The sequence below is a fragment of the Dama dama genome, chromosome 32 (assembly GCF_033118175.1).
Source record: "Dama dama isolate Ldn47 chromosome 32, ASM3311817v1, whole genome shotgun sequence".
Classification (NCBI taxonomy): domain Eukaryota; kingdom Metazoa; phylum Chordata; class Mammalia; order Artiodactyla; family Cervidae; genus Dama; species Dama dama.
In genome coordinates, this window is record NC_083712.1 from 42,527,417 (window position 1) to 42,815,774 (window position 288,358).

The following is a 288,358-nucleotide window of genomic DNA, read 5'->3' on the forward strand; positions in this document are numbered from 1 at the left end:
GAGAAGTTCTGATCAAATACTCTGCTTCTTTCCACTCTCCGAAACTGAGGACTTGAGGCAGGCTAACCAGCCGGAGGAGAGCCTGGAAGTGAGCATTCGGTCTCCCTGTCCCTGGCAACCGTATCTACCCAGATGCTTCCCCTTAGCTTAGGTGCTGTCTGGAATCTTGCTTTGAACATCCTTCTTTCCCAGGGCTGGGTCCTAGACCCTCTCCTTTTCTCACCCTGGATCAGCGTTGTTCAAGCAAAACATGACAGAAGCCACTAATCCCAGTTCCACATGTAATTTAATTTTTCAAATAGCCACATTTTTTTTAAAGTTCAAAGAAATTGGTACAATTCATTTTATTAATATATTTTATTCAATTCACTATATCCAAAATGTTATCATTTCAACATGCAACTGATATAAAATTATCAGTGACATAGTTCACACTGTTTTATACTGTTCTTGTTGTTTAGCTGATATGTCGTGTCCGACTCTTGCGATCCCATGGACTGCAGCCCACCAGGCTTCTCTGTCCATGGGATTCTCCAGGCAAGAACACTGGAGTGGGTTGCCATTTCCTTCTCCAGAGGATCTTCCTGACCCAGAGTTAAAACCCATGTCTCCTACATTGGCAGGTGGATTTTTTACAGCTGAGCCATGATGGAAGTGGTCTTTTATTAGTATAATAAATGTAATTTCAAATAAATTCAAAATTCAGTGTGTATTTTATACTCAGCCCATCTAAATTCAGAGGAGGCACGTTTCAGTCATGTAAGAGCTGCAGGTGACTTGTGGTTTCTGGGACAAGGTGACTCTAGAGTGTCTTCCCAGAGCAGCACCCCTATGCCCCTGGCTGTAATTACCCTGCCAACAAGGCACATATTTTATCTCCAGCCCAGACCTCTCCTCCAAATGCCAGGCCCACGCACCGGTGCCCCACCCCTGTCCTCCTTCCATCATCCCTGCATCCCCTCGGTCACCCACAACCCATCCCGAACACTGCAGTCACACGAATCTTCTGAAAACACTGATCTGATGGTTGTCACATCTCAGCTCAGCATCCTTCTTTTGCTCTGGGGATGAAGAAAATCTTTGGTGAGGCTCCGAAGGATCAGACGCTTCCTCCCACCGACTGGTCTTTCCTCAGACTAGCCCTAGTACCCTGGGCTCCAGCCTCCGCAGCCTCTGAAGGGGTCAGGGCTGTCCCTCTGCAGGGACTCAGACCTCACCACCCTCTGCTCAGACTGCTCTGCCTGACCACCCACCCCACCCCACCATCCCCAGGCTGCCTAAGTCCAGCTCATCATCAGACATCAAGGTGGTCTTCACTTCTTCAAGGAAGCTCTTCTGGAGGCCCCGCCGACTCTACCTTCCCCACTGTGCCTCCTGCATAAGACCTGCCGCGGAACAACTGCACACGCGTGTGACTTCCCACCGATGCCCATTTTCCCCACTAGACGTTAAGGTCCATGAGGGAAGGAATGCTGGTTTTGCCCACCCTTGTATCGTCAGCATGTTGCAGGCCAGGCACGCCGTAGTGACTCAATAAACGTGTGCTGAAGAAATCAGCAAGTCTACTCTGTACTGGCTCAAGGAAGACAGCCTATCTCATTTTATTGCATTTCACTTTCCTGCACTTCCCAGACACGACACTTTTTACAAAATGAAATGTTGTGGTCTGTGCGCAGGTTGGAAAAGAATTCCCAGACACAAGGCAGAATGAAAAGAAGAATAAAGTTTATTAGAGTGGGGAGGGGTGAGTGGATGCCAGCACAGCGGGCTGGCTTCCTGATGGTCAGGGAGAGCCGACGCTGAACAGGGGTCCTTGATTCATCTTTATACCCTGGCTGTAAGGAGCAGGATAGGGGTCTTGAGGGTCATTTGCTGATTGGATGAAGGCAGGTATATTGGGTTGGGGGGGAAGAGTAAGGCAAATACCTTATCCCTATATGGGGAAAGAGGGGAGACAGGTTATACTGGTCAGGAGGACCTGAAATTCATTAATAGTTACAACATTGGGGATGGGAGGGAAGGTGGATAAGGGTCTGGTTTTTCCATTCCTGCATTCCAAGACCCTCCTTGGTTTCATCTGCTCCTGTCCTTGCGTCACCGCATGAAAGTTTGTGGCCACCTTGCATTGTCAGATGCTGGTTAGCACTTTGTAGCCATAAAGTGTTTTTTAATTAAGGTAGGCACGTTTTTAAAGATGTCATGCTTTTGCACACTTAACAGACCACAGTGGAGTGTACACATCATTTTATTTGTACTGGGAAACCGAATAATTCAGATGACTCACTTTATTGCCGTACATACTCGCTTTACCGTGGTGGTCAGGAACAGAACCTGCAGGACATCTGTAACAATAAAGCAAGCTGACCCTCACTCAGCCCTCCGCTGCACTGGGCATTAGCGTCTTTTTCCAGATGGGGGCACTGGACACGGACGGGCACTAATTCACTGAAGGTCACACAGCTAGTCAACAACGGAGCCACAATTGGAACCCGAGCAGTCTGGTTCCAGAGTGCATATTCTTAACCATCACGTTGCACTAAATCACTCAATTTGCTTATCTATAGACATAGAGAGATACTGATAATACCTCCCTTAAAGGGTGGCCAGGAGGGCCAGGGAGAAACAATTCAGTAAACAGAAAGTGCTGCAGTGAGCTTTGTTTCTTAAGACAGTGAGTTGAACAAATTGGTGTCTAAGGTCATTTTTAGCTCCGGAATCCTGATTTCTCCGTATCTAGATCCTTACAGTCATTCAGTCAGTTCAGTCGCTCAGTCGTGTCCAACTCTTTGCGACCCCACGGACTGCAGCACACCAGGCCTCCCTGTCCATCACCAACTTCTGGAGTTTACTCAAACTCATGTCCATTGAGTCACTGATGCCACCCAACCATCTCATCCTCTGTTGTCCCCTTCTCCTCCTGCCTTCAATCTTTCCCAGCATCAGGGTCTTTTCCAAGGAGTCAGTTCTTCGCATCAGGTGGCCAAAGGATTGGAGTTTCAGCTTCAACATCAGTCCTTCCAATGAATATTCAGGACAGATTTGCTTTAAGATGGACTGGTTGGATTTCCTTGCAGTCCAAGGGACTCTTAAGAGTCTTCTCCAACACCACAGTTCAAAAACATCAATTCTTTGGTGCTCAGCTTTCTTTATAGTCCAGCTCACATCCATATAGGAGATCCTTGCAGGGGCATTTCAAAGATCAAAAACAAAATAAACAAAAACCCCCGAGGTGCAAAGGGGGAACACTGATCAACAGTGGGAAGTGGGTACAAAGGTCCTGCCTTGTTCCCCCAAATTCCCTCTGGATGGCCCTAGATTTCCAAAACCGCAGTGAGGGCAAAATGGAAATCTGGTCCACAGCTGGGGGTAACTTATAAGGTCATTCCCTTGGATCTTAGGTACTGAGAAGGCTGCAAACTGAGAAGGAGAAGATGCGACTGAGCCGTCTGAAGGCATTTGCTCCAACAGGGTGATCTGGACATGGGCGCGGCGATGAGGGGGCTGCAGCTGCTCTAGCTGAGTCCCATCAGCAGAAAAAGAGATGGGAGAAAAAGACAACATCAGCTATCTTGGCCATTGGAGGGATTCCTCCATCCTGGTCAGAGGACAGACAGTGTTGGTTATCTGTGTACCACCTTTGTGGCTCCGGGGATTGGTTTTGTGGAAGACAAGTTTTCCATGGGCCAGGTATTGGGGAGGGGGTTTGTTTCCGGATGATTCAAGGGCATTACATTTATTGTGCACTTTATTTCTATTATGGTTACATCAGCTCCACCTCAGATCATCAGGCATTAGATCCCAGAGGTTGGGGACCCCTGATCTATGGGGTTCAGAGGATAGCCCTTCTAGACACTCCCCATGTCAATGCTGCTGCTGCTAAGTCACTTCAGTCGTGTCTGACTCTGTGCGACCCCATAGATGGCAGCCTACCAGGCTCCCCCATCCCTGGGATTCTCCAGGCAAGAAAACTGGAATGGGTTGCCATTTCCTTCTCCAATGGATGAAAGTGAAAAATCCCCATGTCAATAGATGATAGTAAAAAGAATCACCATTTATTAATTGAGCCCAAAGCACTCATTGTACACCATTTATTTCTTATGACAAGAGCCTTCTTGTCCCTGTTTCCCGCATGAGGAAGCCGAGGCCAGGTGGGGGTGCTGGTTTAGTGGCTCAGTCACATCTGACTCTTTTGTGACCCTAAGGCCTCCAGGCTCCTCTGTCCATGGGATTTCCCAGGCAAGAATACTGGAGTGGGTTGCCATTTCCTTCTCCAGGGGATCTTCCTGACCCAGGGATCGAATCTGGATCTCCTGCACTGCAGGCAGATTCTTTACCAAGTGTTGATCTAAATTCCCTGAGGTCATACATGTAATACTCAGAGTCAGAATTCAGAGCCAAGCTCCCTAACTCCCAGGCTGACCTAAAGGGAACCAGCAGATGACTGGCTGGGCAGGTGACTCAGCAGGCCCCGCGGTGGGGAAGTAACAGCAGTGACCTGAGTTATGCCCATGCGGTACTCTCTATAGGCAGACAACCAGAGGACTGGCCTGTGCCCCAAGGCTGTAGAAGCAGAACCCACGAGGCTCTGCACAGCATCGCCAGGGGCACCCCCACATCTCTTGACCAGCTGGTGGGGTAGGACCGTCACCCTCCATGGGCTTTGCTTGCTTTTTCTTCTTGCTTCCTGGGGTCTTGCGTGCACCCAGGGTCAGCGTGGGCTGTCCACTCGGACGGCCAGGAAAGTGACTGTGGGATGTGAACTGAAACCCCAGCGCAGGAGATAGTCCCTGGAAGCCCCTGTTTTTCTCTCCTCCCCAGAGACAATTACTACTCAAGGAAACTCTAGATTTTGGTGGAGTCTTTTAATTTTGCTCTTAAGGGAAAGGCAGGGCATCCACTTTTATATTTTTGCTTTCTTCCCTAGAATTTCCAATTCCCAACCCCATTCTGTTATTATGAGTTTATGCAACTAGACCGATTTGTGTTCTTAAAAGAAACATTATTAATAATTAATAAAGCTTCCCAAGATAAAAGCTGCCTCCCTGCTGTTAAATAATATAAATAGCTAAAATACCCTGAATGTGCCAGGCCTTCTTCTGAGCATATTTGACCCCAAGAACAGTTCCATGTGGGAGCCGCCATCATCACCATCGCCATTTTACAAGTGAGGAAACTGAGGCACAGAGTGAATAACCTGTTCCAGGTCTCTGGCTGGTAAGCCGAGGGACCTAGTGCATGTGTGTGTGCGAAGTCGCTTCAGTTGTGTCGGACTCTGCAACCCTGTGGACTGTGGCCCCCCAGGCTCCTCCGTCCATGGGATTCTCTAGGCAAGAATCCTGGAGTGGGCTGCCGTGCCCTCCTCCAGGGGATCTTCCCAACCCAGGGATCGAACCTGCATCTCTCATGCCTCTAGCATTGGCAGGTGGGTTCTTGACCACTAGCGCCACCTAGGAAACCTGGGTTTGGAACAAAAAGTCTGTAGAGTCTATGCTTTTGCTGCGACGCGGGGGGCTGACATCCTACATGGAGGAGGGGCTTGAAGGCCTGTCCAGCTCTGCCTCTAGCAGCTCTGAGCCCTCTGAGAACACAGGCTCTCCTGCCCCACTGTGGGTCCCAGCCCCGCAGCCAGTGCCACCCCCACAGGGGTGCCAGTCCAATGCGAGCCAGAAAAATCAGAGAATCAATCAAAAATCAGAGGATCAGAGCTCCAAATCAGAGAATCTTAGAATCCAAAGGAATTGCCTTCCCATTTCCCAACCAGTGTGAGCGCTGGATCCCTCTGTTCCGTCCCACATTCCCAAGCCAGGTCACTCCCCAGGCGGCCTGCAGGGTCCATTCTCTGCTCCATCTGTGCCCACAGCCACTCCCTGAGTGCGTTTATTGGCCCCTGCATTGCTGACAGGGAGAACTCATCAAACTTTTCTTCCGTGTGATGTCCCTTCTGATATTTGAGGAAGGCTTTCCCTTGTCTCCCATCCTTGTCCAAAAGAATGTCAGGAGCTCATCACAAAGGTGATCACTGAGCTCCCGGATTCCTCATTTCCTGCCCAAGGTTTACTTATGATGGAACTTATCATTTTAATCATTGCCTTTTCCAGAGTGGGATTTGAAGAGATAAAAGAGCCCTAAAGCCAAGGTACTCGAAGGAAACAGAAAAACAGAAGGAGGTATTATTACATTTGCATTCTTGGAAAATGCTGGAATCAAATTCACGCGTTCACTCCCCTTGCCCCGGGCCCCAGAGCCCGAGGAGGCCCCGCCTGCCCTCCTCCTGTCTGCGCCCCCGCACCTCGCGCTGCCCACCCCAGCCCCCTGTCGCGCTCCACGCGTGCCCGTGTCTTCCACGTCACAGAAGAAAGCGCCAGGTTGACCGTCCTCACCTCTCAGCACGTGGACCTTGTCTACGCCCACCCCCCTGGTCCACCCTCCTCCTTTGGTTTGTCCTCCGGACCTCGTCCCCTCCCTCCTCCTGAAATAATGCGGCTTCAATCAGCCCTGCCTCCGCGGACATCCGCGCAATGCGTTTCCACTAGCCATGATGCCCACAGCCCCACCGGCCCTTCGCTCCACCACTGAGCTGCCCGAAAGCGCAGTCGCCGCTTCCCACCGCTCACCCCGAACACGCTGTCCGCTTCGCAGAACCTACAGCTGCGTCTCCACCCTGAAGGTAACTCCCGGGGGCATCTGGCTCGGTTGTGTCTCCCGGAGTTCCCAGATCCTGCCCCACTCTTGCCCGCTTCCCCTCCTGTCTCCTAACTCAGCTCTTCTCGGGACTCCTGAGTAAGAACTCCGCCCCGGACCCTTTCAGTTTAGCCCTCCTCCTGCCGTGATTCCTGGGTTTCCCTGATAGCTCAGCTGGTTAAAAAAAATCCGCCTGCAATGCGGGAGACCTGGGTTCGATCCCTGGGTGGGGAAGATCCCCTGGCGAAGGGAAAGGCTACCCACTCCAGCATTCTGGCCTGGAGAATTCTGTGGACTGTATGGTCCATGGGGTCGCAAAGAGTCAGACAGGAAGGAATGACTTTCACTTTCACTTTCCAGCCATGATCCCGGGCTTGGCAATGACCTGCACCCACTTTCCAATGACACTGGGTCTCTAACTAGAGCTTTGATCTCTCTCCCTAGACGGAGTCAAGCAGCGGACCAAGTCTTGGAGGCAGCATCCTCAGAGGGCACACCCAACCCCACCCTCCCCAGCATCTCTGTTCCCAGATACCACCCCCACCACTCACCTGTTCACTCAAGTCGGGAACCCAGGGTCCCACGGAGCTCCCCCTTTCCTCTCCTTTCCACCCCCAGTTCCACTGCCCACTAGAGACCGGAGTCTTTCTTCAAAATCTGTTCTCAAATTTGAACTTGCATTCAAATCACCTAGGGACCTATTCAAGTGCGAACTCGGAGTCAGCATGGAGGGGTGGCTTGCAGCGATGGCCCCTCACCTCTGCCCCTCCCTCGCACAGCGATTCAGCGCGTCCACCCCGTGTACTGCCACCCCGATGAAGGTGGGGAACATTTCCAGCACCGCAGCGGGCTACGTCTGACCTCCTCCCTAACGGTGCCTGCCCCTGAGGTCAACACTCTTCGGACCTCCCTCCCCTTCGATAACTTGACCTGGGTTTAAACGTCATCTTGATGGAGTTACACAACACAGACCATTTGGTACGGGCCTTGCTTCACCCAACACCGCATCTCTGAGAGCCATCCACGTTGCTGCATCTCTCGGGAGTCGGTTCCTTGCCATTACTATGTAGTTTATTCCATGGTGTGAATGTGCAACCATTTACCCATCCTCGTACTGATGTGTGCTCACGCACGGTTGCTCAACTGTGTCTGACTCTTTGCGACCTCACAGACTCTAGCCCACCAGGCTCCTCTGTCCATGGGATTCTCCAGGCAAGAATATTGGAGTGAGTTGCCATGCCCTCCTCCAGGGGATCTTCTCGACCCAGGGATCGAACCCACGTCTCCTGCGTTGCAGGCAGATCCTTTACCTCTGAGCCACCTGAGAGGCCCCTTCATGCTGATGGACACCAGCTATTTCTGGAGGCTGCGGTAAAGAAAGCTGCTATGGATACAGCAATCACATATGTCCTTTCCGTGGACAAAAGTGCTGACTCGCATCTGTGCTGGGTGAGGACCCAGGAGTGAAATGGCTTGATCATCGGGCATGAGTGCATTTTGTTTGGCACAAGCACTTTTCCGAAGTGATTACATCAAGCTGTGTTCCCACCAGGGACGTTCCCACCAGTGGCCCCACACCCTGGCCTGTGCTTGGTATCACTGATGGTTCCGCCTTTCCGGTGAGCAAGCAGTGCTTGCCTGCTGTGGTTTCCATCTGTGTTTCTGATGGCGAGAGAAGCTGTGTACCCCGCTAAGTGTTTATCAGCCTTCAGAATACTCCTCTTACCTGCAGCGTCTGCGCGGGTCTCCTGCGCGTGTTTCCTCGGGTCGTGGCATTTTCCTCTCTGCGACTGTGGGCTCTTCCCCACTCCTGCCCTGCTCTGGTTCCCCAGTGGGAGCTCCTTGCCCAGCTGTGACCCCCCTGGCAGGTCCAGCCTCCAGCCTGCACCTTCTCATCTGATCACTCACCGTGGTGTCTCCTAGGGCTGCGGACGGGGCAGCTTAAACGCCAGAAATTGCTCGTCTAAACAGATCTGGGGACTAGGTGTCCAAATTTCTCCTCTTTATAAAAACACCAGTCATATTGGATTAGAGCCCACCCTAATGACCTCGCGTTAACTTTGGATCATCAGCAAAGACCTTTTTTTCTGAGTGGGATGGTCCTATGTCACACACAGGGCTGAGTGATACTCCCAGGGTCCCATCCACAGATGCTGAGGTCAGGACTGCAACACTTTCTGGGGACATAGTTAACCCCCGACACTCACTCTCCTCTGTTACTGAGAAACTCAGCAGCTGCCTTCCTGTTTGCAGCCCAGGGAAGTAAAGGGCCCCCCCAGGGTGATGATGGTCAAGCCTGCCTCCCTGGCTCCCAGTCTCCTCGCCACGCTCCCTCGCTATAGCCCCTCAGAGGACAGTGTCTGCACACCTCCCAACCCCGTGGTCACACTCACTCACGCCCCTCTGCCCTTCTTTTCCCTCCCATTGCCCCATCCGCCCGGATGGGTACCAAGCAAAGTTCCCGACCTCCTGAGTTGTCGGCATCAACCAGCCTCACTCACACAGGGGTCAGGACCGCTGTCATAAAAGCCAGCTCTGCACCTGCTCGGGGCCACCCTCTCTCTCGCCCCACCAGCCTCACCCAGACACCGTGGTGGGCACCCTGACTGTTGTCTCCTGTCATCCTTAGAACCCCCTGAGCTACAGGTTATGGGAAACAAGCTTCAGGCCACAGGTAGGTGACCAGCCCCAGCGCCACCTGGAGAGAAGGTCATCAGCAGGACCAGAGCTGGAGGCTTGTCTGTGTCACTACATGTCCTGGGCATCTGCTAGTAGGGGACGCAGAGACCCCCTGAGGTTCTGAGAGACCCAGGTGAGCAAGGGGCAAACCCTGGGGACCCAGCAGTTCCCGGGGGGGATGAGGGAGATGAGTCAGCGAAAGAACCAAGGAAGGATGGCTCTAAGGATTTTGGAGGGGTGCAGTCACCAGAACTGGACCAGAGGTCCCCATCCCTGCATCCCAGATGCCCTCACAGGGAAGCCCAGGCCGTGTCAACGAACATCTGCTGAGTGGCCAGTGCTGAGGAAGGGAAGACGCCCACGGCCAATGATGGTCCTGCCAAATCTCCAGATTCAAAACGGGGCCCCTACCTAATTTAGGGCTTCCCTGGTAGCTCAAGCGGTAAAGAATCTGCCTGCAATGCAGGAGACGTGGGTTTGATCCCTGGGTCGGGAAGATCCCCTGGAGGAGGAAATGGCAACCCACTCCAGTGTTCTTACCTGGAGAATTCCACAGAGAGAGGAGCCTGGTGGGCTGCAGTCCGTGGGGTCGCAAAGAGTCGGACATGGCTGAGTAACTAACACAGACAACACCCAATTTAAAAGTCTTTGCTGACCCAGAGGGGTGGGATGCGGCGGGAGGTGGGAGGGGGGTTCAGGGTGGGGAACACATGTACACCCACGGTGGATTCATGTCAATGAATGGCAAAACCACTACAATACTGTAAAGTAAATTTTACAATATTGTAAAGCTTCCAATTAAAATAAATAAATTTCTATTAAAAAATAAATAAATAAATAAAAGTGCTTGCAGCTTTCCCGTGTCCCTTGCCCCAGTTCTTGGCCTTGGCCACCCCTGGCTCCTCTCCTGACCTCGCCCTCTGCCCCAGAACCAGCTCTGGTCCACGTGCCAATCCTCCGACCTCTGCCAGCAGAGACCCCTCTGCCCCTGGACCCATGCTCTCGGCTGAGACCCTCCGTCTGCCAACGAGGCCTGTGTCAATCTTCAGGCCACGCTCACCCCAGGATGGCCAGCGGTCTCCGTCTGGATTTCCAGCAGCCAGTCTAAGGCCAGAGGCTTCAACACGGAGCCCCTGGTGGCCCCCCGCCCGCTGCCATCCAGGTGCTGGGGCTGCCTCCCTCCAGTGGATCGGCCGATGTGGTGCTCTTGACCCTTCTCTTCCCATCACTTTGTACACGAGATTTGCCAGCCGATCCGACCAACTCTGCCTTCAAAACACAACCAGAATCCAGCCACGTTTTATCACGCCACCCCTGCCCACCCTCGTGGAGACCGACATCATTTCTCATTGGAAGCCCTGACCAGCCTCCTAACTGGTCCCCCTGCATACTTGCTGGTCTACCCAATATGTAGAGTCGTACGGGGCAAGAAGCTGGGATGCTTCCGGTAAAATATAGGTCAGACCGTGTCTCACATCTCTGCTCAGAACCCTCCAGTGGTTTCCCGGCTCAGAGTAAAAGCCAGAGCCTCCCGCGCCTCACCTCCCAGACCCCCTGCTACCTGTGCGTCCATTCCCGCTGTGCTGTTCCGGCCCCACGGGCTGCACCGCTGCCTCGGGGCCCTTGCACCTTGCACCTTCACCGCCCCTGCTGGCTCAGCCCTCTCTTCTGACCACTGCTCAGAGGTTCCCTTCTCAGGGAGGTCTTCGTGTGGGTTTGCCAAGGCTCCCGTAACAAAGTCCCACATGCTGAGTGGCCTGAGGGACAGAAACGGACTGTCTTGTGGATCTGGAGGCTGGAAGTCCGAGACCCAAGGTGTCGGCCTTGTGTATTTCCTCCAAGGCTTCCCTCCTGGGCCTGGAGACGGTCATCTTTTCCCCATGTCTCCTCCATGAACTTCCTCATGTGCATCTGTGTCCCCATCTTCTCTTCTTCCTACAAGGACACCAGCCATCCTGGATCAGGGCCCACCCTCACGATCTCATTTTGACTTAACCAACTCTTTAAAGACCTGGTGTCCAAATACAGTGACACTCAGAAGTGCTGGCAAGTTAGGACTTCAGTATGAATTGGGGGTTGGGGGACATACCTCAAGCCCATAAAACTCTGCCTGACCGTGCTCCCTGAAACCTCATCCCCTCAGCCCCATTCCCTTCCTTCCTCCCTGTCCTGTGTATATTTCGCTCCTCCGCTCTGGGCGCTATCTGTCACCCTGTGAGTTTCGGTTCTGGATTTTGTTTCTCTTGTGTCTTCCCACTTGAATGGTCAGCCCCGCGAGGGCAGGGATGGGTCTGCGGTCTTCCCAGGGCCTCTAACTGAGCCCAGGACCCAGCAGACACCGCGCTAATACAGTGTTTCTCACATATATAATTCATATGTGTTTAATGAATTAATTAAAGCCACAACTATTTCTCAAAGGCCTCCAGAACATCCTGGTGCTCACATTTCTTTCACCGACTACTTTTGTTAAAGATCGCGTAACGAGCTTGGAAAATGCACGTGCCCTCTCGACCACGCGCTCTCCAGGTGAGCGCCAGGCTTTGCTCAGCTGTTAGTGGACCGTTTATCCCCCAGTACCTTCTTCCCAATCCAACTGCAAAAGGCCTTTTCGTTTCTTAATCTCCTTTTGGCACCAGAAGGCGTGTAATTTTTTTCCCTCCTGCCCTTCTGTATGGTATTTAAAAACACACCCTGAGAAGCATAAATGTAGCCTTTTTTTTTTTTTTTTTCTCCCCTCGTGAAATTTTCTGTAATTGTGGGCCTGGCTTGAAGAAGACTCAATACATAAAAATTTGAAAATGCCAAAAACATCAACTAAAGGAAGGGGGCAAAAGGAAAGGGTGATTGCTTCATAATGGATTTAAAAAAAAAAAAAATTCTTAGTTCCTTTTAAAGGATTCAGTGTGCATTTCCTTAATAGTGGTTTTCCTCGGGCGCTTTTAGAATGTGGGTTGATGTCCACATCTGCCTTCAACTAATACCACCCAGGGCCCTCATCCTGTGCTGAGTTAGGCCCAGCCCTCCTGGCATTTCTTTGGACCTTCTGTCTTTTCCCCCTAGAATTTCTACATGGCTGCTCTGGGCTCCCAACATTGGACTCAGGAGCGTGTGTGAGCAGAGGTTGGGGGATGGTGACCCGGGGTAATGTGGAGGGTTGAGGAGGGAGGCTGGTCCACATGCGCTCTGCTCCCCAGCACCCAGGGGACCTCGCAGCTTCCTTTGAGTCCCCCTGTGACCCAGGGACAAGGTGTGTCTCAGCGTCAGGCTCAGAAGATCTCACAGGCATCCCCCACCATCCTCAGGATGTCAAGGTCACCAACGAGGTGCAAGGTCCAAGACCCATGCTGCTGGCGGAATCCCCATTGGAGCCAAGGGCAGGTCAATGTTCTCTGACCCTCCTGCAGAGAGGAAACTGAGGTCCGGGGAGGGGGTGTGACTTTGAGGGGCCAGGAGAGCAGACTAGGGAGCCTGAGATGCACGGGGCCCAGGCTCGGGGACCACGGCATTTCCAGAGGGGTTTGTGGCCCGAGGTGAGTAAGCGCAGTCAGCCCGCTGGGAGCACGGGGTCAAGAGATCCCAGCCCGAGGTTGTGCCAGGTGCCAGCAGCCAAGAGCCTGCCCCATCCCACGGGGCCCTGAGGGCAGGGAGGGACCAAGATGGCCTTGGCAGGGTCGGGCAGCAGGGAGGGAAGCGGCCGGAAGGAGGGGGCAGACTTCGGGGCCACACCCGGCCGGCCCAAGTGAAGGCCAGAGCAGGACAGGCCATGTGGCCTCTAGCAGTGGCCCCCGGGGTGCGTACTGAGACTTGAATAAGTGACTTGCTCAGCCTCAGCAGGCGGTCTGTCTGTCCCAGCCATGAAATTAAAAGACGCTTGCTCCTTGGAAGAAAAGCTATGACCAACCTAGACAGCGTATTAAAAAGCAGACATTACTTTGTCAACAAAGGTCTGTCTAGTCAAAGCTATGGTTTTTCCAGTAGTCATGTATGGATGTGAGAGTTGGACTATAAAGAAAGCTGAGCGCTGAAGAATTGATGCTCTTGAACTGTGGTGTTGGAGAAGACTCTTGAGAATCCCTTGGACTGCAAGGAGATCCAACCAGTCCATCCTAAAGGAGATCAGTCCTGAACATTCCTTGGAAGGACTGATGCTGAAGCTGAAGCTCCAATCCTTTGGCCATCTGATGTAAAGAACTGACTCACTGAAAAAGACCCTGATGCTGGGAAAGATTGAAGACGGGAGGAGAAGGCGATGACAGAAGATGAGATGGTTGGATGGCATCACCGACTCCATGGGCATGAGTTTGAGCAAGCTCCGGGAGTTGGTGATGGACAGGGAGGCCTGGCGTGCTGCGGTCCATGGAGCCACAAAGAGTCGGACACGACTGAGCGACTGAACTGAACTGACTGGGCTCTGTGCTCATGGCGCAGAAGGAGAAGGCTCTGGGGGGCCCAGACGCCTAGGCGAGAGCAGAGGCTTAGGCCGTGAAGGTGGAGATCAGGGGAGCCGTCTCCCCGCTGCAAAGCCAGCTCAGGAGGAAGGGAGCCAGGCAGGAGGGAGGAAAGACAGTGAACAAGGAGGTGCCGGCACCTAATGCGGAGAGGATCCAGGAAGGCTGTGCGGGCAGGACAGCGTCTAGGCCCGGAGGATGGGGCCTCCGTGTAGCTCACTGCAGGGCTGACCAAGCACGTGGGCCTGTGCAGAGGAGACACCGCGTGACCAGGGCACCTGAGCGCCAGCCCAGGCCTCAGGAGAGGCCACGCAGCTCTGGGGAGAAGTGGAAAGGGGTCTGCATTTGCCTGTTTGATGAACATTTCCCCCCAAAGGAGAACCATGCAGCATTTACCAAGAACAAGGCAATGCCGGGTGTGATGGTTGGAGCCCAGAGCCCCTGCAAAAGGGCGTGAGGAATTCAGAGAAGAGGAACAAGAGCGTTGATGGGGGGCCTGAGTCTGGGTAGTGAAACTGGCGAGTGAACCACCTACTCCACACCCAGGGTTGTCTGGAAAGACCCAGGGAAATCCTTCACAAGGCTGCTCTTGGGGGAGGGCACAGAGGAGGAGGGATGGGAGAGGAAGGCGCTGCTCACTGCAAACATATCATTTTTTTTTTAATTAATTTTTATTGAAGTAAATTTTATTGGAGTTGCTTTAGAATGTTGTGTTAATTTCTGCCTTACAGCAAAGTGAATCAGACAAACATGCAAACGGACCCTCCTATGCGGTTTTCATTGTTTCACGCATGCATGTCTTACCTTGTGCATGCGTGCCTATGTGCTCAGTTGCTGAGTTGTGTCTGACACTTTGTGACCCTATGGACTGTAGCCTGCCAGGTTCCTCTGTCCATGGGATTTCCCAGGCAAGAATACTGGTGTGGGCTGCCATTTCCTTCTCCAGGGGGTCTTCATGACCCAGGGATCGAACCCACATCTCCTGCATTGGCAGGTGGGTTCTTTACCACTCAGCCACCAGGGAAGCCCACATCTTACTTTACTTACTACTAATTACTAGTTAATTGCACCCAGAAACATCACTTGCCAGGTCTTCTTTGGTTGCTGTCTCTGGGAGTGTCTCCGTGACCTCTCTGCAGCCCTCGTAAAGGACTCGTGTCTGAGCTGGTTACATAAGCCTCACTAAGATGGCTCCGGTTCTCTCGTGTGTATTCCTGTCTTGTGAGCACCGTCAGCAACTTTTCAGCCCTTCTCTCAGCAGCCGTGTGACCTGGCTGTGCCTGGCGGCAGACCCCCCGCCAAACCTGATCTTGCTGGGACAGCGGGCCCCTGAGACAACATTTGACCTGCAGTCACACCTCTCAGAAGACTCAGGGAGAAAAATCTGATCCCCAGTACCCCCTGTCTGGTCTTTCCCTTCTCTTTTAAAAATTGTCGTAACATAGATACAACCTAAATTTCAGCATTTTAAGCATTTTTAAGTACACCGTGGCATTAAGCATATCCACATTGCTGTGAAACCACCACCACCATTCACCTCCAAAACTTTTTCATCTTCCCAACCGAAACTCTGAGCCGGTCAAACACCCCCCAGCCCTTCCTCCTCCCAAGACTCTGGTAACCACCCTTCTGCCTTCTCTCTGTGACCCTGACTCCTCCAGGTACATCCTCTAAGTGGTATCATACAGCTTTTGTCCTTTTGTGTCTGGCTTATTTCACTGAGCGTAATGCCTTCAAGGGCTTCCCAGGTGACGCTAGTGGTAAAGAACCCACCTGCCAATGCAGGAGGTGCCAGAGATGTGGCTTTGGTCCCTGAGTCAGGAAGATCCCCTGGAGGAGGGCATGGCAACCCACTCCGGTATTCTCGCCTGGAAAATCCCACGGACAGAGGAGCCTGGCAGGCTATAGTCTCAAGGGTCGCAAAGGGTCAGACGTAACTGAAGCGAGTTAGAACGCATGCATACAATGTCTTCAGATGTCATCCTCATTGTCGCCTGTGTCGGAATTTTCCTGTGTCGGAATTTTCCTCCTCCACCAGGGAGTTCCCTGGTGGCCTAGTGGTTAGGATTCCCAGCTTGTCATCTCCATGACCCGGGGTCAATCCCTGGTCTGTGAACTGAGATCCCACAAGCCACATGGTGCAACCAAAAAAAAAAAAGACTCAGTATTGTTCCATTCTATGTATAGACCACGTTTCACTTGTCTATTCATCCATCAGTGGACACTTGGGCTGCTTCCATTTGGGGGCTGTTGCAAATAATGCAGCTGTGAACTTGCGTGTACATCTCTCGTTTGGTTTTTAAATCAAGTGTAAGAGGTATAATTTATACACAACGATTTGACCCATTTTACATGTGCAGTTTGATTAGCTTGACTAGATACAGGACATGTCCATCACCTCAAGAAGTCCCTCGTCCCTTTCTGCTGTCAATTCCTCTCCCCACCCCTAGACAATCACTGATCTACTTCCTGTCACTAGAGATCAGTTTTGCCTTTTCTAAAATTTATTTTAATGGAACGATACAGAAAGTCCTCTTTTGAATCTAGCCTTTTGTGTGCTCAGCTTAGTGTTTTTCAGATTCATCTCTGCTGTTACACACCCGTACTTTTTCCTTTATTGCAGAATTCGTTATTCCATTGGATGGATAAATCACATTGGTTCATCCATTCAGCAGCTGTTGGACACTGGGTTCTTTCCAGGGTTGGGCATTTGTGAACCAAGCTGCTGTATTTTCAAATCAGTCTTTGGAAGAGATGTATGCCTCCATTGCTCTTGGGTGAAAACCAGGGAGTGGATGTGCAGTGAAGTGTGTGGTCCATTTACAACTGACTTTATAAGAAACTGTCAAACTTCTTCTGAGCGATGGCATCCCATGCATTCTCATCTGCACCATATGAAACTTTGAAGTGTTCCACACCCAGGGCTCTAAGGTAGAACTGTTCATGAAGTGAGGTCTCTTCTCTCTTAATTTCCATTTCCTCCATGACTAACAGTGTGAACATCTTTTCACCTATGTATTGGTGATTCACATACATCTTTTGGTGAAGTGTCTAAGTCACTTGGTTATTTCATTTTTTAATTGGGGCCTCCTTGGTGGCTCAGTGGTGATGAGTCCGCCTGTCAATGCAGGAGACACAGGATTGATGCCTGGTCTGGGAAGATCCCACGTGTGGCAGGGCAACTGAGCCCGTGCACCACAACCACTGACTGTGCCCTAGCACCCGGGAGCCGCAACTACCGAAGCCCGAGCGCCCTAGAGCCTGAGCTCTTCGACGAGAGAAACCATTGCAATGAGAAGCCCACGCGCTGCAACTCAGAGCAGCCCCCATTCTCTGCAACTAGAAAAAGCCCGCATGCAACAATGAAGGCCCAGCACAGGCAAATAAACACATTTTTAAAATTGAGCCTTTGTCTTATTATGGAGTTGGAAGCACTCTTTATCTATTCTGGCTGCAAGTCCTTTGTCTGATATATGTATGGTAAACATGTGTGCCACCCTGCCTGTGGATAAAATTTCATTCTTTTATGGTGTCTTTTGATAAAATCCAATTTATCAATTGTTTCATTGCATGGTTCATGTACTTGGTGTCCTATGGATCTTTCATATTTGGTTTCTTTTGCTCACTGTTATTCCTAGGACTGATTTATCACACACACTGGACTTCTTTCACTGTGACTGGTGCATGGCCCTTGCAGGTACAAAATGCATATTATCCATCTACTTTATTGGTGATGACATGCAGGTTGTCTTTGGCCATTACAAATTTCACTGCCATGAACTCTCTTATAATCATATCCGGGGACACATTTGCGTGTATTTCTTTAGGTTTATTAGTTCAGTTCAATCGCTCAGTTATGTCTGACTCTTTGCGACCCCATGGACTGCAGCACTTCAGGCTTCCCTGTCCATCACCGAATCCCAGAGCTTTATCAAACTCATGTCCATTGAGTTGGTGATGCCATCCAACCATCTCATCCTCTGTCATCCCCTTCTCATCCCGCCTTCAATCTTTCCTAGCATCAGGGTCTTTTCCAGTGAGTCAGTCCTTCACATCAGGTAGCCAAATGATTGGAATTTCAGCTTCATAGTCCTTCCAACAAATATTCAGGACTGATTTCCTTTAGGATGGACTGGTTGGATCTCCTCGCAGTCCAAGGGACTCTCAAGGGTCTTTTCCAACACCACAGTTCAAAAGCATCAGTTCTTTGGTGTTCAGCTTTCTTTATAGTCCAACTCTCACATCCATACATGACTCCTGGAAATAGCTTTGACTAGATGAACCTTTATCAGCAATGTCTCTGCTTTTTAATATGCTGTCTAGGTTTGTCATAGCTTTTCTCCCAAGAAGCAATTGTCTTTTAATTTCATGGCAGCAATCACCATCTGCAGTGATTTTGGAGCCCCCCAAAATAGTCTGTCACTGTTTCCATTGTTTCCCCATCTCTTTTGCCATGAAGTGACGAAACCATATGCCATGATCTTCGTTGTCTGAATGTTGAATTTTAAGCAAACTTTTTCACTCTCCACTTTCACTTTCATCAAGAGGCTCTTCAGTTCCTGTTCGCTTTCTGCCATAAGGGTGGTGTCATCTGCATATCTGAGATTATTGATATTTCTCCCTGCAATCTTGATTCCAGCTTGTGCTTCATCCAGCCCAGCGTTTCTCATGATGTACTCTGCATATAAGTTAAATAAGCAGTTTGAGAATGTACAGCCTTGACTTACTCCTTTCCCGATTTGGAACCAGTCTGTTGTTCCATGTCCAGTTCTAACTGTTGCTTCTTGACCTGCATACAGATTTGTCAGGAGGCAGGTCGGGTAGTCTGGTATTCCTGTCTCTTTCAGACTTTTCCATAGTTTGTTGTGATCCACAGTGAAAGGCTTGGGCGTAGTCAATAAAGCAGATGTTTTTCTGGAATTCTCTTGCTTTTTTGTTGATCAGCAGATGTTGGCAATTTGATCTCTGTTTCCTCTGCCTTTTCTAAAACCAGCTTGAACATCTGGAAGTTCACGGTTCACGTCTTGCTGAAGCCTGGCTTGGAGAATTTTGAGCATTACTTTGCTAGTGTGTGAGATGAGTGCAATTGTGCGGTCGTTTGAATGTTCTTTGGTGTTGCCTTTCTTTGGGATTGGAATGAAAACTGACCTTTTCCAGTCCTGTGGCCACTGCTGAGTTTTTCAGATTTGCTGGCATACTGAGTGCAGCACTTTCACAGCATCATCTTTTAGGATTTGAAATAGCTCAACTGGAATTCCATCACCTCCACTAGCTTTGTTTGTAGTGATGCTTCCCAAGGCCCACTTGACTTCGAATTCCAGTATGTCTGGTTCTAGGTGAGTGATCACACCATCATGGTTATCTGGGTCATGAAGATCTTTTTTGTACAGTTCTTCTGTGTATTCTTGCCACCTCTTCTTAATATCTTCTGCCTCTGTTAGGTCCATACCATTTCTGTCCTTTATTGAGCCCATCTTTGCATGAAATGTTCCCTTGGTATCTCTAATTTTCTTGAAGAGATCTCTAGTCTTTCCCATTCTATTGTTTTCCTCTATTTCTTTGCATTGATCACTGAGGAAGCCATTCTTATCTCTCCTTGCTATTCTTTGGAACTTTGCATTCAAATGGGAATATCTTTCCTTTTCACCTTTGCTTTGTTCTTCTTTTCACAGCTATTTGTAAGGCCTCCTCAGACAGCCATTTTGCTTTTTTGCATTTCTTTTTCTTGGGGATGGTCTTGATCCCTGTCTCCTGTACAATGTCACCCACCCCCATCCATAGTTCATCAGGCACTCTGTCTATCAGATCTAGTCCCTTAAATCTATTTCTCACTTCCACTGTATAATCATAAGGGATTTGATTTAGGTCATACCTGAATGGTCCAGTGGTTTTCCCCACTTTCTTCAATTTAAGTCCAAATTTGACAATAAGGAGTTCACGATCTGAGCCTCAGTCAGCTCCCAGTCTTGATTTTGCTGACTGTACAGAGCTTCTCCTTCTTTGGCTGCAAAGAATATAATCAATCTGATTTTGGTATTGACCATCTGGTGATGTCCACGTGTAGAGTCTTCTCTTGTATTGTTAGAAGAGGGTGTTTGCTATGACCAGTGCGTTCTTTTGGCAAAACTCTATTAGCTTTTGAATTGCCGATGAGTGACAGGACGTGTGTAACTTCAACTGTACTGGGTAATCCCAAGAAGTTTCCAGAAGGAGGTGAACTAATTTACACTCTGCCAGTAGCTTATGAGAGTTCTATTTTCTTCTCAGTCTCACCAGTATTTTACATTTTCTATCCTTTTCACTCTTACTAACCTGGTGGGTACACAATAGCTGTTCATTTTTCAGATTTTCTTTTTGAATATAAGTGTTTCAATGAAGCCATAAATTTTTCTCTAAATATTTCTTTGGTTGCTATTTATGATTTTTAAAACCATTTTTATCAGGAAAAATTTTAATGTATTCAAAAGTGGAGAAAATAGTATAATGAACTCTCCTGTTCTCATTAGCGACTTTCAACATTTATCAGCCCACTGCTAATATTATGTCATTTACAACATCACTGGGTTATTTTGAAGCAAATCCCATTCACACAAATTCTCTCATTGATATACATAATTTAGTATTTAACTCTAAAAGAAAATGATCTTTCTTTTTGAGAATGGTCTTTTTAAAAAGAAACATGAAATCATTATACTAGACTTAAGATGTGAATAACACAATTAAATCATAATAAACCCCCAATATGATCCAATACAGTGTTCAGACTCCCCTGTATCATGAGCATTTCTAAGCTAATTTCCTAGACTCAGGATTCAAACAAGGTTCCCATACTGCATTTCATTCTCATCTCTTAAATCTCTAAAGAGATTCCCACCACACTGCTGGTCTTCCACCACCTCCTATCTTTCATTATTCTTTGCAACTCACCTATTGGGGACATTGAGTCACTTAACCCAGAAAGTTTCTCATATTCTGGATTTTGTTGACTGCCGCGCTGTGGTGGTCTTTAGCACGCTCTATAGTCACTTGTGTTTCCTGTACACGGATAGACCGAGGTTGGTTCTGAATCAGGCTGACTTTCCGGCAGGAAGATTTTCATGGATGTGCCCTGGATGTCTCTCTCACTATGATGCTAGCAGTGTTTGACGGTCTTCCCTTGGATCCACTATTTCATACAGGTGGCAAATAACTCAAAATATTTTCTAATTTTTTTATTCTTCTTTGGACCCTAGATTATCTAAAAGTGTATTTCTTAATTTCTACACATATGGAGATTTTCTAGTCATCTTTCTGTTACCAATTTCCAGCATTATCACAGAGTAGTCAGAAGACTTACTCTGATTTCAGTCCTTTTCCGTCCTTACCTATTTGTTTTTTTATTTTCTTTAAAGATTTTTGATGTGGACCATACTTAAAGTCCTTATTGAATTTGCTACAATATTGCTCCTATTTTTTGTTTTGGTTATTTGGCCACAAGGCATGGGGGATCTTAGCTCTCTGATCAGGGATCGAATCTAGACACACATCTTACACTCTGCACAAAACTCAAAACTCTACTCAAGATGGATTACCTAAATGTAAGACACAAAAGTTTGTAAAACTCTCAGGAGATAACTTAGGAGACCACTTCGTTGACCTTGCATATAGCTATGATTTTTCAGAGACACCAAAGGCATGATCCATGAAAGAAACAGTTAATGAACTGGACTTTGTTAAAATTTAAAACTTCTGCTCTGCGAAAGACAACATCAAGAAAACAAATCAGGCTGGAAGAAAATACCTGCAAAATACATATCTAATAAAGGACTGTTATCCAAAACATACAAAGAACTCTCAAAACTCAACAGTCAAAAAAATAACAACATGGTTAAATAATGAGCAAAAGAGCTGAACAGATACCTCACCAAAGACGACCACAGATGGCAAAGCAAGCAGATGAAAAGATATGAAAGTGTCATTGTGCTGTGTGATATGCGAAGTCACTTAAGTCGTGTTTGGCTCTTTGCAACCCCATGGACTGTAGCATGCCAGGCTCCTCTGTCCGTGGGATTCTGCAGGTAAGAATACTGGAGTGGCTTGCCACACCCTCCTCCAGCGGATCTTCCCTACCCAGGAATCGAACTACATTTCTTTTGTCTCCTGCATCGTGAGACGGGTTCTTTACCACTAGCACCACCTGGGAAGCCCTCGAAGTGTCATTAGGGGACTGTAAATTAATACGACAGTGGGATACTATCAGAATGGCCAAAATCTAAAACACTGATCACAGCACATGCTGGTGAGGACGTCAAGGCAACAGAAACTCTTATTCATCGCCAGTGGGAAAGCAGAACAGTACAGCCCCACTTAGGAAGACAGTTTGGCAGCTTCTCAAAAAACTAAACACTCTCCTACTACACGATCCTTGGGAGTTACCCAAATGAGTTTAAAACTTATGTCCACATGAAAACTTGCACATGGATGTTTATAGAAGCCTTGTTCATAATTGCCAGAACTTGGAAGCAAATATAAACTGTGGCATGTCTAGGCAATAGGATATTATTCAATGATTAGAAAAAAGAACTTTCAAGACATGAAAAGACATTGAAGAACCTTGGATGGACATACCTAGGGGAAAGGACTCCATAGGTATGCTTCCAATGGCATGACATTTTGGAACAGGCAGTAGGGAGACAGTAAAAAAAAAAAGAAAGAAAAAGAAAAAATCAGTGATTGGCAGGGTTTAGGGTAGAGGAAAAGATGAACAGGTGGAACCCAGAGGGTTTTCAGGACAGTGAAAACTGTTGTGTATGATACCACGCTGGTGGATACATGATACATATTTGTCAAAACCCATGGAAGCTGCACCACCAGGAAGGAACCTTAATGTAAACTATGAACCGAAGGTGATAATGATGTGAAGATGCAGGTTCATCGATTGTCACAAATGTTCCATCGTGGGAGAGGGTTCCTTAGTGGGGAAGGAGTGCACATGTGTGTGCACGGGCACAGGGTTTTTATAGGAACTTTCTGCATACTTGGCTTAAGTGGCTGTGAATCTAAAACTGCTCTAATAAAGCTTATTAATCTAGAAAGAAATCTCTCACTATGACTGCAGATTTTTTAAAAATTTCTTTTCATAGTTTTGCCATTTTTGCTTTTGGACTCATGACAATAAGTGTATATATGTATGTAGAATTTTTATATGTTAGTGGTGAATTAAAACTTTACCATTATTAAGCAGTCCTCTTTTAGTAACCCCTTTTGCTTCAAATTCTATTTTACCTCATGTTAATATAGCTACAGTAGCTTTCCTACTACTATAGTAATTTCCTGACATACCTATTTTTTTATTTAAAATTTTGGGTCATCCTTATGTTTTTGCTGTTTCTCTTATCAACAGCACTTAATAGAATTTTAAGGAGATCTTTAGGGTGTTTTTTTTTTTTTTTTCCAAAAAATGTTTAGGAAAGATTTTTTTTATCCTTTAACTTATGTGAAATTGTCATTTTCATTTTAATGATATGTGTATATAATCATTTAGATTTACCCACATACTAGTTAGTTTGTTTTCCTAAATACTGGTTTAACATTAGAAAAGCATCAATATTTTGGCCACATTGACAGATTATAGGAGAAAAATTATCCTATCAATTCTCAATAGATGCAGAAAAAGCATTTGATAATATTTAACATATATTTTTGATAAAAACTCTTTTTAAAAAACCAGGGACTAAAAGAACTTCTTTCATCTGACAAAGGATATGCCTACTTTTAACATTGCCCTGAAGGTCAAACACAGTGCTATGAGTCCTGAGAAAGGAAAAAGTCATAAAAATTGGAAATAAGAAACAAAACTCTCATTGTAGAGATAATATGACAAAATAGGTAAATAGTCCAAGAATCTGTAGATAAATTATTAGAATTACTAGGTGAATTTTTAAAAGTTACTGGATACAAGGGCAAAATACAAAATCACTGAAATTTTTATACACCAAAAATAAACACAGAAGAACATTTTAAAAGTTAATATTTCAAAATATTAAATATACAAGAATAAAATAACAAAGTACAGAACATCTATACAAAAAAATCAATTAAATTTTTTTATATAAAGAAATCAAACAAATGCATTACGTTAAATGAATGCAACAGTCAGTGCTGTGACAATGTTAACTTTCGTCAAACTGACTTTTTTTAAGGGTCAATCCAATCATAATAAAATGTCATTAGGACTTTTTAAGGAATCCAATAAGCTAATTCTAAAAATATATGGGCAGACAAAAGACCTAGAAGGGTTGGTCATTCCTGAAGAAGAAAAGCAAGTTAAGAGGACTTGCTTTACTTAATATCAAGGTTTATCTTAAGATTAAAATGACTGACACAGGATGGATATAGGAGATCAGTGGGACAGGATAAATAGTCCAGATATAGATATATACATTGATATATTTTGAATTGTGGTGCTTTCGAATTGATGCTTTTGAACTGTGGTGTTGGAGAAGACTTTGAGAGTCCCTTGGACTGCAAGGAGATCCAACCAGTCCATCCTAAAGGGAATCAGTCCTGAATATTCATTGGAAGGACTGATGTTGAAGCTGAAACTCCAATCCTTTGGCCACCTGATGCAAAGAACTGACTCACTGGAAAAGACCCTGATGCTGGGAAAGATTGAAGGCAGGAGGAGAAGGGGATGACAGAGGATTAGATGGTTGGATGGCATCACCGACTCAATGGACATAAGCCCAAGCAAGCTCCGGGAGTTGGTGATGGACAGGGAAGCCTGGTGTGCTGCAGTCCATGGGGTCGCAGAGTCAGACATGACTGAGAGACTGAACTGAACTGAGTGAGATCTACACATACATGGATATTTGATTTAGAGAGGTGGCGGAGGCAGAGTGGTGTTAAAACTGTATATCCATACGTGAAGAAAATGAAACTGGTCTCCTACCTTGATTTTGAACAAAAATCAACCTCAGATACATTAAAAAATTAACTATGTAGGCAAAACAAGGAGGCTATTATAAGTTACAGAGAATAATATTATAACCTCAGGGTAGGAAAAGATGTCTTAATCCAGGCAGAAAAAAGCACTGTCCATAAAGGAAAAACCCTGTTCATCAAAAGACGGTTAAGAAAGGAAAAGGGCAATGAGACTAGAAATCAACTATAAGAAAAAACTGCAAAAAATACAAACACACGATGGAAGCTGAACAATATGCTACTAAAGAGGCAAATGGATCACTGAAGAAATCAAAGAGGGAACTATAGAAAAATACCTGGAGACAAACGAAAACAAAAACACAACAAAATCTACGGGATGAAGCAAAAGCAATGTTAAAAGGGAAGTTTATAGCAATACGATCCTACCTCAGGAAACAAGAAAAGTCTCAAATAAACAACCTAATTCTACACCTAAAGCAACTAGAGAAAGAACAAACAAAACTTAAAATTAGTAGAAGTTAGTAGAAGGAAAGTTCAGTTCAGTTCAGTCGCTCATTCGTGTCCGACTCTTTGTGACCCCATGAACCGCAGCACACCAGGCCTCCGTGTCCATCACCAACTCCCAGAGTTTACTCAAACTCATGTCCATCGAGTCGGTGATGCCATCCAGCCATCTCATCCTCTGTCGTCCCCTTCTCCTCTTGCCCCCAATCCCTCCCAGAATCAGGGTCTTTTCCAATGAGTCAACTCTTTGCATGAGGTGGCCAAAGTATTGGAGTTTCAGCTTCAGCATCAGTCCTTCCAATGAACACCCAGGACTGATCTCCTTTAGGATGGACTGGTTGGATCTCCTTGCAGTCCAAGGGACTCTCAAGAGTCTTCTTCAACACCACAGTTCAAAAGCATCAGTTTTTCGGTGCTCAGCTTTCTTCACAGTCCAACTCTCACATCCATACATGACCACTGGAAAAACCATAGCCTTGACTAGACAGACCTTTGTTGGCAAAGTAATGTCTCTGCTTTTTAATATGCTGTCTAGGTTGGTCATAACTTTCCTTCCAAGGAGTAAGCATCTTTTAATTTCATGGCTATAGTCACCATCTGCAGTGATTTTGGAGCCCAGAAAAATAAAGTCTGACACTGTTTCCACTGTTTCCCCATCTATTTCCCATGAAGTGATGGGACCGGATGCCATGATCTTAGTTTTCTGAATGTTGAGCTTTAAGCCAACTTTTTCACTCTCCTCTTTCACTTTCATCAAGAGGCTTTTTAGTTCCTCTTCACTTTCTGCCATAAGGGTGGTGTCATCTGCATATCTGAGGTTATTGATATTTCTCCTGGCAATCTTGATTCCAGCTTGTGCTTCTTCCAGCCCAGTGTTTCTCATGATGTACTCTGCATGTAAGTTAAATAAACAGGGTGACAATATACAGTAGAAGGAAAAGTTAGTAGAAAAGTTAGTAGAAGGAAAGCAATCATAAAGGTGAAGAAATAAATGAAAGAGAGACAGAAAATAATAAATGAAACTAAAAGCTTGCTTTTTGAAAAGATAAACCAAATTGATAAAGCTTTAGCCAGACTTAACAAGAAAAAAAAGGAAAGGATCCAAGTCAATAAAGTCAGAAATGAAAAAGAAGTCACAAACACCACAGAGATACAAAGGATCGTAGGAGAGTATGAGCAGTCATACAGCAATAAAATGGACAACCTGGAAGAAATGGACAACTTCTTGCTGCTGCTAAGTCGCTTGAGTCGTGTCTGACTCTGCGTGACCCCAGAGACGGCAGCCCACCAGGCTCCCCCGTCCCTGGGATTCTCCAGGCAAGAACACTGGAGTGGGCTGCCATTTCCTTCTCCAATGCATGAAAGTGAAAAGTGAAAGTGGAGTCGCTCAGTTGTGTCCGACTCAGCGACCCCACGGACTACCAGGCTCCTCCGTCCATGTGATTTTCCAGGCAAGAGTACTGGAGTGGGTTGCCATTGCCTTCTCCTGGACAACTTCTTAGAAAAGTACAATTTCCCAAGATTGAACCAGGAAGAAACAAAAAATATGAACAGACCAATTACCAGTAATGAAATTTAGTCAGTAGTTTTAGAACTCCCAACAAAGATTGGACCGGATGGCTTCACAGGTGAATTCTATCAAACATTTGGCGAAGAGTTAAAGCCTATCCTTCTCAAACTACTCCAAAAAATTACAGAGAAAGGATCACTTCCAAACTCATTCTATGAGGCGAGCATTATCCTGATACCAAAACCAGACAAAGATATGACAGGAAAAGAAAATTATAGGCCAATATCAATGATGAACATAGATGCAAAAATCCTCAGCAAAATACTAGCAAACCAAACCCACAATACATTAAAAGGATCATACACCATGATCAAGATTTATCCCAGGGATGCAAGGATTTTTCCATATCTGCAAGTCCATCAATGTGATACGCCACATTGACAAATTGAAGAATAAAAGCTATACAATCATCTCAATAACTGCAGTAAAAGCCTCTGGTAACATTTAATATCCATTTATGATTAAAACTCTCCAAAAAGTGGGCATAGAGGGAACATACTTCAACATAAAGGCTATATATATATATATAAAACAAACCCACAGTTAACATCATTCTCAACAGCGAAAAGCTGAAAGCATTTCCTCTCAGATCAGGAACAAGACAAGGGTGCCCACTCACCACTTTTATTCAACATAGTGTTGGAAGTCCTAGCTGCAGCAAGCAGACAAGAAAAAGAAATACAAGGAATCTGAATTGGAAAAGAAGTAAAACTGTCACTGTTTACAAATGAAATGAAAACCCTAAAGATGCCACCAGAAAACTACTAACACAAGAGTTCATCAATGAATTCAGTAAGGCTGCAGGATATAAAACGTATAGAAATCTGTTCCATTTCTGTACACTAACAGCTATCAGAAAGATAAGCCAAGGAAACGAGCCCATTCACAATCACACCAAAAGAGAATAAAATACCTTGGAGCCCCAGAGAAATAACCAGGATAGGCTGTAGCGGCTGGCTGCGATCGGTTTGGCTTTGTTTTCCTTGGTGATTCTAATAGAATTTCTTTCTCGGCCTTCCACGGTTGTTCTTCCAATGTTTCATACTATCCAGTTTCAGATTCAAGACTTTCCTTCCATGAAGGACAAAATAGATTATGCAGCAAGCAACAAAGGTTTACTGTAGTCAATATCTTGTAAAAAAAAAAAAAAAACTATAATGGACAATAATTTAAAAAATAATATATGTGTATATGTATAACTGGATCACCTTGCTATGCCCCTGAAACATTGTAAGTGAACAATACATCAATACTATACATATATTAAGGAAAAAAAACTTTCGGGGATGCCAAGTTAGGGATTCTTGCCAATTCTATTTTTTTTCCCCTTAAACAGGAGCTGGACAATCTTTTTTTTTTTTTTTTTAATTGTGTAATTATTCCATTTTTGCAAGAGGTCCTTGCCTCTAGCAAAGCCTTTGTCACTGTCTCCTAGTCAACACACAACTGCTCTCACTTTCTCTGGAAAACTATCAAATTCAGTCCTTTTGACATAATTGACTACAGCTGCTTTTTCTACTTTCTTTTAAAAAATGAAATCAACCAATGTTATTAAATGGAATACATCAATTAAGCAATTAGAGCTTGCCTGTACATGAGGCAGAGCCTTGGTCCTAGCAAAGAGGTTTTGTGCACCAATATTTTTTTTACTTTGTTCACAAGAGACTTTGAACTTAGGATAACAGCTGAAGGGCTTTAAATGACATTTTCAAAAATAGAAGATTCTGAGGCTCAAAAATCTCTTTAAGGCCAATGTAAATCACTTGAAAGGTGATCTGAATGGCTGGTCTCAAGGCATTAAGCGGATGTAAGTTTTATGACGCATATTCATAGAAACCCCGGGGAGTCCCAGCTGTAGTTCTCTGGTGTAGGCACAGCCCATGCGCTTATCTCAGTTCACCTGCTTGCCTTTGCTTGCTCTTTGTGCGTGTATAGACTAAAAGTGGTTAAAAATGAACATGTCACCCTAGAGAACGTTCAACTTTTTTTTTTATGTCACTTAAATGAGGCTTTCAGAAATGTCTGTTAGTATAGAGTTACATGTCAGAACATTTTCTTCTTGTTAACAAGAATGTATCTTTCATTCTCAAAAAGTTTATTCAGAACAGTTGCAGGAAAACAATTCCCTATGTCTTTCTCCTGTTTTAAGAGTTCAGAAAGCCAAAGCCCACCATACTCCATGGCTTCCCTTATTTCAGGCAAAAGTTCCACCTGCCGCCTTTCTGAGGTTTCTATGTGATATGCATACCAGTCTTTAGGCTCCTCACTGATGTAGCAAGGCATTGCAGTTTAGCCCAATTTGTAGCTGTCACTCTGCAAAGCAAGTCCATGGATCTGGGCTGAGTTAGGTAATCACACCGACTCATATAACAAACCCAACCTGCCCCTTAACAGAAATTTATTAACAGATGAGCCGGGTTTGATTTGGGGGAATTTTGGCTTTTAACTGGATGACCACGCTCAATAATTACAGACATTTGACAACATAAATGTCACTATGCAGGGTCTTGAGCTCACATACAGAATGTGTCGCTTGAATTTTTAGATGTAAGTTACATGAAGAGTATGGAGCTCCTCCCCACCGCCACCGCAGGTTTCCCCTTCAGGGCCAACAACAATCAGTTTTTTCGCTTTTCACTATGCTTTCCCATTGTCATCTTTATGAAAAACCGAGAGGACGACAAAAGACACCACGTCCTGCAGGGTGACCCAGGGAGACCCTCAGGGAGGAGCCGGAGCTGTCCCCCCGGCTCCCGACGTTCCGTCAGGACACGTGGCTGTCCCCGCAGGACAGAGGGGCCGGTCCACCTGGGATGCTCAGGGAGACTGCGTGGGACGAGGGTTCCTGGAACCCGAGGAAGGGAAGGCGTGGCAGCAGATTCTCAAGGCGCTCGGCCACACACAGCCGTCGAGGGTGTGGTCCCTTTTCTCCCTCACCCACCTGCTGAGAGTGAAAAGGTCAGATGGCCAAGAAGAGAGAGAGGCCCTCCTCACCTGATCACTTGGGAGCTGGCTACACAGGGAACTACTCCAGTTTTACACGTAATAGGCAGTGGGGGTCGCTCACACTTAAAAGAAGCCTATTTGGTCACTTATCTTCTTGGTAAAAACATCAGAACTGTTGCATGCTGCAATCACTTTAAGCAGGGAGTTTGCAGTAGCAAAGGCAGTATATGTTTTTGAGACAATTCACTACTAACTGCGAAGTGCAGTGACAACCTCGGCTCCAAGTTGTGACTACTGAAGCAAGCAAATCAGGGGGAGAAAGAAAAACACATTTATTTTTCTGGAGATGACACAGCCTAAAACTCCCATGGCACAAAGTGTAGAACGAATGTCTCCTATGCACATGATTAACGTCCACTTCCTAAACTCCTAACTCAGCGGCAAAGGGCATCAGATCCAGTGAGGAGGGCATGAAACCTGAATCTGCCTCACTTCCCTACCCCAAACAGCTGTCAGTCTCCCAAAGCCAAATCTGATTCTGGAATCTGCCTTATACCCAAAATTCTTAGATGAGAAGCAAGAACAGTAACTCAGAAAACATCAAAAAAATGATTGATGTTTATGACCCGGATTTCTGGCAAACCTTCCTAGATTACACAATCAGGTCAACTAAGATGAGAAAAAACACCGCTTTGTTCCAAGTCTGGGAGCTACTTGTTTCTGAGTTTGTATGTCTTTTTTTTTTTTTTTTTGGTTGGATGAATTACAGTCCCTTTAAAAGTTTTTCAAATGGGTTCCCCCCCCCCCCAAAAAAAAACCCACCAAAGTGAGGTTATAATTCCATTTTCTTTGGAAAAGAGAAAACTGTATTCTTGGAACTGAAACACATTATTTGAATCAAAACTGAAATTTCAAAGCAAAGGTCATACACTTATACTTGCTAGCTGAAGAGGCGTGTGAAAAGGCTAATAATCCTGTGTGTGTGCGTAGAAAAAGAATTGGAGAATTGGAAGCACTTGGGAGAAAAATTCCACATGCAAGACAGACATCCAAAATGGCTCAACATAATTTATTTTTTTTTTTTTAATGTTAAAATGTACAGAGTTCTTTTGAAAGTACTTGCTAGAAAGGGGGAAAAAAAAGTGATATTACATACAGGAGAGGAAGGAGGCCGGCTGGCCCAGGAGCGCGTGACATGGAGAAGTACGAAGGCATCTAGGCACCCCTTCCCCGTAGCTTACAAGTCACCATGAACAAAGTACAAAGAGGTTACAAAACAGGAAAAGCAAATATAAACAGACAGGAATAGACTTAGCTTCATTTGTACATGCGGCTTTTAGAGGCATCTGGAGCTCTATTCACACACTCTAGAGATCTCTTTAAAGAGAATTTTTATCTTTCTTAAAATAGTTTTTAATATTCTACAACAAAGATAAAAAATTTTAAAGATGGAATGAAATGAAAAAGCTCTTATTTTAAAAGGCATCAAAGTCACTAACAGTGAGTTTTTTAAATTTCTTTTTTTAGAAGATTACCCAAGTTATCTTGCTAAAAATACATTTTTTTTTAAACAGAAGTGAAAAAATGACAGGTACCAATATTACTGTGTTGGATAATTTCTTTTATAATATAGAAAAGAACATTTTCTCTACAATAGTTCTAAAGTCACAAAAAGGCTTGTGGAAAAAGGGAGCTGCCCGATTGAAAATTGGTTTTTTTTGTTTTTTTTTTAAAAAGAAACAAAACCAAACACAACCGCAAACCAACAGAAACTGAATTCACGGCCCTCGTTTCAACAGCTTCTCCTTCTGCCCTGACCCACCCTCCTCCCAAGACACCTCCCTCCCCACCCACCCCGTCCCCGCCCCAACCAGGAAGCAATGAAAGCGCTGAAGAGTCGGCAGAGGCCAGCACAAGGGCGCGTTCTACAGAGAGGACTGGGGGCCGGACCGGTATATACAGAGACTGGGTCCTACTCAGCCTTGCACATGCTCAGAATGCTCAGACAGCGGTGAAGAGGTGGAATTCTGCCTTGACCTACCTAACACGTTTAATTGAGAAAGTCAATTAAAGTGTATATATGTATATATATTAAAAAAAACCCAACAAACCTGTGCATTTGAAAAAATTTAATGCCTAATTTGTTATTTCAAAAATTTATCTATATAAAATGTACAAATAAAGGAGAGAATTTAATGCTTACAGGTATTTCTTTAAGCAGTTCTTCCCCCTTTTGGATATTTGACTGCACATACCAAGTGGTATAATAGTGTCCATCTTCTAATGATGGAACATATATATGTATATATATATATATACACATATATATACTTTTATATATATATATATGTATTTTTTTTTTTTTTACCTATCCCTGGAGCAAGTGACAAGAAGAGAATGGGCAAACTGGCTGCACAAGAGAAAAGAGAATGAAGTTGGGAGTAACATAGGAGCCTGCTAAAACCCTGCTGTCCAGATCTGCCCGACTATGCTGGTGGTGGGTCGATCTCTCTTCTTCTCAGCCTCTCCCAGGCGAGGGGCCGCGCATCCTGATTCACAGGGGAGGGGACTCAGGATCTCAAAAGACGAAGGAAAACTATAGAGGTATGTTATCACATGTTATCACTGAAGTAGCTATAAGACTCACACCACGGTCTCCCTCACAACATGCTATCTGCGTCATCTCTCCCAACACGAAGTAAACAGTGTCAAAGGTTAGTTAGGTATTTCTCAAGTCACTGACGGTGTAGTCACCCGCCAACCCTTCGGATGAGGATGTCAGAGGCTCATCGCCAAATCACCGGGGTCTGCTGTTCACTTTCATCAGAGTCAGGAAGGCTCGAGAATCGAGACCCTTAAGAGTCTCAAGGTATGTACTAAAATCAAGAGGCTGCGTGGAATTATGTGCGTATGGCTGATTCACCAGGTGGTTAAAAAAAACAAGAGGTTACGTTCCTCTTTTGATTGTTAACTGACCATCTATTCCTCCAAGGCTGTATCAGGATTGCAAACAGCTTTCCTCTGAGATTCTGCTGTTAATTGAGACTTACAGTATTTTTGTGTCTCTGAGTGCTGAGTGGGAGTAGTTTTTAAAAAATTATATTACACTTGATCTAAGAAAAACAAACATTTCGATGAAGTCCATCTATAAAGAAACATTCTTGGGGAAAGGTTTCGAGAGGTGTGTGTGTGCGCGTGTGTGTATGTGTAGGGAGTGGAGGGGATTTTAGGAGGAGAAGCATTTTCCTGCCTCGCTTTATTAATAATAATAATAATAATATTAACAATAATAATAAGTTTAAGGAGCTTGGGTTGTTCTCCATGTCCCCGTCCGAGTCTCCCATAAGTGCCTCCTGCTGGAATGAAGTAGGGAATGAAAGGCTGGGTGTGGAGGAAAAGGGTCTGGCTAACCCTGGAGATGTATATGTAACATTTAAAAATGACGACACTGGGAGCTGCAAACACTTGAGGGGAAACATACAATTTAAAATAAAATAAAGATAATTCACTTTTACACAAATTCTGTCCATGTGGCGTGTAAAGAAAGTAAGGCTCTTTTTAATTATGAAAAGATTTCTGTGCATGTTTCCCCTATCCCCAAATCCGTTTTTAGATGAGTTCTATTGTAAAATGTTCAAGATTGTGAAGAAAACCAAAACCCAGAACAAAATGAACCCCCCAAAAAAGAGAAGACCAGGTTTTCTAAAAAATAAAATAAACCAAAGAAAAATTCCTCTAAATCTACAGCAATATTTTAACTGGAAAAAAGGTCCATTTTTCTCTGGTTTGTCAGTATAAAAGGTTCCTTTATTTATATATATTTAGGTTCTGAACTGCAAGTCCGTCTTGCTCATCTTCTCATGTAAGGTCCGTTGAGCGACTGCTTGGGCACGCCCGCCGCGTTCATGTAGCTGTGATGGGAGGGTCCCGTGTACATCACGTTTCCGTGCGGGCTCGGCTGCATAGGCTGCTGGGGGTAGGCCTGGCCCCCCATCACCCCCATCTGCATCTGCATAGGATACTGTGCTGTCTGGTTCATGTAGGCCGGGTTACTATGGTAACTGCTGTTCATCATGGGCTGGGTCATTCGATAGCTGTTCATGGCGTTTAGGGTGTTCATATTCATGGAGTTGACATTATAGGCAGGGGTGGGCATCAAGTTCACCCCCATGTTCATGCCACGCTGCACAGCCAAGGCACGCGGGCCGGCCTGCATGGCGACCGCGGGCGGGCTGCGGCCGTACAGCTGCTGCTGGTGAGCCGCCGCGGAGGGCAGGGGCGCCGACTTGGAGCGGATGGAGATGTGCCCCTTGACGGGCATCTGCCCTTGCAGCCTCTGAGTGTGAGGAATGCCAATGTTGGTGGCAGACATGTTGCACTGCAGCAGAGGGGACGTGAGGTTCATGGTGGTGGAGGCCAAGTTCGGGGGCGGCGTCATGGTGGCTTGTGCTTGAGCGGTCCCCGCTAAGGGATGCGATGGAGCCAGCTGAGCCAGTCCCGTGTTGGACAGAGAAACACTGGTTGCATAGGAAGTCACAGCAGGAGAATGGCTATAAGGCATGGCATGGGGGTCCATAATGGTGTTGGTCAGCTGCTGCAACTTGGCCAGACTGAAGGTGGCCGACGGCTGGGAGTAGCTGCCGGCCCCGAAGTCCCCGGGGATGCGCTCGTAGATGCTGATGTTCCCCGCGCTGCCGGCCTCGGGGATCTCCATAATCATGGGCGCCGGCGTGAAGCTGTTGTTCATGCTGCACTGCGACAGAGGGGGCTGCTGCTGGGGCGGCGGCGCGGGCTGCGGCTGCTGGGGCGGCGGCGGCGGCGGGGGCGGGGGCTGGGCCGGCGGCGGCGGCGGGGCTGGCGGCTGAGGCTGCGGCGGCGGCGGGGCTGGCGGCTGAGGCTGCGGCGGAGGCTGCTGCGTGCTGGGAGGCCTCTCGACGGCGCAGCTCTGCGGGGACTTGATGCCGCAGTTGGCGGCGGGCGGGACGCTGCTTTGCGGCATCAGGCTGCAGCCGCCGCCCATGCCGGCCATCTGCTGGGTGACCACGCAGCTGTTCTGGGTGAGGCTGCTGGAGGACGACAGGCCGTAGGAGCAGCTGCTCTGGGAAGAGTTGTTCCCACAGATGCTGCCGCCCATGGTGGAGTCGTAGCTGCTGGGGTTCTCGTAGTTCTCCGTGGTGCTCTCGATGCTGCCCAGGTCGCTGAAGCCGCTGTCCACCACCTGCTGGGAGTGGTCGGATACGGAAGGCACGTCCATCATGGGGCTGGTCTCCATGTTCTGCATAGACGGGGCGGACAGGGATCCTTGCTCCGGGCTGATCTGGGTGTAGCCCCCTTCGAGGGCGGGCATGCTGGGGCTGCTGACGGAGCGCACCGACTGGCTGGGGTGGGACTGGACGGAGGACAGCGGGCTGTTGTGCTCCGAGGCGTGGCAGTCCTCCACCAGGGCCAGCGGCGGGTCCTCGTCGGCCTGCGTGTAGCTCTGCAGCGTCTGGCAGGCAGCCAGCGTCTCCTCGCAGTCCTGGTAGGCGCCCTCGTGCTCGCCGCGCTCCTCCTGCGTCAGGGACTGCACGGCCTGCACCGTCTCCAGGTCCAGCTCGCTGTGTGGGATCTCCTCCTCCTCCTTCAGCTCCAGCAGCTCTTCCTTCGAGCGCGAGTCCTCCTCGTGGTCGTCCTCAGAGCCTGGCATGTGCTCCGACACCACAGACGCGTCGTGGGAAGTCTGCTCCTCCTCGGAATCCGGCTCCGTCTCCTCCTTGTCTTTCGGGTTCTCCCCGCTGCCCTGCACATTAGGATCTAAAAAAGCCTCCCGGCCGCCAGGCTCCTCCTTGACGCCCTCCCGCGCCGGCGGCTCCCCCGGCTCCTCCTCCTTCTTGGCGGGCTCCAGGTGGCCGTCGTCCTCGTCGTCCGCATCGTGGTCTTCGCTCTGGTTGGTCTCCACGGCCGTGTCCTCCTCCTCCTCGGGCTCCTGCCTGGCCAGCTCCTGCGGCGCCTCCTCCGGCGGCCGCTGCTCTGCGGGGACACGGGGCTTCTCCTCCTCCTCGCCGGCCTCGGGCTCCTTGGCTTCGGCCTCGGGGCTGCTGGCGTCCGCGGGAGAGGCCACCCTGACGTCACTGCTGGTGGTGTCCTCCTCCTCCCCCTCCTCGACCTCCTCGGCTTCCAGGGGCAGCTCCTCGTCTTCCTTCCTTTCCTCCGTTAAAGGCAAGTCTTCTTTTGGTTCAGCAGTTTCTTCGCTCTCTTCCATTTTGGATTTACGTCCCGCTTTAGAAAGGGGGACGATAGGCTCAACGACGGACTCTTGAGCAGACACTGGCACCATCTCCCGACTCAGCTTAAAGCCTGGCTTGCGCCCAGGTCTCTTCTTCCAGTGAACCGGTTTGCGGCTCTTGCCCTTGGGCCATCCCTTCTTCTTCTTCATGGGCGTGGATGTATCTGGCTCAAGTGGAGCGTCCTTCACATCACATTTTCTCAAGAGAGACACTGGCTTTAGGACTGGAGTGTCTGCACAGGAAGGATAAAAAAAAAATTATAGGATCTTTTATTTTCTAGTGCCTTTTTCTGAGCCCACAGGTACAACAGAAATGATTTTATTATCACCCCAAACTCCTGACTATCTTCATTTTTAAGTTAAGAATCTAAAGAAAAAACCTATTTCATGATACCCTCTGAAGTCACACAGTGAACTGGCAGAACAAGGAAAAGAATTCTGGTCCACTCACTAGGTTCAAATGCATCATCAAAGCCAACTGCACATGTTTGGCAAGTTACCCTAAGACTCAATATCATCATTTAAAAAATGGAGATAGATTTATAAGGACACAAATACTAGTAGTTTTCACAGCTACTTGCGACAAGCTGTCTTTACCATGTAAGTTACATATCATCTCACTTATCCCACCCCAACCCCCACCCCCAATTATATTATGCTTTGGTTTTCTTAGTTTCTACAAAATCATTACTTCAGGTAATATCATGAGCCAACTACTCCAGGCCATGTTTGAGGAATCCTACAGGAACACTTCCCGGCCAGTGTTGTGTTTGTGTAAAAAGAGTTGCAAGGCATGTAGTCCTGGACAAATACTGACCTGAAGCAAAGGGTTTACTAGAAATAAATTTGATATTAGCATCACTTTCTCACCATCACTTTTTCTAAAAACTATAAAATATTCATAGCATAAAATTTACCATTTTAACATTTTTAGGTGTACAGTTTGGTGGGACATTAAGTACATCCACATTTCCCATTAATTTTTAAAAAGAAGACGAGCAAGGTAGGAACAGGTATTTTTTTAGGGGGTGGGGGATAGAACTGGTGGGACTAAAAAGGTATAGTTACCAGTAGTAACCTGAACATAAACAAAGGAAATTCCTACATTAGAGAAAATTCTATTCAGTAGGAACTTAGAGGATACTATTTTAATCTATGATGCTATAAGACAGAATTCTGCAAAAGTGCCACATTCTTTACAAAATAAATTTTTAGTTTCCTAGTTACGTATCTCAAAATATAACACAATAAAATTCTGGAAAATCATGCACCATAAAGCAAAAAACTGAGTCATCACTACATTAAAAGTATTGATTATACAAAGATGTGAGACTGAAGAAAATGCAAGTTGTCTACTAGATTTGAAATTGAGTGAGTTTATTTTTAAAAGCCCAACTAGTCAGTACATAAAAGCTATAGGTTTATGCACCAAGTGTGAACGCGATTCCTTCGAATTCGCCCAGCAAAGCAAAGCAGCTTCAGTGTGACCCCAGCAAGGAGGCCACACAGCACAAGGCAGGAAATTTGGGCAACAATGTGAACTAGTTTGGGACCCAAGTCATATATGAGCCCCTTCTTTTCATCTTTAAAGAGGAAACAACAACCAGTCTAATCACTGGATTTTTAGCTATGCCATAACATTTAACTTATTTTGAGGTATTGTTACCCTTTAAATTAGAAATTTACTACTACTCGTTGAGTAAGACATATTACAGATATGATTCAGGAACAGATTTGAAGCAAGTCCAATTTACAGGAATCTGACCTTATTTGAGAGCCACTTCTAAGCACTTAGTCATTTAACTGTATTTACTGAGTGCCTATTTTAAGCACTCAGCATACACAATTAGCAGAACAGGCCAGGTCTGTAGACTGCGCACTCCAGTAGAGGGTTATTAATTATCTTCTTCACACTAAGTTTCATCTACCCATTAACTAAAGACACACATAATGGCCAAGAAAGGACTAGGCAAAAAGAACAATTTCCAAACAGCAAGATTACTTTCTGCAGAGGCAAAAACAGGTGCTATGGGGGAACTGGGAAAAAATACTCTGACAAAAGGACAGAGAACTAAAGCAGAAGCTGAGTATAAGCCCACTTGATACAGCTCTTCAGAGGCTGCAAGTCGTCCTGCACTTGCTCGGCGGGTCATCTGCCCTTCACCCTCTCCGCTGGAGGCTTTGCAGCTACCACTTTATCTTTCAAAACCAGGAAACTACAACAAGCAACGTACCATCAGCATCATCTGACTCTTCATCATCGTCTTCATCTTTAGACTTCCTCTTCGAATCAGACCGACACCTGAGAACGTCCTGGGAGGCCAAGCGATGGAAGTACCCTCGAGAGAAGAGATCGCTCTCCTCCTCCTCTTCCTCCTCCTCATCAATCTCGAACGTTGGCTCTAATCGCGGCATCGGCCTCTCGGAGTCAGAGTCTTCAAAAGGCTCGTCTAAGACCTCCGTCGTCTCAGAAATGGTCTCTGTGACCACACTGCTGTTGTGGTGTTTGCGCTTTCGCACTCTCCTCCTTCGGTGAAGAATTGGTTTCTATTTAAGAGAGAGAGAAGCATTTTATTTACGGTAATGAACACCATCATTTCCATTAATAACATGATTAAGAGTTTTTAAACCTGACAGAATTAGTACGTATCAAATGAGTATGCTGTTTGCCAAAACACATTTTGAACATTATTTCAAAATACCATAGTTAAGATACTATATATACATAAAGTGTCATAGATACAAAAAGGATCACTGAATACAACTTTATAAAAGAACAGAGTAAAAAGTAGATGCCCAGAGAGTCATTCCCCTAACAGTCCAGTTACATTTAGTACCCTAGGAAGCAGCCTATTTCAATACTGAAATGACATAGAGGCTAGTATCTTCTCTTTTCCTCAAAAGAGAAAAAAAGAAATAAAACACCGTACATCTCACAGCTCCACTGTGCATGTCAGCAGAAGCACCAGGAAAGCCGTATACCGTTGTCATGTGCTATCCACAGAGGTACAGTGGAGCATGGGGATATGGAGTCGGTATAGATCTCCTTGGTGTTAGCGCGCATTACAGAAATAAATCTGGTGTTGGGACGTGGCACATTAGAAATACTTCTGGACTAGGGTTGATGTAACATCTCAAATCACATAATAGATATCACAAAATGATATCATATACTACCAAAGCTGATCTAATTCAATCCCCTCATTCTACAGAGGCCAGAAAGGTTTATAGGACTTGCTTTAAGGTCACATCCAGTCAGTAAAGAAATGGCTATAAAATCATTAGCGATTCCTAGTCAAGTGAATTTCTTCAAAACTTTACAAGTATCCTGTACATGTACTCACTGCCTGTTATAATATTCTCTTTTTACACAGGGAAAGAGCATAATTTTATTTCATAAAAAGGCAACATAAGCCTAGGATGGCAAAGATATATTCTTCACAGTCACATAATGAACAGCAGATTAATCAATTTTTCTCCACTTCAAACTTACTAGTCTTTCTAGCTGAGAACACAGCTTTTCTTTTCTTTTTTTTTTTTTAGAACACAGCTTTTCAAATGAGGTTAAACATGGCCCTGCTCTGAGGAGAAATGGCTGATCCGAGGACTGGGGCATGAAAGTAAGTATCTATGAGGCCACGTGGATATGACAAGAAACAGGAGAAAATAGCTAACTCTCCCAAACAGAATTCCAAGTAATTAACACAGATACTCTGCTCTTAGGGAGCAGAGTATAACGTCCTGCATCTTAGGTATGGGCTGCAGGCAGTAACCTCCCTCCAGAGAGCACAGTATAGAAAGGGGCCTGAAAAAGGCAGTAGCTCGCGAGTGAAGCCTGACAAGCCTGATGCGCGGAGGTCAGGCGACGGGCTGACGCGAACGTCAACAGGCAGCAGTCACACTGACGGCAGATGCCCTTGTATTTGGACCTGGTGTGCCTGACGGCAGATACCCTTCTATGAAGTGATGAGAACGGCACTTTACCTCTGTGGTCTTCTTCCCAAAACACTTCACCCTGTTTTCATACCACAAGGGGCATTCTACAGAATATCTAGCAAGTACTCCTCAAAACTGACAAGCTCATCAAAAACAAGGAGTCCGAGAAACTGTCACCAACAACCAGGGAGCCTAAAAAGACATGACAACTAAAGGCAGTGTGTGTGGTGTGCTGGGCGGTATCCTGGGGAGCCGGGGGGAAATCTGAACAAAGTATGGGCTCCAGTTAATGATGTATTTGTGCTGGTTCACTATTTGTGACCAGTGTGCAGCATCAAGGGAAAAGGTCAGTAACAGCGGTGACGGGGTATGGGGAATATAGGAACTCTTCATACTTTCTTTGCGATAAATCTGTAAATCTAAAACTGTTCCTAAAATGGAAAGCTTTTTTTTTTTTTTTTTATAAATAGCCCTATCTTTTTTTTTTTTTCCAAGGCTCTGCTAAGGGGAAGAATGATTTTATTGCTCTGGGTGAAAGCTGCCACCTCTCTAGTCCAGGGTGGTTTATCCAGAGAGCTGACGCACTTCAGCCTGGCTGGTATGTTTAAAGTTCATGCCACAGTTTGGGAGATCTCTGGTATACAGTTTAACAGATCCGTGACTACCACCTCATAGCATTCAGCAATAATCTGGTTATTCAAACTTTGCAAGATGATGAAATATAGTTTAGAAAATACTGTGAAAACAAAGTTAAGTGAAACCACAGAGGGCTGAAGAGGAGAGAGACCCAGGCAGGACACAGCGCCGCCAGGGCGAGGGGAGAGGCCTCACTCCGAGCATCCGGGCACTGTCATGCCCACAGTCCATGCAACCACGGGGTGGGCGCCTCTCCTTTTCTAATAGAAACATTTCTAATCCGGGCTTTTGGCCTTGTGATTGCGGGATCTCAGCTCCCCGACGAGGGTTTGAACCCATGGTCCCCACAGTGGAAGCGGAAGTCCTAACCACTGAACACCAGGGAAGTCCCCAGGGGATTTTCTAAATCCCTAAGAAGTCATAATTTGAAACCAAACCAGCAAACTGGAAACAGCCTATCAGCCCTTAAGTAAGTGTGACTTCCAGGTGAACACTCATGAAGCAGAGGAGCCAAGTGCACATCACACGTGCTCACTGGGAAGCTCACAGGCTAGGAGGCACTGGGCATGCAGCGCAAAGGCTAACACACTGGACTCCCGCCCCGAGCTCTCAGAGCCGCGGGGCGGGGCGGGGCGGGGCCCACCTTCCGCTTCAGCGTGGGCTTGGTGAGCACCGGGGGCGAGCTGGACCGGGGGCTCTCGGGCTCCCCGTCCTCCTCGCTGCTCTCGCTGCAGCCCCGCAGCGCGGGGCGGTCCCCGTCAGCGTAGCGGCCTTCGCAGTAGCGACCCTCGCTGTAGCGACGCGGCAGGCGGTCGTGGGCGTCAGGCAGCCCGCACTTCAGGGGCTCAGGGCTCTTCTTCGGCGGGCCTCGCCAGAGCTCAAGCCCCTCGCTGGGTCTCCTCTTGGGCCCGTCCGGCTTCCCATCCTGGCTCGGCTGCTCCTGGGAGGCCGCCGACGGCTCCTCGCTCTCCAAGTACTGCTCTTGGGAAGGTTCTGACTTTTCCTCGCAGTCTGCGTACTGCTCCTGGGGGGCTGACGTTTCCTCCAAGAGCAGTTTCGGGTCCTTATCACCAAAGCGTTCCTGGGCTTTTCTGTTCTTCCTCCCCCAGCGGCCTCGCCGAGGCGGCTGACTGTTGGCAGGAAGACTGTCCCGGGGAAGGACCTGTTTGCTCAAACGAGTGGTACTGGCTGGTGTTGCAACTTCTGGTTTCTTTTCACTTTCTACTGAAGTGTAAGAATCCTGTTCTTTGTTCTCGCGAGATGCAGACTTCCCCACCTGATTTTAGAAAATAAAACCATGCTGGTTAATTTTCAGTCTTATATTTGGTTACATCTCCTATTCTGGCCTTTTAAATGCTGAGGTAAGAAAACAGATTAACACTCAAAGATAACATTATTTAATACTTAACATAAATATCTCTTGTGTGTTAGGCACTGTTTTAAAAGCTATATGGGTAAAATCCACGCCAATTACGTGAAATATTATTATTATATCCCATTTTACAAATGAGGTAACTGAGGCACAGAACATGTAAGTAATCTGCCCCAGGCCATGCAATAGCAAATGAAGAAGCTGGGATGTAAACCCAGGTAGTCTGATCCAAGAGCCAGTACTCCTGACCACTATGCAAATAGTAAACAAAGTGACTATTATTTTTCTTATAATCTAGTAAATGTTAAATGAGACAGTTCATGAAATTTCTCAGAAATTTAGAAACAGAGAGAAGACAAACTCTGGGGTGTGGGCAAGAGAAAGAGGATGCTCAAAAAATGAAAGAAAATTTCTGGAATGATTTTGACTTATTTTATTCTGAATACTTAATTTTATTTGGAAAATTACACTAAACAGGGGGCATTGAAACTATTTATGTCTATCAAAACAGAAAACAGAGTTTTAAAGGATGAAAGCACTGCTTTAAAAAAAAAAGAACAGAAAAAAGTAAGCATCACATGAAGAAAAATGTTGAAAATGATGTAGTTTTCATTAACCTTTTAATGGCTAAAGACACTGAACTGTTTAGTGCTCTATTAGAAAATATGCACTGTTTACATTATTTCCTTAATGTTTTAAGGAAAATGAGTCTTCATTTTAAACAATGGTCAGATTTAAATTTAATTCAGATTCCTCAATTTCTATATAGCTTCAAACTTAGCTGCTTATAGGCACTCTGATAAATACTCATAACACAATATAACAAATTTGAAGGTTTCCTAATGATATAAGGCTTAAAAATATACAAATAAGTAAACAAAACCCAGTCTTCCTGAAATTTCTATCACTGAAATAAACTTGAAAATTCTAATGTGAGTTTACAGTACTGGTTTCAGAAAACCAACACATGCTCTTCTGTTATCAACACCGGGGACTGCCCGTGCCCTTACACTTGGCTCCAATTCTCCTTCCTGGCTCTGACGCTCTTCCGGCTCTCTCTCCTCCTCTTCCTCCTCCTCCTCCTCCTCCTCCTCTTCCTCCTCCTCCTCCTCCTCCTCCTCTGAGACAACAGAATTGGAGACTATGACGGGAGTCCAGCGCAAACACTCCGGATCTACGTCTACAGGCCGCAGGTTCAGCTGAAGCTTTGCCATGTGATCCTGGATAAGCTTTTCCCGGCGGATAATCACAAATCTGAAACCAGAGAAAAGTTTATAGCAATCAACGATGCAGCAGGAGTACCAACAATGAATATGGAGCTACACTCCCAGAAAGCCCTGGAAATGAGAGCAGATAAATGCTTCACAAAAAGCCTGCCTGGAAAGACACCACCGAGATGGCTCAGAAACATGAAGCTGGATAAAGACTTCACATCCAACTAGAGCAATGGAAGCAGCTGTTTCAGTCACTCCCTATCTCACACTTCCCACCTCTGAAACTTCTGCTATTCTCTTGCATTCTGTCTTTTGTTCTCCATCGTTCTGGCCCAGATGCCTCCTTTCTTTGTGACCTTTTCTGCATCACACTAGACAGGTAAGCTGTCTTTCCTCTGACCTGTAGCTCATTCTGTGCCATCTGTATGGAAATTAATCAAATTTCCATACCATATTTGTGTATTTTAGTTGATACTATTTCTGCAGATGTTACTTGTATTGTGAAGGTGTTTCCAATAAATAACAGATTCAGTAGCCTAGGTCCGAAAGTTAGACAGAAGACTAGAAAAAAAGTTTTTTAAAAAATGGTCAACAGTATAAAATATATAAAGGAAAATGATGTCTCAGGATCACCAGGTACACCACTTCCGTCAGTTCATGCACTTTAACCGATAATTTGGCTGCCCGATCCCAGCACCTCTACCTAATCACCTTTCACAGGTCATACAAAGGGGTGTAATACTCACTGGTCACTCCGGAAGTCCAGCATTCGAAGGTGGTGGAGTGTGGAAGTAATGTCTTGAGGGCAGATTCCAGTCAACTTACTCAACTTCTTAATGCTGATTTGCTTGTCATTTTGGTGATAAAGGCACTCCAATATTACACTTTTCCAGTAAGCCATGTAGGAAAGGCGACCTAGATCGGACAACGGTTTCTCTGGAGACCCTGCTTGGCCTTCACGCTTTGATAACAAATAACCTAAAGAAACCCCCAAATCACAAATATGTCAGAGAGCCTAAAAGATGGCAGTTTACAAAAATAAAAGCCCTTCTTCCATAATCAATCCAAGTATTATAGGCTATAATTTCAGAAGCTAATTCCTTCAAGAACAAAATTACAAAATTACTTGAAAACAAATTTGCAAGAAGATTACACAATTTATACACTCTGGACATTGAGTTAGTATTACTTTGTTTATAGTTAATATAAATCACATTGTTAGAATATTCAAACTGTTAAAAATCAGAACTTCATATTAACAGGCTGCACAGATAAGATCGAAGCAAGAACGCTTTTTGCCTCAATGTATGATGGGGGAAACCATCCTTGCATGTTTTATTTGGGCCACTAGATGGCAACAGAACTACTGTTTGCACACTAAGACTGCCTTCAAGTTTTCACATAATCCTAGTAAGATTGAGGTTCTATGAGGGACCTATACGACAATTTCTGTATTTCATCGCCCTAATTTCATCACCCTAATTCTTGAAAAGCAAGAATGTCAGCATGCCAGCATTATTTTGTGTGGTGGTATTACTCTGTCTTACTGTCTAATGCATGGAGCAGGAAAAGAAAGGAAGTAAGGGAAAGTATCAAAAATGTGGAGATGGCAGAAAAAGGTAGCATTTTGTCATCAAAGAAAATATCCATCTGAGAATGGTAAAGTGGGAAAATATATTACATTAGGAAAAGTTTTAAAATAAAAACAAACATTATAATCATATAGACTATTGTTTGTATAGCTCAAAAAAAAAAAAAAAAGACCTAACTCTTCTATTTAATGGCATAACACATCCAATCATGAGTTCTATTTCAAAACAATATATTGATACTAAAGGAAACAGTGTGTGTTTTATCCTCTACTACTAGTTGGAAGAAAAACACAGGAAAATGTAAAAAATAACCACATATGGTGGTTATACTGTGTCACATATTGGCACATATTTCCAATTAAATATGGTTAGGGACACAGTCTAAGGCTAAGTAGAATAAGGTTCACTGGTCCATGTGAGAGAATTAACACTAGAAATGTAATCATCTGATATTTAGAAGAACTGCCTATCAGAATCCTTTTCCATTACTTCTGAAAGTATTCCTTTAAACATCACTATTTTGAGCAAATATCTGAGGGAAAATACTCCCTCCAATACCACTATCTCATAATCAACAAAAGGCATGTGTGCTCAGTCACGTCCAACTCTTTGCAATCGCATGGACTGCAGCCAGCCAGACTCCTCTGTCCACAGAATTTTCTATGCAAGAATACTGGAGTGGGTTGCCATTTCCTTCTCCAGGAATTAATAGAAAATTTACCTCCAATACACATTTACTTTCAAAGCAAGATTATAATGTATAAAACAAAATGCAAGTTCCACAATGACCTTTTTAGAACAGTTAGCTTTCCATTTTTAACTCAAATTACATCATTTACCCTATCATTTACTTCTATCATTTTTAAAGGTGCATCGATATTTTTCACTAGGTACAGCCTGTAACTAAAATGCAATGTACACATTTCTCAGATAACTGGGTAAGAAAAATAGGGCAGGTGCTGCACTTCTTCATTAGTGCTAATTTAAGTAGTTCTGCAAAGCTTTGTAATATTGTTGTGAGACAGAATTATTGCATTAAATAAAACTAAGTTCCACTGTAAATTAATAGCTGCAAATTAAAACTATTTGCTATTCACATAGAAACTCATATCTAATATTAGCAATTTAAAAATACTTCATGTCCAACCAAAAGAAAGTCCACAGAAGATACAATGAGCAGTTACGTTACTATAATCCTTACTGAAATCGATGAGAAACCTCCCATAGCCCTTGCGTTGGTACTGGGGAAGAATCATTATACAGGAAACGTTGTATTTCTGTTGACAGTGCTTTTCCTGGTAAAGAAAACAAAAGCCTAGTTTTAAAACAACAGGCTGGTAAGACTAACCACTAGTGTTAATTTTTAAGAAACAAAGATTAACAATCAAAACCACAGCCCTGGTCCTTTGGGATTAGCAATGCACATCAACAAGAAAGTACCCCTCTGAGAGGGAGAGGACAGTGTTAAGTCCCTGGCATTCCCCACAAAGCAACCATCCCCTGGAGAAAAACATAAACTGAAGTGATGCCACCCAACACCATCTGCAACTCAAAAACAGCATGTCAACGCCTGAGATGAGCAGAGGAATCCGAGTCCTGACTGATCTGCAAAGCCACAAACACTGCCGTCAATGTGGCCCCTAGAAGTGGGACAGTTCATCACCAACTTCCAAGTTCCTTTTACTGTAGCCCTGCTTTGCTGCTACATACAGTGGGTATAAATACACCTTTATAAACAAAGCAATATATTTCAAATTATATTCAACTATTGAAACAGCCTACTAACAACTAGGGCTTTTCACTTAACTATTTTTATACAGTTAGATTTTATCACGGGCTTTCTTAAGTAAAACTGCATCTTTTATGTTGTTTGACAACAAAAGAAACTTTTTTTTTCTCTTCAAGAGAATGGAAAATTGAAGGAGAGAAAGTATCCTTTAATAAAAATGGCTTCTTAAAAGTTCTTACTTCTATGCCTAACATTCAAATTGGGAAGAGAAGATTTAAACAGAGAAAGAACTCAGACAGGTAATGACTCTGTTTATGTCACAAGTTCCACCTATCATCACCACGGGAGCAGAAGCCGTGGCAAAGCTTTCCCTCTGGGGTGTGAGCAGCAGCTCCACGTTCCCAGCAGAGAACAGTCTGCTGGGCGTTACTAGGCACCTGCTGGCACCTGGCAAGGGTCTCAGGGGTCCTCCCGTTTCCCTCTCCAGAAAGCTACATTGCCCCCAGCAGGGGCTGCGTCCTGTAAGCCTCCTAATGACAACGAGACTGTTTCACATTGCCACATGCACTCAAGACAGATTTCAGCTGTATACTTACTTTAGAAAAGTAGCCAACAAGGTGGCAGCCCTTGACATCATTCTGGGTTAGAACATAAAAAAGAAATGGCTCCACGTCATAATAGAGTGTTTTGTGGTCAAGAAACAACTTTGCCAAGAGACACAGGTTCTGACAATAAATGGTACTCACATTCCCATCAACCTAGAGGAAAAAACAGACAAAACAGTCAGCGTGGTGTCTCTTTAATTCTAGAATAACACACGTCAGCAAAGAGCGCCTGTGAGTACCCACAGTGCAGCCCAGGAAAAGCTGGCAACTCTCAGAACACAATGGATCTGGAAGCTTGATTTCAAGCTCTTGAAATGGCAGAGTACAGTGTCTGCTACTTTAAGACAACTAAATACACAAAACACTGCACTTCAACAAAGCACGAAAAAAAGGCTAGACAAGGAGGTGATGGCCATTTACCAAAATAGCATTTTGCTTTTATAAAAAGACTGACTACAGGAATCCTTCAGATGGCAAGCTGATCTGATGTATTTTTAAAAGTATGTAATTCAACAAAAGATCTAAATGTAACCTCTTCTAAAATACATCTGTTAAGCAAAACAAAGTAAAACAATAGTTTAACTTGTGCCAGCAGCCAGAAGCAATGTAATCTGACTGCCAAAATGAGGTTTCCCCCTAAATAAAGCTCCTTGAGGGATTATTATCTATTGTCAAAAGCAAGGAGCAGGTTCCCTTGGCGGCAACCTGGCAAGTGAGGTATTTCGTGGACTCTGGTTGGCCAGGAGCAGGAGAAGGAGGCTCTATGCTCCCAACACCCCTGCAGGGTGCGCTCTTTCATGAACACGCCAATGCCTGCTTCCATCAGACCCAGAGACACTGACATCTTAAGGCTGCAGCTTCTGGAAACTCCGTGGCGGTCCAGTGCTTAGGACTGTGTACTTTCACTGCTAAGGGTCTGGGGTTCAACCCCTGGTTGGGGAACTAAGATCCCAGAAGCCACAATGTGTGGGCAAAAAAAAAAAAAAAAGACTGCAACTTCTTTAGCAATTTAAGCAATTTATTGTACAAAACACCTTTTCCCTCCCTGAAAGGTCAAGAGCTCCTCTATTCCTCACCTAAAATAAAAGCTCTGGGAAGATTAAGAAAGTGAGAGATGGAGCAGATCCTGACAACCTGAAAGTCTATCATCATCGGGATTAACAGAACTGAGCACATGCAGGTACTCAATTAATAGTTGGGCAATCAAACCACAGAACCGAGATCAAGAAATTAAAAACCACTATTAACAACACAGAATCACAGATGAAGCATAAGTCAAACAGTCATGATGAAGTCAGGAAATATTATTAGGATTTACTACAGCTATTACATATATACCTTTACACAATATTCCCTTAAATAGAGCAGTAGAAATCTTTTAAGTGCCATGTTTCATAGAGTCTAAGACACAATCTTATCGTATCTATACAAAAGTAAAATCTGTTGGCATTAAAAAATCAAATGGAGTCATATATCTCTCTCTCTCTCTCTCTCTCACATAATTTGCAGTACTTTTACCTTCTGAGTGGAATATAAAATATGTTACAACTGATGTCTTTGATTCAATGAAATACAAAATAGTTTATTCAGAGATCAAGTTTGTGAACTGGTACCACTTAGACTGACCTAATTCTGCTTCTCTCCTATAGAGCTGAACTACTGACTCCATAGTGAGTGAACAATAGTAAAACATTTCCCAAACAAATCAAGCTGTGCAAACGGGTAAAGCACAGGGGGTGCTGTGTTTGAAACGGATAGGAAGACAACTACCAAACATCTTCTACTTTACCTCAAAAACAGAAATGTTATTCTTTCTATAAATCTCATTAGCAGGAGGATGGAACCATCCACACTTCTTCATGTGCTGCTGCAGAATAGTTCTACTTTTCATATATTTTAGACAGAATTCACAGAGATATAACTTAGGCAGCCTGTAAAAAAAATAATTACACAAACAAGAGGGCTTTATATTTTATAAGATTTTAAACTTTCACTCTTATTCTTTCTCATTACCACCCAGGTAAAAAGGTAAAGAACGTTATCATTATTCCCATTAATCACATTTTTTAAAAAGGAAACACAAAAATCAAAGATAAAACTTATTTGGATAACAGGATCCAACTAATCAACAGCAAGAGGGCAGGGGTGGGAAATCAATTCACACAATCCCAGGATCTTCCTAGTAGACTGATCCTTGTCGTCTTTTAAAGTTACCTACCAGACAGCCATGAAAATCTCACCTTCTATCCTCCTTGATAATCTCCAATAAGTAGAAAGCAAAGTCTGCCTTGGGAACACACCAATAAGTGAAGATTTTGTTAAGCTGTACATTCTTTCTTCCTTTATTAGATCATTCACTCATTAATTTCAGAAAATGAACATGTATTGAACACTATCAGACCCTGTGTTAGGTACACTAGGTACAGAGGCTGAGTATGATGGACATATAGTGGGGATTGTAAAAGCAGATTTTGTGCATATTTTTAAGTATAAAATTATAATACGGAAAATGTTTTTTCAAGTTAGGACATGCTACACTACCTCCTTCCTTCTACTCTGAAATTCTGGCTTTCTCTCCAGTTAAATATGACATTAAATCCTGTACCTCAAAGGTCTATTTTCAATGACTGAAATAAAATTTCTAGTTGTTTCTTCATATATTTTGTTATACTTATATAATAACTTATATTTATCCAATACACTTGCTATTTTGGTAGTGGTCTGTCAGGCCTCTCCCTTACAACGTCTCTGTGCTCAGGAGCTAGGCAACAATGTGACTGTGCGTGCATGTGTGCTCGGTCAGGTCTGACTCTGCGACCTCGTGGCCATAGGCCGCCAGGCTCTTCTGCCCATGGGGTTATCCTGGGAAGCATACTGGAGTGGGTTGCCATTTCCTCCTCCAGGGGATCTTCCCAACTCAGCAACCTATCCCGCGTCTCCTGCAGTGCAGGCGGATTCTTTACCACTGAGCCATCGGGGAAGCCCTACTAAAGTGATTAGGTCAGTTCATAAAGCCACAGAAGGAACATAGCCTAAACTAAAAACCAGTGGCTTCTGTAAGTATTTTAGCCTGGACTGAGAAGACTGTATGGCTCTCTATGATAAACACACATCCCATGTATCCTCAGCACAGAGGCTCCCCTGTATCCTGAAAACTGTGTCCAAAACTGGTAAGCATGCTAAGATCTGATACTAAAACAAAAACTGCATATACGAAAACACTGGATGATACAATGACAAGAAATATAATCCAAATATACTGTATCTTCTCTCATATAAATAAGTACTGAGGCTGAAGGAAAAAAAAAACAAAGACAATTCTGTTTATATATTTTGGGTATTAATCCCTTATTGATCATATCACTTGCAAGCATTTTCTCCCATTCAGTAGGTTGTCTTCATTTTGTCAATGGTTTCCTTCACAGGACAAAAGTTTTTAAGTTTAATTAGGCTCCATTTGTTCACTTTTGCTTTTATTTCCTTTGCTTTAGGAGACAGATTAAAAAAAAAAAGAATCTGCTCCAATTTATATCAAAGAGTGTTCTAGCTGTATTTTCTTTTAGGAATTTTATGGTTTCAGGTCTTATCTTTAGGACTTTAAACCATCTATTTCTGACATGATTTAAGAAAACTGTCGAGTTTCATTCTGTTACGTGTAACTGTCCAATCGTCCCAATACCATTTACTGAAGAATCTGACTCTCCCCCACTGTACATTCTTGCTTTGCCGTCACAGACTGACCGTAAGTGTTCGGTTTATTTCGGGCTCTCTGTTCCGTGTCACTGATCTCTGTGTGTGTTTGTGCCAGGACCACACTGTTTTGAATACTGCAGCTTTGTAACATAGTCTAAGTCAACCCTCCAGCTCTGTTCTACTTTCTCAGGATTGCTTTGGTCATTTGGGGTCTTTTGTGTTTCTATACACATTTGAAAATTTCTGTTCCAGTTCTATGAAAAATACCCTGAGTAATTTGATAGGAAATTGCACTGAATGAGTAGATTGCTTTGCATGGTATCGTCATTTTTAACAATAACTTTTCCAATCTATACACATATCTTTCAGTTTGTCTTCTTCAATTTCAATGTCATCTTCAATTTCTTGCATCAATGTCCTACAGTTTTCCGAGTACAGATCTTTTACTTCCTTAGGCAGGTTTATTCCCAGGTATTCTATTCTTTTTGATGCAATGATAAATGAGACCCTTTCCTTAATTTCTCTTTCTGATAGTTCACTGTCAGTGTATAGAAATGCAACAAGTTTCTGCATATTAATTTTGTACCCTGCCAACTTTGCCAAATCAGTGAGCTCCAAACGTTTTTTTGTGGCTTCTTTAGGACCTTTCTATGTATAGTATCACGTTATCTGCAAACAGTGACAATTTTACTTTTTCCTTTCCAATCTGGATTATTTCTTTTTCTTGTCTGACTGCGATAGCTAGGACTTCCAACACTATGTTGAATAAAAGTGGTCTTGTTCCTGATCTGAGAGGAAATGCTTTCAGCTTTCCACAGCTAAGCATGCAATTAGCTGTGGGCTTATCATACATGCCTTTATTATGGGTGCTCTCTCTATGCTCACTTTCTGCAGAGTTTTTATCATAAATGAATGCTGAATCTTGTCAAAAGCTTTTCCTGCATCTACTGAGGTCAAAATATTTTTATCCGTCAACTTGTTAATACTGTTCTTCAAGGTGTTGTACCACACTGATTGATTTGCAGATACTGAAGAATCTTTGAACTCCTGTGATAAATCTCACTTTATTATTATTTATAATCATTGCTTATGATCATTTTAATACATTGTTGCATTTGGTTTGCTAGTATTTTGTTAAGGATTTCTGTATCTATGTTCATCAGTGATACTGGCCTATAACTTTCTTTTCTTGTGGTATCTTTATTCTGTTTTGGTATCAAGGTGATGCTTGCCTCATAGAATGAGTTTGGGAGCGCTATTTCCTCTGCTATTTTTTGGAATAGTTTGAGAAAGACAGGTGCTACCGTTTCACTAAATGTTTGGTAGAATTCACCTATAAAGCCATCTGGTCTTTGAGCTTTGTTTGCTGATAGTTGTTCTATTTCTGATTCCATTTCATTACTGGTAATTGGTCTTTTCACATCTGCTATTTCTTCCTGCTTCAGCCTTGGAAGATTGTTCATTTCTAGGAACTTTTCCATTTCCTCTGGATTGTCCATTTGATTGACATACAGCTGTCTGTCATAGTCTCTTATGATCCTTTGTATTTTAAAAGCCTCTGACTTTATTAAAACCAAGCCTACTGGGATGACACTGTTAGTCTAATGGGAATCATTCCATAAAACTCTAGAAAAGCTCAAATATTTCTTCTAGTAGTAGTACAAACTGTTGCAGTTCTCTCATTGAAAAAATATATCAAATAGGAAAAACATCAGATCACAGGAAATGAAGTGCAGTTATTGAAATCAGGAACGCTCCCTGACCTAAACACTGCTGAGTGCTGCTTCTGCCATCTTCTCTCTGAGAGAACCCTGGCCCTGACTATCGAGGAGGGGTATGGTCACTCTGACTAGGTGCATCACGGGGGTACAGCCCCCACACTTGACATTTACTTTAAAGTCACCCATGACATGGATACCACAGTCTCTGAAGTCAGGATTGGGCTGCAGTTGTACTGGTTCCCTTACTTCTAGGATAATGCAAATACTGATCCTATTGTGGCTTTTTTTTTTTCCCCCTCTAAGGCATTTTATTTGTACGTATTACATCCCTAGAAAAAGAATCCAAGGATTTTCCCTCCTGTATGTTTTTGTTTTGCTTCTTCATGGTCCATGATGCCAGCTGAGGTTGTCAGTACAATGAAACCAAACTGACGGGATGGGAGCAGGTTATTCTGCCATTTTTCTAGATCTTTGAGTTGCACATCAAATCTGGGGCTGATCACTCCACACTTATTTAGCCTGCCTGTGAGGTTCACAACAATGTTCCCAGCCCTGTGATCATCGATGATTTCAAATTCACCAATGTAACCATGCTTCATCATCACTGTTAGAAACCTGACGATGACCTTGGAGCACGGCCGAATAAGCACCCGGCATTTGCCTCTCTTTTTGGCGTTGTTGATACTCTTGAGAGCATCAGCCAGGACATTCATGCGCACCATTCTGGCAGCATGGAAAGATGGCGGAAAGAGCCTATTGTGGCTTTTGAACATTGCCCAAGATAGCAGCTGCTTGTGTGGCTTTTATAATAGATCAATAGTAAAATTTTAACACACTAGAAATTACACCAAATACACCTTAAGTCAAAGATTATGGTACAAGCCACCTGAGATCAATCTGGATATCAATGCTATATGGAGCAGACATGCACAGTGGTTAAAAGTTACAGCTACATGTTAAGAGAAAAGCAGGATTAAATCCTGGTTCTACCACTTATAAACTGTACGGTCTTGAATGTATTTGCTGGGCCCTGGCCTGTAAAAACAAAGATAGCAATATCCACCTCACAAAATTATTCCAGAGATGTTTAGTCACTGAGTAAGCTCAGTGAATGGTAACTATGGCTATTATTTATGATTAATACTATGAATATTTTTATTCTCCTTTCATTCATTTTATTTCATCATTTAACGGTCATTCAAAGACTCTGAGGATGCTGTTCCTTAGTAACTGGGGTTGTACATAATCTAAGCATCAAGTCCAGTCAGGAACAGGATCAAAAGGTAGAGTACGGTTCCCAAACTATTCAAATATGTGAGGATCTGCCTTTTTAGGACCTTATCTTAATATGAACTTGTAGCAAAGAGGTTATTAAGAAGCTAAGGCTCTAAACAGCTCAGGAGTAGAGAATATTCCATCTTGCCTTTGGCCTATTTATGTCATGTTTCTAAAGGCAGAGTAGGGCCCTCTATGGACCCATCTGCCATGTGTGTGCATCACAGCACCCTGCGGGGGAAATCTCAAGTTAAAACCTCTGGTTTATATTCTTCAACGTCTGAGACTTAATCACACTGCTCCAAATGAAGCTGGTTCATTGCTGTTGCTTCATTTTGTTTTTTAAAATTCATGGATGCAAGACTACTTAACATATACCACACACACAAATATCTGAATATTAAAGGAGATAGTACGTAATCCTACTTCCCAAATAATTTTTCCTCTTACGATCTTTTCTTCTTTGTTTTTGCTCCAACTGTCCTACTTTGCATGCTTTAGGATTTGGAAATTTTTTTAAGTGTTTAGAACTTTTATTAATAAGAAAATAATTTAGAAGTAATTTAGCAGAGAATGATAGTCATCAACAAAGTAAAAATGTAGGTTTATTATTTAGAAAACATGTGATCTCTAAACATTATAGTCAACTCAAGTTTAAAGAACTCAGAAGTGAAACAAGTCTAAACTCAATAAACCGTGGTTTTCTGAAAATATAATTAAAAAAATTATGAATATAAAGATAGAAAAAATAATTACTAAAAAACTTATAAATTACACAATATTATCTGCTATTTTCAGGGAACCCTTCACAATGGTGACTAACGAAAAGTACAGAAAGTGTCTAAAATTCTACTCAGATGAATTTTACAGTTTTTCTTCTACTGCTGCTTTCTATTACAATTCCTATTATACTTCTTAGGTTATTTATTTTCCTGCTGGCAATGTTTGTTCATTCTTTCACTGGTAACTAACTCCCTCAAACTTGATTAAGAAGTCAAATTCTAGGGACAAATTCATCAGAGCAAAATGCCACATTTTTAATCAGACTTAATATCTTAAAATTGACAGCCTCCTTCTCATCTTCTGTCTCCACTCCTGACTAAACGAGCTCCTCTCCTCCTCCTGCCCTTGAGAGGAAGAGAAGCTGCCCGTGGACCCACTCTCTGCGTGACAACCACCAGAACAGGCGACACAGACGCTGAACAAGCTTCTGCTCCAGGCGGGGCACTCTCGTGATCCGCACAGCTGGCAGAGCTCACTTAAAAACGGAAACAACTCATTTTAAATCTAATGATGAAATTAATTCTTCAACTCTGCTGTTCTTGATTATACAACATCCTGGCTATCCATAACTCCTGAGGAAGACACTGCATTGACTACCGGTGTTCTGTAGGTAGTTGAGGAATTTCCTTCCCTCTTTTAACATATATACATAATATATAATTTAATGTTTTTAACAAACTCAGATTGTCATTCTTCCATGAAATAAACAAAATATTTTCTTAAAGGTCTAACACAGAGTTTGGAGGTAACTGATCCTACAATAAATGGCTCTCAGCTGCTGTTTCATAAGCTTTTATCTTAGTTTCCTGGGGTTTTGCCTTCTCCCTCTCTCTCTGTCACTGAGGCCTGGGTCTCACTCCTACTTTTCTAATTCGCTTAGATTTGTAAACCAGATTGAAGAATTAATGATCGCTGTACTTCAAAGGCTAAGCCAGTGTCTAATTTTTTGACCAAATCTTATTTTTCACCTCTTTTTCATTTCAACCCTAAAAGGAAAAAAACCTGACATTATTGAGCACTAAACCATTTTTAAGTGGTTTACATGATTCTACTCATTTAATGTTCACAATAAACCTCCTGAGGTCAGAACTATTATTATCCCTGTTTTATAGATGAGGAAACCGAAGCAGCAAGTAGCTGGGTAATTTCTAAGGTTACGTAGCTTATAAATGTCAGAGTTGAGTCAGGAAACAAATCTGGCTTCCCTAAGCTCACTGCCTTATCCCAAAAAACTGGTGAGTGATCCATTTTTATATCTAGAAACCCAAGCCACTTATATATAATTTTATACCATTTGGCTAATTATTCCTGGGAAAACAAATAATTTACCAAGTTTGTTAAATTATAAAAATTTAAATAAAAGGCTACTCAGTGAAACTTTATTTATTAGTTAAATATAAAAGTTTTTCTTTAAAAAAAGCTTTCGGTGTGAGATATGAAGGTCAATTTCTCATAAAGAAAAAATGTTCCCTTTCATTCTGACCATGTGTCAGGTTTCCAATCTTAAATAATAGTTTTTGGATAGGTTACGGAAAAGAAAATCTATTACAAAGCCAACTGAGACTGAGAGGCTGCCGAAGTATGCTGCTGCCACGGACACTTAAAACCCACCGGTTTTCTTCAATGTAAAGAGAGGAACTGGACCACAACAACGTCTCCAAGACCCCTTCTAGTGCTGGACGTCTAGGAATCTAAGAGCAAAGGTAAATGGCCTCTCAAAACATACCTTGAGTATTCTTGAGGATATGGAGAGGAGTACCAGGTATGAATTTCATACTTCCCAAACTCGATAACAGAGGGACAGCGGACTTGTGGATCAGGAGGACCAGTCACTCCAACTTTCTGTGCAGTGAGAAAATACACTGATTACATAAGTTAGCTACATTAAAAACGCTAAGAGTGCAGTGAGAAAATACACTGATTACATAAGTTAGCTACATTAAAAATACTAAGGTAGGTAACAAACAAAACAAAAAGCCATCTGAATCGAAGTGTCATGCTCTCAGGATTCCACGAGGAATCAGAAAAGCCAGGAACAAGCTAACGGATTTTGAAATAAACCGTCTTCTTCTTTAAAAGGAGCATCCAAATGAAAAATAAATATGCTAATAAATCTCCTAGAACCGAATGCAGTTGGTGACACTGCAGTTTCCCTGTTTAATAATACTGTGAATATCCTCAACTCCACTCCTTCCTTGATGACCCAGTAGTTAGAGAGACACCGCCAGCAGTGGGGATTCGGAGTCAGGGGTGGGGAGGCGGGCCTGCTGCCCACAGGCTGAGATGACACGCGGCACCCCAATGTCACGAACAGCAACGACCTACTCGACACGGGAGCGAGCACAGGAAGGAACCGTCCTCCCGTCCACAGAAGGAGGAGCTGAGGACAATGGGAAAAGAGTATACCAAAACAAGTAAGAGTCCTCAGTGCGTTTTACACTTCTCCTAAAACTTCCTTCCTAGTAGCTTTTCACAGGGGAATTTGATTTGCCCTGCGCCCAAGGTAGCAAGAGTCGTATATGCATACAGGCACACCTCAGAGATACTATGGATTTGGCTCCAGACCACGGAACAAAGTAAGAATCACAATAAAGCACATCACACAAATTTTTGGTCTCCCAGTACATATAAAAATTATGTTTACACTCTGGTCTATTAAGTTGGCAATGGCATTATGTCTTAAAAAAAACAACGGACATTCCTTACTTAAAAAATATTGTACTGCTGAAAAATGCCAACCATTATTTGAGTCTTCAGCAAGTCCCATAAGAGATCACCAGAACAAATACAATAATAATGAAAAAGTTTAAAACATTGCAAAAATTACCAAAATGTGATACAGAGACATGAAATTAACAATTAAATGTTCTTAGAAAAATGGTGCTGATACACTTGCTCAACTTGGAGTTGCCATAAATTCCAATTCATAAAAAACATTATTATCTGTGAATCACAATAAAGTGAAGGGCAATAAAAGAAGGTATGTCCCCATGTGTGTTGTATATATAACATATAACACATAACCATGTATAATTATCGTGGGTATTATAAACAGGAATTAACGTTTTTAAAAATGGACCTAGAATTCAGCCTAATCAAACACAAGTATTAATAACTCTTAAAGGGAACACCCAAAATTATTCTTCACCTTTATGCTTTAAAAAGCACTGAGAGATTACTAAAAGTCCCTTGCTGGAGCTCATGACACACACACCCCCCCCTCCCCACCACTTCTAACAAAGCTAAAAAGATATAATATCAAATTTATATTCTTTATATAAATGTATTTAAGGAAAAAGCCTCTTCACCATAACTCATTTGAGAACTCTCTCTGGCCTTACTAACCATTCCCTTTTATAAAAGGCCAAGGGACTTATCTCAGGTTTCATGTTGGAACATAGCCAGGTGAAACCGCACCTCTTTCTTAAGACACCTCAAAACAAAAGACAAACATCTAATAGTTGGATAAACTGTGTTATGAAACCAAGGAGCACTGAGGCTCTTTCAAGAGCAAAAATCAAAAAGAAAAACACAAGACAGTATTAGAGTGAGATTTCTTTTTCGTCTCTCAAAAGCCAAACAGAGCTCTGCAAAAGGTTTTAAACACACTGATCTTTAAATTACATTCCAGAATCATGCACTGTAACTCATAAAGTAGCATCTTTGAGCCTATCTTCACAGCTCCAAATAACAAGGACAGTAATACGGAAAATATCAGAGTAACCAGTCGGAAACCAAATCTAGGCTCCTGAGCCAAGATCACACAGGATGCACAGGGGTGAGACCACGCACCTGCTGCGACATCACCTGCTGCTGGAGCGCCTTCCCGTCCGCGGCCTGGCGCTCCTCTAGGCGGATGCCGGACGTGAAGGTGGACACCCAGCTCCAGTACAGCTGTTTGCACATGGCCGCCACTGAGGCACGGCCGGCCTCCCTGCCTCCAGGGCCCTCGCCCGCCGGCACCAGCAAACGCGCCGGCCACCCTCCAACTCCCTTGTGAAAGAAGCCTCTGAGCCAGTGCGCAGAAGTAACAAAGGCTGTGCAGTCAGGAAGGAACAGGTGCCTCCAACCACCCGTTAACCCAGTCCTTGCCAAAATCACACCGCCAAGTCGGAATTACAAGCTTATCTTTGATTTCATGTTTAAATTTCAGCCAAAGTGTCATTAACTATGCAACTTTCCAAAGTAGCGGGTATTTAACAAATCAAGAGCACATAATTTTTTTTTAAGCTTTTAACTCAGGTGTGCCACTCTGTGCCTTCCTTCTCATTTGAATATGCCAAAACGGTTAAAGTAAAACATATATTCTGGGCCAGAATGGACTGTCTAATCTAAGAAAATAAGGGAGGGGGCACTGAATGCACTAGTAATCGGGTTAAGTCAAAAGGTAACTTTAAATATGTCTATTCTAAATAATGAAACTTTTATTACCAGTAATTCTGGAGAAAAGATTGTTACTTTTCTGCAAAAAACTCCACTTCCATCCAATAGACAGACCACTCTTGTATACAGAGATCCCCAGTCTAGATCTGATACAAAAGGAAAATCACAATTGAAGCTGATACAGCCCTGCCCTCTCCCCCGTTAGACGTTACTTTTCCATTCCCTGTAGCAATGACATTTTGAGGTGGGAGTGGAAGGTAGGAGTCCCCTTAGTATCAGCGCGAGAATATGCAATGGTGGGAGAAGATATGTCTTTCCGACACTGGAACATTTCCCATGAAAAGTTTAATAAAAAACAATCCTGTTCCTTAAGGATTAAAAGTTACCTGATGAAAGAGCCGTGTAAGAATGAGGTCACATGCTGCGAAGTGGAGAGAGCATGAACTGGGAAGAAAGAGCCTCAGCATGGGTGGTACCTCCTGTGCGGACCCCGCATCTCGCACTGGCATCCCCTTCATTCCCCACAATCCAGGCCTCGAAGCAGGAAACACACGCCCACTTCACAGACGGGAGGGGCGTGGGGGTGGGAAACAAGGCTCAGAGAAACCAAGAGGTAGAGAAGGACAGCACAGGAAAAGCAAGCGTGAAGCCCAAACCGGAACCGACCAACCAGGTACAAGGTGAGGCAGAACGTATGGGGAGCCCTCAGCTAATTAATTTCTGAATTCCAAAAGTCTCTAAGTTTTTTTGAACTAGAACTTTAGCTTTCCAAAGTACACATCCACAGCCTCTTATCCAAAACACTTGGAGTTGGAATTGTGAACTTTTCTCATTAGAAAAGTATTACAGTACATATATGTATTTTAAATCAACAGCCTCAGTAGGGTTTGGGACAACACTCCATAATCAGACACCCTAATATTTCTTCAGCGAAGCATATGAACATTCATATTAAATAGGATAACTAAAGACTATATTGGGCTTCCCTGGTAGCTCAGATGGTAAAGAATCTGTCTGCGATGCAGGAGACCCAAGTTTGATCCCTGGGCCAGGAAGATCCCCTGGATGGCAACCCACTCCCGTATTCTTGCCTGGAGAATCTCATGGACAGACCATGGGGTCACGAAGAGTCGGACACAACTGAGCAACTAACACAACAGAGAATATATATATACACACACACGTATTATGTGTGTGCGTGTGTGTGTATATATATATATATACACGTATATATACATGTATATGTGTATGCATATATATATAGTCTCAAATCAGTTCAGATTATGTTTTGCCAAACAACTGAATCAGGATAAGATCTTATAATGTAATGACTTATAATCTGTTTTCATTCTCTAAAGATATATATACAGATGGGCAATATGCACGTGAAAAGATGTTCAACATCCCTAGTTATCAAGAAAATGCAGTTTAAATTACACCCATTCACACCCATTAGGACAGCTACTAGAAAATAAATAAATAAATAAACCCCCAGAAAATACCAAGTGTCAGCGAGCGCGTGGCCTTTGTGTATCTCCTGGACTGTACCAAGCACAAGCCCCTGCCCCCAGCCTGCAATGCGATTCCAATACTCAGCTGTCCACTCCCTCACCTTGTTCAGCCTTCTGCTACATGGTGGACAGTCCCTAACCCAACAATTCAAAACTGCACAAATCCATCCCACCCCTCAGAATTCTCTGACCTCAACCCCTGCTTTTTCCCCATAATGTTACCACATGATACAGTAGTTACTTTAACCCATCCCCACTACTAAACTGTTAGCTCCTGAGAATAAGGATTTTTTTTTAAAAAAAGTCTGCTTTGGTCCCTGCTGTATCTCTAGTGCCTAATGGTACACATGGTAACCAGTACCCGGGAACATTTACTGTTAAATGAACATTATCTATGTTAACAGCTTCAGCTCTTACCCATGCAGTTTCAGCTGTCACCTCTGTGCTGATAACCTGGCAAACCTGCCTGGAAGCCCTCCTGATCTCCACATCCATACCCACGACAGTCTAGACTTCGCACAAGCCCCCAATTTGTGTAACCATGATCAGGAAGACCATCCAAAAAAGCTCCCCTTCCCACATTTAGCATCATCATCTACTCAAAAAAGAACACTGGGAACTATGTGGTTCTGTCCTTTCGTTTAACCTCGATTCAACCCAGCACTCTAGGGTTCCCATCCTGTCCTAAAGCCACCGCACAGCCCCTGCCTGCCGGGCCCCCTCCGCCTTGTCCCGGCCCTGTCCCCTCTCACTGACCACGGGAGCACCTGGCAGGGCTTCTTCAACCCACTGCACACGGCATCACCAGAACCAGGTTTCCAAACGCAAACACAGCCATGCTGTCCTCTTTAAAATAAACTCTTCAGGAGCTCCTCAAGAGCTATTCAACTACTTTAGAAAACTAGAAAACGAAGTACAGACTGCTTAACATGGACCACAGGATCTTCGTGACCTGGTCTTCCGGTCTGTACTCACCTTTTCAACCTCATCTCTTAACTGAACGCCAACCGAAGAAATTACACACAGCTCCAAGTGTTCAGTAACCTTTCTCACACCTATTCCACGAGAAATGCCCTCCTCTCATCCAGTAGCTACTTCTCATTCATTCTCTGAACACCCTAGTCAAACATCACCTGCTCCCTGAAGACCACACAAACAGCCCTAGGCAGATGTCTTGCTGTCATTCTCCTGCATCTCAAGCACATTTACCACAGGCTAGCAGTCAAGGATTAAAGATCTGGAGTCACACGGCCTGGGTTCAAATGCTGATTCTGACACTGAATAACTATGTAATTCCAGGTATGATAATCCTTCAAAGGCTTCAATTCTTCATATGTTTGAAACAGGAGCAAGTAATAACAAGATTTTATTAAATGCAAAAATTGATACACAATGCTGAATGTAGTGAACCTAGAACACAATAAAAGACTTCCTATTACTAACCACAAGGCTTCAATTATTGGTTTATAAATGTCTTGTCACCTCGAGGGCAGAGACACATTTCCTATGTATCTGTGGGTTTCTAGAACCCACCACTAAGACAGCTAGCAGAGACTGGCACTGATTTAGAGCTCACCACATGAGGGACACACCAAGTGCTTTGCAAATGTCAATTCATTTACTCCTTTCAGCAAACCTATTAAGTAACTTAGTTGACAAAGGTCACTCAGCAGAGACAGGATTTGAACCTGGGCAGCTTATCTCTAATACCTAGGCTCTTAACCACTATCTTATTGAATATTCAATAAAATTTTGCTCAACTGTCAAGTCCAGCAGGATGGTTCCCGCTAAAGGGCAGCGAGAAGAAGAAAGGCCACTCCGCCAGCAAGGAGGTGGAGACCGGAGAACACACCATGGAACGCACGAGCGCAGCCGTGGCGCGGACTCCAAGAGGCGTGCCCTCGGGGCACTCAAACAAACCGGAAATCCGCCGTGAGGGGGCGCGGACTCCAGACCTGCGCCCCGACACCAGGCTCACGGCGCTGCTGGGCCAGAGGAGTAAGGAGTGTCCCACACTGGATCCGAGCGGCGCTGTCCAGAAGGTGAGGATTCCCCAAACAAGCTCCATACACTGCTTACCTGCGTTACCTGCCCGCCACTGTCAAAAGATCTACAGACAGTTACGTGGGTGAGAATTAACCGCTTAGAGTGAGAAGCGCCTTCCATCTTGATTTTCCTATTGCAGCTGTAGCTAATAGGCGTGCATATCTTCGAGCAGTTTCAAATTACAAGACCACCTAGAGAGCATTTTCTAATACTATGCCTGGGCCTTCTCCCCAGTCCCTGGAGTTCATCAATATCTGAACAGGGCCTGGGCAGGGTAAGGTGCTTTTAAAGTGCATTCTGGCTTGAGAACGACTATTTAGGTAGTTAGGACACTGAGGGTAAAATGTCAATGCTTTTACATACATTTTGGTAATTCTAAGATAAATATTTTCCAAGGAAAAAAATAATTAAATAGGGATAACAACTCTTAGAGTGAAGAGACTTGCTGAACCTAGTTTATTTCATTTCTAATTAACTGCTAAATTCTTTATGCAAAGAAAAAAGTTATTTCAAAAATGCTATTAACTTTCTAGAAACACACACACAATCAAATCCTTCAAAATTAGAAAGCACTAATATTACTAAGGAAATATAACGCACTATTTGGTGATATTTTATGAAAAAAATCATTCTATATATTTCGAGGAGGCTGTCATGCTCTTCAATGTAATGAGTTGAATACAAATGCTTCTTTTCAGTGATGAATCTTCTAAGAAAAACCATTCCTTCCAAGTTCACAAAATCACTGTTGAAAGATAATTCCAAACAAAACCCTATACTACCAATTTCTTATGTTTCTATTTTGTTTTGTTTTGTTTTAAGAGGTGGCTCTTTTTTATGGAAGTGTTCACTGAATAGCTACTAACGATGGAACACGGTACCAGGCAAACTATACCCTTCTCTTGAAAAATTTTTTTTTAAAAAACAAACAAAAAGCAAAACCAATTAATGACCCTTTTTGAAGGAGGGGGGGGGTGAAAAAAAGAAACCTTGTGAAATATTTCAATAATGTCTGACTTAATTAGGTAATACACCACACAAAATTTAATTGCTCAAGATCATCACTATAAGCTATCACTATTGGGGGCTGCTTTTGTGACTGGTTAACCCTCTATGAGAATCAAACTATGTCTCACTCACAGCCCCTGCACCTAGTAATTTCTAGAACAGGGTAGGTACTTCAAAATGACTCTGTATGTTATGTTCATGAATGCTGTTATTATTTAAAAACATCATCTAATCTAATCAATAGTGAGTCCCCCCACTGCTTCAACCCGCTTCCTCTAGGACATTAGGTCAGAGAGCCTGGAAGCTATTCTTGACTTCCCCTTACTCCTTTAAACTATACATCAAATCTACCGAGTTACGCTGACTTCATCTCTGAAAAGGATTCTACATTCATCTCCTTTTCTCCCATTTCCACTGCCACCTCTCTAGTCTAAGTCACCATCTTCTTCCTTCTCAATCACTCAAACAGCCTCTAAATTTGTTTCCCTGCTTCTACTCTTGGCTTGGAATATGAAGAATTTAAATCCATTCATATAGTGGCTAAAAAAAGAAAATTTAATTTGTATTTCTTCTATTTCCTTGCTAAAATCATTCAATGATTAAAGCAGATGTGGTATATACATACAATGGAATACTACTCAGCCATAAAAAAGAATTATCATGACATCATTATTTGTAGAATCTAAAAAGAAAAAAAGACACAAATAAATTTATTTAAAAACCAGAAATAAGACACAAACATAGAAAACAAGCTATTGGTTACCAAAGGGGAAAGGGACAGATATATGCTACTATATACAAAAGAGATGAACAACAAGGATATACTGTACAGCACAGGGAACGACAGTCAATATCTTACAATAAATCACAATGGGAAAAAATCTTTAAATCATTCAATGACTTCCCACTACAATTGCAATAAAAACGCCAATCCTAACTTATCCCTCATTTTCTCTCTCCAGCTTCATCTTCTGTGACTTTTATTCATTGTACTCCGGTTGGCCTGGCCTTCTTTCATTTCCTCAAATGCACCAAGTTCTTTTACGCCTCCAGACGTGCACAGGCAGTCCCCTATGTCTGGAACATTCTTCTCAGTAGCTCTTTGCCTTGCTGACTTTCTAGCCATCTTTTAAGTCCCTGTGTGAATTACACTGCCTAGGAACCCAGAAACTGGCACAGGAAGTGTCTACTATCCCCTCTCACCACATTCTTACTCTTCCCACTTATCAGCTTGCAACAGACTTATCTGTACAATTGTTTACTATCTGCTGAGACGGAACGTTTCATGAAGGCAGAGTCTATGACTGTTTGTCTACCCTACAGCTCTAGTTCCATGCCAGGCACGTGAGTTCTAAATGAATGGACTTCATGGAGAAACACCATCATCAGTATTTTAGTGCACTGCGCGGTAGTGCACTGAAATTATTTTCGTAGTGTGCTTCTGAAATAAGCACAGGTTAGGAATCACAAACCCAGCTGCCCATTTCCTTGGTGCCAGATACATATACAGACAATCACAGTTTAATAAAACACTGGAAGAAACATACCGTCTCCAGTGGCCTCAGCAGGGCTCAGCACCCTTTTAACTCTCCCCAGTCATCTTTCTCTTCATACCTGTTATTACAACTTCTGGCTCATTTCACCCAACAAAAAATTTCATTTATCCACTCATTAAACAAATATTTACCGAGCCTTTACTATATTCCAAATACTCAGTATAAAGCAGTGACCAAAAAGAAAGTGCCTGATCTCAAGGCACTGACATTCTAGAAATTAATATTTACATTTATAAGTAAGTGGTAAATACCTTGTAGGACAAGCAAGCAGGTAGGGGGACAAAGAGTGACACAGTGTGGATAAATGTACGCTGTTTCAGTTTGGGATTTACGAAGAGCCTCTCTGATACAAGACAGAAGCAGAGACCTAAAAAGAGTGAGCAGTGAGCAGACTCGCTCTCTGGACCAGAGGACGGGCCATGCAGACCAGGAGCCGGAAGTGCCAAGGCTCTGAGGCGGAAGTGCGCCTGGGGCGTCTGCGGAAGGGAGACGCGGCCTGTGGCTGGTGAGGTGTGAACAGGGCAGAGTGGGGGGCCCGGGCCGAGAGGCAGGGAGGCACAGGGCCACAGCGAGTCTCTTTATAGACAGTCTCGGCAGGACTGAATGGCGCTAGAGGCTTTCTGGGCAGAGGAGTGGAAAGTCTGAAAACATTTACTCTAGCCCCCGCGTAAAGAACACAGCTCAGACACTGGTGAACAGCACGAGTGGAAGCAAGCGCGTGAGTATGGAGACATCACAGCCGCCCAGAGAAGAGGAGGCCGCAGGCGAGGAAGGTGGGTGGGGAAAGCAGCTGTCAGGTTTTGAGACATTCTGGGGTAGGACCAGTAGGATTTGCCAATGAACCGAATATGTACAGGGTATGAGACAGAAAAAAGCAAGGATGACACTTCTTTGGGACTGAGAAAGTAAACAGAACTACCACTGATGCCCATTCTCCACTAAAAGGAACCAGGGATTCTCAGAGAAATGGCTGAATCCACAGTGTGAATAACTGAAGCCTAGGATATACTGCTGTGGCTAAAAGCAGATATGAATATGTGCTATACAAATATTCAATCATTTCACTGTATACTTATAACTCTTTTACAGTTAGTAAAATTGAGGTCAATTATACTTCAACTTCAGAGAAGACAATGGCACCCCACTCCAGTACTCTTGCCTGGAAAATCCCATGGACAGAGGAGCCTGGTAGGCTGTGGTCCATGGGGTCGCTAAGAGTCGGACATGACTGAGCAACTTCACTTTCACTTTTCACTTTCATGCAGTGGAGAAGGAAATGGCAACCCACTCCAGTGTTCCTGCCTGGAGAATCCCACGGACGGGGAGCCTGATGGGCTGCCATCTATGGGGGTCGCAGAGTTGGACACGACTGAAGTGACTTAGCAGCAGTAGCAGCAGCATAAACTTTAAAAAATCACCAAATAAATAGAACAAATTGGACAAAGTAACACACACACACACACACACACACACACAGGCTCTCCCTGCCCAAATAAGGAACAACCTGAGCATCTAAATAAGTACCAATAACAACAAATGATAAGATAACACATAAAATACGAATCTGTAAGTAATAGACAGATGGATGGATGGAAGGATGGATATACAGAAAAAAGGAAAAGCTCTTCCTTATATTAGTATGCCAATTAAAAAACACATATGATGGAATTAGATAAATCATCTAATTCCATCGAAAGCAACCAACAAAGTCTAGTGGATAAAATCTGATGAGAAACAGCACATATTTAAATAAAGTGTAGTCCCAAAAATTACTTAATTACAGAGGGCACATGATTTCACAGATAAGAAACATGGCACAATATCACTGTAACCAAGTGATCAAAGGACAAGTCACCACTGTGGATGCTCTACAAAATAAATGACCTGCACTCATCAGAAATGTCAAGGGCATGAAAAATAAAGACTGAGAAACTGTTCCAGGGTAAGGGAGAAGAAGGAGACATAATAAGTGAACAAAACACATAATCCTCAGTTGGAGAGTTGACCAGGACAAGGCTTCCTTTCCTTTTGCTATAAAGAAAATTAGTAGTACAACTAGTAAAATCTGAATAAAATCTTCAGATTAGATAACATGTTTCATGGGTATAAACTCCTGATCTGGACTGTACTGTGGTCACCTATAAGAATGTCCTTGTTTCTAGAAAATACATACAAATAAACAGGAGTCAAAAGCATTAGTATACATCTGCAACTTAATTCTGGAAAAGAGGTTCTTAAAAAGTGAAGAAACGACAACCTGATAGAACAAGATGGTGGAGGAGCAGATGGACGTGGAGAACATCTCTCTCCATAGATACATCAGGAATACACCTTCAGACACAGAAGTGCATGCAGAACACCAGCTGAGAGTGGACAGGAGTACATGCCCAGAGGAAATGAATATAGAGAACCATGCAAAACTTGAGATCAAGTCCTGAGCCTCTGGAGTGGGAGCAGTGACTCCAAGACCCTAGACTACCAGAGAACTCACCCTAGGGAGTACCAAATGGTGAGAACTCACACGAAGGAAACCACCTGAATACAAGACCCAGCATCACCCAACCACCAGTAGCACCCTGTGCAGGACACCTCATCTAAACAACAAACAAAACAAAAATACAAACCCAACCATCAGCAGACAGGATTACCACCTCACTCAGCCTTGCCCATCAGAGGAAAAACAAACAAAAACTCAGCACAAATCTCACCCTATAGGAAGCTTACACAAACCACTGGACCTTAGGAGGGCAGAAACCAAAAAGGAAGAAAGAATTCAACCTTGAAGCCTGGGAAAAGGAGACCTCAAACACAGTAAGTTAAAAAAAATAATGAAAAGGCAGCGAAATAATACATAAATGATGGAACAAACTAGAAACACAGAAGTCCAAATAAATGAAGAGGAAATAGGCAAACTACCTGAAAATTCAGAATAATGATAGTAAAGATGATCACAAACCTTGAAAACAAAATGGAGAAAATGCAACAATCAATTAACAAAGACCTATAAGAATTAAAGAATAAACATACAGAGACAAACAATTACTGAAATTAAAAATACTCTAGAAGGAATCACAGCAGAATATCTGAAGCAGAAGAACAAATCAGTGAGCTGAAAGATAAAATGGGGGAAATAACTTCTCAAGAGCAGAATAAAGTAAAAAGAATGAAAAGAACTGAGGATAGTCTCAGAGACCTCTGGGACAACATCAAACGCACCAACATTTGAATTACAGGGGTCCCAGAAGAAGAGAAAAAGAAAGTATGACCAAATTTTTGAAGAGATTATAGTTGAAAATTTTCCCAATATGGAAAAAGAAATAGTCAAGTCTAAGAGGCACAGAGTCCCATACAGGATAAACCCAAGGAGAAACATGGCACGATACATACTAAGCAAACTAGCAAAGACTAAACACAAAGAAAGAACATTAAAAGCAGCAAGGGAGAAGCAGCCAGTAATATACAAGGGAAACTTCGTACGCTTAACAGCTGATCTTTCAGCAGAAACTGCAGGCCTGAAGGGAATGGCACAATGTATTTAAAGTACTGAAAGATTACTGAACCCAGCAAGCAGTGAAAGTGCAACTAGGATTACTGTACCTGGCAAGGATCTCATTCAAAATTGATGGAGAAATAAAAAGCTTTTCAATCAAAAGTTAAGAGAATTCAGTACCACCAAACAAACCTTACAAGAATATATAATCAAGAAATATGAGAAGAAAAAAGATCTACAAAATCAACCCCAAACAATTAAGAAAATGGCAATAAGAACATATATATCAATAACTACTTTAAATGTAAATGGATTAAATGCTCCAACCAAAAGACACAGACTGTCTCAATGGATACAAAAACAAGACCCATGTATATGCTGTCTACAAGAAACCCACTTCAGACCTAAAGACACATATAGGCTGAAAGTGAGAGGATGGAAAAATATATTCCATGCACATGGGAAGCAAAAGAAAGCTGGAGTAGCAATCCTCATATCAGAAAAAACAGACCTTAAAATAAAGATTACAAGAGATAAGGAAGGACACTACATAATGACTAAGGGATCAATCCAAGAGGGAGACATAATTGTAAATATCTATGCACCCAACATAGGAGCATCTCAATACATAAGACAAACATGAACAGACATAAAAGGAGAAATTGACAGTAACACAATAATAATAGGAGACTTTAACACCCCACTCACACCAATGGACAGATCATCAAAACAGAAAATTAATAAGCAAACAGAAGTCTTAAATGATACATTAGATGAGATGGATCTCATTGATATCTTCAGGGCATTCCAACCAAATGCAGAAGACGACACCTTCTTCTCAAGTGCACATGGAACACTCTCCAGGATAGACCACATCTTGGGTCACAAATGAAACCTCAGTAAACTTAAGAAAACTGAAATCATATCAAGCATCTTCTCCAACCACAACACTATGAGACTAGATATCAATTTCAAGAAAAAAAAAAGTGCAAGAAACACAAACCCATGGAGATTAAACAACATGTTTTTAAATAACTAATAGGTTACTGAAGAAATCAAAAGGGAAATAAAAAAATTTCTAGAAACAAATGACAATGAAAACACAACAACTCAAAACCTATGGGATGCAGCAAAAGCAGTTCTAAGAGGGAAGTTTATAGCAATACAATCCTACCTCAAGAAACAAGAAAAACATCGAATAGACAACCTAACTTTACACCTAAAACAACTGGAAAAAGAACAAACAAACCCCAAAATTAGTAGAAGAAAAGAAATCATAAAGATCAGAGCAGAAATAAATGGAAAAGAAAGGAAAGAAACAAGAGTAAAGATTAATAAAGCTAAAAGTTTGTTTTTTGAGAAGATAAACAAAATTGACAAACCTTTAGCCAGACTCATCAAGAAAAAAAAAAAGAAGAATCAAATCAACAAAATTAGAAATGAAAAAGGAGAGCTTACAACAGACAATGCAGAAATGAAAGGATTATAAGAGACTATTATTAACAACTCTATGGCAATAAAATGGATAACCTGGAAGAAATGGACAGATACTTAGAAAAGTTCAATCTTCCAAGACTGAACCAGGAAGAAATAGAAATTATGAGCAACCCAATGACAAGAACTGAAACTGAAGCTGTGATCCAAAATCTCCCAAAAAACAAAATTCCAGGAACAGATGGCTTCACAGGAGAATTCTGTCAAACATTTAGAGAAGAGCTAATGCCTATCCTTCTAAAACTTCCAAAAAATTGCAGAGGAAAGAACACTTCCAAACTCATTCTACAAGGCCACCACCTCCCTGATACCAAAACCAGACAAAGACAACACAGAGAAAGAAAACTACAGGCCAATATCACTGATGAACACAGATGCAAAAATCCTCAACAAAATTTTAGCAAATTCAGCAACACATCAAAAAGCTCATACACCATGATCAAGTTGGGTTTATTCCAGGAAGGCAAGGATTCTTCAATATACGCAAATCAAATCAATGTGATACACCATATTAATAAATTGAAAGATAAAAACAGTATGATAAGACCATATGATAATCTCAATAGATGCAGAAAAAGCCTTTGACAAAATTCAACACCCATTTATGATTAAAACTCTTCCAAAAATGGGCACAGAAGAAACCTACCTCAACATAGTAAAGACCATATATGATAAGCCTACAGCAAACATTATTCTCAATGGTGAAAAATCAAAAGCATTCCCCATAAGATCAAGAACAAGACAACAGTGTCCACTTTCACCACAATTATTCAACATAGCTCTGCAAGTCTTAGTTATAGCAATTGGAGAAGAGAAAGAAATAAAAGGAATCCAGATTGGAAAAGAAGTAAAGCTCTCACTGTTTGCAGATGACATGATACTGTACATAGAAAACCCTAAAGACAGTATCAGAAAACTGCTACAGCTAATCAGCGAATTTAGCAAAGTTGCAGGATATAAAATCAATACACACAAATCACTTGCATTTCTATACACTAACAATGAAAAATCAGAGAAATTAATGAATCAATCCCATTCACCACTGCAACAAAAAAAATTAAATATCTAGGAGTAAACTTACCTAAGGAGACAAAAGAACTGTACACAGAAAATTATAAGACACTAATCAAAGAAATCAAAGATGACATAAACAGATGGAGAGATAGTCCATGTTCCTGGGTAGGAAGAATCAATACTGTGAAAATGACTATACTACCAAATGCAATCTACAGATTCAATGCAATCCCTATCAAATTACCAATGGCATTTTTCACAGAACTAGAACAAAAAATTTCACAATTCATATGGAAACATACAAGACCCCGAATAGCCAAAGCAGTCTTGCAAAAGAAGAATGAAGCTGGAAGAATCAACCTTCCTGACTTCAGATTATACTACAAAGCTACAGTCATTAAGACAGTATGATCCTGGCACAAAAACAGAAATACAGACCAATGGAACAAGATAGAAAGCCCAGAAATAAACCCATGCACCTATGGGTACCTTATTTTTGACAAAGGAGGCAGGAATATACAATGGGGCAAAGACAGCCTCTTCAATAAACAGTGCTGGGAAAACTGGACAGCTACAAGTGAAAGAATGAAATTAGAACACTTCTTAATACCACACACAAAGATCAACTCAAAATGGACTAAAGACCTAAATATAAGACCAGAAACTATAACACTCTTAGAGGAAAACACAGGCAGAACACTTGATGACATAAATCAAAGCAAGATCCTCTATGACCCACCTCCTGGAGTAACAGAATTAAAAACAAAAGTAAACAGTGTGGGCAAGTGGGAGCTAATTAAACTTAAAGGCTTTTGTACAGCAACGGAAACTACAAGCAAGGTGAAAAGACATCCCTCAGAATGGGAGAAAATAATAACAAGTGAAACAACAAAGGATTAGTTTCCAAAATATACAAGCAGCTCATATAACTCAATACCAGAAAAACAAACAACCCAATCAAAAAGTGGGGAAAAGACCTAAACAGACATTTCTCCAAAGAAGACATATAGATGGCTAACAAACATATGAAAAGATGCTCAACATCACTCATTGTTAGAGAAATGCAAATCAAAACTACAGTGAGATATCACCTCACACCAGTCAGAATGGCCATCATCAAGAAGTCTACAAACAATAAATGCTGGAGAGGATGTGAAGAAAAGGGAATGCTCCTGCACTGTTGGTGGGAATGTAAATTGATACAGCCACTATAGAAGACGGTATGGAGATTCTTTAAAAAACTAGGAATAAAAACACCATAAAAGCACCCAGCAATCCCACTCCTACACATATACCCTGAGGAAACCAAAATTGAAAAAGACACATGTTCATTTTTCACTGAAGCACTATTTACAATAGCTAGAACATGGAAGCAACCTAGATGTCCATCAACAGATGAATGGATAAAGAAGTTGTGGTACATACACACAATGGAATATTACTCAGCCATAAAAAGGAAAACATATGAGTCACAGTTCTGATGAGGTGGATGAACCTAGAACCTATTATACAGAGTGAAGTGAATCAGAAAGAGAAGGATAAATATTGTATTCTAATACATATATAAAAAATAATCTAGAATAACGGTACTGAAGAATTTATTTACAGGGCAACAGTGGAGAAACAGACATAGAGAATAGTCTGTGGACATGGGCAGAGGGGAGGAGAGGGTGAGATGTATAGAAAGAGTAACATGGAAACTCACATTACCACATGTTAAATAGTCAACGGGAATTTTTTGTGTGGCTCAGGACACTCAAACAGGGGCTCTGTGTCAACCTAGAGGGGTGGGATGGGGTGGGAGATGGGAGGGAGGTTCAAAAGGGAGGGGGTATATGTACACCTATGGCTGATTCATGTTGAGGTTTGCCAGAAAACAACAAAATTCTGTAAAGCAATTACCCTTCAGTAAAAAAATAAAAAGAAAAAAAATCCAAAAAAAGTGAAGAAACTACTCTCTCCTTTGAATTCCCACTAAACACCATGTAAACTCCTACTAGAGTACCTGTAATACTTTTTTTTAACTTATTGTCAGGAAAAGAACATGCCTTTAGAGGTTAAGCAAGCTGTCTGAAGTAGAAGTCAGTAAAAGACCAAGGCCTGAACCCAGATCCCCCGACTCAAAGCCCAACCTGGTTAAGTCTTAAGATGGTGAAATGTTGAGTAAATGTTTCCTGAATATTTATACTGTTGTTTTTAGTTTTGAAAACTGCATAGGAATGGAGGTGCAGACACAGAGGACAGACTTGCGGAAGCAGTGGGGGGAAGAGAGGGTAGGACAAACTGACACAGCAGCGCCGGCATACACACTGCCACGTGCAAACCAAATCGCTGCCGAGAGGCGGCTGGGTGACACAGGGCGGCCAGCCTGGGCTCTGTGACGGCCTCAACGGGTGGACGGGGTGCGAGGGGGGCTCAGCAGGGAGGGGGTGCATGTACACACACGGCCGATTCCCTGTTGTGTGGCAGAGAGTAACACAACGTTGTAAAGTGACTATCCTCCAATTAAAAAAAAAAACACATAAACAATCTGTTCACTAGTGGGTCTCTGAATCCAAAGAGGTTCACCTACACAACAGGAATCCCCAGCAGTGGCCTATAAATTCTTAATTTCAAGGTAAGAGATAGAACTCAACTTGTCTTATACAGTGAGTTGGTGGCAAAGGAGCAAGACAAAAGATAAACAAAACCCAAGAGTTTTCATGATCCACACCTGCACTTTTCCCATCTTTTCTCCTGCCATTGTCTACACCCTTGTTCTCTGCATTTCAAAGAATACTTCCAAATCTTTGCACTTCCGTTTTTTCCTGATTAATGAGACCCCATTCCTTGTCATCCTGATAAACTCCTTTCCATTTCTAAAACCAGCTCAAGTGGTACTTCCCCTCAATGAATCCTCTCTGACTCCCCAGACAGAAGTACAGGCTTGCCTCCTCTACTCCCCACATTTCATGTATTCTATAATTAAACTGCCACATTAAGGAAATTATCTATTTACAAGTCTCTCCTGGCTGGAGAAGGAATCCTGTCATTTACTTTGGCATCTCCAGGAGCTGGCACATAAGCAGGCTCTGTGTCTGCACATTTATATCTTGCTATGTGTCAACAAAGGATTAAGGCACAAGCATTTAATAAATATTTCCTGAGTTAATGAATATGTGTTTCATCACTTGAGAGAGGTTTGTTTTTTGTTTGTTTGCCAGTCAAATCCTAAACTCTTCTTCATATAAGACAGAAAATAAACCAAGCTCATTTGATACTGGCAGTTAAAGCAATGTGTTTACCTGCAAACCCAAACCAGTTACCACGGGTTTGTTTGGGAAGAACAGCTTAACCACAAACAGTGCACGTGCACAAACCACAGCAGATCAGATGCACAAACACACTACTACCGCGTCACCCACAAGACAAGTAATCCTTTGTTTCTCACCAGGAACAAACTGACTGTCCAATCTGAATACTCAACTTTACCTGCAGTGCTTGTTCTTGGATGTCACGAAATAATTCCATATCCTTCTCAGTCATGATTTCCTGGCTCCCGAAAAGCCGGTCCTCGCTTTCTTGTTTGCCATCCCAGCCATCCTGATTGTCTGCACGTTAAGAAAGGGCTTACATGTTACTGATGCCATCATGAGTTCAGCACACGAACTGGAACAAATTTCAAGTGTCTTAATATTATTTATGTAAAAGAGGACAGCACTAAGCTGACTTCCAGAAAGATACTAGTCAATAAAGGATATGTACACATTGTATCTGCCTTATAGTGAAAACCCTGAATTGAGTTAAAGCTTTTTAAAAGTATTACATAACTAAATTTAAACTTCATTAAACAAGTTTGCATTTCAGCATATACATACATATATTAAAAAAAGTAAAACAGGAAAAAGGTCTAAGGAATATGCAGTCTATTTTGAAATAACAAGAATACAAAACTTTTAACACATGTCAACATGTAAATGTTGCTTTTTCATTCTTTGGTAGTATGGAAGAAGTTTATGTTATAGCAAGACATAATTTTCATCACTTTAGAGCAAAACAAGGAAAGTTTGCTCCTGTTAAAATTCTCAATGATTCCACAGTTCTTCCTAAGGCCAATGCATTCTTATCTCAACAAAATGGTCTATTTCAAGTGGCTATTTTAACTGATGCCCAGTGCCAACTCCTCAACTCGCCTCCCGTTCTGGGTGCCCATTTAAAGCACAAACTCCAAAGCCTGGGGAGCACAGGTGGTAACCCTTTGGGAAAGAACGAGAAATTAAAATAAGCGTTCACTAAATGACGCACCTTCCTCAAATGGGTAGAGACACGAGTGAGAGGAGTACTGGGGTATCAAGCAGCTCATCAGCCTTTGCGTTTGAGAATAACACCAATGTGGTCCTGCCTCTTCTCTGAATGTGTGACAGTTCTCTTAAAAAACCAACTGTATACACAGTTACTCATTTCGTGGAAGAAGAAAAAGGACAGGGGCTCACTTGACGATATTCCTAAACTGAAAAATACACGTCTGATCTGCAGATACTCTGCGCCTTCACTGCCCCCTAGTGCGTGACACAGGGATGCAGGCCCAGATCGGGTACAGCACTCCCCGTGCTACAAGACGGTGCAGGCTGCCTCCTGAACTACAGCTCAGAGAGAAAATGACAGAGCCTGTCAAAGCCAAAGTCATGCCTGAGACTCGGCAATGGTTCTCCACGCACTCGATACATTTGCTCTGATAGAAAATTTCTAACACTTTCCAGTAGACTGTTGTAATAATCTACCTCCAGTGAAATGGTTAATTCAGAAATGCCTTTTATCACCCTCTGCTTTATGAGATTCTTTCCTAAGTCCAACCTGAATGGCCTGCATGTTTTCTCAGATAAATGTACTCAGAGTGGGCCTTATCTTCAGTCTACATGGCTGATAAAGACATGAAAAGTAAAAGCCTAAACTGTAATTTAGTTGATTGCCACTCAGGTGAAAAGTCAATCAATACAGCACAAAAGGGGGGCGGATCTGACAAGGATGAGGATCTTTCCCTCCTGCAGTGGCCCAGTCCATCCTTTACAGAAGCAGGAATGATACAGAGTGGGGAGTACAATCCCCAGTGGGACAGTCGGGGGAAGGAATCAGAGTTCAGACCGCCCCCTGCAGCCCATGAGGCACCACCCGGGCACACACAGCCCGTGACCTCAGAGCCCACTCTCACTCTTCGACTCTGCTCACAGCCCTTTCTACTTCCTTCACACGACTGGGTGCTCTCAGCTCCAGAGCGGTGAGACCAGCTCATCAACACTGTCTCCTCTGACTTGAACTATCTGCTATACTTTTAACTCTTCTTCACAGATCTTATCTAAGCTGAAAATGAGGGAACTTAGCCTGAAACGTAGGCAAATGGTCTAAAGCTGTGGTTCTCTAAGTATAATCCATGAAAAATTACAACTGTATCTGCCAAGATCTGAAGTAAAAAATCAATGAACCTCATCATATTTACAAATAATTTGGTCTTTCACTTATGCTCAGATTAACAACAGTCCATTTATCTACACTCTTTGCAGTTTCCTTCCAGGAATAAAAACAAGCATCATGAAGTTCATCACATGATTTATTTAGTAACTTATGAAATATAAAATTATCCCTGAGTCAAGGTTATACTCCACATTTCTGTAGGTAGATTCTTTGTGCTTCCACCAAAAAAAGCATCTTCTTTTGTCTAAAACTCCTACTTGTCCATTCTCCAGCTTCATCTCTAGGCTCTAAATTCCTGCCATTTTTATCACCTGAGTATCACCTAAATACATGACCTTGAACATATTCTCATATTCCAAGACCAATTTTTAATAAATCAAATATAAATCTACTCCAGGTAAGTAGTGTTATTCCAAATAATAGACTGTGGAATACTTTTTGTTTCCAAGCGAGCAGACTTTACCTGTGGGCCAATCTGAAGTGCTTGGTTTTCTGTTGCCCTTTTTCCTAACTCTGTATTGCTCAGAGTAGTCTACCACTTCCCCCCGAGGCTTCCGCCCATCGGGAGAAGGGGTAAAGAATTTGGTAAGGCCATCGATGAGCCCTTTGGTTTTCTTATTGAACTTCAAGGGGACACTGCCATCTCTGCAGAAGTCCAAGCCATCTATTTGCTCTAGGTATCCTTCTTCTGATGACGACGCTGACTGGCTGGAGAGGGTGATTTTACGTTTCCGACCCCTTCCAGGGCCTGTTCGAACTTTGCTGAAGGGACCTTTTGACCTAAGGAATCAAACAGGGAAAGGGGGAGCTATTAAAAAGAAATCTTTATAAGGTTTCTGTTTAATGCATAACACATAGTAAATATCTACAACTGTATTTTTAAAATCCATATTGTTAAGAATAGTCCATAAACTGTAATAAATATTATATGATTAAGAAGTAATATTATTAGAAACATCCACTTCTGGGAAGCCTATGCATTTTATAATGAAAAGAATCCTAGGCCAGGAGTCAGACAGCATATTTGAGTCATAACTCTGCCACTTACTAGCTGCACATCCTGGGGAAATCACATTCTCTCTAAACAATAGTGTCTTTATCTACACAATGAGAGTTGTACCAGAGAAAACCTAAGACCCTTCCCGGTATGAAGGCTCTTCCTAGGATCTCTGCACCAACTCAGAGTTAGACTCTTACCTCTCAACAATAAGGATGGGTTACTCTCTGCAAGCCAGGATTCAAAAGATCTTTTTATAGGAAAATTAAAGCTTGATTTAAGATTTAAAAGCATGAATTACAGTACTGGTTCTTTGTATTTCAAGCTGCTAATGCCCATTCACTTCAGTTTTATCACCTTCAAGATAGTCTCAAAGTGTAGAAAAGGTGGGTAAATTTTATGAAAGGTTGACAGGCTTAAAGGTAGTTTACATATCATCAAAAGTGAATTACTGGAGAGATACTTCAAAACAAAAGACAAAATTAGCTACTGAATCTTGCTCCACCTCCTCTAGACCTAATCCAGTTTTCTAGTCTACAAGAGATAATTATATTCCTGATTTCTGCTAATAGGTGAAAAAAAAATTCACATTATTTTACTTTAGGACATAGAAATGGAACTTAACTATGACCAATAAGAGAAGCTATCCAGCAATTTGTACATATAACACAAACTACTGAGATAACATTAAGAGAAGAATCTTTGAAATGCTTCAATAACGTAATTTTTTCTTCCTTGTTTTTCAGGTAAAAGAGAAAATTTAAGGTAACAGTTAACAGCCAGACTTTGGTGCCAGCCTGGGGTTTTAATCTCAGTTCAACACTTACTATAAACTATGCAAGTTACTGCTCTATGCTATAGCTTCCTCCTTTGAAAAAATGAGAGTGCCAACAGTTCCTACTCCCGTGGGCTGTCAGGAGAATTAAATGATATAATACACGTAAAGCACTTAGAACAGTGGGTGCCCCGGCCCGCTCGTAAGGGCTCAATAAGCATTAGCCATTATTATTATTATATAAAAGTCAACCTCCTTTTCCAAATGCAAACAAGTGAACCCTGCACTACAGAGAAGGCCCTATCCTCTTCTCCCCTCACCTTGCCACAAGTACAACTTACACCGTGTTTTGTTTCTTTAACCTGTTTTTTGGACGTCCTATTGGATTAGCATAGCGCCGTTTTATCTGTGCTGCCTTCTTCTGTAGAAGTTTTCTTCCTTTTTTCCTAGGTCGACATATCTGACATATCCACATGCCTATAAAGAAAGAAAATTCCACATAAAAGCCCAATAGATATATATCCACTGAAGGAGTTCAGACAGTCTAAGCCAGGAACTCTTAACCTCTTTCAGGTCAAGGACTCTTACTTGAAAATCTGATAAAAGCCCCCAGAAAAACAAACATGAAAACACATACACAGAAAACCCTACAAACAACTGGGAGAGACTCCCGAAGGCCACACACGGCTGAAGTCCACGGGTGCTGACTTCATAGCCAGCACTCATACAGGGGTTTCTAATTCCTATTCTGCAAGAAAAGATGCCAGGTTTCCACAGAGAAATGGTTGAGTCCAGGACTGGAGCGGGGAAAATACAAGATAACCTAGAACAGCTTGTGGTGCCAGAAAATAAAGACGTGCTCAACAGATAATGAAGCCGTGTCAAAATGACCCAGGAGCCAACTTGTAGGAGCTCCCAATGGCCAAATCTGGGTGAACCGAAGGAAAAAGGAATAATCACAGCAATGGACAATAATTCACAGAATAAAGTAAGTATCTATGAACCATAATGATTAAAACAGTTGAATAAATACATGCGAGAAAGTGATCCCTCTTTCTTACAGCTAAATTCCAGTTAGTAAGCGAAGAAGAAATGATGGAAATAAAAAAATCATCACTATGCCAAAAAACACCAGAGTAAAAATTAGCAATAATTGACGCTAAAGGAATTGCAAAGCAAAAAAAAGAGTAATTGTAAGGTGTCTGTCAAGTTCTCCACTATAAACAAGTGACCCAAGTTACCACCACCAGTAAGAAGACAAACTGTACAATACATCCCTGCTGTGATACACCAAGAGGGAACAACCTTTGGGAGAGCTGAGTAAATGGTACAATGAGAACTCTCTGTACTGTTTTTACCATGTTTTTGTAAGTCTGAAATTATTTCAAAATAAAGTGTTTCCTGCTGTAAGCTGCCATAAAACTTCTTTTGTAGACATTAAATACACAGGAATGAAGTCCTAAGAAAATTTCTACTATCTGGAAGGATTCTCAGAAGGCCTCTGCCCACATTTCCAGTAAATGGAAGAGGTAGGAAGAGCGGACACTTGTTCTTCCAGAACATACAAATGTGACTCTTCAAATGGTAACCATCAATAGCCACACAGAGGGCGCAAGTAAAATCCTGAAGTGGAATAACTTGGCTACAACTCGGGCTGGGTCCCTTTCCATCAGCAGGAAACACTTCCTCAAAGAGACAGAAAGTATCTCACAAGCATTTTACTTAAAAAGTCTATAAATCACAAAAACCTGAGTTGAAAATGGAATTTATGATAAGACAAAGCAGAGACGACTAATGATTTTTTTGAAGAAACTGCAAGCATATGATAATGTGGAAGTCCAACCAACAGGCAAGTATATCTCAAGTAAATACCTTTCAGGGAACAAGAGTCAAAAGAATAAAATAACATTTTTAAGCTGTATTCTTCTGATTTGGGCATTTGTTTGCTTGCAAAATATTGTAAATTTTTTTGAGGTTTTCAATAAACCAGAGGCTTTAATAGCTTTAAGCCCCTCAAAGGTGATATAATCAACATGACCTAATAGAGTTTTACTTCTTCAAGAAATAAATATTTCAAAGTATTATAAAAGTAAAGTATTTTGCCCTCTAGCTACAGGGCTGGCAAAAATCGGTAAATGGACACCTTCACCTCATGGATGCGTAAACACTGAAAACAGAGGAAACTAATACTAAACCCACACCACATAAGAACGTCAGGAGACTGTCCCCATCTTTACGGTGACAACTCTCCACTCAAGACAACCCAAAGGAGAAAGAGGCAAGCTATTATTTCACTTTAACAAAGTAGATGAAAAGGCGCTTTCACCAACCTGCCCCTTATCACCTTGATTTCAGAAAGTACTTCTTACCTTTTGGCATCCGAGTGAGTGGCGGATCACAACATTCCATGTGAAAACCCCGGTCACAGGAATCACAAAAGAGCATGTTATCCTAAAGCAGAGAAAGAACAGCTCTGCTCAATCAAATGAAACAGAAACATGTTAGGATCATGACTTCATGAAACCTAGGAGGCTCCTTTCCACAAAGGAGATGAGTTACCCAATAATAAAAGTTCCCTTAATCTGCAGTAGTTGAGTAAATGCATAGCCTGAGTTAGCAAAAGGTTTTGCTTCATCCAACTTTAATAAGGACCTAAAGTTTCATTAGTTCTAAAGAAATGTGCATCCAGTAGCCAGACACAAGCTAACATTTTTAGTCTGCTTTAATAAAAGAGAGAGAAAGATGACTATAATTAATATAACTGATCATTCCTAAATGAATACCTCCATAAGACTCAAATTTCCCAAGTATTTCTTTAAAGTAGCTAGTCTCTCTGCAAACATACAATTAAAGTGCTTTAGTAACTACCAAGAAATCTGGGAATTCCCTGGCAGTCCAGGGGCGAGGACTCTGTGCTTCCACGGCTGGGGGACCCAGGTTCGATCCTTGTCAGGGAACTAAGATCCCATAAGCTGCACAGTTTGGCCAAAAAAACTGGCAAGTGGGGTAGAAAACTGCCTAGAAATTATTCAAGAGTTAGCCAATGCTCGCTCAATCATCACTGAGCAAGTATTCTAGACTAATGATGTGAATTTTTATAAGAGGCTACTATTCTAAACTCCGCTGAACCAAGTGACTGAAAACAATCAAACACACACAGAGGAAAACGCCAGTGGCACACCCTACTCCTAAGTGAAACATACCAATGGAAGGAAAGACACCCACCGCGTTCTTGCCCTGGTCCCGGCAGGAGCTGCACGTCTTGCACTCGATGCACTGCCACCGCAGGGCCTGCACTCTGACCGTCAGCTCCGGGGAGAACTTCAAACAGGACGGGTGACCTGATAAAAGGCGAGAATTGGCAAACGAAGCAATCAAGGGTCATTCTGCAGCTGTGTAAAAGAAATGTTGTCGGAAAAGGCAATTATCTTAAATCGGAACACCGAGGAAAACAAGAAGCTCCTGGAAGCGTGCCACACCCGTCGCATCAGGCCTTGGCGCTCCAGTTCAGTTTTCTGCGTGCCACATACATCACCCCCTCCCAATCTGATTACTAAAAAACTTGAAAAATTCCAAAGTTGTATTAAGGCTGCATTAATTAAAGTACTGTGTGTGTACACATGGTCCTGTGTATATGAATACCTAACAAGCCTTGGCCATTTCTGGAAGAATAAACACAGAAACTGTTTACACCTGTAACATCCTAGGCTACAGAGCTATAAATATTTTTCAGGAAAAGGATTTTACATTTTACTTTATACCCTTCTGTGCTCTCATTTTTTAAACAATAACATGTTATGTTTATAACTAATAAATTTTTAAAATCCCATCATTTAAAAGTGAGTTATGTGCTCATGATTTAAGGCACTCAAGATAAAACTAAAACCTAAGCAATGTTTCTACTGTGATCAGAATTAACAGTAACAGAAAAAAAAAAAGTTTCCTCTCTCAAGAGTTATAATCAGTTTGATTCTCAAAAACTTAGGATAGCCAATTTGCTCGTAACTCTGAAAACATTTATCCATTTCCTCTAAAAATTGGTTATGTTTCCTTTTCTTCAGTGAGAGACAGGGTTGGCTAAATTATCTTTCTCTTTTCTATCAATAAATTTTCTTTTTTAAGAGATGATAAGAAATTTATCATCAAAACATCACTAACATCCAAGGAAGATGGGAGAAGTATAAAAAATCTCATCTATAATCTCATCATCCCAGAAGAGCTATTTCCATGTTCTACTTTTCCTTTCTAAACTAACTAAAGCCCTTGCATGGTTTTAATTACAGGATATGTACAGCTTTGCTCTGCTTTTCATTATTTTATTCAAGCAAACTTTATATTTACATTCCTTAAACTGATTATACTCCAGAGTTGACACACAAGAACCTACCTGATCATCTGCCTGTTGTAAATATTGACACAATTAGCCCATAACAGTTATTAGAACACTAAAATGAATTATTTCATGATTACAGATTCTTTCCTTCTTTTAAGTTAATTCCTTAGAATAAATTCCTAAAAGAGGAATTGGCAAGAGAAAGGAAATAAACATTTCTGTAGCTTGAGAGGTAGATCTGCCCTGCCAAAACATGCTCCAAGCCCTACGATGTAACATCCAGGGACATCAGCCGCGTACAAACATTTTATCACAATTTTATCAGCTCCAGTTTGGGCTCTCTTATCTTTCAAGCTTTATAAAAGCTCTAAAATAACACTTCACTGTTGCTTTGGTGGGCCTTCCTATTATTATTTGGGGAAAACATTTTTAATGTGCTCAACTCTTAATTTCTCTCATATAAACGACCTATTCATTGCCTTTGCCCCTTGGACTTTAAAAATGTAAATGCGCTCTTTATAGCTTTTGGCCCTTTGCCCAATGTTTAACACAATTATTTTTCTGAAACAATTCTTCCTGTTTAAAATTTGGGGTACTTCAGCTCTCAATTTGGAAAACACCCAAATTTCATGCACTTGACCACTTTCTTCCTTGGTGGCCGTGACGGACAAGCAGCCTTCCTGGCGCCACCACCAGCTCACGCCCTGCGCAGTCCTCTCCCGCCCCAGACAGGACTCTCAGCAGTGACCGTGTGACTGCTCACTAAGTGTAAGAGACGATGCCACTCCACCTGCTCCTTCTCTCTGATGGGCACCTCTGCCACGTCCCAGGAACCAGGCCTCGAAGCCCGTCCAGAGCTTGCCTCTTCAGCCCTTCCAACAGTCTTACGAAAAACCTTATTCTGGTATTAAATTCCCCTCCTCTTGAAGCACATAGTGTTTTCTGCTTTCTGGACTAAATCCTGTTTGTTACTGGTATAAAACACTGAATATTAAGCCAATGATCAAAGATACTACAAAGCTTCATAAGTTCTTAAAAGGTAGACAAGGAATATCTCTGAAATTAACAAATTAGGAGACTCTTTGAAAAATCCTTTTTAGAGCCCCAAATTTCACACAGCTCACTAAACTGCAGTCAACACTCTGTTTCTCAATATGACATATTGGAAGTTTATGTAAAAAAAAAAAAAAAAAATCAAATCTGTTATCATCCTGGTTCTATTCACAAAGGCCGAGGCGTAAATCAAGGGTAAGCAGTGATTATTAAAGAAACCAGTAATAAATTCCAACTGACTGCTGTGATTTGAACAGATGCTGGAGAGTGAAATATAAAGACTAACAGAGAAAAAAAAGAAGTTTATGAAAAGCTTTCTATAAAAAACAGCTACTAAGACCTGATTTAAGTTAACTGAATAAAACATTTCAATTATACATTTAAACTCCTCCCTCATCTAGAAGCTCATCTCAGGTACCTAAAACCAGAATCAAATGTAAATGTTACTCTCTTAAAGATCAAGTATACAATTTCGAGTTAAACATCCTCTTGCCGGACAAGCCCCGTGAGACGGCACACAGGGGGTCACCTACCACTGTTGCCGCAGTCCGCACAGGAGATGAGTTCCTCTGGCTTCTTTTCTCGGTTTTGCTCTTTTGTGCCAAGACAGAAACTACAGATGGGGATTGGTTCAGCAACTGGCTGTAAAGAAAAACACAATTCCCTCAGTACTGGGGCTTTTCCTTAGTGCTAACATAAAGACAGTAAAAGTACCATTTTAAATTCCTTTAAGAGTTGCATATAACTTTGGGACAAATGTATACCCCTCCAAAATTTCCAACTCACAAAGTAGATGGGTTTTTACCAAGCCTGCTTTGGCTACATCTTTACAAAGGGTCCTGACACTGGCAACTTTGGTCCAAAACCTCATACCCCAATCAGTTGGTCACTTAGAAACTAAAGGACACAATATGGGTTAAACAAAGCAAATCAACTACCTAAGAATGAAAAATTCAACAAAATTAAGTACAAGAAATCACAGTATTAGCCTTTACAAGGCATGTGATATAAGAGAAAAGTAGTAACAATCATAAAGAAAAGCAGAAGTCATTAGTGCAATGAGGCAAACAGAGCTCTGTGCAAATGGGAAAATAAATTCCAGTAGTGGGCCCGAAGAGATGGGTTGAATGAGGAAGACAATACATATTAGTGCCAGTACTTAATACATATGTGTTACGGTAATCTAAGAAGTCTGTCCAAGGACAACTGATAGTAATTGTTAAACGCAGGTTTAAACCTAGGTCTCTAGGTTCCTCCACAGCAGTGGATGGACAGAAGGGCAATACATGTAGTATAAACAAGGTAGACTTCGGGGTACAGTCTGCCAAGGCTAGTACTTTAAAGATACAGTTTCTGTGATAAGCGGGGGTGGGGGGCGTGGGGGGACGAGACAGAGAGACTAGATCAGTTCTTTAAGATTGCCACTGAAAATCTTATAAAGAAATTGGACTTCACCCTGCAGAAAAGAAGAACAACGTTACTGAACCAAGAGACGATCACCTGTACTTGAGAAAAATAAACCTAGTGGCAATAAAAAAGGCAGACTGGGGAAAAAGGAATGGAAATGAAAAACTAGCTACCGGCTCAGAAAGCAACCAGCTGTGGAAGTAACAGAAAAGGAAATGAGTTAACCATGACTCGACCCAGCAGCTGAACAACAACAACTTAACTGAAAAGCTGGTGACATCATCAACCATGAACGTCATCCTAGAGAAGAAAGTCAGGAGGAAAGGAAAGAGACGGCGAGTCTGATTTCAGGTGTGTTTCATCGGGAGGTACTCTCAGCTACCTCTCTACGCTAAGCTTGGTGCAGGACAGTGACACAAAGCCCTCCAGACGCTTTCAGTCTAGCGGGGAGAACAGATGCAACGTCCACAGGTATCAGGACAGAAGTACAACAATGGAAAACACAGGACCAAGTGATCAAGCAGGTGCAAGTGGGGTCAGGGAAAGGCTTCCTAGAGTTATCTGACAGGCCGGGCACACCTGAAGGGGATGTGAAAAGAAAATACAGACTCACAGAGAATCAGATTTGGGAGGCGGGTGGTATGAGCTTAGTTGGGTCTTAATAGAGCTTAAAATGCCTATCAAACATCCAAAGAGCAATGTCCATGGATCTGGAGTTCAAGAGAAAGGTTGACCTGGAAATTAAAATCTAGAAGTCATAGTCAGCCCTCCATATCCCTGGGTTCCACATCCTTGAATTCAACCAACTGTGGATCCAAATCAGTTGAAACTGGAACCCAGAACCTGCAGATACCCTGAGGGCTGACTACACATACAAAACAGCCATAACGCCATCAGCTAATGGGTTTTCCCATGGAGAACAGGTGGAAAGGAGAGCCAAGAACACCAATACGTAAGGGGCTGGCAGAGGAGAAAGCCTGGAAAATAAACAGACTAGTGAGAGAGCTCAACGGTACATCAATGTAAAAACGTCCAACACAAGCAAACTAACAGTATTGCTCAGCCAAGACATGAAATGAGAGATGAACAGCTGGAAGTTGTCCTTTAACAACTGTGGCTGTGGTAAAGACAACCACGTCCTTCCTTTAAAAAGAACCAGGGAATAAACCTGGCAAAGACGTTACATAGGAGCAGAAGCTTGAAGTAACCTCTAAAGAAGGCAGAAGTAAGGTCATGAGGTTTGAGCTTTATGCTGCAGCCTCCCAGGACGTCTAGAAGACTTTAACAGAGGAATGATATGAGCAAGATTTGAAGTTTTAAAAAGTCACTGTGTAAGTGGCTGGAAATGGATGGGAAGGAATACGATCTACATATGATCCAGGCCGTGAGTAACAAAGGCCTGCATTGAGGCACTGACAAAAGGACTGGAGAAGAGACATAAGAGGAATATAAAAGGCAGATCTGCAGGAACTGACGGGTAACTCGGGGGTAGGGAACAGAGAAGGGTGGAAGACCAGAGAGACACCATCAAAGCAGCGAAGAGGCAAGCCACGGAAAGGCAGATCTTAACACACATTTAACTAAGCAATGTTCATATCCAGCACGACATACATAAAAACCCTCACATGTCAGTCAGGAAAAGACAGAAGATTTCAACAGGTACTTCACAGCAGAAAACACATGTGACACAGGGCGGCACAGCGTCACCTCCTGGACCTAACCACGTCACACCGGGGGTGCTGCTCCTCTGACCTCGTAAGACCAGGCATAAAAATAATAAACATTTTAGCTACCAAAAAAAAAAACAGAACCCGTAGAGAAATACTATTACCAACAGTGATCATGATATTGTAACGTAACTGATAATTCCAGGGATTTTTTTTTTTTTTTTAATTTCAGGGCACTTTTTAAGCACAATTTGGGCAAGAGTAATAGCACTTTGAGAATTAGTCATTTCAGCTGATGAACTACAAGCCAAAAAGTGGTTTAAATAAATCATCGAGGTTACAACATAAATCTATGAGGTTTTCTGTGTGGATCAAATAGAAGTGCTAATCAGCTAATTGTGTGGTTTGTTCAGGCACATCCCTAACCATATCATGAAGTGTGAAAAAAATGACAACTCCAGATGATTCTCATCCCCAAAATATCATTGAGTATGAAGATCACTGAGACAGGCCAACATTACACTGTGTCTGTTCACTGTAAGAGCTGAGCCTGAAATGTACTGGAGTAGTGATATTCATAACATTTTCCAAGTAAACTACCAGCTGATTTCAATCGTCCTGTATCACAAAAAGAAGAACAATGATAATCCAAGAGCAAATCTTTAAAAATATGTATAGATACACAATATGCCATACAATCACTGATCTCAGAACTGTCAAAACATAGACCTTTTATCTCATTGTTCTCATATCTCTATAAAGTAAATCTATCCCTATTGCTACTAAAACAAGGAAAAAAAATTGCACCACACACCATTAAACACAGAAGCCAGAGTGAGCCCGCAGCATGGCGCCCACCTCTCATCCAGCCCAATGACATCCAGTTTCAAGACCCGCTGTGACCTGTAACCCGCCCCCCACACACACACACCCACAGGGTCTCTCCAACATCACCTGCTACTGCTCTCTCTCACACTCTACTCCTTCCTGCTTGCTCTTTCTTTGCAAGTCAGACGTTCCGAGACCTCTGCACCTTCTTTTCTTCTGTCTGGAGGCATAGCACTTCCCTCGATCCTTTAGACCTCGACTCAAAAGTCGCCTTCAGTAAGACTCTCTCTGACCACTCCATCTAACACCTCAAAACAATTTGCCAACCACAAAAACTCATATCCCCCCTACTTTATTTTTTCTTCTTAAACTCTCCTCACTAATTGAAATATTGTCTGTGTATCTTACCATTTGTTCCCCCAATGCAATGCAAACTGCATGAAAGCCATGATTTCCATTTGCTAAGGACTGTATTCTGCACTAAGAGCAGTGTCTGCCACACAATATGCATTTAAAGTGCTGTTCGGTGCTTTAACTAAATTACCCTGAACAACTGGAAACAATAAGAAAAGCATTGTCTGAAAGAGAACAATGAGTCAGTTATGAGCCTGACAGAGTTACGCACAGCTCAATAATATAAAAACACTCTACTGATTATTTAGTTTATATGCAGAGTGCATCATGCAAAATGCTGGACTGGATGAAGAACAAGCTGGAATCAAGACTGCCAGGAAAAATATCAATCACCTCAGATAGGCAGATGACACCACCCTTAGGGTAGAAAGTGAGAAGAACTAAAGAGCCTCTCGATGAAAGTGAAAGAGTAAAAAAGTTGGCTTAAAACTCAACATTCAGAAAACAAAGATCATGGCATCCGATCCCATCACTTCATGGCAAATAGATGGGGAAACAATGGAAACAGTAAGAGACTTCATTTGAGGGGGCTCCAAAATTACTGCAGATGGTGACTGCAGCCATGAAATTAAAAGACACTCGCTCCTTGGAAGAAAAGCTATGACCAACCTAGACAGCATACTGAAAAGCAGAGACATTATTTACTGACAAAGGTCTGGATAGTCAAGGCTATGGTTTTTCCAGTAATCAGGTGTGGATGTAAGAGTTGGACTATAAAGAAAGCTGAGTGCCAAAGAATTGATGCTTTTGAACTGTGGTGTTGGAAAAGACTTGAGAATCCCTTGGACTGCAAGGAGAGCCAACCAGTCAATCCTAAAGAAAATCAGTCCTGAATATTCAATGGAAGGACTGATGTTGAAGCTGAAACTCCAATACTTTGGCCACCTGATGCGAAGAACTGACTCACTGGAAAAGACCCTGATGCTGGGAAAAGATTGAAGGCGGGAGGAAAAGGGGACGACAGAGGATGAGATAGATGGTTGGATGGCATCACCAACTCGATGGACGTGAGTTTGATCAACCTCCCGGAGTTGGCGATGGACTGGAAGGCCTGGTGTGCTGCAGTCCAATGGGGTCGCAAAGAGTCAGACACGACTGAGCAACTGAACTCAACTACTGTTTCCAAGTGATTACATGGTCTCAATAACTAAATAAGATTTCTGCCACAGCAACCCACTGCTATTCGACTTCTCAAAAGTAGGGGGAGGTTTGTGGCCGGAGGCATGGAGGCATGTAGATTGTACCGTGTTGAGGAGTGACGCAGGCTGCCTTAAGCTCCGTGTTGAGACACCCACAATGATCACTAGATGGCAGCATTGAGACAAACACACAGCAGAGGTTCTGCTACTTAGCATAAGCAGGCTGAAGGTTGCGTGGCATTCAGACTTGGGTTTGGGAAATAACTTTGGAAAAAAAGAACAGCAAAAATATTGCCCAATGATCTCTACTACATGAGGCTAAAACATGAAAAAAAATTTTTTTTGGATACAATCGTTTAGACAATCTTAAATATAACATTTTCTAGGTGCTGAAATACATCATCTGATATTCTCATCTTTTTAAAGTCCAATTTTAATTTTTCCCACACTTGACTTTAATTTTTTAATACCACTATATTCTTGTCTTTGTCTCAATGTTCTAGCATCTTCTGAGGACCTCAAATCTATCTTTATGTTGTCTCTGTTTTTAAACACTGACATAAAGGATAGTCAAGAATCTGTTTTAATTATTTCTTTCAAAATTGAACTGAATGATAAATTCTACAACAGTGACCACCAGAATTTTCAAGGACAAAACTGATTTGTAAACTTAAATTTATGATTTTAGAAACCTCTAAGTGATCATGTCATAGACTCTGAGGTAATAAAGCTTTGTGACTTCTTAAAAGTTACAAATTCTCATTTTATGACCACTGGACATGATTAAGACAAGTTAGCAGAACCAATATTAAGAGTATGAAAGAAATACGTAATTCATACACGATTCTTTGAATTACTCAAATATGCACTAAACAGTAATAACAGTCGTATCGTTCTTCCTTAGACTTAAACATAAAATATCTACAAAGCACTACAAAGACAGATTTTAAGATGATGAAAAGCTTCTGGAAATGATAGCAGCAATGGCTTCAAAACACTGTGAATATACTCAATGCCACTGAATTGTACACTGAAAGATGTTTTAAATTTTTATGTAAATTTTACCATAATAAAAAATGAACACAAAAATTAAGTGGTATAGATTTTTCATATTCTCACAAGTCAGATAATTAAAGTAGTAAGGTCAAAACTGATGAAGGCGAGAAGCAACTACTATAATCTGTCCTCATCTTGAAAACCTGTGTCTTTTAACTGTTCCTTTGAGTACAGAAATTAAGACTTAGAGATACAGTTTTAACTCTCCCCAAAATGAAAATTTTTTTAATTACTAATAACAAATTCTGGTAACTGAATTTAACCATGAGCCATTTGATTCTCATTGTACCTACCCTGAAGTTGGTTACCTTTTAATCTAATTACATGAAGACAGCTCACCCTTAATGCCTTAAAATTTTTCTTGTAAAACAAGTCTAAGCATTAAGATGATTTAAGTAATAAGGTCAAAACTGATGAAGATGAGAAGAAACTACTATAATCTGCAATCAGGCACCACTCAGTCTGAAGCAGAAACCTCTTTCCAACCGCTGCGTATCTGACCCAGCTGGGTTCTGAGCCACGACAAGCTCTCCTCAAATCTACCCCCCAAACTTCTCTTCCTTATATTTAACTTCTCCTCAAGCTAGGGACCTCACCTACCTCTTTGAATTCTTCTAGTGGTTCAGAGCTATCTGTTTATCCTGTCTCTTTCTTCTCCTGCAATTACAATCAAGTAAAGTAAATTTAACTGCCAATTAACTTTCTTACATAGGTATTTATTTCACATAACTTGAAACTTAAATAATTTTCAGCACAGATATAATTTATTAGTTGATAACATGTACCGCTAAAGTATTGTTATGTATAATAAAGCAAAAAGAATGGCTTTGCTATATACATCAATAATACATACCCAAAGGATAAAGAGGAGGTATGTCTTAGCTTAGAAGAGAGGAAAGCTGAACTATTTTGCAGGTATAGCATAGTGAAGGAAAGCAAAACGTTGCTCAGTGACTGAGAGCACAACGGAAACAAAAATTGCTAGGTTTTCAAAGTACTATCCAAAGAATAAAATGTCTTATAAATGCTACTGTTTGGTAAGCACTGTAATATAAAATAACATTTGAGAAGATAGAGAATCAGGACTCACATTTTCGAAGCACTTTCAAATGTCAGTAAATAAAAAACAAAACCCATACAAAATAATTAGAAACCAATTAAACTGGTTTCACTTTTCACATTAACCACTTACACACATACACACAAAAAACTCTAAAGCAAGCTCTCTGAGAGAATAATTGCATGATTCGTTATTTCCAATACTAAAAGGGAAGCAAACTGGCCCATAAGAAAGAGTTCACTTTAGGAAATGCTGGAAGGCATTATACTCTGTGGAGAAGGCTGGACATTCTGACATACACCATCCACTTCAGTCGGGCAAGCCCTCCTCTCGGCCTCACCCAGCTCTTCACTACCAACGGCCTTGAGCAAACTCACGCTTCTCCCAAATCCTCTCCAACAGCTTAGAATTCAATCTGTCTTCACCTTTCCCAGAAAGACAACCCTGGTGCTAGTAGCCCAGCTGTGTCCAACTCTTTGTGCACCAGTGGACTGCAGCCCGCCAGGCTCCTCTGTTCATGGGGTTCTCCAGACAAGAGTGGGCTCCCATTTACTCCTCCAGGGAGAAAGACAACCCTCTGTAAGCAGAAATTACCCTAGAACTCTTAAGTCATGTCTTAAGTGCCTTGCACACAGTATGTACTAAATAAGCATTTATTGAAATTAAAACACAACAAAATCACACTTAGCTCCAAACAGGTTTATCAGTTGCTTACTCAAAGCCTTTTCTCCAAGAATCAATAACCTTCAGGGGAGATATACTTGGGCAGGATTTAATCCCTTCAAATTCTTCAGCACCCCATATGCTATTAAGTACTCTATGGTTGCTTATTAAACATTTTTTCCGGACAATCTTTTCCTTAAAAGTATACAGTTGTAAAAGAAACACAGTAATAAAACAACATGAATGGCCTGGGAAAGAGTCCATTCTCTACTATTTATAGTCTACAATAAGGTAACCTTGCATAATTTTAATCAGTTCCAACATAACCAATTAGCCATTACAAAGCTTTAATAGGGGTACTAAATTGAGTTCTTTTATTATGATGAGTTCATTCAATGACTTCTACAATTAGATATAATAATAAGATCATTGGGGAAAGAAAATAAGTTAATGATATAATTAGATCAGTAATGATCAATTTCAATTTACACTTTTACTATGTATATAGATTATTGCACATTTAGATGAGAAAGCAATAATCTGTCAAGACAGTATAACAACTTTCTATTTCTTAATCAGAGGTGATATCAAAAATGATAATATGCGTATTTGCTGGATTTAAATTCTACGCTAAGAAATCGTAACAAGTTGTCTTTCTTTCCCATATTCCTCAGTTATTTGAAAGCTCTGCTTTCTGTCTGTCAGACACATGAGCACGTATCAATTTCCTCATTCATCCAAATCCAACACTGCCAAGATCTTACTGCTGCTCCCTTCCTCTGTGGCCTTTCCTTCCTACTTCTGTTTCTTTTATACACCCATGGCTCTCCCCTAATTCTGAGTCACATCACCAATACAATGTTCTACACGGACTGACCCATCTTTCTTTGATGTGTTTCTGCACACTACTACCAGATCGTCCAGATCGTGGGTATGTGTGAAGCTGCTCCAGTCGTGTCTGACTCTTTGCAACCTCTGCACTGTAGCCCACCAGGCTCCTCTGTCCACGGGATTTTCCAGGCAAGAATACTGGAGTGGGCTGCCATGCCCTCCTCCAAGGGATCTTCCAGACCCAGCGACTGACCAAGGGATCGAACCCAAGTCTCTTCTGTCTCCTGCACTGGCAGGAAGGTTACCTCTCCTGCCACCTGGTTTTCACCCTCCTCAAATCCTACCGTCTTTAATCCAGTTACTTTCCTGGATCAAAACGTGCACACCCCCACTGCCAGCTCCTGTCACTGCTATGCCGCTCTCTCCACCACACACCAAACCGCCTCTCTCCCACTATCTTGGTCTACTCCCAACTTCTCACTTGGCCTCAAATGCCACACTGAATGCTCTTTCTCCAGGTTATTTTACCCCATCCCTCAAAGTTCTCTGTATCCCTGCCTCTAAGATTCAACTCAGTAGCGCTTAGGGACAGACTGGGTTCCTTACTTACAGCATCACATTGGCCATGTTACATAACTCTCTGGTGCAAAATGGTACAACATACCTACTTTTCAAGTTACTAAGAAGATTAAATGAGATAAAAGTTATGAGAGTGTAACTCAAACATAAGCACCTAAAAAAGCAGATTTCTTATACCCCTCTTCAAAACTGTATCTATCCTTCAAAGCTTACCATTGTTAAGTGACTGCCTTTTAAGTCAGAGCAAATTTTTGTTCTGATCCCCTCAAAAGGCACAGTGATTAAAATTTTCCATGGACTAACAGATTTTCTATATATGGCATTTATTTGCATGACAGCATTAAGTTTTTTTAAGTCTTTCTGCACACACAATTACCACTTTAAAAAAAAAAAAAAAAAAGAACTATACAGGTACTTGAGTATAAGAGCATTAGCAAAATAATATCTTCTATGCTAAAAATATACAAAAGTGATGGTTTACAAGGAGAAAGATGTTCAACAAGACTTTTGTGTTCCCTTACATTTTTAAGAGACATTTATTTACCAGCATTTATTCTAACCAAACTAAGGTCTAAAACAGGTACCAAATTGGCAAACAGCATCATTTCCTCAAGTCTGACCAAAAATACTAACTGCCCCGTATCTGACACAACATATGGGGCACTGCAACGGTCAGTCTGAACTGGAAGGGCCCTCAAAAACCATCACACACGCACTTTACCAGACTAAAAACACGGTCAAAGGCTACAGAAGACTAAGCAAGTGATTAAACTCAATACTCAAAATCAGGTATACATTCTAAATTCAATAACTAGAGTACTAACTCTAGTCAAAAGCTTCAACTCAGTGACTCAACCTAAAGATAAAATAATTTTTTTAAAAAAAGAAAGAGCTTACAGATGGGAAAGGCTGAGTTTTCATCACTGGTGGACAGTAATACTATCACTAATAATGTGACGTGGCAGGATTTACTCTTACACACTTAAAACTAAAGCTGACCAAGGGTCCTCCCCTGCCTTCTTCAACAGGGAGCGTCATCCACAGCAACCCCTCGGGCGTCCAGGGGTCAGGACACGGCCCTGTCGCTGCCGTGGGCCAGGGTTCAGTCCCTGGTCAGGGAACTAAGATCTCGCAAGCGGCACAACACAGCCAAAACCAAGCTTGTTCAAAACAGGAGAGCAATCTTTTACCCCTTTCCCCAATTACAGAGAATGATGAAGGAGGGTATAAGAAAAACAAAAACGCAGAAGCCAGGGCACATCCCTGCTAAAGAGCTCTTGTGTTTTAGCTAAGCATCTTAGAGTCCTGGTAAACAAGGAAGGCAAACTGCCTGCCTACGAAATGGAGAGAGGGGGTACTGACAGAGGGTCAAGGAAGCGGGAGGAGGAGGGGGTGTGGAGAAAGAGGTGGCCGGGAATAAATTCCAAGGAGCAGGCTGGTCAAAGGACTGCGAAGATCTGTATAACACTCCATTCTAAGACTGTTTCTGTGCTACAAGAGAAATCTTCAAACTTGCACTCCACATGAAAAAGAGAAGCGAGCAACTTTTCAATAATGAAAAAACAGTGAGGGAACTTCAGTTCTGTTCTTCCCGGAGCAGCGCAGAGGGCAGAGGGCCACTCAGGGAGGCCAGCCTCACCGCTGTGGCTGCAGGGAAAAGGCTTCCCCACCTACAGGCCCCAGGACCACCAGAGAAAGCAAGAACACTTATTACAACTTTGTCGGCATCTTCATTTTAGTTTTAACAGAAAACTTTATCCTCGTAACGAAATTGTTACATTCTTGTTTAAAAAGTTAGAGAAGAAAGAGAGAGAAGACAGTGAAATCCCCCCTCTTCCTCTCCCACAATAACCACCATCCACTGAGCACCCAAAGTACCGTCACATACACTTCACAGGCACCAACACATTTAGGCCCAACAACCACCCTATGGGGTAGGGACGCTGATCACCATTTTCCAGATGAGAAAATGATTCCCAGAAAGACTAATGCAGCAGAGCCCAGACAGAAACCTAGGTATTCTGGCTTCAGAGCCTATGTGCTTCAATCTGGAACTGTGCAGTTTCCGTTCATATACACTGTTCTCAACTCTTCCTCTATAGACAGTTTAAATCACACACATAAATAGGCTCATATGACATATGATGTATAATCTTCTTTTTGTTACATTTATTTCCACATCAGTAAATCTAAATCAACATCATCTTTCTAATGGCTAGAAAACATTCATTACATGTTCTAAGATAACTTAACCAATCCCATATAAATGAACATTTAATGCTTCTAATATTTTATTATATCCAATACTATAATCAAATACCCTTGTACACACATGTTTGCTCACTTTGGGGACTGTTTCCTCAGGATATATTTCTTGGCCTGGAATTGCTGGGTCAAAGAGGTGCTCATTCCTAACATTTCTGATGCACGCTGCCAAGCGCATTTCAGCGAGGCTGGCTCCCACCGGCAGTGTCTGTGCCGGCCACGAAGCTGTCCTCTCTCAGCTCCATGCTCACCCTCAGGCGGCTCTGAAACGCTGGGCTCAGAAGGCCCATTTGGCTTCTCCTCACTCTGCGGCGTTCCCAGGAGGCCCCAGCAACCGGGGCGCTGGAGGGCAAGCAGACAGAGAGCGGCAGAGAGTGGACGAGCCCCTTCCGGCCGCTCTCCTGGGCCGGCCAGGGCCGGCTGAGCAGCACGGGCGGCTGCGGTCTTCAGCTGCTAGCAGCTCTCTCAGAACCGCCTCCATCTCTCGTGAGTGCTGCTTCCCGACTGCATCTCGCCTGATACATGGCATCTCTATCCTTTCTTACAATGTTCACTTTGTACTGGAGCATTCTTGATCGGCAACGAGTGCTGGTTACAGGTGTACGGCGACGTGTGCTACTCCTGCCTTAGCGACGCAGCATGTCTACCTTCAGGTCAGTGTCCTGGACGCAACTGTATCCCTCCAGGATTCGTATGGTGAAACTCTAACCCTCGCAGGACTGTACCTGGAGACAGGACTTACAAGGAGTTAAAGTTAGGAGAGATTACAAGGGTGGGTCCCCAAGAGGCCTGCGGTGCTCCAGGGGCAGGAAGAGTCCCCAGGAGTGTGTGCACCCAGAGAAAGAGAAGGTGACCATCTGCAAGAGGAGAGAGGCCTCAGGAGAAGCGAACCCTGCTGGCGCGCCAACCATGGACCTCAGCCTCCAGAGCTGTGAGAAGAGGAGGGTCTACGTTCTGAGCCACCCAGTCTGTGGGGTTCGGCAGTGGAAGCCTCGGATGACTGAGGCAGGTAAAAGCGCCTCACACAAGTCTCGTCTTCAGTGTTACCTCTACACACTACTGTCCACACCATCTATTATGTATAAGGACACTGAATCTGATGCTGGAGAAACTAGATGTAACAAAACTAGTTCCTTGCTTCTGGGTCTTAGAATCTAGTTGTAAAAACAGAACATACACATTAAAAACACATTAGAACAGATCACCAGCCCAGGTGGGATGCATGAGACAAGTGCTCGGGCCTGGTGCACTGGGAAGACCCAGAGGAATCGGGTGGAGAGGGCGGTGGGAGGGGGGATCGGGATGGGGAATATGTGTAAATCTATGGCTGATTCATATCAATGTATGACAAAACCCACTGAAATGTTGTGAAGTAATTAGCCTCCAACTAATAAAAAAAAATAAAAAATAAATAAAGAAAAAAAAATACATTAGAATACAGGGTAACACATGAGAAGGAACAAATACAATGAAAATACTATAGTTAAAGGCACCCAAATGAACCTATTTATAACAATGCTTTCCTAAAATGAAAAAAAAAGCAGGACCTCATCTTATTTTTTAAAGGTTTATATAAGTCTTTCCTTAATAGCTAAAACTATTTTCTTCAGACATGGATTTAAACAGTCTCACCAAACTATGGAAAAGCATAAAAATCTAATTTCTCTAAGATCACTGGATACATTTTACACAGTCCAGATACTCAACTTCATTAGCAGTCTTGAACTTCCAGATCTCATATTATCTTCTTTAATTCAACACAGTAAATAAAAGAAATCACTTCTGTTCTAGAAAGGTCTATCTGCAATGCTGATCTACGGTTAAAAATCAGTACTTCTCTCAGCTGTCTTCAAAGTCCTTTGAGAAGACATCCCTCTTCCTGGAGAACGGATTTTTTTTTTTTTAAGCAGTGTAATAAGCTCAGGGAGATAGCAGGACCATACTTCTCCACACCACCCGAAGGCTGCCCAGGCACACGCATGCTGATGCCGTGTGTTCACACCCCAAGCCGGTATTCTATCAAACTAAACTCTCTCTTTCAGACATTAATATATTTCGTCCTCAACATTACCCCTATAAGAGTATAAGTAAAGCCTGAAGTGTTTCGCAGGCTCGAAGCCTGAGGCCAGCAGCTTTTCGGAAGAGAGGACGGTGTCCTGAGGAGGAGAACACGGAGATGTCAGGCTCCACGCGGCGAGCCCTGAGCGCGCAGACCACACGCACCGGAAGAGCCGGGGAGGCGAGCCGGAGCAGCCAGCCTGGCTCACGCTGCACGTTCCTGGCAGACACTCAACTCCTTCTGCTGCTTTCCTAGCCGGCACATCTATCTATGTAATGTCACCAGATCCACGGAGGGAGTGAGGCTGAGAGGAGGGGGAGGAGGAGAGAAACTGCTTTGCAGGCTGCCCGCCCCTCCGCACATGCTGCTACTATACAAAGGATGCCTCGAAAGCCAGTGCGCTGCCACTGTGCAGATCCAAATGCTGCACACGCACGCACACACACGTGCACTCCACCCAAAGAACAACTGCAGAAGGCAGAGCTGTCTTTGGGAAGGAGAAAGTCTATAATTAAAGTCCTAATTCACAAGAAATGACTCCCTTCTGAAACTGCTGTCAGCTCTTGGAAAAAGGAAGGAGTTGGGGAGGTATTCTAACCCCGTGGGCAAACAGCTAGCGTCCACAAAAAAAGAGACTGAGCTGGTCTGGTCCATGCCCACTACAAGCATGTGCTACCACAGAAGTAAACCCGCAATACTTCTGAGAAGCAAAAGCATCCTGTGTAGTAACAATTACTTTATATATACCTAATGTAGTTACCTTAGACATACCTAATACAGTTACTTGCCAATAACTACAGAGAATAAAAATGAACTTTAAGAAACAGTTCAGATACCCTAGAAATGCAGTATATGTAGGAAAGTTTGCTGTTCTTAGCACTCGAGTGTGTGTGTGTGTGTGTGTGTGTGTGTGTGTGTGTGTGTGTGTGTGTGTGTATACAATAATACCGAAACCAAAACTGGAACTGAAATATCAAAGTACAGATCAGAATTTAGAGCTCGTAGAAACTCAACACCATTAGTTTCAATAAATAGATACTCCAACCCCATGACACATTATATGAATCACTACTACCAAATGCAATACATGGAAAAAAAAAAAAAAAACTGAGTATTTATTTAACCTGAGAAACTGATCTATTTTAGTCTAAAACCAAAAATGCCTTTTCAAGATCAAAATGCTGTATCTCTGAAAATAGCATACAATCTGCCCTTAAGAATGTGTCATAAGAAACAAACAGGAAATAGCGTGTGTTGAAATCAGTAGTTATAAATAACTCTGTTCTACACTGACATAGTTTATACACAAAATATAGTAGCTTCAACGAACAGTTGTGCTTAGGACTTCCTTCAATTTAAATTTTAAAATCAGCTAATTAAGGAGACAGCTTGACAGGAAGCTATCCAACTTCTGTGGTCCAAGTTATCCAATGAGGGGCCACTTGACCTGTCATGTTCTTTATTTGTAAAATGAAAATATTTGCCATGATTATCTCTAAAGTCTCTTTCAGTTCTTAATTTCTAGAAGTACAGGTATTTTAAACACAAAATAGTTTTGTGTTTAATAAGTTTCCTACTTTCAAGGAACTCATATATGTAGTTAAGGGTAACTGCAATGGGTAATCGTAAATGAATTAGCAAATAACGTAAGACAGAGACGGACCAGAGGAGTGACGTGACAGGTGGACTGATCAATGAGGCACTGAGCGGAGAGTCCTGACTTTAAGGGGATAGTATCTGAAGTGAAGCTGAAGCTGAGATAACTTCAAAACAAACTAATGGAGCAGAGTTCTGCTGGGACCAAGAGGTTCATTAGGATTCAAATTGTTAACTTCATAACCCCAGTCAATTAATTCAAATTCCATGTAGTCATTATTTCATTATCTGAGCTCTACTGACAAGGAAGATATTACGCTTTAAGGTTTAAAAGATGTTAAACATTAACAACATAAAACACGTTTGCAAATTTTGTATTACTTAGCCCCAAGTACCTCAGCCTAGTCTGAGTGATTTACACAGAGCCAGGGAGACTAATAGAAGATTAGGGCAAGTGTGAGCATGACAAGCTTGATTCATAGATAGTAAATCATAAAGCCCAGCTCACTAGGATAAATAATTCAAAGCTAACATTTTTAACTCCAAAAACCCCTAAAGCTTAATAAGCAAAAACAAACCCTGCCTGTCCTCCTGTGATACTTTAACACTGTTCTTAACTGAACTTTCCATGATACCTTCCATGATGATGAAAATGTTCTAGATCTATGCTAACCAATGGCCACATGTGGGATACTAGGTACCTGAAATGTAGCTACATTAATTTTTTTTAATTTTTAAATTGAATTAGCTACATGCAGTTAATGGCATCTGTATGGGTACCATTCTAGAAAATCTGTATAGAAGGAAATCACATTTTAAAACTCACAAAGTTTTAAAGTTGATACATAAAAACAGATTACAAAAATGGAATACAACAATGTCTACAGAGCAAATTTTGACCGTGAAAACAATTTTTTGACGAACTCTCCAGTGTATGACTACCTGCACTATGCCCTGTGTGAGGCCTGTTTTTCATTCCAAGGGCCTCCCATCACATCTCCCCTGCCCTTTACTGTAACGCTGAGGGTTTAGTTTAGCCAGCCGCTGAAAATACAGCTAGTTACCGCTACTCTCCTCATTCTCGCCGTAAAATGGAGATAACTCGTCTGACTCGATTAAATGAAACCAAATGGTAACCACTAATTACTCTGAATTAAAACATAAAGAGGCATTGTCACTACTTTATATAGGAATACAATTTTAAGTACTGTTTTTAATGTTGCTATCTCAAGAAATTTCACAATAACTGAGATTCTCACTGAACAACCATGTATAGTTCTATTTATCCAAGGCGCATATAACAAGGAAGTTAAAAAAAAAAAAAAGAAAACTAAGAAAAGGCATAACAAAAGTGTCTTCGTTAAAAATGTTACATATGAAGTGGCTCTAAAGTGATTGTGTGTGTGTTTTACAATCTTCATACAACTTTTAAATGTTTTTTTTCTGTTTTCCCACAAAACATTTGACATTAGCATCCTTTGTCAAAAGCAAAAATCTTTTTAAAGAGAAAGCACATGTTTACCTACTTTAAAAAGGTAAACCCAATTTTGGAGTGATAAGTCTATCTTTACAGAATCAGTCATGCTACATACTGTCACAGCTATTCATATCAATTACAATGCTCTTATTAACAATCCCCAGATTGGAATTTCAAAAGCAAAGACAAAATTCTGCAGTGCATGCTTGGCTATAAAATTCTGCCCTCCCTCTAATTTAAGAGTTCCAATCTGCTTCACATAAATGAGACTCAAAAACTACTCCAAATCTATCTTTCCCACCTATTCTCGCATGTGCACAACCACCATCAAACAACCTGGCAGGAAGTTGTGAAGGGAAAACCCCACGCTGGTACAGAAGACACTCAGTAACCTCCTGACAGCGGGCCAGACGCCTGCAGCCCAAACAGCCCAGGTGTTCTCTGAGTGAATATCATAGCAAAACACAATACTAGTTTCCTACGGGAAAACAAAAAGAGAACTTGGTTCAGATGCTATGACTTCGCCCTTATCCGTAAGGCATCTCCTACCTGGGACAGATCTACTGACCCCCTGTCTCGCTGTCTACATCAGTCCTCAGAGAGACTCCAGGAAGTCCAGAGCCCTGCCTGGCTCCCACTTTCACACTGTTCTGAACTGAACTTTCCATGATACTTTCCGTGATGATGAAAATGTTCTAGATCTATGCTAACCAATGGCCACATGTGGCAAGCCTCTTCCCATCCAAAGCTCTCAGGCTCAGAGCACCCTACACCACCTTGCAACAACGAACTGTCACCTCCCCATCACTGGGGTCTGCAGGAAGGTCCAGGTTATCACTGTTTTCTCAGCACTCCCTTCTGCTCAGAAACACCCTGCTTTGGATGTCAAGTTATATGATCTCCTTAAACCTCACTAACTCAGGAGTCATTCCCAGCCAGGTTATGAACTTTTTGTGTTCTACTGCATCTCCAAATATTCTTGACTTCAGATTCTCTCTGTCTTGAACTGCCCAGAGCTGATTAAGAGAGCAGCAAATCAGTGGGCCATCACAAGAAAAGTGAGAGAAAGAGACAATACAAGAAGCTGAACAGAAGCTTCCTAGGGTAAGAACAATAGAGCAACACCAAGGTGAACATTATTACTGATGTTTTCAAACACCTAGTTGGCCCCTAACGTGGCCACACCACATCACACAAAGTATTAGAGGAAAGAGTGCTAATTAGACTCTTCTGGCTGTTCTTTTAAATCAAGATTTTAAACTTAGTTGAGACCAATGCCTACAGATAACTCTTAGAAATTATTTCTATTCAAATAAAAATAATAAATACAATGGTTAATATCAGAATTAATCATCATTACTAGAAAAACTAAAAAAAAAACAAAAACACATTAAGTGTGGCATCTTAACACAGGTTCACTTGGAGCCTACTCTGGTGCTACTGCAGTTCTGTCCATCCACCAACGCCCCACGCAGAGAGCGCAGTAAACCCAAGTCAGGCCAACTGTAAAAGGCACCCTGAATCATTCATTCAAAAACCCTTACATCCCCCATACGCCCCACACTGAACCAGAACCGGAGACACAGGGGTAAACACGGTAGTCCCAAACGCAAACTAGGCAGATTCTGGCGGTAAAAAGACAAACCCAAGTGAAGAGATGGATCAAACGACTCTCAGCTGTTACAAGGAGTACTGGGAAGCAAACCCAGAGTTTGGAAAGAGATGGGAATGAAGGGGGAGCCACATGCCTTAGAAAGAGGACCTCTCCGAGGTGGCGAGCCTCAAGCAGAGGCCTATGGCAGAGAAGCTACACCCTGGTGGGGTGAGTCACTGCACGCAGAAACACACAGCAGATGCAACGGCCGCAGGAGAGTTTGGCAAATTGAGAAAACTGGAGAAGAGAAGTGTGGTTACAGAGCAGCAAGCAAGGGAGAGGGTCTGGATATGCAAGAAGAGGGCTACGCCTTAAAGGAAATCAAGGAGGACTTCTTGTTCTCTGGTTTTGACAGAGAAAGGGTGGATTTACTGGTATAAAGAAAACTATGGGGAAAAGAGAAGGAAGAAATCAAGAATTTGTTCTTGTTCCCATTAAACTTGAGTTAAGATGGTCAAGTAGGGCAGAGTGACTGTTTTACTGATCTGCATATGCCTTCATGCTGAAAAACCCAGGGGTTTTCTGAACAAAGTCTGAAGAGAGGATCCTTTTTTTCCTTTAGGGCCAGTAGGGTGGAAGGAGCTGAGTTCTAAGAGACCTACAACCAGTGAGAGAAAACCTGTCTGAGACAGGAGACCATGTAACCAATTCAGAGAGCAGCAGAGGAGAGAAGCGAGAATCCACAGTCCTCAAGCCTTGGACCAGCGGTCCCGAGAGCCAGCTCCCTCTCTCTCCTTCAGCCTGTTCACATGCATGAATAAATCACTTTTTCACAACCCTAGACCTGACCAACACACCCATCACAGGCTTATTTAGATTCTATCTCTTTTACATAATACATCTATTAGGAGCTAGAAAAGGACTCAAGTCTTTTTAGTTTTAGAAACTCAAAAAGGAAACTGTGCAGCAATAAAATCTAAGAAATACCAAGGGTTACAAAAGCACCAACATCTTCCTAAGTCCCTGGGGCCCAGGATGAGCTTGAGGAGAACAAAGTTGTGAAAAAAGGAACAAACTCAACTGAGAAAATAACCCAATTTTTAAAATGGTAAAATACATGAACAGACATTTCACTGAAGAAGATATAAATAAATAAGCACATGAAAAGACGCTCAACATGACTAATCACTAGGGAAATGCAAATTAAAACACAATGATATATCTTATTAGAATACATTTTTTAAATGACAATACCAAGTGTAAGAATGCAGAGCAAATGAAACTCAAACATTGCTGGTAAAAATGTGAAACAGCAGAGCCACGGTGGAAGCAGCCTGGCAATTTGTTATGAAGTTAAACATACCTTTATCATTCAACCCTGCAGTCTCCCTCCTAGGTGTTTACCCAAGTGAAATGAAAACCTACAGTAGCAGGCTGAATGACTGCTCCCAAAGATATTAGGTCTTAATCCTAGGAACCTGTAAATGTTAATTTATTTGGAAAAGGATCTTTGCAGATGTGATTAAATGAAGCACTTTGATAAGGCAAATTATCCTGGATTACCATGTGAGCCATCATATTTATCCTCGTAAGAGAGGACGGAGGGAGACAGGACTCACACAGAGCAGAAGCTGATATGAGGATGGAGGTGGAGACTGGAGTGACCCTACCCCCTAAAAACTGTGTGTGGGCAGGGGGAGGGGTATGACCGTTAGGCACCAGAGATCTGTTAACTACACCACGATGAAATAAAGTAGCTATGATCTGTTGAGCACTTTTAACTGTATACTTGTACCTTATAGCATTATTTAATTATTACAAAACGCCTACAGTATCAATTTCTGCTTCACAGATGATAAAAATTAGGCTTAGAAGAAAACAGTCTGCCTAAGACATAACAAAAGAGGGAACACCACTCTTTTCTGATATGAAAAAAGGTACATAAAAAATAATGAGCTAGGGACTCAGGGTCTATACGTAGAAAGCTGTGTTACTCCAGAAAGTTAAGGTAGCTTTCCAGGTCTCAACACAACCTTTGAAACAAGTGAGACTGATTACTTTTTTCAAATCTAAAGTTCTTTTATTTATGAATACCACCACAGAGAAGTATCTTTCTACCCTGGAAGCAACCAAGAAGGTGCCTTACCTGTAAGTCAAAGGTTAGCAAACTGCTTCTGCAGGAGGGCAGAAAGCATTTTGAGGTTTTGAAGGCCACGTAAAGCCTGCGTCATCTACAGCATAGCCTCTCTTTTTTTAAAGAACCCTTTAAAAATATAAAACTGGCTACAAGTCCATAGAAACATAGGCCCTGGACAGGATTTGGCCCACAGGTGAGGTCTAGTTTGCTGACCCCTGTTCTAAATCAACTGTTTTAAGACTATTTTGAATTGAAAAAGAGAAGAATGATGGACAAGGGGAGGGACATGCGGACTTCCTCATGTGCATTTCTGTTTAGAAGCAGGACATCCAGGTCACTGCCTATCTAGATGTACCACTAAGCACAGCCTTGTTTTTTTCCCTTCCTTCAACCACCTTCCAACATCATTTTTTAAATTTTTTTAAAATTGTATTTATTTTTCTATTTTTGGCTGCACCCTGCAGCATGTAGGATCTTAGTTTCCCAACCAGAGATCAAATTCACACCCACTGCATTGTAAAGGCAGACTCTTAAACCACTGGGCCAGGAGGGAAGTCTCAACATCACTTTTTTTAAATGGTATCTTTCTAACTAAACATATGTAGCCATTTGATCTAAAAAGAAACAAAATCATCTTGCAGAGTACTTGGTGTTGCTGAACTTCCTTCCCCCTGTGCTTCCGTATTTATCACCCAATAACCTATTTCTTACCAAGAAGTGGTAAATATATGCGGTGATAAGCATGATAAAAATACTACTGGTAAAGAAAAAGTCTAGGGGTTATCAATTCACCTAGATTGATTCACTGCATAAATACTTACTGAATACCCACTATGTGCCAGGCACTAAGTAAAAACCAGGAATCAAAAAGAAAGCTCTCTTGGAGCTTACGTTCCAGTAGGAGGAGACAAACAAAAATAAAATACAGAGTATGTCAACTGGCGGTAAGTACTATATACAGAAACAACACAAAAATGGCACTAGGGAGTCCCTGGTGTGATGGAGAGGCTGCAATTTCTACAGGGCAGTCAGGGAAGAAGAGGAGGTAGCCAAGCCATGCAAACACTGACTTTGGAGACCACCCCCTCCCATAGCCACTCCCAAAGATCTCTGCAGACGTCACTTTACCCACAAGGCCTCTCTCAGCAGAGTCTGGTTCTTCCCATTGCATGTGTCTTGTGATACACAGTATACTTTACTTTTTATATTTGCTATTATTTTTACTGTCTACACACACACACACACACACACACACACACACACTCCTCCTGAAGTGAGCTACATAAGGTGTTAAGTTTTAGGTTTTGCTCACAGATAAATCCCAGAAGTTGAGGACATTATCTGGCACACAGCAGGTACCCAACAGATACTGCCTGGGGGGGCGGGGGGTAATGTTCCAAGTAGACGGTGCAAGTACGTGCAAGTGTGCTTATGTAGGGATGCGCCGGGGACAAAAGGAAAGTCCAGGGGCTGGTGGGCAGCAGAGGAGAAGAACAGGAGGATGTACACCAGGAAATGTGTGTTATGCGGAAGGAAAGGGTTTGGGAAGCTTTCACACTATCTAGAGCAGAAGTCAGAAAAACCCACAGGACGCATCAAGCTTAGCACCTGCTCCTATAAATAAAGTTTTATTGGAACTCAGCCATGTCCATCTGTTCTCACACTGCCATGTCTGCTTTTACACTACAATCATCAACACAGAAATTCGACACACTTTTCACACTTACTGAGCAAGATAGTAAACTACTAGATGGTTTTTAGCAAAGCAGTCACAAAATCTGATTTAAAAAAAAAGAGAAAGTCCTCTGACTGTGTAGATGCAGGCAGACAAGAACAAAAGCAAGGAGATAATCAGGAAGCAAGAGCAATGGTCGAGTCATAGTCTGACCCAGAGACTAGTGGGGGAGGAAGAGACAAGTGATGGATTCCGCTGTGTATTCTAGAGCAGTTTGGCAAGCTGTTTCTGGAAAGGGCCAGGTAGGAAATACTTCAGCCTCTGCAGGCCACGTTAGTTGCAACCACATTAGTTGGAAACTACTCAATTCTTCTGTTAAGTGTGAGAGAAGAGAGAAGCCACGAACCAGTGTGGCTGTGCGTCAATAAAGCTTTATAAAGACACTGAAATTTGAATTACATATAATTTTCAAAAGTATGAAATATTATCCTTTAAATTTTTTCAACCACTTAATAATATATTTAAAAACATTCTTACCTCATAGGTTGTACAAAAAGAAGCAGGGGCCAGTGTAGTTGGGACCCTAAATCACCAGCCTGCACGCTGAGGGCAGAGAGAGAAGGGTTTGCCACTGGGCTGCAGGTGACATGAGAGAAAAAGCTGTCAGACGCATTACCAGTCTCTGCTCCAGCCAGCACTCCTACTGGGCTGCCCCCAAACAACACAGAGCAAAAGCACTTCTGTGAGAACGCTGTAAGTCTTGTAACGGGCACCACTACGCCGCTCACACTCACTACGCCCGTGCTACAGCTGCCCAAGCCCGAAACGCACAGAAACATCGACTGAAGGCAAATATACCAGGAAAAACAGCCACATTTTTAGCTTGAGATTTAGGAAACCATGCTCTTTCATAAAATACATACAGAGAGAAGTCTCAAGCTACCAGGGTTTTATATATATATATATATATAAAATTAAATCAACAAATATACCTTCAATCCATAGCATAATCAGTTTCTGTTTTATTTTGGGTGGGACAGAAATCACAGCTGTTTAAGACAAGGATAGACAGGACAAAAGAACAGCAAAATAAAAAAAGATATATATGGAGATACATACACACACACACACAAAGAAAGTCAGAGATGTGTCAGTCAGAATGAACAAATCCATATACAAAGGAGACAGAAACTGCAGCAGAGTAACACACTTCGGTACATGCAATGATTAATCCTAGCTACAAGCTCAGGATTAGGGTAGGTCAGATTATAGGTTCAAGCCTCTTTAATGAGATGAGGAAACCCTGTTGGTAACTCTTCAGCTACTCCTCGTCCTTAAGCCTCAAGAGACAATTTCAAATGGCTGAACCAGCGCGTGGAGGGAGGCACTAAAGCAGCAAGAGAACAGAGCTGTCTGTCAAGTCAGTCAGAGATGCTCCACCAACGGCATCCACAAAGACACGCCAAAGCCTCCCGTATACGACACAGCAAACCCACAAACGATCTGTCCCGTGAGGCCAGGGCCACGTCTGTGCCCCTCCTGTACTAAAGAGCCCTGACTCAAGCGAGCAGTCCTGCGCCATGGTAAGCTGTACTGCAGTTCACAGCCAGACCCCTTCAGCCCGTGCGAGCCGGGGGGAAACAAGAGCTGGGAAGCGAGGAGGGCAGGTGAATCAGGAGGCAACTGCATGAACCACCTTCCGGATACCGCAATCGCAATCGCATTTCACGCTATCCCAGGCGATCAACAGTGTTGAGACACACAGGCGGCACTTGATAACTGAACACAAAGCCCTTCTTGCCGTAAATGAGGACACGAATTACTGCCACACATAAAGCAAGTAACTTGCCTGTGAGCAATATAAAGATGAACACTTTCTCTTCAAGGTGCTTACAAATGAGTACATCTAAAAAAGCCTGCAATGCCAGTTCACAACTTCCTGTAAGCTTTCTGGAGACATTTCAATTCCTAGAATATGCATTAGTCTATCTTCTGAACAGAAAAACAGGTGATTAAAAAGGCTGAGCTAAACACTTACGTTTAAGAGTATTTTTCTTCATTTGAAACTTTTTCTTAATTAAAGAAAAAAAGCACTTTGATTTAATCACAATTTTGTTTTAAACATTTTTTGTCCCTTCCAATGCCATGAAAAACTGAACTGAACATCAATTTATTCCTGCTCCAATAATCCAAACAGCCAACAAGTCTGATGTTCATTTAAGAACCAAGAGATAGCAGAGACATCTGCTCATGGACATACACAGATGCCCTAGCCACAGGTTTTTCTGATTGACAATGACTGGCTCCTTTTCCCCCCTTTAAATATTAATAACTCCCACAGATATTTTACTGCAAAAGCAGGCAAGAGCAAAGACTCTACCTGCCATTAACAACCAAAAAGCCAGGATCTGAAAGCATATTAGAGCCCCAGAAAAAGTGTTATAGCTGTGGTTCCTAAACAGATCTCAAGGGCAGTAAGAGGTGGGAAGGTGTTTTCCCTTATACAAACAGGTTTATTTAAGCAGAGTGAAAAAGGTGCAGGGGCGAGGATTCCACAATGCCTTTAATATGCTTATGTGAACTATGAATATGCACTGTTCCTAAATTCACTGTGACAGAGATTCCTCTGTTCCCAAACACAAACTCAGTAACTGGTATACCAAGGAAGCAGCTTGGAAAACAAAACTCTCTTCTGCTTACTGTTTTAAAATTAGTATTAAAAGGGAGCAATAAAAATTAACATCAAGGCTCATCAAAAATTAATTAAATCTTTTCCTCATAACAAATATACACACACCTTATACTTTAACAATCTTTTCCAAAACTGTAGATTTACATATGCATATCCATGAACTGAAAACACCAGCATGAGGATACAAAACATTTTTAACATCTCTATAAACATAAAACAACTTGAGAGACCAACAGTTACAAACACAAAAGCCACAGTGTAACATAAGAGTCAAAGAGAAATGCAATATGAAAGTGACTAGACTATTATTTTTTAAAAAGGAGGGATGTTGGTGAAATTTGAGATATACAAGTAGATAACTCTGCTACAAAGGTGAGAGGTAGGGGAACAGAAGAAATTTTTCTCCAAGGGTAACATTTAAAGGTCAAAATTCTGTTCTTAATCAGGGGAAGGAAACATTTAGCAGCCTTCACATTTTTAAAGATAATAAATACAATGATTTAATGAGCACAGTTGTTTAAAATATATTTTGTATGCTACCAAACGATCCAAATAACTTTGGATCTCTGAGGGGTGCAAAAAACATTAGCGCTTTCGTACACATCTGTATGTCCAATCCCCCCGCTCCAGCTCTTTCCAAACTCTTAACTACTTAAATTTTTAATGTAAACATATTGTAAGTATTCTTATTTAGACATATTTTACCATATATTAATCTTGTGCAAACAAGAAAGAAAAATGAAAGCAAAATTCAGTGTCTTACACCTTTTTTGAATTCAGAGTTCGTCTCTTCTGGAACACTCTTCTGTTCCGAGCTATCAGTGCTCATGTTTTGTTGGTGGTTTTTGTTCGTTTACAGTGTCACTCTCTCAACCATCCAGGTGTCAGTGATGCAGTAATTCTTAAAGGTTACTTCACTGTGGTCTCCAAAATGTTCTTCCAGGCTAGTAACCCCTTCCTCCAGGTTTGGATGTGGGCACTATCTTAATCTTACCAGAAGGTGTCCACAGATGGTTTCCTGATAAACCAGGACTCACATTCCTTCTTCATATGACCTTAAAATAGTTTGTGGATCCCCAAATTTTCATCAGTCTCTATTCAATAGTTTAAAACACTGCTGTATTTAAAAGATATCATCAACACTGGATACTTGATAGTACAAACTATTAATTCATCTGTACTATTTATGACGTGTGTGTGTGTGTGTGTGTGTGTGTGTAAAAGTCAGGAAGTTGTTAAGTCTTATCATAGACTCATCTGAGAGCAAGTCATCTATTTATCTACTGCCTGGCACATAGTAAGCACTCAACAAATTCAAGTATTTATTGAATGAACCCCCAACACTCTCTAGACATCTTGATGGTACTGAGACAGAAGAAGTTCATGCATTTCATTCACCGTTCAATGGATATTTCAAACTACGAGCCAGGTCCCTTGACAGACACTGAAAAATAAAGAAATAAAAAGCAATTTGCTTTTAATTCCAGTAGGAGATGCAGCTAAATGGACTATCATAATCTAGGGAGAAAAACCAGCATGCCTAACATACCATGAGAATATATTTGCCATGGTCAGACAGGAAGAAAGTCATCTCACCAAACCAGTAGTGGTAGTGGGTCAGTCAAGGCGGTTTATTAGCTATTTTTGGTTTTGTCTGGAGGAATGTCTAAAAGAATGACATTCCAAACAGAAATAAATACATATAAAAACTGAAAAGCAAGAGAACGCAGTAGGTCAAGAATACTGTGTCAACAGATGAAGCTGCAAAAAGGCTAAGGAGCTTGAATTTTATCCACACAGTAACAGAAATCCAATGGGCTTGAAGATTCTAAACAATGGAAGATGGGATACTTTAGAGAGAATAATCAGACAGTACAGACGTGAGCTTCAGAAGGCTAGATTGGAGTCTGCCAGGTAATACAAGCCCTATGAGGGCAGGGATTTTTACCCATTTGGTTCACTACTCAATTTGCAACATTTATCATGCCAGGTATCATTAACTATTTATTGGATAAATGAAGGGAAGGCAGCTGAAAGACAACTACAATAACCCAAGACAGAAAAGAACTGAGTTAAGCCACTAAATAGTAATTATTATAAACATATATATATAATGCATCATTTTTTGGCTTGTCAGTATTCCCTTCCACTGATGCAATTAAAAAAGACTAATACTATTGTAAATTTTTAAGTCTGCAAAAAAAACCAAGCTAAAAGAACTACAAATATGTCATTAAAAATGTGTTCCTAGTGACAACATTAAATAAATCAAGATTATTTAATTTATAGTCAGGACTATAGTTACTCTTCATCTCTGTTGAAGACAAAATTATTTGAGTCAACATTTACCAAGGGTTCAAAATAAGCAAAGAAAGCTATTAAGTGCTTAAAATGAAACAAGATGAATTTAGCTTAGAGATAAAGAAATTCCTAACCAAGAGCCAGTAGTATCTGGTTAATGGATGAATGTGTCTCCTCCTTTACCTATTTACAAAAACAACATAGAGATACGTAGGGGAAGTCATGTAATCTCTTCTTGTCTGTAAAAATACAAATTTGAATTGAAAGAATTTCTAAGACTTCAGTTCGAGAGTTAAATGATTCTTACCTACTTACTTCTCTATTAAGAGGCCTTACATTTGTCTGCATGTTATTTTGAGCATGCTCTTCCACCACTTTTTTTTACCACCAAGAAAATTTTAACATTCTTATGTGACAGAGACTTTTTTCCTTAAATTTTCAAGCAGATCATAATGGAGGGCCTACTGTTTACCAGTGCTATCAAATAGCGTTTCTTATCATCCCCAAAACTGTGTTCAGGGACATGATCCTATTAAGAAATTGAGGGGCAAAGAGATGATAAATTCTTTGCTCAAGATCACTAGTTAAGTGGCGAGACCAGAAAGCAAACTCCAGAGCCTAAATTCTATTCATCACCTTAAATGATAGTAACTGATCTGGGTACCCAACAATGTCATTCTCTTTTGATCCAGAAATTACATGTTTTTCAATACTGGCCAGAAAAAAGTAAATTATGGAAATGTTTCATTACATAGCTGTACTGAAACTCCCTGATCCCTCTTGCCTGTTATAGCTTCTTTCCCCATATAAGAAAAGGATGAAACAGGCATTTGAGCTGCTCTTAATAAGAGTATTAACTATAATTCTTTACCCGTCTTTTCCCGATGATACACAGAACAAACGACAATTACATGCATGATCCATTCTCAGGGGTATCACTAGGTAAATGAACATGTTCCAAGAGAGCATATTTTTCAAATAAATCATTCTTACTTTAAGTTATTTTTCACACAACTTACAACTGAGTGTGATATACAAGGTGTGATAAACAGGGTGGGCACACTGCAGCTTTCAGACCACACCCAGCCTGCCCGTGGTTCTGCAGGCAAAGTCTTACGAGAAGATATGTGTGGCTGCTTTGCTCAGAGCTGGGTAGTCAGGTCAGAGACACAGAGTGATCAGACAGACCAAAATATTTACTATCTGGCCCTTCACACAAAAAAGTTTGCCAACATCTCTTTTAGACTGACAATTCAATCAGTTTCACTTTACATCTATTGAGAACTTAGATGACAACATATCAGACAACCCAGTTTGAGGATCTTCATAAACCTGTTTAAAAAGTAGCTTTGCACTTAGATTTTGCACCAGAGTTCCCTGGACATGTCTATCACAACTTCACTACTTGATTCTTTTTATTTCCGTGGCTTTCCCTTGACGGACAGCAGTGTCTCCCTAGCATTCTCATTACAATCCCAGTCCTAGCACAGTGCCTGGGACATAGACTTTCAGGGGAAATCTGCTTAGTATCTGAAATTAAGCATATGACTTAGGACAATCAGTCAAGAGTAAAGGAGAAATTCAGTCCTACAGAAGCTTGCTGCTCAAAGGGTGTTCTCTGCAGCAGTAGAATTGTTGGGCTTGTTAGAAATGGCAAATCTCAGGCAAAGACCTGAAACTGCATTTTAACAAGATCTCCAGATGAAAACTTGAGCAGTACTATACAACATGGTGCTTAATTATATTAAAGTCCTTGGTTGGACTTTAAATATGGGCCAGGTTGCTTTGCACAATGAAAAACAACAGCTCTAAGATTTCACCCTTACTCTATCTTGAACTTCAAGATACAAGATACAGACTTATTTTGCCAACTTTAGCAAAGGGGGTACCCTTGGGGGGTGGGGGGCGCGAGGGTTGTTGGTTTTTTGGTTGTTATTTTTACTAGAGAAGAGAGTAATACTGTCACTTAAAAACAAGGCCAAAGGAGGGATTGTCATATATCATTCCTATTTCTACAAGAATATGACCAGAGACTATCCACCCTAACTTAAATGGATTATAGATGTGTGAAATATGTTTTTTAATCTATATAGACGTCTGCTTCCATGTCCTGTTAAAAGTGGGTATGTGTTCATGAAAACTTCAGTCCTTCAAAATATGATGGCAGTATTTTGTGGGTTAATAAATCAATTTGTTTGGTTTTGTTCTGGTATTTTCTGGAGAAAGGAGAGGGAAATCAGCACTGTTTCCTGCTGCTTATTTTTTAAAGTGAAAGCAAAAGAAAAAGGAACCACCTGAGCCATGACTTGCTCAAGCTTGAAACAATCTTTAATAATCAGTTGCTGGATGCATAAGGTGGTTACTTCTCTTCTACAGGAAAGGAACTAAAGCTCATGGAGGATAAAGTAATTTAAAGATCAAACAATAAGTAATCAATGAGGTCAAGATATGTGCTCTTAAATATAAGCATTAAGCTAATCGGAATTATTAATATGATAATTTAGGAAGCACTTTAAACCACCGCACCAGTTTACCAGAGTTTCAGTTTATCTCAATTCTGAATTCATAGTGTTTTTTTCTTTTGACCACCCCACTTAGCCTCTACATTCTGGCACATACATACTAAAACTATACAACCTTGGGCAAATCACTCAACCTCTATGAGCCTTTGTTTCCTCTATAAAATAGACAACCTTCCTTAAAAGGTTGCTATGACCTAAACGTATTACCCAGCATACAATATTTATTCAAAATTATGTGTTTTTAAATGTAAGCACTTAAAAAGATTGATGAACAAGGTCATACTAAATCATCTACTCCTTGCCAGAAGCAATAAAGCAACAGGCTAAGATTTCCATGGTGGGCAAAGGCGGGCTCATCCTACCCAACAGGAATCTATCAGTGTAAGTCACTGCTTACAGAGAAATTCAGCAAGAAGACCTATGTACTAAGGCAATAGTTAAAAAAAAGATTTACAACAATCTCTAAAAACTGCATATTTTTAAGTAATGAGGCTTAAAACAGCCTAGTAGCAGAAAGGTTCAGTGGTGGATCAGAGGTAATCAGAGGCTGTCTCTGGTCACTAGCTTAGAAGAGCAAACTTCAATGACAGTGAAACAACAGAGTCAAAAATGGGTAACGATTATGCATTTATCAGACTGCCAAAGATCAAAAGGTTTGAAAAAACTGTTCCAAAGGGTGTGAGGAAACAAGTGTTCTCACACACACAGTGGGTGAATCTCCATGCAGAGAAATTCAGAAATACCAAAATTACAAAGAAAGACACACTCTGCCCAATCATTCCACTTCTAGGAATTTGTTAGTAAAATAACAAACAAAGGAGGTTATTTGAGTACTATTCGTAGTCACAAAAAAACTGGAAACAAATGACTATCAGCATGGGACTAGTTATATGAATTACAGCACACCCACACAAGGGAATACCACCAAACTTCATGTATTGATACGGAATACACTTCAACTATGTCATTAAGCAGGAAGGAAAATAAAAGGAGGGTGCAGAACAGTACGTTAAGATACACTATCAGCTGTATGTGTGTGGGGGGGGGGGGGCACAAAGGGAAAAATGCATATATGGAGTGACCGCTTACATACACACAGATCTCTGTGAAAGGTCAAAACAGAACTTACTGACGCCACCCAGGAAGAGGACTGGTCGGCTAGGGCACTGAGTTAGGAGACCATGTCTCATGGAATACTCCTCTTTTTTAAAGTTTTACGTACTAGTGAATGTATTACCTGTTGGGGAAACATAATTTCTTAACTTTTAAAATACTACATGGGTAACAGAACAAATATTACCCTGAAGGAAGTAGCAGGAGGCACTCTTCAGCTGAGGTGTCAAGTATTTGCAGAAACCATCAAAAACTGTCTCTCCCTTCAATCTATATATTTTAAGAGGATAAATGGTTTCAGCTTCTAAGTTCACTAGGAGATTTAATACTTAAAAAGAAAAATTAAAAAAAAACCCAACCTTATTTCTATCATTCCCCTTCCCAGTTTAAACCTGACAGTTTCCACGCAACAAACATTTTCTGAGCATCTAACAATGTGTCAAGACCTGGATATAAGGATTAATAATATGTATGACTTGATACGTGGTTTAATAGATGTATGTAACCAAAAACGCTGAAGAAGCACCCACTTTTTTTTGTTTTAAACGCTGTCATTTTCATGAACAAGAGTCAGCCTAATGTGGCTAAAGGAGTACTGGGCTTGAAAGAGACGTGGTTCAGGAAGAAACAGGAAACATGAGCAGACCTATCACAGGCACTGAAACTGAAACCATGATTTAAAAGCTCCCAACAAACAAAAGTCCAGGACCTGACAGCTTCCCCCCAGGCAAATTTTATCAAACATTTAGAGAAGAGTTAACACCTATCCTTCTTAAACTTCCAAAAAATTGCAGAGGAAGGAAAACTTCCAAACTCATTCTATGAGGCCACCATCACCCTGATAGCCAAACCAAAGATACCACCAAAAAAAAAAAAAAAAAAGAGCGATCTGGTTCTAGTTATATTTATTCCCTTAACTAACCACACAATTCTGAATAAGCAAAACCTGGCCACTTGTTTCAATCTGTGGAACACTTCAGAACATGTTATTACCACCCATATAAAGTTTTAGGGGAAAAGACTCTCTTTTCCCTTCTCTAGCTTTCTAGGCTAATGTTAGCAGTTTTCTGCATAGCTGAAGTTATCATAAACAAAACTGTGTGTTTTTTTCTTTCCCCAAAATTAGTAGTTGATGGAGCCAACCTACCTGTAAAGCATTCCGAGAGTAAAAGATGAGTTTTTTACTAAAAAGCACATATATAAAGTCTCATACAGAGAAAAGCAGGCATTCAACAGCTACAAAAAGGGAACTTACATGGCACATTAACCAAGGACTGATGCCCTTAAAATGGAGGGTTAATGAGAGCAACAAGAAGGCTGGGATGGTAGCAACAGGTAAAAAGGGCCAACACAGAGTGGGGCTGCAGGAGTGCCCACAGCTGCGATGGTCATGCTGGCCACCTTTCAGCCTTCCCATGGACATGCTTCGTCAATGCCCTTAATTTGAAGTTGCTTGCTTAAAATTTTGGCCTATTCTTATGCACTAAAAGGAATGCGTTTACCTCTGCTAGCACTGATGTGTCCCTCACTTTGTAGAAGAATGCTTTAGATGAATTCTTTATTCTACCATAAAAAAAAAGGCAAAAAGGAAGGAAGAAAGAAAAAAGATAAATGTATTCGGCTGGCTTGGAGGTTACCCTCTAAACATCAGCTCAAAGAAAGCATGATATCAAATATAAAAGCAGCTTATAAAGTGCGAACTAAAGTTTGCTGGGGAGAGTGTAGCACTTCAAAAGTTAGACATGTGACTTGCTTTTTTTTAAACTCATATTCAATTAAAGGTTTATTGTGGGCCCACAATGTTTTGCTTCTAGGCCTTTGTACATGCTGTTCCTTCTGCAGGAACCACTCTCTTTCCCACCCCACCCACTTGCTTCCCTACTTTCTAACTGCTCACATGTGACTTCCTCTGAGAAGGCTCCCCTCACCTTCCCCACCCCCTCTGCCTTTCCACAGCACACTGCTTCAGTCCGCCAGAGCCTGACCACTGCGAGCATCAATGTCAGGGCTGTATCTCCCTCACTCAGGACCTGGACCACTGTGCTGGCACCTGGAAGACGCTCCATAAATACGTGCAAAGCACCAAACACCGTGCGAGATGGATGGGGTACAGAGATGACAAACCAGATCCTCAGTTCACTATCCGTATGATGCAAACGGGCTATGAGGAGGGGTGTTCAGAACATCAGGGGCCTGAGGGAGGGAGCGCAGGAGGGAGAAGCCATTCCTGGAGAAAGGACTGGCTAAGTCAGCCTGGAAGCAAGACGGGTGACAGGGAGCAGAGAACACGCCTAGGCTATGCCGAGGCTAAGTCTTCAAAGTTAAGAAAGAGCTGACCGGAGAAGAAGAGAAAAAGGACTCGAGACAGGAGAAAAACAAAGGAGCAGGAGAAACACAGTGGACGTGAGGAACACCAGGCAGTTGGGAAGGCGCAGCATTTCTCAGACCCTGGCACGCACGCCTCGGAATCAACTGGGGGGCTTATGAACCTACCAACTGTTGTGCCCCACCCCCCGAGTGTGATTCAGTAGGCATGAGAGCAGCCCAAGAATCTGCACCTCAAACAAGTTTTGCAGGGACATCACTGCTCCTTCTGGCCCTGGGACCACACTCTGAGAAGCACCGCATCGAGGACATGGAGGGTGGGGGGGCACTGGAAGCCGCCACAGGAGACAGTCCGGAGCAACACGGGAGGTAAAGATGGGGGCTCAAATTCATACATACTCTTCACGCCACAGAACGTGGCACGGAGCATCTTCAGCAGAGTCTCAGAAAGAGGGGAACGGGTAACATTTATGCAGCGCGAGGCCTGTGCAGCTCACGGCTGCAGCTACTAGTCACAGGGGGCTATTTCAATTAGATTACAAGTAAAGAAAATTTAAAGTTCAGTTCTACAGTCAACCAGCCACATCTCACAGGCTCAAGGGCCACATGGCGAGTGACTACTGCCTTGAGTACAGCCATTGTCGTACAACGCTCTATTAGACCACACTGGCGTACACTGTATTAACTCATCATGTCTTCAGAGCTTCATTATGAGACAGGCACTGTATTATCCCCATTCTATGGAAAGAAATGCGGCAAAGAAAAATTAAGCAAATGATGTGAGGTGATAAAGCAAGCAGTACCAACAGGAGATGCAAACCCAGACACTCTGGTTTTTGAGCCTCTGTTCTTAACTGCTTCTTAATAAGATGATTCCTGTGAATCGGACGGAGATGATACTGGAGGAAGCTATTCGGTCAGGAGAGTAACGGTGAGGACACACACCGAGAGGAGCGGCTGGAGTGAACAAGAAGTTCACTAAGAGGTATTAAAGAAGTAAAGGAGCAAAGACTGGGGATGGACTAGAACTGAATCCGAAAGAGCGGCACGTGAGTGCAGAAGACGGTACCAGAGTTCCATCCTGCTAGGAATCAGAGTCAAGGGTGATGCCTCTCACAAAGCATGAGATCAAAAGAGCAAGCTGAGGAGGGTGATCAGCTTCCTCTGGGTCATCACGAATTTGAAGGGACTGAGATAAGACACTACACAACACAGTGTGATCTGTAAGCCCAGAGATCAAAAGACAGGTTAGGGTTAAGACACGAACTTACAGAGCGGTCGCTTCGGCAGCACATGCACTAAGACTGGAAGGAAACAGAGAAACGAGCAAGACCCTCACTCAAGGACGATGCTCTTCATGACGCACTGCCTATTTGGGGCTTCCCTGGTAGTTCAGATGGTAAACAAGCTGCCTAAAAGGCAGGAGACCTGGGTGCGATCCCTGGGTTGGGAAGATCCCCTGGGGAAGGCAATGGCTACCCACTCCAGTACTCTTGCCTGGAGAATCCCATGAAAGAGGAGCCTGGCAGGCCACAGTCAATGCCAAAGGATGTTCAAACTACTGCACAACAGTGTTCATGTCACATGTGAGCAAGGTCATGCTCAAAATCCTTCAAGCTAGGCTTCAACGGAATGTGAACTGAGAACTTCCAGATACACAAGGTGCATGCAGAAAAGGCAGAGGAACCAGAGACCAAACTGACAACATCTCTTGGATCATAGAAAAAGCAAGAGAATTCCAGAAAAATATCTACTTCTGCTTCAATGACTACGCTAAAGCCTTTGACTGTGTGGATCACAACAAACAGTGAAAAATTCTTAAAGAGATGGAAATACCAGACTACCTTACTTGTCTCCTGAGAAACCCGTATGCAGGTCAAGAAGCAACAGTCAGAACCAGACATGGAACAATGGACTGGTTCAAAATGGGGAAAGGAGTAGGTCAGGTTGTATACTGTCACCCTGCTGGTTTAACTTATATGCACAGTACATCATGCAAAATGCCGGGCTGGATGAAGCACAAGCTGGAATCAAGATCGCCAGGAGAAATATCAACAACCTGAGATATGCAGGTGATATAACCCTAATGGCAGAAAATGAAGAGGAACTAAAGAGCCTCTTGGTGAGGGTGAAAGGAGAGTTAAAAAGCCAGCTTAAAACTCACATTCAAAAAACGCAGATCATGACATCCAGTCCTACCACTTCACGGCAAACAGAAGGGGAAAAGACAGAATCACTGGCAGATTTTATTTTCTTGGGCTCCAAAATCACTGCAGATGGTGACTGCAGCCATGAAATTAAAAGACTCTTGCTCCTTAGAAGAAAAGCTATGATAAACCTAGACAGTGTATTAAAAAGCAGAGACATCGCTTTACCGACAAAGGTCTGTCTAGTCAAAGCTATGGTTTTTCCAGTATTCATGTATGGATGTGAGAGCTGGACCATAAAGAAGGCTGGGCGCTCAAGAACTGACGCATAAGAACTGTGGTGCTAGAGAAGACTCTTGAGAGTTCCGTGGACAGCAGAGAGATCAAACCAGTCACTCCTAAAGAAAATCAACCCTGAATATTCATTGGAAGGACTGATGCTGAAGCTGAAGCTCCAGTACTCTGGCCACCTGACATAAAGAGCCAATTCATTGGAAAAGACCCTGATGCTGGGAAAGATTGAGGGCACAAGAAGGTGGCGACAGAGGATGAGATGGTTGCATGGCATCACCAATTCAATGGACATGAGTTTGAGCAAGCTCCAGGAGACAGTGAAGGACAGGGAAGCCTGGCATGCTGCAGCCCATGAGGCTGCAAAAGTCTGACACAACTTAGCAACTGAACAACAAATGAATTTACAGTCATCAGTACAGAGAAGGTATGTCTAGAGACAATTCAGGAAGGTGAAAACAATAAAGAGACGAAGAACAGAACCTTAGGAAATTCAATATGTAAGCGAAAAGCAAAGGATAGAAAGCCAGTAAACTGAAAACCAATCACCAGAAGACGAGCAGAGTGGGCAAAGACCCAGGAAAGAATCATTGCAGAGGGCAAGGGAAGAGAGGATAATCAACAAGTGCTGAGTGCTGCTGAGAGGTCAGGAAAGATAAAGGCTGAAAACTGTCCATAAGAGCTGTTTCAAATGGTGCTTAGGGCCAAAGGCAAGACTGCAACAGATTTGGAACAATTATAGACTTTTTCCCAAGAAGCTTCATGATGAAGGGAAGGAGACAGGGTGAAGACGGAGCGAATTTGGAGCAGTGATGCTTGTTTCTATTCTAACTTGACGGGAGAGACGTCCCCATGTTACACGGCAAGGAGTGAAAAGATGGAACAAGGCTCCTGGGCAGGAGAGGAGAGGATCCTGCACGTAAACCGAGACGCTGCCTCTGGACGCTTCCCTCGTGTCTTCTAAACGGGCAGAGGAGGGGTAAATACAAGCACCGTGCATTCAGGGTAGGGCGGGAGGGTCAAGCTGGATGAGCCCACGTGGCTGGAGACATTTGTTCTCTCTGAAGGAGTACATGCGAGTGTCTGTTAGACGAGAGAGGCAGAGGGCTGGAGAGAACCCTGAACTCCTGCAAAGAGAAAGACTGCAGACAGACAGAGGGCAGAGGGGAGACCACAAACTTGTAAGTGGCACCCTACCACCCTGCGAGTTTGCACAGTTTTCCTCAAAATGATCGAGTCCCACAGAAGAGCAGGGACCGAATGGCGGTAGTGGTGGCATAGTTCCGAAGTTGTGTCCGACTCTGTGACCCCGTGGACTGTAACCCACCAGGCTCCTCTATCCATGAGACTTCCCAGGCAAGAACACTGGAGTGGAGTGTGATTTCTTCCTCCAGGGCATCTTCCTGACCCAGGGATCGAATGTGAGTTTCCTGCTTGACAAGGCAGATTCCTTACCATTGAGCCACCTGGGAAGCCCATAGGGAGAGAACAGTTGGCGTAATTTCAAGGTTGGGGTTTGCCAATTTGATGCGGGCGTAAAGCAAGTAACTGCAATGATAAACCATAAAGCCAAGCAATTAGAAGGAAAGCATTCATGGGGGGATACAGCAGAATCACATAGGGAACTTTCCTTGAAGAACATACCCCATGGGAGACCTTCAAGAGATAAAAGAGCAGGTGCAGCAAGAGGGAAAAGGGAGAAAGGTGGAAAAATAGGGCCGTTATGGTCAAGGACCAGAACAAAATTCAGGGGTACGCCGTCCTGAGTTCAAAGTGCATTCAGGAGAGTGTTTCCTGTATTTGAAATTTCAATTACAGGCAATTCCTTCCCCGCCTGTCCCGCCCCCGCCACCCCCACCCCGACAGTTCCCGCCCCAGGACATGCTGGTTCTAAGCACTGGAGCAGTGGTTCTCAACCACGGCTGCACGTCAGACATGCAGGGAGGTGTCAGCAAACGGAGATCTGGGCCCCACTGCTGGAGTCTAACTTAATTGGCTTGTGTGTGTGTGTGTGCCCACGTGTGTGTGTGTGTGTGTGTGCGTAAGTCACTTGGCTCGTGTCCGACTCTTTGGGACCCCATGGAATGTAGAGCCCATCAGGCTCCTCTGTCCATGGGATTCTCCAGGCAAGAATACTGGAGTGGATTGCAATTTCCTTCTCCAATTTAACTGGTTCGGTGTTTCTCTTTAAAGCCGCCTCAAGTAATTCTAAAGTGGATTTAGTATTAAGAACCACTGCTTTAGAAAGAACAGAACTTTAGATTTATGTTATAGTATTAAAGGAAAACAGACTAGCATGGGAAGAAAAGTAATAACTAAAACTGGAAAATGGTGAAAGAGAATCTAAACCCTACATCATATATTTAAAGATGTCCTAAAAAGGAAAGCTGGGAAACTACTAAAGCACAGCGCTACACACACACACACACACACACACACACACACACACACACAACTAAAGCAAAGCGCTACGCTCTACACACACACACACACACACACACACACACTACTAAAGCACAGTGCTACACTCCACACACACACACACACACACACACTACTAAAGCACAGCGCTACACACACACACACAACTAAAGCACAGCGCTACACTCCACACACACACACACACTACAAAAGCACAGCGCTACACACAACACACACACACACACACACACACAACTAAAGCAAAGCGCTACGCTCCACACACACACACACACACACACACACACACACTACTAAAGCACAGTGCTACACTCCACACACACACACACACACACAACTAAAGCACAGCGCTACACACACACACACAACTAAAGCACAGCGCTACACTCCACACACACACACACACTACTAAAGCACAGCGCTACACACACACACACACACACACTACTAAAGCACAGTGCTACACTCCACACACACACACACACACACACACTACTAAAGCACAGCGCTACACACACACACATACACAACTAAAGCACAGCGCTACACTCCACACACACACACACACACTACTAAAGCACAGCGCTACACACACACACACACACTCTACTAAAGCACAGCGCTACACACACACACACTACTAAAGCACAGCGCTACACTCCACACACACACACACACACTACTAAAGCACAGTGCTACACACACACACACACACACACTACTAAAGCACAGTGCTACACACACACACACACACACACTACTAAAGCACAGCGCTACACACACACACACACACACACACACTACTAAAGCACAGCGCTACACACACACACAACTAAAGCACAGCGCTACACACACACACACACAACTAAAGCACAGCGCTACACTCCACACACACACACACTACTAAAGCACAGCGCTACACACACACACATACACAACTAAAGCACAGCGCTACACTCCACACACACACACACACTACTAAAGCACAGCGCTACACACACACACACACACTCTACTAAAGCACAGCGCTACACACACACACACACTACTAAAGCACAGCGCTACACTCCACACACACACACACACTCTACTAAAGCACAGTGCTACACACACACACACACACACACACACACTACTAAAGCACAGTGCTACACACACACACACACACACACACACTACTAAAGCACAGCGCTACACACACACACACACACAACTAAAGCACAGCGCTACACACACACACACACACACTACTAAAGCACAGCGCTACACACACACACACACACTACTAAAGCACAGCGCTACACACACACACACTACTAAAGCACAGCGCTACACACACACACACTACTAAAGCACAGTGCTACACACACACACACACACACAACTAAAGCACAGTGCTACACACACACACACTACTAAAGCACAGCGCTACACACACACACACTACTAAAGCACAGCGCTACACACACACACACACAACTAAAGCACAGCACTACACACACACACACACAACTAAAGCACAGCGCTACACACACACACACACACACTACTAAAGCACAGCGCTACACACACACACACACAACTAAAGCACAGCGCTACACACACACACACACTACTAAAGCACAGCGCTACACACACACACACACACACACACACACTACTAAAGCAAAGCGCTACACACACACACACAACTAAAGCACAGCGCTACACACACACACACACACACACACACACAACTAAAGTACAGCGCTACACACACACACACACACACACTACTAAAGCACAGCACTACACACACACACACACAACTAAAGCACAGCGCTACACACACACACACACACACTACTAAAGCACAGCGCTACACACACACACACACAACTAAAGCACAGCGCTACACACACACACACACTACTAAAGCACAGCGCTACACACACACACACACACACACAACTAAAGCACAGCGCTACACACACACACACACAACTAAAGCACAGCGCTACACACACACACACACACACACACAACTAAAGTACAGCGCTACACACACACACACACACACACTACTAAAGCACAGCGCTACACACACACACACACACACTACTAAAGCACAGCGCTACACACACACACACACACACTACTAAAGTACAGCGCTACACACACACACACACACAACTAAAGCACAGCGCTACACACACACACACACACACACACTACTAAAGCACAGCGCTACACACACACACACACACACACTACTAAAGCACAGCGCTACACACACACACACACACACACACTACTAAAGCACAGCGCTACACACACACACAACTAAAGCACAGCGCTACACACACACACACACAACTAAAGCACAGCGCTACACTCCACACACACACACACTACTAAAGCACAGCGCTACACACACACACACACACACACTACTAAAGTACAGCGCTACACACACACACACACACTACTAAAGCACAGCGCTACACACACACACACACACTACTAAAGCACAGCGCTACACACACACACACACAACTAAAGCACAGCGCTACACACACACACACACACTACTAAAGCACAGCGCTACACACACACACACACACACTACTAAAGCACAGCGCTACACACACACACACACACACACTACTAAAGTACAGCGCTACACACACACACACACAACTAAAGCACAGCGCTACACACACACACACACACACACACTACTAAAGCACAGCGCTACACACACACACACACACTACTAAAGCACAGCGCTACACACACACACACACACACACTACTAAAGCACAGCGCTACACACACACACAACTAAAGCACAGCGCTACACACACACACACACAACTAAAGCACAGCGCTACACACACACACACACACACACTACTAAAGCACAGCGCTACACACACACACACACACAACTAAAGCACAGTGCTACACACACACACACAACTGAAGCACAGCGCTACACACACACACACAACTAAAGCACAGTGCTACACACACACACACAACTAAAGCACAGCACTACACACACACACACACACACACTACTAAAGCACAGCGCTACACACACACAACTAAAGCACAGCGCTACACACACACACACACACACACACACACACTACTAAAGCACAGCGCTACACTCCACCCACACACACACACACACTACTAAAGCACAGCGCTACACACACACACACACACACACACTACTAAAGCACAGCGCTACACTCCACCCACACACACACACACTACTAAAGCACAGCGCTACACACACACACACTACTAAAGCACAGCGCTACACACACACACACACACAACTAAAGCACAGCGCTACACACACAACTAAAGCACAGCGCTACACACACACACACACACACTACTAAAGCACAGCGCTACACTCCACCCACACACACACACACACACACACTACTAAAGCACAGCGCTACACTCCACCCACCCACACACACACACACACACTACTAAAGCACAGCGCTACACTCCACACACACACACACACACACACACACAAAATGCAATGATGTTTTCAAGAATTCTGTTACAGATCCTAGAAAACTCAGGAGCTGGGTGCCTCACTGCAGCCAACGAGGAAGAAAAAAGACAAACCTGTGCTCTACTAAGCAGAGAGAACTGAAAACCAACACTGAGCAGCAGCCTTCTGGGTCAACCGCAGTTCCCTACTCCCTGGAGGGAAAGGCAGCCTACAGGGTGAGCATGATAATCACCTTACGCACACGGACCCCCCTCTTCTGCACAAAAGGTAAAGGAAGCAGCTGTCTTCTTTCATACACGCAACAATTTTAAGGTTTTTTAGGCTGCCTGATTGTCTTTCTATAGCAGTCATTTTCTCCTTTCAAAGTTTTCCAAGAAGCTTAAAATCACCCACTGCAAAACTAAATGCTACACACCTATAGTCTCTATGCTTAATTTCAACCCAAACCAAATAGTGCCATATTACTCTACCCAATTATTTTATAAGTAACTGTCCCCAATCTTAACTTTTATTTGCCACTCTCTAGTTCATTTGCTAGGTTTTACAACAAAGTAAAAGTAATGCAGAGATGAACTGTTGGTCATAAAAGCCGAAAAAGACAAACATGACCTGTTGTCTGTTGCCTTTCCTGTAAAGTCTGTTTCCTGGTGTTACAAAATCAGGGCTTCCCTGGGGGCTCAGTGGTAAAGAATCCACCTGCCAATGCAGGAGATGCAGGTTCCATCTCTGGGTTAGAAAGAACTGCTGGAGAAGGAGATGACAACCCACTCCAGTATTTGTGCCTGACAAATCTCATGGACAGAGGAGCCTGGCAGGCTACAGTCCACGGGGGTTGCAAAAGAGTTAAGACAGAGCAACTGAACAACAATTACAAAATCCAGAACCAAAATACTGTGCATACATAAGACCATACACTCCTAGGCCAACCATATTTATGCCTTTGATGAAAATTACTTCACTAATTGTTAATAATAGAAAGGCTTGTCCCTCCCTTTCTATCTCAGTCTTAAATATTTCAAGTTCAAATCAACTACCCAAGGCACTCAATCATCATCTGTGACTTTCTCAAAATCAGACTTAACTGCAAGTGAACATTTTTTTCAAAATTCAAGGAGTATTTTATCTCCCAGTTTTAGGGTAGTTTAACATGTTCTCATAATATTTAGCTAAAACAGAAGAAAACTTTCTAATTCCTCTTCAGTCTCCACCCCCCCCCCCAAAAAAAGCCCTGTTCAACTTTCCAGAGTCTTCAAACACTGAAACAAGCAGATTTATGTATCTGTGGTTTACAAAAATCAACAAAATTCTCCACACCAGGGTTCATCCTATGGTTTCCATCAAAGAAGAGATTTTTAACAATGTTATTTTATACTCTTTCCTCTCTTAAAACTATAAAGCAGTACTACAGCCTAATGAAAAAAGCACAGAACTGAGAAGGGCCTGATCGCATCACCCAGAGGTGATTAACTTGCCGTGTGGCATTAAACAAAACTCGTAAACCTCTCTGGCCCTCAGCTTCTGTTTGTGAAATAAGAATAGAATCATCCTTATCCAAGATGGCTACTGGCTCCAAGTTTTAGAAAATGCAGATGACTGTATTCTTTTTCTTCCTGAGAATTTATCTATACTTTGTAAGCATTATTTAAAATAAAAATAATGTACTTTAATAAAAACACATTTAATTAAAAATTAATATAAAACATACAAATATAAATAAATATATAATATAAAATATATCATAGTTGAAAAATACAACTTACTCAACACTATATAGCCAGACTTATTTTTTCACAGCAGGTCCTTTTCTGTAATTGCTAGCAGTTAAAAACTATTTTGACCCAGAATGGCATTCTGCAAATCTAAATGCTACACTCCTGTAATCTCCACGCTTAATTTCAACCCTAAACCAAACAGTGCCATGCTATGAACTGTTTCTTCACCTGTTCCCTAATGAAGCCAAAAGTATTTCTTTGGACTTGAATTTACAGAGTTATGTACAGTGCTGATGAAAGCCATCTGTTGGGAACTTTGACATTCAAAGGAAAAACCCAGAAGAAACAGCCTAGATTTTCCTGGGAACCAGCTGCAGCTGCTGTTGCTGCTAAGTCACCGCAGTCGTGTCCGACTCTGCGCGACCCCATAGACGGCAGCCCACCAGGCTCCTCCGTCCCTGGGATTCTCCAGGCAAGAACACTGGAGTGGGCTGCCATTCCCTCCTCCACCAGCTGCAGCTGAAGGAGCCCGAAGCCCACCCGCGCTGGAGAAGCGGAAGGTGAAGTGGCTGCAGGTTTCACTCACCTGCCGCAGACCCTGGGAGTGCCGGCTCCACCCCTGCGCAGCCAACCTGTAAACAGCTTTACTAGAATGAGGCTCACAGCCGAGTCCACACCTAACATTTATTTGGTTCTTTAGGAAGTTTCAAATCAGAGCATAAAAAGTATTATCATTATAAGTTTAAAAAACATTTCTCAGTTCACCAGATAAAAAATTTTTTAACTCTAGTTTAACCAGCAAACTTGGCACCCAGATTCAGTTCTTTCACACAGCTAAGAACCAGGTCAGTGTAATTACACTTCGCCAGTATTCTAAATAGCAAGAGGAAAAAATATCTGTGGAGAGTCTTACAACTGCAAGACGCCTGGAATGACACAATATTTTTCTTCCGGATTCATGACACAGTTTCTGTTATCTGTCTGCTTCATAGTATTAACAGTCAATACAATGTAAAAAAGTGCTGGCCCGCGTGTCTGGATGAACCGAATAAAAGACTGGCAGCAGAATAAGAAAAAAGATAATATATTTGGCATACATTTATTTTCCATTTGGTGTTTTATGAGACGCCATAATGAAAATTTGTATTATTAAATAGCTATTATATAAATATACTATGCCTATAAAACTTAACCATGTAAAGTCCTTTTGAGACTTCAATAAGAAAGTGCATGCATGTTGAAGCACTCAGAACAGTGGCCAACACATGGTCAGGCCTTAACAAATGTTACCTATTAATAGTTTCTATAAGCAACTGCTTCCAGTTCCTCTGCCTCCAGATACAGGGCAGAGAAAGAGGTTAGGTCATCTCAGTCTCCACTCCCAGAGCAATCTGCTGTACCACCTGTCTTCCTTAATTTCTTCCATTTATTTCATCAGTTTATAAGCTGGCCCAAGGAACAGCAAAGTGTTAGCAACTGTGACTCAATGGTAAAGAATCCGCCTGCAATGCAGGAGACACAGGTTCAATCCCTGATCCAGGAAGATCCCCTGAAGAAGGAAATGACAGCCCACTCCAGTATTCTTGCCTGGAAAACCCCATGGGCAGAGGGGCCTGGCGGGCTGCAGTCTGTGAGGTCACAAAGAGTCTGACATGACTTAATGACTCAACAACGAGTGGCCGAGTGTAGAAGTTTTGATCAAAGGCTGTTTCAGTGGCTCGAGTTTTCCCTCGGTGTATCGTGGATGGAACACAACCGAAGCACACAGAGCTCACAGGCTAACTCGGAGACCAAAAATATCTGCGCAACTGACTGTATTTAATAAACGCTGCATTACAAACACACCTCTGCCTGAGTTGTTTTTAATTTTTTTTTTAATAAGAATAAGTCTGCTGAGACAAAGTCAATTTATATTAACCAAATTTATATTTAGGGCTTCCCTGGCGACTCAGATGGTAAAGAATCTGCCTTCAATGCAGGTGACCCAGGTTCGATCCCTGGGTGGGGAAGATACCCTGGAGAAAGGAATGGCAACCCACTCCAGTATTCTTGCCTGGAGAATTTCATGCACAGAGGAGCCTGGTGGGCTACAGTCCACTGGCTCACAGAGTCTGACATGACTGAGCGACTAACATGCACACACACACATTTATATTTAACCCACCTCAATGACTTGTTAGTAACAAATTTTTATTTCTAGCCAGCTTCTCCTCAGGACCCAGGACACTTAAGGGTCATCAAAAAATCATATAAACAGTGATGTAAGAAATGTACGATACTGTAATTACAATTAATGTAATTAACTATAATGTAAGAAAATAACGATTATTGAGATCAATCAGTTGCAAACTCGCTGACATTACAAAATCTACATTATTCATGTTGCTGTATCCTTGCCATTACTTGAAAAAAAAAAAAAAAAGTCAGCAACATATGGTTAGGATAATTTTCTCTAAAGTAATCCTTCTTCACTTAAAGAGTGATACAGTTGTCATTATCCTCCATTCCTTCTCCCACAGAATTAGAATTAAAACTTGCATCTTAAAGAGTTTCCCAATAATTATACTATAAAATACACTTGCTTGCATGCTCTCATAAGGATTTTAAATTGAGAACTTTTTCCACTTTTTACTACTAATTTATGCCATCTCAACTTTTCTGTAGCATCTACACTTTCCGGTATTTGCTATGTGTGTGCATGTTTTAAGTAGACAAGCATTCTGCCAAGCAGTAAACAGACCCCTGAATTTAACAGCATGGACGATTACTGTAAAGTACCATAGCAACAAAATATCTGAAAACATTACCAAGCTTACATTTATAAACAATTTTATCAGATCCACTACACTAACACATAAAATGTGAAACAATTTTATGATTAAGGCCATTTCCAAATAGCTAAATCAAAGCTCTCATTCTTAACTCTCCTAACTTGAAAATATATTTCCATTCTAATCAGCATCTATACATCAAAAATCAAAGTTCCTGTCAAAGCCTCATTTATTCTATGCACTTAAAATGCCAAGTTCCAGTTACATAGAATAACTTGGACTCTACTAAGAGTTTACTGAATTTCAATATAACTTATCTTAGAAGGCTAGCAATTTATCATTTAATCTTTTGGCTCCAAGTCACTTAGCTGGGTAATGACCTAAACAATAACATTGGTTGACAGTATCTTCTCTTCCCTTCCCAACTGCAATGCTTCAGCAAAATATAATTCTGTTCCACAATACTCCACAGATCAACAGTTTCCTCATCTGGCTGATCACCACAGGAGCAGTTTTCTGGATTAGTATTATGGAACATAAAATAAAGATATTCAGGTACATTGTTCTGTGTGTAAAATGAACCCGGAAATTTGAAATGAAGGTGAAAATTATTCCTGAAAGGGAAATGGATCCTTCCAAGATTCAGTGTCCAAAGTAATTCTTTTAATGGACCATTCAAATCTCAGGTAATAATTAGCCTCACCCAGGAAACATCTTATTCTTTCTCAAGAGATTCACAGCACCTAATTGTTACACACACCAAAAAACAGTGAATGTAAAAACTAAAAGTTATATTTTGTGAACTAAAACAACGGTGTAAAAAAAGTTATTGCCCATTTCTATGCTGTCTGCCTTAATCCCTAACAGGACCTAAATCATAAATGCACTGTTCGTGGTAGTCACCTAAACACTTACTGAATAAATAAAAGTAAATGAACAAATTTTCTTACAGTAATGTCTATTTCAAAAAAAAAAAAGGAAATCTGCAAGCAGAAGTTCTTATTTAACCAGTTACACATACCACCTCTGCCTATAAGCAGTTATACACATCACCTTCACCTATAGCCCATAATTCAAGGGAAAGCAACATTCTGTCCCAAATTAAAGCACTCTATTATAGCCACGCAACAGACCCCAAACTACAAATCAGAAGACTCCAGGGCCATCTGAAATGAAAATTAATACAAACAGAAAAATAACTTCAAGGGGGAAAAAAAAAGTCACATAGACCAAACTGTTTTTTAGTTATGGATCTCAGGTATACAAAAATAAATTATTCATAATCTTTTACTTCTGCTACATTCTTACTGATGGTTTGAAATCAAATTCAGAATCCATTCTATGACAGAAAGAGAAGAAAGGGATACAAACAGTGAAAGGGGAGCTCGGGACACGTCCTCTCCCACGTGCCTCGCAGTTAACACCAGGAACACTCACAACTGGACCCAAGAGCAGGGACAGGCGTGATACCGAACGACTCTCAGGAGGCAGCAGGCATCTCCGTGACAAACACTCTGGAGTCAGGATGCCCTAGTCCAAAACCTCGCCCTGTCTGCCACCTAACACCTCTGTGACTTGGACAAGTTACTGAAGCTCTTATGCCTCGACGTCTTCACCTGTAAAATAACAGCACCGATCTCACTGAGCCGTATGAGGATCCCATGAGTTAACTTATGTGCGGCTGTAAGGTAATGCCTGGCGCACAGTATAAACAAATCATCAAGTTAAACAAACTCACCATAAACTACCACACCCTAAGTTAGCACAGAAATTTCCCTCATAACATGGATAAAACTTTTCAATCACAGTATCTCCAGATTCTCCTAGTTATCAACGTGAAGACACACTTTAGTCCAAGTGTCTTCATGAAAACTCTCAAGATTTTTTGTACACAGCCATCTCCCTTTCAGAGAAAAGCAAAAACTACTAGTTGCTGAAAAGTTAACATATAGCTCCTTCCAAAGGTTAACATCACAATTAAAAAAAAAAAATTAAAAGTTAGAGCTGATACGGAAAAAAGTAAAGGGGAACTTGCTCAGGCTACTCCACAGTCCCTGCGCTTGCTCCCTCACCCACAGCCGACCAGACTAGCAGGTACGCGCGCACGGCAGACCCCAGGTGAGGCCATGCAGCTCCAAGCAGAGCGCGCGGTCCCCGGCAGGTGCTCAGTAACTCTCTGCTGAATTAATAATTACCTGTATTATCAAATACAACCTGGATAATTTTTTAAAGAACATCTAGGTTCATAACAGCCATCAATCAATTCCAAATGGGAACTGACTGAACAGTTTTTTACAAAAGAAGACAGTAGTTAAATACAACAAAAGGAACAAACATAATCTGTTCATAGGAGGAATAATTCCCTGCCCTGAAGTTTACTGCATTATGATTTTTAATGTGAGCTTTTCATATCTTTGGAGAAAGTCACACAGAAAACTTAACCCCTGAAAATAAGACTCCTATGAGAAAATATATAAAAGATCTCATTAACCCTAACTTGTAGATAATTACCGTAAACTGGCTTCCCAATCAGACCAGTACAAATACACAAAAATTTACTCAACAAAACTCAATTTTCCCATAGTCACTTTGCTTTACAATAGTGTAATATGTAGCCAAAGAGATATTTCTAACCAAAGCAAACCAGCAGACCTCGAATGGATTAAATATTTTTTTAATGCAAAGGTCTCCAGTCTAGCAGCAAAATAAGGACTGTTGGATTACATGGTTTTCAAAAGTCCCTTTCAAAAGTACAATTTTAGGGTGTTAAGACTCAGTTTTGTCCTACACTGTACTATATTGACTACCTTTAAAAAAAAGATATGCACAAATGACATTTTATGTATGGCTAACATTTTTAAAAATTAAAATACCTAATTCAAGCAAGAGAAATTAAAGCACTCAGGAGTTCTAACAAGAATTTATAATACCCGATTCACAGATGTGACACTGATTTCATTCTAAACTATAAAGTATTTCCCATTTCCATGCAGTAAACCTAGAGATCATCTGATAACAGTTGTTGAAATCAATTGTTCTATTTCATTTAACTTCAGCCATGGGATCAAGAAACAATTCATACAATCCTTATAACACTGAACTAAAAGAATGAAGTATTTCAGTTCCTTGTCCACCTTGAATTTTCAATACACCCTTAATGAACGCTCCGATGGTACAGAACCATGTTATGAATGGGACTGCCTATTAATTCAAGACTCCATTAGAATCATTTTAAGGGTAATAACAGTTAAGATAATGCTTCTATTTCAAAGCCCACAGGGAAAACGGAACCCTAAAATAGATCTCTAAAATTTTCATCCAAAAAAAAACTGTTCATCTTCAATTGCTATTTAAACAAAAATCTACTGGTGGGTTATTAATTCCAAGAATCTAGATCAAACCTCAAATATTTTAAAATACATTTAAAATACATTCAGTGTTATTAACTTTAGAATGTTAACATGCTGGAAACAGCCTCCGTGGGCTTCAGCAAAATGAAGATGATGCTACTGGCGCTCACTAAGGTGTGCAACAACCTTAAAGTACACCCACTCCCCACAGAACTACAACTCTGAGCACCTGAAATAAACTCACAGCTCTCACACCAGGTCAAAGAGGAGCTACTCACAACTCTCCTCATCCCGAATATCTACTTAAGGGCCAAGGTTAACTGTTAAGAAGATACTTTCAGCTGTACAAAGTAACGGCATAAAACAGCACAGGAAGGTACCTGTGTGCACCAAGACTCCCAGCTCCCCAGAACTTTAGCGACGTGGACTACTGTATTCCTGACCCATGCAGCTACATCTGTCATGAGCAATGTTTAGGACTTTATCGCATGCAAAAAAATCACACACACCCAAAATTAGAATACAAACAGCAGAAATAAGAATTGCTAAATCTGCTTTGCCAATACTTTGGTCAGGATAATCAGTCTCATTCCTGGCCAGTAAGAAAAGGAAGAAAGGAAGAAGACAGGTTCTCAGAGTTTCCAGCATCTGGCTGCTCAGCAACTTCAGCAGGAAGCTAGTATAAAAACTTTTACATAACAGTTTTAAAGTTGCTTGTTACTTTTTAATTCTAAGTATGTTCTTTTGGGCGGAGCAATACTCTACACTTTGAAATCTTAGGCATCAAATATGTCAAAGTATGAGAACAATCACATCTATTGAGTTCTCACCACCTAGATTTCACCAATAAAAGCCAGGCAGTGATTATCCACAAAGGGCCCTGAACGCCAAATGTAACCCCTATTGAACAGCCTAGAAATGTGGCTCTGTAGCATGCTGTTTCCCCAGCTCCAGGAACACTGATGCGCACGCCCTTCTTACCTTATCCTTCTCATGTGGAAGCAGCGACACGGGAGGTAAGGAGGAAAGAGACTCACAACTCTCTTTCCCATCCACACTGGCTGCTTTAGTGTTGAGCCGATAAAGAGGTCCATCTTTAAGGAGTCTGCCGTGGCCAACGGCGCGTTTAATAGCCAATCGTAACTGCTGGTGAAGGCCAGAGGCAGCACCGCCTCCAAATAATGCAGACACATCCTTCTGACCTTTCAAAAAACGTTCAATGCTTTTCAGAGTTGAGCCGCCGGACTCCGCCAAGCCCTCAACTGCCCGCTTGATCAGTTTATTCCAGTCTACATTTTGTTTATTATCCAATTTTCCATGGTTTCGAGGTTTAGGAAGTGCTATTCGCCCAGGATTATCAGGATCTTTATAGGAATTGAGTCCTTTATTTGAGACCTTCAAAATTGTTCCATCCTTGACACTCAACTCCAGTTGCTCTAAAACAGTTTTACGATCCAAGCCATGGGATGAAGACACTGCATTGCATATCCTTTCTTCTGAAGGCCGCTGTTTTTGCTTCTTCACTTTTTTGATGGCCTCCAAAATCCACTCCGTGTACAGCGGGTTGGCGAGTTTTACCATGGTGAAGGATTCTGTATATCCATAGAGTCGCTATCCTTTATCCTGATGCTGCGTAAGTTTCACACCACGGAAAACACCATTCGCGGAGGCTGGGAACCAGTTAACCATAGCATACAAGTTTTCTGGCCTCGGTCCTTCCTCCTTTCACAAAACAGATGCCTCCCCACTTTTACTTTAGAAACCAAAACAACCTGCTATCTGAAAAGTCTTCAAACTTCCCAACAACCTTCTCAATAGCACCACATGTGGGTCTCTTCATAAAGGTGTGAGAACTCAAGAACATCTCATTCCCAGCAGAAAAATGTGCATCTTATGCCTGAAAAACAATGAAAACAAAGTCAGTTTTCTATCAAGGTCCACGTTATAAGTAAGTTATAACTGAAGCATCCTAGCCTTTAAAGCACACCAACAGAACGTGTTCACTGAGCACCTGTAAAAGTGTGAACATGTTTCTATTATTGTTCAAAACAATCATGTGTGCAAACCATTGGGATAACAAAGAAAAGGGAAAAAAAGATGAATGATGAGGAAACAAGATGAGATGCACTATACATGACCTCAGGCTATAACTAACCGGAGGGTGCTGGCTATTCTACTCTGCACAATCTTCGCTCACCCGTCTATGAACTAAAACTCTTCCTTGACAGCTTTCCCCAGCAAACTAATCAGAACGTCAACAAGTTACCTGAATTAGTAGAAAGAATCCTGCAATGAAAGTAAGAGTGAATCTTTCATCTTTCAAAATTCCAGACATTTAGACTGGATGAAAATAGTCAATAAGAAAGGCAGAAAACCACTGAGAAAGTGTTTTAGCTGTTTCATCTAGTAAAAGAAACAAAATTTACACACAGCACAGTTCATATTTTAAGTACACTATTACTATAAACATTCCAAGTGGAAAGAAAATAACAATGGAAATAGTCAAGTGTGAAAAGTGTTTATAAAGAATTTTAAAATAAGCCAATTCCATTCAGATTTTAAGAATCACATGCTGTGATAGCTTCTCCTAGTAACATTCAATATATTGGAGAGAGTCCAACAACTGTCAAAGTGTTCGCAACCAATCTACAGATACAGAAACTAGAAATGAGAATGGCCCGGAAATTCCTAGGTTCAAACGTACACTTATTTACATATCAAATGTAGAGTTCAGAGGGGGGAAATATACTGCCTGCGTGTAAAGAGAAGATCTCATAATGATTCAAGACTGTTGTCCTGAAGAGAACATTAATGGAAAAAAACACACAAACATTATGTATATACACGTTGCCACTCCACGATCAAAGTCAGTAACACTTTCAAACAAAAGAACCGGGCAGATTTGCATCTTTTTAAAAATCACCAAAATAATGAACCCTATAACTCCTTTGCTTCCAAAAATAAATCTAACCTTACCTAAATGTTCCTGAGAACTCTTATACTGAGGAGCCTTTACAACATAAACAATGTCGTAAAGTGGCTCACGCAGCAATCCTTCCTTAAAGAGTGCCACTAAACTCAAAACAAAAAGTTTAACAAGATGCTAGGAAACCGATAGTACTATTAACTCTGATAAGAAAGAAAAGGCTCGAGTAAACACTCAAACCTAAGGCAAGACTTAATTTTTAAATGAGCTCTGGCTGAAAAGCGCCCCCACCCCCACCCCCAGGAGAGAACTAAGCTACATTTGGGTGAGAAGCGTCTCGAGAGGACAGAAATCATAGAAGCATTAGTCGGAGAAGTTCATTATTGGGGGGGACTCTGCGCTGAAAGAAAGGAGCGGCTCCAGCCCGAGTTTCGGCGGCGGGGCCCGTCCCGCACCGGCTCACCTGCCCCGCAGGTGAGAAGAGTGAATGAATGACAGCCGCTGCCCGCCTCCTGGCTCCGCGCAGGGGCCCCGGGTCTGCGGCGAGCAAAGCGCCTGCAGACTTGAACTCCAACTCGGGGAAACTGCCCCCTCGCTCCCGACAGTCCTCCCGGGCCTCCTTCCCCGCCACCCCCAACCCCCTCCACCCCCAGACACAGCTTCGCGCTCTCTTTTTTAAAAGAGCGAGAAAAACTTTAAAAAACAACAACTTGGCGTTGGCACCAGCCTGCAGCTTGCTTGCAGACGCGGGGGGCCGCCCGGCGGCTCCCACCGGACGGGAACACGGAACCCAGGGACGAAGTTAACAATGAAATCACGTGAAAGAGTTGCGAGCGGCGCACGTCTGCGCTCCCGGGCGCCCCGCAGCCGGGCCGGGTCCCGGCGGGAGCGGCGCGGGGCGCGGGGCGGGGTTGGGGGGCCCCGCCGGGCAGGTCGGCGCTGACAGGCGCCCGCCGCCCCCCGGCCCCGGGCTGACAGCGCGCGGACCCGCCGCCGCACGTGCGCCCTCCGCGCCCCCCGCACGGCCGCCTGTCAGCCCGCGCCGCGCGGCCGGGCCGGGGCCGGGCGCGGGCACCGGGGCCGCGGGCGCCGGACGGTGGGCGCGCCCCGAGGGAGCCCCGGCCGGCCGCCCGCCCGCGCGCCCGCCCGCCCGCGGCCTGGCCGCCGCCCCCTCGCGACTCCCCCGTTCCGCGGAGCCGGGCCCGGGCGCGGGCCGCGGGCCGCGGGCGCGGGGCCGCCGGGCGCCAGGCGGGCGCGAGGGGGCGGCCGCGGCGCCCCAGCCCGAGGCCTGGCGCAGAGCAGCGGGAGGCGGCGCAGGCCGCGGCGGGGCCTGCAGCGGCCACTCGGGCCCGCGCGGCGGCGGGGCGGGGCCCCCGGGCGGCTCGGCCTCGGGCTCGGCGGCCGGGGGCGGCCGGGGGGCGGCCCCTCGGCTACTTACCGGGGGCGGAGAGCGCCGGGCGCCCGGGGCCCGGGGCCGGACCGCGGAGATGCCCCGAACTGACACGGCCGCCATCTTGGAGACAGTGCGCTCCGGCCGGGGGGAGGGGAGGCGGGGCGGCGGAACAGCCGCGGGGGGAGGGGAGGCGGCGCGAGGGAACGGCGGCCTGGGGGAGGGCGCGGGAACGGCTCGGGAGGGAGGCGGGCGGGAGGGGAGGAGAGGGCCGCGCGGGCGGCGGGCGGGCCGGGGGGGCGGCCGCGGAGCGGGAAGGGCTGGGCCGGGCGCCGGGGAAGGCCGGAGGGCGGGGCGGGGGCAGCAGGGAAGAGCCGGCCGCGCGGGTCACGTGGGGCCGGTACAAAAGGCCAAAGTGGGAGGCGGCGCCGCGCGCCCGGAGCCCCGGCGGCCGGGGGGCGCCCGTGCGCGGGCCGGGCCGGGCGGCTCCCCACCCCGGGGCCGGAGCAGCCGCGGCGAGCCCCATGGCACCGCCGGGGGAGCGGAGGGCCGCGCCCGGGCGGGGAGGCTTCGGGGCGGCGCGGAAATCCGGTAGGATCCGAAGTCTTGATGGCGCCCCGTGTTTACAGCCACCGAGCCCGGCTCCTCGCCGCCTCCGCGGGCGGCCCCCCGGAGCCGGGACCGGAAAGGGGCGGAGGGCGGGGAAGCCGCCCCCCTTCATCACTGCGGTGTCCGCCCCTTCATCACTGTGGTCCCCCCCTTCATCGCTGCGGTGTCCCCCCTCGTCACTTCGGTGTCCCCCCCACCCCCCGCTTCATCACTGCGGTGTCTCCCCCCTCCATGTTCGTCACTTCGGTGTCCCCCCCTTCATCTCTTCGGTACCCCCCATGTTCATCACTGCGGTGCCCCCCCTTCATGTTCATCACTTCGGTGCCCCCCCTCCATGTTCTTCACTGCGGTGTCCCCCCCCCCGCCATGTTCATCACTGCGGTGTCTCCCCCCGTCCATGTTCATCACTTCGGTGTCCCCCGCTTCATCTCTTCGGTGCCCCCCCATGTTCATCTCTTCGGTGTCCCCCCCTTCATCTCTTCGGTGTCCGCCCATGTTCATCACTGCGGTGCCCTCCCCTCCGTGTTCATCACTGCGGTGTCCCCCCCTTCATCACTTCGGGACTCCCCCAATGTTCATCACTTCGGTACCCCCCTCCATGTTCATCACTGCGGTGTCCCCCCCCCCCGCCATGTTCATCACTTCGGTGCCCCCCCACCCCCAGTGTTCATCACTTCGGTGTCCCCCGCTCGATGTTCATCACTTCGGTATCCCTTAGCAGGAAGAGGAGAGGGCGCGAGGCGGGAGGGCCGGGGCCGAAAGTTGGACGGCGCGCGGAGCCCTGCCGCCTTGACCTCACCCTCCCCTCCCCGGGGGACCTGTTGGACCGCGCAGAGCCATCTCGCTCTGCAGGGGCCGGTGTGCGCCCCGCGCGGGTCACCTGCGCATCTCAGCCTGCCGCCACGACTCGCTGGTCCGGTGCGCCTGGCCGTGCTCGGGCCCGCTCTCTGCCGAATCTACGGCCGAGCTGAGAACGGGGCCCTTTTCACGGCCCGTCTGTCCTTCTCTGGCCGCACGGATGTTTTCTTTGTCTGGTGTCCCGTCGGTGGCAGGGACTACTGAGAGACCTTTTTATTAATCTGCATTCCGGGGAAGGGCAGTGCATGACAGATGACAGACGAAATAACTCATACTTTTGTGTGGACACGTTTTCCCGCCCCCGGACCGTTTCACCGGCCAGACTGTTCTCCCCAACCATCTCCTGGATTTATCCCAGCTTTACTATTTAAAGTCCATGCTCTGGCTCACTCCCCTAACGTTTCCTTCGTGAACTTTTGCAGTTGAATCGCTTGCCCTATCCGTGTTGCGCTTGTTGTATGGTCTTTTATCTACGTTTTATGAGCGTATTCCCAGGTATATTCTAGGATGCCTCTTTGCATCTCCAGTGGGGTAGTGTTGTACGTGCAGTTCAGAGTCCAAAAAGATGTTGCTAGTGAATGAACAGTAAGGTGGAACTGTGCTTTTGAACTGTGATGTTGGAGAAGACTCTTAAGAGTCCCTTGGACTGCAAGGAGATCCAACCAGTCCATCCTAAAGGAGATCAGTTCTCCTTCATTGGAAGGTCTGGTGTAGAAGCTGAAACTCCGGTACTTTGGCTACCTGATGCAAGGAGCTGACTCATTTGAAAAGACTCTGATGCTGGGAAAGATTGAGGGCAGGAGGAGAAGGGCATGACAGAGGATGAGATGGTTGGATGGCATCACCGACTCAATTTGGACATGGGTTTGGTTAGACTCCAGCAGTTGATGATGGATAGGGAGGCCTGGCTACCGTTCGTGGAGTTGCAAAGAGTCGGACACAACTGAACTGAACTGAAGAGGTGGAATGTCCACCTCCACCCCCATCCAGCCCTCTCTGGTTTATGTCTCAACCTATACTTTTCTTGTCTCTATAGCTTTTCTCCATTCTATTCCTTAGCCTTATTCCTCTATACATCTTAGACGGTCTAGGCCATTCAATAATAACATAAAAACTTACGTTTTCAACTCAGTATCCTACCACTGACAATTGATAACAGTAATTACAATGTGAGATTTACAGAATCACCCTTTTCTTCACCTACCACTAATCTGCATCCCCAAATGAGGAGAGAAATGTGGGGATAGAAAATAATCTATTAGGGTACTTTCCATTCTAAATGAGTTAGATAAATGAATTCTCAGGAAAAATGAGAGACATTTGTAATGAAAATACACCTGTGGGCAGGAAGTGGGAGAGACTTTTTTAGAAGACTAAAACAATGCTATTTCCCAAAGAGGACGGCTAAAGTCATACTAATAGAAAATGAGTGAGTGTGTGGTCTTCTGAAGAAAATAACTAAGATGGCTTTTGTTTGCTTTTGGATAATTTGGAAGAAAACTAACCACAGCCATTGTTGTGAAAAGACCAGACTGGAGTTTAAGCACACAGTAGCAAGAATTTAAAACAATTTGCAACAACAAAGCACAGTTTAGCTTTTCAAACAGCTTCCATAGAGAGTCTTTGCTTTACATTTGCATAACTTAATGGCACATTCAGGCAATCTTCTCAAAAGACTGATTCAGGTCTTCATCTTTTGCATGCTAAAAAGAAAGCCACAGTATCCAAAGGATAGTTTCTCTTGGTTCAGGCTTACTCAGAATTCAGCCCTGTTGGGCTGGCAGCTCAAAGTTTGTCCCCCTTCCACATTTCACTCTAGATATCCCTGCCTTTTCAGCTTTGTCTGTTAACTACATTTTATGCAGAGTTCAGCTAAACCTCAAATTGGATGGTTGCTCTATCCTTGTTTCAACAGGAGTTTTAGTCCATTTACATTTAATATAATTACTGTGAAATGAGCCCAACTGTATGATAATTTGAACATTCTTTGGCATTGCTCTTCTTTGGAATTGGAAAGAAAACTGACCTTTTCCAGTCCTGCGGCCACTGCTGCATTCTCCAAATGTCCTAATACATTGAGTGCAGAACTTTAACAGCATCATCTTTCAGGAGTTTAAATAGCTCAGCTGGAATTCCATCACCTCCACTAACTTTGTTCATAATCATGCTTCCTAAGGCCCACTTGACTTCACATTCCAGGATGTCTGGCTCTAGGTGAGTGATCACAATCATTGTGGTCATCTGGGTCATTAGGACCTTTCTTGTATAGTTTTTCTGTGTAATCTTGCCACCTTTTCTTAATTCCTTCTGCTTCTGTTAGGTCCTTGATGTTTTTGTCCTTTATCGTGCCCATCTTTGCATGAAATATTCCCTTGATATCTCTAGTTTTCTTGAAGAGATCACTAGTCTTTCCCATTCTATTGTTTTCCTCTATTTCTTTGCATTGTTCATTTAAGAAGGCCTCCTTGTCTCTCCTTGCTATTCTCTGGAACTCTGCACTCAGATGGGTATATCTTTCCCTTTCTCCCTTCATGGATCACAGCCTTGTTGTGGTGAAGGGGCTTGCATAACTCAATAAAGCTATGAGCCATGCTGAAGAGACCCATCCAAGACAGCCAGGTCACAGTGAAGAGTTCTGAGAAAACAGTCGACGGGAGGAGGAAATGGCAACCCACTCCTGTATTCTTGTCTTGAGAACCCCATGAACAGTATGAAAAAGCAAAAAGATTGACTTATTACACCATACTATAAAGGATTATTTTTGCCACTTCCCTCCAAATGCTAAGAGCATAGAATAATATTGTTCCTCCACTTAATCCTTCCCCTTTTGTGTTCACCGTTATCATGGGTTTTAATTGTGCACATATTTTAAACCACAGCTGAGATTGGGTTTTGGCAAGACTTGATCCCCTTCTGTTTTGCTGCAGCTCCTACAGAACAGCCTTCCAGGTGTTCCAACTGAAAGTCTGTGTTCCCTGGAGCCCACTTGGTCACTGCAGACACTGAAATCTAATGCTGCTTTCCTCAAAACCCTGAGGTGGCAAAAACCTCCACTCTGCTTTCCCAGGGCTTAACCTTCTGGTTCAGCAAGTAAAGAATCCACCTGCAATGCAGGAGACCTGTGTTCGATCCCTGGGTCCAGAAGATGCCCTAGAGAAGGAAATGGCAACCCATTCCAGTATTCTTGCCTGGAGAATCCCATGGACAGAGGAGCCTGGCGGGCTACAGTCCACGGGGTCACAAAGAGTCGGACACGACTAAGCAACCGAGGACACACCTCCTTCTGTCTCAGGCATCTTCTGAAACTTGAGGGAGGACTTTCCTGCTGGCCCAGTGGTTAGGACTGCACGCTTCTCATGTAGGGGGCCCATGTTCAATCCCTGGTCAGGGAAGTTGCACATGCCACAAGGTACAACCAAGAAAATAAATAAAAATAAAGATCCATATATCTTTTAAAAAAGAGAGAGAGAGAAACTTGAGGGTAACCAGCAGAGACTTGGGCTCAGTTATTCACTTGTCCCTTTTCACTGGAAGTCTGGCCCGTCTGGTGATTCTGTCTCTCCAACCTTAATGAACTGCCACAGTTGCTGCTGGTCTCTTTGCCTCTCGGGGCCTCTTCTGTGGCTCTGTTCCTAAGCTCGGACTCTGGCCTCGAATTTCCCCAAGGAACAAAGGTGCTGGAGGATGTCCCCCGACCTGTGTGTAAAGTTTCCCCTTAGTCGAGACTGGATCCTCTTAAGTCCAGTCCCTTCAGTTGCTTGTTGATGCCTCCGAGTAGGGCTTTTATCCTGTACCTGCCTGCCTCGTGGTTTTCAGCTGGGTCTTTGGCCTGCTGTAAGTACCCCCACCATACTCAGAACCAGGAAAAAGTGTTGAAAAGGTCTGTCCTTCCTTCTCTTTAGAAGAATGTCTGAACAGGCCTTTGCCTGATGTATCAAGGTAAGTTTCCAGTTCTTCCTATGTATCAGAATCACCTGAGTACTTTTTAATAAGTAAAGATTCAAGGATTCTATTCTGGACTTACTGAATCGGAGTTTCTGAGAGTGAGACGAATTTGGCTCTGTGTTTTAAAAAACTCTGCAAGTAAGAACTTCTGCCCTGACCTTGAACAAGTATTGGAGACTGGGTTTATCCTCCCTGCCTTAAATAACTGCAAAGCCTGAAAGACTATATGAAACAATGGTTTTTAAGACATTGGACAATAGGGTAGGGCAATGGTGACTGAAACGAGAAGTAAAGTGGAACCAGCTCACTGCCCCAGCCTACTGCACTGAGACATGCTCAGACCTCAGCCCCAGAGCCCAGCAAGATTATTGCTCAGTTGAGGATGCAAAAATCACTGCTGAGAGAGAGCAAGGTATCTAGCTGACATTTGCAGGACAGGGAACCAGAAAGGGGAAAGATGCATCTATCTAGAACCCCAGGTGTCTGCAGGCTGTGAATGAGTATTCATCTGCACGTGATTGAGAACAAATTAATTGGGGAAAAAACCACCAAAATAGAGCACGTAAAACTATTCCCAGAGCTCTCATATGAGTGGAAGTAGTATCTGTTTCCAGAAGCCAGAATGGAAGGCTCTCAACACCGTCAGCTTTGGGTAGAGTCCACAGTAGGGTATCATCTTAGTATTGAGGCTGTACTTACCCTTTATTGGGGTTAGGAGAGAGATTTGATGCAATAATGGCTGAAATACTCCCAAATTGAATGAAAACCATGAATCCACAAACTCAAGGAGTTTAATGAAGACCAAGCACAATAAACAAAACCATAACCACACCAAGGCACGTCATGCTAAAGTTACTGAGCATCAGTGGTAAAGAGAAGAATCTTAACATTTACCAGAGGAATAAAAGACACGTTATATATAAAGTGAAAGTCGCTCAGTCGTGGCCGACTCTTCGCGACCCCATGGCTGACTATACGGTCCATGGAATTCTCCAGGCCAGGATACTGGGGTGGGTGGCCTTTCCCTTCTCCAGGGTTCCCAACCCAGGGATCGAACCAAGGTCTCTCACATCACAGGCAGATTCTTTACCAGCTGAGCCACAAGGGAAGCCCACTTTATATATAAAGCTACACAGAATTACATTAGGCTTATCATTAGAAACGATATAACCGAGGAGAAAAGAAATCTTTAGAATATTGAAAGATTAAAATCGACCTGAAATTCTTCATTCAGAAAAAAAAAAAAAGTCTCTTAGGGATGAAGGCAAAATAGCGAGTTTCTCAGACACATAAAGAAAAGGCTAAGACAGTTATCATTACTGACCTGAATGGCCAGAAATGTGGAAAACATTTCTTCAGAAAGAAGAGGAAAGGGTATATCCTTTATTAGATGGAAATGTTGGTTTGTATAAAGATAGTACTAGAAATGAGAAATGTGTGGATAAGAATAATTTTTTAAAAAATCTTATGATTGATTTAAAGGCAAATTAAAGACAATACACATGGAGCTTAAAGCATAAGTAGAATAAAGTGGATGATGGTGTTGTCCGGGGAGATGGAAGTAGCTGTCATAGGATTTTACACTACACATACAGTAAGTGCATAATATTTGCAGGTACTGGGGTAAGCTGAAGATGCATATTATAAGTTCTAGAGCACCCACTACAAGGGATAATAATAAATCTGAGGTATAGTTACTAGTCCAATACTAGAAATAAAATGGAGTCACAAAATTATTCAGTCCAGAAAACAGGGAAAGAAGGAAAAAGGAGCAAAGAACAGAAGAGACAAATAGAAAACTGTCGCAAAAATGACAGATTTAAATTCAACCTTGTTGGCAATTATATTAAATATATATGGTATAAACATCCAAGTAAAAGGTACAGATAATCAGATGGGGTAAAAGTATGAGCCAAATGTGTAGTGTCTATAAGGAAGAAATTTTAAATACAAAGACAAATTAGTAATAAAGAATGAGAAGAGATACACCAGGCAAACATTAATCAAAAGAATACTGGAGGAAAAAAAAAAAAAAGAATATTGGAGGGACTTCCCTGGTGGTACAGTGGTTAAGACTTTGCCTTCCAAAGCAGGGTGTGTGGGTTCAGTCCCTGGTTGGGAAGTTAAGATCCCACATGCCTTGTGGTCAAAAGACCAAAACTTAAGACAGAAGTGATATTATAACAAATTCATTAAGATTTGAAAAAGAACACTGGAATAGATGTATTAATATAAAAAAGGTGATTTTAGAATGAGGTTTATTAACCAGGAATAAAAATGGATATTTTAGAATGATAAAAGGGTCAATTCATCAAGAGGATTTAACAATCATAAATGTACGTGAAACTACTTGCAGACCTTCAAAATAAGCAAAAAAGGAGAAGACGAAAAGAGACAAATCTACAATTAGAGTTAAAATTTAAACAGTCCCATATCAATAATTAATCAAAAACATCAGTAGAAAGAAAATGAGTAATGATATAGAAAACATGAGAAATAATGTCAACTAACTGAGATTTATAGAACATTGTACCAGCAACAGAAGAATCCACATGCTCACTAGTGTACACAAAATATTCTGGGTCATAATAGACTATATTCTGGGTCATAAAACTAATTTTACTATATTTAAGATGATTGAAATTGTACACAATGTGATCTCTGATAAAATGAAATTAAGCTGGATATTAATTACAGAAGTGTATCTGGAAAATCAGCAAATGTTTGCAAATCAGGCAACACATGGGTCAACCAGGAAATTAAAAGAGAAATTAGAAAGTGTTTTAGTGAATAAAAATGAAACATATCATAATGTGCAGCTAAATCAGTGCTTAGAGGGACATTGAGAGCACGAAACAGTTATATTAGAAGCGTGGAAACAAATCAATTAATCAAGCTTTTACATTTAGAAATTAGAGAAAGAAAAGCAAATAACCCCATAGTAAATGGAAGGGAGGAAGCAATAAAGAGTTGCAATCAATGAAATGAAAAGCAGGGAGGCAAAAGAAAAAATCAATGAAACTGAAAGATGGTTTGCTGTAAAGATTAATGAAATCAATTAAACTCTAAGGAGACTGGCCAGGAAAGCAAAAAGATAAGACATGAATTAGCAATATAAAGAGTGAAAGATCCAGGAATTTCCCGGTTGTCCAGTGACTAGGACTCTCTGCCTCTCCAGCAGGAGGCACAAGTTCAGTCCCTGGTTGGGGAACCAAGATCCCACGTGCTGTGCCGGAAGGCCAAAATAGATTAAATATAAAAGAATGAAAGATCCTACACGCATTAAAAGAGTAAGGAATAATATGAACAACCTTACACCACAGCATTGAACAACTTAGATTAAATGGGAAAATTCCTTGAATGACATAGTCTACTAAAAGATATACAAGAAATCATTCAAATAATCCTACATCTATCAACGAATTGGAGTTTATAGTTTTAAAACCTTCCACAAAGATACTTCAGGCATTGTTCTCACTGGTAAATCCTACCAAACACTTAATAAAACCAGTTATACATAAATTCTTCCAGAAAATTGTAGGAGAATATCTCCCAACTTATTTTCTGAGGCCAGCGTTACACTGATTCCAATACTAGACAAAAGCATTACTAAAAAAAAAAAAAAAGTCCTTCCTGAATGTGCATGCACAGATGCAAATTTCTTTCAAAAGTTTTAGCAAATGGAATCTGACTATACGTAAAACAAGTTGCTTCAGTTGTGTCCGACTCTTTCGACTCCATGGGCTGTAGCCTTCCACACTTCTCTGTCCATGGGATTTCCCAGGCAAGAAAACTGGAGTGGATAGCCATTTCCTTCTCCAGGGGATCTTTCTGACCCAGGGATTGAACTCCCCTGAACTTTGCATTTAAAAATGGTTAAGATTGGGGGTTTTCTGCTGGTCCAGAGGTTAGGACTCTGCACTTTCACTGCTCAGGGTCTGGGTTTGATCCCTGGTTGAGGAATTAAGATCCCATGAGCCATGTGGCCCAGCGAGCATGACCCCACCCCCAAAATGATTAAGATGGTGAAGTTTATGTTATGTGTATATTACTACAGTTAAAGATAACTTTTATTTCTATATACCAGCAGCAAACAATTAAGAGATGAAAATAGTCATATCAAAACTATGAAATACTTAGGAGTAAACCTGACAAATAATGTGCAAGATATGTTTATTGAATACAAAATACTGCCAAGAATATTAAAGAAAGCCTAAGAAAATAGAAAGATACATCTTCTTGATTGGAACATTCAATATTGTTAAGATGTCAGTTATCCCCAGATTGATTTATATATTCAGTGCCCTTGAACTCATAATCCGAGCAGGATTCGTTTCTACAAACTGACAAGCAGATCCTGAAATTCTCTTGGAGCTCCAAAAGATGTAGAAGTGCCAGACAGCTTTGAAAATGAAGAGAGTTGAAGGTGTTTTACTGTCAGACTTAATGACTTTCCAAGTTTTCTCCCACAACACACATCAGTACTGACAGCTACCATCCTATCACATAGGTCTGTTGTGAGAGTTTAAAGCTGGTTGCTATAGTCACAGCACTAAAATAGTCTGCATTATATAATAAGCACACTTGTTAGGATTGTTATTATTGTGGTATTGTAATGTGCATTTTCCCTGATCACTAGTGGGACTGACCTTTTTTAGAAAATACATCTATTGGCCATTTGAGTTTTCTGTGAAGTATTTTGTTCTAATCTTTTGCGTTTTTCTGTTGCATTACTTGCATCTCTCTTAATTCTGCATATTTTCCAGGTCCCTGTACATGTCAGTTATATATGTTGTATATTGTTTTCCCTAGTTTTTAATCTTGTCATTTCACTTTTCTTAATGGTATCTCTAGATGAACAGAAGTTCCTATTATAAAATTTTTATGTACAAGTGTATATATATATATATATATATAAATTTATATAATATAAATTACATAAATCTTTTCTTTTTATCATTTGTGTGGTGATAGTTTTCTCCCTTGTCTTTCTTCTAATCTTGCAAAAGAAATACTTTCAAATTGAGAATATTTGCTATAGTTTTTGAAGATACTCTTAATAAGAATGAGGAACTTCCCTTATATTTCCACATTGCTAAGAGTCTTTATTACCAAACGCTGGATTTTGTCAAATGCCTGTTCTGCAACTAATGACATTGTCATTAATTTTTCTCCTTTAACCTGTGAAGGCAATGAATGGCAGCGACTGTTTTTCTAATGTTAAATCCACTTTGCATCCTGGGACAGACTCAACTTGGTCATGATATTTTATCTTTTTATAAATAGCAGGATTTACGTGCATAAGTAAAGTGTTTAGGATTTGTGTGATTATGTCCACAAGTGAATCTGATCTATCAGTTTCCTGTCTTGAATTCTTCTTTCATATTTTGGTATCAAAGTTGTGCTTGTCTCATGAAATGAGAAAGGATAGTTGCTTCTTTTTCTATTCTCTAGATGGTTTTGTAAGGTAAAATTATCTGTTCTTTAAACATTTGGAAAAATTCACCAGTAAAACCATCCAGACCTAGTTTTTCTTTGTGGAAAAATGTTTGCCTACTAAGTTATATATATATATACACACACACACACATATGTATACATATATATATATATATATATATCCCATCTGCCACGGCTAAAAGCTGGTGTAGCCAAATAAATATATACAAAAAAAAAGAAGTAATATCTTTTGGGAGTATTATGACAGTATGTGTTCTGTAAGTCCCCAGATGATGGTGTTAGAAGGATAACAAAACGAATCCAAGACTTCCCTGGTGGTCCACTGGTTAAGAATCACCTGCCAATGCAGGGGACAGAGGTTCGATCCCTGGTCTGGAAAGATCCTACATACCACTGGGCAGCTAAGCCATGCACTGCGGCTACTGAAGCCCGTGCTCTACGACAGAAGACAGCATCTCAGTGAGAAGCCCATGCACTTGCAACCAGAGAGTAGCCCCCGCTTGCTGCAACTAGAGAAAACCTGCACCAGAAATAAAGACCCAGCACAGTCAAAAATAAATAACTAAAATTTTTTAAAAATGCAAATTCAGAAGTATCCATCTTGTTGGGGTGGATTCCTTCCCCCTTGGTAACTGAGGATGTCCCAGGGTGTGTAATCAACCTACTACCAAGTGGCAACTGACATCCTTGGGAGTTGGTACCATACTGGGAAGCTAAGGATTGTTGTCACTGGTATGTCAGACACTCAGCAGTGGCAATTAGCTCATGATACAAAAGGCTGGCTTTGATGAGGGCAAGTCCTTATTGATGAGGTTTTGCACAGCTTCTGTATTGACACCATTACCGCTTTATTCATGAGCAGGCACTGATATGGTCAGAAAAGGAAGCTGACCAGCATTCGCAATAAGTCATCTTGCTAAACTGATTTTTATGAGCCTTCTTCACAGTGGAGGACCCTTGGTAAGCATTTACCTGGGCACCAATTAGTTGCATCGTTTTGGCCCAAAGCTCCTTGCCAGCAAGCTCTCCACCATGGTCATTCCAAGTCACTGGTCATCTGGTCAAGACACTAGCCTTTGCCCAGGTATCCATTAGTTCAGGCTAATCTCTTCTGCTGGTTAGAGCAGATACAGAGATGTGTTGCTTAATGTTCAGCCCCTGGGAGGATTTTTCTGCCTCCTTGTCTTTGAAGACAACTCTGAGAGGGGCTCCGTCACAAGCACCATCTCTCAAAGAGGCTCAAAATAGTTTCTCCTCAGTCAGAGACACAATAGTGTCCACAGTCAAGCAGGGACCAGAGTGTAACATGAGCAGACATACAGCAAATATGATCCATTTGCTCTCGAAACAATTATCTTTCAGGACCTGTTCAGGCATAGTCCCTATTATACATACATATTACTTTTTTTGATGTAACACCTCTGGGCAAGAGTAATGTAACAGCTAATTGGACCAGCTAACACCTGGTCCATGTAAGGCAGCATAGGTTACGTGCTGTCTAATGACCCAGTTGCAAGCCAAACGCTGTTTCTTTTTTTAAAGAAAAATTTAAATTTTATGATAAAAACATAATTTTGAAGAAGAATTGCTTCTTTAACAAACAAAAAACAAGCACTTTGCTTGCTTCAAGAACTTGAGACAATTCCTTGTGCAGCATATTACTTGTTACTAAGTTGCTCTGTCTTTCCAGACACTTTGATGAGGAAAGGCTGGGAGCTGGAAACCATCAGCTACAGGTGCCTGGTTCTCCTCCGGGTGTAGTTAGGACCTCTGCAGGCCAGGATGCTTTTAGCATTCCAGTCTTTCATGATCTGGCATTGTCTGCTTCTGGAAACTCATCTCCTGACCTCTGTTACTTTCATCCTTGCTCCAACCACATGGAGCTACTTGGGCATTTAAAAATGGACTTTAGGACCTCCCTGGCTATCCAGTGGTTAAGATTCAGAGCAGAGGTTAAGACTGCAGTGGGAGTAGGTTCAATCCCTGGTCAGGGAACTAAGATCCTACATGCCACACAGCACAACCAAGATAGATAAATAAAATGGATTTTAGAAGGACTATTGAAATTCTTTCAGAAAAAAAAAAAAAGAAACTCCTTCAGGAAAAAATTGTTTTAAAGTAGTCTGCCAGTGTTGATAAACCCTTGATTAAGGGAAATAGAAGGTTTGAGCAAAATGCCAATGATTTTGTTTACTGTCTTTTGAAAGAAACTTTTTGTTGTGAAATATATCAAACAAGCACTATAATAGAAAAATCATATAAAACATATGTGCAATTTACAGAATAATGATAGGATGAACATCAGCAGCACATCTCTCCCTCTGTCTCTCCTTCTGAAACACACACAGACACCCCTAAATATAATCAGGTTAATAAATAGAATATTTACTGTACTTTTAATGTTTTCCTCCTTTTCTTCCTCCCCAAACTCCAAGAGACTACTGTTGATGCTTCTACATTTCCTCCTTCTGCACCTTCTATTACTTAGGTTTGGGACTCATTGGACAGATCCTCTTACTTTCTCACTTAGTCTAATTTTCTGTCTCTTTGTCTTTTTTCTAGATTTTGGGGGGAAATTTCCAAAACTAATTTTCCAATACGTTTTTGAGCTCCTCATTTCCACTAACACGTATTCAGTTTCTAAGAGCTGTTTTTTAGTTTCTTAATGTTCCTGCTCATAGCATCCCTTTCTTGTTTCATGAATATAGCACTAACTTTATCTCTCTGAGGATATGAATAAGTCCCCTCCCCCTGGTTTTTTTTCTCCTTGCGTGCTCTCTGACAGAATGTGGTCCATTGGAGAAGGGAATGGCAAGCCACTTCAGTATTCTTGCCTTGAGAGCCCCATAAACAGTATGAAAAGCAAAAAGATAAGACACCGAAAGATGAACTCCCCAGATCTGTAGGTGCCCAATATGCTACTGCAGATCAGTGGAGAAATAACTCCAGAAAGAATGAAGAGATGGAGCCAAAGCAAAAATGATACCCAGTTGTGAGTGTGACTGGTAATAGAAGCAAGGTCCGATGCTGTAAAGAGCAATATTGCATAGGAACCTGGAATGTTAGGTCCGTGAATCAAGGCAAATTGGAAGTGGTCAACCAGGAAATGGCAAGAGTGAACATCGACATTCTAGGAATCAGCAAACTAAAATGGACTGGAATGGGTGAATTTAACTCAGATGACCATTATATCTACTACTGTGGGCAGGAATCCCTTAGAAGAAATGGACTAGACATCATAATCAACAAAAGAGTCCGAAATGCAGTACTTGGATGCAATCTCAAAAATGACAGAATGATTTCTGTTCGTTTTCAAGGCAAACCATTCAATATCATGGTAATCCAAGTCTATGCCCTGACCAGTAATGCTGAAGAAGCTGAAGCTGAATGATTCTTTGAAGACCTACAAGACCTTTTAGAACTAACACCCAAAAAAAGATGTCCTTTTCATTATAGGGGACTGGAATGCAAAAGTAGGAAGTCAAGAAACACCTGGAGTAACAGGCAAATTTGGCCTTGGAGTACAGAATGAAGCAGGGCAAAGGCTAATTGAGTTTTGCCAAGAGAACGCACTAGTCATAGCAAACACTCTCTTCCAACAACACAAGACAAAACTCTACACATGGACATCACCAGATGGTCAACACCAAAATCAGATTGATTGTATTCTTTGCAGTCAAAGATGGAGAAGCTCTATACAGTCAGCAAAAACAAAACCGGGAGCTGACGGTAGCTCAGATCATGAACTCCTTATTGCCAAATTCAGACTTCAATTGAAGAAAGTGGAGAAAACTACTAGACCATTTAGGTATGACCTAAATTAAATCCCTTATGATTATACAGTGGGAGTGAGAAATAGATTTAAGGGACTAGATCTGATAGACTGCCTGATGAACTGTGGACAGAGGTTCATGACATTGTACAGGAGACAGAAATCAAGACCATCCCCAAGAAAAAGAAATGCAAAAAAGCAAAACGGTTGCCTGAGGAGGACTTACAAATAGCTGTGAAAAGAAGAGAAGCAAAAAACAAAGGAGAAAAGGAAAGATACACCCATTTGAATGCAGAATTCCAAAGAATAGCAAGGAGAGATAAGAAAGCCTTCCTCAGGGATCAGTGCAAAGAAACAGAGGAAAACAATAGAGTGGGAAAGACTAGAGATCTCTTTAAGAAAATTAGAGATACCAAGGGAACATTTCCTGCAAAGATGGGCTCAATAAAGGACAGAAATGGTATGGACCTAACAGAGCTGAAGATATTAAAAAGAGGTGGCAACAATACACAGAAGAACCATACAAAAAAGATCTTCACGACCCAGATAATCACGATGGTGTGACCACTCAACTAGAGCCAGACATCCTGGAATGTGAAGTCAGGTGGGCCTTAGGAAGCATCACTACGAACAAAGCTAGTGGAGGTGATGGAATTCCAGTTGAGCTATTTCAAATCCTGAAAGACGATGCTGTGAAAGTGCTGCACTCAATATGCCAGCTAATTTGGAAAACTCAGCAGTGGCCACAGGACTGGAAAAGGTCAGTTTTCATTTCAATCCCAAAGAAAGGCAATGCCAAAGAATGCTCAAACTACCGCACAATTGCACTCATCTCACACGCTAGTAAAATAATACTCAAAATTCTCCAAGTCAGGCTTCAGCAATATATGAACCATGAACTTCCAGATGTCCAAGCTGGTTTTCGAAAAGGTAGAGGAACCAGAGATCAAATTGCCAACATCTGCTGGATTGTTGAAAAAGCAAGAGAGTTCCTGAAAAACATCAATTTCTGCTTTATTGACTATGCCAAAGCCTTTGACTGTGTGGATCACAATAAACCATAGAAAATTCTGGAAGAGATGGGAATACCAGACCACCTGACCTGCCTCTTGAGAAACCTGTATGCAGGTCAGGAAGTGACAGTTAGAACTGGACATGGACCAACAGACTGGTTCCAAATAGGAAAAGGAGTACGTCAAGGCTGTATATTGTCACCCTGCTTATTTAACTTATATGCAGAGTACATCATGAGAAATGCTGGGCTGGAGGAAGCACAAGCTGGAGTCAAGATTGCCGGGAGAAATGTCAATAACCTCAGATATGCAGATGACACCACCTTTATGGAAGAAAGTGAAGATGAACTAAAGAGCCTCTTGATGAAAGTGAAAGAGAAGAGTGAAAGAGTTGGCTTAAAGCTCAACATTCAGAAAACTAAGATCATGGCATCTGGTCCCATCACTTCATGGGAAATAGATGGGGAAACAGTGGAAACAGTGGCTGACTTTATTTTGGGGGGCTTCAAAATCACTGCAGATGGTGACTGCAGCCATGGAATTAAAAGACACTTACTCCTTGGAAGGAAAGTGATGACCAACTTAGACAGCATATTAAAAAGCAGAGACATTACTTTGTCAGCAAAGGTTCATCTAGTCAAGGCTATGGTTTTTCCAGTGGTCACGTATGGATGTGAGAGTTGGACTATAAAGAAAGCTGAGCACAGAAGAATTGATGCTTTTGAACTGTGGTGTTGGAGAAGACTCTTGAGAGTCCCTTGGACTGCAAGGAGATCCAACCAGTTCATCCTAAAGGAGATCAGTCCTGGGTGTTCATTGGAAGGACTGATGGTAAAGCTGAAACTCCAATACTTTGGCCACCTGATGCGAAGAGCTGACTCATTTGAAAAGACTCTGGTGCTGGGAAAGATTGAGGGCAGGAGGAGAAGGGGACGACAGAGGATAAGATGGTTGGATGACATCACCAACTCAATGCACATGAGTTTGGGTAAATTCCGGGAGTTGGTGATGAACAGGGAGGCCTGGCGTGCTGCAGTTCATGGGGTCGCAAAGAGTCGGACACAACTGAGCAACTGAACTGAAACTGAACTGAGCTGATGCTCTCTGATTCTCTAACTTGTGTGCTTTCTTGTTTGTTTTTTGATTTTGTATCTTGCCTCTTTTATTCAGGATTAAATCCTGGTTACTCATAGCCATCCAGAATACTCCAAAAGTGATATATCCTTCTCAGGGTATCATCTTTAGAGCTATGTGAATTCTACTTGCCCCTCGTTTATGAAGTTTATTTTTTAGAAACAACTTTGTTGAGATATAATTCACATACTGATAAATTTACCCATTTAAAGTGTACAATTCAACAACCACAGAAATAAAAATTACAAAGTATACAGTTCAACAGTTTTAATTCTCATATAGTCCAAATTATCAATTTTTTTCTTTTTTTGCTTACACCTTTGACATTATATCTAAGAAACCATTATTCCTTCATCCAAGGTCATGAAGATTTATTCCTATGTTTCATTGTAAGAGTTTTATCATTTTGACTTTTACATTTACGTGTTTGATCCATTTGGGTTATTTTTTGTGTACCATGTGAACTAGGGGTTCAGCTATATTCTTTTGCATGCAGATATCCAGTTTTCCTAGTACATTTGGTTGAAAAGACAATTAAATTGTTTTAGCTCTTATCTAAATTTGATTGACCATAAAGGTAAAGGTTTTTTTCTTGACTGTCAATTCTCAATGGATCTATATGTCTGCCTGTAAACCATTACCATACCATCTTGATTATGGAAGATTTGTAATAAGTTTTGAAGTTGTAAATTATGAATCCTCCAACTTTGTTCTTCTTTTGGAAGATTATTTTGATTCTTACAGGTCTTTTGATTTCCATGTGTATTTTTGGATCAGTTTGTCAATTTCCATAAAGAATGAAGGTGAAATTTTGACTAGATTAAGTTGAATCTGCAGAGCAATTTGGAGAATATTGCCATCTTAACAATATTAAGCCTTTCTATCTGTGAACATGAAAGGTCTTTCCATTTATGAGATTTTTATTATGTATCTTTCAACAGTGTTTCATGGTTTTCAGCATACATCTTCTTTTGTTAAACTTATGTGTAAGTATTTTGTTCTTTTTGATGGTATTATGAATGGAATTGTTAATTACATTTTTTGCAATGCTCATTGCTATTATAAAAATACAATTTATGTTTATATATTGATCTTGTATCCTGCAAACTTGCTGACCCCATGTATTACCTCTCATATATTTTAATTCCTTAGTATTTCCTATATACAAGGTCATGTCATCTGTTTTACTTCTTTTCCAACCTCGGTGCCTTTTATTTCTTTGATGTCTGATTGCCCTAGCTAGAAACTCCAATACAATGTGAAATAGATGCCATGAGAACAGACATCCTTGTCTTGCTACTGATGTTAGTAGGAAAGGCATTCAGGTTTTAAACTTTAAGTATGATAGCTGTGAGTTTTTATGGATGTGCTTTACCAGATTGAGGATGTTCCTTTCTACCCTTATTTTGTTGAGCATTTTTATCATGAAAGGGTATTAGATTCTGTCAAAGTCTTTATCTGCATCTGTTGGGATGATCAAATGGTTTTTGCCCTAACTTTACTACTTTGGTATATTATGTTACTTGATTTCCATATTTTACACCAACCTAGAATTCCTAGAATAAGTCCCACTTGGTCATGGTATATAATCCTTTTTGCGTGTTGCTGGATTCAGTTTGTTGGCATTTTGCTGAGAATTTTTACTTCTATATTCATAAGGGCTTTTCGTCTAATTTGTTTGGTCTTCCCCCCATTTCTTATGATATCTTTGTCTGATTTTGGAATCAGGGTAGCACTGGTCCACACTGAATGATGGAAGTGTTATATTCTATTCTACATTATGGAAGAGTTTGTAAAGGATTCATATAATTCTTTAAATGTTTGGTGGTGGTGGTTTGGTCTCTTAAGTCGTGTCCAAATCTTGTGACCCCATGGACCGTACGCATAGCCCGCCAGGCTCCTCTGTCCATGGGATTTTCCAAGCAAGAATACTGGAGTGGGTTGCCATTGCCTTCTCCAGGGGATCTTCCTGACCCAGGGATCGAACCCTGGTCTCCTACATTGCAGGCAGATTCTTTACAGTCTGAGCTATGAGAGAATCCCAAATATTTGGTAGCTTTCACCAATACAATCATCTGGGCCTGAGATTTTCTTTGTGGGAAGTTTTAAAATTACTAATTCAATCTCTAAATTTGTCATTCAGATTTTCTTTTTTTTTATCTTGCAAGTTTGAATACTTTTTGTCTTTCTGGAATTTTGTCCATTTTACCTAGTTATCTAACTTAGATGCATACAGGTGTTCATAGTATTCCCTTCTAATCCTTTCTTCCTGCTCCACCCCCATAAAGTTGGAGTGATGTCCTTTTTTCATTCCTGATTTTAGTAATTTGAGTGTTCTCTGTCTTTCATTCTATAGTTTGGCTAAAGGTTTATCAATTCCCTTGATCTTTATTTCTTTTTCAATTTAATCTGTTTATTATATTTATTTACTTTTATTTTTATTTTGGCGGCATTGGATCTTCTTTGTGGTGCCTGGGCTTAGTTGCCCCAAAGTGTATGGGATCTTAGTTCCCCGGCCAGGGACCGAACCCATGGCCTCTGCATTGGAAGGCAGATTTTTAACCACTGGGCCACAGAGGAAGTCTCCCTGTTGATCTTTTTATTTAAGTTAATTAATTTATTTATTTTTGGCTGCTCTCAGTCCTTGTTGTTGTGTGAAGGCTTTCTCTAGTTGCGGCAAGCAGGGAACACTCTTTTGTTACAGAGCTTGGGCTTCTCATTGCAGTGGCTTCTCTTGTTGCAAAGCGTGGGCTCCAGTAGCTGCAGCACTCAGGCTCCAATAGTTGTGACGCAGGGGCTTCAGTTGCTCCGCGGCGTGTGGAATCCTCCCGGGCCGGAGATCGAACCATGTCCCCTGCCTTGGCAGGTGGACTCCTATCCACTGGACCACCGGGGAGGTCCCCCCTGTTGATCTTCTGAAGAACCAAACTTTGGCTCAGTTGATTTCCTCTCTTGTTTTTTCTATCCTCTATTTCATTTATTTTCACTCCTTCTGACGTTATTTCCCTCCTTCTGCTTGTTTTGGGTTTCTTCTTCTCACCTCTTTCTAATTTCTTAAGTTGTAAGGCTACATTGCTGATTTGAGATCTCTGTTTTTTTAAAAAAAAAATATAGATGTTTCATTTGTGACATTCATTTTGATCCCCTGAGCAAGTTATTGTCTGGTTTCACTGCTGTAGAGTTACTGAGCTTCTCCTTGTAACTAACAATCTCTGGTGAGACACTCCGTAAGGTTTTATGGTGAAGTAAACAGTTGTCCATATTTTTAAGGTACAGACTATCAGCTAAACGTTTCCATCTGCTTTGTGGTCTAGTATTGTAAATCATATGGAACCTCATCTTGGGAGTAAATTTTTTTTTCTAGCACCAATCACTTGAGTAGACCTTCTTAATTAGGTTCGATGCCTCAAGGGGTCAAGAATCTGCCTTCATTGCAAGAGACATGGGAAGCTGCTCTGGAGAAGGAAACGGCAACCCTCTTCATTATTCTTGCCCAGGAAACCCCACGGACAGAGGAGCCTGGCGTTGCAAAGAGTAAACACACATGCACACATTCAGCTCTGAGATAGCATATAGCCTGAGCATTCTTTTTTTAAAAAATATTTACTTATTTACTTGGCTATGCTGGGTTTTAGTTGTGGCAAGCAGGATCTTTAGTTGTGGCATGTGGGATCTAATAGTTCCCTGAGCAGGAATCAGTCCAAGGGCCCCTGCATTGGGAGTGTGACGTCTTAGCCCCTGGACCACCAGGGAAAATCATATGTGCTTTTTTGTGAGCATTTGTGAGTAACTTGACAAAAGTTGCCCTTCCCACTACTCCTTGCTAAATGCCAAGGGGAGAAGAAATTTTGCATAGAGACCAAGACTCCCTATCCAGGGTATTACGGAATCAAGACCCTCATGCACACATCTCTCTCCTCTGGAGGTACCACGTCAGGGTATGTCGGCTCTCTTGAGTCAGGCCTGTCTGAAATTCTCCATCAGGATAAGATCCCCATTGTCCCTGGGAAGTCACTTATTCTGAAGGAAGGGGAATCTGAACCCAAACACAGGCTGGACTATCAAGGTGGCACTGTGCCCAGGAGCAGTGTCACGTGGCCAAGGCTGGACTTGCCCCCTCACGGGTCGTCCGGGCCCTGGGGGAGAGTCTGAGGAGCTAAGGCTGAGTGCTTAGATGTGAAATAAAGAGCCTGCACCTGGAGGACACAGGCAGGGAGTGGATGCTGCAGTAATGGAAATGGGGTCTCTGACCTCCATCAGAGTCTCTGGTCCTTCGCCCAATATGCTGGATGACTTTGAATGTTCAAGGGAAGTGGCATTATATGTGCACTGAACTGGTGAAGTGGGTCATTCCAGTTGTTTGTCTGGGTTTTGGGGTTTTTTGTTTGTTTGTTTTTTGGAAGATTTATTTATCTTTGGTTGCACTGGGTCTTCGTTGCTGCATGCAGGCTTTCTCTGGTTGTGGCGAGCAGACTCTCGACTTGCAGAGCACAGGCTTCTCTTTACAGTGGCTTCTCGTGTGGCCATGGCATCTAGGTGTGTGGGCTTCAGTACTTGCAGCATGTGGGTTCAGTAGTTGGGAACATGCCCTCAGTACCTGTGGGCTTACTTGAGCCACGTGGGATCTTAGTTTCCAGACCAGGGATCGAATCCATGTCCCCAGCATGGGCAGGCAGATTCTTCACCCCTGGACCACCAGGGAAGTTCCTGGGTTTTTATTTTTAATGTGGCTACTTTCTATGTTATGTGGTATACGTTGAAAAAGATTCACTTCTTAAAGTAAGATAGATAGAATTCTGAAAGAAATTCTGCTCCTTTTGTTTTACGCTCATTCATAACCAAGCAGATAGGATGGGCTGGTTTAGATCTTCATATTTAAGCAACCCTTACCCTTACGCAACCCTTTAACTTTTTTAAAGTCAAGATTCTTTGATGACTAAGGAACACAGGTTTCCGGCAATAAAGTAAGCCAGAGGCTCTGCAAAACATTTAAGAAGCTAACCAAAATATGAAAATCTCTCTTTGAAATAAATGAATGCATCTGAAGAATTCAAGGGGAATTCCTTGATGCCAGGAACAAACCAGCACGGAAGTTCGTAGGAGGAAGGATGTGAGCTTCGAATTTGCTGCGTTAAGGACCCAGGGTACCTGGTGCTAGGTGTGGGGTCTGTGTGGGGGTGCAGAGTCCTCTATCCCAGGACTCAGCAAAGGTAAGCCTTTGAGTGAGGAGAATACACCCCTAAAAGACAGATAGCAACAAAGGAGGGTTCCATGTTACCTTTATACTGAAGTTGTTTTTTTTTTTTTTTTTTTAAAGAAAGAAAAAGCTTCCATTGACACTAGCTTTGTGGCCACTAGCTTCTTTTTGAGGGTTCCTGGCCTAACTGTGACTCTTTGCACAGGCCAGAAAACCATCAGCTGAAAATTGTAAAGTGGGCCAGATCTATAGTGCTCCATACATCTGGCAGAAGCGAATATAACGTTCTCTCGGCCTAGGCCTGGGAAGGAATCTGGCAGAGAAATTTTAACAAAGATAAGCCAACAACCCCAAGTGACAAGGCACACAAGGAAAGAAGATACGGCAAAATAAATAAACCAATCCTAAAAAGACTCCAGGTATAGGAAGCAGATAGGAGCCAGGCAAAATGCAGCACACTCAATTGAATGTGAACTTCACATAAGTCATGAACACAATTTAAGCATATTCCCTGCAATACTTGAGTTATACTAAAAATGTTTCATTTACCTGAAATTCAAATTTAACTTGGTGGTCTGTAATTTTAATTGTTAAGTCCAGCAGCCTCAGATGTAGATTATAAGGTTAAAAAAAAAAAAAGTTTAATATGTTTAAAAAATAAGAGAAGGAAAATTGGAAAGAGGCATGATGAGTGGAGAACATCAGAAGTGACGAAGGAGATATGGAAAAGGAACAAGTGAACTTTCTAAAATGGAAAAAATGAGAATCAAAAATAAACACTAGATGGGACAATTGGGAATAAGTGCAAGGATGCTGCAGGATACTTTGATATCACAGAAAAAGTTGGATTAATGGGTCCACAAAGGGATGGATTTTTGATAAAGCAAGGACAGTTCAATGTTAACTGTAGAATATAGGCGGAGGGTATATGGGAGTTTAGTGTAAAATTCTTTTAACATCTGTTCTTTGGAAATGGTCATAATAAAATATTAGGTAAAAACAGAAAATTTAGGCAGCTTAATAGAGTTGGAACACTGAACTAGAAGATGACTCTGGAGAAATTTCAAAGAACAGAGCCCAGAAACAAACAAGATAGACTATGAAAGCCTGGTTAAGATTTATGCTGGAAGTAAGAAATAGCCATCCATCCTAGCAGAGTTCCAGAAGGAGGTAACAGAAAGTGGGAGAGGGAATATTAATGGTAACCATGGCTGAGAATTTTCCATAACTGGTGAAGGACAGTAATCACGTAGGCAGGAATCCCAATAACTTCCAAGAAGGATAAATAAAAAGAAATATTTTTCCAAAGGATATGCTTCAGAAAGAACAAAGATGATCCTAGAAAGATATGAGATGTGGGTAATTCTTTCTCATTTATGTTGTCATTATTGTTCAGTTGCTAAGTCATGTCTGACTCTCTGCCACCCCATGGACTGCAGCACGCCAGGCTTCCCTGTCCTTCACTATCTCCCTGAGTTTGCTAAAACTCATGTCCATTGAATCAGTGATGCCACCCCACCATCTCATCCTCTGTCACCTCCTTCTCCTCCTGCCTTCAATCTTTTCCAGCATCAGGGTCTTTTCCAGTGAGCTGGCTCTTCACATCAGGTGGTCAAAGGATTGGAGCTTCAGCTTCAGCATCAGTCCTTCCAATGAATATTCAGGGTTGATTTCCTTTAGGATGGACTGGTTTGATCTCTTTACTGTCCAAGAAACTCTCAAGAGTCTTCTCCAGCACCACAATTCAAAAGCATCAATTCTTCAGCACTCAGCCTTCTTTATGGTCCAACCCTCATATCCGTACATGACTACTGGAAAAACTATAGCCTTGACTATATGGACCTTTGTCGGCAAAGTGATGGCTCTGCTTTTTAAATACACTGTCTAGGATTGTCATAGTTTTACTGAAATATAGTTGGTTTACAATGTTGTGTTAACTTCTACTGTACAGCAAAGCAATTCAGTTACCTGCACATATACATTCTTTTTCATATGCTCTTCCAATATGGTTTATCACAGGATATTAAATATAGCTCCCTGTGCTATATGGAAGGACCTTGTTGTCTATCCACCTATATATCCTGCTTTGCGTCTGCTAATCCCAAACTCCCAGCCCCTCCCCAAGCCGCCTCCCCTCTGGCAACTGCAAGTATGTTCTCTATTTCTGTGACTTTGTTTCTGTTTCATAGGTAAGTTCATTTTTGTTTCATAAGTAAGTCATATGTCATATTTTAGATTCATATTGTTAGTGGTATCATATGGTATTTGTCTCTCTTGGTCTGACTTACTTCACTTAGTATGATCATCTCTAGGTCCATCCATGCTGCTACAAATGGCATCATTTCATTCTTCTTTATGGTTGAGCACTATTCCGTTGTACATATGTACCACATCTTTCTCCGTTCATCTGGAAATGTGGGTTGTTTCTATGTCTTGGCTATTGCAGACAGTGCCACTATAAGCACTGAGATGCAAGTATCTTTTTGAGTGAGCGCTTGTGTTTTCTTTGGATATATACCCAGGAGTGGAAATGTTGAGTCATATGGTAGTTCCACTTTTAGTTTTTTGATACTGTTTTCCATAGTGGCTGCACCAATTTACATTTCCACCAACACTGTAGGAAGATTCCCTCTTCTCCAGATGAGGGTAATTCTAACCAAACATTGGTTGTTGTACGTGCTAAGTCTCTTCGGTTGTGTCCGACTCTTTGAGATCCTGTGGACCATAACCCACCAGGCTCCTCCGTCCATGGGATTCTCCAGGCAAGAATGCTGGGTGGGTTGCCATGCCTTCCTTCAGGGCATCTTCCTGACCCAGGGGATCTCTTATGTCTCCTGCGTCGGTAGGTGGGTTCTTTACCACCAGCACCACTTAATACAATTATTAGTATTAAGTGGATTAGTGGATTAGTAATAGCCCAACAATACTATTATTACAGTATTATTTGTGGAGTTTAAAAATTGAGATAGAACAAACTGTTCAGAACACACTAGCAATGTAAACCTGGAAGGGATTATTGGGCTTAGAAGATTATTTGGAAGTAATGATATCAGTTACCTTTAGATTTTCAAAAGTGAGGTAGGCAAGTTAAAATTCCAAGGGTAGCTAGAATAAGAAAAAAAAAAAATTGATTCACATCTTTAAACCAATAAAGATCAAAAAGTTTAAGGATTTTTCTTTAAACTCGATTCATTCTTGTGTATAAATAAATAAATCCAAATATATTAATAATAATCAGTATAAGTAGATTGAATAATACAGGGGTGGTAATTATAGTTTTCCAGATTGGCTGTATCTCTTCTCCCTAATTCACCATTCAGATAAGTCACTCTTGCCCCCATAAGAGAGAGTAAGGGAGGGGATGGAGAGAGGGGTTTGCTGTCTCAGAAGCCCCTCTGTGGTAGAAACCAGAAGCCATAAAACCCACAACTTTCATTACTCTCGGGTTCTAGACACAGTCTTCATGTTATTTCATAAAATCTAGTAAGATGTGAATTCAAAAATAAAGAGTAAAAGTTAACTACACATAAAGTTTTCTTAGAAAAATGTCAATATTAGTATATGGGAAAAATGAAGCTCTTATTCAAAATAACAGTATGATTATGAAGTTGTGTAGCTCTATTCCCGCCCTCTATTTCTTTCAATTTTAATTAATAAACTCATCCTTCATTTTACTGAACTTATTCATTTTTACTTAATAGATTCAATTTTTACAATTTCCAAGATAGTTTCATTTAGAAGCAATCAACAATGTCTTCAACCATTAGTCAAAAATATTGTAATACTTTGTATTTTGTAATACTAAGATCTGAATACAAAAATGTCTTCTGACTTATGTGTTCTGGAAAAGACCAAAAGTATAGATCTGGTTGATGCTCCAGTATCCTCCACCCTCTCCACCCCGGTAGCAGTGTGGTTGGGGGAACTGAGCTCAACTTAAGGGAGGCAGAGTCCAATCAGTGCAAAGGTGTTCTCACCTTGTTCATGCTCCATTCAAGAAGAGATGTCTTAAACCCTAAACAAAATGGAAAGACAACCTACAGACTAGGGAAAAAATATTTGCAGATCATGTGGCTGACAAGGGCTTCATGTCCAAAATATACAAATGGTGCATAAAACTCAATAGTGAAAAAACAGCCCAATCAAAAAATGGGCAGAAGACCTAAACAGGCACTTTTCCAAAGAAGACATACAGATGGTCAACAGGCACGTGAAAAGATGCTCAACATCTCTAATACTAGAGAAATACAATGAGGTATCACCTTACCCTAGTCAGAATGACCATCATCAAATGTCTACAAATAACAAATGCTGGAGAGGGTGTGGAGAAAAGGGACCCCTCCTGCACTGTTGGTGGGAATGCAAATTGGTGCAGCCACTATGGAGAACAGCATGGAGGTTCCTCAGAAAAACTAAAAATAGAACTACCATATGATCCAGTGATCCCACCCCTGGGCATATATCCAGATAAAACTCTAATTTTAAAAGATACATGAACCTCAGTGTTAATAGCAGCACTATTCACAATAGCGAAGATGTGAAAGCAACCACCCTGCTTATTTAACTTAGATGCAGAGTACATCATGAGAAATGCTGGGCTGGAGGAAGCACAAGCTGGAATGAAGATTGCCGGGAGAAATATCAATAACCTCAGATATGCAGATGACACCACCTTTATGGAAGAAAGTGAAGAAGAACTAAAGAGCCTCTTGATGAAAGTGAAAGAGGAGAGTGAAAAAGTTGGCTTAAAGCTCAACATTCAGAAAACTAAGATCATGGCATCTGGTCCCATCACTTCATGGGAAAAAGATGGGGAAGCAGTGGAAACAGTGCCTGACTTTATTTTGGGGGGCTTCAAAATCACTGCAGATGGTGATTGCAGCCATGAAATTAAAAGACGCTTACTCCTTGGAAGGAAAGTTATGACCAACCTAGACAGTTTATTAAAGAGTCAGAGACATTACTTTGCCAACAAAGGTCCATCTAGTCAAGGCTATGGTTTTTCCAGTGGTCATGTATGGATGTGAGAGTTGGACTATAAAGAAAGCTGAGCACAGAAGAATTGATGCTTTTGAACTGTGGTGTTGGAGAAGACTCTTGACACTCTTGAGAGTCCCTTGGACTGCAAGGAGATCCAACCAGTCCATCCTAAAGGAGATCAGTCCTGGGTGTTCATTGGAGGGTCTCATGTTGAAGCTGAAACTCCAGTACTTTGGCCACCTGATGCGAAGAGCTGACTCATTTGAAAAGACTCTGGTGCTGGGAAAGATTGAGGGCAGGAGGAGAAGGGGACGACAGAGGATGCGATGGTTGGATGGCATCACCGACTCGATGGACATGGGTTTGGGTGGGCTCCGGGAGTTGGTGATGGACAGGGAGGCCTGGCGTGCTGCGGTTCATGGGGTCGCAAAGAGTAAGACATGACTGAGAGACTGAACTGAACTGAAAGCAACCTAGGTATGCATTAGGATATGAATGGATAAAGAAGATGTAGTACACACAGTAGAATACAACTCAGCCGTGAGAAAGAGTAACGCCATCTGTAACAACATGGATGGACTTAGAGTATATCATACTAAGTGATTCAGAGTCACTTAGTCAGACAGAGAAAGACAAATATTATGTGAAATCACTTGTATGTGGAATCTAAAAAAGAAGCTTATACAAATGAACTTGTTTGCAAAAGAGAAACAGATTCACAGACCTAGAGAACAAACTTTTGGTTACCAAAGGGGGAAGGGGAGAATAAAAAGAAAAGAAAAAACAAAAAAAGAGGGGGCATCTTATTCCATGTGAGCTGTTGAGCCATGAGGAGAATCTGGACTGAAGATGTGTGGGAAGCTTCTTCCTTGAGCTTCAGGGAGAAACCGTGGGCGCCAGACCCATTCCCTTCCTGTGCATGTGGCCGGGAAGCATTTTCACCAGGAGTCGTTCTGCCTGAAACATCTCCAAGGGCCCCTCTGCCTCTGGACTTCATCAGCTAACCCAGTTAAGGTCTTCATTACTTAAGTCAGTTGGAGTCTAGTTTTCTGTTACTAGGAGCCAAAAGGCCCTTAACTTACGTAATAATTAAGCCTTTGCGCTAAAACATTATTGAAGCACTCTCCTGTGAGGCCCATTTTCCCAGGTGGTGCTAGTGGTAAATAATCCACCTGCAATGCAGGAGAGATGGGTTTGATCCCTGGGTTGGGAAGATCCCCTGGAGGAGGGCATGGCAACCCACTCCAGTATTCTTGCCTGGAGAATCCCATGGACAGAGGAGCCTGGTGGGCTACAGTCCCTAGGGTCACAAAGAGTTGGACATGACTGAGGCGACTTAGCATGCACACGCAAGAGAACATGCCCACTCCTTCATGGGTTTGGAAAACTTAACAAGAACTCCTGAGTTGGCGTATTGATGAAAGGAGAGTAAGCAACTTTCCCCTTACATTTTCAAGTATGTGTGGGAATCATTACTGTTGCAAACACTTTTATGCTTATGCAATATCTGCTTCTCCTTCTTCCTTGGTAACAAAGCTCAATCATATTCTGCACAGCAAAATGTGCCCTTGAGATGACATGTTCCAGTTTTTTCTTGAATTGAGGGAAACCATCAACAAGATGTAAGCAGAAGTTATCAGGTAGGATTTGCTGGAAAGCTCCTCAGAAAAAGGGGTAGACCCTGATATGTACTGTTTTACTTCTTGCACCTTCTTGCTTTCTGGAATGCAGATACGAGGGTTGGAACTCCAGGAGCCATTTTGGACCATGAAACAACCCTCAGGATGGAAACCACATGTCAAAGATGACAGGTCAAAAGGATTGAAGGAACTTGAGTGTTTGGTGATTGCTGAACCAGCCCAGGACTGCCTAACTCTGAACTTTCTTGATGTGAAAAAGAAACAAAGCTGAACCCTGTTTGATCTGCTTATTTGGATTTTTCCATTGTATATACCGCCAGAACCTAATTCTAATTAATACATCATGTGCTGCCGTTAAGAACAGAAGCTCTGGGATCAGACAGACCTGAAGCTGAGAACCTGCTTTAGTAGCTAAGTGACCCAGAGGGCAAGTTAGTTAAAAGTGTCTAAGTCTCAGCTCTTCATCTGTAAAATGGGGCTACTGAATGGTAGTACATCCAGGGTTGTTGTGAAGATTACACATGCTCAGTAGGATGCCTGGCACAGATTAACCATTCAGCACGTGTCAGTATTATAATCTATTAATTGCAACTATACAGGGTAGCTGAATCAAGCCATATGTATTACAGAAAAAAAAAAAAAAACTGGTGGTCTACAACCTAACTAAGACCTTGGCACTTCCTGTTAATCTTTCTTTGTACCTTTTGCCATCTGGCTGTCCTATTCCTCAGACTTTTTTCACATTCTTTTCCAACTTATACCTCTTCTCAAGAACTCTACCCTGTTGGCATATGATATTGCCTTCCGCTTCATGGAAAAAATTAAAATTACTCAGAGTGAAACCCCCAGATGTCCTGCTTCTGTACCAAGTAAATTCTTTCCATGGGGTTTCTCCTCCCTTCAGAAGCTGGTCATTCCTCCTGTGGTTTGGAGACAATTCCTCTTGTCAACTCAGAAATGTTCACGCTTATCACACCCCAGCTCCCTCTCTTGCTTCTCAGTTATAGACAGGCGCAACTGTCAACCATCTTACAAAACTGAGACAAAACCAAACACTGTCCCTCTTTGACCCTTAGTACCCGTTTCTCCTGCACCTCAAGGTCAAGCTGTTTATTAAGGGCGTGGTCTACATCCGTTATATTCACTGCATTGCCTGCTATTTGCTCAACATTTACTATGTGCAGGGTGATTTACACACATTTATCTTCAATCTTCAAATCAGTACCACAAAGTGGGGCCATCCTGCCCCCCTTTTTTTTCTGTAAGAGGTGCCTGGGGCTCAAAGAGATTTCAGTATCTTGTTTCAGTTCAAAAAGCTAAAGTCAGGATTGGAGCCCAGGTCGCTCTGAATACAAGTCATGTTATTTGCATTCTCTCTATGGTTCCCAAACTTGGCAGGGCATCAGCGTCATCCATACAGGTCCCACCCCAGATCTGCCCAACCATCATCTCTTGGTGAAGAGCCCAGGAATCCGGAACACCAGTCTCCTCTTGAATTTCCTCCCTTCTTTTCTGAGCTCTCCTTGTCTGTCGCTGTCTTCCCTGCGATGCGCCCATCTCCAGCCACATCCTAAATATTGGCAACCCTCACCTTGGTTTCTAACCTCACCCTGTTCTTTTGCCAAATGTCAGGCTTGAGTGAGCTCATGGCCATCAGTGGATCTAATTGCTGTTTATGTGTTAATGCCTCCCAAACTGGTATTTCTAGCCTCACTCAGCCTCGCTGTTGGCTGATGGCTCTGTAAGGCTATATATGAGAAGTTGCCAGTTGATTCTAACTTAGGTCCCTTAAATCTCAACAGGCCCACGATGGAATTTATGATGTTTCTCAAACAACCTGCTCCCAGGTCTGGCTTCAGAAGTGCCTTAGTCAGCTCGGGCTGCCTGCCATAACAAAATACCTCCGATTGGGTGGCTTGGCCTACAGAAATGTGTTTTCTTGCAGTTCTGGCGGCTGGAAGTCTGGGTTCAGGGTGCTTCCGTGGTTAGTTCTCATGCGGGTCCTCTCCTGGCTGGCTGTGTGCTCACTTGATCTTTCCTCGGTGTGTGCCTGTGTTCTTCTTATAAGGCCACCAGTCTTCTTAGATTAGGGCCCCACCCTTATGACCTCATTTAACCTTAACCATCCCCTAAAGGCTCTGTTTCCAAATAGAGCCACATTGGAGGGCAGAGAGCATCAATACAGGAATTCTGGGGGGACATAGACATTCAGTCCGTAACAACAGGTCCTCCCCTGGGCAGTCACTCAGGGGCCCACGCTCAGAGGATCTTGCACTTAGCATTTAATGTTCTGCATTAGCTGCTTTGAAATTCTTAATAACTTTATATCTTCAAATTTCTGTTCCGTAGGTGAAGTCCTACAAGACAACAGAACCTGTGGATTGGTGTTCACTCACCATCCTGCGTCACACCACCTCCCTGCGTTCCTCGGACAGTTCTCAACCTCCCACTCCTGGCCCCTCACCCCGCGGGCCTCTCCTCTCCGTCTCCTGTGACTCTGCACCCCTGTCCCCAGTGGGGAGACCCTGGGCGCGTGTGCAGGGGAAGGGGCATGCTCGCCGTGTGTATCAGGGCAAAGCAGTGGCCATCCCAGCACCAGGCTGGCAGCACCTGGACACATTCAGGGGGCACCTTGGCAGCTATGTGAGCCTCTTGCCCACCCCTGTCCAGGTACCTACTGCGTCATGGCACAGAAGTAACCATATTCTTGTTATGCAGGCGGGTGACCTGGGGCTGGGCTGGGTCTGAGGCCTCAAGGGAAGGGGAGCTGCCTGGCTTGAGTTCCAGGGATGCTTGTCGTTGGTTGGCAGGAGTGTAACCTGGCTGCTCTTAGCCTTGTCATCTGTACAGTCTGACTCCCTCTGTGTGTATCCATGTGCCCGAGAGACTGTGACAGTAAGCAGGAAATAAAGACCACAGGTTGAGAGAGACACCATGGAAGAAAGGAAAGAGTTCTTCCTGCATGATGAACTAGGGACCTGCATTTTCATTTTTCAGCAAGCCCTGTAAATTATGTACCAAGCTTTCTCCTTCTGTCAGTGATTCCACCACTCTGATCATCCAAGCCAGAATTCTGGGAATCATCACCGACTTTTCCCCTTTTCCTGTCCCCCTAGACGTTTCTAGTGTCTTCATTTCCAAATGCCACTGACTTAGTTCAGGTAAGTAAAAGAAATTTAGAATGATCCTGGTTTTGATTAAGCCACCTGTGTTACCCCCATCAGATAGGGAAGAAGGAAGGACTTCCTGCCTGTCCAGCAGTTAAAACTCCACACTTTCAATGCAAGGGGCAAGAGTTCAATTCCTGGTCAGAGAACTAAGATCTCATACACCAGTGGCACAACCAAAGGGGGAAAGAATAGATAAAGGATAGGGAAGAAAGAGGAAAAGAGACAACAACTCATGCTTAGTTCATCCTTTCTGTTGTCTGTGTTTGTGGGAATGACATCGGTTGGGAAACAGTAAGAGGTAAGGTCTGGGCTTCCCTGGTGGCTCAGTGGTAAAGAATTCACCTGCCACTGCAGGAGCCACGGGTTCAATCCCTGGTCCGGGAAGATCCCACATTCTGTGACGCAAATAAGCCCATGTGCCACAACTATTGAGCCTGTGCTCTGGAGCCCAGGAACTGCAACTACTGAAGTCCATGTGGCCTAGACCCCCTGCTCCATAGCAAGAGAAGCCCCAACACCGCAGCTAAAGAGTAGCCCCCGCTCACTGCAATGAGAGAAAGCCCTCGTGCCGCAACAAAGACCCAGCACAGCCAAAACAAATAAATAAAATTATTTTAAAATATTTTTTAAAGGAGGTATGGTCTAAAAACACTTACCTCCATTACACTTTTATGCCCACACCAGCCCATCGCGAACCCTTGATTTCTTTTTTGTTTCTATTTTAAATGGTTACCTGCTGGTTACTTCTATCCTGATAAATCAGGAAAGGCCCCTGCCACCCTCTTCTTAATTTCTGCACATCTTCACTTGGTTGTATCTTACAGTCCTTGGGCAAGCACATGACATGTATTCTGCAGACAGATCCATGGGCGTCTCTGTGGGTAAAAGAAAATGAGAGAAACAATAGGCAAGGGCTTAGCTCCCCTCACGGTTTGTTAGCACAAAATTACCTTCGACTTGGTTTTTCAACAAAGGAATCATCCCAGGGGTCAGTTTGGGCAGTGACTTGTATATCAGAGTTCAATGGCAGGTTAAAAACTGCCATGGGTACCTTATGCAGAATAGGAATTTAATCCAAGGAATTAGGTGCTTACAAAATTATCTGAGGGGTGAGAAAGGCAGGCTTTAAGTAGGACCTTTAGGACTGACGCTCAGGATGACTCTGTAGAAGTGACCTGGCAAACTTTTTGTTGTTCACCTATCAGCTCTGTTTGTTTCTTTTTTCTTAAGAGGCTTTATTAGAAGTGAACCTGCATTCTTCGCAAAGCAGGCCCTGTTCATATAACCTAGAAACTCACAAAACGGTGCAATCCAAGAGGTTCAAATTTCTGTGTTCACTTCAAGGACACCTGTGAACCTGCCCAGGCCATCAGGAGTGTGTGTCTCCAAACAGCCCCGCTCAGGACAGACACTGTTGGCATGTGGGAAAGGTTGATTCTTTTTTGCAGGACCTTCTTGTGCCTTGTGGGAGGGTTCACAGCATCCCTGACTTCTGCCCACTGGATGTGTGAGAGCACATCCTCAGTCATGACCATCAAAAAGATCTCCAGGGGATTTCCAGTGGCTGAGAGTCTGCCCTGTGGTGCCGGGGACACCAGTTCGATCCCTGATCGGGGAGGTAGGATCCCGCATGCTGCGGGACAATTAAACCTGTGTGCAGCAACTACTGAGCCTGTATACCATGTTGAGAGAATCCCTGCACCGCAAGGAAAGACCGCGAATGATGTAATGAAGATCCCATCTGCTGCGACTAAGACCCCACGCGGCCAAATAAATAAATAAATACAATACTTTTTAAAAGTCTCCAGCTGCTAAATGCCCCCTGGGTACAGAACAGCCCCTTAGTCAACAGCCACCGCTCCAGCCCGTGGCAGTCTAACCTCAGTCCAGGGTTCAGGAACCTGTCGCTGTTCTGTGCTTGGTCGCTCAGTCGTGTGTGACTCTTTGCAACCCCAAGGACTGTAGCCCACCTGGTTCCTCTATGGGAATTCTCCAGGCAAGAATACTGGAGTGAGTGGCCATGTCTCTTCTCCAGATCTTCCCAACCCTGGAATCGAACCCAGGCCCCACGCATTGCAGGCAGATTCTTTACCATCTGAGCCACCAGGGAAGCCCAAGAATACTGGAGTGAATGGGCTATCCCTTCTCCAGGGGATCTTCCCAACTCAGGAATCGAATCAGGGTCTCCTGCCTGGCAGGCAGATTCTTTACCAGCTGAGCTACCAGGGAAGGCCCCTGGAAGCTTTTGCCATATTGTTACTTCCTGGACAAGCTGCCTGGGCTGTGATACGTGGATCAGCAGGACCGCTACCATCCAGACCAGACAACGCCCTGGCCTCTCTTCCCACTTACTCAGCTTCACATACATCTCTTGTGTGAAGCCATCTTACAGGCGGAACCCAAAGAATACGAGACCCTAAGCTGCCAGGGAACCTGGGGACAGGCATCCTCAGGCTTCCTGTTTTTGCAGTAGGAGTAGGCACCCTGCTCGAAGAGGCTGAAATAAGCCTGGAGAGACTCTGTCCACCATCTTCGCCACACCATGCAAACTTTTCATTCTTGCCAAACAAGCCAGTAGAGACGTGAATGTTAACCTGTTGAAGTGTTTTATGGTCATGTCTATTACCAGGAAGATAAATTCTGGCACGAGATGTTTTATCACTTATTGTCATCATCATCAGTCACGTAAACATTAACAGTACTAGTCTGCAATTTCACTGTATGTGTGTGAATTTATGTCTTGTCTCTCCAAGAAGCTGCAAGTTCTTTTTTGGGGGCAGGATCTTAGTTCCCCGATCAGGGATCACACCTACCCCCCTGCAATGGAAGGGAGTCTTGACAACTGGATGATCAGAGAGGTGTCTGCAAGTTATTTCAGAGTAGGACTGGGTGCTCCCCAAATGCGAGAGCATAGTTATGGGCACATTGTGGATGTTCTGTAAGAATTAGTACACTTTTTTTTTTTTTAAGTAAGTTATCAGAAATCAATTCAGGGGTGCTTCTAACCACTACTGTTCAACCAGAATCTAAGAGGCCCTTTGCTATCTCTCAGGATCGTTTCACAATCTCCTAATGTTGAAACAATAAGGAACCTTTAGCACACCTATTGTTGGCATTGAATCTGAGTTGAGAAATACCTTAAGAGTGTAAGAGTTTTTTTTTAATTTTTCATCTTAAATGCATGCTGCTATTACTCCATTTCTACCCACAATGGAGTAACAGGAACCAGAGCTACCCTTCTGCCTGAAACAACAGAACACACACACACACAGAAGGTATGACACTCTGCTTTTCAGGCCACTGGACATCAGGCCGTGGACAGTGATCCCTGAGAGAGGAAACACATGAGCTGGACGCTTAGTTGCCTTGGGCGTTGAGCGAGTCCCAGGCCGGCACTGGGAGGAAGGACCCGGGAGAGAGAACCCACGAGAGTCCCTGGTCAGGGAGATGGGGAAGCCCTGCCCCCGGCGGGGGTACAGCCCTCAGGACGGAGACCCCCAGAGGAGAGAGCTACGCACAGAGACCGCGGCGAGCCTTCCTGAGTCTCAGCTGAGTCCTGAGCAGCTGTGCATGGGAAGAAATGATGTGAGGCCAGGAAAGCACCTTTCAAGAGCACGAGGGGTGACGGGGCCGGAGCTCACCCAGGACCCGCCCAGGGCTGTTGGCAGCAGCCAGGGCAGGAGCCTGCTGAGTCACGGGCGCCTGCTGGAGCCATGAGAAGGGCCTCTGGTGGGAAGAGCGATTAGCCCTCGACGGAGCACTGCTCGGGACCCTGCTAACATAGCCTGAAAGGGAAAGTGAAAGTCACTAAGTCGTGTCCGACTCTGTATAGTCCATGGGCTTTTCTCCAGGCCAGAATACTGGTGTGGGTAGCCTCTCCCTTCTCCAGGGGATCTTCCCAACCCAGGGATCAAACCCAGGTCTCCCACATTGCGGGCAGATTCTTTACCAGCTGAGCCACCAGGGAAGCCCAAGAATACTGGAGAGGGTAGCCTATCCCTTCTCCAGGGGGTCTTCCCAACCCAGGAATCAAACCAGGGTCTCCTGCATTGCAGGCGGATTCTTTACCAGCTGAGCTACCAGGGAAGCCCCAACAAAGCCTAAAAGCAATGCCCAAAAGGATCGCACTGTTTGCAACAAACTTAACTGCCTCCCAGAGTCCAAGAATATTATAGGATAGCAGAATACCCAAAGAGGCAAAGTTCAGAGTGTCTGACATTCAGTAAAAAACAAACACCAGTCATGCAAGGAAGGAAAATATGACCCATATTAAGGAGATCTATCAATAAATCCAAACAGATGCAGAGCTGACATGGATGCCTGAATCGGCAGTAATCATATTAATAACTGCATTCCAGACATTCTGAAGGTAAGTAGAGACGTTTGTTGGCCTTCTTTCCTTCTTTGTCTCTTGGATAATTCGGTCCCAACACCATTAGTGGGGCCAAGAAAGGTAGTACCTGTGTAGGGAGCTGGGGCTGATGCATGTCGGGTGTCAGAGTCCTGGCAGGTGACAAGGACATTCACAGGGCGGGGTCAGTAACTGGAGAGTGATTACATGGGGAGGTGGGGGTTTATTCAGACAGTAAATGAATGGAGAAAGATGGGAATCAGCTTCCTCATTGTCAGAAAAGGGAGTTACAAAATGGGAAGGGAGAAAATTGGATGAATTAGAGGTATTGATGAGAACTCAAGTTGGATAATAAAATGAATGTAGATATGGATATATAGCTATGTATGTGGTCAGACACACAAGTGTGTACATATATATGGGAATACATAATAAGCTTCCCTGGTGGTTCAGATGGTGAAGAATCTGCCAGCAATGTGGGAGAACCAGGTTCGATCCCTGTGTAGGGAAGATCCCCTGGAGAAGGGAATGGCAACCCACTCCAGTATTCTTGCCTGGAGAATTCCATGGACAGAGGAGCCTGGTGGGCTACAGTCCATTGGAGTTGCAAAGAGTCAGACAAGACTGAGCAACCAACTCAACACTTTCATACATAGGGAATACACGTATGTATGAACCTGTGTATCTGTGCCTACTATGTCACTTCAGTCATGTCTGACTCTTTGAGACCCCATGCACTGTAGCCCACCAGGCTCCTCTGTCCATGGGATTCTGCAGGCAAAAATACTAGAATGGGGTGCCTCGCCCTCCTCCAGGGGATCTTCCTGACCCAGGGATTGAACCCGCATCTCAATGCCTCCTGCATTGGCAGGCAGATTATTTACCACTAGCGCCACTTGGATATCCACATACACGTATGTGTGTACATCCACTGAGGGTCTGGGAGCAGCCTCACCCGTGTCATGGAGATTCTTCTGACTAAAGCTCAAAAAAGTCACGCACCCACAAAGGACAAACCTCAGATCCAGATAGCGTTTGGTAATTTGAGCAAATTTTCTTTGAGGAAAGGCTTCAATCTTTACAAGTCATAAAGACCAAAAAAGCATGCCAATGAACACTACATTTCTATACATGAAATATGTACTTTATGGACATTAATTAATTTGTCAAGTTTAAAAATAATAGAAAAATAAAGTGTGTGCTTTGGGTTAGTCCTGGGATCCAATTTCGGCTCTAACATTTGCTAAGTCTGTGACCCCAAGGAATCATTGGAACTGAGTCTCAGTTTCCTTAAATGTAAGGTACACACACTTACCCATTAGGGTTTTGTGTTGTAGACTGTGTATATTCCCACAGCGTCTGGCATGAGATAAACGTTCAGCAGATAAGAGCTGGTAGCACATTGGTGAAGAGTGTAACCTGGGAAGGTTTTTACTACTTTGGTTGAACAGAGAAAGAAAGAGGAAGAGGGGCAAAGACATTGGCGCAGGAAGTATCAATTAACTCGGACAACAAATGACTTTTAAAAAGAACTGGACATGCCCAGAAAGAGGAAGATGTTCCAGAGGGTATGGAGGGTAGGAACGCAGCTCCAAGGTGGGCAAGAGCAAGAGACAACAGGCACATCATCCCCGGGTCTGGTTGACCCAAAGATGCAAGAAGGATGGCAGGGTGATTCAATGCGGAGAGCTTCAGTAGAAGCTAGCCTACGCCCAAGAATGTTGGTCATTTTCCTGCAGCAGTGAATCTTGTATCTGTGACTTGTAGCCCAGCCAACCATTACCACGTCCAGATGTCCGATCATCGAGGGTACCCTCTGATTTAGAGGAGTTACCCATTGGATCGCTCTGTGTTCAAGCCAGCTTCCCCTGCTCTTGGTTTCCCACGTGAACACAGCTTTTTATTGCTTGATGAGGAGTATTTAAGAGTGAGGAGCTCTTGCTGACACAAATGAAAGTTTGGTACATGTAAATTCCCTGGAGCATTTCCCCAGCATCCAACAGACATCAGACACCCCACAGCCTAAAGTGGGCTCTGGAAACACACTGGAAAAATGGATGGTTCCAAAGAGGTTAGTGAAAGTTGCTCAGTCATGTCCGACTCTTAGCGACCCCATGGACTGTAGCCTGCCAGGCTCCTCTGTCCATGGAATTCTCCATGCCAGCATACTGGAGTGGTAAGCCATTCCCTTCTCCCTTCATCCCTTGGGTTGATCTTCCCAATCCATGGACGGAACCCAGGTCTCCCGCATTATAGGCAGATTCTTTACCATCTGAGTCACCAGGGAAGCCCCCAAAGAGGTTAAAGGAATGGGAATTATTTAAAGATAAATTACTTAAGTCAATAATCTCACTCCCACTCAAAAAACTAGGCAAAGAAAGGAGAATTGTAAAGAAAATGCATCTCTAGACCACAATCTCAGAGACCGGATTTTTCTCTTCCAGTTTTATTGGGATCTAGTTGACATAAAGCACTGTATAAGTCTAAAGACCACAAATCATGACTTGATTCACATATATCAAGTGATTATCACAGTAAGTTGGGTGAACATTCATCATCTCATATAGACACATAATTAAAGAAATGGAAAGCAATTTTTTTTCCTATAATGAGAACTTCAGAGATTGGATTTTGACATAACTTTTCTTTGACTTGAATCAGAAGTGTTTCCATGCTGTCTCTTACGTGGTAGGACCAAAGATACTGCAGATCCAGAGGTTTCACCCCTCAAAACAGTGCAGATTGAAAGTTAGCTTTAATGTTCCCTGTAAAAAGGTAGAACTTGTTTCTCCTCCCAGAAGGGTGGGGTGGAGCTGGGAGCTGTTTCTCAACCAGCATGTCTTGGCACTTGTGTTTCCAGGACTGTTTATGACATCCTGGCATCTTGGGTATATTCCATAATCCATTTTTGCACAGTTCTGCACAGGAGAAGAAGCAGAGCTTGTGGTAACTGTTGTGGAGAGGAAAAAAGAGAACACACAGATTAACTAGAAAAGAAGGTTCTAAGGGGGAGGTGTGGAGCCTGGAATTGACCACTAAGAAAAGCAATGGAATCACCTTTCCTAGAAAATGGTGAAAATACAGTAAATATTAATCTGTAAAAAGTAATGAGTTTATTAGGATGAGTTCATTAATGCTACGGCAGGCCCCAAGGAAGTGGTAAATAAAGCTGAGTGTTATTTCCCATTGAACTCTGAGACCGTGGGTTGGGCCTTGAGCAGTCTTAGGGCTGGCAGCGTTGGGGGTGGGGGCAGGCTTCTGGAGAAGTCAAGGAAGGCCTGAGACTCCACAGCGCCAGAATGGGACTGGGAAGATGACCCGGCCCACCGACAGCACAGACGTCGAGGGTATGGAGAGTAGCCACGTGTGAAGGCAGAGAGACCTGGGGGAGTGTGAGGGCTCCGGAGGGCGGCAGGGCCCTATGGTTCAGAGGACCTGCCCCTCGGGGTGGGTGGTGGAGAGCAGGGGCAGAACACTCTGCAGCACTGAGGGCATCTCAGCCTTGGGGGCAGTGTTGAGAAGTTTGGGCTTACAGATGTGAACCTAGGCATTGAGAAAAAACCAAAAGGAGAGCCACCTGTAGTAAGGCACCCAAGTAAATGTCCCCCTGGATCGCCTTCTTCAGAACTAGTACACGGGAACCCTGAGATCGTGGACACTCAAGCCTGTCTATCTGGGTTCAAGTCCCAGCTCTGAGACTTACCAGCTGTGAACACTTGGGTCCTAAACCCTTATAACCTCTCAACGCGTTCATTCTCTCACCTGTAAAATGAAGGTACAATAGTACTGATTTTACAGGATTGTTGAAGATTAAAGAAACTAATCTATGGGAAATGCTTAGAACATTCTGGCATGCAGAAAGCACATGGAGGCATTGCTATCACTTACTGGGGAGATTTTGTGGGATTTTGGTTCCTGAAAGAGGAAGATGTTTTGTAGTATTACTGAGGTTTCCTTTCCTATTTGTGCTCTGGATGCCTGGGAAGAACTTAGAGAGTGAAAGGAGGAGAACAACCAGGGACCCAGTCACCCCACCGCGTCAGCTCACAGAGCCACTGTGTTCAGTGGAAGGATTGGGAATCAGGGTTCCCCTGGTGACACCTGGAGCTGAGACACCTTCCCGAAGGGCTGGGATGTAGCAGCATCTCCACCAGGAAACTGACCGGGAGGATCAAGGGCTGACTTGCCCCTAAGCTCACATGGGACACCCACCAGACTCAGAGGTAGCTGAGGGAGCTTTGTGGGAGAGCTGTCAGAGGGACACCCAGTTGTGAGATGTTGTCTCAAAGCCACTGTAACGCAGGCGTTCACCTTGCTGATCTAATCATTCCCAGAGGACATTCCTGTTACATAACACAGTATGTGCAGCTGTGATCCCTGGATGGCATCATTACAGGTGAATTTCAGCTTTTTCTTTATCTATATTGCCCAGTTTTTTTTTTTTCTTTAAACCTTGATTCATTTGTTTACTTTGTTATTTTTTTTTTAACTTTTTGTTTTATATTGGAGCATAGCCTGGAGAACCCCCTGGACAGAGGAGCCTGGTGGGCTCCAGTTCATGGGGTCACCAAGAGTCAGACACGACTGAGCAACTAATGCTTTCACTCCTTCCACAGGCGAATAACAACGTTGTGAGGGTTTCAGGTGCACGGTGCAGGGACTCGGCCGTTCATATGCAAGTGTCCATTCTCATCCAACTCCCCTCTCATCCAGTCTCTCATGGAACAACGAGCAGAGTTCCCTGTGCTAGACAGTAGGACCTTGCTGCCCAGTTTTTATCATGTGCATATAGTAAAAAAAAATTTATTACATTTTTTCTCGGTTCAAAGCAAAAGTGAGGAGCTTGTGCTGGAGAGTCAAGGTGGTTTTGTTGAAGGATTCCAGGCAGTGGAGTGAATTGACCGAGCTTGAAGGGACTGGGGTGGGGGGCAAACTAGAGGGGGTGAGGATGAGACAGAAGAGTCCAGCAAGGGGGTGTTTGCAACAGAGGAGAAAACGACCAATGCATTGGTGTCGGGAGTGGAGAGGCAAGGACCCATACAAGGAAGCTTTAGGAGTCAGACTGCCTGGATCACACAACAAGGGAGAGAAGACCAGGGAAAAGGCATAAAATTCTCTCTGGCCTCCTGGCAGCCCTTCATGCCCACCCCCGTGTGACCTTCTGAGAACAGACACACTTGACCTTCCCTGACTGGGCCCGGGTTTCCATCTCGCTCAGCGCCAGATGCGACTCTGTCTCGCTGAACTGCACCCCACTTGTGAGCAAGGTTGCAGAGGAGTTTGCCGCTACCCTCTCCCGGCAGCGGATTCCACTGTGTGGACAGAAAAATAAGCCACGCAAGGACCTGACAGATGATCTCCCCATCTTCATCAGGTCCCGGCTTTCCTTCTTGTTGCCACTGTAATGGCTGTAGAGCCCATGAAATTTGGGATTTCTCATCCAACTAGTAATCCTCGTGAAGCATAAACTCCTTCCGAGGCAACTCAAGTTGTGCTTCTGAGAGACAACAGTGGCCCAAGGCAGGAAGGTGTGTGGGCCTGTGGGCACACGCAAGGCCAGATGCTCTGTTGGCTTCATAGATGTTCTGAAGGGAGCCACTGCAAGCTTCATGGGACTCCACAAAAGCAACTCGACCAGTGCAACCAGGTTCCAACAGGTGTGGCCCCTCCTCACACCTAGAGAAAGCTGACATTCCCAGACAAGGACACATTTGAAATTCCCATGCATGGTGCACGGTGACTGTGGCCACATACCTTTCAGTCCATGAACTGCCACCTCCGTGGATTCCCTTCAGCCTTGATGGGCTACCATCTGCAAGTCCCTTTGAGGACCCTGAACGTCCCCCAAGTGCATTCATTTCAGTATTCAACTGGCACTTTAATCCACACGATCTTTCCTAACCTGGGATCATGGGACCAAATGGCCCCAGATATATTTAGTTAGTGGAAAATAATTTATGACACATACACGGGATGGTAAATGACTGGACTTGGACAGAGGTAGCCTGAGTTTGAAAAAATTTCATTGATTCTATTTCTTTTTCTGGATGGATAGGTGAAATCTTGAACCGCCATCATGTCTACGTTCAAACCTCCAGGCATTTGCAGGATCCACTCTGCTCATTGATTTTGGAAGCTGCTGGAAATGTTGTTGTTTTTTTTTTTTATTCCACTCAAAGTCCTCTTTCCACTCACAGGCCCTCCTTCTAGCTGGGTTCGGTAGTGAAGGTGTTCAGCTCATACCTTTAGAGAACACACCCAGGCTACCTCACAATAACTTTAATTTGCTTCTCCTGAGCTATGTTACCCCCTGACTCCTGGGGCACAATTTCTTTATCAGCCAAGGGCACAAGCTTTACAAGTGCCTCCTAAGGAAAAAGTCTATAGCATGGGTTTGTGGAAGACAGTTTTTCCACGGGCTGGCGGTGGGGAGGATTTCGGGATGATTCAAGCAAAATTACATTTATTGTGCACTTTATTTCCATTTTTATTACATCAGCTCCACCTCGGATGATCAGGCATTAGATCCCAGAGGTTGGGGGGCCCTGTTCTAGAACAGCTGATCCAGCCCCACCCCCCACCAATCATTTATCAGCAAAGCTTGGAACACATGAGTTTCAATAGCCCGGGCCCTGCTGGGGACGTGCTAATGGTCCTTGAGATCCAGGGTGCTAAGCAAGCTTAGCGGTGGGAGTCAAGGACCGCCCATGCTCCCCAGAGCTCTCCGGGTGTTTGGGGGCCGTGTACATGATTGTCAGGTACTCCTCAGCACCGAGGCCTCTTCTTCAGCCCAGACCAGCAGCCTGTGTATTCCCTTGTGGTCACGGACCCGAAAACTCTGTCTTCTTTCCCATTTTTCAGCAGCTGCCACCTCCACTCTAAACCCGTGGTATTTTTCTGCATCCTCGTCTCTCCCTAAGCCTGCTAACTGAGGAGCGCAAGATGACGTACTCCTAACTTCAGAACTGCTCCCCCCAAAGGAACACACAGGACTGTGGGGATCGATTCCTATTTGTGGTGGAGAAAACGTGAAGATGTTTCCAAAAAGTTGGAATTTTGTAAATTAGCCTCTCCTGATCTGACGCACCTACGAGCCTTTGGAGCTGGCTAAGGCATCACCCCACTACGTGAACTCCAAGGGCAGTTCCTTCTTGTTTAAAAACATTCATTTTATTGCAGTATAGTTGATTGACAATGTTGTATTCATTTCTGCTGGACAGCAAAGTGACTCAGCTACACACACATACATTCTTTTTTAATATTCTTTCTTTAAAATTGTTTATTTTTGGTTGTGTTGGGTCTCCATCCCTGCACGTGGGCTTTCTCTAGCTGTGGCAAGCAAGGGCTACTCTTCATTGGGGCACTCGGGCTTCTCATTGAAACGGCTTCTCTTGTGCATCACAGGCTCTAGGAACACGGGCTTCAGTAATTTCGGTTGGTGGGCCCTGGAGCACGGCTCACTAGTCGTGGTGTGTGGGCTTAGTGGCTTTGAGGCATGTGGAATCTTCCCAGACGAGGAATGGAACCACTGTCCACTGTTTGGCAGGTATATTCTTTTCCCCTGTACCACCAGGGAAGTCCTTCTTTTGAAGTATTCTTTTCCCTTATGGTTTATCACAGGCTATTGATAAACTATGGAATATAGTTCCCTGTGCTACACAGTAGGACCTTGTTTATCCATTCTCTCTACAATAGTTTGCATCTGCTGATCTCACACTCCCACTCCGTTCTTCCCCACCCCGTTCCCCTGGGCAACCACAAGTTCATTCTCTGTGTCTGTGAGTTTCTGTTTCACAGATAAATTCATTTGTGTCACATTTCAGATTCCACAAATAAGTTACATCATATGGTATTTGTCTTTCGCTGTTTGACCTACTTCACTGTGATAATCTCTAGATCCATCCATGTTCTGCAAATGGCATGATTTCATTACTTTTTATGGCTGAGTACTACTCTACTCTATATATACCACATCTTCTTTATCCATTCATCTGGACATTTGGGTTGTTCCCATCTTGGCTACTGTAAATAGTGCTACTCTGAGCATGGAGGTGCATGTATCTTTTTTAATTAATGGTTTTGTTTTCTTTGGTCGTATACCCAGGAGTGGAAATGTTGGGCCATATGGTCGTTCTACATTTAGTTTCTTGAGGAACCTCCATACTGTTTTCCATAGTGGCTGCACCAATTTACATTCGCATCAACAATGTAGTGGGGGGTCCCAAAGGTGGTTCTTGCTACCCTCTTACCCTCCTCCAACTGTTAGCCCCCATGACTGCCTCTTGGAAACCACCTTTCCAACCTCCAAATGTAAGCTGAACATATTGCCTTGCTTCATATGGGAAATTTCCAGCTCTAGAATCGTCTTTTCTGGGTGTTTAGCCCTTTGTGGGATATCCTCCCTTCTAAGGACCCACCTCAGAGAGGGACCCAGACTCTCAGAGGGGAGGATGGTCATTTCTGTCATTTTCACTGTTCTCACCTGTGGGAGGCAGAGACCTGCTCCCACCAAAGATGTCCACATCTGTGATGGCTGCTTTATGTGTCCACTTGGTTGGACCATATACCCAGTTATTTAATCAAATACTAATCCAGGTTTTGCTTTGAGGGCACTTCATAGATGTAGTTGTCATCTACAATCAGTTGACTTTAAGTAAAGGATAATATCCTCAATAATATGGAGGAACTTCAATCAATTGCGGCCTTAAGAGCAAAAACAGGTTTGCGAGAGAAGAACAAATTCTGCACAAAGAACTATTCAAGTTGCAAAGTCCAAAGGGTGGCAAAGTCAAATCTGATACAGAAGGCTCAAGCCCTAATGTCTAAGGGATCTGAGACGGAAAGCATATAGCCATCCTCATGTGAATCACATGTTCTTATAAAATTTGTTCATTTTATATTCATTTTAATAAAATATATCATTCATTTATAAAGCATGTATTAGTATTAAATGTTATGATGTTCCAGGGCTGGAACAAGGCCCTGGACAGTAGCTCAGTTGAAGACAGTCCAGAATGATGCAGGAATCAAGCGGAACTTGGGGGAGAGCAGTGCCCGGTCTTGGGAACTAGAGACTGGCAAGAGCTGTCAAATGGACTGAGGTTCAAGGCTGGGCTCCACCTCCAGGAGGTTACCTGGACTGAAGGCATGTGCTAAGATGGACTGCCTGTGGACAGACGCAGAGAAACTCATAATCTCGTGTCCTGCCCTAACCTGCCCCCAGCCCACTCTGACTTCAGGATTAGACACCCAGCTCTCATCCCCTGATAGGAAAAACTTGCTTTTGAAAGTTGGAGACCTTTACCAGAAACCACCCCAAATTTACGGTGTAAAATGATAACCATTTTATCATGCTTATCGACTCTGCGGCCTGGTATTCAGACAACACACAGTGCTCCACCATGTCTGGGACCGCAGTGGGAGAACTGCAAGGTTGATAGTGACCTGTATGGCTGAAGGCTGGAATCATTTATTCACTTACATGTCTGGCACCTGGGCTGGGACAATTCACAGGTTGGGTTTAGCATTTAGACTGTCACGTGGGCCCCCTCCACGTCACTTGGGTTTATCATAGCATGAAGGCTGGGTTCCCAGAATGAGTAGCCTGAGAGGGCCAGTGTGGAGAGCAAGGATTCTAGAAAGACAGAGGATGCTTGGCCTTGCTGACCTCACCACCGACGTCAGGAAGCTTCTCTTTCACCTTATTCTGCAGGCCACAGGTGAGTCAAGGAACTCAGTCCACATTCAAGGGGAGACAAATCAGACTCTACTTCTCCTAATGAGAATCAGGCTCCCGTGATGGCTCAGACGCTAAGGAATCCACCTGCAAGGTAGGAGATCCAGGTTCTATCCCCGGGTCGGGAAGATTCCCTGGAGAAGGGAATGGTTACCCACTCCAGTATCCTTGCCTGGAGAATTCCACAGACAGAGGAGCCTGGTGGTGTACAGTCCATGGGATGGCAGAGAGTCGGACACCACTGAGTGACTAACATTTTCTCCTAATGAGATAGTGCCACATCACATTGCAGAAGAGCATACGGGCCCTCAGGTTAATAAAGGATATCCACCAAAACCCCAAAACTCACTTTATACTTCAGGGTGAAAAAATGAGTATCTCCTCTCTAAGAGCAGGAAGAAGACAGATAATCCCTCTCACCACTTCTATTCAACACCATACGAGAAGTGGACAATTGGGCAATAAAATGAAATAAAAGGCACCCAGGTTAGAGAAAACACTGTGAATGTGAATTACACGTGAATTACATCTTAATAAAACTGTTATTCAATAAAGGGGTATGGTATGAGAATCATTACCACAGCCTCTTTAGAAGATAGAATCAACACAGGGTCTGATCAAAGCAGAGCTGTTGAGACTTGGGTAACCACATCGACAGGGCATGGGAGGTTTGGGGAAGGCCTGGTAGACTGCAGCTCCTGGGCTCTCCAAAACCTGACCTTTGCGTCATTCCAAAGCTCCCCGAGATGGTCATAACTGGCCCAGAAGTGTTTCACAGTCATGGCCAACCACCAAATGCATTCATACCAGAGGCCATTTCAATGGAGGACTGCAAATGATCGCTGCCCTGCCCAGGGCATGAATTCTCATATCTGCTCTCAGAAATGAACTTGGTCAGCCGCATTTGCTTACCTGCTATTCCTCTTTCTTTCTCTTTCTCTCTTCCTTCCTTCCTTCCTCCCTCCCCTCTCCCTTCCTTTGTCTCTCTCTTTCTTCTTTTTCTGGAAGGTGTGAGGGGGTGTCAAGTGAGTCCTGCAGAATTTGACTGATCTACATGCAGTGTTCCTCATCACTGAAGACCTGTTTGAGGTTTAGTTCTCTCCCTGGGGAGCCCCACTCTCCAACAGTTCCTCACTCCTCCTAGTCTCTACCCTGAATACTTCTAGCATCTTTGAATGTCTGGAAAGAGCCTGCTGCGCTAACATCTTGTTTTTGATCCTGGGACCTCCTGAAGGCCTCAGGAAAACAAAACGCTGAGGTCAGAATCAGGCATCCGTGCCCCACCATGTCTTGTCTTAGGCCAGTGTCTCATCTAGGAACTACAAATTCCACCACCTGTCAGTTACCAGTTCCTCCCCTCTATCCTCCTGGCTTCTTATGGGCTTCCAGGGACCCTCGAACTTCAAGACCTCACCTTAACCAGCTCTCTGGTGCCTAAATGTACCTGCTACTTACCTACCTCCTCTCAAACCCTCCCTGCAACTGCTTCTTCACTCTTCTGATGGAGGCCAATAGACGCCACACATCTGACCCCCTTTAACTTTGCAACTTAGCCCCAAAGACAATCAACAGGGTCCTAGAACTCTTGTTTTTTAGCCTATGCTGGTCAGGTAGGATCATCACTTCTAAGGACCTACAGGCGCTTCTGGGTCTGGTGGGGCCTTTCCCTTTAAGACCTACTTCCTACCTGATGAGGACATGACAGCCAAATATGAAAAAAACCTTGCTTTTCCAAAAGCCTGGTGTCCATAGTGTTGATTGCCTGATCTTAGCCCATGTCTGCACGTCATCACATCCTTGCCTACTCTGTGACCGAGTCCAGCTGGCCCCAACCGTTTCTGGATATCCGTGTCCACAGCGTCCAGTCTCACCCGAGTCCTTGGCTTACTGCTTATAATCTTCTGGCTCAGCCAGTCTGACCAACAGGAGAGATGATCTTCTGCTTGGTTCAGGCCATTTTCCTGTGACGATCTCCATGTATCGGCCATGTGAGCCTGGGCCTCTGAATGCCACTCTGGTGGCTAGAGATTCAGATAGCCCATGAACTCCTGGCCCTCAGACCCTGGCAGCCCTTCAACATCACAGCTACCCTGGGAGGGGAAACTGAAAATCTGATGGAGCAAGTGGGAGACCGAATGGGAGAACCACACCCTTCAGAGCTCTGCAGGGATTCCTATTTAGCAGGATAGCTTGAGAACGTACAGTGGAGGGAACTCCCTTAGAGCCAAGGAGACCCCTCTCCTCTTCACACGGTGGCTGTAAGAGCCAGAAGTTCTGACCTGTCCCAGCAGAGCCAGCCCAGGGGCGGGCAGCCCACTCTCACGGTGGAGCCAGCATAGTTGTGTTAGGATTGCATAACTGGGCAGGGTTTCTTACCTGAACTGGCACATCAAAAATTACACCAGTAAGATATATGTCTAAGCCAAGTCCTTGAAGGAGAGCCAAAAATTAAGGCACAGGGTTCTAGAAAGGCCTATGGGTGCCCCGTGTGATGAACCTGTTTAGGGCTCCAAGAGGGAAGGAAGCCTGGTGGAGACTAGCAGTGGCCAAGTGCCCGCATACCTGCCCGCTGGCTCCCACATTCCTGGGCTGTTGCTCCGGGCTGAAGCTGCACCTGGCGCGGCTCTCGGGACCCCGTACCATCCACAGCATTTCTTACGAGCTGTTCAAACAGACACGGAAGCTCCAAGTCATCCTGTACTGGACTGCATTCACATTAACGTCTCTCCAGACCACGTGCCTCCCCCATGGCTGGTTACAGAGTTCTGACTCCTCATAGGGGATTCACACTGTGTGTTTCAGTTGTGGTCAGGCCTCCATCTTACCCTGAAGACCCAGGCAGACAAACCAGGTCTCACACCATCCCCTGGTCTTCATGGTCGATACAGGAAAGAGCATTGACCCAAACCAGGCTAACCAGTCCAAGACTTGGGACTTTTTCCCCGTGCTGTGAAAGAAAAGGGGTTTTCTTTTCTGTGAGATCACGAGCTAAAGGAAAACACAGCTTCGTCTTTAGCGGTCTTTGCTTCCGAAAGGAAAGAGCATGGCTGTGATGGAAGTCAATACCGAGGACTGCAAATGAAGGAGATGGAACAGGAGGTGGAGTCTTGAGGTCAAGTTTAAGTCTTGGATGAGTTATGCCTGAAGAGAGGTGGCTTCATTCTTTTTTTACCCCCCCCCCCCTTTTATATTCTTTTTTAAAACAAAGCTTTTTAAAAACTGGAGCATAGTTGTTTCATGATGTTGTGTTAATTGCTGCTGGATAGCAAAGTGATTCCGTTATACATATATACATTCTTTTTCACATTCTTTTCCATTATGGTATATCTCAGGATATTGAATAGAGTTCCCTGTGCTATACAGTAGGATCTTACTGTTTATCCATTAAAGTCATTCTTGACTCCTCTTTCTCTCACACTTACAGCCAATCTTTTGGTGAATATTTTTGGCCTCGCCTTCAGTTATATAGAGAATCCAACGACTTGCACTCTCTCCCCAGGCTGCCCTAGTCGTGTCTCACCTTAATTACCAAAGTAGGTTTTCACCTGGAATCCCTGCTTCAGTCTGGCCTCCTTTCAGCCTCCCTGACTTCCTGCCACTCCCAACTGATGAAAGAGGTGGAAACCAAGCAGCCAGGTCTTGGAGGCAGGAGGGACCAAGGGAAAGACCCCCACCCCGTGTTAGAGACAACAGAATGTTTCACAAGCAGACCCCAAACATAAAGCACCCCAAGAACACAGAAGATAAAAAGCAATGCAAGTGGGCCAGGAAAGTGAGGGGGTGGAGGCGGAGGGAAGACATAACAGCGCCCTCCTTTTACTGGCATTCCTTTTTAGAGCTTTGTTGAGTGTAGACTTCACATATTATAAAGATGCTTATGTAAAGCACACGATTCAGTGGTCTTCAGTGTATTCACAGAGTTGGTCCAGCACCACCACCATCTAATTTCAGAGTGTTTTCACCTCCCCGCAAAGGAACTCGGTACACATCACTTCTCATTTCCACTCTCCCTCACCCCGACTCCAGTCTACCTTCCGTCCCTGTGATTTACCTATTCTGGATATTTCGCATAAATGGAACCATCTAACACGCGGTCTTTCCTCACGGGCTTCTCCCACTTAGCACAATGCTTTCGAGGTTCCTTGTGTCATCTCGTGTCAGCACTTGGCCTCTCCTGCCGCGGTGCAGGCACCGATTTTGTTTATCTGGTCAACAGTTGACGGATATTCAGGTTGTTTCCACTTCTTTGGCTTTTATGAATAATGAATATTCATTAACCAGTTTTTGTGTGAACATATGTTTTCAATTCTGGGTATATAACTGGGAATGCAATTGCTGGGTCACATGGTTTATGCTATGTTTAACCTAAATAAAGCACAACCGAACTGATTTCCATAGCAGGTGGACCATTTCACATTCCCACCAGCCATAGAGAAAGAGTCTCATTTCTCCACATCTTCACCAACACCTTGGTTTTGTTTTGTATCATCTTCCCAGTGGGCATGAAGTGGTATCTCGTGGTTTTGATTGGCATTTTCTTGTTGACTAATGACCTTAAGCATCTTCTCATGTGCTTCTTGGCTGTGCTAAGTCGGTTCAGTCATGTCTGACTATCTGCAACCCTATGGACTGTAACCTTCCAGGCTCCTCTGTCCACGGGATTCTCCAGGCAAGAATACTGGAGTGGGTTGTCATGCCCTCCTCCAGGGGATCTTCCTAGCTTCTTGACTGTTTGTATGTTTTCTTTGGAGAAATGTCTATACCAATCCTTAGAACATTTTAAGTTTAGGTGTTTGTATTTTTCTTGTTGAATTGTAAGTTCATGAATTTGTTGAAGTGTCAGTTCATAAATAAATACATTTGTTGAATTTTGAGGTCATAAATAAATTTGTTGAATTGTAAGTTCATAAATAAAGGGTCTGGTATCTCAATTCTTTATGTTCTAGATACTAAACCCTTATCTGCTGTATGGTTTGCAAATATTTTCTCCCATCTTGTCCATCGCCTTTTACCTTTCTTGATCACGTCTTTTTCATTTGGATGAAGTCCAACATATCTGATTTTACTTTGGGTGTTTTTACTTTTGGTGTCCCACCTAAGAAACTGTTGCTAATTTCTGGTTGTGCAGATTTATACCTTTGTTTCCTTCTAAAAGTCATCGTTTAAGCACCTACATTAAGACCTTTAATCTTTGTGAAGTAATTTAAAAATCTTAATGGTAATAAAATGCACATAAAATTTACCCTTTTTACCATTTTTAAATGTGCAGTTCAGTGCTGTCAAGTATATTCCTATTGTCATGCAATCAACTTCCAGAACACTGTCCTTATGCAAAACTAAAACTTTATGCCTGGTGTGCTAAGTCACTTCAGTCCTGTCTAACTCTTTGTGACCCCACAGACTGTAGCAGGCCAGGCTCCTCTGTCCATGGCGGTTCTCCAGGCAAGAACACTGGAGTGGGTTGCCATGGCCTCCTCCAGCTGATCTTCCCGACACAGGGATTGAACCCGTGTCTCTTCTGACTCCTGCATTGGCTGGTGGGTTCTTTACCACTAGCACCACCTGGGATTCCCATCATGTCCATCAAACAACAACAACTCCACATTCTCTCCTTCCCCTGGCCTCTGAGCAACTACCATTCTATTTTCCATCTCTGAATTTGACTCCCCTGGATACCTGGTATAAATGGAATCATATAGTAATTTGTCTTTTGTAACTAGCTTATTTCACTTCCCTAATTATGGGCTTCTCTTATGACTCAGCTGGTAAAGAATCTGCCTGCAATGTGGGAGACCAGGGTTCGATCCCTGGGTTGGGAAGATCCCCTGGAGAAGGGAAAGGCTACCCACTCCAGTATTCTGGCCTGGAGAATTCCATGGACTGTATAGTCCATGAGTCAGACATGACTGAGTGACTTTCACTTCACTTCACTATTTCACTTAGCATAGTGTCCTGCAGGTTCACCCATGTGTTGCATATGTGAGAATTTCCTTTCTTTTCAAGGCTGAATAGCAGGTCATTATAAAAACGGACCATATTTTGTTCCCCCATCCATCTGTGGATGGGCGTTGTTTCCACCTTTCGGCTATGGTGTGAAAAATGCTGCTATGAGCATGAATGTGCAGGTATCGCTTCAGGTCCTTGATTTCAATTCTTCTAAATATATTCCAACAAGTGGAATTACTGGATCATAAGGTATTTCTACATTTAGTTTTTTTAGGAACTGCCATACTATTTTTCATAGTGGCCACACCATTTTATATTCTCACCAGCTGTGCAAAAAAAAAAAAAAAAAAAAAGGTTCAATTTCTCCACAGCCTGCCTAACACATTTTATTTTAATTTATATAACTGTCTTACTGAGTGTGAGGTGATAACTCATTGTTGTTATTATACGCATTAACATGATGTTTCATGAGACTGAGCTTCATTCATACGCTTGTTGGCCATTTGTATGTCATCTTTGGGGAAATTTTCCATTCAGGTCTTTTGTCTGTTTTTTAGTTGGTGTTGTTGTTGAGTTGTAGAAGTTCTTATACATTCTAGATATTAACTCATCACTGATGAGCTAAGCAATACACTATGTGACACTTTTTTTCTTGAATGACTTTGTTTCTCCTGAGGTCAACACTTACATTTTTCTTGGTTGGCTTACTCAGGTTCCTATGTACCAAAATCATTTTTCTTTCACTCTCTGATAGAATTATACTTGCCTCCTTATTATTTCCCGTCCATGATGCCTCTCCTTCCTCCCCCCTTCTTCTTTCCTTCCTTCCTCCCTCTGCCCCTCCCTTTTTAGTCTCTTTCTCTCTTTCTGCCTTCCTTCCCCTCCTCCCTTTTTCCTTCTTTCTTTTCCTCTTTTTCTTTTTTCCTATGTAAATTTTAGGCATTTCCTTTTCTACCTGTGACTTGGTTTCCATTCTTGGGAACTGGGTACCCCAGTGAGTTCTTTCCATTTAGATCATCAAGCCCTTCAGTACTGGGAAATTTACTACATTAAAAAAAAATTTCCTTCTTACCCTTTTCTCTCTTCTGTACAGTATTTCTGTTAGTGAGATGGTAGGCTTCCCACACTGGTCTACTAATTTTCAGAATATTTTCTCTGCTTTTTTTTAGTAAGATAAACACTTAAGTCTTATGTACTTAATCAAGAGGTTTCTTATAGAGTGGGTGATTGAAATTAGGGTGTTTATTATTATTATGGTAACATGAAAAAATATTAGACAATAAACTGAGAAAACTCATTGTCTAATTGACTGAATGCAAATGTTCATTAGTCCTGTCATATTCTTTCTTATTTAATTGCATTTGTGCTGAAAGGGCTAACAGACGGATTGAATAGAAATTAGTGGGTAGTTCAGCAGCGGTGGGAAGAAATGCCCATGGATGCTTATTCTGGAGATGAGAGAAGAAGAAAGAGGAGAACTTACGTCTGTATGAGGTTGAGGCCCTTTCAGAACTTCTGATGGATGAAAGCCTACCAAGAGGGCAATCTGGGAGTCAGAAACAAGGAGTGACAACTTAAAATTAAATATGGAGGAAAAAAAGAATATTCCATTCACACACACAAAACCAGTGTTATTACCATGCTCTGAGAATTGGAGGCTAATACTGGGAAATATTTTATTAGAAAACGTCCACATGTTTTCCCCAAAGTGTTTTGAATCTTAGGAAAAGACCATTGACATTATTTTAGACTCTGAGCCCTATCCTGTGATTTTTAAATTTTTTTTATTTTATTGAAGTATAGCTGATGCACAATGTTAATTTCTGCTGTACAGAAAAGTGATTCAGTTTACATATATACAATGTATTATGTAATATATACATGTAATATGTATGTGTATGTAATACATACACTGTTTTTCATATTCTTTTCCATTGTAATTTATCATGGGATACTGACTATACTTCCCTGCACTGTACAGTAGGACCCTGTTCATCCATTCTCTCTCTCTGTAACAGTTTGCATCTGCGAATCCCAGCCTCCCAGCCCATCCCTCCCCACTCCTCCCTCCTCCTCGGTAACCACACGTCTCCTCTCTCTGTTTGTAGGTCTGTTTCTGTTTCACAGACAGGTTCATTTGTCATATCTTAGATCCCACACATAAGTGATAAATATGGCATTCATCCTTCTCTGACTTATTCACTTAAAATTATCACCTCTAAGTCTATCCATGTTGCTGCAAATGGCATGATTTCATTCTTTTTTATGGCTGAGTAGTATTCCATTGTCGGAGAAGGCAATAGACCCCACTCCAGTACTCTTGCCTGGAAAATCCCATGGACGCAGGAGCCTGGTAGGCTTGCAGTCCACGGGGTCGCGAAGAGTCAGACATGACTAAGCGACTTCACTTTCACTTTTCACTTTTATGCACTGGAGAAGGAAATGGCAACCCACTCCAGTGTTCTTGCCTGGACAATCCCAGGGATGGGGTCACACAGAGTCGGACATGACTGAAGTGACTTAGCAGTAGCAGTATTCCATTGTATATACATATACCACATCCTCTTTATCTTTTCATTTGTCAATCCCTATCTGTGTTTTTATTATTCATAATGTCCTTATGATCTTAATGGAGGTGATCTTGTTTTGTTTTTTACAGAGGGGGATATGTTTTTGAATGAAATGTTCAAATATATTTTCTCAAATATCAGTCTTATTCTGTTCCTCAGAAACTTAGAGAAAATGGAACTTCCAGATAAGAATCTAATTTTCCCCCAACTTCTGATCAGAAAAAGTTTCAAAACATACAGAAACTTTGAATTAAACAATGAACACCCTAATTCCCACAACCTAGGCTCTACAATCAGAATGTAATTTTTATTGGCTTGAATTCATATTTGTCTAAACCTCTGAGTGATGTTGCATGGGGCAACAGCTCTACCATAATTACATAGGAAGTATTCTGTCCCTACCGGTAAGGCCAGTGCCTCATAAGAGCTCTGTACTGCGGCCAATTTCGTGAATGCCTTAAACAAGCCAATACAGGTCAGCTGTCAGCTGGGTGGAGGAGCTTCTGGAGAGTTCTTCCCAGCTTAAGGAAACAAAACTTCAGACTCAAAAAGTCATCTGACTTGCTGCCCAAGACACCTACAGATGTTGGCTGCTATGAAAAGGGGTTGTCCATGGGCATAACCGAGGAGCTTCTGGTTGGGTAACAAGCCAGAAGGAGCCACTGCCCTGGACGAGAAGGTGACAGGCAGAGAGAGAAAGGTAACAAGGCTGACAGTCCCCCAACATGGATTTTCCTAAACATTTCACTCTAAGATTAGAGGCAACTGTCCCTGCAGATGGCACAGGGCTCTCCCCCACATGCTCTTTTCCACAAATTCACACAACCTTCTCCAGGGTTTCCAGAGCCATGAAAGCCTTTAAAGGGAGAAGGGAACACAATTGTTTGAAATCGAAGGAAAACAGTGCCAACGGTCTCTCTGAGCGGGTTCCAACTACCGTGTGCAGTATCCCAAGCTATATATTTCAGTTATCACGATTGCTGCATTTTGGCAAAGCCTCATGCACCCACTCCAGTGTTCTTGCCTGGAGAATCCCAGGGACGGGGGAGCCTAGTGGGCGGCCATCTGTGGGGTCGCACAGAGTCGGACACGACTGAAGTGACTTAGCAGCCGCAGAAGCAGCGTGTATCTTTGGCTTCTGTCTTCCTCCAGAAGTTCTTCAGTTAAGAACAACCTCCAAAGCAGAAGGATGGGTGCTCATCAGTGAGTTGCTCCTCGCAGGAAAAACAAAGAGCCCTGTGCCTAAGGAAAACCTGTGTCAACACTGATGCCGTTCTTACCCTGGAAGAACTGAAGTATAGCTCTCATTGCTAAAGCCCTTGGGGACGGCCCTGAACTCACAGCTTTGAACAGAAGTGGAAGTCCTGGGTGAATATTAAAATAAGAGAGTGGGGCTCGAAGTTTCAAATGAGGCAAGTCCCTCCCTCTTTTGTCTTTCTTAATGCTAGATCAAGGATCTGCGAATATTTTCTGTAGGGACCAAATAGCAAATTTTTTTTTTAAGTTTATCTTATTGAAGTATAGCTTCAATTAACACAACAATGTTGTGTTAATTTCTACTCTATAGTGAAGTGATTCAGTTATACATACATTCTTTTTCATATTTTTTATGGTTTATAACAGGATATTGAAAATACTTCTCTGTACTCTACTGTAGGACCTTGTTTATCTGTCCTATAGGTAATAGTTTGCATCTGCGAATCTCAAACTCCCAATCCATCTGCCTTCCAATCTCCCCCACCCACTGGCAACCACAAGTCCACTCTCTATGTCTGTGAGTCTGTCTCTGTTTCATAAGTAACTTCATTTGTGTCATATTTTAGATTCCACATATAAGTGATATCATGTGATGTTTGGCTTTCTCTTTTTGACTTACTTCACTTAGTAGGATAACCTCTAGATCCATCCATGCTACTGCAGATGGTATTATTTCATGCTTTTCGGTGGTATATGTATCAGTTCAGTTCAGTTGCTCAGTCATGTCCGACTCTTTGGGACCTCATGGACTGCAGCACGCCAGGCCTCCCTGTCCAAAACCAACTCCCAGAGTTTACTCAAACTCATGTCCATTGAGTCGGTGATGCCATCCAGCCATCTCATCCTCTGTCATCCCCTTCTCCTTCTGCCTTCAATCTTTCCCAGCATCAGGGTCTTTTCCAATGACTCAGTTCTTCGAATCAGGTGGCCAAAGTATTGGAGTTTCAGCTTCAACATCAGTCCTTCCAATGACTATTCAGGACTGATTTCCTTTAGGATGGACTGATTGGATCTCCTTGCAGTCCAGGGGACTCTCAAGAGTCTTCCCCAACACCACAGTTCAAAAGCATCAAGTCTTCTGTGCTCAGCTTTCTTTATAGTCTAACTCTCACATCCACACATGACTACTGGAAAAACCATAGCTTTGACTAGATGGACCTTTGTTGGCAAAGTAATGTCTCTGCCTCTTTAATAAACTGTCTAGGTTGGTCATAAATTTTCTTCCAAGGAGTAAGTGTCTTTCAATTTCATGGCTACAGTCACCATCCACAGTGATTCTGGAGCCCAAAAAATAAAGTCTGTTGCTCTTTCCACTGTTTCCCCATTTATTTGCCATGAAGTGATGGGACCGGATGCCATGATCTTTATTTTCTGAATGTTGAGCTTTAAGCCAACTTTTTCACTCTCCTCTTTCACTTTCATCAGGAGGCTCTTTATTCTTCTTTGCTTTCTGCCATAAGGGTGATGTCATCTGCGTATCTGAGGTTATTGATATTTCTCCCAGAAATCTTGATTCCAGTTTGTGCTTCATCCAGCCCAGCATTTCTCATGATGTACTCTGCATATAAGTTTAAAAGCAGGGTGACAGTATACAGCTTTGATGTACTCCTTTCCCGATTTGGAACTGGTCTATTGTTCCATGTCCAGTTCTAACTGTTGCTTCTTGACCCGCATACAGATTTCTCAGGAGGCAGGTGAGGTGGTGTGGTATTCCCATCTCTTGAAGAATTTTCCACAGTTTTTTGTGATCCACATAGTCAAAGGCTTTGATGTAGTCAATAAAATGGAAGTAGAAAAAAATAAATTAATTAATTTTAAAAAAAAGGAAAAAAAATGATTAGTGACTTTCTATTTTCAAATAAAAATAAATAAATAAATAATATGGAAGTAGATATTTTTCTGGAATTCTCTTGCTTTTTCAATGATCCAACAGATGTTGGCAATTTGATCTCTGGTTCCTCTGCCTTTTCTAAATCCAGTTTGAACATCTGGAAGGTCATGCTTCCCCTACTGTTAAAGCCTGGCTTGGAGAATTTTGAGCATTACTTTGCTAGCGTGTGAGATGGTACAATTGTGTGGTAGTTTGAGCATTCTTGGCATTGCCTTTCTTTGGGATTGAAATGAAAACTGACCTTTTCCAGTCCTGTGGCCACTGCTGACTTTTCCAAATTTTCTGGCATATTGAGTGCAGCACTTTCACAGCATCATCTTTTAGGATTTGAAATAGCTCAACTGGAATTCCATCACCTCCACTAGCTTTGTTCGTAGTGATGCTTCCTAAGGTCCACTTGACTTCGCATTCCAGGATATCTGACTCGAGGTGAGTGATCACACTATCGTGATTATCTGGGTCGTGAAGATCTTTTTTGTACAGTCCTTCTGTATATTCTTGCCACCTCTTCTTAATATCTTCTGCCTCTGTTAGGTCCATACCATTTCTGTCATACCATAGGCACATACCATAAATTGTGCCCATCTTTGCATGAAAAGTTCCTTTGGTATCTCTAATTTTCTTCAAGAGGTCTCTAGTCTTTCCTATTCTATTGTTTTCCTCTATTTCTTTGCATTGATCACTGAGGAAGGCTTTCTTATCTCTCCTTGCTATTCTTTGGAACTCTGCATTCAAATGGGTATAGCTTTCATTTTCTCTTTTGCCTTTCACTTCTCTTCTTTTCGTAACTGTTTGTAAGGCCCCCTCACACAACCATTTTACCTTGTTGCATTTCTTTTTCTTGGGGATGGTCTTGATCACTGCCTTGTGTACAATGTCACGAACCTCCATTCATAGTTCATCAGGCACTCTGTCTATCAGATCTAATCCCTTGAATCTATTTGTCACTTCCACTGTATAGTCATAAGGGATTTGATTTAGGTCATACCTGAATGGTCTAGTGGTTTTCCCTACTTTCTTCAATTTAAGTCTGAATTTTGCAATAAGGAGTTCATGATCTGAGTCACAGTCAGCTCCTGGTCTTGTTTTTGCTGACTGTATAGAGCTTCTCTATCTTTGGTTGCAAAGAATATAATCAATCTGATTTCAGTATTGATCATCTAGTGATGTCCATGTGTAGAATCGTCGCTTGTGTTGTTGGAAGAGGGTGTTCTCTTGGCAAAACTCTGTTAGCCTTTGCTCTGCTTCATTCTGTACTCCAAGGCCAAATTTGCCTGTTACTCCAGGTATTTCTTGACTTCCTACTTCTGCATTCCAGTCCCCTATATTGAAAAGGACATCTTTTTCAGGTGTTAGTTCTAGAAGGTCTTGTAGGTCTTCATAGAACCATTCAGCTACGGCTTCTTCAGCATTATTGGTTGGGGCATAAACTTGGATTACTGTGATATTGAATGGTTTGCCTTGGAAATGAACAGAGATCATTCTGTCATTTTTGAGACTGCATCCAATCTACTCCATTTCAGACTCTTTTGTTGACTATGATGGCTACTCCCTTTCTTCTAAGGGATTCTTGCCCACAGTAGTAGATATAATGGTCATCTGAGTTAAAGTCACCCATTGCAGTCCATTTTAGTTTGCTGATTCCTAAAATGTCAATGTTCACTATTGCCATCTCCTGTTTGACCACTTCCAAGTTGCCTTGATTCATGGACCTAACATTCCAGGTTCCTATGCAATGTTGCTCTTACAGCATCGGACCTTGCTTCTATCACCAGTCACATCCACAACTGGATGTTGTTTTTGCTTTGGTTCTGTCTCTTCATTCTTTCTGGAGTTATTTCTCCACTGATCTCCAGTAGCATATTGGGCACCTACTGACCTGGGGAGTTCATCTTTCAGTGTCCTATCTTTTTAACTTTTCATACTATTAACGGGGTCCTCAAAGCAAGACTACTGAAGTGGTTTGCCATTCCCTTCTCCAGCGGACCACGTATTCTATTGTATATATGTACCACATCTTTTTTATCCATTCACCTGTCAATGGCATTTTAGGTTGTTTCCAAGTCTTGGCTCAGCCAGTGAATATTTTCGTCTTTGTGGGCCATACAGTTGATCTTACAAGTTTGCAACTCTGCCACAGCAGTACAAAAGCAGCCAGACAAAACATAGTGGAATGAGCATGTGTGCATTCCGATTTGACTTTATTGATGAACACCTAAATAAAGGCTACACTCAGTTCAGTTCAGTCGCTCAGTCGTGTCCGATTCTTTGTGACCCCATGAATCACAGCACGCCAGGCCTCCCTGTCCATCACCAACTCCCAGAGTTTACTCAAACCTGTGTCCATCAAGTCGGTGATGCCATCCAGCCAGCTCATCCTCTGTCGTCCCCTTCTCCTCCTGCCCCCAATCCGTCCCAGCATCAGGGTTTTTTCCAATGAGTCAACTCTTCGCATGAGGTTAGGCTACATTAGTTATTCACAAAACATGGACCTCATGTTTACTCTGCACAACCACACCAGAGCATGAGTTAAAATTTCCTAGGCCCACTACACTGCTTACAACTGGCTGTGCTGATCAGTAGTTTCAGTTGTGTCCAACTCTTTTTGACCTATGGACCGTAGCCTGCCAGGCTCCTCTGTCCATGGGGATTCTCCAGGCAAGAATACTGGAGTGGGTTGCTGTGCCCTCCTCCAGGGGATCTTTCCGACCCAGGGATCAAGCCCACATCTCCAGCATCTCCTGCATTGCAGGCAGGTTCTTTACTCACTGAGCCACCTGGGAAGCTCATTTACAGTTTATGTTTCCTCAAATACAGTCTAATTCTTAATAGCCACTGCTGCCAAGTCGTTTCAGTCGTGTCCAACTCTGTGTGACCCCAAAGACAGCAGCCCACCAGGTTCCGCCGTCCCTGGGATTCTCCAGGCAAGAACACTGGAGTGGGTTGCCATGTCCTTCTCCAATGCATGAAAGTGAAAAGTGAAAGTAAAATCACTCAGTCATGTCCGACTCTTCGCGACCCCATGGACTGCAGCCTACCAGGCTCCTCCGTCCTTGGGGTTTTCCAAGCAAGAGTACTGGAGTGGGTTGCCATTGCCTTCTCCATCTTAATAGCTAGAAACCTTTTATTCAATTTGTGAAGTCTTATCCAACAAAGACCTACTGTATAGCACAGGGAACTCAACTCAATATTCTGTAATAACCTATAAAGGAAAAGAACTTGAAAAAGAAATATACCTATATTTACAATTGAATATATATATATAAAACTGAAAGTAATACAACGCTGTAAATCATCTATATTTCAATTTAAAAAAATATGTGAAGCCACAGGATTAGAGTCACCCTGAGCCTATATTTCCACCATAATTGAAAAAGTGAGGCATAGAGGTTAGGGACATAGGTTTTAGAGTCAATCAGATGTGAATTCAAATCCAGGCTCTGCAGCTTTCTTAGCTGTGTAATATCAGGTAAATCAAAGAACATTTCCCCATGTTTCTTCACTTGTAAAACAGACAAATGGTTTGTTTGGAAGATTGAAAGAAATAATGCAAATCAAACTCTTAACATGGTGTTCAGTAAGTGCTCATAGATGCTAACTCATTATCATTAATAATTGTTTTTATTTTTATTCATATGGAAAAAGCATCCATGTCATAGGGGTTCAATAGTTCATTTCACTGAGTTTACACCATTCTGTAATTAGGAAAAATCACCCTAATGTAATTCGATATTTAATTGGGAAGCCTTGAGATTAATTTGATATAACAGACAGATTATACCGTGGGCTCCTGGAAGTGTGCGTTTCGATGTTTTATCACTCTGCCTTTCCGTATCTGTGAATTAATGGTATTTGTTGTCCATGTGTACTGTGTTTTAAATTACTACTTATTAAAACATTTTTTAAAAAAGAGCTCAGGCACCTTATAGAGAGCTCCAGATCTCACTAGACAGTGTTCAAATGCAATCTTAACATTATTTTTTTATTTTATTTCTTTTTTGGGCAATACAAGGTACATAGGACAAAATCCAAAAGGTACAAAAGATGATATAGATTTTTAATTTGAAAAAAAAAATTTTTTTAATTTTGGCCATGCTGGGAAGCATATGGGATGTTAGTTCCCTGACCAAGGATGGAACCCAAGTTCCTGCACTGGATGAACCAAGTCTTTTTTTTTTCATTTATTTTTATTAATTGGAGGCTAATTACTTTACAATATTTTAGTGGTTTTTGTCATACAGTGACATGAATCAGCCATGGATTTACATGTGCTCCCCATCCCGATCCCCCCTCCCGCCTCCCTCTCCATCCCATCCCTCTAGGTCTTCCCAGTGCACCAGTCTTGAGCACTTGTCTCATGCATCCAGCCTGGGCTGGTGATCTGTTTCACCCTTGATAATATGCATGCTTCCATGCTGTTCTCTCAAAACATCCCACCCTCGCCTTCTCCCACAGAGTCCAAAAGTCTGTTCTGTACATCTGTGTCTCTTTTTCTCTTTTGCATATAGGGTTATCATTACCATCTTTCTAAATTCCATATATATGCATTAGTATACTGTATTGGTCTTTATCTTTCTGGCTTACTTCACTCTGTATAATGGGCTCCAGTTTCATCCATCTCATTAGAACTGGTTCAAATGAATTCTTTTTAACGGCTGAGTAATATTCCATGGTGTATATGTACCACAGCTTCCTTATCCATTCTTCTGCTGATGGGCATCTAGGTTGCTTCCATGTCCTGGCTATTATAAACAGTGCTGCGATGAACATTGGGGTGCACGTGTCTCTTTCAGATCTGGTTTCCTTGGTGTGTATGCCCAGAAGTGGGATTGCTGGGTCATATGGCAGTTCTATTTCCAGTTTTTTAAGAAATTTTCACACTGTTCTCCATAGCGGCTGTACTAGTTTGCATTCCCACCAACAGTGTAAGAGGGTTCCCTTTTCTCCACACTCTCTCCAGCATTTATTGCTTGTAGACTTTTGGATAGCAGCCATCCTGACTGGCGTGTAATGGTACCTCATTGTAGTTTTGATTTGCATTTCTCTGATAATGAGTGATGTTGAGCATCTTTTCATGTGTTTGTTAGCCATCTGTATGTCTTCTTTGGAGAAATGTCTGTTTAGTTCTTTGGCCCATCTTTTGATTGGGTCATTTATTTTTCTGGAATTGAGCTGCAGGAGTTGCTTGTGTATTTTTGAGATTAATCCTTTGTTGCTTCATTTGCTATTATTTTCTCCCAATCTGAGGGCTGTCTTTTCACCTTGCTTATAGTTTCCTTTGTTGTGCAAAAGCTTTTAAGTTTCATTAGGTCCCATTTGTTTATTTTTGCTTTTATTTCCAATATTCTGGGAGGTGGGTCATAGAGGATCCTGTTGTGATTTATGTCGAAGAGTGTTTTGCCTATGTTCTCCCCTAGGAGTTTTATAGTTTCTGGTGTTACACTTAGATCTTTAATCCTTTTTGAGTTTATTTTTGTGTATGGTGTTAGAAAGTGTTCTAGTTTCATTCTTTTACAAGTGGTTGACCAGTTTTCCCAGCACCACTTGTTAAAGAGATTGTCTTTTTTTCCATCATATATCCTTGCCTCCTTTGTCGAAGATAAGGTGTCCATAGGTACATGGATTTATCTCTGGGCTTTCTAATTTGTTCCATTGATCTATATTTCTGTCTTTGTGCCAGTACCATACTGTCTTGATGACTGTGGCTTTGTAGTAGAGACTGAAGTTGGGCAGGTTGATTCCTCCAGTTCCATTCTTCTTTCTCAAGATCGCTTTGGCTTTTTGACGTTTTTTGTATTTCCATACAAATTGTGAAATTATTTGTTCTAGTTCTGTGAAGAATACCATTTGGAGCTTGATAGGGATTGCATTGAATCTATAGATTGCTTTGGGTAGTATAGTCATTTTGACAATATTGATTCTGGAAGCACCAAGTCTTAACCGCTAGACCACCCAGGGGAGATCCCCCAAAGACTATCCTGTGAAAAGGAAGTTTTCATCATCTCCCCACTACATGCTCTATCTAGTTGCTCTCCTGAGGGAGATGCGAACACATGCATGTGCAGAGCGATGTATGTGCACACGCAGGCACACAGGTCACTCATGTGGCTGTGCACTTGCTCTATTTCTTAGAGCATATGGGACATTTCCACATCTCTGCAGATGGGGCCGCCCTGTGATTTTAAACGACCAGCCAACACTTCATCAGAGGCATGTGCCCACATTATCTTACCAGCCCCCAGGGGACAGACTTCTAGGTTGTCTCCAATTGTTTGCTGTTTCAAAGGAACGTGCCAGGCTGCCTTGGAACTTTTCATCTGCTCTGCACCATGATTTTGTTATCCGTTCGCTTCCAGCAGGACTGGGAAGTGATTCTGCAGGGCTTTCCCTGAGGACCCTGGCCCCAGACTTCAGCTTATACTGGTGGGTTTCCTGGGCATTGCCCACGAGCCTCCCGTGCACCTGCCGGCCCACGCCCGTGTGTGTGTGTGTGTGTGTGTGTGTGTGTGTGTGTGGGCGCGCGCGTGTGCCGGCTGTTACCGTGTGTCTCTCTGTGTGTGTGCCGGCTGTGTTACCGTGTGTATGTGTGTGTGCGTGTGCCGGCTTTGCTACCGTGTGTGTATGCGCGCGCGCGTGCCGGCTGTTACCGTGTGTCTGTGCGTCTGTGCATGTGCGCGCGCGCGCACACTCACACGTGTCCCCAGCTGACAGCCGCACGCCCGCGTGGGCGGTTGCGGTGCGGGCCCGAGGGGCCGCGGGGTCCCTGCGCGGTCCGAGACCCCAGCGGAGGCCGCAGCCGCGGTCCCCAACCCTCCCGAGGCCGGGAGGTGTTTCAAGGTGTCTCCCAGAAACAGGCGCAGCCCGGGCCGCCCGCCTCCGGAACAATGGGTCCTTTCAGCCGCCCCGCAGACGGATGGCCCGTCGCCATGACAACCAGCATTGTGGGCCGTCTGAGCGGCCGGGTCCCGGCGCCCCCCGCCCCTCCCCCGGGCCCCGCCGTATGGTGCGTGTGGCGCTGGCAGCTGCTGTCCAAAGAAGGCACCTCTTTGTCTCCAGGGGATGAAAGGCACTCGGTTTTCATCGCCCCCTTTCTCTCCGCCGACCCCGCGCCCCGCGCCCCGACCCCAGAAGGTGCCCCCCGGCCCCCGCCCGGAGCCGAGGTCTGAGTTTCCTCTCGCCTTCGCCCTCCCCGGAGCCCTTCTGCCTTTACCTCCAACTCTCGGAGTCCCCAGCAGTCCCACCCTCGAGTGTGGTGTCCAAACTAGGGGAGCTCGCTTTGGGCATCCCGGGAGCCTTTCCCAGCGCTGCTCCTGGAGCCCCGGCCCGCGTCACTCGCCCCTCAGATCCAACAGCACCACCTTCCGTAGCCGAGAGCTCATTACCGGGCCGGGCCGGGCTGCGCGGATGCTCTGGGCGCCGAGCTGGAAGTCGGCTCTGTCTGTTTGTGGCAATGAGGACTAGTGGGTTAACCGACTCAGGGCTGGCCTTGTAACAGCTGGACGCCTTCTGGCCAGAGAAAAGACCACACAGTACAATATGACCGCTGCTGTGGTCAGGCTTCTAACTTAAAGGAATTATTAAGCTATTTTTTTTTTTTAAGTTTTGTATGATTTTTCGTGAATACCTAAATAGGATTTCCTTTATTTTTACTGTGGAGGAACTTTGTGAAAATTAAATTCAAGAATGAGAAAGAAAAAAAAAAATTTTCTTTGGCTGACTGTGTTTGAGATTTGGAGTTGGAAGATTATTGTCCCCGTACTTATGATCCCTCCCCGCGACCTTAAAATTGGAACAGATGGTGTTTGCCAGACCTGTCTGCAAAGAAAAAAAAAAAAAAGGTTACAGTGATGAGAGAAAAAGCAGGATCAAGAAGGAGGCCGGATACTGGCCTGGAGAAAAATGCAGAAGCTGGGTGGTGATCGCCAGCGTGGAGCGGAAGACAGAGCGAAACTGGGGTCTGTGGACCGATGATGGACAGAAAGACACGAAAGATTCGGTGTGGGTAGGAAAAATAATCGGAGTTTTCATAAAATTTTATCTGATACTCAAAGGGTAGACGTAATGGAGGGAGACGTGAGGATAACGGGTTTCAGGTCTCACTATGCCTTGTTATTATTATTTTTTTTAATACATCAATGTTTTGGAAAGACATTCTTTAAAAAAAAAAAAACTTTGGGAATGTTAAAAGTATGACAAGTGTAACGGAAAGGAAGTTCAGCAGGTGACTGACAAGAGCTACATTTTTCTGGTCTTTGCTTCCAGTCACCAGCAATTACTTGTGGTAAACAGGAAGCAGCCACGTCTGGCACACAGGAAACAAGTATTTGCAAAGCAAGGGTTTGTTATTTTTCCTCTGAGAATCATTTTTATCTAAATAGCTACCTAGAAAATAATAAGTATGTTGCTCTGAAAACTTTTCTGTACCCTCCAAGCTCCTTCCCCCTGCCCCCCAACATTGCTGAATAAATTTTGGAAGAAATTCGATCAGATTTTTGGTGAGAGTTGATGCCTATTTCCCCATGATTTCAAACGAGAGTCATAATAAAGTGTCACAATTTGAAACTCTGGTTATTTAATTTCATGGGTTTTAGAAAGTGTTCAAGATTGTTATTAACAAATGAAAACAATTTTCCTACAGTTATACCTGCTGTCTGCTTTATACCAATAAACACATCATGTTATGAAAGTTACACATGGAGCTATGTAGAGACGTGCTTTTTGGGGCTCAGGGGCCGCCAGGGGATTAAAACTGAGGCCAAGTAGAGAAAACTCCAGGGTTCTCCATCCCTATGTCATTCAGAGCGGCTTCTACTTAGCAGTTTGCTATGTCAGCTTTCACTTGAAAGATTTCACTGCTTAAAAAAAATAAAAGAAAAAGAAAAAAGACCGCTGTTACAAAAGAAGTTTAGAGTTGGAAAAGATCTTTGAGCTAATTTAGTCCAGTCCTCCCATTTTACAGATCAGGACGTTGACAGCCAAGAAGTTTATCTAGGTGACTTGCCAAGGTCAGGCCCCCTGCTTGTGCCTATTTATGACCCTGTGACCACTTGCCGTTCCTGACCAGTCCTTTCAGATCAGAGCTGGACCCATTACCCTTCCCTGGCCATTGCTTACCGAATCTTCTTGTTCCTATGACCATGTTTTTTGTCTTCTGATTTTAATCTATCTTGTGGAGATTAAGTCAAAGCCGTCTTGTGGAGCTTTCCTGTTTTCCAGGCCTTTCCAAAAGCCTTCAATCCCACGCTTGATTTAAAATATCCAGTCTATCCATTAACTGTTGCCGCTCTATTCACTCCCAGTGACTGTGGACAGGCTGTTAGTTGCCTATCCACTATCCAGTCTCTTATCTTCCTTGTAAACAAAATCTTCTTTTGGGGATGAAGGTAGTAATGTGCCCAGAAGAAAACATTCCCAGGACTAGGGGGCCAAGGGGAAAGATAGGTTAGGAGTTTAGGATTAACAGATACACACTTGTTGTTCAGACACTCAGTCATGTCCAACTCCTTGCAATCCCATGGACTGCAGCATGCCAGCCTTCCCTGTCCTTCACTGTCTTCCAGAGTTTGCTCAAATTCATGTCCACTGAGTCAGTGATACTATTTAACCATCTCAACCTCTGCCGCCTTCTCCTTTTGCCTTCAATCTTTTCCAGTATCAGCTCTTTTGCATCAGGTGACCAAAGTATTGGAGCTTCAGCATCAGTCCTTCCAGTGAATATTCAAGGTTGATTTCCTTTAAGATTAACTGTTTGGATCTCTTTATAGTCCAAGGGACTCTCAAGAGTCTTCCCCAGCACCACAATTCAAAAGCATCAGTTCTTCAATGTTCAGTCTTTTTTACGGTCCAACTCTCACATCTGTACTTGACTACTGGAAAAACCATAGCTGCGTGGATCCTTGCTGGCAAAGTGATGTCTCTGCTTTCCAAACCACTGTCGAGGTTTGCCATAGCTTACCTTGCAGGGAGCAAGTGTTTATAATTTCATGGCTGCAGTTACCATCCACAGTGATATTGGAGCCCAGGAAAATAAAACCTTTCACTGCTTCCACTTTTTCCCCTTCTATTTGCCATGAAGTGATGGGACTGGATGGCATGATCTTAGTTTTTTGAATGTTGAGTTTTAAGCCAGGTTTTTAAGCTTTTTAAAGCCAGATACACACTACTATATATTAAATAGATAAGAAAACGAGACCTACTGTATAGCACAGGGAATTATATTCAATATCTTATAATAACCTATAATGAAAAAGAATCTGAAAAAGAATATATACATGTAGATATAATTGAATCAGTTTACTCAGGAAACACTGTAAATCAACTATACTTCAATTTTTAAAAATCACAAAAAACTAAAACACACACATGAATTAAAAAAAACAAACACAACAGAACACTCCCAGGACTTCTTTTTTAAAAAAAAAATTTATTTGGCTGTACCAGGTCTTAGTTGTGGTGTGTGAGATCTAGTTCCCTGACTGGGGATTGAACCCTGCATTGGGAGCATGGAGTCTTAGCCACTGGACCATCAGGGAAGTCCCTCCCTGGACTTCTTTTAGCTCAATTCTGAGCAGTAGCCCACACGTGGGACTTCAGGAAAAGCTCAATAAAGGAAATTAACTCCAGTGGCTCATGCCACTTGTTCTTTGTCTTTCCTTCTTTCTGCCTGGAGTATAGTTTGATGGCTGGAGCCACAGCAACAATGTTGTGAACATGAAGGTGAAAGCTCAGTCCTAGTGGAATGTGACAAGCTAAGAGAAACCTGAGTCCTTGATGTGGAGTTGCCATTCTAGCCCTGGATCTTGAACCTCTTGTCTTCCCATAATGAGAGAAAAATAAACCCCTATCTTGTTTAAGTTAGTATTATTTGAGTGTTCTATGAAGTCTAACATAATCTCACTGGCTCCAATTTAGAATGAGAACAAAGTAGAAATTCAGTTTTATTGAATGATCCTTAACACTTACTTTTTGCTCATATAGTACTTACTTACACCATCACAGCATAATAATATTGATAATTCATTCACCTACTCATGTAATGAAACAATCTCCCTCCCCACCTCCCCCCGCCAACACTCCACCCACAGGTACTGTATGTGCATGTCTTTTGAACAGATGTTACATCCATGTGCTGTAAGACCTAAAAGTTCAAGTGCTGCCTTGACATCTTTGAGCATCATCAGACCCAAAGGCCTTGCCAGATTTGCTGCCACCAAGAGCAAATCTGCTGGCAGCAAATCTGCTGCCAGCAGGAGAGACCGGTTCATGAAGGCCACATGCTCACGGCTTATCAGCTTCCAAAGGCCCTACATCCAAATACCATTCCACTGGGCATTAGGGTTTTACACATGAGTTTTGAGGGGATGCAAATGTTTAGCCTGTAGCAAGGTGGTAATGGCATTTGAATTGAAAGCCTCTGGGAGGCATTGATGGAGAAGGTAATGGCAACCCACTCCAGTATTCTTCCCTAGTGAATACTGTGGACAGAGGAGCCTGGTGGGCTGCCGTCTATGGGGTCACACAGTCAGACACAACTGAAGGGACTTAGCAGCAGCAGCGGCAGGGAAGCATTGAAGGGATCTGAGATGCAAGTAATTATTTGCAGTTTGAAGATCTCACTTTTGCTGCTACATAAAAACATGGACTGAAGGAATGAGTGTGGAACAGTCTGGAGGGGGTTTAGAGTCATTCAGTCCATGGCAGCCTGGATGAGGGTGGAGAGAAAACGGATTCCTGATATACTTTAGAGATAGAATCTTTGTGGCTTGCTTCTGGATCCAGTGAGGATGAGGGTAATGGAAGAATTAAGGGTAATTTGTGTATATTGGTTTGAGTAGTTGAATGGACACTGATGCCATTTACTAAGATGATGAAAACAGGAGGTGAAGTAGAGCTGAAGGAAGGAACAGATTTGGGAGGGAAACTCAAGAGTTCCTTTTTGCCCTAGTAGGATGTCTGTGAGGCCGGCCCCTAAGTGGAGAAGTCAAGTGGGCAATGGGATATGTGTGTCTTAAAGTCTGTCTGTACCTACAGTCAAGCATACATCATTCAGGACTTCCCTGGTGGTCCAGTGGTTAAGAATCCACCTCCTAATGCGGGGACATGGGTTCGATCCCTGATCTGGGAAGATTCCACATGCCAAGGGGCAACTAAGCCTGTGAGCCACAACTACTGACTCCAAGCCCTAGAAGCCATGCTCTTCAACAAGAGAAGCCACCCCAACGAGAAGCCCGTGTGTGCGTGCTGGGTCGCTGCAGTTGTGTCCGACTCTTTGTGACCCTATGGACTGTAGCCCTCTGGGCTCCTCGGTCCACGCGATTCTCCAGGCAAGAATGCTGGTCACTGCAACTAGTGAGTAACACTGCCCCCCACCCTGCCCCCACTCGCTGCAACTAGAGAAAGCCCAGGTGCAGCAGCAAAGACCCAGGGCAGCCAAAAAAAAAATTTTTTTTAAGAGTACATCATTCAGAGACTTCCCTGGTGGTCCAGTGGTTGAGATTTTGCTTTCCAGGGCAGGGGTTGCAGGTTCAATCCCTGGTCGGGAAGATAAGATCCCACATACCTCGTGGCCAAAAAACCAAAACAAAACAGGAACAATACTGTAATAAATTTCAACAAAGACTTAAAAAGTGGTCCACATCAATAAAAGGAAAATAAATCTTAAAAAAAAAAAAGAGTGTATCATTCAAAGCGGACTTACACCTATGACATCATCTAGACCAAGGGTAGGCAGAGAGCAGAGGAAGGGCTCTAACAAGCCGTAGGATGCCCAGGCCCCAGAGGTGTGACTGTGGCCTCACGGTTGGGTGTTCCGGGGGTAGTTACGAAGGGAAGGCACTTTCTGGTGCCGCGATTCCTTGCCCCTGGGGAGGGGAATGAGTGGGCCTGCCTGGGGCTGCTGCAAGAGGGATGCTGCTTGCTGTCTTCTTGACACGCAGGGTTTGGGTTTCAGGAACAGGAGAGGGCTTTGCTGGGGCTTCTGAATACGAGGAGTGACAGAGAACCTCTGCCCGCTGGAAGAGGTGCACATCTCGAGACACCCTGATGACATCACAAGATGTGATGTGGCCTGTTACTCTCTCTGCCCATTTCCCCTTATTCTTCCCAAGTCTTAATTTTTATTTATTTAGCTGCACCGGGTCTTAGCTGTGACATTGGGATCTTTTTATTTTAGTTGCAGCATGTGAGATCTTCAGTTGCGGCATTTGAACTTTTAGTTGGGGCATGCGGGATCTACTTCCCTGCCCGGGGATCAAACCTGGACCCCCTGCACTGGGAGCACAGAGTCTTAGCCACTGGACCACCAGGGAAGTCCCTATTATCCCCACATCTTTAGGTGAGCTTTGTGTCCACCTGGTCTCAGCTCTGCTGTGGGAAATTAAACAAAAACCAGTGTCTACCCTGAAGAGCCGGGGGCATGGAGCCTCCAAGCGTAGCATGGTGGGGACAACAGCCAGCAGTGGGAGCTCCTTAAGGCAGAAATGGGCCTTCTGTTCCAGAGCAGGGGTGTCCAGCTCAAGCTCTCCTCTCCACAAGACCGGCTCCTTCCACAGCCAGCCTTAAGGAAGCTGGTTTTGATTCGTTCTTTTTTTTAAAGGGAGCTGGTTTTTTCTTTGGAGTATTTGCCCATACTTGATTATAAGGTCCAAGAAACCATCCTTTAATTGTCTTTGCACCCTTAGTGTCCAGGCGGTAGTAGACCCTCCATAACTTTTGGGTTCTTAGCTGAATGCACGTACATAAAGCATTGAGATATATACTTTGTGGTTCTCAAAGAGTCTACAGTTCAGTGATGGGGAGCAGATTCATACCCGATGCACAACTGAGTGTCAATAGCATCGTAGGTTATAGGACAGAGCTGTGAAATGCTATTTGATCACAGAGGTGGCACGTGTGGATGGGAGGAGGAAGAGATGAGTGCCAGGGCACGTACAAACGTCTTTTTCTGTAAACAAGGCCTTTGAAATCTTAAAAATTAGTTAACTAATCACTCCCAGAGTACCCCTGACAGCTGGGACTGACTTTTTTAAACTTCACTTTATTGTTATTAAAAAATTTATTGGAGTATAATTGATTTACAATGTTCTGTTCATTTCAGGTATACAACAAAGTGAGTCCATTCTTTTTTCCAAAAATTTATTTATCTATGTGGCTGCGTCAGGTCTTAGTTGCAGCATGCAGGCTCAGTTCCCCAACCAGGGATCAAACTCACGTCCTCTGCATTTCGAGGCAGACTCCTAACTATTGGACACCAGGGAAGTCCCTGAATCCATTCTTTTTCAGTCTTTTCCCCAATGGGTCATTACAGAGTGCTGAGTAGATTTCCCTGTGCTGTACAGTAAGTTCTTATCAGTTATCTGGGCTTATCTGAGAGCTCAGTTGGTACAGAATCCATCTGCAATGCAAGAGACCCTGGTTTACTTCCTGGGTCGGGAAGATCCTTTGGAGAAGGGAAAGGCTGCCCACTCTAGTATTCTGGCCTGGAGAATGCCATGGACTGTATAGTCTATGGGGTCGCAGAGTCGGACATTACTGAGTGACCTTCACTATCAATTATCTATTTTATATACAGTAGTATGTGTATGTCAGGATATGGTTCACAAGATGGCAGAGTTGTACTTGCCCTGACACTTGCTTCTTCCTCCTACCATCCACACGTGCCACCACCAATATGCCAGCAAATTTGGAAAACTCATCAATGGCCACAGGACTGGAAAAGGTCAGTTTTCATTCCAGTCCCAAAGAAAGGCAATGCCAAAGAATGTTCAAACTACCACCTGATTGCACTCATCTCACACACTAGCAAAATAATGCTCAAAATTCTTCAAGCGAGGCTTCAACAGTATGTGAACCAAGATATCCCAGATGTTCAAGCTGGATTTAGAAAAGGCAGAGGAACCAGAGTTCAAATTGCCAACATCTGTTGGATCATCAAAAAAGCAAGAGAGTTCCAGAAAAACATCTATTTCTGCTTTATTGACTACGCGAAAGCCTTTGACTATATGGATCACAACAAACTGTGGAAAATCCTTAAAGAAGTGGGAACACCAGACCACCTTACCTGCCTCCTGAGAAATCTGTATGCAGGTCAAGAAGCAACAGTTAGAACTGGACATGGAAAAACGGACTGGTTCCAAATTGGGAAAGGAATACGTCAAGGCTGTATACTGTCACTCTGCTTATCTAACTTTTATGCAGAGTACATCATGAGAAACACTGGGCTGGATGAAGCACAAGCTGGAATCATGATTTCCAGGAGAAAATCAGTAACCTCAGATAGGCAGATGACACTACCCTTATGGCAGAAAAGTGAAAGTCTCTCAATCGTGTCTGACTCTTTGCAACCCCATGGACTATACAGTCCATGGAATTTTCCAGGCCAGAATACTGGAATGAGTAGCCCCTCCCTTCTCCAGGGGATCTTCCCAACCCAGAGATCGGACCCAGGTCTCCCGCACTGCAGGTGGATTCTCTACCAGCTGAGCCACAAGGGAAGCCCAAGAATACTGGAGTGGGATCTTCCTGATCCAGGAATTGAACTGGGGTCTCCTGCCTTGCAAGCGGATTCTTTACCAACTGAGCTACCAGAGAAACTCATGGCGTAAAGCAAAGAGCAAGCGCCTCTTGATGCAAGTGAAAGAGGAGAGTGAAAAAGCTGGCCTCAAACTCAACATTCAAAAAACAAAGATCATGGCATCCGGTCCCATCACTTCAAGGCAAAGAGATGGGGAAACAATGGAAACAGTGACAAACTTTATTTTCTTGGGCTCCAAAATCACTGCAGATGGTTACTGCAGCCATGAAATTCAAAGACTCTTGCTCCTTGGAAGAAAATCTATGTCCAACCTAGACATCATATTAAAAAGCAGGGACAAGCTCTTTGCCGCATCTACTGCGAGAATGAAGACCATTCTCAGCAATCAGACTGTTGACATCCCAGAAAATGTCGACATTACCTTGAAGGGATGGATAGTTATTGTGAAGGGCCCCAGAGGCACCCTGCGGAGGGACTTCAATCACATCAATGTAGAACTCAGTCTCTTTGGAAAGAAAACGAAGAGGCTCCGTGTTGACAAATGGTGGGGAAACAGAAAGGAACTGGCCACTGTTTGCACAATCTGTAGTCACGTACAGAACATGATCAACGGTGTTACACTGGGCTTGTTACAAGATGAGGTCGGTGTATGCACACTTCCCCATCAACGTTGTTGTTCAGGAGAATGGTTCTCTTGTGGAAATCCGAAATTTTTTGGGTGAAAAATACATACGCAAGGTTCGAATGAGGCCAGGGGTTGCCTGTTCAGTATCTCAAGCCCAGAAAGATGAGTTGATTCTTGAAGGAAATGACATTGAACTTGTGTCAAATTCAGCTGATTCAGCAAGCCACTACAGTTAAAAACAAGGATATCAGAAAATTTTTGGATGGTATCTATGTTTCTGAAAAAAGAACAGTTCAGCAGGCTGATGAATAAGATCTCAGTGATCCTGCTGCAGAAACAAGACAGCAGATGGTTCTATGGACTCAGTTGTGATATTTTAAAGAGACAATAAAAACTCTTGATTTGAAAAAAAATAAAATAAAAAGCAGGGACAATACTTTGCCGACAAAGGTTCACCTAGTCAAAGCTATGGTTTTTCCAGTAGTCATGTATGGATGTGAGAGTTGGACCATAAAGAAAGCTAAGCATCGAAGAGTTGATGCTTTTGAACTGCGGTGTTGGAGAAGACTCTTGAGAGTCCCTTGGACTTCAAGGAGATCAAACCAGTCCATCCTAAAGAAAATCACTCCTGAATATGCTTTGGAAGAACTAATACTGAAGCTCCAAACTCCGATACTTTGGCCACCTGATGCAAAGAACTGATTCATTGGAAAAAACCCTGATGCCAGGAAAGACTGAAGGCAGGAGGAGAAGGGGACGACAGAGGGTGAGAGATGGTCATATGGCATCACTGACTCGATGGACATGAATGTGAGCAAGCTACAGGAGCTGGAGATGGACAGGGAATCCTGGCATCCTGCAGTCCATGGGGTTGCAAAGACTCGGACATGACTGAGCGACTGAACTGAAGTGATCTGTATGTCATTCCCAGCCACCTAATTTGTCGCTTCCCCTAACGTTCCACCTTTGGAAACCATAAGTTTGATTTCAAGATCTGTGAGTCTATTTCTGTTTTCTAAATAAATTCATTTGTATCTTTTAAAATTAGATTCCACATATAAGTGATATCACCTGATATTTGTCTTTGACTTACTCCATTTAGTACAAAAATCTCTAGATCCATTCCTGTTGCTGCAAACGGCATTATTTCATTCTTTTTAATGGCCGAGTAATATTCCATTGTATATATGTGCGACATCTTTATTCATCTGTTGATGGACATTTAGGTTGCTTCCATGTCTTAGCCATTGTAAACTGTGCTGCAATGAACATTAGGGGGCATGTATCTTTTTGAATTACGGTTTTTCTCTGAGTATATGCCCAGGAGTGGGATTGCTGGATCACATGGTAGTTCTGTATTTAGTTTTTTCAAGGAACCTCCGTACTGTTTTCCATACTGGTTGTATCTCCATGATGGTTGTATCAATTTACATTCTCACCAACAGTGTAGGAGGGTTGGCATTGGTTTTTATGGTATTAATAGAAAACTTCTCAGCAGTGAGAGCCGTTAAACACTAGAATGGTTAATCAGTGGCAGCTTTAGAAAATCTTTTCCTGGAGATTTTTTTTTTAAATCATCAAATAGATTCACTATTTGCCTAGGATTTCCTGTGGTCTCTCTTAAAACCATTGGAATGTATTATGCAAGCATCCAAAATCTGTGTTGTTTGATTTGACTCAACAAATATTTAGTGTTGGCTTATTTGTGACCCTGGGCATCACTATGACTGAATTCACACCAACTGTTCCTGCCCTCAGGGTGCCTTTCTTCCAAGGATTCCCCATCTCAACTAATGACACTTCCATCAGCATGGTTGCCCAGATCAGAAACCTATGAATCATCTTTGATGCCTACTCTCCACACTACTCTCTCCCAGTTAGTTTCAACCAGGATCTCTATCCTTCTACCTGTCACTGGGATTTGTTCACTTCTCTCCACCTCCCCACCCTGGCTGCAGTCACAAGTATCTCTCCTGTGGATTACTGCAGTATCTAAGTGACCTCCCTCCCCCAAGCTTGGCCTTGCCTAAATTCGTCTGTAAGCATGGTGTCTCTGAAATGGAAGTCTGAAGGCCTTTCACTCTCCCACTTAACCTCCCACAGTGGGCTCTCAGGCTCCTGAGAGAGACAGGAGGCAGGCACCTTGAGGCACATGGCCTAGACCTCCCTGTGCGCTCGAATCCCAGCTCTGCAACTCATCTCCTTACGTGACTTTCTGCAAGTTACTTACACACTCCCTGAAGCTTTCTCAGCTGTAGAAAGGGGATCAGAACCATGATTCATCTTAGGGTAGCTGGGAGGATCAGAGGAACCTGGGTCTTCCTCTCTTCCATGAGCCCTTAACTTTGAAGTCCCCCAACTCTAGGCCTCTCCTCTCTTTGTGCTCACTCCCTGAATCATCTCAATGGTCCCATGACTGACTATCCACATCCTGATAACTCCAAATTTATGTCTCCAGCTCAGACCTCTCTCCCAGACCTTAAACTCATATATTCTTTCCAACATCTCCACTTGGATGGCTACTAAAGGTGCAATGCTTTAAAACTTAACAATTATGACATGCAAACTATTCTATACAGAATAGGTAGATAACAAGGTCCTACTATATGGAACAGGGAGCTATACTCAATATCCTGTGATGAACCATAATGGAAAAGACTATGAAAATGAATGTCTATATATGTATGCTGCTAAGTTGCTTCAGTCGCATCTGACTCTGTACGACCCCATGGACTGCAGTCGCCAGGCTCCTCTGTCCATGTGATTCTCCAGGCAAGAATACTGGAGTGGATTGCCATTTCCTTCTCCAAGCTATATATGTATAACTGAATCATTTTGCTGTCCAGAGGGGATTTACACAACACTGTAAATCAACTGTACTTCAATAAACTAAATAAAAGCAAACAATTATTATAAAACTCACAACCACTTGGCTCTTACTTACCCACTAATCTCATTTAAGAAAAAAAAAATCTGCACTCTTTATCCCATTCCAAGTCAGCTAAAGTTAACTCTCTCGTGTCTAGAGCTTTCCACATGTACAGAGCACATGTACTCTGCTCTTCCACCTTGATGGAATCTGTCAGTATTTACTTTTCAAGTGTTAGTTTAGATGGACTTCCCTGGCTCTAAGTCGACTCCTCCACCAGCAATGCCTGCCCCCACGTGCTCCTTGCTCATCACACCATTTTTGTGTTATTTTTTTCATTTGTTTAAATCTTTGATTTGTTTTTCAATATCTATTTATTTGGCTGTATTGGATCTTAGTTGCAGCACATGACATCATCACACAGGCTCTTTAGTTGTGGTTTACAGGCTCCGAAGCATGCGTCATTAGTTGCTTCTTGAGGGCTTAATTGCTCCGTGGCATGTGGGATCCTAGTTCTCAGGGATCAAACCCACATCCCCTACATTGCATGGCAGATTCTTAACCACTGGACCAGCAGGGAAGTCCCACAGCCTTTTGTAATTGCTTCTCATTTGTTTTTCCAGCCAGGCTCTCTGACAAGAGACTTGGCCTGTGATGTTACTCATTGCACCATCCCAGGCATGGGGCTTGGCACATGGGAGGCTCTTAGCAAACATTAGTTCAGTGAAAGAGTGAAAAACGCCTGCAGCGGTGACAGCATCTCTGCACATTAAACACACACACACTGCTTAACAACTGTGTGTAACCGCTTCCTAGCTAGTAACCACTCTAACACTTTTCTAACTTAATCCTTACAACCACCAACGTAAGTAGGTGCTATTACTGTCTTTATTTGAGAAGTAAGGAAGCTGAAGTTTGGAGAAGTTAAGCTACCTTCTCAAGGACATAGCTGATAAGTGTTGGAGCAGGATTCAAACCCAGGTAGTCTGGCAGCAGATCCCAAACCTAATAGGATTCCTCATCACGCAGCCATTTTGAGTTGGGATTGTCTCTCCTGTTTAGCTCAAAATTAGCCAAATATCTGCCCTTAGCAAGTATGGCAAAGAACAACCCACGTCACCTTCAATAAATATTTATCATCGTCCCGCGTCAGAAGCTGCCACTCGGCAGGGCACCGGCCTCCTCGTTCAGGTCACAACCATCATCACCACAGCTGACCATCTTATTGAATATATCCAATGTCCACGCGCCACCGCAAACCCTTTCCACATCCCATCCCGCATAACAAGTAAGTTTTCGTTTAACAGATCTTGAATCTTTTGACTTCTATCGCATGTTTCTCTGGGTAAGCCAAACTTAAATCATCAGCGATCCAATGCAATTTGGAGAAATAACTGCCCAACCCTCTCATTTTCAGATCTGGGAACTAGGACTCTGAAAGGTGAAGGGCCTTGCCCAAGGTCGAGCAGGTGGCGGTCCAACTAGGGCTGGAAGAGGCCTTTTGGATTCAGCTCCAGAGCTCTGGACAGGGCGCTGCACAACCGATCACATTTCCTCTACTCAAGGTACGTTAAGTGAAAAGGCACCGCGTCTCTTTTTAAACGCACTTGTTTAACGGAGAGCAGTTATCGCTAGGTAGAGAGCAGTTACTGCTGCTCACGGCTCATCATCTATGATATGCTGTTCCGTACATCGTGCCCTGGAAGTCACACTTCTCCGCATCCTTTTCCTGGCGTATCCCTCGGTTACGCAGGTGGCTTCGCAGCGCGCCGGAGCCTTTTGTGACTGGGTGATCAAGAGGAGCCAGGAGGGCCGCAGGCGGTTCGCGAGAGCCAATCAGGGCTCAGAGGCCCGGAGCTGCACCAATCAGAGGTTACCGGAGCCTGAGCCAGGGCCAATCGGGAGCTCGAGCCCGAGAACAGGGCGCGCGGCGGGCCGCGGTCAATCAGAGCGGAGGACGAGGCCCAATCGGCGGCCTTCGGACCTGGGTAGCGGGCGTGAGGAGGCGGGGCCTGTCCGCGCGGCCGCAAGGTGGGCTCCGCGAAGAGCGAGCGGGGTAAGGAGCGCGGACCGCCCGGGCTGGGGTGGGGCTGGGCGCGCGGCGGGGGCGCGGGGTCACGGGATGCGGCCGGAGCGACCCTCGGAGCTGTATGATGCTGCGGGGAGAGGCGAGAGGCCGAGTCCCGGGCTGGGGAGGTGGCCACTCTGGCCAGAGGGGTCGGAGGAGGAGGAGACCCTGTTGCCACGACGACGCAGGTGCGCGGACTGGCGACCCTTCTCAACCTCGAATCCTGCATCCGGTGGACACCCGGCTCCAAGCGGCCTCCATCCTCCCAAGCAAAAATAACCCGCTTTGGCTAGCCGCCTCTGCGCCCCCACAGCCTGGCTCCCCGCCGCCCCCTCCCTCTCGCAGGCCTGTCGCGGGCAGAGGGATTAAGCTCGCCCTGCGGGGCTTTTGGTTAACAGCAGGCCTTTGCCGTTTGACCACCTGGACCAGCTGGGGTCCAGCGCGGCCGCCTCGTTCCGGGGACTGGCATTAGAGATGCCGCCGCCTGAGGGACCTGGGGGATCCCCCAGAGGGATTTTTTTTTAAGGCATCTAATATAGAGCCTTGTGCATAACAAGGACTTAAGAGAATGGGGTCTGACCGAGTAAATAAAGACCACAATGACAGCTTCATTCCGCGGATTAGAGCTGTCCAGTAGAAATAGGCAGCGACCCACATACCATGTAATTTTACATGTTCTACTAAGCACATTAGAATGTTATATCTTGTATTTATCCAGTATATCCAAAGTATCAATATTAAATAAATCAGTAAGTTAATATTAATAATTGATTTAATTAATTGATATTAAATTATTGGTAAACAGTCTTGAATTTAAAAATTTTTTTCTTTTATATTGGGTGTAGCTAATTAACAGTGTTGTGACAGTTTCAGCTGAACAGCCACACATATACATGTTTCCATTCTGCCCCAAACTCCCTTCCCAACCAGGCTGCCACATAACATTGAGCAGAGTTCCATATACTGTACAGTGGGTCCTTGTTATTCATTTTAAATATAGCAGTGTGTACATGTCCATCCCAAACTCCCTGTTCTTCCCCCTACCTGTTCCCGCCTGCAACCCTAAGTTTATTGTCTCAGTGAATCAGTCTTTAAACACAATGCTTTTCCATATAAAGCCTTCAAAATCTGGTGCATGTCTTCTATTCACATCTGTTTGGACCAGCCACATTTCAAATGCTCAATGGCCCCGTTTGGCCAATGGCTACCAAATAAGATGATGCAAACATAACCATTTCTTATATGTGAGTTGTCGCCACATACAGGGCACCTCTGTGTTCTTTGAAGCCTTTTTGTATACAAGAAGACAACGCTGTTGCAAGGAGGCAGCAGAAACATGAGGCAAGGTCTCTTTTTCTCCAGGAGCTCCCAGTTCACTTGAGAAAGTAGACACTCAAAAATTAAGTCGATTTTTAAATGAATATGATTCAGACAGTATTAAAGATAACTGTACAGTATATAATTAACTGACAAATGAGATGGCTGTTAATTACCCTTGGGCATCCTAGGGAGGGAGACTTCTGGCTCCTGCAGTGGTGGAAGATTGAGTCTAGTCTTAAAAGATGGGCAGGAAAGCTTGGGCTGCTGGACCGATGCGGAGGGGGCTTTGGTTGACTGCAACTGACCATACCTTCTCTTATTTTTTAGAGCTGAGCATTTGCAGAGGCTTTCAGACTGGAAAAGACTCTCCTTGCTCACTGACGGCCTCCACCATGATTCACAGTCTTTTCTTGATCAACTCCTCTGGAGATATTTTCCTGGAGAAACACTGGAAGAGTGTGGTCAGCCGTTCTGTTTGCGATTACTTTTTCGAGGCACAAGAGCGAGCGACGGAGGCTGAAAACGTCCCTCCGGTTATCCCCACCCCGCACCACTATCTCTTAAGTGTTTACCGTCACAAGATATTTTTCGTGGCTGTGATCCAGACGGAGGTGCCGCCTCTGTTTGTCATTGAGTTCCTCCACCGGGTAGTGGACACGTTTCAGGTGTGTGAATGTGAGGAGGTTCATTCATGGACCTTATGAAGTGTCTTTGTAGTTTTGTTTCCATGGTTTTCAGCTTCAGTTAAGGAGCTAAAAGGGCTTCCTTGATAGCTCAGTTGGTAAAGAATCTGCCTGTAACACAGGAGACTCCGGTTCGATTCCTGGGTCATGAAGATCCCCTGGAGAAGGGATAGGCTACCCACTCCAGTATTCTGGCCTGGAGAATTCCATGGACTGTATAGTCCATGGGGTCGCAAAGAATCGGACATGACTGAGCAACCTTCACTTTCACTTTAAGGAACTAAAAAAGAAATCATAAATCTGACATTGCTCACTTCCTCTCCCATCTGATAAGATTCTTGTTTCTGTTTATTGAATGGGTTGTATCTTGAATGACAGACTGTACAGTTTTGAACCTGTGGCCTGAGAAAGCCACTCTACTTAGTATGATTGTATGAAGTCATTTCAGTTCTAGAGACTGGAATTGTCCTACGTCTTGTTCACAAAGCTAAGGAGTTTCAATTTTTTTTTTAAGGCTTTTGTCAGGTTGGTTTATTTATCTCCCTTGGTTCTTGTATCATCATAGCAAAGATTTGGAATGGCGGGTTAATTATAGCTCAAGCAGGCAGGATTTCTCAGCTCTTGTCTTGTCATAGCAAGGATTCGAAACAACAGACTAGTTTCAGTTCAGTGACAGCTCAAGAAGACAGAACTTTTATTAAACCGACAGCAGAGATAGTCTGCTCCTGAGATGTGGGAACAGACCAACCCCAAAGGATAGGCTCGATTTTTTTATTTTTATGGCAAACTTGATGTTAACCATTGTGAACAGCATTGCTTTGAGTTGCATCAAAAACTGATGCGTGTGGAAAGATTTTTTTTTTTTTTTAAACTAGAAGAACCTAAATAATGCTTGTTTCATTCTCACTGGCAGGGGTAATTTGGGAACCCACCCTTCAGCTTGAGTTTGTGCTCATCCACAGCATATGAGTACCAGAGATGGGGCTTGTTGCAAGCTTAGCACTTCTGTAAAATTTAAGGGATACATTTTCCAAGATGCAGTTTTCACTTGGAGTTTTTCCTTCAGGAATAGATTTGGAGATCTTGGGGGCACTGGAGGGCTGGTCGTGCCAGGATGTCAGCACCTGTTACAGGACAAGATTTCAGGCAGCCTAGACTCTGGATTCAGACAGTGGGATCCTCTCCCTAAAAGAATTGCTCAACCTCTCATGGTTGTGGTTATTTGCATAACTCAATGATACATGAGAATCAAGGGTCCTCTGGTTTAACTTTTGTGTCATGTGAAGTCCGGAATTAGTCACATGAATACAGACATTGTGGGATTGGAGAGGAGAAGGAGGACGCAGACCTTCTGACAAACATTAAAAAGCAAGTCAAAGAGTCCTTTCATTTGCTCTTGTAAATATATGGTCACATGTTTGGAACAGCTTTCATCCAAAGAATGAGCATATATTTAATTCCCCCCCACCCCCGCAGTCTTTCTGGTAGTACTCTTCTGGGATTCCTGTGGCATATTAGTTCCTTCACACAGTGAGAACCCGAGAATTATAAACCCCAGTATGTGGAAGAAGCAGACAAACCCAGCAGTTATGATCTTCAGCTGCTCAAGCTGGGCCTTGTTAGGATTTCCACACGGGATATTTCACCCCGTTAACCGTCGCTCCATATCTCTATAGAGATGTTATGTAACTTGTTGCAAGAGAGGAAGTATCTACTTGGAACCACAAAGGAATCGGGGTAAACAGTGAAGTGGCTGCTTTAGAAGGCTGGGACTTCACAGCTTGCCAGTTTGGAAGGATCTGTTAGAAGTCTTTAAATGGACGCAACCTGATTTGAATGTCTTATGTGATGTGTGTTCTCTGGCTTCTGTTCTTTCTCTGGCGCCGGGCTGTGACCGAGGAACCCCTGCCGTGGACGTGCACACGTGTTGCTGTAGCACTGTCCCTTTCCAGCTGCTGACTGATAAAATCACATTCTCCCTGATTTAGAAAATCAAGGGAGGTGTTTTTAAAAATCTATTTTATTGATGTATAGTTGATTTGCAGCGTGTTAATTTCTGCTGTATAGCAAAGTGAATTGTTTATATATGCACATTTTTTCATAGTTTTCCACTATGGTTTATCACAAGATATTGAATATATTAATAGTTCCCCGGGCTATACAGTAGGACCGTGCTGTTTATCCATTCTCCATATAGTAGTTTGTATCTGCTGATCCCAACCTCCCAATCCATCTCTCTCACACCTCACCTGCCCCTTGGCAACCTCTAGTCTGTTCTCTGCGTCTGTGAATCTGTTTTTGTTTTGTAGATAAGTTCATCTGTGTTGTATTTTAGATTCCACATATAAGTGATGGTTTGGTCACTAAGTTGTGTCCGACTCTTGCAACCCCATGGACATAACCTACCAGGCTCCTCTGTCCATGGGATTCTCCAGGCAAGAACACTGGGGTGGGTTGCCATTTCCTTCTCCAGTATAAGTGATATCATATGATATTTGTCTTTCTCTGTCTGACTTATTTCACTTAGTATGATAAGGTCTAGGTCTATCCATGTGGCTGCAAATGGCCTTATTCTGTTCTTTTTTTTATGGGTCAGTGGTATTCCATTGTATAGATGTACCACATCTTTATCCGGTCACCTGTTGATGGATACTTAGGTTGCTTCCATGTGGCGACCATTGTGAATAATGCTCCTATAAACATAGGGGTGCATGTGTCTTTTTTGAATTACACTTCTGTTTGGGTATATGCCCAGGAATGGGATTGCTGGATCATATGGTAGTTCTGTTTTTACTTTTTAAGGTACCGCCATTCTGTTCTCTGTAGTGGCTGTACCAATTTTACATTCTCACTGACAATGTAGGAGGATTCCATTTTCTCGAGTGAGGAGTTTTATTTTTCAAAATGAAATCACTCATGAGAAGGACATGTTTAGCTTTTTTTCCCCCCTTCATTTTTTAAAGAAAAAAATCTTTTTGTTGTAGAAACACATTCCTGACTCCTAAGTGCTCTTGGATATTGGACTGTGTCTGATAGTTGACATCATTCTGATGTAATTTAGGTCACCTCTGGAGTCTGTGTTCAGTTTTGGATGTCATCATTTGAGGAGACTATTAGAAAATTAGGACAAATTCAAAGAAATGGCAAGAAAGTGAAACAATCTAGAAACCTTACGGTAGCATGAACAGGAGCAGGACCGAACAGGGAGTTTGGCCCTGAGAAGAAAAACTGAAGGCAAATGTTGTCCTGGCCCTTTGATCACTGAGGGGCTGTTACGTAAACTTGTTCTGTAAGGCACATCTAAAGCAGGTTTCAATTTAGCCAAAGAAAGGACTTTCTAAGGATCAGCACTGCCCATGAACAGAATGGACATTCTCAAAAGGGGTGCATTTCCCATCAGAGGATGAATTCTTAGAGGACTCTCTGACCGTCTGAGAGGCCCAGCAGCAGAAGCACTGACCTTGTCAAGAAGGGCATGCCGAGCGCCTACAGGCCTTCCTCTCTGCATCATTTCCTCAGGTGCACCACAGTTTACATGGTGCTTTATAGTTTACAAAGCACCGTCATACATGTTCTCATTTAATCCATCATGCTTCATTGTTATGACCCTGTGCATCCATGCATGGTATTATCCAGATTATACTACTAGAGATCTCGAGACCTAATTAGTTAGCATGAATTAATCTAGAAGGTGACAATTAAGACTATTACCCAGGCCTTCTGATTTGGAATTCAGTGCTTTTCCCACAACCCAGACAATTTAGTGTCTAAGTTTAGCCTTTCTTAATAAAGGGACAAAGTGTTATTAGAATCCTAGCATCTTAGAAAAAGGGTGATCCGAAGAGATTTTCTGGTGTGCTAGCTCACACCCCTCATTTCATTTCTCTCTCAGTTCTTATTTGCTCCATGAATGTTGAGGAATAGCACAACAGTAAGAGTTAAAAAAATTTTGGGGTCCAGTGTACATTGTATCAGGTATTATCATTTCACATAGTTCTTTCAAATTCATGTTCAAAACCACGTAATAGTCTAGACTCAGTTTTGTATTCTTCATGTTAGTTAAAGAAACTAACCCAAAGGGATTAAATGACTCACTTTAGTATATGAAAGAAGTTATTAGTGATACTTGCGTTATAATCCAGTCTAGTTTTCTTTCCACCAAACTGGGCTGCCTAAGAGAACCAGGGCTATGCTTCATCCCCTTATTGTGGAAGAAGGTCCCAGAAACGCTGCGTAAACACACGTGGACAGGACTCGATAATCTCTGGGTGCATTCCTTCACCCGTCGCAGTCTCTGAGTGATAAATGTATACATGTACTGTGTTTGCATCAGGATTATTTTGGAGTCTGTTCAGAACCAGTGATAAAAGACAACGTGGTCGTGGTTTATGAGGTGCTGGAAGAGATGCTCGACAATGGCTTTCCATTGGCTACCGAGTCGAACATCCTCAAAGAACTGATAAAGCCGCCCACTATCCTTCGGACCGTTGTCAACACCATCACAGGTACGAGAGGGGCCCCACGGGAGGTGGCCGCCATCCTGGGTGTGGCTCAGTCCTGGGTTGTGCCTTGTTTCGAGTGCTTGTTTTGGGGGATCTCAAATGTCCAGGTGCTTTTCATTTTGTTCTTTGTAGTCTTTAGTATAACCTGAAATAAAATTTTTGTGTGTGTGTAGAAAATATTCTGATTTCAATGACAGAATAAACTCTTCTCCTTTTAAAAGGAATTTCCCCTGGGCTCCCCTTATGGTCCAGTGGTTTATAATGTGCCTTGCAATGCAAGGGACACCAGTTAGACCCCTGGGCTGGGAAGATTCCACATGCCCCGGAACAACTAAGACCATGCCCCAGAACTGCTGAGCCTACGTGCCCTAGAGCCTGTGTTCTGCAACAAGAAGCCATTGCAATGAGAAGCCCATGTACTGCAGGGAAGACCCAGCACAGCAAAAAAATAAAATAACTGAATCTTTAATAATAATCTTGTTTCTTCCTGATTACAGAAGAAGCACATGATTATTGTAGAAGGTCAGAAATACAGAAAAGCACAAAGAACATGAAATAAGCTCATAAGCACTTTTAACATACAGTGTATATATATATATGTTTTTGTCTTATTTGGTGAGATGGATCATGTATGGACAGGTGGAATTTTTTAAAATGAGTTAGAATGCTATTTTTACCCATGAAATTTTTATATCAATATGTAGATTACTGTCCCTACTGAAAGCCAATGCATTATTTAAGCTGCAAGCTATTGGGGAATTTGAGAAACCAAGTTCAGGTTACTTTCAAAACCAAAATGATATGATATCTGTTTCTCGGGTAACTTTTTAACCTGTATTCTGCCTGAGCAGGCACACCAACTGGGGACAGGTTTTTTAATTGGACTAGGCTACCAAGATAGAAGTTGGGAAAACTATAATCTCTATTTTGGAAAAATTCTTCAAGCAAGCATGTAAATAGTGGATGAATAGAAACTTTTAGGGATGTGTTCTCTGGTTATTAGGTAATTGGTTACATCTAATTACAATATTCATTGTCTCAGGAAGCACCAACGTGGGCGACCAGCTTCCCACTGGGCAGCTGTCCGTGGTACCTTGGCGACGAACGGGGGTGAAATACACCAACAATGAGGCCTATTTTGATGTGATTGAAGAGATTGATGCCATCATTGACAAATCAGGTTGGTACTTTCAGCCAGTTTACAGAACTGTGAAAACAGAGGCCCCTTTCAGACAGTGCTCGCTAGTTATCAGAATTATCCCCCATTTAAGGTCATTCATTTAACTTAGTGTCTGCTTTGTCAAGCATTGTATATTAGGACTGGACTGAAATATCATGATGTAGATGATGTGATCATACATGTAGAAACTCTAAAGACTCCAGCCTAACACTGTGAGAACTAATAAATGTAATACAGTTGCAGGATACAAAATCAATATATAAAAATCAGTGATGTTTCTATACACAGACAATGAACTCTCCGAAAAGGGAACTGAGAAAATAATCCCGTTTACAATAGCAACAAAAGGAATAAAATACTTAGGAATAAACTTAGCCAAAGATACTTACACCCTGAAAATTACAAAGCGTTGATGGAGGAAATTAAGAACAGATAAATGGAAAGATAATATATTTTCATGGATTGGGAGAATTAATATTGTTAAAATGTTTGAAATATGCAAAGACATCCCCATCAAAATCCCAAATGCTATCCACACCAGTATCTCAATGGCATTCTTTATAGAAATAGAAAAAAACAAAACTCGTGTGGAACCACAAAGACCTCAAATAGCCAAAGCAGTCTTGAGCAAGAACAAAGCTGGAGACGTCACAATTCTAGATTTCAAAATATATTACAACATTATGGTAATCAAAACTGTAAGGTGGACTTCCCTAGTGGTCCAGCAGTTAAGAATCCACCTGCCAATGCAGGGGACATGGGTTCGATCCTTAGTCCCAGAAGGTCCCACCTGCTGAGGGGCAACTAAGCCCTCAGGCCACAACTGCTGAGCCCGTGTGCTGCAACTACTGAAGCCTGCACGCCTGGAGCCTGCGCTCCGCAACGAGAAGCCGCTGTGATGAGAAGCCCATGCATCGTGACTGGAGAGTAGCCCTTGCTCGCCACAACTGGAGACAAGTCTGCATGCAGCAGAGAAGACCCAATGCAGCCAAAACTAACAAACAAATATGAAAAACAACTGTATGGTAAGGTCATAAAAATAGACATATACACCAGTGAAGCAGAATAGAAGGCTCCGCAATAAATCTGTCAACTGGTCTTCAACAGGTGTGCCAAGAACATGCGATGGGGAAAGGCTAGTCTCTGCAGGGGCTGGTGTTGGCAAAACTGGATGTTCACATGTAGAAGAATAAAATCATCCGTAATCTCACGCCACACACAAAAGTTAACTCACAGCATATTAAGGACCTAAATGTAAGACCTGGAACCATAAACCTACTAGTAGAAAACATAGGAACAGACCTTCTTGACACTGGTCTGGGCAGTAGTTTTTCTTTTTTTTTTTTTCAAGATATGGTCCCAAAAGCAAAGGCTTCAAAAGGAAAAATAGACCAATAGGATTGTATCAAAATAAAATCCTCCATACAAGAAAGGAACCAGTCAGAGGAAAAAGACAGCCTACAGATGAGAGGAAATATACGCAAACCATACGTCAGATAAGAGGTTAATATCCAAATACACAAGGAACTTACACAATTCAGTATGAAAAAAAAAAAACCAGATAATCTGACTAAAAAAGTGGGCAAAGGATCTGAAAGCGGCACTAGTGGTAAAGAACCCACCGGCCAATGCAGGAGACTTAAGAGACGCAGGTTCAATCCCTGGGTCAGGAAGATCCCCTGGAGAAGGACGTGGCAACCCACTCCAGTGTTCTTGCCTGGAGAATCCCCATGGACAGAGGAGCCTGGCGGGCTACAGTCCATGGGGTCGCAAAGAGTCGGAGACGACTGAAGTGACTTAGCATGCAAAGGATCCGAAGAGACATACTTCAGAAAAGCCGTACGAATGGCCAGCAGGTAAATGAAAAGGTTCTCAGTGTCACCAGTCATTGGGGAAAAGCAAGTCAGAACCACAGGGAGGTATCACTCGCATTTCATATCAAAAAGACAAAAGACATAGCAAGTGTCGGCAATGATGTGGAGAAAGGGGAACCCTATGCACTTGCTGGGAGAAATGTAAATTGGTGCAGCCACTGTGGAAGCTATAAGGTAAGGGAGTTAGAGAAGGCGAGGTTCAGAAAAAGAATGAGACCAGCACTTTACAGGAACAGATCACCTTTAATGAGGTGAGAAGGGGCAGCAGTCAGATTAGCAATCTGTCGCGCTTATCCAGGAAAAAAGTATATATAGGCATGTATGTGGAAAGTTACTGTCTTAAGGGGGCCTGTTCTTCTCCAAGGTTGTTCAGGGTAGTTATCTCAAGGTTGTTCAGAGTAGTTATCTCTTAAACGACTGGGGCAAGGAATTTTGGAGATCAGCCAGAGGCTGGACCAGCTGGGAGCTGGGCATAATGTCCATTTTTTCCTTTGGGTGAGAGTTCTTTGTTTTGCATAGAATGGTGGGGAGGACCTGGAGGGGAGTTTTAACTCCAGGCTATTTTGAGCCATGTAACTTTCCTTCAGAAAGAGTATGGAGGTGCCTGAAAAAACTGAAACTCCCTAATAATTCAGCAGTCCCACTCCTGGGTCTAGATCCAAAGGAAATGAAATTAGTATCTCGAAGAGGTGTCTGCACCCCCGTGTTCACAGCAGCATTGCTGGCAGCAGCCAAGACACGGAAACAAAGTGTCTGTTGATGGCTGATGGATGAAGATGTGAGGCAGATATCCTCACACACAGGATATCACTCGGCCACATGAAGAAGTAAATCCTGCCATCTGTGAAAACATGGGTGAACCTGGGGGATGTGATGCTGGGTGAAGGAAGCCGAACGCAGAAAGACAAATGTGGCGTGATCTCACATAGAAAAACCTGCGGACCAGTGGCCGGGCTCACTTTATATGTGGAATCTGCAACAGTCAGGTCCATAGAAGCAGACAGTAGAAGGTGGTTAGACCTGGGTTCAATCGCTGGGTTGGGAAGATCCCCTGGAGAAGGGATACAGAATACTCCAGTACTCTGGCCTGGAGAATTCCATGGACAGAGGAGCCTGGTGGGCTACAGTCCATAGGGTCACAGAGTCAGACACGAGTGAGCAACTTTCCCTTCACCAGGAGTGGGGAGGACGGGAATGGGGAGAGGTTGGTGAAAGGTGCCGAGCTTCAGTTCTGCATGATGAAGTAGTTCTGGAGATTTAGCGCACAGCATGGTGACTACCGCCGTGTACTTTCTTTTCCATGTTATTGAGTGTAACTGACAAAATTGTGAGGCATTCGGAATGTTCATTATGCTGATTTGATCTACACATACATTGTGAAAGGATTACCCCCCCAGCTAGTTAAATGATCACATCTGTCACCTCACAAGTATATTGTCTTCTTGAATTTACTAAAAGGGAAAGTTTTAAGGGCTGTCACCACAAAAACCCAACGAACTGTGCGAGGTGATGGATGTGTAAGCTTCATCATGGTGACCACTTCACAGGGTGTATGTGTATTAACACATCAAGTCATGCACGTTAACTGTGTACAGCTTTTATTTGTTGACTGTACCTCAACAACGCTGAAAAAAAGCCACAGAAAACATGATGCAGACCTGTGCTGGGCTCACATTTTCAGTGGTTTTATCCTCTCAAGTGAAAAAGCAACAAACTGATCTCTTGTTGATGAGATTTCCTTTTGGAAGTATTTGACTCTCAGTTGTCGGGGCAGAACTGAAGTTTAATCACTAAAATTCAGAGAGTCGTCTTCTTTTCTGTTCATTCAGAAAGGTTAACACAACTACAAGTCCTTAGAGTGTGGAAAGTGTTCCACTTTCTGTGGAACAGAAAGTTCTCTTCACATGAGCAAACTCACTTATCCAGCAAGTGCTTACGGAGAATGCATGGTGCTGTAGCTGAGCACCAGGTGGTGGGCATGTGATGGTGACTAAGACGGAGCCTGTGGCTGCAGGATGCTTCTGAAAGTCTAGTGAGGGGGCGAGAAAGGGAAAAAGGGAGGTCCCCTCCCACCCTTACCTAAGTATAAAGCTCACGAATGCTTCATCAGGAGAATGAGTAGGAGTTAGTGCAGGCTGCACGGATCTGGGAGCAAAGCAGGTGCAAACACTTTTAAGAAGAGTGAAATATTGTTGGGAAATTAAGTATCTCAGGATGACTGGACTGAGACACATAAAGAAAGAAAAGTAACTAATGAGGCTTTAAAACCAAGTAGGCACAGCAGCTTTTCATATTATCCCCAAACTGGAAAGGCCCCCAAATGTCCATCAGTAATAGAAAAGATGAACAAATTTCAGTGTGATCATACCAGGAGAAGGAGAAGAGCAAGAAAACCAGAAAATAGGAGGGGTTAGGAGAAAGGAACACTTGAAAGAAAGAAGTGGTCGCAGGGGCTGCAGGAGAGAGAGCCTGTGAACTGAAGACCAAAGTGGCAGTTCCATTTGGCATCAGAGCTCCTTGGGGGCCTGTGAAGTGAATATACTGTCCATGGAATTCTCCCGGCCAGAATACCGGAGTGGGTAGCCTTTCCCTTCTCCAGGGGATCTTCCCAACCCAGGGATTGAACCCAGACCTCCCGCATTGCAGGCAGATTCCTTACCAGCTAAGCCACAAGGGAAGCCCTTGGTGCCTGCAGGGAGAGCAGTTTCTGATGTGAATTCAGTGTTCTGAACCATTGGTCAAGATAGCGGTGTTGTGTTTGATTCTGGCACTAGCCTGAAAGCTCCTCCGAGCTAACAGTCTCACCAGTCTTTATCCCCGCTGCTTCATCAGAGTGCCTTGTATTTGCTAGGCAGTGGATAAAGGTTTGCGAGGACAGATGGATTGGGTAGATGATTCGGATGGATGGATGGACAGAAGAAAGGAAGGAAGAATGGGGGAGGGGGAGGAAGGAAGGAAGGAAATGGGATGGGAGGGGAAGAGAGAGCTAAGGAGGGAGAGAGAAGTTAAGTTAGTTGGGAAGGACACAGAGGGTCTCACCTTCTTCCTGTCTCATCCCGTCTCAGGGTCCACCATCACTGCCGAGATCCAGGGAGTGATCGATGCCTGCGTCAAGCTGACGGGAATGCCCGACCTGACGCTTTCTTTCATGGTAAAACCCTGGGCTGGAGATTTAGTCCCTGGGAAATTAGATGCTTCTGGAAGGACAGAGCGGCAGGAGAGTAGGGAACCGGAAGGGATGGTCAGGGCCAGCCGCAAAGCTCACGGGCAGCCTTGGATTGCCCTGAGTAACAGCAGAATGTGTGCATGTGTTTTCGTGAAAGCAGCGCCTAAGTTACTTTCCTGAAAGACGCGTGGTTCTAATTCCCACCTGTGGCTGTTGCTTGGTGTCGCCCAGAACCCCAGGCTGCTGGACGACGTCAGCTTCCACCCCTGCGTCCGCTTCAAGCGCTGGGAGTCGGAGCGCATCCTCTCCTTCATCCCCCCGGACGGCAACTTCCGCCTGCTCTCCTACCACGTCAGCGCGCAGAAGTAAGCGGCTCACGTACCTGAGGGTGGAGTGCGTGCGTGCGTGCGTGCGTGCGTGCCTGCCTGCCTGCGTGCGTGCGTGCGTGGTTTGGAAACAGTATCCACAGCGATGGAGATCTCAGGCTCTGGAGTTACCTGTCCAGGTAACTAATCAGGTAACCTCAGGTGAGTTGTTTTTCCTTTCCATGTCTGTTCCCTTATCTAGGAGAGCTGAAGTAATGAAAGTAACACATAATGAAGTAAGGGGCTTCCCTGGTGGCTCAGTGGGAAAGAATCTACCTGCCAGTGCAGGAGACGCAGGTTCAGTCCCTGGGTCCGGAAGACCCCCTGGAGAAGGAAATGGCCACCCACTCCAGCATTCTTGTCTGGGAAATCCCATGGACGGAGGAGCCTGGCGGGCTATAGCCCACGGGGTCACAAAAGAGTCGGACACGACTGAGCGACTAAACATCAACAGTAAAGTAATAAGTAACTTGAAAATAGTAAAGGTGCCTTGTTATGAGGGTTACATAAGAAACTCTAAATAGTGGCTTCCGCACAAAATAAGTGCTCATTACGTTTGCTGCTGTTTGTTTTGTTATTACTGTGTGCCTAAACAGGAATGTTTTTTTCCTCAGATTGGAATCTGAGAACACCCGTATTTCAATCCCTTTCACCCCCCAAAAAAGCAGTGAATGGTACTGTGAAGAACCATACGATTCAGTCATTTGGGGTCGTGAGCATTCTCTTTACTGTGGACTCTTGAGTCCTTTTGGGGGAAGGCGTAGAGTAGATGTGTAGACTGAAGAGAGCTTTGGACCTGTCAGCCACTGAGGGCTTCCTGTGGGATTCGGAATAAATAATTTGGGGAAACGTCTGAGTGCTTGAGAGCAAAGGCTCTGGAATCAGACTGCCCGTACTTAAGCCCCACCTGCAGTACTGATGATACATGACTTTGGCAAGTTACTGAATAGTTAACCTTGGTTAAGTATAAGGACATCAGTATTAATGACATCAGGACAGAAGCAATGCCTGCCTCATACTCACGGGGAGGATTAAATGAGTCATCGAGGGAAAACCTGTAGGGTCGTGCTGGCCCCAGGAAGTAGGACTCCACAGACGCCAAGGATGGTTGCAACTTTAGCATCACCCTGTAGTTTCTCTGTCAGATCATGCCGACCCCATCCCTTAGGGGGTTTTGTAAGGATCAAGTCAAGTTAAAAGCACTGTCATGAATTTGTAAAAGCCCCATGAGATATGAATGTTAGTCTCCCAAGTGCAAATAAACATCAGTCACATGCAAAACATTAAAACACGGAAATGTGATTTCTGTTTGCCGTGCCTTTTTCTCAGAGTCCACCAAGTCTGCTCTTTGGCTTTGTTGGTATCATTCTAAGAGTCATTGGAAGAGTTAGTTGACTTACTCGTCAACATCTTAGATTTACAGAAAGAAAACGATCAAAGACGTCCAGAGGGTTTTTCTCTGCATACTCTGTAAGACTAGGAAGGAGGTGAGGGAGGAAAAGCTGCTGGCAGAACAGGAAAGGGAAAAGTGGCCGTCTTTCCAATATGTTGACGATGTGGGCTTTTTGCCTCCTCTCTTTTCCAGCCTGGTGGCGATTCCAGTGTACGTTAAACATAACATCAGCTTCCGGGACAGTAGCTCACTCGGCCGCTTTGAAATAACCGTGGGGCCTAAGCAGACCATGGGGAAGACCATAGAGGGGGTGACCGTTGCCAGCCAGATGCCCAGAGGCGTCCTGAACATGAGCCTCACGCCGTCTCAGGGGACACACACGTTTGACCCAGTCACCAAGGTAGGAGAATATGCAGGGCGCTCAAGTTGCCTGTGTTCAAAACAGCAGGAGCTCTGCAGTACCCACTTCTGTCTTGTGGAAGGGCGAGCTTGACCAAAGGGACGTGGTTGAGGGCACCGAGATAATTCACAGTAACAAGTAGCATTCTCTTCTGGGAAACCCCCAGGAGGTCATAAGAACACAGTGAACCAGGTCTCTGAGCTCAGGCGTCTCAGATGCAGTTTCCACCATAACTTCCTTCTTTTTTCTCTCTTTGGAGATGCTATCTTGGGATGTAGGAAAAATAAATCCCCAGAAGCTCCCAAGTTTGAAGGGAACCATGAGTCTCCAGGCCGGAGCTTCCAAACCGGATGAGAACCCCACGATCAACCTGCAGTTTAAGATCCAGCAGCTGGCCATTTCTGGTGAGTGACGCCCAGCTTATGGATTGGGGGGCGGGGGCCCAAGGCGGCGATGTCACAAAGCCCCCTGGCCGCTCCCTGTCCAGAGAGTTGGGTTTCATTAGCTGATAAGTGATCTTTAGTCAGGTCTTTCCCAGCACGTTCCTGGAGGAAGTCTGTGACCCTCCATCAGTATTGGAGATGGAAGTGCTTATGAGCCATTGTTGAGTCACCCTGGGGGCGCTGGTTGGGGGCGGTCCCAGGGTCTTCAGTAGGGGGATGTATCTGCATTCTCAGCTGGTGAGTGAAAAGAATTCCCCTCCTTTCCCCAAATTTCAGAAGATTTCACGTGTGCTGTGATCGTTTGGAACTCTCGGCTGACCTGAGTTATCAACTATAGTTTACACCCCACCACCCAGGGTGATATCAAGACTTAAGTTACCTCTCTGCAGATGTCTACTACATGCCAGGCACTAATTTAAGCTCTTTTCATCTATTTTCTTATTTCTTAGACTGACCCTTGCAGATGGATAGGAGATGACTTCAGCTTTATATGAAGTTCTTGTTTTCTTTACTAATGGACCATGTCTAGTTTAAGTGATTAGAATTCGTTTAAAGGATAAGCTCTTTTCATCTTAAAATGCTTAATAAACTTTAAAGCTCTGAATAGTATAAAATGTTCTTTTCTTAGTCCAGTGAGAATATTTAAGAGGCACTGAAGAATTAATTCATCACTTTTCATCATTAGTTTATTCATTCAGTTATACCTTTATTTGATTGTGAATTTCTTAATTTTGTTATTATGAATTTACATGTTCAACCCCATAACTTTGAGAAAAATCTGGAGTGGTCTTATTTTTCCTTACCCTCATCTCAGCCTGCATATAACTTTCTGCCCTTTCTACCACAGGGACAGATCTCTTCATTGGCTAGCTTTTTATTGGAGCAGGTTTTTATTTTTAGCCTATGTTCCGGGGGTGAAGAATCTGTTGGCTGTGTTTATGTGACGTAATTAAGTGTAGGTTCCCAGGTGGTGGAATGGTAAAGAATCGGCCTGCAGTACAGGAGATGGAGGAGACTTGGGTTCAATCCCTGGGTTGGAAAGATCTCTTGGAGAAGGAAATGGAAACCCACTCCAGTATTCTTGCCTGGAGAATCCCATGGACAGAGGAGCCTGGTGGGCTATGGTCCAAAGGATCCATAGCATCCCAAAGAGTTGGATGCAACTGAGCAACTGAACACACATATTTTCTGGTTCACGGTTACAACTTTCTCCAGCCCTTGGAGCTCTTTGAGTTGACGTGAATTAACCAGTTATGCAACCTGCTTCTTTGGAATAATGCTCACCTTCCTTCCTTGCAGGCCTCAAAGTGAATCGTCTGGATATGTACGGAGAGAAGTACAAACCCTTCAAGGGCATAAAGTACATGACCAAAGCTGGAAAGTTTCAAGTTCGAACCTGAAGCGAGAATTTCGCAAAGCGGACCGTCATGAACACTTTTTCATTTCTTAACCTGTCTAGAAGTAAAAACCATCAGCCTGTCTTGTAGGTCCGTGCCCGCTCTGGACCCACCGGTTCCTGTTTTCCTTAGCCGTCCGTGCTGTGGAGCGAATCCAGGGAGACAGGGTCGCCAGGGGGCCGGGGCAGGACCCACCCACCAGCATCTCCAACCCAGTTCTCAGAGCAGAGGCGTGGGTCGCAGCGGGAGGTACCCGATGGAGTGTTGAACTGTTTGTAACTTCGTAACGGGGTTACCCCAGGAAAACACCAGCGTTTGTTACTTGTTTGGCTGTAATTTTCTTCAGCCAAGGGAAGACTTCTTTGTTTTTGTTTTTTAAGCTGGGGGGAGGGGGCGGGTTTGGGGGAGAATTAGAGCGCGCACTTGGAAGGAAACGAATGTTAGTGGAGGAAGGCATGGGGAAGGCATGGAGTGTGTGCGTCCCCATTAAAGTGAAGAGAGAGGGGCACCCATCTCCACCCCCAGGAGGGGCTGGGAGGAACGGAGTGAAGTGAGTTTCCTTCTGAGCCCTCTGTTTGTATACAAGCATAAAGATCTGTACATCTAGAAGTGAACTGGAAGCTTCTTTAATTGGAGCCCACCGCTGACACAGAAGTCCCAGCGGAGGGAGACTTTTCCCTCAGAGGCTAGGACGCCACTCCCACCAGCTTGCAGACGCTGAGGGCTGCCTGCCCCCTGCACCGGCCGCCCTCTCCAGTGAGAGGGGTCCCTGCCCACTCCCTGGGGGGTGGTGGTCTCAAATACTTCTTTCCTTGACCTCATGCAAACAGCTCCACTCCTTCACAGAATTGCCACTCCCTGAGGAGAGTCTCAGAGAAGCCAGCCCCGTCGGCTCCAGGGCGGCCCCATGAGCCGCCGCCAAGGCCCAGTGGCTCCTCGTCCATGTCCATTGGGGGCTCCCTGGGGGCTGGAGCCCGACCCTCCCATCGACACACTTTCCCATGGTCACTCTCAGCCAGACGCTGACAGGAGTCCTGGGGGCTGACCAGTAAGGACATTTCCTCAGAGTCTCTTCTGTTCTGTACCCCCACTGCATAATCTATTTATTAGCAATATATATTTAGCAATATATATCGCCATGTTTGTTTTTAAGACCACCCCCCCTCCATCCCTTCAGTCGTTGAATAAAACCAATGTTGTAGGAAAATGGGTCACGTTGGGCCTGTGCAGCCCGGTTCAGGAAACACGGCAGCTGAAGGTGGTCCGCAGGCCTCCCCAGCGGGAAACTTTCCGTCTAGTTCAGTATGCCCATCACCCATTCAAATGTTTATAGATCAGACAGGTATTTAAAATTATAGTTTATGATGCGATACTGTCTTCTGCCCTGTGCATGGAGAGAAATGAAGACCTTGTGCTCTCCAAACCCTACAATTTTTCTCTAATGCCCTGTTTTCCAAGTACTTAGGTAGTGTGTTTTTCTTCTATAGTTTTCTCTTCCTCCTTCCTGGATTTGTTTTTTGCTGCAGAATAATGCTGCTTTGTGGTTTTGCTCTGGGGTCTGTTGTGCTGTGTCTCATAGCCCATCGCTCCAAAATTTGTCCTGGATCCCAGATCCCATTCCTACACCTGCCATGGCAGGGAAACGTCTCTGCCTGTAGGTTCCAGAACAACGGAACTACTACTCCTGAGGGCTCTGGAGGATTTCAGGGCTTCCTCGGTCACAGGAGACAACCCTTCTTGGTCCCTGAATACCCTTAGGTTTATAAGTCTAGCTGTCTTATTTCCTCCAGGGCAGCTCATCCTAATTTCAAGGGAAGAATTTAAGGAGAAGTAAAGTGCTGGGGCTGTGGGGCCCACAGACCATAGCAGGGGACAACCCCCCCCAAGCTGCAGACCCTTGGACACCCCCTCACCCTAGTGGTGTGTTAGCATAGCTGGTGCCGGGTGCCCCCAGCGAGCCGCTCGGTTCCATATGTGTTTAACGTGCAGAAGCATCATCTCTGTTTAAATCTTAATAAAGTTGAGTGTTACCAGTCCTGAGTGTCCTGAGTGTCTTATACTAGGATCATGGGCGATGCTCTGCACACGTGCCCAGCAGAAGCAGGAAGAAAGACGCGAATTCAGGGGATCTCACTGCATCCGCACTTTCCAACCAGCAGACCCGAAGCTGTATATATAGTTTGGGTATGTCGTCTTGCAGGTCGTGAGAACAAAGGTCCAGATCAACCCAGTTACGTTCCCCAGGGTACAAAGGACAAAACCACTGAAGCTGCTGGTGTCTGTTCCAGCGCTTTCCCTGTCCCGGCCTCCCGTGCTTCTTAGGTTGATTAATTCGGACGTGAAGCAGGGTGCAGGGGTCCTGGTTATCCTAATTGCAGTGAAGACTTTCTGGAGTCTCCTGGCACGTGTAGACGAGGGTCCTGCTCCCATATCTGACCTGTCTCTCGTGGCCGGGGGAGACTAAGACGAGGCCTTCTTTCTGCCTTCCAGCCACAAGTGTTGTCAGGGTGTCTTGCTATCCCATCCTATCTGTTTCAGTAACACATCTCTCTGCCTTGGGTCTGGCTGTTTCCTCAGCCTCACGGTGTGACCAGGCATGTCTTCTAACACTTGTACTTTCCTCTGTGGCCAGTAGGTGGCGACTCAGTGCCAGCCATGGCATTAATTTTTTTTTTTTTTTAATTGTTAGGAAGAAAAATTTTTTTAAAGGAAATTGAAACTCTTAAACTTTGCCTCAAGATCCCAAGTTTGTGAGTCTTTGACTTTCGAGGTTAGATGTGGAACCAAAGTTTATGATCCTCTTTTGACAACCTGACCTAAGATGGGAGCTCCAGGGGGAATGGTAGTTTCAGTCGTTGGAGTTTCTCTAGGTCTTTACCCATTAAAGCTATTGCACAATTATATGAGGATCTTTTTTGTTCTTTGGGTTTCTATTCACGTCTGTTTTATTAACCAGCCAGAGATAGTAAAGCAGTCCTACTTACTTCCCATCATCACCCTCTCCTTCCCCCGACAGTCCCAGACGTTTTATCCTGACTCTCCTAACCCACACCGGGTAGTGACATGTTGCGCTCTGAGTGTATTTTAGCCTCATCCACATGCATCCATCCTGCAGGGCTGGGGGCTCTCCCTGGACCTCTGTCAGTGGCCTCTGCTGAGCACCTGTCTTCAAGCAGCCTGTGGTTTCCAGGGCTTCACTCAGAGGAATGTGGGGGCCTTTTTAACTTTGCATTTCCATCAAAGGAGCCCTCCACTGCTTCAGTTCATTTCAATAATACAGCTGTCCTTGTTCTGCAAGGGGGGAGGGGATGAAACCAGCAGAACTCCGACCGTAGCTGCAGTTACAGGGGTCTTCCTTACCACTGTCTTCCAGCCACGTTCTCCCCCAGAGGGCTAAGGTGTACATCTACCTAAGACAAAACCTGCCCCTTTCACAGGCTGAAATCAGGAAATCTGTGACTTACATTTCTGTGATCTGAGTTTATTGAACTCGTCCAGGGACCGAGCATTGTCAGAGAAATCAGTGGCCCCCTCCCCACCACTACCCCTACCGCTGGAATCAAGCTTCTGGGCCTTAGATTCTCTTCCTTTTGTGAGTTGAAACTATTCCTTTAAGAACTTCTAAGTTGAGCAGTTCTGACCGCCTCTCTAGAGAGAGAGAGAACTACGACCACGTTTGCTCCAAGGAACTGTCGGCACATAACCCAACAGCAAGCCTTGCATCATCAGGTTTATTCTGAGATTTGGGGTGTCAGTGATAAGAACTGTCAGGCAGCAGCCAGGGGCAAGAAAGTCTAAGAGAAGCGGAAAGTGGCATTGCTTAAGTAACATACTTGTGTGAACTGGTCTGGGAGTGAAGTCTTTAAAAAAATTTTTTTTAATTGGAATATAGTTGATTTACAATGTTGTGTTAGTTCCAGGTATATGGCAAAGTGGATCAGTTATATATTTACATATATTCGCTCTTATTTTTTTAGAGTCTTTCCCCATGTAGGTCATTAGAGTTTTGAGTAGAGCTCCATGTACTGTACAGCGGGTCCTTATTAGTTATCTATTTTACACATAGCGGTGTGTATATGTCAGTCCCAATCTGTGTCAGCATCTTCTTGACCCTCATTCCTCTTTTACCTTGGAGTTCCTGTCCGGGGTGTCTCCCCACCCACTCCCCTCCCGTGAAGATCTTCCCTGAGCCTCGCTTGGTCCATTGCTTCCCTAAACCCCACATGTCTGCGGCTCCCTGCTGCCAAGAGAATTAAGTCCAAGTTCAGTTTAGCATTCAAAGTGCTGTCATTAATTCCAACCTATGTTCTTCTTCATGAACGTCACTTTGGAAAAAACATAACTCAATTCCTCCCCACACTCCCCTGCCTTTCTTGCCCTCCAGATCTGTAGATTTTCATGCAGTGGTAGCTTCTTACCTCAGGAAATACAGTCAATATCCTGTAATAAACCATCATGGAAAAGAAAACGAAAAAGAATGTATATATGTGTATAACCGAATCACTTTGCTGTGCAGTACAAATTAACACGACTCTGTAAATCAACTATTCTTCAATAAAGTTTTAAGAAAAATTTTAAAAAAGAGTGCCTTTCTCATTCCACCAGTCCAAATCTTGCTCAATTTTTGAAAAGCCTACCCAATTCTATTTTTTCCTTAAGTTTCACTCTTTTTCGGTCTTAGGTACAGCACAGGAGATCTTCATTGCTGCGTGTGGGATCTTTAGTTGTGGCATGTGGGATCTAGTTCCCTGGCCAGGGATTGAACCCAGGCCCGCTGCATTGGGAGCACAGAGTCTTAAACCACTGGACCACCAGGGAAGTTCTTAAGATTCTTAAATCCTTCCTGAGCTGAGTTTCAGCAAAACTTTCTGGCAAACCATCTTGTGGTTCATCTCCACCCTGCCTTGTTATTTCTCTGGATCCCCATTTCCCTGTCAAACCAAGAGTTCCTTTCTTTCCTTTTACCTTTTATAGCACTTACTCTGAATGTGTGCATGCTAAGTCACTTCAGTTGTGTCCGACTCTTTGTGACCTTACTGACTGTAGCCCGCCAGGCTCCTCTGTCCATGGGATTTTCTAGGCAAGAATACTGGAGTGGGTTGCCCTTTCCTACTCCAGGGGATCTTCCCAACCCAGGGAACCAACTCTCCTCTCATGTCTCCTGCATTGGCAGGTGGGTTCTTTACCACTAGCAGCACCTGAGAAGCCAATGAAAGGAAACATTCCCAATGATTCAAAGAATGTGGATGAGAGTAAGGAATAAAAGCTGTGAAGGTACTGTGTGTTAACAGAAAGATTCCACTCTCATTCAGGAAAATATGTGAAAAATACATCAGAATTTATTATTCCAGTACAGTATCATACAGGTAGTGGTGACAGAGTACAAACAAAAATGAAGTGATATAAATATGCTAGAGCCTAGTTTATCAGTTACTAAAATGATACGTGTCTCCTGGGTCTATGATGAAACTTATAAAGAAAAAGAATTACACTGTACACAAACAGGATTCCCTCCAAGACCTGCAGTGGGAGAAAAGGAAAGCCCAACACTTGACTTAAGGGTTGGAGTCGAGGAACTTGATCTGGCCAGCCAGCCCATCCCTTGGTAGGAGGTTCCTGCTGGGCTTCCTTGGGACTATAAATAGACATTCTATTTCTAGTAGAATACATCTAACCCTTCTTTCCTGAAGGCTCGAGTTATCTTTGCCTACTGAGACATGCTTTCATCTTTGTGGTCCCCTTTCCAAAGATGCTCACGTGCATAGAGGAGAAAGCGGGCTTCCGCCCTGGGGAGTGGTCTTCCATGAGGGACTGGCGTTTATCCATCTTCCCGTCTGACAGGACGTTTCAGCCCTTAAGCCCTGAAAACTTCCAAAATGGAAAAGTACCTGTGAAACTACATCCTCCCCCCACTTCCGCTGTGTGAAGAAGCCCCCGCCACGGTAAGTCTTCAGAGGTGGGAGAAGCAGGGTCTCTGTGATGTAGGGGAAAACGGGGTGTCCCTGGTCACGGTCGCGTGTTGTCTTGAATCCAGTCCAGGTAGTTAGTCACCTTGGTGTACACACCTGGGATGTCCTTCTGCCCGCAGCCCAGGCCCCAGCTGATGATGCCGACCAAGGTCATGTGGCTGTCCTTCATACACACCAGGGGGCCGCCCGAGTCACCCTGCAAAAGGGGGAAAGAGGTCAGCTGTGTGCAAAAATGCAGACTCTTTGGGGGGATGTTAGGGTGAATATTTGTACTGCTGATATGTATTCTACATACAGCTAATACATGGCACTAATATGTATCCTTCAACATGCTCAGATTCAGGGAGGGAAATTTTACTCCCCGATCTTGGACCATTAGGGAATTAGGTTGTAGTTTTGTTGTAAAGCAGACTTGAGCTCAGACAGTGCTGACAAGTGCTCAGTCGTGTCTGACTCTTTGCAATCACATGGACTGTAGCCCGCCAGGCTCCTCTGTCCATGGGCTTTTTCCAGGCGAGAATACTGGAGTGGGTTGCCATTTCTTTCTCCAGGGGATCTTCCCAACCCAGGGATCGAGCCCTGGTGTGCTGCATCTGCTGCACTGGCAGGCAAATTCTTTATCACTAGCGATACCTGGTCCCCACTGGGTTGTAAAGTCACCACTAGCTGTGCGGCCCCAGGCAACTGGACTTCAGTATTCTTTCCTGAATGATACTAAATAATAATAATCTAAAATAGAAATCATAGTACTTCCCTTATGAGGTTATGGGAATTAACTGGAAGAAAGCTTGAAAAGCTCTTGAGAACAATGTAAGGCATTTAGTAGAACTCTTGGTAATTGTTAGCTGTTTTTGTCTTATTGAATCAAGCTGAGTTGTTTTTAACTTGACACTAGCTGATAGATCATGGTTTCACTTTGCACACAACCTTTTATGACTGTCGAGCTAGGTGGTGGAGGTGTCTGAGAAAACCTTGGAAAAAGAGACCAGAGGCTGTCATGGAGGCAAGAGGGGGAGATGGGGGTGTGATCCCCGCATCAGAACTGAGCCCACGGCCCTCAGTGCAAGACCCCAGCCCTACTGCCTCCAGCCATGCCCCGGTCTCCCAGCCTCAGTGAGAGCCCGGAGCACAGTGGACGTGAAAACAGCACCGCGTTGAGGGTTCCTTTGCTCCATTAGGTCCTACCTTACACCGGTCTGTGTCTCAGACTCAGAGTTATCATGAAATACAAGTACGTACCAGCTCTGATGGGGACGCCAACCAAGAGACCCTGTAATAGTGTGCTTTCCCGGGGGAAACCTCATCAGGGGGCTGAATGCAAGTTCCTAAAATTTCTTTCTCACAGATCATCTCTCTCCTATTTCCAGGGAGCTGCTATTCCTCCCCTGCTACCCAAAAGACCCCGATTCCCCAGCACCCACAGAAGCCAAAGCTGTCTTAACTTGCGTGGCTTTGTCCATCACTTTGATAGCCATTTAATTGCCTAGGCTTACAGGAAATCCTGTACCAGGCAGGGGTTCCGGTGCAGACATTGGGGAAATTTACTGCCGTTTAGATGTCTTCAGTTTGTGTGACTTTGATCTTGGCTCCAACTGCTTTATTCTCTGAGGCTCTCATCTAGATCCCATCCCCCGCGCCCAGATGAATCACTGCTTTCTGGCTATAACTTTTTTTTCCCTTGGTTAAGAACCAGTTGGCCGAGGGACACTTTTGCCCTTGGATGGGGGAGGCTCAGAAGAGGAGGGCCGCCCGCGCGTACCTGGCAGGCATCGTGCAGGTTTGTGTGGTCCCCACCGCTCCGAGTGTCTCCAGCACACAGCATGTTGTTGGTGACGGTCTTATTAAACAAGTGGCGGGAAGTGCAGCGGCTGGCTGGGTACAGCCGGACGTGAGCCTCCTTCAGCCGCTCCGAAAAGAAAGGAGACCCTGGAAGAGAGCAGGGAAGGCAGCTTGTGGCTTTACGGAAAGTTATCTAGAAACCTTTTGGAAGGAGAAACCTGAACTTTTCAATGATAGCTAACGTTGATTAATCTTTTACATGTATTAAGTTGAATCCTACGGAATTGCCCATATTTTAACCTTTTGCTACAGAAATGGCAGTTTCATAGAGTTTCACCCAGGCATTTCTCAAGAGCAGCAGGAGTGACATACATTTGGGGCCAGGTAATAGTTTTTGCAGGGGCCTGCACTGTGTATTGCAGATGTCTACCAGCACCCCTGGCTTCTGTGTGCATGCGTGCTTAGAGTCATGTCCGACTCTGCGACCGCATGGACTGTAGCCCACCAGGCTCCGCTGTCCATGGGATTCTCCAGGCAAGAATACTGGAGTGGGTTGCCATGTCCGTCTCCAGGGGATCTTCCCGACCCAGGGATCAAAGGAGGGTCTTCTGCAATGCAGGCAGATTCTTTACGATCTGAGCCACCAGGAAGCTTCACTGGCTTCGACCCACTAAACGTGGGTATAAACCTCCACCCTGAGTCGTCACAATAACTGACATTGCCACATGTTGCCTAGCAGGCAAGAGAACCCTAGCTGAGAACCACTGGTTTAACCTAATATCTCATTTAAGCCTCAATCTATTCACTTCTTACCAATGAGGAAACTGAGGCTTGGAGCAACATGAAATGAAAAATCCACGCCTGGATCACAGGGCTCACCAGGTGCAGAGCGAGGGCTACCGGGTAGCAGGCAGAGTCCGGGAACCACACCCTTAACTAAGCTCGCTCCATGTCTTACAAAACCTCCTTGAAATCTTCAGCCCTTAGAGCCCTCCTGCCACTTAGACCTCTTTCTTGACCGACTGGGCCATTGGCTAGGAGGGTGGATGGCGGGGCTTCACTTAGCAGGAATCTGCCCAGACTATCATAGTGGTGAAGCCTGCCCCAGGGCTGGATTGGACACTCTCAGGATGGCTCTTTCCTCTCTCCAGTCAGCACCCGCCCCCCACGCTGCCCCCAGACAGACAGGATGGCACAGTGACTTCCTCCCACTCACAGGCCTCGTGTTTCCCATAGCCGGACAGCTCACACTCCGTCCAGTCGGGCAGCTGCAGGCTGGCGTCTGGGAGGCAGATGGTGCGGACGGAGCTGCTCTCCCGGGCGCAGGTCAGCGAGTCCGATTTCAGGTGCAGCAGTGCTGGGAGAGAGGGATTGAGGAAGAAAGTGGGGATTTCCGGGGAGAGGAGGGAGGGGCTAGGGGCCTGGGAGGAGGAGGTGGGCGGTGTGGGTCTGGGGGATCTAACTGGAGCCAGGGAGAGCCGGACATCTTACCGATGTCATTGTCGTAAGTGTCCTCATCAAATTCCTTGTGGATGATGTATTTTTCTACTTCAAACATCTGCTCCTCCTCTCCAGGGACCAGCCGGTATGTCCTGCCCAGGACCACCTTGAGATGGTGAGTCTGGTACCTGACGGAGAAACGGGCGTGAGGATGCTCTTCTGTATCCGGCCTGGTCGAGGCCTTAACGGGAAGGCCGGCCCGCTGGGCGCGCATCCCTACCTCTCCTGGAAGCAGTGGGCGGCAGACAGCACCCAGCAGGAGCTGATCAGGGTCCCCCCACACAGAAACCGCTCTCCCGGGGACCGCCTGTTCTTGACGAAGATCGCGGCTTGCCAGGGGTGGGAGGTGATGTCGGCGAAGAGGCCTCCTTTGATGCGGAACTGGGGCCGCTTGTACTGTCTCAGGCCACAGGTGACTGCGGAGGGCAGGATGGAGTGGGGGGTCAGTCCTGCGGGCGTGGGCGAGGTCCCCAAGCCCCAGCCCAGTGTCTCGTCTGGGAACCCGGGTTTCCACCCACGGCTGCGCTTCTGCGGCCTCTGTACAGAGTGACGGGAGCCTCTGCTTCCCTCCTCCTCACATCCTGGCCGCCATCCCTACTAACAAGGCATCTCCAGAGAGCAGCCTGGAGCCCGATGCCATCCATGAGAAACGGCTGCATCCTTTCCTTTTCTCTTGCCCCTCCCATCACCTGCCCAACAGCGTCGCCATCCACCAAGGGCTTCAGCCGGGCAAGCCCCCTCCCCACCCAGGTCCGGCCTTCCTGAAAAGCTGACCGCTGCGTAGCCTGAACCAGACAGCTTCCCAGACGTGGGAAGCGGCGGAGGACACGGGCAAGAATAATGCTGGGTGAGAGGAGCCAGTCTTACCGCACTGGGGCACGTCACAGTACTCCCAGGTCAGCTGGCGGTCCTTCCACACGTGGCACCAGGGCTGGGCGTCCCCATCGGGATTCCTGGGTGTGAGGAGAGACGGTTTTCAATCACATCACAAGCCAGAGAAGAGGGGAAGGCGGCCCAACTGGTGGGCGGGTGGGGGGCGGGGGAACGACCCTGAGCCCTGGGCTCCCCCACCACCACCTAGGAAATCATTCTTATCTTCTGCACTTTGTTGTCATCTCCCAGCACAGCTGGGAGAAAACCCCCAGGATGGAATAAAGGGGCCTCCGGAGGATGGAGCAGGTGAGGGCAGCCCCTCTTAACTTGGGATACGGGTCAGACCGTAGCAGCGGGTCCCTCCCACCCACGTGACCTTCGTGTGTGAGTTTCCGCGTCGGCCCCGCCCCGCCCTCCGCGCGGACATGCCCCCCGGGGGTCCACGCGGCCCACCTGCAGTGGTTGTGCTTCCCCAGGCCCAGGGCCTGCGCGTTGCTCTTCCAGGCGGTGTAAATCTTGCTCGTTAGGAACATGGAATTCCACGGGAGGCAGGAGGTCCCAGATTTGGTGCGGCTGCGGGTGCCGCGGTATGCCAGCCCGTTTCCAGTGTAGCAGTCCCCATCTTCTTCTGCAACTGGAACGCAGGAAATCCAAACTGAAACACAGCTGCTGAAGTGCCGAAGCAGCAAGTGGGAGTTTGCAACAGGGCCTGAAGCCTGGGGCTGCCGGCCTGGGGTGCGGGGTCGGGGGAGGCGGCGCGGGGGGAGGGGGGGGGGGCGGTGGTGGCCAGCCCTCCCCCAGCTCGCCCTTTTCTCTCCTTCGGGTGCATTCACTCAGGGTGGTCAGCGGCTTCCACCTGGTGCCAGCCTCCCCATCAGTGGGCTGTCTTAAGGGATATTCAGGTTCAGGAAAGGCTGCCCAGTTCAGCTAGTGGGGATTGATTATTCCTGGAACCGCTTGGAAGGCTGTTAGGGGTTTCCTTGTTTCTACTTGACAGGCTGCTGTCAATCTGGGGGCTTCTGTGTGCAGACCCAGTTTTCTCGGATTTTGTCTGCCAGGGCCTTGGAGGATTTACTGGACTTGGGAGGGAAGCAAGAGTATGAACCTTCAAATGCTGAGTATTAGCCCCCATTTTACCCTCTTTTCTACCCATTTGAAACTGACGCAGTACCCTAGCACGCACCAGTAACCTATTGAGAAGGGGCCTTTGAGATCATCAATCCCAGTGAATCCCAGTTTATACCAGATCTAGGGAGTGGGCAGGATGCTTTAGAGTCACTCTGTACGTTGTTCTGCTTAGCGGCTCAGTCGTGTCTGACTGTGCGACTCCATGGACTGTGGCCCGCCAGGCTCCTCTGTCCATGGGATTCTCCAGGCAAGAATCCTGGAGTGGGTTGCCATGCCCTCCTCCAGAGTGGGAGTTACTCTAAAGAGCTCTCAAAATCACAAGTCTATCAGCGTCACTTGTAGGCTGAATGTGCCTTTTTATACATGTATATTTAGAACTTTGAAACATATTTTTACACGATTGTGATAAGTAGCATCATTATTTGGGAAAGCACCACTGAACACATGGTGCCATTTTGTAGCTGAGTACTTTTTAAATCTGGGAAGTTTTCTCACATTAGAAGTCTTTAGAGACAGAGCGCGATCTTGAGAAATAAGGCCCATTAATCAAAAAAGAGAGAACTTGCACGTATTCTTGAAAGAACTGGAAACCACCGGTAGAGCCCCATCTTTTCTGGCCACGAGGAAACCGAGGGTCAGCAGGGTGCAGAGATCGGCTCAAGGTCAGACAGCTAGTTAGAGGCCAAGCCTGATGAGGACCTAAGCCTCTTGACTTCCTTCCTCTGATGCCAAAGTGACTGACCGCTTCAGTCCTTTGTCTCCTCATTTGTAGAAGGACCGTCAGCCTTGTCCTCCAGATCTCCCTAGATCTCCCTTCCCCACCCCACCCCCCTGGGACTCCGTGAGGCCGCAGGGCCCTGGGGAGGCTGCACTTACCCTTAGCGCAGGCTGGAGTGCTGCAGAACTCAGAGACGTATTTCCCTGCCTTGAAGATGTAGCACCAGGGCTTTGAGTCTTGGTCCGGGTTTCTGAAAAATCAGCCAGGAAGGCCAGGGGAAGTGAAGTTAAGCCTGTTTCTCAGGCCAAGGACTCTTCACTGTCTTATGGGGAGAGAGTTATTTATGTTTGTTGTACCCAGGAGAGTCAGATCATGTTGGGTGGAGGTATGACCTTGTAATCGCCTTTGTTGGGAGATTAAACACGGTTTACAGAGGTGCATATGGCTGCCGCGTTGACAAGCGGTAGACCATGCTGGTGAGCTTTATGTGTTAACTTGGCTGAGCTATTGTGCCCAGTTGTTCGATCAAACACCAGCCTTGGCGGTGCTGGGAAGGGATGTGTCGATGTGGTTCACGTAGGTCAGCTGACTTCATCCAATCAGTTGAAGGCATATGAAGGGCAAAAGCTGAAAAATTCTGTCTCACATTGCAGTGTCAACTTGGGTCTGAGTTTCCAGCTTGGGGAGGGGGCTGCCTACGGATTCCAGACCTGCCAGCCCCACCATGGTCACGTGAGCCAGTTCCTTAAAATGAATCTCTTTATGTAGATAGAAATGTATCTACATCTCTATACATAGATACATATGTGTCTATAGCTATATATATAGATATCAGTTTCTGCAGAAGAAATGGCAGCCCGCTCCAGTGTTCTTGCCTGGAGAATCCCATGGACAGAGGAGCCTGATGGGCTACTATCCAAGGTGTCACAAGAGTCAGACATGACTTAGCAACTGAACTACCACGACCATGTATATCTGTGTTTCTGTGTCCGGGTACCTCCTATGGGTTCTGCTCCTCTGGAAACCCTGGCACAGGTCTTTGCGTGACTGTCCCAGCTTCTCGCCAGAGGAAACCCTCCTAGGGGGGAGGCAGCCATCTCACCTGCAGTAGTTGTGGTTCCCAAGGCCCAGCTTGACGGCGTCGGGCCTGCGCCCGCTGTAAGGCTTCATGACCAGGCCGCTGCTGTTCCAGTTGGCGCACTCAGCCCCGCTCTCTGCCGTGCTCCACGTGCCTCTGTAGGCGACGCCCTGGTCCTTATAGCATGTGGCGGTGGTGTCTGATGGGAAGCGGGACACACGGCACATCCCGTGTGAGTCCCCTTTTCATTTAGTTTTCCAGGCTTCAGACTCGATCCTGGGGCTCTAACCACCCCCGGGTGACCCCACCCCACCCCGACCCTTCCCTCATCACCCCACACTTTGCTCTCCTTTCTGGATCATTTTGCAGGTGGGATTTCCTGGTAGGTCCTCATCTCATAGACGCCCACCACTCACCTATTTCACAGCGCTTCCCCATGAACCCTTCTGGGCACTGGCAGACGAAATCTGAAGAATAGACGGCCTGCCGACACGTCCCCCCGTTGAAACACCAAGGTTCACTGCAACCTGTCAAGTAGAAGCAAGGGGACCCCAAATTACTTTCCAGGCACCCCAAGAATACATGAGTCAAAGTTGAAGAGGGCACCCTCCCCGCAGGCGCAATTCTGAACACTTTACCAAAACCAAACTCATTGACTCCTTGCAGCTAACCCCAGAGTCTATATGACTGTTCTCCCATTTTACAGATGAGCAAAGTGAGGCCCACGGCCTCACACCTTCACCTCGGCCTAAGGCAGAGTGTGCCTGAGGCCCTGTTAGAGGGTTGGGTGGGCTGGGGATCGTGACAGACAGGGCTTGGACCGCGGGGCCGTGGGAATGGGCCCGAGGCCCACGGCCCGGTTTGGGGGGACACGTACTTCTGACGGGCACCGAGTGGCACTGGGCCCGGCCGCCGTTGCACCAGCAGTGCTCCACCTGGTTGCTCCTGAGCAGGGGTCGCAGCCAGGACTCATGTTGGAAGTACGTCATCTGCATTTTTTCATCTCTGCAGGTCACTGTAACCACAGACAGGCCGGCCTCTTTAGGGCCCGACTCACCCCACACTGATGCCTCCCCTCTTCCGCCCTGCTCACTCTCAGGAAAACCCATCCTTTATTCCTTCCTTGCTTTCAGCAGAAGACAACAAATACCCCATTTTTGTCACCAAAGACCCCTTTCATTAAAAAAAAAACAAAACCACTTTCAAATCCAGCTTATTAGGGGGATGTGCCAATATTATTTTCCATATGACTGTGTGACCTTACATTTAATTTCCCATGGAAATCAGTTATTTTCTTGAAATAAATAATACAATGGTATATTTCTACTGTCTCATTTTGTTAGTTTCCGTGAACCATGAAACCCACTTGAGAAAAACAATTAGCAAAGACCTCTCTAATTGTTTTTCCTCTGATGGGACCTTATTTTGAAAGAAATTATGTATCAAGACACATTCATAAAGTAATACTCTAATTTTTCATTTTAATTCATCAAAAAAGAGGCACATGTTTGCAATTGCCTACCAGAACTTTTGATTCACATGAGTATTGTCACACTGAGATGATGCAATTCTGGCCCCAAACAAAGAAAAGTAATATTTTAGTCTGTGCAGAAAATGTGCTACTTCCGTTAGTATTTCTGGTATAATGAAAATAGTTGAAAGAGTCCCATTAATAGGTGTTCCCCTTTTCTCTCTCTGTTTGCAAATCCGAATGCCAGCTCAAAGAATCTGTCACTTTTAGTGGATTGAAGATGTGACATGAGCTCACTGTCAGTGGCACTGCTGTTCTTTCAGCGGCCCGTTGGTGCCGAGACGTGCTGGCAGGAAAGGCCGCGCTGTCTGACGGTGAGGGCAGTGAGAGTTAAGCCGTGACTCACTCTGGGGAAGCTTCCACCTTAAACAGGTGTTACAGAGCCTTCCAGACCCAAAGCAAGTAGATCCTGGGGGAGGAGGGGTGATATGGGACCTGCAGTTCTTCCTATCAGATTCAAGACACTCGGGCCTAAGCATCTTTTTATTCTTGGGATCCTAGTGGAAATGGTGCATGCATTTTTAGCCTCAACTCTAGACACGGCCTTACAAAGAAGGTCTTCCCACAGTACTGCCATGAAATAAAGTATAACCCAGGTTGGTCATCTCTGAATTACCAACTGAAGCAACGGAGGCACAGAGAAATTAGTTAACAGAGATGCTGAGTGGAGTCCGGCGGGGAGGGGCTCACAGCCCAGGGAAAGGCCCTGGAGGACCCTGCGGCCTGGTGGCTGTGTGACCCTGGGCAAGTCACTCAGGCTCTCCGGGCTCTGTTCTCATCTGTATAACTGGTCTTTGGGACACTGGGCTCCCAGCAGTGAGTGACTGCCTGGCGTCCTGACACCTGGCCAGCACACCTGTGCCTGTGTGAGTGATGAGAGGGCACAGGCATGTCTGCAGACTCTGGCTTTCACGGAGCTTAAGTAAGCAGGTCACGTGGAAGAAAATCCCCGCTGGAGCTTCAGGCACCCTGACCCTGACCCTCACCCTGCCTCCGTGGACCACCCTCCACCCCAGCAGCGTCTCACCTCTATACGATCTGGCGCCTCTCCTGAGTCGTCTGTAAGTTTCCTGCAAAGAAACCAGGGGTGGAAGAAGAGTCGGCACACGCAGGTGTCTGAAGAATAAAGGTGGTCAAACCAGAAGACTGCCATCAACCCACCTGTCCAGAGCACTCCTCTCAGGTAACTGGTCCAGGTGCAATGTCCACACCTGGATTCCCCTCTGATCCTTCTTCCCTTTCTAGCCTAGTCCTGTCCAGAAGGACGTTCTGAGTAGTGAAATGTTTAATACCCGTGCTATGCGATACAGCAGCCACTGGTCACACCTGACGACTGAGCACTCATATGTCATGTGACTGAAGTGAATTTAAGTTTCATTTCATTTTAATTGCAGATGAAAATAGCTACCTGTGGGTTAGTGGGGATGTGTGCCCTCATCCCACCTCCTCCGTGTAACCATCCACACGCTCCCCTTTCTAAAATCCTGCTGTGTTGGGCATTGCTCACTTGGCCTGAATCATGCATGCCCTTGGCCTGAATGATGCTCTTAGCTGCTGGGGATCTTCGGAGACCACGTCCTAACTAGATGGTAAACAATACATGGGCAGCTTGCTCACAATGCCTGCGCTTTTATAAACATTTCACAGATTCTGACTTCCCCAGTGGCACAGTGGATAAGAATCCACCTGCCAACGCAGGTTCGATCCCTGGTCTGGGAAGATCCCCCGTGCCTCGGAGCAACCAAGCCCATGCGCCACTACTACTGAGCCCGTGCTCTAGAGCCCGGGAGCTGCAGCTGCTGAAGGCTGCACGCTCTAGGGCCTGAGACCCACAACTTATGAGCATCTCTGTTGCACCTACTGAAGCCGGTGCACCTAGAGCCCATGCTTTGCACCAAGAGATGCCACCCCAATGAGAAGCCTGTGCACTGCAACTAGAGAGAAGCCCCTGCTCTCCAAAACTGGAGAAAGGAGAAAGCCCCAGTGCAGCAATGAAGACCCAGCGCAGCCAAAAAAACTTGTAAAAAAAAGATACTTCATGGATTCATTCAAGCAAATCCTTTAAAAATAGCTCCAAAGAAGCCACGCAGCGGCGGAGCTTACTCAAGTCAGAATGGTGCGCAGGGTTCCCGCCGGAAGCCTGGACCTCGAACCTCGTCCACCGAGGGGAGTGTGTCCCGCTGTGTCCCAGCACAGACACGAGTGCACACCTACCTGGCTGGGTGACGTGAAGACGGCTCCGCAGAGCAGCAGCACACACAGGAACTCTGTCTTCATGGCGTTCATCATTTCCTCGGGGCGTCCCTTAAAGTCTGGAAGAAGGGGGGAAATAAGCGGGAGACGTGAGAGGTCCAAGCGGGCAGCAGAATTCAGGAGCCAGGCGGTCCTCCCAGCATTGGCTCCCGGGGCAGGAGAGGCCGCGGCCAGCATCTGGCAGATGGGGTTTTTGTTCTCATGTATACATTTGTTATTGTGGCTAAATACACAGAACACAAATATTTCCCATTTTAACCACTTCTGAGTGTAAGTTCAGCAGCATTAAATTCACTCACATTGCTGTGCAACCATCACCACCATCCAACTCCAAACGTTCATCTTCCCAGACTGAAGCTCTGTACCCCGAAAACCCCAAATCCCTATTCCCCTGGCAACCACCATCCTACCTACTCTTTCCATGAATCCAACTACTCCAGGTGCCTCATGTAAATGGACTTACATGATATTTGTCCTTTTGTGTCTGACTTATTTCACTGGGCATGATGTTCTCAGGTCCATCCATGCTGTAACATGAGTCAGACTTTCCTTTGTTTTTAAGGCTGGATGATGTCCCACTGAGTAAATGGACCACATCTTGCTTATCCATGCATCTAGTGATGGACACAGGTTGCCAGAAGATGGCTTTGTTCAGACATCTCTGTGGGCTGAAGGCTGACACCACCTCTGGCCCTGGCTGCAGCCCAGGATGTCAGGGCACTACCTTGGTTTCCCTTGAAGTGAGCACCTGCCCTGGGGTTGACTAGATGGACCCACAGCAATGTCCGCTCTCTGACTTTTTTAGAGGAAATCATAGGAGATCTGGGGTTGGCACATCTCAGAGCCAGCTCTCCTCAGATGGCCTGAGCCCAGTCCCGGAGGACTTCCACGTCTCCTTGTCCAACAAAGGGAAGTCTCCTCCACCACCGCCTCCCTGCTCCATTGGGAAGCTGGCCTCCTTTAATATTCAGGCCCTGTGAAGTGCAGTTTTGCAGAGAGGAGGGACGGCATCTGGTTTGGGTGTTCGGACTCAAATCTTCCTGACTCCACATCCCTGGTTCCGTCTGCCTGGTCCTGGCTAGGGCTCCGGCCCTCAGCCTCTCACAGTGGGTTAGTTGGTTGGGGTGTTATTTTGTGGTCTGGCAGCCTCACTTGCTCCCTCGTCGGCAAGGATGAAACCAGGGCTCTTCTTCCCTTGACTCATTTCCCCTCAGTCACAACAACTCTGCTCCCATCCCTGCCCCCCACCTTCATCCCAAGCATCCGAAGGGCCCCGCTTGGTTCGGAGCGCCCAGGACTTTGACCCCAGTGCTGGCTCGGGCTCCTTTGCCCTTAGAGATGCTGTCCTCTCACATGGCCACAAGTCCCCTTCAGAGCAAGGGTGAGAAAACAAGGAGCCAGAGGCTGGCGGGAGCCGCTCTGGGCCCCAGCGACCTTCTGGGGCCACTGGTGACAGGCAAGGCGCGCGCGGAGCTGTGGGAGAAGGAGGCGGGGACGGGACCATCCGGGCAGATTCCTCGGGCTCAGAGGGCATCTTGCCAACCAGCACGCCCCTCCCGCTCCGCACAAGAAACAGAAAGAAGCCAGGATCTGGGTCCTTGTTCCAGTTTGGCCTGCCCCCAGGGGCACATTCAAGGGGCACGTGAAAGGGCCCTACATGGAGCAGAAGTCTAGATGCTGGAAAATTGCCAAGTGATAAGAGGAGCATTAAGGTCTTTGCATTCATTGGACAGATGAGGGGAGGGGGCCCCCGGGGGGGGGGAGGGGGCCCGATGGAGGTGGGGAGGGATGCACTTAGGGCTGAGGGTAAAGGATTCAACAGCTGCAGCGCCTCAGACCCTTTTGCAACTGAAGACTCAGCAGAAGGGGCATCTTTTTGTCTTCTGCTCTGGGACGGTCGGAGCCTGTCTCTCTTCTGTCAGTCCTTATCTTCCTCTGCTTCTTCTGGCCTTGCGAGGCCTGGAGCTGACCCAGGGCCAAAGAGCCTGACACAAACCATGGGACGTTCCATCCTTGCTGCACGGAAGCGATGGGAACAGCTGGATGGCCGAGTAGGGCGAGAGGATGACAAAGAAATGAGTCATCCTGCCTACAGTCAGCGCCTTCCCGAGACAAGGGAGTGAGACAAGGAGGCAAATCGCGTCCTGGCATTGCCTTTGTGGGGAGGGAGGTGCAGAGATCTCGGGTCAGTGTCTGGGCAAAGACCGAGTGACCCCGGAGATTCAGGAAGCACTCAGGACCCTGGGGAGCTGTGGACCTCAACCCTGGACCACAAGTTCCCACCAAAGGGAGAGCCGCCCATGTGAGACTGGTAGGAGGGGAGATTTGAGAAATAAAGCACCAGAAGTCTCTTGCAGGCTCATTTTGTAAATCCAAAACTTGTCATCTTTTTGGTGTGTTCCCTTTCTCTTACTGTATTTAATAGTTTCCCAGAATCAAAAAACTTAAAGAGCAAAGAAAGGACTTCCTTGGCCGGGGGGGTGGGGCGGTCCAGTGGTTAAGACTTTGCCTTCCAACGCCAGAGGTGCGAGTTCAATCCCTGGTCGGGGAACTAAGATCCCACATGCCTCGTAGCCAAAAAACCAAAGCATATTGTGACAAATTCAATAAAGGCCTTAAAAAAGGTCCACATCAAAAAAAAAAAAAAAAAAGCAAGGCAGGAAAGGAGGGAGGGAGGAAAGACAAGAAAAAGAAAGCCACAGGGATGGGGATGGCTGGCTTTTGTGGGACTAGAATCCCTGAGTCACCAGCAGCATATGGAATGATTCCAAGATCGCTGGTCCCCAAGGTCCCAAGGCCCCAGCCCTGGCAGGCCCACCTTGGCACATAAAGTCAATTTTTGCAGATTTGGAAAAGGCTACGTGGACAGACCTCTGGAGACCCAGAGCTCAGCAAGTTGACAAAGAATCTGTGCAGATTAGAAACATCAGGACACGTCGGGGGTAAAGCGTGGCCTGGATTCGCAGGCTGTACCCGTGGGCATCCTTGTGGAGGACCAGCCTGGGATCTCCGCCTCCAGGGTGCCCCCTCCCCCCAACCCGCCATCTGCGTAGAAGCCACGCAGGGCCCTGCTTGGCTGCAGAGACAAAGTGACTCTGTTCTCTGGCCTCTGAATAGCCGTGAGTGATGACTGCTCTGGGGGAGAACAATGGTCTGGTCACTAGGGAGGAGGGTTGGTCTCCAGGAGCCAAAGGTGCCTTTGTGGCTGGGAAACCGATCTCGCCAGCCAGAAGCGCGGGACTCCTTTCTGCGGCGGTGGCAGGGGGAATGCTGATTGATGGGCCCTGGAGTCTGGCTGGGGCGAGGCCATGGGAACCGCAGCAGGACAGCCGGGGGAAGGGCCTGGGGGCTGCAGTGGAGAGCTGTCCTCAGGGTCTTTCCCTGCCCTTCGCATGACCCATTCCCACCACCTGCTCCCGAAAGGCCTGCTATCAGCAAAAGCACCGACACCCTCCTTCGCATATGGTTTGACTGTATTAAAAGGAACGTGTTGGCACTTCCCTGGGAGTCCAATGGTTAGGGTTCTGGGCTTCCCCTGCAGGGGGCATGGGTTCCATCCCTGGTAGGGGAACTAAGATCTCACATGCTGTTCGCCATGGCCAAAAAAAAAAAAAAAAAAATTAATGTGCTGCCCTTCCAAAAAGCATCTTTGATTTGAGACATCAAATCTGCTCCCAGGGATGCAAAACCAAGTGGGCTAGACTCTCAAGGCTTCCTCCAGGGCTGACGCCTTGTGATTTCTGCTGTTCTGAGTGTGCACGTGCTGTGTGGTCTGTGAAACACTTACATGTGGGGAGGAGAGCTTTCATGTAAACACTCCACCACATCCCATAACGTGACCTACAGTAAAGATCCGGGACCAACCAATCAAGTTCTCTGATTCTAGGTACAAACAGCACATTTGCCGGGATGTTAAAGCTGCTTCTACTCTTGGCAGCAAAAACAAAGCAGAAACACTGAGCCAGCTGGAGGACCATGGAAATTGCAAGGGAAAGATAAAGTTCAGTTGATACGGCTATTCAATTTTTGCAAGCATGCAAGGCGTTCTCACTTAATCTTTGGCAAAGAGGAGCCTTGGTTTGTTATTACTTTGCAAAGTCTCTCTCTGGAAATCTGAGTAAGAGAAAGTCAGTCTCCAAGAACACCAGTACTCCAAAATGACTCACAGCTTTAAGACAAACATCACCCTCCCTCCCCCCACCCAGCCACTATCCCCCGGACGGATGCCAACAAATTAGAAAAGAGAAGGTCAGAACTCCCTGAGACAGCAAAGGCCTGTCACTGAGTCAGGACAAGAGATGTGGTGAGATGGGATGAGGAAACAGGCTTTGGAAATTGGGGCTGAACTCCCACAGAAAAGTGCACCTGTGTCGGCACCAACGTCAGAGCCCAGGGTGGAACCATTAGCTCTATGGGTCACGGCTGTATACCCATCTTCCACCTATATGGGTCCTCCTTTTCATAGGGCTTCCCTGGTGGCTCAGAGGGTAAAGAATCCACCTGCAATGCGGGAGACCCAGGTTCAATCCCTGGGTCAGGAAGATCTCCTGGAGAAGGGAATGGCAACCCACTCCAGTATTCTTGCCTGGAGAATTTCATGTACAGAGGAGCCTGGAGGGCTACGGTCCGTGGGGTCCCAAAGAGCCAGACACAACTGAGAGACTAACACTTTTTTTTTAGAGTTTATGCTCTCAGAATAGAAACCATTTTCTAAAACTGCCATCACAGAAACCATTCTTAGCTCTTCCCTAGAGATTATAACACTAAGTGAAGTCAAAGACCAATATCATGTGATATCACTCATATGCGGAATCTAATTTTTTTAATTATATAAATGAACTTATTTATAAAATAGAAATGCACTCACAGATTTTGAAAGCCAACTTCTTTACCAAAAGGGACATGGGAGGTGGAGAGGAGTGGTAAATAAGCTTGGGATTAGCATATACACGCTACTATATATAAAATAGATAACTAATAAGGACCTATGGTACAGCATAGGGAACTCTACTCAATATTCTATAATAACCTATATGTGAAAAGAATCTGAAAAAGAATGAAGGTATGTATAACTGAATCACTATAACTATAGTTATAACTATAACAAACACAACATTGTAAATCCACTATATGCCAATTAAAAAACAGTTTTAAAGGTAATTTCCTGTGTGTGAAAGCTTAATTTCTCTCTTCCTGAACAGAATTCTTTATACCTAAGGAACAAGAGAGATGTCTTTCTTATCTAATTGGATCGGTTCCAATGAGGTAAATAGAATAAAATCCTCTCCTGGCACCTCCCACCCACTCCCACATCTCTGCTTCATTACTCACGATGGAATTCTCTGCAAAGCATATTTAAAATACAGGTATATGTCTACATGTGTGCTAAGCCGTTTCAGTTGTGTCTGACTCTGCAACCCCGTGGACTGTAGCCCACCAGGCTTCTCTGTCCATGGGACTCTCCAGGCAAGAATACTGGAGTAGGTTGCCATGCTCTCCTCCAGGGGATCTTCACAACTCAGGAATCGAACCCATGTTTCATGTCTCTTGGCTTGGCAGGTGGTTTCTTTACCACTAGCACCACCTGGGAAGCCCCCATAGGCACATGACCTGTGTCTAAGTTTTATACGACATTGACCTACTCAAAACAATCTATCCTGAGCATCGTCATCACCGAACTTCTCCACCCTCTGCCAGGTAACCCTGCTTATCTGGAGGGCCTCAGGGAGTGCAGTGTGGGTCTGGGAAAAAAGGAAGCCCATCCTGCCTCCTCCTCCGATAGAAGAAGAGAAACTTAGATCCTTGTGAAGAAAATGCAAAGTGCAGCTGGCAAAGCTAACCCCGTGAGTCAGGGCAAGGAGATATGATCCCTGAGTTTGAATCTCAGCAAACGGCAATCGCATGTTAATCTAAGAGTCTTGTTCTTCAGTGAGGCTGTTTCTGGTGTTCCCTCCACGCCCTAATGCAAACATCATCACGAGTAATGAAATACGCCATCACCCAGCAATTCTGCAGTCTCCCCTCCAGATTTCAACACACTTGAATCAGGAAAAGACGATCGGAGATGTTCATCGTTATCACCCTATGCGGAAACTGTCCACCTTTTATGAGACTCACATGAAAGTGACGTGATAGCATAGTTTTGAGAAATGCGTCTGGATGAATGCCATTTACTCATCAGGTCCTGGAGTGCTGACGCTTGTCAGGCATCCACTAAATCATTTAAGTCAATATTATCTCTTGTTTAACAGATGAGAGACTCGAACTTCAAAAAAAATGTAGTGAACCTGCTCTCATGCCACACATCTGAAGGGAGGTGTCGGGACTCAGGACAACCGGCCCTATAGAAAACCCCCCGTTGCTCTTTCCACGACTCTTACTGGGTCCTGATGCTGGCCTGTCGTGTTCTGAATGTGCACAGAGTTGTTGATGGAGAGGAGTGGCAATCGGAACGCAAGGAGCGTAGTCCCTCCAACCTCCTCTTACCGTCTGTGTGTGTTCCCGGTTTTCTAGTGGTCCCATCCTTTCCACCAGCTGGATAGTGCTGGCAATTAGGAGAGAAGCAGGTAAAGCCCCTTTGAACAGTTGGTGTCCAGCATAGTTAACTGTACTTACTGCCAGGAGTGCCCTTAGAAGGAGGGCCAAAGTTTACAGACTCTCCCTGGAACGTGGACTAGAAAGGAAGCCAAGTTCTATGGGGTCATCATTGAGTTCAAGTGTTAATACCAAATCCCGCCTCCTAGATCATCCGAACATCTTGCGGTGACCTGTACCCCGATTCTTGATGACTGAAATCAAGTTTTCTGCCCTTCGTCTGTAAGCACAGATCAGTATTAACAGGAGCCCGTACTTCCTGGATCACGGGGTAGTGTCTTTTATCCTATTTTCAATCTTTTTCTTTTGTTTGCCTTTCCCAGGCCTATTTATACCACACACGCCAGGGCTATTCAGGACTCTCAGAGGAAGCTGGAGTTCTCGGCCAAGGCAGCTGGAAAGTCAGGCCCTCGATGCTGATAAGGGCCATCTGATGCGGACCACGCGTGTGTTTGAAAACCACACACATGAGGCAAGAAAAAGGAGGAAATCAGAACTTCTCAGAAAACAAAACAAAGCCAAAGCCCCCTCTTTCCCCCCAGCTCATGTGGCAGGCCTAGGCTCTTGCTGCCAAATAAAGCGAGTTCCTCTTTTCTGTGAATAGGACGACCTGTGAATAGCCAGCAAAGGCCAGAGGCTGGTGGGCTTTCTGTTTCAGATTATTCCTAGTCAGTTGCTGGGTTCAGGTTCCTCCCAAGCCCACTCCCCACACCTTCAAGGAAGTGCCCCTACAAAGATCTCTAACCAGAGGGCTTGGGGGCCATCCTCCTGGTAGCCATCAGATCTCTCATCCCATCCACCTCGACTGGAAGCCCCGGCTCTCTGGTCTGCTCCTTCCTGAATTCACAGGCGATGACTTACTTTGTAGCACCACCAAGCAAGGGCGCCAACCATGCCCCAGGCACGAGTATGCCGTATAAAGACACAGGAACTTCATCCTCAACACGGCAGAGCCTAGGACTTCCCTGGTGGCGCAGTGGATCAGAATCCACCTGCCAATGCAGGGGACGTGAAGTTTGATCCCTGGTCCGGAAACTAAGATCCCACATGCCCTGGAGCAACTAAGGCCCTGCATCACAACTACTAAGCCCATGCTCTAGAGCCCATGAGCTGCAGCTATTGATGCCCGTGTGCCCTGGAGCCCGTGCTCCATAACAAGAGAAGCCGCCACAGTGAAAAACCCATGTCCTGCAACAAGGAGGAGCCCTCGCTCAGCTAGAGAAAGCCTGAGTGAGGCAATGAAGACCCAGTGCAACCAAAAATAAAATAAATAAAATTATAAAAACCTCATAGCCTCAGTAGGGGGCAGACAAATAGCTAGCCAACCCTAGCTCAGCGCCACCAACACTGTGCTGTGTGGAGGTGGGATAGGAGGTGGAGGCGAGCGGGCAGAGGAAGAAGGGGTCCTACTGGGATGTGAAGGAGGGGATGGAGCTCACTCTTGATGAGGTGGGGGCTGGTCGGCTTTCTGGAATGGATGCTATGCAGTCTGTTTATCAAACCAAAGGGGGAGTTAGCCAAGCTCTGGAGGGGTGTCACTGACAAAGCCCTTAAATGGGACCATTGTTTGGGGTCCCACAGCAGCTAGCAGCCAGAGCCCCTTAACCATCAGGGCAAACACCTTTCCTTGTGCAAAGGAGTGCTAGTCACACACCCCAGGCTCTCCCTTTGAGGAGGGCGCCCCTAGGAGGGCGTTCCTAGGGGGAAGTGTGGCTTGAAAAGCCCAAGAGTTCTAAGGATGTAGGTGCCTTGGAGGAGAAGGCCACCTTGGATTCCCTAATGTCTAGCTGAAACTCCAATACTTTGGCCACCTGACATGAAGAGCTGACTCATTTGAAAAGACTCTGATGCTGGGAAAGATTGAGGGCAGGAGGAGAAGGGGACGACAGAGGATGAGATGGTTGGATGGCATGCACCGACTCAATGGACATGGGTTTGAGTAAACTCCGGGAGTTGGTGATGGACAGGGAGGCCTGGCGTGCTGTGGTTCATGGGGTCACGAAGAGTCGGACATGACTGAGTGACTGAACTGAACTGAACTGAAGTTAAAGGAATATTTACGGCCATGTAATAAGCAGAATAAAATTTCCCTGGTGGCTCAGACAGTAAAGCGTATGCCTACAATGCAGGAGACCCAGGTTTGATCCTTGGGTTCGGAAGATCCCCTGGAGAAGGAAATGGCACCCCACTCCAGTATTCTTGCCTGGAAAATCCCACGGACGGAAGAGCCTAACAGGCTACAGTCCACGGGGTTGAAAAGAGTCGGACACAACTAAGCAACTTCATTTTTACTTTCAATAAGCAGAAAAGGATCTCATGCCAAGGCTCCCCAGTATCTGGGTTTAGCCTGATACTGAAGTAGGCTTTCAGCAGCTCCGAGCGGAATGAGGTCTTAGAGGTCAAGTCCCAAACAAACCTCTCCAAGCCACTGTGGAGCACTGCATAGCCACCCTGTGCAGCTCAGCTGGACTTGTGGCCAAGACTCACCCTCCAGATCACGGCTGTTGGCATGGATGGCATGGACAGCTGCTGAAGACCCCCCAGTTGTACCGGTTCCCCAGGAAGAACTGCTGCTATCGCTTGCTGGAGAATCAGGATCAAAACCAGAACTTGCCTGGGTTGTGCCTTCAAAACTGTTTATAAAATGCCCGCTGTGGGCCCAGCACCTGGTCCCTTTTCCCTTTGTCTTAACTCTCAACTTTCAAGAGATCAAGAGGTTTGTTTATCTATCCCTCTATGCCCTTCTATAGAAGTCTTTTTTCCCAGACGGGAAAGTGAAATATAAAATGCACAAAGTATGACTAAGAAAACGTGCTCTCTCTTCATATGTAAGTAGACGCTTAGGCCAATAGCAGGAGACCATGTGCCTGGACTTGGGGGTTGGACTAGGGCAGATGGTTCAGAAGATTCTTTCTAGCTCGAACTTTCTGTGAGTCTGAATCCTCCTCACCTTTTAATCTGGCTCCACTGGAGACCCAGCCCTTGGTTTTGTGAGCTGTTTGACTAGAATGAGGTTTACCACCTGAAACTAGGGACACAGTTTTTCTCTGTGCAAAGAAAACAGCCCAAAGAAGGAACGAACAGAGTATTCCAATAACTCATTGTCCACCCTGGCCATCTTATCAGAACAAGGCGGAAAATCACTCATAGGAAAAAGGGATTTTATTCTGAGACTGCATATGCCCAGGAGTCATTGAAACTGAACACTTCAACTCAAGACACAAATGTTCCCTCCTCCCTCCCCCAGATATTCAGTATTCAGAGAAGCACATGGATTTTGAGTTTTGACTGTAACTAAGCCTACTGTCGGGCTTCCCAGGTGGCACTAGCCGTAAAGAACCTACCTGCCAATGCAGGAGACATAAGAGATGCTGGTTCGATCCCTGGGTGGGGAAGATCCCCTGGAGGAGGGCATGGCAATCCATTCCTGTATTCTTGCGTGGAGACTCCCATGGACAGAGGAGCCTGGCAGGCTACAGTCCCTGGGGTCCCAAAGAGCCAGACATGACTGAAGTGACTTAGCACACACAGCAAGCCTACTATTCATTCCATGAACCATGTTGTCCCCTCGGCCTCTGACCCAAGATAGTCTGCCCACCCTCTGGAAGCTTTGGAAGTTTAAAGCCAGCTCTGCTCCTCTCAAACGACAGTCTAGCCCAAGGGCCCCTCACGCTTCTGTAAAACCCCAGGCGGGACCAGAATACCTGGAGGTGAAGTAGAGACAGGCCACACCTGGGCAGTGACTCCCCAGATGGCCTGTGGGCCTGGCCACCCACTCACAAAAAGCCTTTCAGGTGATGACGGCTTCAAGTCATCCCGCCAGGGGTCTGGCTGGGTTGCTCTTTACAGTCGTTTGAAATGTACTGATCACCAGCTCTGCTCACCAACATGCTAGGTCCCCAGATCCCTGAGTTTTCCCTGAGCGAAAACTAATCACGGGATCATTTCTGTTCCTCCGGAAGCAGGAACTGTCCCAGGCCAGTGCAGAAGCCACAGAGAGCAGCGTTGTTGGGAGACTCTGATCTGACGGTTTATAAAATAAACTGAGACGGTCTCGGAGCATCCACACAGAGCCTGGACCATTTGACAAGAGCCAGCAATTGCAGGCTGGCGTCTCTGAGAACATTTTAGGTGCAATAAGTTGATGGGCAGGATGGAGCTCTTCCTATTTCAGTATTTGCGGCGTCTCTGCTGGCGCCAGGTCTGACTTTGCTCTCACGAGAAGCTCTTACCCGGCAGCTCCTCTGACCGTCATCTATTGATTCTGGACCAGTCAGCGTCCAGATCCTGGGACGTCTCCTGCCCCCGGGCAAGACTTGCTAGGAAGCCCTTCTGAGGAAACTCCACTTAGCGACTGTATTTCAGAATTTCTTCATGGGCTTGCACACTCATGCACGCACGCACACACACACACACACACACACACACACGTAATGTTTTTTCTGTCATCCACCAGCTGCGGGAGGCCACCACTGCCATCCACATCCGTCACCGCCGCCACACGGCTTTGGGCTTGAGCTTGTCATCAGTTACCTGAGAGTGCCTTGCTTCCTTCCCTCCCTCCCTCCCTGGGAGGTTAAGAAAATAAAGATAATAACAGTGAAAGCCTAGAAAGCCCGATACAGTCCCTGTAGAGAGCCTGGGGGAGAGAAGACTCTGTGCTATTTCCCTCTGTAATTGGAAAAGTCCTCAAAGAGCCCTCCTTTCGCATCCTGGGCAAAAAGCCAGAGGACAAAACCCCAGAGGCTTCGTTCTGACGCTTTCCCCCCTTCCCCTCACCCAGCACTTCCCACCCGGTGAATCCTCTGTGGGCAAGCTGTTCCCTGCCCAGCCCCGCCTCAGTTTCCCCGTGGGCTCAGCCGCCCCTGGGAGTCTCTGGGCTCTGACCCCATCAGCCCATCTCACATTTCTTGCCCATGAGTCACGAGCGGTGCCCACCGTCTACTCAGAGCGCGTCTGGATCACCCTTTTCACTTTCCCCTGGGTGAGCAGAGATTTCTGCTTCAGGAGACACATCCCTAGTTCCCTCCCTCTTGCCCTGATCACCCGCTGCCCCCGAGAACGCTTCAGCCCGTCCCAGTGGGATGCACGTTCAAAAAGAAACCTCCCTCCAGACAGACGAGGATTCTAGCGAACCCCACTTTTGGCCCGAGTGACGGAGTCAGCCCCCTCGGTGTCGACGTTCCTTCGGTGGCTCAGAAAGACTTTTAAGAAAGAGAAGAGGAGCCAGGGACAGAGTGGCACGGAATCCAACCTACCGCGCTGGAGCCTTCTCCCTCCTCCAGAGGCGTTGTCTTCGGCACCAGCTCTGCAGGACCTTGGCTGGCTCTCCCTGCAGGGCTCTGGCCTCCTTTAAATTTCAAGGCAGGGGGTGGGGTCGCTGGCCCCGGGTGGGCGGGCTTCTCTGCGGCAGGCAGGAGGATGCCCAGTGGACACTGGGCCCCGCAGGAGCCAAGCGGGGGCGGGCCTCTTTTCACAAAGAGGGGGAGGAATTTCCCCCATGGAAGCAGCCCAGCCCATCCTGGCTTGGGGCCAGGCTGATTATTCATGGTCCTGATGTCATCAACGAATCACAGGAATTTGGGAGTCGGATGTTGGAGGGGAACCCGAAGAACCAACCGTCTTCCTGTCAAACCCTAGTCTCAACCTCATTAAAGGGACCCCGAGGATCTGAGGATCCACTAGCTCTAAGCCCCAGCGGGGAGAGAGAGGCATTTACAATTCTAAACAAAGACATGCGGAGTAAATGGGGTTCTGCTGGAATCTCCAGCAGTCACTCTGCCCCTCTGGACACAGGAGATTGAAACAGCAGGCCAGGTGGGCCAGCCGCCCTGGGGGCTGGAGCACCTGGGGCTGGGGTGGGAACAGGTTAGCAGAGGTAGGCAGGTCCCACCTTCACACCTACAGTGCAAAGTGCCCCAGCCTGGAGTGAGTCACTCCTAGCTCCGCCGCCCCGGTGGGGGAGATCATTTCACTTCTTTATAAAGTGAACCCTTGCTTACTGAGGTCTTCTCAGCTCCAGAGATCCCTGGTTGGGCTGGGGGGATACAGGTGGGGGTGCTGAGTCGATGCTCTGACTCCACGGGGCTGCCTGTACTAGAAACTCCTTCCCTCCCCGCCCACCCCGACACTGGGAAGTGTTTTAGTGTTCTGGAGCTTTCTCTTAATCGTGAATGCCCGGTCAGATTTGGTAACCCCCCGCAGAGGACACATAAGCCAGGGCCGAGCCGTGTAGGGAAAGGCAGACGCTTGAATCAGCTCTACCGGGCATGAGGCATGTGACCTCAGGCAAGTTTTTGAATGATGCTGAGCTTTCACGTCTGAGGTCACTTATGGGTTAGAGAGAGACAAAGCTCGCGAGGTCCCTGGCACCTTGCAGGGTGCAGTCGGTGGCATCTGTTATGTTGATGTCTAGTGGAGACCAGGCACCGTGAGGGTGACAGAGGAGGACGAGAAAGGATGCTGGAGAGGATGCCGGGGGCTGGCCGTGGAGAGTGTGTGGGATGCCCGGCCAGGTGTCCTGTATTCTGATCCTAAACATGCACTTGTTTATTAAGCGGTGAGAGCTGATTCAGGGTTTGGAAAATAAGGCTAGCATGGCCAAGGTCAAACCAGTTTTCTACATTTTAATCAAACCAGAGCCCTGCCAACGGCCGTTACAGGAGAGGGGCAGTGGGGGACCAAGTCAGGCATATCCTGGTGCATTGGAGCCAGGCGAGCTGCAGACCAGCATCAGGCAAGCTACAACGGGCAGGGGTGGGGGTGGGGGGTGCCTCGAGATAGTCTACTTTGCCAGAATGAGGCTTGGAGGGGTTTGGGGTTTTTTTTTTTTGGCATTTTGTTTCAGCAGGGGTGGGGGTGGTAGTAATAGGACTTTAATTTGGGCTCCTGTAGAGGATGAACAATCACATAGAGACTGCAATCTGGGTACGTGCTCTGAAAGCTTAGGCAGAGACCCTACCGTTGAGGGGGTGAGGGCCAGTATGTGACTAAAGAGGAGGGCAGAGAGATTCTCCCCCCACCCCATACCAGCCCCCTTCCCCGTCAGGGTGCCTCCAATTCCATCCATAGAAACGTGATCCCTTGGTACATATATACAATGGAATATGACTTGGCCATAAAAAAGAATGAAGTAATGCCATTTGCAGCAACATGGGTAGACCTAGAGATGGTCTTATTAAGTGAAATAAGTCAGAAGGAGAGAGAAAAATACCCATACGATAGCACTTATATGTGGAATCTAAAAAAAAAAAAAGAATACAAATGAACTTATTTATAAAACAGAAATAGACTCACAGATTTTGAAAAGAAACCTATGGTTACCAAGGGGGAAACGTGGTTACCAAGGGGGAGAGATGAGGAGCATGGGCTTGACATGCACACACGATTGTATATAAAATAGATAAAACAAGGACCTACTGTATAGTACAGGGACCTCTACTCAATAGTCTATAATGACCCATATGGGAAAACAGGCTGAAAAAGAATGGATATATGCTTATGTACAACTGACTCACTTTGCTGGGCACCTGGAACTAACACAACATTGTAAATCAGCTATGCACGTTGGTAAGTCACTTTAGTCATGTCCGACTCTCTGTTACCCTACAGACTGCAGCCCACCAGGCTCCTCTGTCCTTGGGATTTCCCAGGCAAGAATACTAGAGCGGGTTGCCATGCCCTCCTCCAGGGGATCTTCCCCATCCAGGCATCAAACCTGCATCTCTTAATCTTCTGCATTGGCAGGTGGGTTCTTTACCACTAGCACCACCTGGGGGAAGCCCAAATACTCTAAAATAAAATAAAAATTTAAAAAGAGAAACATGATCCCTTAGGTTTTTAGGCCCCAGTTAAAATGCATATTTGATCAGTTAAACTTCAAAGTGGTCTTCAGTGGGGAGGAGCTGTCTGCCAGACCTGGGCTGGCCTGGTGTCTTGAGGCAGACTTAGCTCCAGGGATTGACAGGGGAGAGCTTTCTGATCACCAGCAGGTGCCCCAAGCTTTGTGCCCCGAAACACAATCCTATGACTCATACCCACAAATACCCGGGTCCTAAGAATGGGTCTTTGTGTTCCTACTAAGTATGAGAGTGCCTTTCTCTTTCCTGAACTCTGGGAAAGGCTAAGAGTGAGGAGGTGGGAGTAGAGACTCCACTCAGATGACGATGGGAGCCTTGATTTTTTAGTCACAAGATGACTGCAGAAAAAAAAAGGGAAATGAAAATTAATCTTGGTGAAATCACATTCTGGGAAAATTGTATCAAAGGTTTTTGCTTTCAAGGAAGAGAAATAGAACTCAGGCAGATAACACGGAGGCCCAGTGGGAGCAGAGAACAGGATGGAAACAATTCTACAGAATTCCTACAGGGCTGTGCAGCTGATGCTGTTTCTGCAGCAGCCCCTCCCCTGCAAATCGTGAGTCACCAGCCCCGACCTCTTATCACCCAAGATGGGCTTGAGAACAGGGACTTCACTGAGACCCCAATCAGCTGAGTAAGAAATGACGTGATGTCTGAAAAATCAGAGAGAGAAATGGACAAGAGGTTTATGACAAGATGGCTCGGCACCAGAAAGCAGAAATGTTGTGTACATTCTAAGAGGGTTTAACTTGGGTAGCCATCTGGTTTTTCAGGGATGGGATAAAAACCACAGTGGATCTGACACGGTGTCATTAGACGGGTGCCCTCTATGCCTTTATCCCGACCACTCTCTCCCACTGGCCGCTGTTCCGGTGACTTGCCGGAACAGGACAGGCCCGGTGTCCAGGAAGTGCCCTGAAAAATGGCTATTCTTGTACGAATCATACACCAGGATGTATTAGAGTGTTGTGACCTACCCTCACAACTTTTCTGTAAGTTGGAAAATATTTCAAAATAATACCGCATATTGCCACACTAAATGTAAGATAATAATACAGGAAGAGACAGAGATATGGGTAAACTCCATTTTCTGCTTAATTTTTCTGTGAACAAAACTTTTCTAAAAATGTTGATTATTTCTAGAAATACTTTAAAATTCAAAAGGTGGCCATTTCTGATACAGAATGGCACAACAGCATTATATTTACGTATGTACATTTGACAAATTGTGAACAATAAATTTTACCTCTAATGTTATTTTCTAAATTGAATTTAAACATGGCAAGATTATATCTTATTTAAAGAGACAGACATAAGCTTGTTTTACCTGTTGATTTCAGTTGACGTGTAATCATCTCTAACATTTGAATATTCTTTTCAAATGGCACCAAGAATCCAGTTTTTACGGGTTTTTTGGACAGAGATTAACTGGTCTGTGAAACCACTCACCACAATCTATTTATATGCATATTCCTCTTACCTAATCTGGCTTCCCAGGTGGCACAGTGGTTGAGAATCCACCTGCCAATGCAGGAGACCAGGGTTGCATCCCTGGGTTGGGAAGATCTCCTGGAGAAGGAAATGTCAACCCACTCCAGTATTCTTGCCTGGAGAATCCCATGGACAGAGGAGCCTGGTGGGCTACAGTCCATGGGGTCACAAAGAGTAGGACACGACAGAGTGACTGAGCATGCATGCCTATCACTCAGTATCTATAAGGATTCTATCAGCATCTTGGGATTGTAAGGGTGTTGGTGGTCCATTAAGTTTAGGTACCCGAGCCTCAGAAGTGGCCATTGGAGTCACTGTCTGGGTGATGCCGGGGTGGGGTGAGGGAGGTAAGCCTGGGGTGAGGGGTGACGTCGTACTGTATCCAGAGTCAACCAACCTGACGGCCTCATCAGAAGCGTATACTTGAGTTTTTTCCTTTCAGCCTTTCTGGTCATTTCCCTTTTGTTTTAGAATAACAACTGTAGTTATCACCAAATAAAGAGGCTACAGAACTACCCAAAGCTGACTCCTTGGGGTCAAGTCCTGGCTGTGTCTGGGACAGGCGCTCAGAGAACATCAAAGCCGGCTGCACCTCCCATGACTTCACGCAACACCGTTGGGTGGGTGAGGCTGTTCTGGGTGACCAGGTCACCGAGGGGGAACTACATGTGTCCAGGGTGACAAACACCCAGTTTCCACTTACCGCCTCCGGCTGCAGCATCCCAGGCTCCCTGCCCACGGCCTCTTCCTGAGTGGAGCATTTTTGCCCGGTGAATCTCCTCTGGTGTGGTCTCCACAGCGCCCGTCTCCTCCACCCCGGGGAAGTGATGTGTTTTCTAGGGGATGCGCTCTTAACTCATCCCAACTGATTGTGCATTTCTTTCCCCTCTGAGGGGTTTGCACCAATCCGAACAAATCTGACATCAGATTTTTTCCAGTTCTCCTTTATCTGAGGGGCACAGCGTTTCCTGTTTGACTCTAGATTGATGGCTTTAATCCCATCCCAAATGTCACTTGTCCTATCTCACTGTGTGATTCAGGAATGGCCCAGGCCACAGCTTTTATTAGAAATGGAGGGAAGCTGCCAGAATACAGAGCACTGAACACCCACTTTTGACCTGAACAGTCTGACCCACCCTCCAACGTGAAAGAAAAACCTTTGTGGGCACGGCATCGCGACAGCAACAGATCAAGGGCACAGACCCACGCATTCTCAAGGTCCTACTTGAGGTGTTCAGGGTGGAGAGAAACTACTTTGGAAAGTGAAGAAGTAACCGGGTTATAATCGTCCATCAGCAGCTGAACTGGGGCTTCTCAGGTGGCGCTTCCCTGACAGCTCAGTTGGTAAAGAATCCGCCTGCAATGCAGGAGACCCCGGTTCTATTCCTGGGTCAGGAAGACGCCCTGGAGAAGGGATAGGCTACTCGCTCCAGTGTTCTTGGGCTTTTCCTGTGGCTCAGCCAGTAAAGAATCTGCCCGCAATGCAGGAGACCTGGGTTCGATTCCTGGGTGGGGAAGATCCCTTGGAGAAGGAAAGGCTACCCACTCCAGTATTCTGGCCTGGAGAATTTCATGGACTGGGTAGTCCATGGTGTCACAAAGAGTCATTCACAACTGACTGACTTTCACAAGAGGTACTAGTGGTAAAGAATCTTCCTGCCAGTGCAGGAGACATAAGAGAGTTGAGGTTCAATCCCTGGGTCGGGAAGATCCCCTGGAGGAGGGCATAGCAGCCCACTCCAGTATTCTTGCTGGAGAACCCCATGGACAGAGGAGTCTGGAGGTCTACAGTCTACAGGGTCTCAGAGAGTCGGACGTGACTGAAGCAACTTAGCACATGAAAAGAATGAAATGATGCCATTTGCAGCAATGTGAATGGACCTAGAAATTATCATACTAAGTGAAGAAAGTCAGACAGAGAAAGACAAATGCCATATGTTATCACTTATATGTGAAATCGAAAATTTAACACAAATGAACTAATCTATGAAATATAACAGAACCAGACCTAACAGAAGCAGAAGATATTAAGAAGAGGTGGCAAGAATACACAGAAGAACTGTGCAAAAAAGATCTTCACGACCCAGATAATCATGATGGGGTGATCACTCACCTAGAGCCAGACATCCTGGAATGTGAAGTCAAGTGGGCCTTAGGAAGCATCACTACAAACAAAGCTAGTGGAGGTGATGGAATTCCAGTTGAGCGATTTCAAATCCTAAAAGATGATGCTGTGGAAGTGCTGCACTCAATATGCCAGCAAATTTGGAAAACACAGCAGTGACCACAGGACTGGAAAAGGTCGGTTTTCATTCCAGTCCCAAAGAAAGGCAATGCCAAAGAATGTTAAAACCACCACACAATTGCACTCATCTCACACGCTAGCAAAGTAATGCTCAAAATCCTCCAAGTCAGGCTTCAACAACACATGAACTGTGAACTCCAGATGTTCAAACTGGATTTAGAAAAGGCAGAGGAACCAGAGATCAAATTGCCAATGTCTGTTGGATCACCGAAAAAGCAAGAGAGTTCCAGAAAAACATCTATTTCTGCCTTATTGACTATGCCAAAGACTTTGGCTGTGTGAATCACAATAAACTGTGGAAAATTCTGAAAGAGATGGGAATACCAGACCATCTGACCTGCCTCTTGAGAAATCTGTATGCAGGTCAGGAAGCAGCAGTTAGAACTGTTGGAACAGCAGACTGGTTCCAAATAGGAAAAGGAGTACATCAAGGCTGTATATTGTCACCCTCCTTATTTATTTTATATGCAGAGTACATCATGAGAAACGCTGGGCTGGATGAAGCACAAGCTGGAATCAAGATTGCCGGGAGAAATATAAATAACCTCAGATATTCAGATGACACCACCCTTATGGCAGAAAGTGAAGAATAACTAAAGAGCCTCTTGATGAAAGTGAAAGAGGAGAGTGAAAAAGTTGGCTTAAAGCTTAACATTCAGGAAACTAAGATCATGGCATCTGGCCCCATCACTTCATGGTCAATAGATGGGGAAACAGTGGCAGACTTTATTTTGGGGGGCTCCAAAATCACTGCAGATGGTGACTGCAGCCAGGAAATTAAAAGACGCTTACTCCTTGGAAGGAAATTTATGACCAATCTAGACAGCATATTAAAAAGCAGAGACATTACTTTGCCAACAAAGGTCTGTCTAGTCAAAGCTGTGGTTTTTCCAGTGGTCATGTATGGATGTGAGAGTTGGACTGTGAAGAAAGCTGAGCACAGAAGAATTGATGTTTTTGAACTGTGGTGTTGGAGAAGACTCTTGAGAGTCCCTTGGACTGCAAGGAGATCCAACAAGTCCATCCTAAAGGAGATCAGTCCTGGGTGTTCATTGGAAGGACTGATGTTGAAGCTAAAACTCCAATACTTTGGCCACCTGATGTGAAGAGCTGACTCATTTGAAAAGACCCTGATGCTAGGAAAGATTGAGGGCAGGAGGAGAAGGGGATGACAGAGAATGAGATGGTTGGATGACACCAGTGACTCAATGGACATGAGTTTGAGTAAACTCCGGGAGTTGGTGATGGACAGGGAGGCCTGGTGTGCTGCAGTCCATGGGGTCCCAAAGAGTCGGACATGACTGAGCGACTGAACTGAACTGAACTGATGAAATATAAAGACTCATAGACACAGAGAACAGACTGGTGGTTGCCAAGAGGAAGGAGGTAGGGAAGGGATGGGTTGAGAGTTTGGGATTAGTAAATGCAAACTATTATGTAGAAAATGGATAAATAAGAGGGTCCTAGTGTACAGCCCAGGGAACCCTATTCAGTATCCTGTGATAAGCCATCATGGAAAATTAGATAGAAAAAGTGTACATATTTATATACAACTGAATTGCTTTACTGTACAGCAGAAATTAATACACCACTTTACATAAACTATGTTTACCAAAAAAATAAAAATAAAGAATATAAAATTTTTAAAAGGGGAATAATCAGGTTACAAAGCATTTTGATGCCAACTTTTAAAAAACACTCTCCCCATAGGGAGAGAAGAGGTTATAAGCTGACGATCTGAGAGGTAACTGCTCTGAAATAATATTTGAAAGCAAGGGAGTCAGGGAACCCCTCTGGATGGAGTGTTGAGGGGTCAGGTCCAAGCCTGGATTTAGAATAAAGAGTATTTCTGGCATGTTCATGGGCACTGTAGTAATAAGACACTGGTCCCAGGCTGGCAGAGGGCAAAGGGGTCAGGGGTCAGGTGGGTGGTGCTGAAGGGCAGAGGCGATTCCAGAACCCTTGCTCCTTGAAGAGCAAGGGAGGCGGGGACCAGGGACAGCTTGGGGCAGCTTGAGCCTGGGAGGAAAGACTCCTTCCCTGCCCTTAACCTCGCTGGGGCATGAAAGGACATCTGAGTCTGAAGGCTGAAGCTTCTTCTGCAGGGTGGTGCTAGCCCCCACAGCACCATCCAAGGCTGTGGTACCCAAGGATGCTGAGTGCTTGGAGAGGAGATAGAGGGGAAGGGGGCTCGATCAGCTCGATCAGATGCTTCCGGGGTGAGCCCGCCTTGCAGACACCACGTGATTATCGTAATCACTAATTTCATGCAGTGCGTGGTGTCTCACAAAGCTCTTTCAGGTACTCGCTCACTGCTGTTCATGAAGGTGGTTGCTTAGGAGCAAGACGCAGAAGGCGTTGGACCCAGTTCCTGGAGCAGCAGGCAGAGGCCCAGAGAGGACTCGCCTGTGACCACAGAATTGCTCACGGTACCGGAGGGAGCCCGCCGAGGTCCCCCGAAATAGAAGCTGGGCTCAGCCACGACGGCACGGAGCAGAGGGCTCCGGTCACCTGTCAGCCGGCGGGCCGAGAGCCCACAGCAGCCGCTGGCAGGCGGCAAGTGCAGGGAGGATTAAGGTTGTTGATGTTTTCGTCTGTCCTGTCCCAGCAGAACCCACATGGCATCAGAAGCCAACTGTCGCGGCGTGCTGGCCAGGGGGGCGCCTTTGTGGTGGGCCACGTGGCCCCTGGAGCCAGTGCCACTGGGCATCCTCCATGTCCTCAAGGCGGAGCCTCCTGGCCGGCCCCTGTCGCCCCAGAGTTCCTGAAACTTGTGTGTCCTATTTTCTCCAGCTCGGGTCCCGTGGGGGTGGGAAGAGAAGACCCCGTCCCTGCATCCTATGATCTCCCGCCCCTCCTCCTGGGCATCTCAGCTCCTGGGAACCCCCCCCACAACCCTGGTGGGGAGGAGGGCATGGACACAAAACAGCTGGGAGCTGCCACCCAGGCTGTGCCCTCCCCACCTGCCCCCACCCTGCTGGGCCTGGACCGGTCACTCTTTTTCCATCCCCAGAGATGCCAAAGGCGTGCCCTTGCCAGAGTCGTTACATTTGGCCCCGTGGACTGACCTCCCACTGCGCCGGGAGTCCCGCCTTGGTGGTGATGGCGGCAGGAGTGGGCCCCTCCCAGTAATGCTCTGCCAGCCCAGGATGGGGGGTCAGGAAGTTGTGCTTCTGTTGGAGGTGTGGGTGGGGGGTGGCAGTCCGGTCAGGGGCATTCCCCCGAGAGAGGCAACAGGAGGCAGGTGGGACGGATGGGCACGCGTATCCGGAATATATCCTCCCACAGGCTATCTGACTGCCTGTATTAGCATGGACATAGTCCAGAGGTCAGACTAAGCCCCTGGTCATTCATCCTCAGACCACTTTTCTCATCCGCTAATTGGGAGTGAAATCCAATCCTTCATAAAGGATACTGATGGGAAAGGAGGGTGGGGGCGGGGCGGGGCTGCCTGAACATCCCCACCTGGCAGCCCAGCTCCTGGATCTTTCTCAGACCACGCTGGGGCCATCAGCTGTGCGGGCAGGGTGCGGGAGGATGGTCTGGGCGGTGGAGGGTTGGAAAGGCTAACCCGCGCCGTTTCTCTTCAGCTCTCTGTGCACCCTAAACAGGAAGTGGCGCCCAAGTGCTGAATTCCGATAAGTGATTCAAGGTAAAACAATAAACAAAAAAATGCACCTGAAGTGGTCCTATCCGGCCAGGGCTAGACAGAAAGCTAAACACAGCTGTTGACAGATGCACTCATGCCCTGCCATGCCGAAGGGAGAGTGGGTTTCCATCGAGTCTAAACTTCCTGGGTTGCAACAGAGATGGTCTGAGTTCCCAGGGAGAGTATAAACAGCCACGTCTTACATGACACTCCACAGGCAGGCCCTTGACACGTGCCCTGGGAGGGAGAGGCTGGGATCGCACCCATTTTGCAGATGAGGAAACAGAGGCTCCGAGAGCTGAATGTCACGTGACTAGTAAAGGGCAAACCAGGATGTAGTCCAGCCTGACTCGACTCCCTTGTGTAGCTATTCTGCAACATGGCCCAGCAAAGACTCTTCCGGAAAGGGCTTCGGTGCGGGGGGCGGGGGGCCCTTGGGGCCTTGAGCTACCTGAAGCCCTGAGAGAAGGCAGGACTCAGCTGTGTGCTGGGGAGGTCTGGCCCATACTTGGACTTCAGGACAGAGGGGATTTATTGGCAAGGGAGCCGGTAAGCAGGCCTAGCGGGCTGCAGGCCCTGGCCTCGGCTCACCATCTGACTCCTTCTCTCTGTGTGATGGGGCCTCTAAGATGGTGCTCCCTGCTTCCAGGGGACACAGACAGGCCCATTCTCACAGTCCGTCACCACAGAACCAGCCTGGGGACCGGCCCAGCCTGGGTCGTGGGCCCATCACTGTGGCCTGGGGAGTAGGGTCTGTGAGCAAGAGACGCAGAGAGGGTGCAGGAAGAGAGAAGCAGAGGGTGCAGGCCGCCTCAGGGAACACACACCGCTTCCGTTTCCCTGGGACCCTGGCAACGCAGTCCCAGGCACCAGAAGGGACTCCTGTATTCCCAAAACAAAGGGGGAACAAATGCGAGTTGCAGAATTACGGAGCTAGAAGCCTCCCTGGATTCCGCTTGACTTGGCCTACGCGCTGCACTTTTGTGTCCCTGGACCAGCAGTGGCAGGACTGGGTCCCTATGGCTCCATCACCCTGTCCAGGGCTCTCTCTAGGACACCACGAAATCCACCTTGCTGCTCCAAAGAAGTGACTCAGACAAAGTGAAATACGACTGCAGGGGTGCCGCCCCTCTGGAGGAAGGCTCAGTTCTGACCCTCCGGGGAAAGAGGAACAGACAGCCGCTGGAAGCTTCACGCCTAAAACCACCACCAGTTCACGCTGCGCCAATGTGGTCTCCAGGCTTCCCTCTTTACAGAATCTGACTGTGGACTCTCCTCGGATGGAGGCAGGCGCACACAGTGTCTGCCCAGCTTCCCCGCTGTCCACCTGTCCAGGGACTCTGTCTTGCAGTCCCGGGGTGTCCTGGGGGCATCCTCAGAAGCACTAGCCATGATGCAGCTTTTCGTCCTCCAGATAAGCCACTTTGGGTCACCATTTCATTCGGATATGCTTACTGGGGTCCCCGAGCCCCTCGTGGCCGTCAAACAAATCCTGTGCCCGTATGTTCAAGCCCCTTGATGGGTCCCCACTCCACCCAGGGATGAGGAAGTCAGAGACACGCATGCCTTTGTTTATGTGTTCAGGCTTCACCTCTCTGAGGTTGGCTGGAATCTTGCTATGTGCCAGGCAGGGCCGGGTGACCCTCACTCTGCCCTCAGTTAGTTGGCGATCTAGAGAGAGGAGACAGCGATGTACCTGAGGTGTTCCTGGTAGATTTCTACACAACGCGCCCCACGATCCAAGGCCATAGCATCCCCCATGTTGATTACACAGTCCCATCACGGCAGCATAAGGCAGCCACGTGCCAGCTCGCGAGTTCAGCCATGCTCTGATACAGCCGTATGCACCCAGCCGGGGGCAAGCTGGATACGGCTCATGGGCTCCCATTTGCCCATCCTGCCCCCAAGGGTGGTGCTCAGGCTACAGGTGACCTGCTGGCATGGCCAGGTTCAGAGTGGGCAGCCTGGCTGGAAAGGGAGACACACAGCCGGGCAAAGGCCCTGTGGTCAGCACCCCACAGGATGTTCAGGCCGCTACCACCCAGTAATGTGGTTAGACTTGGGGAATCGGGAGTGGGAGGCTGGAGAAGCTGCAGGCAGCTCGGGGGGCTCTGTTCTTGGGGCCAAGGGGAAGAGGAAGAACAGGCTCGAGGCATCTGCCGTCAGCCCTCTTCCAGACGCTTTACATCCACAATCCCAGTTTCACTCACAGAACACAGTGAGGTCGGTATCATCATTTGGTTTGTTTTTTGGTCACACTGGGTCTTTGGTGTGTTGCACGGGTTTTCTCTTTGTAGCTTTGCACGGGCAAACTTGCACTTTGCACGGGCAAGTGGGGGCCACTGTTCATTGCGGTGCGTGAGCTTCTTACTGTGGTGGCTCCTCGGGTTGCAGCTCCCAGGCTCTGGGCGCACTGTCCCGGTAGCTGTGGCTCACAGGCTTAATTGTTCCGTGGCATGTGGGATCTTCCCGGAGCAGGGATCAAACCCATGTCCCCGCATCAGCAGGCGGACTCCTATTCACTGCGCCCCCAGGGAAGTCTGAGGTCCTCACTATTAATCTCATTTTGTGATGGAACACTTGCCCAAAGGTCACTGCCTGGCTGAGTGGCCGGAGTGTTTTCTGCCAGACCCTGGATGTCTCCCTGCTGCCCCTGGAGACCCCCCAGCCCTGAGGCCCCCCTCCCTCCCTCGTCCCATCAATGTGGCCTCCCCTGTCAGCGGGGAGAGAATGCCAGGATCTCTCAGAATTGGAAGAAAGTTAAACCATGGGTGACGTGGTGCGGTGCGGGAGGGGTGCGGATCTTGAGAAGGGGCGCTGGCCTGTCACCCCATTAGTCAGGCTGGAGCCTCCCACTTGGCTGGTGGGGAGCTAGGGGAGCCCCGTGGGGGGGGGGGGGCGTGCCTCTTTGGCCGCGGTTTCCTGCTCTGTGGCATCACCCTGGCTGGGGCCCACCTGGAGCCCATGCTGGGCAGCAGGCGTCATGCCCGAGGTCACAGAGTGAGAGGAATTCCAGAGCTTCCGGCTCAGAGCCTCCCTGCCCAGCTCTGCTCTGGGCCCCGTCTTCTTGGTAGCTTAGCTGCTGGATGCTCCTTGAGCCCAGGATATTCTTTGAGCCCAGGCTCTGATATTGAGAGTCATTTGCAGGAATTCTATCTTCCATATTGGCCAGGCATTTGGTAGGTACTCAGCAGACCCTTGATGAGTTAAATAATAATTGACATCAAAGTATATCATTTATCCAAATAGCTTTCAGTCTGTTCTTCACATCATCTCCACACCAAGACCTCCGAGGCCACCTGACAGAGGGTTGTCCCTGACACGGGTCTGGTTCCTGGTTATTCAAGGTGTGAACTCGGACTGGAGCCTCAGGCCCCTCCCTGGACCTGCTAAATCAGAACCTTTATTCTAACAGGATCCCTGGGTGACTCATATGCACATTGAAGTTTGAGAAACCCCAGGAATATGATTATGCAACTGTACCCAGAAGTGGTCACTAATCCCATCTCGATTCTTGGTTTGTTTGTTTTTTTTTCTTTGCCTGTGCTGGATCTTCATCATGGCTGCGTGGGCTCATCTCACTGCGGTGGGTCATCTTGTCGCGGAGCATGGGCTCTAGGCGCTTGGGTTCCAGAGTTGCAGCTCCCAGGCTCCAGAGTGTGGGCTCAGCAGTCACGGTGCACCAGCTTAGCTGCATGCGGCATCTTCCCAGACCAGGAAATGAACCTCTGTCTCCTGCGTTCTCAGGCGGATTCTTTACCACTGAGCCACCAGGGAAGGCCCCCATTTCGATTCTTAGCTCACCTCTAAAGAGATAGTCTTTATATATTCTGAATGCAGCTAGACGCTGAGTCCAGAGAAATGGTCACCCACCCCACCGCCCGGGCCTCTTCCGCTTCCCAGTCCTGTCAATTGCGTGCACCTGCCCCGTCCCTGCTTCTGGTGGTAACAGTGGCTGACAGCGACGACAGTGGTTCGATAGGTAAGAAGGAAGTGAAAGCAGAGAAATTTTAAAGTGACACACTCGGGAGTCAGAGCCAAATACCTGAGCTCTGAATTCCCATCTTTCATCTGTCTCATGTCCCACTTCTTCATTCCTTTGCCCAGCCTTTAGAGGGTGAGAGTGAGGGCAAGTGACTTTTCCAAGGTCCTGCGGTTATTATTAAAGTGGCGAGGGGGCTTCCGTGGTGGCTCCGTGGTAAAGAACCCACCTGCCCAGGGCAGGAGATATGGGTTCGATCCTTGGTCCGGGAAGATTCCACACATCCCAGAGCAACTAAGCCCGGGCACCACAGCTGCTTGGCCTGTGGTCTAAAGCCTGGGAGCTGCAGCTCCTGAAGCCTGCACGCCCTAGAGTCTGTGCCTGCGTGGTAGCAAGAGAAGCTACCGCAACGAGAAGCCCGCATACAGCAACAGGGAGTAGCCCCTGTTTGTTGAAACTAGAGAAAAGCTGGCGCACAGCAACAGAAACACAATGCAACAAGAAATAAATAAATGCATTCATTTAAAAAATAAAATAAAGTGGTGAGAGAGGGAACAAGGGGCTACGGATTCCTTGGTGTCAGCATGGTCCCTGGAAAGATGGCAGGAACCCCAGCACCCCTGGGTCCCCATCCCTAGGCCCAGCCCTCGATCCCCGAAGCACAGAGACAGGTCCCTGCATTTTTATCTGGGCAGGCGCTGCCTTTCTCCATGGCCACTGCCTGGGGCAGAGGAAACTATACCAACTTCAGAATCAACAGGCTTGTTTTGAATCTTAGTTCCACAATCTGCAAGCAGTGTGGCTTTGGGCAAGATACACGCTCTCTGATCCTTTTCTTCATTTGTAAACCAGGGGCAGTGTCCACGCTGCAGACTGGCTGTGGGGCTGAGAGAGAGAATGTCCCCCAGGCCTGCACCCAATCTGGCACTTATTGAATGCCCCCAAATTAGCTGCTAGCATTTCTCAGAAAGTTGTTCCCAGTCATCGCCCAGCAATGCCTTCATGTTATCTCCTGGCTCTACAACATTCACTGGCTCCCTACTACCCACAGGAGAAAGTCCAGATCCCTTAGAAAAAGCCTTCCCCATTTGGTCCCCGCCTCACCCTTCCAGCCTTTTGTCCTTCTTATTCTTTAAATGGAGGTGTGCCAAGAAAAGGGCTTCTGACCACCAAGAAAAGTTGGCGCTTGTGGTAAAGAACTGGCCTGCCAATGCAAGAGACCCAAGAGACACGGGTTCAATCCCTGGGTTGGGGAAGATCCTCTGGAGAAGGAGATGGCAACCCACTCCAGTATTCTTGCCTGGAGAATTCCATGGACAGGGAGCTGGGTGGGTTACAGTCCATAGGGTCACAAAGAGTCAGACACAACTGAAGTGACTTAACATGCACACACACATACACATACCAAGAAATCTGATTTTCTTATTTCTAACTTATACAAATATTATTTCTTCTAAAATATATAGTTTGGTTCAATAGTTGGTCAGGAGTGCTGGTTGATTATTAGAATTAAGCCACTTAAGTTGATACCTTCTTATATGCCTACTACAAATTTTGGATGCTTTTATTTATTAACAAAGAATATTTACTATCTCAAAAGACCTGTGCCTTCTTTTTCTGTTAAGATAATCTTGAGGTTATGACTGTTAAGAGTATATTTAAAGTTTAACCTAAATTCCATTTTCCATAGCTCACTATCTAGGTGGAGTTGGCATTTCCCCTTGTTCTAATAGATCCTCTCACGATATTGCAACATAGTTGACTTCATTCTGTTCATTGTTTAAGAGCTGTTTATTTAGTTACAGGGTTTTGGGGCCCGTAAGATTTTGTGGGTTTAGTTCTGGTTGATGTTTTATGCTGAAGATAGAAGTGCTGATTTTATCTCACTTTTACAGTGGACTTCAATGGTTTGACATTTTCTTACAGCGCTTGCTTAAAATCCCCAGTGTTGTTTTCCCTTCTTCAAGTGAGCATGAATGCTTTAAGGAATGTGAAACACAGTTTAATTAGAAGGACTAGGGTGAGCTCAGGGTAATCAGGTACCCCCCAAGCCAACCCCAATTCTGCTTAGGTCGAGCTCCAGTTGATTCATCCAAACGTACCTTTCAGCCTGCTCACTGTGTTCTTACCATCTCCTCCCTGCGTTCCAATAAAACACATCCTATTATGAATTAAGGATTTTTTCATTGAGGTTGGGTATGAGTGCTTCTTAGGTTGTTTTATTAATTTTTAAACCCTCTTTTGGACTTCTCTGATGGCCCAGTGGTTAAAGAATACGCCTGCAAGGCAAGAGATGTGGGAGACACGGGTTCGATCCCTGGGTTGGGATGACCCCCTGGAGGAGGAAATGGCAACCCACTCCAATATTCTTGCTGGAAAATTCCACGGACAGAGGAGCCTGGTGGGCTACGGTCCACGGGGTCACAGACAGTTGGACACGACTGAAGTGACTTAGCACAGATTACAAACCCTCTTTGGAACTATTTAACCTTGGAGACATTCACAAATGCCGTACTCTCTAACCCAGAGAATGTAGCTCCTTTGTTCTTAACCCAGATGTTATCCCTTTTCCTGACAGTTTTATGTCTATGTTTGTGCTTCCTCTTCTTCTCAGTCAAGACTTTGCTGATCTCAAGGGTGAAGAAGCTGAGGTTTGTAGGGGAATATAGAACAGATTCTCAGAGAGATACAACCATCATGTATTATATGACTTTTAAGGCATTACTACCAATCCCCTGGCAAAAAAAAAACAAAAAACAAAAATACCTTGTTTGTGTTAGTTTAGGATGAAGTTCCAATACTCTGGCCAAGAGCCGATTCATTGGAGAAGACCCTGATGCTGGGAAAGATGGAGGGCAAGAGGAGAAAGGGGCGAAAGAGGATAAATGGTTGGGTGACATCACTGACTCAATGGACATGAGATTGAGCAAACTCCAGGAGATAGTGAAGGACAGGGAAGCCTGGCCTGCTGCAGTCCATGGGGTCTCAGAGTCAGACACTACTGAGTGACTGAACAACAAGGATGAAGCATGGTAAAGTACCTAATTTTTGTCAGGATCTGGACTTACATATTTCTCTAAGCATCACTTTCTAAAAATCAGCAGTTTGCAGGACTTCCTTGGTGACCCGGTGGCTAAAACCTCACGCTCCCAATGCAGGGGGCCTGGGTTCGATCCCTGGCTGCAATTAAGACCTGGCACAGCCAAATAAATAAATGTTACAAATAAAATAACAATCACCAATTTGCAGCCTCACATATAATCATTCATTCAGTCAATGCTCATCCACAGATGCTCAAGCCATTAGGAGAGAGATCGTTCCATTCAGTTCAGTTGCTCAGTCATGGTTAGTGAACAACATATGTTCATGGCACCCAAGTACCATCCACGGCTTCATTGCGAATTGCAAGGAGAAAATGTGCCTTTGGAGTGGGGTGATCTGGTGGTCACCCCTTTAATCAATGATCAAAATTGTCCGGAACTGACTGTGTGTGCCTCCTAGTGGGATGCAAAAAGTAGTCAACACTCCCCCACGAGCGATGGTCCAAAATGTCTTATCTGCATCTCCCAAGGCTGTGAACCTGATTTCTGGTTCAGAGAAAGTACAGAGGAGGGAGGAAAAGTTCAGTGACATGAACAGGCTAATTAGACAAATCTGGGCAAATCCAGACTGTGGGACATTCCACAAGATGACTGTCATAGAGTCATTATAAAGTCAAGGTCACCGAGGTGGGGAAAAAAGGGTGGAGGATACTTCTGGACTGACGGAAGAGCATTAATGAGCAATTCTAAGGAGGCAATACAAGCTATAAAAACATGCTGAGCACAATTCAGGAAATTTGAATATGGATGCTCTTAAGGAAAGATTACTAGTTTTTTCAGCTGTTGTAATAGGACTGTGGTTAGGTAGGATATTACCCTTGTTCTTAGAAGAGTCTTGCTGGAATATTTAGGGATGACCCATCCTCCTGTCGTGTCTGCAACTTAGTTTGAAATGACATAGCCAAGCATAAATATAAATGATGTAGCTGTACATCTATTGATCAATCTATCTACCTAGAGAGACAGAGAGATTGAGAGAAAAAGAGAGAGTATACAAATATGATGAAATGTTAGCAGTTGTTTCATCTGGGTGGAAGGTATAAGGATTTCCATTGTACCATTCTTTCAACTTTTCTGTATAGTGGAAACCTTACCCCATCCCAACTGAAAAAAAGGGAAAAAATAAAGTATCTTGATTTTTATTTCAGCTGGAGCTCTATACAATTCAGTTGAATTTGTATTTCTTCTTCAAGGATTCAATTCTTCAGTGAATATTTCTTCTGAATATTCATTGAAAGGACAGTGACTGAAGCTAAAACTCCAATATTTGGCCACCTGATGCAAAGAGCTGACTCGTTGGAAAAGACCCTGACCCTGGGAAAGAGTGAAGGCAGGAGAAGGGGATAACAGAGGATAAGATGGTTGGATGGCATCACCGACTCAATGGACATGAGTTTGAGCAAGCTCCAGAAGAAGATGATGGACAGGGAGGCCTGGTGTGCTGCAGTCCATGGGGTCGCAAAGAGTCAGGAGAGACTGAGCAACTTTCACTTTCATATTTATTTCTAGTTTATGCTTACCTACCTCATGTACGTTTGTGCCTATGTATGGATACTTATTACACACTTTACTAAAATATTTTTGATAAAATACTTTTGATAAAATATTTAAGTCTTATAAACATTAAGAAAATAACATTCATAGATCACACACTATAAACTCTTAGACTATATTTAGCTTTTTTCATCATATCTGGATTGTAGCATCTCTCTCACTTAACAAGATACCATGTGATCCAAGCGATGTCAAGCTGTAGCCTTACAATTTATATACTTTTCTGTATGTATACTACATTAAATGTTAGGGTTACATTAAAACAAAAGATACTCAACTGAAGAAATCATGATTATGTAATACTATGGACCAGTTAGTCATGAGCTTATCATCATGATGCCTTATCTAAGAGGAACGAAGGGCAATTTTAGATTGCATGACCCTGAAGGAAGGACCAGCCATAGTTCAGCTTAGAAACCTCTTTGAATAGCAGGTCAGGGGAAGAAGTATCTTCACCAACAGGGTTGCTGGTTTCTCATGAGCTGGCTGATCAAGGAAAGAATGTGGAGGTGATATGCATGGTGATAAGGTTACAGATAGTATGTGATATGAAAAATGTAATGTACCTTGTCTTTTAACTATGCTAATGAACCAAGTAATACTGAAGTGTTAATATTCATTTCTGAATGAACGGTGGATATGCGGTTGTCATATTATTTTCTCTACTTTCCTGAAGGTGGAAATGTTTCACAATTTATAATTTAAAAAAGTGTGAGAAAAAGCGTTCAACTAAAGTGAGTCTTTAAAACAGAAAAAATGGAAAAAACTAAAGTTGTTAAAGATGACACATTAAAAAGAAAGGATGAGACTAGGCTTCCTGTCTCACCAACATCTGTTCATCCTTAAAGCTCTGATGAATAGAGTTAGGAATAAAATTGCTCTATAAAAAAGCATGTGTTCCTTGTAATGGATTTTTAAGCACATTGGCTTAATTCCAGTTGGTGTAATACTACTCTTAATGAGCAGAAAGTTGAAAATGTTTCAAATAGACTTTATTTTAGAACAGTTTTAAGTTCAAAGCAAAATTGAGCAGAATGTGGAAAGTTTCCACATACCCCTGCCTCTCTCCACTATCAAGTACGTTTGTTACAACTGATGAACCTACATGGATCCGTTATTAGTGCTCAAAGTCTGTTGTTTACATTAGGGCTCACTGCTGGCATTGTATAACACATTCTATGGATTTGGAAAACTATATCCACCAGTATAATATCATACGCAGTAGTTTCATGGCCCTGAAAACCTCTGTGTTGTCCTATTCACTCATTCCTCCCCCTAACCCCTGCCAACCACTGATCTTTTTACCATCTCCATAGATTTTCCTTTTCCAAAATGCTATGTAGTTGGAATTATATGTGGCTTTTTTTTTTAATATTGGCTTCTTCTACTTAGGAATACACATATTTTAGGTTCCTGCATGTCTTTTCATGACTTGATGGCACATTTCTTTTTAGTGTTGAATAAATTTCCAGGCTTGAATGTACCGCAGGTGAATTATCCATCATCCACTAAAGGACATCTTCTCTGCTTTCCAATTTTGGCAGTTCTGAATAAAGCGCCTATAAATATCCGTGTGCAGGGTTTTGCGTCGACATGATTTTCAGCTCATTTTGAGTAAATACTAAGGAGAATGATAGTTGAGTCTAACGGTAAGAGAATGTTTAATGTTGTAAGAATTTACCAAACTGTCTTCCTCAAGTAGCCGCACCATTTTCCATTCCTACCAGCGATGAAGGAGATACTTCCTGTTGCTCCAGATGCTCACCTGCATTTGATGATGTCAGAGCTCTGTATTTGGGCTGTTCTAACCCACTCCAGTACTCTTGCCTGGAAAATCCCATGGACAGAGGAGCCTGGTAGGCTACAGTCCACGGGGTTGCAAAGAGTCGGACATGACTGAGCGACTTTACTTTCTTTACTTTTAACAGATGTGCAGCGGTGTCTCATGGTTGAAATTCGTAATTCTTTCATGACACAGGATGGGGAGCATCTTTCCATACGTGTTTGCCATCTGTGGCTGTTGTCGTTCAGTCGCTAAATTGTGTCCGGCTCTTTGTGACCCCATGGACTACAGCACACCAGGCTTCCGTGTCCTTCACTATTTCCTGGCGTTTGCTCAAACTCGTGTCCTTTGAGTTGGTTATCTTCCTTTTAAGCAAATTTAATTACTCTCAATTGGTATTGTTAATACTCTTAACAGGTCAAAGGTTGAAAAGCAACAATTTTTAAATCTAATGTTTTTACGGAACTTAGTTTACCATCTGGGCTGATAAACAGAGTGTTTTGTTTGTTTCCTCCAAGAGATATTAGACTCAGATTAGTGTAAACAAATCCTGTTCCCGCTCTCGTCCCAGGATGAGATAGGGCTGTTAGTGGTGGAAAACTTCTGCTGTAGGAGGCAGTCGTGACCAGACCCAAATGGGGGTGATTTCTCAGGTCCTTTAAGTACGCCAGAAATGGAGGCCAAGTCAGGTTGATTATAATAAGTAATTAAACGCTTATGAAGTAGAGTTAATTGTAAGTTTTTCAAAACCTGATTGAAAGCCGAATTTTCAATACAATTGCAGAGAACTGTTTGGAAGGATGTTGTGTCTGTAATTGTTTGACTATATCATTAACCAGATAATAACATGACATGACTTCTGTGCCTTCTCAAGCAAAAAAAAGTTTGAAAATAGGGACTTCCCTGGTGGGCCAGTGGCTAAGATTCCACCCTCCCAATGCTGGGGGTGAAGTTTCAAGCCCTGATCAGGAAACCAGATCCTACATGACACAGCTAAGGGTTCGCACCTTAAAACTAAAGATCCTGCAGGCCACAACTGAAAAAAAAAAAAAAAATCCTGTGTGCCATAATTAAGACCCAATGCAAAAAAAAAAAAAAAAACCCAAAGCAGCCAAATAAATTAAACAAAAAAAAAGCTTGAAAATGCTGTTAGGCATAAGAATTATAGTGATCATAAATCAGGATAGATGTTTTGAGGAATTGATTAATATTTGAGTAAAAAATACATTAATATTTGAAAATTTCAAGGTTGGACATGTTCTTAAAAGGCAGGAGGAATAAAGATTACTGAAATATAATCAAATTTAACATTTATGAAGAGCCTAAATATTTGCATTGTTGGTCAATGTGGATTTGAAATGGAAGTCATCTGACCTGCATGAGTAAGTATAAGACTAAGAAGACCAGTTAAAAAGGCATGTGTTTATTGCAGCACTATTTACAAGAGCCAGGACATACAGACAACCTAAATGTCCATCAACAAAGGAATGGATAAAGAAGATGTGCTACACATACACAGTGCACCACTATTCAACCATTAAAAAAGAATGAAATAATGCCATTTGCAACAATACGGATGGGCCTAGCATCTGTCATACAGAGTGAAGTAAGTCAGAAAGAGAAAAACAAATATCGTATATTAAGAAATATAAGTGGCACCCCAATGTTCATCGCAGCACTGTTTATAATAGCCAGGACATGGAAGCAACCTAGATGCCCATCAGCAGATGAATGGATAAGGAAGCTGTGGTATATATACACCATGGAATATTACTCGGCCGTTAAAAAGAATTCATTTGAATCAGTTCTAATGAGATGGATGAAACTGGAGCCCATTATACAGAGTGAAGTAAGCCAGAAAGATAAAGAACATTACAGCATACTAACACATATATATGGAATTTAGAAAGATGGTAACGATAACCCTATATGCAAAACAGAAAGAACAGACTTTTGAACTCTGTGGGAGAAGGTGAGGGTGGGATGTTTCAAAAGAACAGCATGTATACTATCTATGGTGAAACAGATCACCAGCCCAGGTGGGATGCATGAAATAAGTGCTCGGGCCAGGTGCACTGGGAAGACCCAGAGGAATTGGGTGGAGAGGGAGGTGGGAGTGGGGATCGGGATGGGGAATATGTGTAAATCTATGGCTGATTCATATCAATGTATGACAAAACCCACTGAAATGTTGTGAAATAATTAGCCTCCAACTAATAAAAAATAAATTAAAAAAACCAAAGAAATATAAGTGGAAAAACTGGTATTAGATGATCTTATTTATAAAGCAGAAGTAGAGACACAGGTGTGGAGAACACACATATGGATACCAAGGGGCTAAAGGGGGGCGAGGTGCATTGGGAGACTGGGGTTGACGTATACACACTACTATGTAGAAAGTAGATGACTGATGAGAGCTCACTGTATGTAGCCCAGGTGACCTAAATAGGAAGGAATCCAACAAAGGGGGGATGTGTGTACACATATGGGTTTCCCAGGCGGCTCGAGTAGTTAAGAATTCGGCTGTCAGGGCAGGAGACGTAAGAGACCCGGGTTCCATCCCTGGGTCAGGAAGATCTCCTGGAGGAGGGCGTGGCAACCCACTCCAGTATTCTTTCCTGGAGAATCCCATGGACAGAGGAGCCTGGAAGGCTACAGTCCACAGGGTTGTACAGAGTCAGACACGACTGAAGTGACTTAGCACGCACGCAAACACGTGTATATAGAGCTGATTCACTTTGCTGTACAAGAGAAACTAACGGAACATTGTAAAGCAACCACACTCCAATAAAAATTTTTAAAAAAAGAAAAGCAAATGGCATGTGGAAGAGCTGTTTGAGTATTGATATATCTTGTGCAAATGTGTGAATAACACAGGAAAAGTGACCATCAGGTTTATTATTGCTAAAGTTTTAATATATTAGTACTTTGTAATTTGGAATATTACCAAGTTTTTAGCTTCTGAAACAAACCAAAAATCATCTAAGACCTTTTTATAAAACACTGTTAGATAAAGTAACAGGAATTAGAAATTCTTAAAACTTTTCTTAGTAAATGAGAAAGAGATATTCTATGTAGAATCACAATTCAAGGTATTTAATTTAAGTTGTATTTACAGTACTTGAACCCAAAGAATAATTATAGGATTAAGTTATAAGAGTAGAAGAGAGATTACAGATAAATTTATGTGGGCATGTTAATATACCAAAGATAGTTTAGTGCCGTTAAAATGATAAATACACACGCTACATTCTATTATAATGACTGCATACTTAGCACTGTCATTACTAAATCTGGACTGATCCATAAAACAGTAATGCTTGATTAAAAGAAAGTATCATTAGTTACAGATTTGCCCCCAATTAGATAAATAAAAGGGGAAAAGTTAGACTTGTTAAGTCAGCTCACAGTAATATTTATGATACACAAATAAATAGCACTCTTACAAATTTCCTTGTGATTTGAATTACCAATAAAATAATATAGCTGTTAAATCATGAGCAATTATAAGAGGTTCCGACCCTATAAACCTTCATATGCTTGAATTAGTGCCGCTGTTATTCCTGCCAATTCAAAGGCCATTTGTGATTTTTTTTTAAAGTCTTCTTAAAAATATATCCCCAAAGGGCAGGATTTTAATTTTTAACAGATGGGTTCTGCCACTCTGGGAAGGTGGAATAAACAGGTTTCCTGTATTCTTCCTGCTAAATACAACCAGAAACCCTGGACATTACACATAAAACACACTTAAGAAGCATCTGGAAGGTGGAGAGAAGGCAGACTGGCTGGGGGGGTCTCAAGTCCCAGGCAGCGGTGGTGAGTTCTCTGGGCTTGCTTTTGCCTTGTCTATTTCCTAGACTTGAAGCTGGCAGAGGGAGCTACCTAGGATTGGGATTGAACTCGGGTCTCCGGCACTGTAGGCAGACGCTTTACCATCTGAGCCACCAGGGAAGTCCCTCACCAGTAGGTGCCACCAAAAAAGAAAAAAGAAAACAAAACCCTCAAGGAAAGCCTGCTCCTACTACCAAAGGAGGAGGGGAAAGGGCAGCCTGTCTCCTAAGCGAGACAGGCAGCTTAAAGACAGTACCTCTACCCTAGCCATAGATTGCAGAAAAGCTGTGGACCCACAGCCACCCACACCAGCCAAGGCCAAGGGGGTACTTGGACCTCCGCCCTCCCCTGGCTGGAACCGGAGGCCCCTGCCTCCCTCCTGGGGGCTGTCAGAGGAGCAGAGAGAAGAACCAGAACTTTCTCCATTGCCCAGTGCTGACAAGGTCACCCCCAAGTCGTGTGTCATGGAGGGCACGTGGGGAGCTGGAACCTCCACCCACCCCCCCACCCCCGCCCAAGCAGTAATGACTCCACCCTTAGGGGTCAACACTGGCCAACTGAGGAAGCTGGACTCCTCCCCTCCTGGCTGTAGCTTGCATCCTTGGTAGCTCAGACCATAAAGTGTCTGCCTGCAATGCGGGAGACCTGGGTTCAATCCCTGGGTTGGGAAGATCCCTTGGAGAAGGAAATGGCGACCCACTCCAGTATTCTTGCCTGGAAAATTCCATGGACGGAGAACCTAGTAGGCTACAGTCCATGGGGTCACAGAGAATCGGACATGACTCCACTTCACTTTCCTCCTGACTGTACTGAGACAGCGCTATTGGCTATCTTGACCCCTTTCCACCTGTGCTAAACAAAATTATAGAGACAGAGTTTGGAGGAAATAGAACAATGGCTTCACCTTTGCCTGGCAGAGGGGAATCCACTGTAGGCTAGCGCCTCAAGAACTATGGCCCCCCCGTCTCTGGGGAATAGGGAGAGGTTTTATATTTCAATAAACGTCTTGCATTTTTTTGTCTTTGCGAAGTTTCAAAACTGCCAGAACTGGTTTCAGGCAATGTAGCGACCGGGTCTGATGTCCCTAAAGTTATCACCCATGACCTTCTTTCTGAAATCCAGAATCCTACAAGAGAGCATAGGGACAGAAGACTGCCAGATGCAGAGTCCAATTCTCATGGGATCAGAGAGTGATTCTTAGCTTTGTGAAGGACATGTCCTGCTTACAAGTGTAAGCTGGTACTTTTTGTAAGTGTTTGTTGCTAGTAACAGCCAAGGAATAGCCAGGGTTATTAAACACTTACCAGCCTGTTTGCCTGGTATGTGCCAAAGGCTGTTCATTCATGTCTGGCTTTGCTGCCCACACCTGCCCCTCCAGAACAGGGTCAGAGGCAGCTCATTAAAACACAAGATTTGAAAAAGATCCAGAATCTCCTAACGTGATACCCCAAATCACTCCTCATACCAAGAACCAGGAAGATCTCAAACAATCAATATATTGAGTGAAAAAATGACCATCCGTAAATGTCAAGATGGAGTTGACAGAGATGTCAGAATTATGTGATGACGATTTTAGAGCCCCTGTCATAAAAATGCTTCAGTGAATGATTACAAACACACTCAAAACAAACAAACAAAAAAGAAATAGAAAGTTAATATGGAAATCTAACCTCGTGGACTCGTAAGTGATGGTGGTGAAAGCCCTGGTGTTAATACTGGGGGATTATACTGCTGTTAATACTGAGGGAGCCCACGGGCAGTGGAGGGCGTGGGATTCCAGCTCAGACGGCTCTCTGATGTACCTACATCTCAGTGGAGAGGCGCGCTAATATGACAAACCTAGAGCATCCGTTTAAAGTAGGGGCCGTTTGGGGACTTCTCTGGTGGCCTTTCCCTGGTGGCTCAGATGGTAAAGACTCAGCTTGCAATGCAGCAGGTCAGGGTTTGATTGCTGGGTCAGGAATATCCCCTGGAGGAGGGAAGGGCAACCTCTGCAGTATTCTTGCCTGGAGAATCCTACTGACCGAGGAGCCTGGTGGGCTCCAGTCCATGGGGTCGCAAAGAGTCAGACGCAACTGAGCGACTAGTGGTTGGTGATCTAGTGGTTAAGACTCCGCACTTCCACTGCAGGGAATGTGGGCTGGGTTCCTGGTCAGGGAACTGAGATCATACGTGCTACATGGTGCGGCCAAAATTTTTAATTTTTAAAACTAAAGTAGGGGCAGTTTAGAGAGCATCAACCTTGAGGTTGGGATAAAAATTTCTAACATTTTGAATGGAACCAATATTGCAGGTGTTAGATGCTGTTATTGACAAGACTCATCTTACAGCGGCACTCGGCACCGAAAATACTAGAAGAATCGGAGAGTTTCAGGAAGGCAGTCAGTCCTCGCAGGAACCCCAAG

General features: G+C 44.4%; 4 protein-coding genes, 1 non-coding gene and 1 pseudogene across 6 annotated transcripts; 2 read left to right on the plus strand and 4 right to left on the minus strand.

Annotated features, from left to right (window-relative positions):
* Positions 1-30,799: 30,799 nt before the first annotated feature.
* On the minus strand, positions 30,800-137,803 carry KAT6A (lysine acetyltransferase 6A). Of its 2 annotated transcripts, XM_061134684.1 has the most exons (17): positions 137,678-137,803; positions 134,295-135,210; positions 84,214-84,322; positions 81,520-81,635; positions 80,664-80,745; positions 78,636-78,771; positions 76,986-77,302; positions 74,546-74,664; positions 56,299-56,414; positions 48,890-49,031; positions 47,092-47,253; positions 45,968-46,061; positions 43,921-44,152; positions 42,971-43,214; positions 41,232-41,864; positions 38,251-38,563; positions 30,800-36,249 (listed from the first exon to the last, which is right to left on the minus strand). In XM_061134684.1, exons 2-17 carry the CDS (start codon positions 134,892-134,894, stop codon positions 33,602-33,604), a joined length of 6,063 nt encoding a protein of 2,020 aa, XP_060990667.1. In that variant the 5' UTR covers positions 134,895-135,210; positions 137,678-137,803; the 3' UTR covers positions 30,800-33,601. The 2 variants fall into 2 exon arrangements, with proteins under 2 accessions (XP_060990667.1, XP_060990668.1); XM_061134685.1 differs by lacking the exon at positions 137,678-137,803 and having other exon boundaries at positions 78,657-78,771.
* LOC133050489 (small ribosomal subunit protein uS8-like) lies at positions 52,829-53,251 on the minus strand. The gene has a single exon (XM_061134686.1). It carries the CDS (start codon positions 53,234-53,236, stop codon positions 52,844-52,846), a length of 393 nt encoding a protein of 130 aa, XP_060990669.1. The 5' UTR covers positions 53,237-53,251; the 3' UTR covers positions 52,829-52,843.
* A 73,247-nt stretch (positions 137,804-211,050) lies between the features above and the next one.
* On the plus strand, positions 211,051-211,650 carry LOC133050520 (large ribosomal subunit protein uL6-like; annotated as a pseudogene).
* A 4,479-nt stretch (positions 211,651-216,129) lies between these two features.
* On the plus strand, positions 216,130-235,010 carry AP3M2 (adaptor related protein complex 3 subunit mu 2). The gene is made up of 9 exons (XM_061134990.1): positions 216,130-216,240; positions 217,900-218,237; positions 222,589-222,760; positions 223,800-223,937; positions 228,877-228,962; positions 229,209-229,342; positions 230,928-231,135; positions 231,395-231,539; positions 232,878-235,010. Exons 2-9 carry the CDS (start codon positions 217,965-217,967, stop codon positions 232,976-232,978), a joined length of 1,257 nt encoding a protein of 418 aa, XP_060990973.1. The 5' UTR covers positions 216,130-216,240; positions 217,900-217,964; the 3' UTR covers positions 232,979-235,010.
* A 2,709-nt stretch (positions 235,011-237,719) lies between these two features.
* Positions 237,720-237,793, minus strand: TRNAG-CCC (transfer RNA glycine (anticodon CCC)). Its single transcript has one exon. It is a non-coding gene; the product is annotated as a tRNA-Gly (tRNA).
* A 499-nt stretch (positions 237,794-238,292) lies between these two features.
* Positions 238,293-261,796, minus strand: PLAT (plasminogen activator, tissue type). The gene is made up of 14 exons (XM_061134561.1): positions 261,657-261,796; positions 249,766-249,863; positions 248,579-248,621; positions 246,898-247,035; positions 246,437-246,547; positions 246,045-246,219; positions 245,101-245,192; positions 243,550-243,730; positions 243,091-243,176; positions 242,444-242,639; positions 242,215-242,351; positions 241,940-242,080; positions 240,704-240,870; positions 238,293-239,140 (listed from the first exon to the last, which is right to left on the minus strand). Exons 2-14 carry the CDS (start codon positions 249,838-249,840, stop codon positions 238,982-238,984), a joined length of 1,701 nt encoding a protein of 566 aa, XP_060990544.1. The 5' UTR covers positions 249,841-249,863; positions 261,657-261,796; the 3' UTR covers positions 238,293-238,981.
* Between the last annotated feature and the right edge of the window lie 26,562 nt (positions 261,797-288,358).

What these genes read in the sequence shown, in the direction of transcription:
- KAT6A (XM_061134684.1), bottom strand. Translation starts at nt 134,894, where the DNA reads ATGGTAAAACTCGCCAACCCGCTGTACACGGAGTGGATTTTGGAGGCC. An exon ending in TTCCACATGAGAAGGATAAG is followed by an intron (nt 84,323 to 134,294) that starts GTAAGAAGGGCG and finishes TTTTCTTTACAG; the next exon opens with CCAGTTGCTGAACCAATCCC. An exon ending in CTGGACTTCCGGAGTGACCA is followed by an intron (nt 43,215 to 43,920) that starts GTGAGTATTACA and finishes CTCTGGTTTCAG; the next exon opens with ATTTGTGATTATCCGCCGGG.
- LOC133050489 (XM_061134686.1), bottom strand. Translation starts at nt 53,236, where the DNA reads ATGGTGCGCATGAATGTCCTGGCTGATGCTCTCAAGAGTATCAACAAC.
- AP3M2 (XM_061134990.1), top strand. Translation starts at nt 217,965, where the DNA reads ATGATTCACAGTCTTTTCTTGATCAACTCCTCTGGAGATATTTTCCTG. An exon ending in TGCCATCATTGACAAATCAG is followed by an intron (nt 223,938 to 228,876) that starts GTTGGTACTTTC and finishes ATCCCGTCTCAG; the next exon opens with GGTCCACCATCACTGCCGAG. An exon ending in CGTTTGACCCAGTCACCAAG is followed by an intron (nt 231,136 to 231,394) that starts GTAGGAGAATAT and finishes CTCTCTTTGGAG; the next exon opens with ATGCTATCTTGGGATGTAGG.
- PLAT (XM_061134561.1), bottom strand. Translation starts at nt 249,840, where the DNA reads ATGATGAACGCCATGAAGACAGAGTTCCTGTGTGTGCTGCTGCTCTGC. An exon ending in GCCCACTGCTTCCAGGAGAG is followed by an intron (nt 242,352 to 242,443) that starts GTAGGGATGCGC and finishes TTTCTCCGTCAG; the next exon opens with GTACCAGACTCACCATCTCA. An exon ending in CACTTACGACAATGACATCG is followed by an intron (nt 242,081 to 242,214) that starts GTAAGATGTCCG and finishes CCTCTCTCCCAG; the next exon opens with CACTGCTGCACCTGAAATCG.